The sequence below is a fragment of the Hippocampus guttulatus genome, chromosome 7 (assembly GCF_054856545.1).
Source record: "Hippocampus guttulatus isolate MCC_2025c chromosome 7, RoL_Hgut_1.0, whole genome shotgun sequence".
NCBI lineage: Eukaryota > Metazoa > Chordata > Actinopteri > Syngnathiformes > Syngnathidae > Hippocampus > Hippocampus guttulatus.
Genome location: NC_141267.1, coordinates 12,085,679 through 12,314,798, shown reverse-complemented (window position 1 = coordinate 12,314,798; position 229,120 = coordinate 12,085,679). Strand labels below are relative to the sequence as shown.

The following is a 229,120-nucleotide window of genomic DNA, read 5'->3' as shown; positions in this document are numbered from 1 at the left end:
GAGTGATCAAATGAGGGGATGACTCATCGCGTTCTTGACTCATTGGTATGATGGACATGATAGATCCTGTTGGAACGCTTGGGAAGGGTAAAGGGTGAGACACATTCAAATGGTCTGTTGGTCCATTAGGTGACCATCTAATTAACAGACCCACCCTCCCATTCATTGAAAGGATGCATACAGAAATTCAATGTGTGCGTTCAATTTGGTGCTGTGAGATATGAATTTAATTAGTTACGTGACCATGTGCATTATGCAATGCTCCCCTCGCCCCCCCCCCAAATGTTTGTGTTTTTGTGGTAGCCTATAATAACTCACTGAAAAAAGTTTTTTTTTTTATGTACTCAATATTATCTCTTCAAGTGGCTGCACGAAATAAAACCACCTGGCTCCAGATACATATATTTAAGTAATGTACCTCAATCCAGGTGATTTTATTTTGTGCAACCACTTGACAAAATAAACTCGAGTAAATTCAACACCCCATTTTATAATGCACTTTAAAGTAAATATTTTATGAATATAATTAGGCCACTCCATGATTCTGTCCTGCCTCAAGACCAACCTCAACATTACTGGCTGCACTATGTCCTGTTTTCAGTCCAACCAAACAAACCGACAACTGTTCATCCACATGCTCCTCCTGTACCCCTTCTGACTCACGGTGCTCTCCAAGGTTCCGTGCTTGGTCCTCTCTTCTTCATACTCTTCATCCTCTACATCAGAGGTGTCAAACTCAGGTCCTGGAGGGCCGCTTTCCTGCATGTTTTTCAAGTCTCCCTGTTGCAACACACCTGGTTCAAATGAACAGGTTCAATGTCAGGCTTCCGCAGAGCTTGCTGATGATCTGATCATTTGAATCAGGTGTGTTGCAACAGGGAGACTTGGAAAACATACAGGACAGCGGCCCTCCAGGACCGGAATTCAACACATGTGCTCTACATCCTCCCCCTTGGCAACATTATCTGTCATCATGGCTTTTGTTTTCACTGTTTCGCAGACAACATTCAGCTCTACAACTCCATCACATCCATAAACTCCAATATCCGCTCCACCCTCATCCATTACCTAACTGACATCAAAGCCTGGATGCAACATAACTTTCTCAAACTCAACAGTTAGAAAATAGACATAATCTTGATTAGTGCCAACAACATAATAAAATCCACTGACTACTTCTCCCACAATTTTGATAAAATCACCCGTATGCTAACCCTACTCATCTGCCATCTTGGCATTCTTCTTGACCTCACTCTTTCATTTGAACCCCACATCAAACAAGTAATTGCATTCTTCCACCTCAAAAACATAATTCGACTTTGTCCATCTCTCACATTCTCTAATGCTAAAACCCTTAGTCATGCCTTCGTTACATGCTGAATTGACTACTGCAATAGCATTTGTTACGGCACAACCTCAAAAACCCTCAATAAACAGTGATATATCCAAAACTCTGCCACACCATCTCCTCACTCGCACCCACTCCTGTGAACGCAGTACTCCCGTCCTTCAGAAGCTCCAATGGCTCCCTGTCCCTCAATGCATCCAGTTCAAAATCCTTCTCTTTACATTCAAAACTCTCCATAGTCTGGCCCCTTCATACGTCATAGATTTGCTCCACCACCATGCTCCATCTCACTCCTTTGCTCCTCTGACCCTAACTTCCTGTCCCTCCTCTGTAGCGCAAAGTTCCAAACCTGGGCAGACTAAGCCTTCTCCAGTCAGAGTTTCTCCTTGGCAGTGTCCTCATTTTAAATTTGTGTTTGTTTATTGGGTTCAAAATGGCAGATGTGTTGCTGACTGTGGTTCTTGCCCACATGCAAGGGCATTACAATATCTTTATTGCTCATTTTTTATGCTCACATTACTGAAAGGGTGAAAGAGCTGAAACCACACACTCGCGCGCGCACACACACACACACACACACACACACACACACACACACACACACACACAAAATGCCAAGAGTCGCAACTCAACATATCACCATACTTCATTTGATATTTATAATCTCGGTTGGTGCACTAATTGACCGTGCCACATGTAATAAAGCACACAGATAAAAGGAGAGCGGCCAGTGTGTCAGCTTGACGAGCATGTGAATGCAATCTCCTTTTGTTGGCCACCACACAGCTCACCTGCATTTGCATTTGAAACACCCTATCAGTAGTCATCAGTAGCGAGGGAAAAATCAAAGTAGCCTTGATTTACCATTGTGAAAATCCCGCTTTTACTGGGAAATGCACCAATATGTGTGCATGTGATTAATGCACACTTGGTTAATCCAGAGCAGTTCAGTCATTATTACAACTGTATTTTTCCAGAATAGATTAACCGGATTTCTGTACATATTTGTGGGAATATTTGAGAAACATTAATTATGAATACCATGCTGTGCACAGACAACAGCAGTAATGAAGATGGCAGAAATACTATATGTGCTACATATTTAAAATGTCCGCTTCCTTTGTGGACATCTGGACATTAAACATGTAGGCCTTGTGATTGCCAACATTAGCAGCGACAGGCAAAGTGCAGGGGACTATTATCTGGACACTTTTATGGGGATGTCACTTGCAAGGAATCAGAGCTGAACGGGGGAGTCTGACAGAATGAGAAGGTGTATGTAGGCATTACTCTGATGGTCACAAAATATAGAAAAGCCTGGTGGGACATGAAAGCAATTTTCATCTGAACAATAAAAAACACCATAATGGATTGTGTAGAAGTATATTTTCACTGCATAGACAAACACATTTCACGACTAAAGATTTTATGTGTAAATTCATTAAAATGCAAAATACGTGTCCATGTTACTCGTTACATGCTGCACTTCAATATAGAGGCACAGGTCAGAGTGGTACTTTAAGTTTAATTGGTTCAGTCAGTTACTACCGGTAAAAAACATTTTGACATGAAACAAACAAACAAACAAAGCAAAAAAAACCCCCAAAACAAACGTACTTATATCCAAGCCAAAATTCAAGGATAAAATACTGTTTAGCATTCATAAACACTCTATGTTCCATCTTTTGTAAATACGGCAATAATTTCACATCCACATACCATGTCATATTGAATGTGTTTATTTCATACAACAGCATTAAACACAAATTAATAATAAACAGATTACATAAATGAACCCCACAATATCTAGCAATGGTGTTTTAATTTCAGTGATTGTTCCCTAAGATAGCCAAAAAACAAACAAAAAAAGACAGAGTTAAAATGGCAATGGTTTGGCCAGGTTCGTGTACACAAGCACCACTAGAAATTAAACCTTGTGAGAACCATCCATTCATTTTCAACACCGATTATCCTGAACAGGGTCGCTGGAGCCTATCCCAACTGACTTCGGGCAAAAGGCAGACTACACCCTGAACTGATCGCCAGTCAGTCGCATGGCACATATAGAGACAAACGACCATTCGCACCCACGTATACACCGTCACTGAATGGTAACCGATATAACTACCAGATCACATTTAAAGAAGCCAAAAGAGAACATTTATCAAACCTAATTCAGGCTAACCGTCAAAAGCCACGTCTACTATTTAAAATTATTGATGTCCATGTTCTGTGTTCAGCTGTGTTAAATTCTTTTGAAGCTGTGGCCTTGATGTTTTTGGAGGATGTGGTTTGCCAGACGAAGCCATCTGGCTCCCCTTAGGATTCTGTTCCTCTGCGTTTCTTTAAGGAGATTTTCCTGAGTATTAGTATATCGGTCTTGGCCATTATCGACAGCAGCCTGTCTTCTGGTACAGTTCAACAATTTAAACATGCTGTGGTGCAACCCATGCTCAAGACACCTGGCCTTGATCAAGATGTATTGTCAAATTTTAGGCCCATTACCAAGCTGCCTTCCATATAAAAAAATCTGGAAAAAAGTGTCCCACATGCAGTTCAAATCTTGGAACATGATTCATCTTGGAACTTTTCAAGTCAGGTTTCAAGACGATGCGTAGCATCAAACCAGCCATGTTATGAGTTTTTAATTACATCCTCCTGGCAAATGACACTGGTGACTACGTGAGTCTGGTTTTATTGGATTTAACTGCAGCATTTGATACAGTGGCGATAGCGCCCTTGAGTAGTTACGTCCTATTTAGCTGACAGAACCTTTTGTGCTGGTCTTGGTTGTCCGAACTGTCACACTGTCGTGTAGTGTTCCACATCTGAGGCCTCTGCTCTTTTCACTGTATCTGCTCCCAATGAAATTCAAGAGCACTTTGAAACCGTAATTCATGCCTTTGTGACATCTCGGATGGATTACTGTAGTGCACTTTACTTTGGAGATAGCAGCCAATCCTGCAATAAGCATCTCCAGTTGGTCCAGAATGCTGCTGCTTGCCCTTTGACTGGTACTTATAAGAGGGAGTGCGTAACTCCTACTCTAGCACCCCATTCACTGGCTCCCGATACATTCTTGAGTTATTTTCAAGAACATATTATTTGTTTTCAAATTTTTAAATGGTAGTAATTTACTAAGAATTATTTCACAGACCCCCAAGCCATGTAGTGGATGCGGCCTGCATCCACTACAGTTTGTACTCTACTAAAGTAAGGCATTGAATGCTACTCAAGAGGAGACTGTGGGCAGCACTGCTGAGACTGTGAAGTATAATGTTGCAGTGTTTTTGTACAGCAAGTAAAGCGGTATCAAGTTAAGTAGGTCCTACGCAGTACTGTAATGCAAGTTGTGTGATGTTTTGGAAAGTTCTTTACTACTTTCCATTGAAAGAGCTGAATATGCATGACGCTCTGTGCTGAATCACAGACAAGTCAGTCAGTCAGACAGCAACCATTAAATCACTGACAATGTCCTTTATTGTACATGTAAAACACAGATGAGATTTCAGAGACAATGCACAGTATTAGATGACATCACATTCAGATAGTTTTAATTATAGAGGCGGAGAGCAGCACTTTGACTGATAGTCTGCATGTCATTTTGATGGATCACTCTCTTAGTTTAGTCTCAGATCAATCTCCTCCAAAATTGGAAGATATCCGCTTTGACCTGCTTTCAAAAAGCAACAGAATAGAAGTTCAATTATGGTACCTTGGTGGTTTTAGTGCACAAGCTCATGATGTTCAGTCTTGCAGGGAGGGAAAAAAACATACCTGGTGAGAAGATTCCATGCTGTTCAATACATCACTGTGAACCAAGACGCTTTAATCAAACTCTGATCAGGAGTCAGATACCCGCAGACACTGATACTCCATTGAAAGGGCCTCCTGGTGCTAAATCATTCAAACTATCTGGCAACTTTTTGCCCACTCAGCTGTCAGACACATATACTTTCAGCTGTGTGTTCAGCACTGTCTCATGGGTAAAGTGAGTGAAGTCATGGCTGTCCTTCAAATATGCAGTACATTGTGAAATGAGCGTGGATGGTTGTTCGTCTGCGTGTGCCCTGCGATTGGCCGGCAACCGGTTCAGGGTGTCCCCTGCCTGCTGCCCGAAGACGGTTGGGATAGGCTCCACGCTAACATGCAACCAACATTGTGAACATCAGTTGGTGTGTTCCTCAAGTGGGCTGCACACGTACCGATATTTGGGCTGAATTTGAGCAATCAAAGTTTGATGTTTTGATGACTCAAAGACTCAAAGACTCAGTGACAAGTAGCCATTAACATTCCGGCATATCAATTTTCTAGGCCTATTCGTTCTGAGAAGGCCGTGTCGCAGTATATTTGAAACATCGTATCCTATTTTGGCCAGGAGATGAGACATGGGATAAAATTAAAATCTTAATTTTTAATCCAACGCTTTGTCAACTAGGCATGTGGTCTTCTTCTGCTTATTAATCACCTTGCCAAATGTCTATTTTGGACCCTTTCCTTCATTCATCATTTTTACTCTGTACTATGTGTTCTCCTATGCTCACAGATTTGTCTCGAAAAAATCAATTTCATTAATGGGCACTGCCACCTGCCATCCAAATGAATGGAATGGTGTGTAAGTGCATCATGAATTCATCAAGCATAGTGCCATTACACTTCTTTGCGAGTGTCATGCCTAATCATCTGACATTTTTCATAATTATCATGAATCATGCCTCTTGTGCCGCTTCAGGTATCCCAGATAATTGAAGGGAGCCTGCATGTTATTGTCATTTTCGACACTGCTGACTCCATTCAGGGGCACGGGAGGGTGCTGGAGCCTCAGCTGATTTCGGGCCAAAGGCAGACTACACCCTGAACTGGTCGCCAGTCAGTCGCAGGGCCTCAGTGATATTATGTACAAATAATTCACATGCACATGACACCGCTAAGCTACATTTCCCTAATGCTGCAATGAGAAGCGTTAGTCAGCATGTTGATAATGAACTTCTTTACAGACTCATGATGACTCATGACTCAGATTTGTTCTTGGTTTTGCTGTTCGGTGCTTTCTACCGTCTTTGTTACTGATTTGTTGCTTTACTGTTGTATATGTTAGTTGCTCCATGTACAGCACTTTGTATGCAGCGATGGCTGTCTGAAAGTGTTCTATAAATACAGTTGAGTTGAGTTGAGTTTACAAGGCTTCACCTTTGTAACTTTATGCACAATGTGGAGCCGATGGACTGTCAGGAGATAATATAATGAAACAACTCACAGGCTTCGTAATGGAACACCAGCTGGTAAAAACAGAATAATTGAGTTTCACAATAAATGAAATGGTGACTCACGATGAATGTCATGAGTATCTTCTTCATGTAGTCATTTTTCAACAAAATTAAAACTGGCCGAAGTGACACACCACAAAAGGCAATGGCTTTAGCATTTACACTGCTTTGTCATAAACCTTGAGACATTTCGGTGTTCACGAGCAAACTTAATGCCGGTCTGTACGAGTACCTTCTTGAGCAGAGGAACCTTATGGACACTGCACAATTTCAGTCCATTACACTGTAGTGTGGTGCCAGTGTGTTCTTTGTGACGAATGTCCCAATTACCCTCAGATCTTTTACAAGTTCCTGTCTTGTACTTTGAGGCTGCACCTGCCATCTAAATGAATGGAATGGTGTGTCATTGAATTCCTTATAATTTTTTTGCCCCATATATAGCCAAACCAAAAGTGGTTTCAAAGTGATGATACATTATAAGGGAGTCCTTATAATGTATTTGGAGGTGTTTTCCTTTCTGTCCACTTTTGGTCTGAAGACCCGTCGATCAGCATCAGCATTAGCATAATACAGTGGGCCTGTTATCAATTTTAAATGAATCTTTACTCAAGCCCTTTTTAACTTTTCTGTGTTTAAGCGCAGTGATAATGTTCAAATGATGGATTATATTACGATGTCTGAAAATAATGTTAAATCAACTTTTTAGAAATACATCCTCTGCCTTTTTTTTTTTTTGATGAACACTTAGAACTGCTATGCTACCGTATTTTGAAGTTGGTCATTATGGTGGAACTTGGAGAAGACAAGTTTAGTACAGTAGTACAGTACTTGGTATGAAAGGTTTGAGAAACACCGAGGGCCAAGACAAACTAATACTGTATTTCCATCCAGCAAATTTCTGTATTATGGTTGTAACCTCACGCAAGTCTTGGAAGAGGGCCTATCCCAGATGCTTTTGGGCAAGAAATGGGGTTGGCCTACAGGCCTACACCCTGATCTGATCACCAGCCAATTGCAGAGCACATATCTACAAACACCCATTCACATGCACATTGTCACGTTGGGCCCGAAGCGACAGAATAATCGCTTCGTGCGCAACTACTAGAGATAAGTGGATCCCCGAAATAGCAGACACAGAAAAGTATTATGTCACAAAAATTGAGATTTAATATAACACAAAATCCCCGTCTAAACGGACAACAGAAAACGCTGGTCAAAAGAGGACCAGGAAATAACGAAGCAACAGAAAACGCTGGTAAAAAAGAGGACCAGGAAAATAACAGAAAACGCTTGCGAAACAAAAACGGCAAGGAGAAAGTTCTTAAGTAAAATATTAATCAATCACGAGAGAAATATCAAGGCACGCAATATAGTCATGTAAGTCAGAGTTTTAAGCGAGAAGGAATAGACGATAGCAAATGGCACGGCGTGGAATACTCCGGCAGTGAGTTGACTGTCGGAGTGCCTAGATATAGCAGGTGCAATCGTCAACTAATGGGTGGCAGGTGTGCAGGCGGCAAGCAAGAACGCCTGCCCCCTGCTGTCAAATACGGAACGTGACAGTACCCCCCCCTCAACGGACGCCTCCCGGCGGCCCACCCGGCTTGGATGGGTGAGATGCGTGGAAGTCACGAAGAAGGGACGGATCAAGGATCCAGGAGCGGGGGACCCATTGCCGATCCTCCGGCCCGTAGCCCTCCCAGTCGACCAGATACTGGAAACCTTTTCCCCTGCGCCGAGAGTCCAGGATGGCCCGTACCGTGTACACCGGGTCACCATCGACGACCCGCGGAGGAGGGGGCGGAGTGGGAGAAGGAGCCAAGGGACTGGTCGCCACCGGTTTGAGCAGGGAGACGTGGAACACGGGGTGAACCTTCATGGTGGCCGGCAGCCGGAGCTTGACCGCGACGGGGCTGACGACGGACTCCACCACGAACGGCCCGGTGAATCGGGGCCCCAATTTCGCGGACGTGCCGGCCAGGCGCAGGTCCCTCGTCGCCAGCCACACCTCCTGCCCCACTTCGTAGGTTGGCGCCGGGCGCCGACGACGGTCCGCGATCTGCCGGTTCCGGGTCGCCGTGCGGGACAGTGCGGCTCTGGCCTCCCTCCACACGTGATGGGCCCGCTTGAGGTGGCACTGCACAGAAGGGACCTCTATTTGTCCCTCCTGGGACGGGAACAGCGGCGGTTGATACCCGTAGGCCGTCATGAAGGGGGACCTTCCAGTGGCAGAAGAGACGAGGGTGTTGTGCGCATACTCCACCCAAGGTAAGTGGTCGGCCCAGGAAGAGGGACGGTGGAGACACACACAGCGGAGGGCTGCCCCCAGATCCTGGTTGGCGCGCTCCGCTTGTCCATTGGACTGTGGGTGATACCCCGAGGTCAGACTGGCCGTGGCCCCGAGGGACCGGCAGAACCGCTTCCACACTCGGGACACGAACTGGGGCCCCCGGTCCGACACTATGTCCAAAGGGATGCCATGGAGACGGAAAACGTGCTTAATGAGGAGGTCGGCGGTCTCCAACGCCGACGGCAACTTGGACAGGGGAATAAAGTGGGCAGCTTTTGAGAATCGGTCCACGATAGTGAGAACGACGGAACGCCCACGGGATGGCGGAAGGCCCGTGACAAAGTCCAGGGCGATGTGGGACCAAGGTCGAGGAGGAATGGGTAATGGCTGGAGCAACCCCGCCGGAGGCCGATGCGAGGCCTTGCCGCAGGCGCAGGAGGAGCAGGCATTGATGTATTCCACCACATCCTTCCGAAGCTCCGGCCACCAGAACCGCTGGGCGATGAGATGCACAGTCCGGTTCACCCCAGGATGGCAAGCCACCTTGGACCTGTGCCCCCACTGCAATACTTCCGAACGCAGCGGTGGGGGCACAAACAGCTTCCCCGCGGGACAGTCAGCCGGGACCTGGACCCCATCTTGAGCTTCCTGTATCTTCCGCTCAATCTCCCACCTCAACGCCCCCAGGATGCAATGAGCCGGGAGAATGGCCTCCGGCGTTCGGTCCCTTTCCGCGGGGTCGTGGAGACGGGAGAGGGCGTCAGGTTTGGTGTTCTTGGATCCCGGACAGTATGTGAGGGTGAAATTAAACCGGGTTAATAGTAGGGCCCATCGGGCCTGACGGGAGTTCAGTCTCTTGGCGGAGCGGATATATTCCAAATTCTTGTGGTCCGTGTATACAGTGAATGGCTCCTTAGCCCCCTCGAGCCAGTGTCGCCATTCTTGTAAGGCCGCAACCACAGCCAGCAGTTCTCGATTGCCCACGTCGTAGTTTGACTCGGCGACACTGAGACGACGAGAGAAAAAGGCGCAGGGGTGCAACTTCTGGTCGACCGGGGAACGCTGGGACAAGACCGCCCCCACTCCTGAATCCGATGCGTCCACTTCTACAATGAAAGGGTGGTCAGGGTTAGGATGTTGCAGCACGGGGGGATTAGTGAATGCTGTTTTCAAATTTGCGAAAGCCGAGTCCGCATCCAAGTCCCATTGGAATGGGACTTTAACGGACGTTAGTCGGGTCAACGGGAGTGCCTTTTGGCTGTAATTGCGAATGAACCGTCGATAAAAGTTAGCAAACCCCAAAAAACGCTGTAGCTCCTTGCGGCTAGCCGGTGTCGGCCAGTCCACCACCGCCTTCGTCTTGATGGGGTCGGCTCTCAGCTTGCCCCGCTCAATAATAAACCCCAGAAAAGAGATGGCTGGTACATGAAACTCACATTTCTCTGCCTTGACAAAGAGCCTATTTTCCAATAACCGCTGTAGAACAAGTCTGACGTGTTGTTTATGCTCCTGCAACGACCGGGAGAAAATTAAGATATCATCAAGATAGACGAAACAGAAAATATTCAGCACGTCCCTTAACACGTCGTTGATCAGGCTTTGGAAAACCGCAGGAGCATTAGTCAGCCCGAAAGGCATGACTAAATATTCGAAATGACCCAGTGGGGTCTTAAAAGCCGTCTTCCACTCATCTCCTTCTCGGATGCGGACCAAATGGTAAGCACTACGTAAATCTAATTTTGTAAAAATGGTGGCCGATTGCAAAGGAGCGAAGGCGGAGTCTAACAAAGGCAGCGGATACTTATTTTTGATGGTGATGTCATTGAGCCCACGATAGTCCACACACGGTCGTAACGACTTGTCCTTCTTTTCTACAAAGAAGAATCCCGCACCTAACGGTGATCGCGATGGTCTGATTAGACCTGCAGCGAGCGAGCTGTTTATATACTCAGTTAACGCCTCTTGTTCCGGTTGAGACACCTGATAAAGCCGTGAACTCGGCAGCGGAGCGCCCACTTGCAGGTCTATGGCGCAGTCGTATGGACGGTGTGGGGGCAAAGAGCGAGCGCGATCCTTACTGAATACCGGTCGTAACTCATAATAGCAGTTTGGCACTCCGTCAAGGCAGATGATTTCAGGGGAGTCGTCGCCGGCACGTTCGCATCCCCCTACGGCTGATCGTAAACAACGCTCATAACAGTACGGACTCCAAATCTCTATTGCCGGGCGCTCCCAGGAAATAACGGGGTTGTGAGTCTTGAGCCAGGGCAAGCCGAGAATAACTGGAACGGCTCGAGACCGCATTAAATAAAACCGTCTGCGTTCGACATGGTTTCCGGATACTTGGAGCTTTAGTGGTTCGGTTCTTTGCGTTACAACCGCCAGGAGGCGCCCATCGAGATCATGAACGCGCTTCTTCTCGGCCAACTCTTCGATAAAACAGCCTAACTCTGAGGCGAGGTCGGTATCGATAAAACAATCATCAGCCCCCGAGTCTATCAGAGCCCTGATCCGCCGCGCCCGGGACGCCCCATAGATCTCCCCTTCGAGTTCCAGTCTCTTGGGGTGCCCCGGCCGGGAGTCGGCTCGCCGAGGCTCGGGAGGCTCGGCGCGGGGTCGTGACTCACAGTACTCGGTGAAGGTAGTTGGCTGAGGTTCCGGAGGACCGGGAGCGGCGTGAGGTCCTTGTGGGCCGCTGTCAGACCAAGCCCGATCGTTGAACCGGCGCCGTCTCTCCTCCGATCTGGAACTTCCGCCACCCAGCTGCATCGGCTCCTCCCTGGTGACAGCATTCCAGGATCGGGGGTGGTCTCCGGACCCAGCTGCCCGAGGCGTCCCGCGGGATCCCCCGCGGTACGTCGCATGCCGGAACGGGAACCAACCACCTCCACGCTCCCGGCTTCTCTCTCTCATGCGGTTGTCCAACAGTAGGGAGAGATCTATTAACTCCTCTAGGTCGGAACTATTGTCGCGGGTCGCTAGTTCATCCTTGAGCTGGGTGTTCAATCCGCGACGAAACAATCCACACAGCGCCCTGTCCTCGTAGCCACTCTGGGCGGCCAAAATCCGGAACTCAATAGAGTAGTCCGCTACGGATCGCCTCCCCTGGTGGAGTTCGAGTAGCCGACCTTCAGCCTCTCTGCCCCGGATGGGATGGTGGAACACCCGGCGAAACGCTGCCACGAAGCCGGGGAAAGAAGATCGGAGGTTCGGCTTTGCGTCGCTCATCGCCATAGCCCATGACGCCGCCTGACCTGTCAATAAGCTCATTACATATGCAACCTTCGCGTCATCAGTAGCATAGACGGAAGGTTGCTGGTCGAAGATGAGCGAGCACTGGTGGAGAAAGTGCCCACACCGACCGTGCTCACCCCCGTAACGTGGGGGGTGTGGAAGCGACGGTTCCCTACTCATTGTGGGGAAGGAGACGGGTGCCTCAGTGGTGGTATGACGAACCACCGGGGGAGGTGCTCTCCGTTCCTCCAATCGTACAATACGGGGTTCGAAATGATCGAACCTATGAGCCAGCGTGGAGACCGCGCCGCGGAGTTCCGTAATGGCTTGGCCCTGCTGACTCATCTGTTGCTCTTGACGGGACAGAGCAGACAAAATCTTTTCCATGTCTGCGGGATCCATGGTGGCCGGAGTATTCTGTCACGTTGGGCCCGAAGCGACAGAATAATCGCTTCGTGCGCAACTACTAGAGATAAGTGGATCCCCGAAATAGCAGACACAGAAAAGTATTATGTCACAAAAATTGAGATTTAATATAACACAAAATCCCCGTCTAAACGGACAACAGAAAACGCTGGTCAAAAGAGGACCAGGAAATAACGAAGCAACAGAAAACGCTGGTAAAAAAGAGGACCAGGAAAATAACAGAAAACGCTTGCGAAACAAAAACGGCAAGGAGAAAGTTCTTAAGTAAAATATTAATCAATCACGAGAGAAATATCAAGGCACGCAATATAGTCATGTAAGTCAGAGTTTTAAGCGAGAAGGAATAGACGATAGCAAATGGCACGGCGTGGAATACTCCGGCAGTGAGTTGACTGTCGGAGTGCCTAGATATAGCAGGTGCAATCGTCAACTAATGGGTGGCAGGTGTGCAGGCGGCAAGCAAGAACGCCTGCCCCCTGCTGTCAAATACGGAACGTGACACACATAAACATTTAAGGACAATTTACAGAAGGGATGGGCATTTTAAGTGATGGAGAGGCCCAGAATTTCTCATCAGCACTACTGAGGTTCTCGCATAGACCACGTACTTACCAGATGTAAGACAAGAATGCCATTTCAAATATGAGGGGTGGGGGGGGGGGCGGGCTATAAAACTGGGTTTTGATTTTGCAATATTTCATTTGTGAACATAGAACTTTGCAAGAAACCCAAGCTGAGGCATCACTCATGAAGTGAGAGAGGCGCTCGCGGTGAACTGCGTCAGCGCGGAGGGAGGCACCCACCGCAGGGCTGCCTCGGAGGCAGCGCGGCGGCCGAACGAGGATGATGATGAGCGCTCTATAAGAAGAAAAGCCACCACGGAGAGCGCTCACATAGTCCAGACACGATGATGACGAAGAAGACGTGAGAGAGCGAGAGAGGGAGGAAGAAAGAGAGAGCAGCGAGCGGGATGATCGAGACTTGTTTTTAGTCCCGTTCAGGCTGAGGAGTGAGCGCCCGGTGCGAGAGAGGGAGGGACGACCCGGCGAGTTTCAAATGGCCGGGCGGCGAGCCGCTGCTTCTTTAAGTGTCACATTGAGCACCTGAGCGGTTGTTTGCTGCCTCGATATCCTCCTCGTCCTTTAACTTGACTACAGCCATTCAATGTCACCACTTCTACTTTGACTTTGAGCCACGAGAAGTCTGGAACAAGTCACTGACGGAGACATTCGTGACGCCTCAATATGTACCAGGGGCATTTACAGGTAAGAGCCGCTTTTATCACTGGTGTTACTATTTTTATTTGCATGGTTTGCTTCACATTCATTTTGGAATCTGATCTGTTGTTGCAACACATAAGTCATCTATCTGGTCATGTATAAAGGTGATCCTTGGTTTACGACGAAGTTTCGATGTATGTAAGTCGGAATGCTACGTTGTCTGTCTCTAACGTCACGATTCCAGTCAATGTTTTCTGTAAAAGCACTTAGGTCATGAACACATCCGTTCGTAATTCGGAGCGGCGTATGACGGCACCGTTGTAAACTGATGAGCCCCTTTTACATGTTTATGCTTTGGATCCATACCGGAGCTCACCTTATGGCGAACTAGAGGAAGCTGACGCATACGCGCGCTCGCGCGCGCACACGCACGCGACCCACGCGTACAGAGACACAAACAAGGGGCAAAAGGATCTTGCAGGTGCATGTCACATGTAAACAGCTCTACCAAGAGGGACTTGGTGATTTTTCTAACATGCACACTCCTCGTGTGACATCACCCAATCAGACATTCATTTGCAGACAGCAGAATCGTTTGTTACATCACCAGTGCGGAGTGAATATGAATATGTAAACTTAGGCCATCCACATTACTCTGCTCAAGGCGGGAAAAATGCAAAAAAAAAAAAATTCCCAAGTTATCGATATATTTTTGAAGTTTACAATCCAGCTTCTGGTGCTATGTTCTTTATTTTTGGATGCAAGTTTGCAAAGTGAAAAAGATACTTTGCGCTCTCATTACGTAATAAAAAACTCCAGAGTCAGTATTCAGGAGCATTAAAAACCAAACTTGAATATTTCATGATGTATTACTCAAGCATGCGGTGTTCATTGAAAATGCATGAAAAGGCAGTTGGCAGCTCTTGTCTGATTTTGCAGTGTTATTTGTCACAGCCCAAATGCAAAGCCTGCTTTGTGACTTACGGGTTGTTATCAAATGTTGCGCATTCCGATATGATGTTTCAATTCGTGACATGCCAGTGCTCTGAAATTTTTTGTTTCCCGTCAGATGCCATTAAGGTCAAATGCATATTGGAAATATTTCGAATGTAAAGCAGCTGCTCAATTTGACGAGATGTTCGAAAACACAGCTGAGGTATTCAATTTGATGTTGGCAACATTGTTCTCTTGGACTAACTTGTGTGTACAAATTAGAGATGGGCATACTAATTAAGAATAATGTTCACTGTGCGGCAAATGATTGTCAATTAAGCCTGCTCACAATCGATCAAGGAAAAGTTGTCATCTCTGCAGTCAGTACTTACTCAAAGCCTTGCCAGTTCCCATATATGTTCTATGTAAACAGCTCAGACACAGATTTGGGGGACAAAGTTAACCCCTTCGCTAAATCACCAATGGGGGTGATATGAGAACCAGAGAGTGGTGAACAACACTTATTCATTCGCCCTGTTAGAATTCTCTCGGAAGTGTTTTACACATTACAGTTGATATCGACATGACTACGCATCAAATTATCTGATTGGAGGATGCTGCGTCTCTGTAAAAGTTGAGCAATATCCTGCTGGGCTGGGACACACCTGAACCTAGTGCAACAAGACAAAATAATGCCTTGAAATGGACATTTCTTTCTTTCATTCTGGAATCATTGGCCACTGTTGACAAACTTGGCCAAAATCATTTTAGGAAATGTGTCTGTAAAGAATTCTACTGTTCTGATTATTGTCTCCGACACTGTCAGAGAGGTATTCAGTCAATAATCGGCATATTATGGGGGCTGTAATGGATGGGAACAGCACACTAGACGAAGCTCGACATAGTCTGCGACAGCATATGGCAAACACCATAATAAACAGACTGCTGAAGTAAAACCTTTCCAACACCATCAAGTCGGGACTACCTGAATACATCACTTGGATGTATTGTCCTGAGTGATGTTTTGCCTTTCGTCATTGCTCAGTGAGACCTGTGTGGCATTCTCAATGAGGTTCTTGTACTGTACTTCAGAGAGCAATGCAGCATAAGTCATTTACTCTTAACAAGGGCTATCAGATTTACTTCCTGACATGGAAACCCTTCTTGCCATTACTGTCAGTCCAAGTCTTTTATTGAATTCAGTCAAGAAGCCATCTAGTCATTTTATTTAGTTTCGGAGCGTCTAATTACGAACGTCTGCACAAGGATGCAGGATGCTTGCGCTGTACACTATTACGGTTGCAGTGTCGCTGTGACTCCGCAAATGATGAGACAATATCAGGTGGATCGAATGTCTTGGCGTGAGTCGGGTTTCACGAACGATGCGAAATTCTTGTGTGATTCGTGACAACTTGGCAGGCAAACAATAGAACTCGGAACAGAGTCTGATCGGAAAACAATTCCAGACTGCAGTCTTCCGTTTCTCTCATTTTACCTCTGGGGTAAATGTATCCCAGACAAGGCATAAAAGTGTGACATCATGACGGTATGCCTTTACTAACTATTACACACCACACACACACACACACAAACAAACACACAAAATAACAGCAAAAAAAGTAGACAACCTGCAGTAATTTTATAGTCTAGGAAGTACTGGACTGTGTCATCATTCCTGGTCTCACAATCATGAAATCCTGGCTTTACCATTTGCGGTGTAATTTTTGTTATGCCCCCCACCCCCACCCCCATTATTTATATTTATCAGAAATTTAATTATGGGAGTGCTTCTATTATGGGCACAAAATAGATCTTGGATTAATGGAAGAGATACTACAAGGCCTTTGGTTGTTTGCTCTGTAAAGCAGAGGGTGATTACATAATTTGATTGCCATAATTTAAGTCCCCGCAGAAAAGGTCTGCATGGAGTTTATCACTCATCAGAAGTAGATGAAAGTCTCAAGACTGTCGTCATTGCTTTTTGGATTTTAAATGGGGGAAAATGTAAATGACACGAAGATTGTCAGAAAAGACGTTGATAGGCTACTGCAGTTAAAATGAATGTGAACCAGGCCAAGATGTTGAACTTCCAGAGCCCGAAATGGTCAGGCTCCTCCTCACTCAGTGGATTTCACACTTAACGGGTTACGATGCATCAAGACAACTCAAATTCGGCTACGAGATACTACATTTGTCTGCATCTGTCGGTTCAAAATTGGGCTACATTTGCATAGTCTCGCCTTGGCATAAGCTTTCTCACCTTTCTTACCTTAACCCTTCACCGACTGCCATATGCAGGCATTTCCATCAAGAATTCTGCTACAGCTCAGCTGGTCAACCGAAGGCGCGTGGACTGAGGTCTCGCAAGCTATTTTTATCGCGACAGCTTAAAGTCTCCTTGATGTAATGAACCGTGGTCTTGATTAAAACCTATTTAATAGGCCTGCCTAGTTCAGGAGCCAGAATAATGAGGGAAATCAGGCGCTCCCTGACTGGAACGAAAGCGCCACAGACAGCGTTTCTCTCAGAGATGGCGGCAACAAGGTAGAAAAAGAAATACGTTCATCAGAGGGAGGTAATAAATCCCCAAAATATAGTTTTAGAGCCTCTGGAGAAATATACGTGTTGTGCAGTGTGAACACGAGAGAAGATTACTACAAAGTCACCTCTTAATCAATGAAATAACCAAATTGACCTCAGAAGAAAATTCTATGCTTCCTACTTTGAATTTAGATAGATCGGTAGGTAGATCTTCTGTTCAAGTGCCTCGAACTAGAACAAAGGTTGTGAGCCACACCATCAGTAGTCAAACGTCTATCTGGTGAGTGGACAACAATTCCCACAGACATTGTTAAATATGTTGTCGAAAATCACCATGGAAATGCGGAAGCCTTTGTCATACCTAATTTAATTCAAATTTTCACTTCCTGCATGCATATTCAGGTGTCCCAATAAATTTGTCCAGATAGTATATTTCATGCAATAGTTCTAAAATGGAGCAGGGCTCAGCATGACAAACCATGTCAAGTTCTAGCAGGTTCGTTTGTGACTTTGTGACAAGAATGAATTAACTCTGAAGCAAATTAAAATGGCATTTTTATTTTAACAGCGCACGAAACGACGATGAGTAATGTGGCAGGTGCTGTTTGCAGGGGAGAATTATCCTCCGACTCAGTCGTTTTTTTATTGAAAGCCATGACAAGTCTGACACAAACATGGAAGAGACAACAAATAGATTTACTATGCTTATGAATACTAAGTGTCGCCTCCCACTTCATCATTAAAAAAAGAATTCCTGGATAATGCTGATCACTCAGCAATTACACAGCATTTTCTTTTTGTCATCAGACCAATAAAAAAAAAAAAACGGATGCACAAAGTCCCAACTTCATATGTGTTTGTGACGTATTTCGTGACGATTCACGTTTTCAACTTTACAAATTGTATATTTAGCCAGTTTTACCAGTCGAGATTCAAAAAGTTCATTTCTAAAAAGCATTGTTTTGCGCGCCCAAGCAGAGAGATGGCGGTTCCAGCGATCTTTACCGTGAAATAATTGCTGCCGTTTTAATGAGAGTTTTAAAGCATTCACATTCACTTGAGCTGAAATGAACTGCACCGGAGGTCTCTTGTCTAAGTGGTCTAATTGTGTTTGTTTAGTGCGCACCAGGGTTCAGAAGATTATTCTTTGCCAACCTTTATGTAAAGGTTAACATAGCATCACATAATAGATTGACATACAGTACCTACTGGAATAGCTCGGTGTAATTGTTGACTAATAAGGTCAGTTGATGGATTTTCTCTGCTGTGATTCATCAATTATACGCCCAAATAAGGAGCTTGTTTGAATTGCGAGTTATAACATGAAAAACAGTGTCATCAGTACTACTGATCAAGCACGTCACTGATTCAGTAGGCAGTTGTGGGAGATGTTCATGTGGATAGATTGCTGGTTTATATGCAGCACACAGATTACGTTTCGACGTTCGGGTCTCGGCTCCGGCCTTCCTGTGTGGAGTTTGTATTTTTTCCTCCCAAATTCCCCAAACATGCATGTTAGGTAACCTGACCACTTTAAATTCTTGGTCTTCATCTTTTTGTCTCGATATTGCTCCGTGGGGTCTCGCAACCAATCCAAGGTGTACACTGCCTCTTGCCTGAAGTCAGTTAAGATCGGCTCCAATTCCCTGTAGACCGTAATGAGGACACACCCTATAGAAAATGGATGGACGGATAGTTTGCTGGCTTATGTTGTTGCTGAGCTATCGACAGTGATGAAGGACAGTGCATGGTCTATATTTTTGAAACACGTTAACGGTTTGAATTATTTGCATGCGAAACAAGATGTTGAGCTCTTTCTAGCAGGGAGTTGATGAAACAGTTTGAATTTTAATAGCTTGGGCAACTGGATGCTCATCTTGAGATATTAATAATGCTGTCTGACGAGATTACAAGCCTTGAACTGTATTTCCAGGCTTGCCTGTCCTGTAATGGACACCCCAAAAAGTAACCCCCCCCCCCCCCCACCCCCACCACCACCACTACCCCCACCCACCCCCTGCATCTGAGAGTCCATAAATTTGAAGGACCTGAATGGACCTGCTTCATGGTCATACATCAGTTTGACCCTCAGTAGATTCCCTCTGTTTTGCCTCCAAGCGTGTTAGCACAGCAGACCTGCGAGGCCCACATGGAACGTCCCCTGAGCTGCTGTACAAAGCCACATTTTTCCCCCCTCACAAAAGTAGGACACGCCTCAGCATCTTTGTAACTTGGAGCAGAGGGCCGTGAAAAATAATAGGTGGCCCATCCATCTCTCTCTCTCTCTCTCTCACTCTCTCTCTCTCCAAAGCCATTCATAACAGTCATTCTCCAGCAGGGAATTAATTTGCTCCAGAAACCAGGAGTCTCAGTGCTCAAGTTGAGGCAGCATGTATTCGGTCCTCCAGGGAAGTATGAGCTATATCGCGGACGAGAGCACTTGGTTAGCAAATATGTGCTTCAGTGTGGCAGATGTGAACAAGATCTTCATATATTGTATTTAATCTCTTGGAGAAATGCTTATTTGTGTCTAATATGGGATAAAAATCATGCTGTCGCACCTAGTTATGAAACCTTTTTTTTTAACTGCCTTTCACAGATATACAGACTTCCTATTACACATTGGTGGTTTCAAAGATAATAATGTGCTGAAGATAACACAGGAAGTTCTTCAATTTGGCCCACAGAGATGGAGGTTCAGGGATGGACCGCTATGAGATTTGGTGCTGACATTTATAGCCAATGGGTGAATCTTATCAACTTTGAGAGATTTCATTTCTTAGCAAGAGTGAGTGCACAATACTGCTACAAACTCAAACATTTTTTTCTGCATTTTGACAGCCACACTACAGAGTCTAATAAACATTGAAAGAAAAAAAACCCCCAAATGTTCTGTATGATCCGCAGTGCATTCCTTACACATTTGGGGCCCTATTTTTGTGCCCAACTGGAGCAGATTCTCCCATATTCAAAAAACAGATTTGAAAACGCCACCTTTGTCTTCTTCGCAGGCCAAGTCCGCTCAGCATCCCTGTTTTGCTGAGAGAATCTGCTTTGTGCGCCTGGAGCAAGGAATGCTCATCTTTTGATATGTCGACTCCTAACATTGCACCTCTAGATTTGAGCTCACGGGCTCAGTCTTCACCCACGGTCCGAGAAAAACGATCTTTTTTTGCAAGTATGTGTGCTTGTCATACAAATAAAAGGAAATGTTCCATAAAAGCAATGTTGCTGTGTATGTGATTTAATAACCCAATTAAATCGAGCTTGTGAGTACCGCCAATGTCAACGCTCATCATACATGTGACCCATTTTGCAATTAATGGCATTAAAAGGCAGTTTTCATCCGATGAAGGTAAACAAATTAAAGATGATTTTGTATCAGCTGGGTTGCAGTGCAACTACATACTATTGCTCAACACTCACGAGGGTTGAGGACATATGCACGGTAACACTTCAGCTAAATCAACGTGACAATCCAACATGTTCTGCAAAGACAGATTTACAGCAGCTGTTGTTCCAATCAGGGGTCTTCAAACTGCCAGTCACACCTCCCCAGGGGGCCGTGGGAGAGTTGGGTATGAAATGCAGAGTCAGAGATGAGAGGCTGTGATACTGCAGAAAGCGGGAGGGGCGGGGAATGATAACTGGCTGGTCAGCTGAATTAAACACACGAAGCAAGTGCTGTTGTGAGGGAGCAGAAAACAGAGCTCTAAAACAGCTGTAAAATTGTACGAAATTGTCATTTGATTGGAAAATACCATATTTTCCGCACTATAAGGCGCACCTAAAAGCATTCACTTTTCTCAAAAGCCGACAGTGTGCCTTATAATCCGATGTGCCTTATATATAGGGTGTTACAATCCTTTTATATTTCCCATTGAGTTGTTTTCCATATTAGTATTCCTATCCCATCTAGTGGTGATTATTAGCAGGAACCAATTGTAAACGTAAAAAGGTTCTGCCAGACACTAATTGACACGTGCATTTGCCAACGAGCACTCACACAGACAACTACTCTATGAGCCCTGCGCAGCCATTATAAAACAAAGATAATACCAAAAGCATAGTTTACTGCTGATTAAGCGAAGGAAGAAGGAGACAAGCAAGACTTCTAAAGATATTTAGCCCCTTGTGGATGGGCGCCCATGAGGTTTGTGTGCCTGTTTGTTGAATCAATTGTCTTCATCACTTTTGTCTTTGATTTATTGTTTTGTAATGCCATTTGTATTTATGCCAAGGAATAAACCCTGTATTTTTATGGACTTTATGTCGTGATTCATGCTGCATCCTGAGGGAGCTACATATGGATCAATATTCTGATTTCTTAGATGTAGTATTTTAAAAGTTCTGTAAAGCGCTTTGTTACGGCTGCAGCGGTTTTGAGGGCTTTATATAAATAAAGCTGAATTGTATTATATTCCCTTTAGCATAGCTCCATCTAGTGGATCAATAATGCAACCGCAGCCACTATTGTAGCTTCAATTTTCTGTGCCTTATAATACAGTGCGCCCTATATATAAAAACAGTTTTAAAATAGGCCATTAATTGAAGGTGTGCTTTATACTCCGGAGCGCCTTATAGTGCGGAAAATACAGTATTCCACTTGTGTCGGACGCCCGTAAGGTTCCGGACAGAATCTGACCCAAAAACGTAGACTCAGGAAAGTTGATCTAACAAAAATATTTATTAACATAAAATAGGCACAAGGCCAAAGTATAAATAACGACGCTGAGCAAGCTAGGAATAATGCGAAGAAAACAAAAAGCGCTTGCACAAGGCAAGTGAAAAAAACCAGGAACGAAAATAGCTTGTAACAAAAGTACAAGACAGACCAATCCGCGTGGAGAACAAACCGTGTATACACTTAAACACACTAAGAACTACTTAGTGAATAACGGCAAGAGACAAAAAACATCCCTTCCCTTCAAGTAGAGCTCAGTGCTGCCCGGCATGTTGCAGCACTAAATTTGGACTTGCCTGTGTAATGTAAAAGCCTGTAAAAAAAAATGCTTGCTTAAAAAGCTGCAGTTTACTACAGGACACCAACGATAAACCGCAATGTAGTGAAAGAACGTTTTCACTACATTCAGTAACTTTCTATGCAAAGTTTATGTCAGCACCTTTCGTGATGCTTGCCGGTGTGCATCACTCCTTGAGCGTCGGGTGAGTGCCTCGCGAATCAACTACCACACGGCGAATGAATTCCTCAGCAAAAGTTGAGGTCTGGGCTGTGGCGTGGATCGTGGCGTGACGATGGTATGTATGCTGAGTTCAAGGGTGCACCAGCTGAGCGGATGAAAAGGCAGGTCGGTTTCTCAACCAGGACGCGATCGCTCACCTGCAGCCGTCCCACAGGCTGTGATCCCAGTCACACTTTACATTGTGTGTGTGTGTGTGTGTGTGTGTGTGTGTGGGCACGGATCACAAATTGAGATTCCATTTTTTAAATGCAGCACCTGAATCTCTGCACATCTGTTTGCCCACAAGCAGTCATGCTCACACAAGTAGAACTAATGAGAGAAGACACAGACGTGTGATTCATATTTACTTATACGACAGATTCTGGTCAACAGCGTGTTGTTTAGAGGGTCAAAGGGCTTCCTTTTCACTCACATCAAGACTGAACAGCGCTGTTGGTGGAGAGCCAAGATGGACGTGACTAGCATGTGTCACAACCAATGAGACCGCATGAACCTCTACCAATGTTTTTTGTCCAAAATATACTTTTTGTCATAGTGGCTTGTTTCTTGGAGTACTTGCATGTCTCAAACTATCTGAAACAAATTCTTTGTGTGTTCTTCATCAGATGATTCTGATTCTGACTTGCAATATGGCAAATAAACAGCAGTTAAGAGTCACTGCAACTAATCTTACATGGCAAGTATGAGCAATGCTTACATGCAAAACAAAAGTGCAATAATTCGGATACGAGTGGATCCCGTAAACACGGACAAGGTCAAGATTGTTACCTGAAATGTTTATTTACAAAACGCAAGGCTGGCAAAGTACAACGAACGCCGATGATAACAAATAACCAGAAAAAGGTGAAACAAACCAAAAATGATTGCAAAAGGCAAGGAACAAGATAAATGTAAAGCGCTTGTCGCCCAGAGGACAAGGAAATCCAATACTAATCGAGAAATAAGAAATACAGTACATGAAAAAAAAAAACAAATACAACGCGAAAAGCGAAGAGGCAAAAAAGTCTCGAATAAGCAGGCACTTGGAGACAAGAGTGGTGAGCAAGGCTGAATAATCCGACAGGTGTTGTCGGCTTGGCATGGCTTGTGAAAGGAAGAGGTAACGATGGCAGATTCGAGAAAGGTGCAACTCCTGAGCAAACGGCCACCACACTCAATGGAGACTGAACAAACAAACTCTGTCGTGTTCATGACAAACTGAATTATTTGTGTCCAAGTTACTGGAGCATATTAGGGTTTGGGTTGTTGGATTTTTATTTATTTATTTTTTTTATAAGAACAGTTCATCTGATGTTTACTGACAAGGCCAGATTAAAACTCATTCACTCCCAAAGACGTTCTTAAGCGTCTTTTCAGACTTGGTCCAGAATTGGCTGGTACTGAATGAGTTAAATACCCTTACGAGTCAATATGACTGATTCCATAGATTCCCATCCTTGATCTAAATGATTATTCTTGTACATATTGCTGCAGCAAAGATGCCTGAAAGTTTTCTGAGTTTAGTCACAGTTATGACAGTGGAAGATGAGGAGAGAGGTCCTTCTTTTCTTAATTGAGAATAAACCCCAAAATAATTGAACAAGCATGTCAACAACAGTGTAAGGATGTCTTTTCTTATTTGGTTAAATGTGAAGACCTGGTTCCTGGGATCACAGGAAACAATCAGAAAAACACGGATCCATCACATTGTTTAAAGGTGTGACAAGTCAAACATTGTTCTATTGTATCTTCCAATTCATTCCCTTCTGTGTGTAATCCATCAATGACAGAGGCAATGAGTGCCTGCGTGTCCATGGCACTGTCGGTATCACCGCACTGAGGCCTGTGTGCCATTAAGGGCTTTGCTAGCCAAGTGAATAACAGACATGACATTTTGTTGCTATTTTTGGGCGGTTGTAGCTTTTTTGTCTGTTTGGGGCCTTAGTCAAGCTGAAGACAATTATGAACAGATCAAAAGAGCAGTCAGTGTTAACACAAAAACTTCATGCGAAAGCAAAAGAGGTCTAGAAAAGCCCGCTGGAACATCAGAACTTTATTTGGGGTCTAAGTCACTTTAAATTGTGGCAGGTGTGTGCTGACTCCCCTCTCACATGTGTTTGAATTATTTGGTCATAAAACCTCGCATTTGAACAGAGAAATGTGTCAACTTTTTATATCCACCGATATACATGTCTAAAAAAAAATCTCTCTTTCTCTCTGTCCCTCTCCTTATTTAATTAATTTCATAAATCTTGAAGTTTTGAGCACTACAATGAAACATCAATAGATTCTTTGAGATATTTATAATGTACAGTACTGCAATCATATGTGTCTGTGGATGAAATAGCGAAGCTTCTGGTAAAAATGTACGCGAGGGGTAACTACCATGCCAAGTGCATTCAAGTGTATGGGAGCGAACCACGCCTTTGAATATATCCATACTTTCCTCTTTATTCTTGTCCACATCCTCTTTCTGAAGCAGGCTGTCTTCCCCGACTGACTGTTTTTATGATTCCAAAAAAACGGTCCAGGACAAGATATTATATGAAGAAGGTCAGAACCTAATACAAGCTGCGGCAGTTCAAGTCGCACCCCCATATATTAAATCGCTCAATGTGCCAACTGTCATTTTTTGCAGTGGTATGGTCCAACTCAGGTTCAGAAGCATCGCGTAGTATGCGGCGGCCCTGACAGTGTTGCTCAATGCATTAAACATTTTTTGCTGGGTCTTGTTTGTTTAACATGGTGGTGCCTTGCTTCGTCTCAGATTTTGTTCAACGAGTACGACCTGCACAATACCTCACTCTGGCTTACATTGGCTTTTTTTTGTCCAAAAGTCCTTCAAAGAATGATTACTTTTTTTGCCACTAAATCTGTCAAATGTAGTCAGTTTCTGCATCCTCCTTACCTTGCGCTCTCTTTTATAGATTCGCCTCTGCGTCTGAAATATGTGTGTTCCTCGTTGATCCCGCCCTCGGATGTATGTCATTGGCTGGTTTCAGGGCCACATGGAATGAGCTTTGTGATGGGGTGGCCTTAGCATTGCATTTCAGGGCAAGCGTAAAAATGAGCTGGTCATGCAGCATGCAGTTGCATGCAGGGAACATCCATGTCGATGATATAATTGATTGTGAGATATTAGTATTTGAATGTTCATATCTAGATATCAAAAAAATAAAGAGGGACAGATTCACGTATTTTTCATGTCCACACTCTCTCGGTGTTATGGCAGCAATCACGTGATGCCCAAATACTCTTTTCCAGGCATGCATACTTTTCCACCTTAAATGGCACGTCCTTGTGGTCATGGCTAGTCACTGTTTGCAGATAAAACAAGAAGAGCTGCATCTCACTGGTAACTGAAAACTTGCCAAAGCCACAGGATATCGTGCTCCATTTTCAGCCTGATATGCCTCCCCCCCAAAATCTATAGTCTTATGAAAAGGTCACAAGTGCAGTCAGGAAAACGCCACTCGTACAAAGTTGTCAGTACATCTCAAGACAGCAACCATTTTTAGCAGCATCCAGGGCTGGCACTGTTGGGGGAAGGAAGAACAAGAGGGATGCATCTACATCCTCTCTCATTGTTGTCATCCATACTGGTGAAGAGCTATGTTCAGATGCGCTCAAGTGTGCATCCTTTCTACTTTTCACATTTCACTTCCTGCTCCTTGCACTCACCCTCCTCTAACCTCAGGAATGCTCACATGTCAATTAAAGCATATCTCGAAGACATCATATACTGTACCGTACAGTACCCCAAAGTGGGAAGCCAGTCTGCCATATAAAAGGTCAGGGACTACTTTAATGATGGTGTAGCAAGAAATAAAGCTATAGATAGTAATGCTGTTGGGGGCGACAGGCATGTTTGACCTAAAACAACAGACAACTGGCCACACACATTTTCCATTTTGTTTTCCTAATCGGTTATATCTCATCCCACGGGTGCTTGATGGGATTGAGGTCAGTGCTCCCTGTTTCTTCAACGCCAATCTCATCCAATCACAGTAATCTACTTTGCTTTGTGCCCAGGGCACAGTCATGCCGGAATAGGAAAAGGCCTTCCCAAAACTGCAGAGAATTGTCCAAAATATCAAGTTAATATGTAAACATTAAGTTTCAGACGGAATTTGGGGCTGTCCCAACATTTTTGTCCACATAGTGCACAGCCAATGTCGAGCTATGTGTAGTGACTGAAAAATGACTTCCTTTCACGCTACAGTGTCTCGCCTCTGTAAAGTGAAGAACTTGAGAGGAAAATTGGAGTGTGAGCTATGGCTCCTTTGCGCTTCAGTGGCACAATCGCCTCTTTAGATTCAAAGAGGAACTATGCCATGAGACGCATGGATGCTGGCTTGTCCAAGTGTTCTTCTCGTGTTGTTCTAATGTTTTTATATCGGAAAAGGGCATGCTAAATCAATCTTTTATAAGTGACACGTTTCAAACAGCGTCGTCAATAAAAGTAGCGAGTAAGTTTTCATGACGATTCTGTTGACAAAAAAACTATACAGTGGCGTGTTTAACCTCGATAGTAATCAAATGTATTTTTAGTTCCCCATAATGGTAATTGAATAAAACTGCTCTGGAGTCAAAGTGGCTTCATTGGTCATGTTTTCTGCAACATTTACACATTTTAGAAATGATTCTTAAAATTATGCCATGACCCATAGTGCTGATAACACATGACATTGAGGAATGTGTTCACAGGCATGATCCGCTTGAACCTGGGAGGCGAGTTTCGTCACATAAAGGCGATGCACAGCCCACTTTGCAGTGTTCATTGCGTATTCATATTTTATTGAGTAACCAGGAACGGAGACCACTTTGCTTCGTATGACTATCGTATAATTAAGCAATATTGACAGCACAACTTCAATCATCTGTGTGATATTGCTTTTATACACCAGTTCCACATTTATCAGTTACCGCAATCAATGACAACAAATTAGTTTTTTGCCAACCCACACGAATGCCCGCTAACCACTGACTGTTGATCTGATCATTTCAAATGCCAAACAACTCCACTCAAGAAAATTGTTGCTCGTCTGGTAAATGAGATGGATGGCAGACTTGCTTATGTAAACGTATAATAACGTGAAGTTCCCAAATGCAACTCATAAATGCATCATGGAAGTCAAATGAGCAACGTTTCCAGCTCCCCAACCCCCCGTTGAATGTTACATCGCGTCATTCTCATTGTAGAAATGCAAATGACGAAGGCTCCAGAAATAATGCATTGTATTCTTACTTGCAATTTTATGGCACTTTTACTACTCCAATTCCAATCACTACGAGTGGGACTAAACTATTCTAAAAACATTTCCATGATTGTATTGCGAGCGTCTCATTCTTTTCTTCTTTTTTTAGGGGGAGGGGGGGTGGGTAAGGGGCTCATGAAGTTTTCAAAAGTCATCCACTTGCAGGCTGGCAGCGCTGAGAAATGCTAATAAACTAAGCTAGATGACGTGACTGTGTGCGCTTTGCAAGCTCCTTGTGTAGCTTGCAAAGCGCCACCACTCGCATCTAATCATGTATGAGGGGCACCCATGACACACACACACATGCACACGCACACACACACACACACACACACACACACACACACACACACACTCTCACAGGTACCGTCAAAACACTGTGGATGATCAGTGGTGAAATTGCCCTTTGATGGCTCCTCAGTATGGAGATTTATGCCGAAAATGAGACACTGGCGCGTGCACCGCGTGACACTCAAGTGACCGGGCGTGAGAAAATGGTCATGCCGAATTTCATTCACACCGATGAACGTTTGATGGCTTGCTCACATGCTGTTTCAGTATGTTCTGCAGAATGAAGTGCAATGATGCACAGTTCAATTACGTGGCACTAACCTTAAGACAAATACATCACATTCAAAATGATCTGCTTTCAACTTCTTGTTTTGACATTGCAACGTTGGAATGTTGAAACGAGGATTCCATCAGTGGATATGAACCCCCATTTGGAAAATAAGGAAGCAAGTTGGACTAGATTAAATCTCAATGACAGCAGATTAGACAAATGCGACTTTAATGGGAATAGCGGCGTTTTGCGGATTGGCGCGTCCTCTGTTTTAGAAAGAGACAACACCACAGGTCTTCAGAGGGATTCGGTGCAATACTGGGAAAGAGCTGGCTGGCGTCAAGGTTTCTCATTGCAGTCATGAGCTCTCATAAAGCTGTTTTCGTGTTGTTTTTGCTAGTGGGAGCTGTCCTATCAGCACATTATTCTTCCTCAGATAAATGGCTCAAGGAGAAAATCCTGCCATGGATACTTTTTGATACTGTGCCCTTTTTTTTTTCTTTTTTTTTTTACATCCACTAAAATATATCTGGGCAGCCTAACCCACTGCCATCCATCCATCCATCCATTTTCCGAACCGCTTGATCCTCACTAGGGTCGCGGGGGGTGCTGGAGCCTATCCCAGCCATCTCCGGGCAGTAGGCGGGGGACACCCTGAATCAGTTGCCAGCCAATCGCAGGGCACACAGAGACGAACAACCATCCACGCCCACACTCACACCTAGGGAGAATTTAGAGCGTCCAATCAGCCTGACATGCATGTTTTTGGAATGTGGGAGGAAACCGGAGCACCCGGAGAAAACCCACGCAGGCCCGGGGAGAACATGCAAACTCCACACAGGGAGGCCGGAGCTGGAATCGAACCCGGTACCTCTGCACTGTGAAGCCGACGTGCTAACCACTGGACTACCGGGCCGCCCAACCCACTGCCAGTTGGAAACAATTAACAGTCACTTTACAAGAAGAATTATTAAGTTCCTCCTAATCGGAGGTCTTTCAGCGCACCCTCTACATACAGACACATCCTGTCCCATATTTATTTAGGTATAGTTAGTACTCCACAGTATAGTCATCCCGTTCAGTGCTTCTGCCTATGTTTAGATTTTTGTGACCGGTGCAAATGCGGCTCAGCACACAGCCTAAATTTCTGCGCAGGGGTGTTAGACCGAGAGTTGGTAATTTTGCAGACGCACACAAGATGGCATATGTAAAAAAATTAATAAATAAAAAGTGAATCACTCTGTTATTTGTGCCTGATTTCATTCCAAATTAAAACACAGACTCATTTCAACTTTGGCACACAAATAATGTCCAGTTGTTGCTCTTACCATGCTATGTCTCCCAAAGTTGGTTTGACAGAAATCTCTTGAAGCACTCTCCAGGTCTGCTGTATAATTACTTTAGTTCAAACATACAATGACTTCAGTCCATTTGTGGAATGCACAAATCTTCATATACAGTATATCCTCTTCACAAAAATGCACACAAAGATGGATCATCGGCGCATATGCACGCCTTTCATCAGATGTAAAGCAGCACGGATGCATCATCCGCTTTTATCGTCACGAACCGCCCTGACTGACATGCCTATCTATAGCCATGCGTTGACTTCCATCCTGTTGTGGGTAAACCAAATGCGAACCTCATCATGAGAGACAAGAAGGTTTGAGCTCAGCTATTAAACAGGAAAACGATAACAGTGAATAATCGTTGGATGACACACGGGATGGAAAATTGTTGGTGAAGCCTTAATCTGCTGTGATAACATTTCAAAGATGGATATTAAAGTTCTGTCGACTGACTGTGGAAATTCACAATGTCATTTCTTTACTTTAGTTCCTGTGTGAGAAAGTGCATGTGTCAGCATATTTGTGGTACGTGAGGTGACGTGGATCAGCTAAAACACTCTGACTGGTTTCGCGGAGCACGTCCAGTAAAAGCTTTTAAAACATCAGCAAGCACAAATGATTTGCTAAGTGCATGCTTAATAATGGTCCCCTGGGGAAGTGACGCTGGCCAGTATGCGTGTTATTTCAGGATTTTGATATCTTGGAACTTTTACTGAACCAGAACATTTGTGACAAATGATATTCATCGAATGTTATGCCAGCAAATAGACTCCATTATTACATTCACTTCAAACTCACACATTATTTTCATCAACCGGTAATATCAGTGGTGGGAAGTAATGAAGCCGACTATTTTTTTTTCTGTCACACTACCCTTTTACTTCAAGGAATTAAGTCAGTAAGGATAAGAGGACCAAAACACGTATGATACAAAGCATGACTAAATGTACAAATCATATCAATCACCACTTACATGCAAACTAACGGCCAAGGTTTACAGTCTTGTTCCTCTCTGCTAAAATTCCCCAATGTGGGACAAATAAAGGATATCTTATCTTATCTTATGTCTCAAAAAAAAAGCCACACAGAAAGAAAAATAGTAAAACACACGACTCCTGCACGTTAGTCTGTCCTTGAATGCTGGCTGACCAGAGCTCTCAAGGGGCATGCTGAAGTCTTTACTTATGAAATTTGGAAGTTCCACCATAATTGCTTTTGCCAAAACTGTCACACCCTCCGGTGTTATTGTGACATGTAAATGAATCGGGAGAGTGTTAATTTCCTTTCTCAGCATGGCTGAGGATCCTCGAACAATAAGCCCTCACTAGCAGCCCATCTCATTAGGCCTGCGGGGGCCCCGATCAGCCTCAGCGACGGACTGGTGAACAAGAGGCAGGCTGGGACGACAGCATTGAGGAGGAGTTGAGTGTCAAGGTTCCAAGAGAGGGAGTGTGCATGGTTTTAATCAAGGCGGGCAAGTGGGACATCATTTCAGGAGACCTACACTTGACCTAGGATTTGCAATGATATGATTAGCAATGCTTGGCTAAAAAAAATCCTCAATCCTATTATTGTTGTTTTCACGGCTTTTCTAACATGACATCAAACCCTGTGCGTAAAATATATTAGTGTGCAATGTACAAGGCATTGTATCTGTACATACGCAATGCTGTTGTGTATTGTATAAGTCTGCATACATTAGCATAGATTGGAAATGGCTTGCATGTGAAATTGAGACAACCACACCACATTGACCAGATTAGTTGGAATGAGACACTAACAAAATAGCAATAGGTAGAAACATGCTCCAAAAATTCTTTAATACTTCACAAAAGCAAAAAACTGTGGTTACATCATCTTGCAAAAATTAAAGATATGGATTTAGCAGTTTAATAGGCGAAAATTAATCTGCACGCACAGACCTTTAAGGCTGACCAGTTCCTTCTGCATCCATACAGTGACCCATTTTTAAAACAATCATTTCACTCTTTACTGCCTAAAAAAAACCATCCAGACGTTGAATCTTGAGACAACACAATGCCGCATGGCTCCCGTGGAGTGAGAGAGTTTTAGAACACTTCTCCAATAGTCGAGCGTTCTCGAGAGATTCTCAAATTATTTTCAGCACTTTAAATTGATTCATATTGACATGAGGACAAGCCAATAGAATCAATTTGTGAAAAATTATACTGACCATATGTGGACAAAGGTTTCTTCTGCCCATCAGCGGCCATTTGTCATTTGCTCGCTCCGCACCAGTTGATGAAGTACTACAAACAGTACCCCCAGTATCGCATTTGATCATGGGAAAGTTCAAAGCTTACAAAAAAATGCTGCCTCCCACGAACATATGTAGTTTGATCATCAATTTGATCTGCGTTAAAAAAAAGCTAGGGCAGCCGGTCTTCCTGTGTGGAGTTTGCATGTTCTACCTGTGCCTGCGTGGGTTTTCTTCGGGTACTCCGGTTACCTCGCCACATTCCAAAAACATGCATGGCAGGCTGATTGAACAATCTAAATTGTCCCTAGGTTGTTCATCTGTTTGTGACCTATGATTGGCTGGCAACCAGTTCAGGGTGTCCATAGCCTACTGCCCGAAGACAGCTGGAATAGGCTCCAGCACCACAGGATAAAGCGGATCGGAAAATGGATGGCTGGATGAATGGATAAAAAAAGCTGAAACATATTCTTTTTCGCAGTATCAAAAAACTTGTCAGATTTTGCCATTTCGAGATCTCAGTGGCTAGTCTTGAAAATACGTAGGTTTGGCATGTCTATGGTATCTTGTTTGTTTCTATTAATGACATGCTGTCATCCACTTTCTATCAGCTTTGTCTTGCTGGATTTGTTTCCCATTTTGGAGTAAGTAACGAAATGACTGATATGTCGTTTTTTTTGCGATCCACAATTTGACAGATAATATAAACAAAAATGCCATTGGCTGAAGTGGCAATAATCAGGCATGAAAAGATTCACTCAGATGCTTGTTCATAGTGACTCGACGACACTCTTCCTCATCCTGCTGCTGTTTCTCTCTCCCAGTAGTCTCTATCCCTGCCGCTGACGCTTCCAGAGCTTTTAAATGGCCAGAGTCACCCAAGGGGAAAAAAGCCTTGTGGGCTGGTGTCTGGGAACCTGATCATTTAGTGTGTGTGTGGCATAATAGTCCTCAGTTGCTTGTGATGTAAGGAATCACTAAAATAAAATGCTTGTCCAAAGATATTCAAGCTCCAGAGTAATTTTTGTCTTAGAATAAATAGTAGATGCCCATCTATATAAAGCAAGGCTGCCCAACAGAAAAAAAACCCCTCAGTGACAGTAATTTTTGTTTTACTCCTGGTTGTCTACAAGAGTCCATCACTTGTAGACAAGTCCCTCTTTCTTTCCATAAATAGCTCACCATCTATTTTAGTACCACAGGACACTTGAGATCGAACAAACGGATAACTATTGGAGTGATTTTTTTAGGCTCCTATCCAAATGATAAAAGGCACAGTTTCTGCTTGAAGTCAACTCATCCGAAAGATCGCTTTGAGACAAGCTCCCAGCTCTGAAGTTGCATAACACGGTCTGGTGTTTTAAATGGTTCGTGCTGTCCACTTCTCAGTTATACTCCCCGGTGGCACACTGTGGCTAATGTCTTCGTAATTGAAAGGAGGCTACATCCGCATCCCTCGGTGCGAGGGGGTGATTAAATCAAAACGAGAGAAGTAGCGCACCACGAGTGAGAAAGCCGTAATTTGCCGCGGCTGCTTACGAAGCAAAATGATAAAGTCATCTGGAGAAGACGGCAACCTCCTGTATGGAGGACAGCAGCGGGAAGCTGGAAGTGAGAAAGGAAAGTGAGAATGTAAAGCCGTTTTCAGAGCAAGTCGCTAGTAATCAGGTTACACCCGCCTCGTGCTCAGAAGAGATCTTCTTGCTTTTTGCTGCCATCCCTCATCATTAGCGGCTACAGGCCAAGCTGCGAGCAACACGGCTGCAGCGTAAGTAATGACTCGGGCTGGCTGCAAGAGGGCCTTTGTGTCCTTGCTTGCCAGTTTTCCTTAATGGGAAGGTAATGGGCAAGGAGGAAATTGGCCACGGCTTTTGTTCTGTCAAGAGGTGACAAGTTAGCAAAGAGGAAGGTGGCTAAAGTGGAAGCCAAGAGAGAATTCTGCCTCAGTGTTAGGGCCCATCCTCCATTACCTTTCTTGACTTGCAAGGCCATTATGGTCTCCCCTTTAAGCTCTTAACGTCACTCCTTACTGAACAAGCGTGTGGGTGCTGTCAGGGAGAAAAGAAGATGGGAGATTTGGCTTATGCACATTAGGACAGTGGGGAAAATTAAACAAGATGTCACATCTAAAAATCTTCTGCTTTACAGTGGATCCTCACGCCGAACAATTTGGAGTCCAACCAAAATATCTCATGAGACCTGTGCAAAGTGAGCAAGGAGTTTTTGTGTTTTGTCAGTGATGATATAACCATACAGGCAGAAATGGAACTCAATGCAAAAATGTGTGTCCGCTGCACGGTATGAGCAATGCCATTCATAAATATCATAAATAGTTGATAAAAGTCCCAATGTCAATGAATCAATTGAAAATCTGTGACTATCTTTGACCATTATTTCATTTTTATTTCAGGAAATGTGGGCTGTTGGGCAGTGTGGGCTCAACCAGTATTCAAAACAGATGAGTGTCGATAACTACACTGCTTTTATTTCAGCAAATTTTAGGTCGTCCTGCGAAGAACAAGCATCTCAGCTTTGATATTGAACACCGAAATGAATGCTCCGCATGCCAATCTTACACAATAATTTGGCACCATAAACAGGATTGCTCTATTCTTTACAATGTCACAGTAAATAGTATAAGGGAACACCGTAAAGGACTAGATCAGCTTCTTTTAAGCTGCCTTAGTAAGGGTCAACTACATAAATTTGGTTTCACAGAGACCATGAAGAAATATTTCCCCATTAAAAATGTGTCCCTTTGATTAAAATGGAGTTGAAGTGTTTCATATCAGCTCTAAATGGCTTCTGATTCCCTTCTAATTCATCCCTTGAATTATTTACAAAACCTTGAAAGCAACAATACCTGAAATAATCATTGTCATGATGAAGTATTAACATGATCACCCTGCTTCCACAGGGTGAGTTGCCGTATAATTTTCTTTTTAGAGCACGCTTTTATTTGCAAAATTCAAATCCAAGAACAAACTGATTCATGACTTGGTCTCACTGTACAGTCATTGCTCGATTCACTCACTGTTGATGCAATCATTGAACAGGCTCACATTATCTACTTATACTGTATGCTTAAAAGTTTACCTTGAATTGAACACCTTTTCACCGCTCCGGTTATATTTAAAGCAGAAAAGACGAGGAAAATGAGCAGGCCAAACAAGGCTATTATTTGGTGCCATGTAACAGCGCAGACGTCTCGAGAGGCTCCACACAGCTTGAGAGGAAGCAAGGTGAGTGGAGAGGCTATCGAAAGAGCAGCACACAAGCGCGCAGTGCATCGGACGACCGTTTGAGAGGCTGCGAGAGCGTGTTAACATTCGCCTCCTATACGTCAATAGCATGTCACGAATGCGGGTGTCACAATTAGCGACAAAGGAGCCAAATGAAATGCAACTCAGGCATGCAAATGAAAGCCATATGGACCCTCACATCAACAGCCTCCTACTGTAATTCAAAGCAAGATGTACGCGTCTGACAATCCATTGTGACAAAATGCATATTCAGCTGACTGGTTGAATTCCGTGAATTTCTCCATGCACACATGAAGCCAGACACTTTGACTATGGTAACCTGGAATACACAAGACACAAAAAAATACATGGTCATAATTAGAAATAAATTATGCACTGCGCAAGTAAGCATAGGGGAAACATCAGCAAAATCCTACCAAATAACAACCTCGTTTATGAAAAACTCATTAGCAAAAAGCTATCTACAGGAGCAACACGAGCAGGAGGGGGGCAACATTGTGTTTAACACTGTGTGCTACATCCTACACTAGTGTCAACACTTGCTATCAGTAGTACGAGTTCATCAATTGTTTTCAGCCATTGGATACACGATCCAGTGCATCCATATTCATGAATAAAACATGCATCACCTGGTATCGGATGCCGTTTGCCCCAGAAGGCAAGTGTGTGTATGTGCGTGTCCAGTACAAGTCGAAACTGACATGCTTTTTACATGCTCTGGGCTCCCACGTTAATGTTTAATGAGAAGCGGCCGGTGGTTTGCGCTTCATCCCATGTCTCGGCCATGTACAGTGATACCACACACATTCCCATCAAGCCTGGAAGGTTTCTTTATCATATCTTGTAGCCTCATGCAACTGGCGCTGTATGTCCCACAGATTTGCGTGATTGTCTTTTGTGCTGTTCGGTTATTCAGAGCGCCCCCATAAAAGAGTACCAGAGGCCAGTGCGCCAGACAGTACAGATGGAAACAGTTCAACTGCGAGCTGCTGATAAATATAGAATAAATTATAATAAAGGCTGAAACAAATGTTGGTTGGACTTGATAGTTGTTCTTTTTAGTTTAAAATGGCATTCCTTAATAAGAATTTCACATCACATTGTGGCCAAAGGTGGAATCTATAGCCTATCCAAGCTGTCTTTGGGCAGTCGGCCAGTTACACTTTGTGCTGGTTTCCAGCCAATCCCAGGGCACACGTTGATGGACATTTTAGACTGATCAATTAACCTACCATGCATGTTTTTGCAATGTGGGAGGAAACCAGAGTCCCTGGAGAAAACCCACGCAGGCACGGGGAAAGCATGCAAACTCCACATGTAGAGCCAGAGCTCGGATTCAAACACTGTACCTCTGTACTGTGAGAAGGATGTGTTAACCAGTCGACCATCGTGCCGCCCTGTTTACATCCCTCTGTCCATTTTCTGAAGTGCTTGTTCTTCATTAGGAATACAGCTTAGCTGCTCAATGTATGATCATATAGAACAATTTTGATATTGCATTAGGTTTCATCACTTAATTATGAAGGTAGTGAGGACTGATGAAATCATCGTAACAGAAGACTTTGTCAAGGCCTAAGAGGTGTTGAATCTTCAAGGTGAAGACAACGGCTAGTCAGATAGCAATCCATTCCAATGAGTACTGTAAAACATTTATGGTCTCCCCTTTCGATGTAATCAGATAATTCTCAGGGTAGAAGAGGAAATTAATTGTGTCCTGACTTGACCATCTGTGGCTCAAAGAGACTCGGAGGGGGGTCCTTGCCCCCCCCCCTCCCTCCAAAGGCTTTTAGGGCTGGAGATCATTAATCGCTAACTAATATACTCAAACAAAAATGCACACTCAAATTCACACCTACAGATAATTTTGAGTTTTCATTTAACCCAGTGGTTCTTAACCTTGTTTGAGGTACCGAGCCCAACCAGTCCATGTGCCCATTTCACTGAACCTTTCATGACTGAAAAATAAAAATATGATTATTTTACAAATTCAAGACATTAAAAAAATGCATTTATTAAAACCAGAAAAAAATAAACCCAATTAGTATAAATATAAAGTATACATGTTTTTAATCGTGCATAAAATGAACCAGCCAGTGACGGCCAAGCAGACATGTCATAACTAATTGACAGGTTGAATCGGGTGTGTCTTATCCTCCATGGGAGAGGCTCTGTCGAACCGTTGAGACTGATTCACCGAACCCTGAGGGTTCGATCGAACCCAGGTTAAGAACCACTGATTTAACCTAAGAAGTATATTTGGAAACGTGGGAGGAAGCTGGGGTGCTCACAGCAAACCGATGCAAACATATGGAGAGCAACCAAACACCACACAAGTCCAGATTCAGACCCAGAACCTCATAGCTATGAGGCAGATGCGCCTAATGTAGATCCAGTGGTTATAGTCGTGGTGAACTGAACTGTCCTGGAGGCACTATGGCCTCATTGTCTGTAAATATTGTTCAGCCAAAGAAGAATTAATGCAAGTCGACACTGGCAATGTGTTCTGTTTTCGATGTTCAAAGATATCAAAATGTTTACATTATCAGGCTCCAAAAAGCAATCACCGTGTCACTGCCTCACTGGATACTGAAAATGCAACTTTTTCACTTTCGGTATTGTTTAAATGACCCTTGAGTGCCATGCAAGATGCTCTTGCCAATATCGACAGTGGCAACAGCGTTGGCAAACAGCTGCTAAGCAAGATGCCGCAATGAACCCGAGGTAGGCTCGTGGCTGTTTGGCCATTTAGTTTGGCACACACTGGGAGTCATAGGGCTTTTTTTTCCTGATATCGGTTTGTATGTATTTGCTCAGCTGGCCCACAGAACAGCAGCCTGAACACCGCAAGGGTCCTTTCGTCGCCATCTACCCAACTCACAAAGTATTCTGGAGCGCTGTGCTGAAATAAGGCCCAGGGGAAATTGTGTGTGTGATTTTTTTTTCCCTTCTAAATCAAATAGTGGACAATTAGTGCTTATGTGGTGTCTGAAATTGGGATTCATTATGCCTCGATTAATGAACCTGTGTTTAATATAAAGATAAGCAGTATAATCCCTATATTGTAAAAAATATGTTTTTGGGGAGAAAATCGTCTTTCTGTCCCAACAAGCTAGACTGCTGCTGTCTCTGGAGACTGGGAGTTAAATGTACTGTTGTCATATTCATGTATTTGTACAATACACAATGCAGTACATTTTTGGCTGGGATGAGTTATCCTCCTGCTTTCATTTCAAGACTCCATGTCTTTTTCTCCTTCATTCAATTTGGACTACGTAGCTAACTGAGTTGCACCTCCAATAACGATATGAACATTTTAAAGAGATTTCTTCCTTCAAGTAAATGTTGCGGCGTTCTACAACCAATCCCAAGTTCTCAGTCCCGTATTTCTGACCCTTTAGGGCCACTGTCATTCTTGTTCATGTGTTGAAATATGGAAATAAGCCAAACAAGGCAGAGCCACTTTTGTTTGTGGAATTGCACCTCACTTAATAACACGCACATAACGTAATTGTGAAGTCAGTCTCAGAGATCTCAGCGACAGCAAAAGAGAAAATCTGTTCACTGTCATTTTGTTTTAATGGACCTAGTATCGCCATCCCAAGGGGTATCACATTATTGCTTCCACGAAACACACTTTGGGTTAATAGCACAGAATAAACCTATAGTGTATGCAAGTAAACATAAAGAATTACACCAGGGATCTACGTTCATGGTTAAAGGTTAGATTGCTAGCATTACAGTACCAAAGAGAAAAACATCTTTGGTGACTAAAAGGCTAGCCCATGTGACTAATGAGTACACAAAATCTAAAAACACATTTGCCATGTGTACTGCACAGACTATGAAGCTCCCTTTCCCCTCCTGAAATGATGCACATGCCCATAAATGACCTTATCATATTAAAACAAGCAAGTAAACAAACAAAAAACAATATCATCTAAAATACCACAAAAACCTTTTGTGCCTACCAGGTGTTTTTTGGAGTTCAACAAGAAAGCAACCCTGACAGGCAAACACCCTGGTCACTTGAAGATAAGTACACCGCTGCGGTCCAAGCAATTTATGGGTGGAATGATTCACTTGAATGCAACCCCCCCCCCCCCTCCTTCCCCCCACTCTCCGCAAAAGCTGAAAATAATTAAATTTAAAACATAGCGCGAAAGCCGATTAGTTTTTATTTATGGATTTATAAATGTGACATCCTCGTTAAGCTCACTGCTCTGACTGTCATTTAATTTATTTTTAATTACCGGGTCATCAGCTACAGTGGTAGGGATTTATTATTTGATGATTCACTGGTACTTGCTTCATGACTCGAGAGTCAACTGGTCGGCTTTCCAAGGCAATAGGTAATATTTTAGGGAATTTGGATTTCTAATAATTATTCAAATTAAAATGATTAAATTGTGCAAACAGACTAATATTAATCCAGTAAAAAGAGTAAAAAAAAAACAACCTCTAAGCTTTATGATGAATGAGGAAGGGTAATAAACTAAACATTGCCATGCTCATGTGACTCGCACACATCTTCATTTTATAACAGTAACTGTTTTACAAGTGTAACACAAAATACACCACGAACAGAAAACTTTAAACCAAAAAATGCATATGAAACATAAATTGGTTAAATAGTGTCTGAAGCTAACGTAGCAGTTTGCATTTTGACAAAGTGCTACTACTAGGAGATGCAGCTAGACTCCGATGCATGATGCCAATCCTGAAATCCAAGTCAGAGTCATATGTTCATAAAACCTCGATCAATACCGGTTGAGGGTCTAATCAATCCAGCAAGTAGAAACTCTCCCAAAATAAAACCAGAAACAACATCAACAAAAATACGACCTGGAAAATGCCAGTCTTTTCTGAGTCCACTTACTTTGTGGTCATTTACAGGCTGTCCTTCAAAAGCCAACAGGAATTTTTTTTTTTAAAACAGAGCACTTATGCAACCATCCATCCATTTTCTATGGCTGTGGTCATAGAAATGCGAGCATGGTTCACACAGTCGGCCCACATAAACAACTAATAACTAGCCGGCAGCTACCAGACGAAGGCAGCAATCGTTTGTGTCATCTTTTCATCATGCGCGTTTTTACGTCGCAATAATGCTATGTAGGATTATAACTTTATGTTTACATTTTAAGGCATATTCATTATTCCTGAGGAGTCCATATTTAGTAGTTCACTGTGTCCTTTTATATTGTTCTATATCATGAATGAAAGAAAATGTTCAGAAAATATTGATAACCCCATAATGATCTTTGTTGTCAGTACCGATACTTAAAAACTGGCAATTCAAAAGGAAGGTAAAGCCAATTTCCCCAAAGCAAAAATATTTCCACGCTCTTGTGACATAATCCGGCCATATATGATGTCAGTGACACATATAACAAATGTTGTTTACAGTGTTGTGAATTTGATGGATGTTGTCTCATATAACCTAGATTCTGAGTAAAGTTCTTGTTAGCACACAGTTGTTGTCCGCACGTTATATAGAATGACATTTTGACGATGATGATGGAGCATCACTTCGCATCACTGTCCTTGTTCCTCGCTGCCTGCCCATTGGTATGAATGTTTTAAGACTAGTGCCAATAGGAATCGTCAGGCTAACTACTAATATCACCTACAACCATTTTATTTTCATACTCTTGGGCGTATGAAAGCCGTGTGACCTCTTTGATATTTAGCTGTTTCCCAGTGTTATAGTCCGGCAACGGCAGCAGACGGATAAGTTGAAAGTCTTCTGTAAAATGGCCGATGTGATGATGAGTTGCCAAAAACACTTGAGAATCAATTATGGGCTTAAAATGGCAATGCGGAGGGCCAAAGACGACTCGCCCACTAATCGGTTCAAGCCCGAACACAGTCTGGTGACTACAATGAATTTGGGGCATGTTGTTCACAAGTAAATGGGTTGAAGTCCAGAACACTGTATGTTATGAACATTCTGGTTCAGGGGTTAGTATATAAAGCAATGCACGGGGGAGACAATTTAGTAGAAGACAACTTTTCCGCCACCTCGGAAGTCTTTAATGAGTTCAGTGGCCTGAGTTGCACTTTTGTTACAGATTAAATAAGATTCAAAAGGAACTGATTAAGGAAGAACAATGAACCCGCCGTTCTGTGAATCACGGTTGCAATAAAATCAGGTCATTTGTGCCTTAAGTACGAAAGAATGTTGCCTCATGACAAAAACAGGTTGGATCATGAATAATGTGAGCTTTTCACTGGCTGCCAAAGTATTGCATTCAGTCAACATGAGCTAGTATGAAATTGTATCCAGCGGAGGCCAGATGCATACGCTCGGTTTAGTGAGCAATTACAGCAGGCTGGTGGGACACATGATTGGTGTTTGTGATGATTGGCAAAGAAATCACTTTGTCTTTGGGGCCAGCCTCCTTCGAAGCTCGTCTCAGCATGGGCCATCCCTTTGTGACAGTGATGTATGAGCGGTGCTGCCAATGCCTCAACTTCTCATTCTATTACCCCTCAACACCAGGTCAGAGTGTAATTTTCGCTCCCACATTACGCATGCCACCAAGATTTTCTCCATTCATTAGAAGACGCAATCACCATCAAGTTCATGAAAGGCAATAAACAGTGGCAGGAAATGTCACACTGAGGAAGAAAAAAACATCATTAGAGGTTTCAGTGGAAATGAAATGACTGCAGGAAAATTAACACAACATTTATAAATACCAGCAAGGCTTATCCTGAAGCCCTGCTGGAAGTGAATTATTGGCTGTTCCACTGTATGAGATTCACACAGTGAGAGTGCGTGTGTAATTGGAAACACTCCCGCCGTAATGTGTGGCTATGTGAGTCCCACTCTTCGAGCCTTCTGTCTGCTAGGATAAGAAGAATCTTTGTGAAACCTACAGGGAATTTATCTTTTAGTCATTCTTGTACCTTTGTACAGAGACTCAAATGCAATTTCAAGTGGGTAAATAATCATGGTGACACAGAGAGAAAAGTTTAGTCAGCATCCAATGATGAATAGCATCCATGTTTGTTTTGCTTTTTCGTTGGCTTTTTGGATGTTGCCTGGTAAAAATTGCTTCTAGTTTGAGTCTTGAGGTAGCGAGCCGCTGACGGGCTGACCGCTACGTGCACTTTTGAACAGCGAGTTTTAAGGATTTATGTTCAGACCTGGTCGGCCCAGTGGTTTATGGCGTCGACCTCACTGTGCAGAGGTACCAGGTTCAATTCCAGCTCTGGCCTCCCTGTGTGGAGTTTGCATGTTCTCCCCGGGCCTGCGTGGGTTTTTCTCCGGGTACTCCGGTTTCCTCCCACATTCCAAAAACATGTACGGCAGGCTGATTGAACACTCAAAATTGTCCTTAGGTGTGAATGTGAGTACGAATGGTTGTTCGTCTATGTGTGCCCTGCGATTGGCTTGCAACTGGTTCAGGGTGTCCTCCGCCTCCTGCCCGACGACAGCTGGGATAGGATCCAGCACGCCTTGCGACCTTTGTGAGGATAAAGCGGATCAGAAAATGGATGGATGTTCAGACCTTAATTTTGTGAGATCTCTGTATAAGACATTTTAACGTTCCGTAGGCATCCTGATTATTACATTAATGCTTCAGTTTTGAACACTTATTACCAAAAAAAAGACATTTAAGTACATTAAATCATGTGAGCAGTGGAGCTACGAGAAACACGTTGGGAACACTTTCACGGAACAAATTAAACATTTACAAGTTGTAAATGTCAATGGTTCTGATAGCCCTGTTTCCTCCCACCACCCACCATTGATGTATAAAAATGGGATGCATGAATGTGAGCACGTAATTAAAAATAAGACTGAAGATGTTGGTCATGAAAACAAGTGTGAACAAATGTTTTTCTTATGCTTCATCTGATGCTGGGATAATGCAGTGTGTGTGTTTTGATGCCTCTCCGCGTACTCTCAACTGTCACCTCTTGCAGTCGCTCTTGGCTTCAGAGAGTGAGGTCACAAAGAGTGGCAGGCAGGCTTTTGCACAGATGGGACATTGATCACAAGGACATGGACAAGAAAATTTATAAATACAGTACTGTGCAGCGAGCAGACAACTGCAGCTGCGTCTGACTGTGTCTCGTATAGGTTGTATGAATAAATCACGATGAAGCTTCATCTTCTGTGCAGCACGCAGCTCAAGAGACAAGCTTTTCACATATGTAAAAGTCAATGAGATGGTGCTTTGAATTTGAATAGACTTCGGTTGCGCAATACTTTAAGTATGCTTTATGTTTGTCATGTGTTGTTTGTTCAAACATCTGACTAACCGGTACGTATTGGCGATGTATCATCGGCGTTTGCTTTTTTTTTTTTTATTTAACCTACTCTCTGTTTTCGGAAAAGAAGTGTGACACCAAAAGCATGTTTAATCTTACTGTAATACACGATAACATTAGGCACAGTTTGAACATTAACAACACTGCCCTAAAATCTTTCACTGCTATGACAGGCTGAACAATGTCTCGCAAAGTAAAAAGGATACTTTCTCCTTAAGGGGAAATCAAAGCCTGGATGGCACTAAACTTCTTGAACTTCAATGGCAAGAAGACAGAAGTTATGGTGTTTTGTCCCAGTGGCCTGGGTGATTTGGCCCTCTTGGTGTCTATTCTCAAGTCAACAGTCTCAAATTTGGGTTTTACATTGGACATTGATTTTAAATTGAGCCGGCCGACAAATTACTGCTGTTCTTAAATCCAGCATTCATTCATTCAGTCAATTATTTATTCATGTTTTATTTTATTTAATCAATGTTGGCCAGCTGGCTTAAGTAAAGCCTCTCCCTTCACAACAGCAGTTACAAACAGTAATCCATGCCTTGATTTGATCTTGGTTTGATCATGCACTTTATTTTAGAGCGAGTTAGTCCTCCCTCTGTCCTGAACGATGGTGGTGGAGGACCCCAAAAAGCAGGCAATGGGAGGAGCAGGGGGAACTTGACAAACTGTATGAACAAAACACTGAGAACTAAATCCAGAACAAAGTTCTAAAAACAACAATAATCCAAAGTAACAAACAAAAACCCATGGAAAATGCAAAAAAAGTGGAAGAAATACAAACATAAATCCATGGCAGTAAGGCACAAACACTAAGCAAACAGAAGCAGTGTCAGCAACAATGACCTGACACTGAGTGGTCGGCTCGGGAGTCCTTTTAACAGAGAACCTATTAATGACATGATGACCAACAGGTGTGCCGCTGTAGGAGGAGCCCTACAGAGCCACTTGTTGGTCCCAAACAGATCAACCGTGACACCCTTAACTGTCTCCGGTTGGTCCAAAATGCTGCTGCTCGCCTCCTAACTGGAGCCTATAGGAGGTAACACATAACTCCAATTCTGGCCTCTCTTCACTGCCTCCTGGTACACTTTAGAATTCATTTCAAGATTCTTTCATTTGTCTTTAAATCTTTAAATGGTCTCACACCACATTTCCTCTCTGAGCTCCTCTACTTCTACGTACCTGCCCAGTGCATCAGGTCAGCGGACCAGGATGCTGCTTGAGGTACCGAGGACAAAGTGGAGGCTTAGAGGGAATCAAGCTTTTTCTGTTGCCGGTCCCATCCTACGGAGTGACCTTCAGTTAAATATTAGGCAAGCCCTCTGTCTGTCTCATTTTTAAAAATCATCTTAAAAGACATTTTTATTCTTTGGTTTTCGAGTCAGACTGAATTGTTTTAGTGTTGCAATTTGGTTCTTGTCTTTCTGCGACAAATGTATTGTTTTAGCAGTCTGTTTTTTTTTTTAATCACATCTGATTTTTACTGTATGTGCAGCATTTTGGATTCAACTATAGTCGTTTTTACAGTGCTCTATGAATAAAATGATGTGGAGTTAAATGTGCGAAAAGAAAAAAAAAACAAGTGATACAATTAATTGCATTGCACATAAAAGTAAAATAAAAATGGTGACATGTTTTGGGTGATGTTAGGTGGAGGATCCCAAAAAGGTTGGGAGGCAGGAGGAGCAAGATGGGCTGAACAAAATGCATTAACAAAAAAAACATTTGCAGGGTACAATGGAGAAACGAACTCAAATACTCGAACAAAGTCCCGAAAACCACAAGAAACCAAAGTAACAAACAAACAAAAAAAAACTACGACAAAAACAAAACATGACAGGGTTGACACAGACAGTCACAATGATCCAACTAAGACTGGCAGAACCCAGGGAACTAAATACAAGCAAAGTGACGAGACAATGAGAAACACCTGGACAAGACACAAAGGGTTGAGGGAGCTGATTGGTTCAGCACAAGGGCCCCGGATGACGAAAACAGGTGGAGACATAAAGGGCATATGAGGGAACAAAACCAAATGTAACAACAAAAACAAAACAAATAAATGTTTGAAAACAAATGTCTTCAATATAGATGCAAATGTATTGAAGTTAAAAGTTAAATACAACTGAATTGTACTCTGGCAACAATCCGTTTGTGTACCACTAGAGGGAGTGTGCGTACCCTACTTCGAGAATCACAGTTTTTGAACAACACTGACTATACATCATTCATGTAAATCAATAGAATGTCTGGATGATTTTTCCTGGTTATGTCACATGTTGCTTGGCAGATTTTAAAGAGCTTTATCATAACTGCCTCGTAGGCCTCCCCCCAAAAAATTCAATATGCCAACCATGTCCTATGGAGGCAGATGGCATCGTGCCTCTGGAGAGAAACATGCACATGCAAGTAAATTACACCAAAAGCAGCAATTAATTAATTAATTTCATAAATCAATACCACTTGACGGTAAATTAGCCGTAAGTCTGAATATGAATGGGAATGCGAATGTTTGTCTATAACTATCTCTGGGACTAGTTCATTTGGAATAGGCACCACTTAATCGCCACCCTACGAGGACAAACTACTATGCATTGACAAAAATAAAAAATAGATGACATGTTAAATATGCATTATTATTTAAACGCAATAAGCTCAAAGTGATCTTGTTGATACTTTAGGCAGTAGCAAAGTTGTCTCCATCTGTTATTCTGTCTTAAAGGGAGGAAGTGAAAGTAATACACCAGGGACAAAGATTTCAGCCCTTCGTGATGAAGGCTGAACTAATCCCTTCTCATTGGATAAGCTGGCATCCTTCTTGGGGGCACACCTCAGGTTATTGTAAAATGATGATTTGTACATCATTGTATTGTAGTTTGATTATGAATCAGGTATGCTCCTTTAAGAATTGCAGTTTGTTACTGTACTGATTCATGGAAGATCTTGTTTATTGAGCCAATATTTAGCGTCAGTAGTGTCTAATACAAGTCCTAAATGAGCAATCCAAATAAGCTGTTTGCTCTTTACTACACTGCTTTCCTCTGGTATGAAGCGTCACTGGCTAATAAGATGTGCAAACACGGAGGCTTATTATCATATTGAGAGTTTAACAATATTACACACGCACCACGCAGCCACACCAAAGGCAAAAGCAACGTCATCTGTCAGTACAAAGTCAGTTATCTCCACGTGGTAACCCATATGGAGATAAGTGACTTTATCTCCACAACACATAGTGGTGTTAAGTACTGCTCTGGATGATCACGTTTATCAGTCTCAAGTCAACGCATTGTACAGTGACTTTTCATCGCCATAGTCTTGTGGATGTCTTGTTAACAGAAAGAGCCTCACACGCCTTAGTATGTCCATCATCATAAGATAAAGTCTTGTATGTCAGACGCCCTGGATGAGGGTGATGCATTGAACTGTCCTGACACAAGTCATTGTTGATTTCACTGTTGTAGGGCAAAGACTCTAGGGCTGCAGATAAGACTGTTGCCATGGTCCTGAAGGAGATACCGAGTAAGGCGTCATCAGAAGGGAAGCCCCTCCTCACGGTGACTACCAAGGTGGGCAGTACCATTGCAGAACACCCGTTGCCTCCAAGTGAATTGTCCTCCTGTTTTCGTTGTACGGATGCAATAACAAACTGACTTCCTGTTGTGTATACAAAATATAGAAGCTGTCATTTTCAGCTGCCGGGTGGTTCGAGTTGGCAGAAAATATTTTGAAGTTGACAAGTATTTTCACACAGTTATCAAATGGTTTGCAATGTTATTACACACAGCACGACACTAAATGCTGCAGTCCTTCACGTCAACATTCATCTTCTTAGCGTGTTTCCAGGAGTGTTTACCTACGAGGTCAACACACATTTCATCTCTCTAATCAAGTCTGACAAACCTCCTTATTACCATTTAACAAATTATGAGCAAGGCATCAAAAACTCTTTTCAAATGCCACACAGATACCCATGACCTGACTGAGCTCATTGCATCCTTCTGCTTCACTGCGTGATTGCTTTCGTGAAAAACGTGCGTGTGCCGCTCCATGTCATCTTATATTTCTGTCTGATTCAATAACCTGCAGCATGCTTTATAGTCAATTGATTTCCTAATGCAATGTCTCATTTGATAAGCTGTCACACAACCGAGATAATGGTTTTACTTGAGGGAGAAGATTAACATATGGCTCTGCATTGTTGCTGAAGGCTAGAAGCTTGTACATCAACAGCATGGACTTTCTGTGTTAGAGAATAGCTACAATGTCATTATTGTTCTGAAGGAAGACTTTGCTTCAAACACATGGAAGAACATCTTTCTCAACCACAAAGTAAGAGTGGTGAATTCCTCATATGTCTGAATGAATTGTGGCATGTTAAAATGTCTTCCAGGGCTATCGGAAGTGATTATCAGTCAAACTGAGGACAGTGCTTACAGTGTGGCATTTAGCTGCCTATCAATGACAAGATATGCACACACATATATTCACGTCTCCAAATCTCATATGACTGCTTTGATATCACACCTGTATTTGTCACTGGATCCTAAAACGCAAACATCTTCACAGTTGGTGTCCTACAAATTGAAATAAATTATGATTATTTAGCCACTATTTCTAATGAGAATTGATCAAATCTAAAAATTTGTTATTTAACTTAGAGCAAAATATTGTATCACCCTGAGTATGTTTAAGTGTAAATGTCCCAACTGAATAATTGGTTGGAAGGCTTTTGATCCGTTGAAAAATATAAAAAAAAAGATAAATCATTAGAATCACAAACCTTTTAATGAAAACAAGTCTGTTTCCACATATTTTCCATATGTCTTTGATTGGTTTCCCATACATGCTGAAGGAAGCAGTTGTTTCAAGGCAGTATTGTGTGGTAGAGAGCAGCTGTTTAATAATTTACGCATGAACCAAGGGAAGCACGGAAAACCAATTGGGTTGTTCGAGTTTCTTGATGAGAAAAAAATAACAAAACAAAAAAAACCCTCAATGTCTTAACATTCTTTAAAAGGATTTCAAATGCATGCTGCATCCACTGACTGTTTTTCCAAATATCCGAAAAAAGTAATGATGATGGCCAAATTCTTCAGAGGCGTTTTTAAGGGGCATTGTGTCCTGGCTTGATGTCACTTAGCAAATGATAGAGGCTAAGTGACAGGCTGCGGCTCCTCACGCCGCATGTCAGGTCAAGTCTATTTGGAAAGCGCATTACTGCGAAGATCTCAGTCGATTTTAATGAGTCAGGGGTGAGAGCCTCGGACACGACCTCCCAGAAAGCCTTCACTTGTGTGAAAGAAAAAAAACCCCAGACAAGTCATTACATTTGTGTATATGGTTATGTAAACAGTTTCACTCCCATGAGTAAAAATATTATCATACAACCTTCATAAGTCGACTTCACACTTCACAAAATCTGTCTGTGTGCCAAGAAAGGTGTCAAGTGTAAAATTAATTCAGCCACCAATGTAAAGCATAAGAATTACATCCCACCCAAACATTTAATCACAGGTGACAAGCATATGTTAGCTAACCAACTAATCACATTCCTCCCACCTCTTCTTTTTCAATAGCGCATACAGATGGCTATCAACCCAAAAACAATTGAAGCAACATTTCAAGAAGAAGCTAAGCTAACGGTTAGCTTAACTAGTAACTAGATGGTGATGACAAACTATTCTTGTTATTTTTACTGTTGTGAATGAATGTCATGAGAATTGTTATGGAAACACATAACATAATAAATGTCTTCTCTATTTCAGGTCATTCACTTAAATTGGCTATCATGGTAAACGTCACGATTGAAGAATCATTAGCTTGTGCCAAACTCTGTGTCAACCACACACAAAAGGATTTACTTCGGTCAATATTGAGCAGGCATTTAGGATTGTCGACCCTGGCTGTTGCCTGAGCAGCATTGGGATAAACATATAGAGACATCTGAAAAACAGGCCTTTGCCGGCTTGGATCAGAAGTGAGGAATGTCCCGAGTCTTATGTCTGTTGACATCACCACAACTTTGACATTGGCTGAACTGAGGTCGACAGAGGTGCACACATATCGTGCATCATAATGGGTCATGTCCAAAATTGGTAGAACAGTTCAGGCATGTTTTCTCCTGGAATGAATTCCTCGATTTCTACAAGCTTGAAGGCATTGGAAAGTTGGTTGCACTATGTACATCAATTATATATGAAGTAGGCCAACAGATATCTAAAAAGGTCACAGCAGCGGGTGTCTGAATCGCCAACTGAGCTATGTTGCTCCCGAGGCAGTTTCAGTCTGAACAAACACTGTTAATTGATTCTAATGCTGGTTACAACAATGTGAAAAGTGAAAGCTAAATCCTGTCCAGTCATGTTAAGGGGTAAAAAGAAGACTACGTATTGGCTACAGCAAGTTTAAAGATGACTGAATCCGAGCCGTCTTAAGAGTGAATTATTAAATACAAGCTGAAGATAAAACGACTGAATGAAACTGGCTGTAAAAGCCTCCAGGTTCCCCCCAGTAACTTCACTTCTTTCCTTGAGTTTTCCTTTACGTAACCAATTCCAAGCTCACCTTGAAGGCTCTGATGTTTATTCCACTCCCTTGACTACAACTTCTCTCAAACTCTCTCGAGTAAAGCCCAAGCGATGCAATTAGTAGAAGTTTCCCACTACATAATTTACTAGATTACTCCTTAAAGGAGACACAAAGATATATACTGTACCATGAAAATGCATAAAAAGTAAATGCTAACCTCCTTGTAGAGATAGCAGGTTGCTTTCTATGCTTCTGTTTGGAGCAGTAAACCAGGATTGGGTTTCCACCATACACAAAAAGTGTGGCATTATTGTAGTGTAAACCATGAAGAATTGCACCAGAAGCAGACCACAATGAAAATAAACAAAAACCATCACTATTAATGAATTATTTTTGTGTTTTTGGCAGGTGGATTCTTATTAGGACTTTAAAAAAGCAAGATGTGTTTGAAGACTTTGTGTTCCTTCCATCACATTCCTTCCAATAATGAAACACATTAGTCGGGTAGTCTTTCACAATAACGGAAGCTTATGACATTACGACTCACTTTGACAGCCTAACCACTTTCAATCAAGTTATCTGGAGAATATGCTTGGCTTGAAACTGCAAGTTTTACATTTTACAATCAAATTAGATTGATAAGTGACTATGATAAGTACTAAAAACATGACCAGAGAATAGCGAAACTTTGGATGTTGGGTCAAAGACACAATGACCAAGTAGCTGTCATCAACAACAATCTCAATACAGTGAAATAGTCCAGTGACTTGGAGAAACGGGCAAATGAAAAGGAAGCCCAAGAAATATGGTCTGCCGTGGGTAATTAATTATTCAAATGAGATTAATGCATTACTAGTTTTGTGGACATGGCTAAGTTTAGCAGTTAGTAGTTTGTCTATTATAGATTGCATAAGAACATGACGTCAACTTGACCACACGGAAAATACTTGAAACAACAATGTTGTGCATGTTTGCGAAATCAGAGTACCCGTCCGGACAACATTGACTCATCACGCCGTTTTGTGGTTGGATTCAAGTTTATTTTGCTCGCTGACGAAAGTTACTAAAGCGAAGCGACAGTGAGCACCCTAATTCACAGAAGCCCTCACATTCTCTTGTTAGATTACATATTTTGGTAAGATTCAACAAGCACAAGGTTTAACTGAGGTAGTCACCATATAAGAGCGATTGAGACATAGATAGACAGACAGACTGATAGGTACTTTTGCTAGGTAATGTAGACAGAGAGACAGACTGAGAGACAGACAGTCAGCAAATTAAAACTTACTGTTGGGGAGGTATTATAGATGGACAGAGCAACTGTGAAAAAGACAAACACACTGATAGGAACTGTAAGTAGATGCAATATCTGAGCTGACTGACAACCAAGCTGAGAGACCGTCGACCAGATAGAATGATAGGTACTGCACTGCAGGTAGATACATATACACAACGAGAGACAGATACATACTCTAGATAGATCCTGAAGCAACTGTCAACATCTCCGTATTGTCTAAATAAAAACTGGGGGTGAGATGAAAATGTCTGCAAGAGGCTTTTTTTTTTTTGACAGCCCTGACCTTCAGTCACTCACAACACTGTAAACATTACTCTGCAGGGAATAACAGCAGATAGACAGGCCTATACCGGCATATTTACATTCCCAGAGACAAAAATAAAGGGAAAAAGCAGGCTACATTGTCCGCCATTCCAGGCTATTTTCACCCAATCTAAAAGGTGATATCAAAAATGGTTTAATGGCTGACAACTCCAAGACTAGCTTAACCTTTTAACTTACATTCAGGTTCAACTCCAAATTGTGTCACTTGAGAGCGTAAGACCTAAAACGTTAATATATGTGTGTGTGTGGGGGGGGGGGGGGGGGGGGGGAGAATAACCTGTTGTGCACTGACATTTAATTTATTTATTTTGCCATTTTGCATACTGCAGTCCGTGGCTCATTCATTCAATTCATATCGAAAAAGCACAACAACGCCAAAGTCTTAATTCTGGCCAATTCTTCATCTTGCTTTTTTTCTTAGATTTGTTCCCGCTTGTATTGTGAGGCTGCGTGACTGGTACATGTGTGCATTTCATTTCATAAAACCACAACTGTGTTGAAAAGGGATAGTGACCGTCAATTACAGGTGCCTTTGCATAGGTTACCTGATGGCAATCATACCAAGGATCTTTTGTTGTGTTTGTGTGCTCAGAAGCCACTTGAGCCATCGGCCCAAAAGGTTTGGCATGAGGGGCAAACATAAAGGGCTACTTTCAACATGAAAATAACTGACAAAAAAAAATCACCCCAATTGTTTAACTTTTTTTTTAATGCTTTCCGACTAAACTACAGAGAAGAGAAGTTGAACCACAGAACACTCTCCAAATCCTTTGACGCTTTTATCAAAGGATTGTCGCAGTGGTCCATTCTGGAGCACTTCAAGTTGGGGTTTTGTTCCCTGTCGCATTCACGGCCACTTGCAATACTTTCCCATGTTGTCTGCAAGACAGAGAAAGGACAATATGTGACCATGACCAGAATTCTGCCATTCAGTGATCCCCCCCCCCCCCCCCCATTTATTGTGAGGGCATTTGACACACTTTGATCACATGAGTAAGACCCCAGTGTGCCAACTCCACGCTGGTGGCAAAAATGGAAAGCATATTTGGCTTTGGGTTTCTCTATACACAAGGTTGGCAAAATAGGATGAAACAGTGTACAGCTACTCACATGGCAGATCACCGCAGACTTGGCCGTCTTGACACGCCACGGGAACATGTTGCATAGTGCATATGGCAAATAATTTTTTTGCACAGTTACTGCATTGTAGAGCTTCACCTGAGGGGCATATTTGGGGATGTTTGATAAATCAAAATGATTTCTTTTTTTTTCCTTTCGCCTTGTCCCATTCAGCTTCGCCGCAGCGTGTCATCCATTTTATTCAGTTTGTCTTGCGCGTCTTCCTCTCGAACACCAACTGCCCTGGTCTGGCTTTTGACTGCGCATGAGACTTGATTTTGAGATTGACTGTTTTTGTGCTTTCGACTGTACGAATTATTTTTTGCTCGATGTACAGCACTTTGTAGACAGCTGTGGTTGTTTTAAAGTGCTCTATATATACAGTTGAGTTGACTTGACTCATGTCTTCCCTCGCTCCATCCATCAAGCTCATCTTCAGGCTTCCCCTTGCCCTCTTTCTCGGCACCTCCGATTCTCATCACCCTTCTACCAACATATCCTGTCCTATGAACGTGACCCAACCAGCAACATCAGCTCTGTCTAGCCCATCCCAAAGCATCTAACCGCGGCTGTCCCTCTGATGAGCTAATTTCGGATCCAATCCATCCTGGTGACTCCAGTGAAGAAACCAAATCGTTTCTTCACTGCAACTGTCTCTTGTCTGCACATCATGGCCAGCCTCACCAGTGTTTTCGAAAAGTTCCCCTTTCTTCTACCGCAACGGGGACAAGTATGGAATAATTAAACTGATTTTGAAACAATAGGACTTCATTCTTGTGGTCATAGTAGTTGTTACTCATGCTGAGGTTATTGTGGGTGGGAAAAGGTGTTCTTGTCAAATTATTATTCATCAGTTTTCTTTCTTGTGGAATTGCGGCTTCTCAATATTTAATCTCATGAAATGTAATCCTCCCCCCTTGTAATAGGGCAGCTCCTTTCTGGCAAAATTATGACATCTCTTTTAATATTGCAGATTTATTCTCGTGAAATTGCAGTTGATTGTATTTGGTCGTAGTCTCTTGCAATACAGTTACAAACCTTCTCAGAGTCTAATTTTGTACTCTTGAAATAATGACTTGTACTCCGTAGAATAAACTAGGTTGTCTGAAAGGAAAATGACACTCACCAGCTGTGACCAGCACGGCGACGCAGAAAGCCAAAATCAACCACTTCATGGTCATGTTCACCACAGCAGCCTGTCGTCGACTCGTCAGCTTACGCTTCTTCGACTCAACAATCACTTCAGTCCAATGCGTAGCGATTTATTCACAGACTTGCCCCTTGTCCAAATATAATAATAATAATAATAATAATAATACATTTTATTTATAAGCGCCTTTCAAGACACCCAAGGACACTTTACAATAACAAAAAAAACACAAAACAATACGGGTTGAGCGTATGTATCTATGTAATTTGTCATGCCTCCACCTTGACTCGAGGTATTAGTCGACCTCGACTAAATTTTGTTCTAACACAGCACGAAGTCGAATTACCTGTGCTGGCTCCGCTATTTTGAAGCACAACACAAACTCAGTAATGACCCATTCTCTCAATGTATTCATATTTTCACTCTGTTCGCCGAGTGCCAAAAGCTCTCTCTCCAAATGTGCACAAAACCATCCAAGTATCCAGACCCACACGATTATGTGTCACGCAAAATGGCCTTTACCCATTGAATTCAAATTCCACATGCAAATACAGCCCTCAGGGCAACAACAGGAAATGTCAAGTTTCCTTACTGCCAAAATCTCAGCGCTGACACCGATGCTTACCTTTCCTCTGGGGCACAATTGGCTCTGAGCTCCAAAATTATGAAGCACCGATTCAGCCTTCTGTTCAAGCTTCAAGACAGCAGAAATTAAATGGGAAGCATTCTACAGCTGCACTGGAAGATTTCTGTGTCACAAGCAAAAAAAAAAAGATTTGCATTTTGATGGTATGGGAAAAGAGATAAGCAAAGTTGTCTTATTGTTTGGGGCATATCCAAGCTCATTTGGCTCAAAGTGACGAGTAGTGAATGCATGATACTGTCTGTACGTGTAGTGTAGTGTAGACAGGTGTACAGTCACGTTTAATGAAACCAAATCTTTGACAAAATTATTAGACAGCAGCAGAGGGCTGAGCCAACTGCCTGGATTGTTTCATTATTCTATTGTTGTGTTATTATTGTGAATGTTTCCTGGAGGCAAGACTGTTTGTGGGAAACTTTCCATGGGAATTAAATTGCTGGGACTTTACAAGAATCAATCAACATTATGTTTGTGCGACAAATGTTACTACAGAAATAGGTTCTAACAAAATGTTTACAAAATATTAGCCCTGATTACCATAAACTGTCATATCTAAAAAATAATTCCAAGATGATCCAAATATTTAGAATGAAAAATGAAATCACTTTCAACCCTTGTCATTCTCAAAGCTTTGTTTTGTTTGTTTTTGTTTGTTTTTTTTTCAACCTTTTTGTTTCGTCCCTCCAGCTGGTGAGTGAGCAACAAGAGAGTCGCCCGCTTCTGAGTCCATCCATTGACGATTTTCTCTGCGAGACCAAGTGTGATGGGCTTTCCCGCCCGGTGACCTCCAACACAGCAGGTACGTGACACAACATCCATTCTAATTCTATTTTTTACAGAGTATAAAGTCAAAACTACTTGTATCCTTTATTTCATTGAATAAAATCCGTCCTTTGTTTGTACACTAGATTATGTGTCATCTTCAAACAATCACCTGATTACATCACAGATGCTGTTGAAAACACTCCGTTTTTGTCTCTCAAGCACCGAAAGTAACTCCTCTTTTCACTGGTTTAGTGCCCATAGAATGTAGTCGAGTGAATGTCAATCTTTCTTCGTGTACAAAAAAGATCTTGGGTTCCAAACCGTAAAGTTTTGTTACATGAAGTGAAGCCTGAGCTCGGTTCTATCCCATTATGCAAAACTGGTTTCCTCCCACAGTTTAAAGATGTGCCAGTGAAGTGGATTTAGTTGTGATCCTCTGTCAGCCTGTCACACGATGTGATGGACTGAAGAAGCAGTGAATAATGCTGAGCAGGAGTAAACAAGTGGAGAAAATCAATGCGGGATGTTAATGACAAGCTCCAATTTATGCAAATCCACAAGCGGATCGCTTGAATTTTGTTTTTCGCTGCTGGAGAATTTTAAAGTTTAGTTTCATGTGTATGGGAGGGGGAAAATAAGTCAAAACAAAATAGTATAGACCTTTGCCAATGTTACCGCACCGCAATTACAAAATATTACCAAATCACAGAGTGCTGTAATTGTGCTTGTGTATTTCTTTTCCTGGTTGTGGACAGTCACACAAGACATTAGGAATAGACTGATGGGACTCTGTTTTGAGTTATTAAAGGTTATTCGTCACTCTGCCTGCATTTTCTTCCACATGTAATTGTAATGGGTTCTTTCTCGGTACATGTACCATCCCTCCATTAAAATTTCACTGTAATTGCTTATGTTGTTTTTGTGTAATCCAGCTCACTAAACCAACGAGTCAATAAGTGGACTCTTGATTTCACGCTGGATAGAAATCATCAAAGGTTTACTCCCACGCACACAGAAAATGACAACCCACAGGATCATTGATTACGTCGTGGCTCATATGGCCGACTGTCGTGCAGCCACGTGTGAACGTGAGTGTCTCTATGGGCGCTGGATCCAGGTTGTCATTTGCTTTTTGCCCAGTCAGCTCAAAGGTTTTGTCTTCATCTTAACTGTGACCATGAACAAGACATGGGTGGGCAGTCTATAGCTAGGAAGTCGTGTCGCCATCTTGTCCTGGGCCGTGTCAGTGCTGCTTAATGCTGTGGGTGTCCGTGCGGATGTCTACAGCAAGTAGTTTCTCATCACCCTCGCCTCCTTTTGCCTCAATTCCCTCTACATGATAGTCACCCTCACATATTTTGTCCTCTTGTCAGCACTTTCCTCTAAGATGTTTGTTCAGTGGTCATGCGAATGTCGGATTTGGGTAAGAACAGACCATATAATTCTGACAATAAAACTAACAATACGTGATTACGTCAAGACTTGTAATTGCTGTCTGACAAAAGAGCTGTCATCTTTCTCTTTTGCCTCAGCATTATTCCGTTCAATTCTGAGTAATTAGGAGAACTCTGTCCATACATATCTGCTTATCTGGGTCAGGCCATGGCCATTTCCCACCACCTCACTTTGGTCAAACACTCAACTAACGTGTCCCAGGAAACGCCGAAGGTCCGTTTGGTTTGGCCACCTGGCCTACATCATCTTCAAATTTGCAGACCTATGGTCCTCAGACCACAAGACCCTCAATCAGGAGCCCAGATAGGACATTTCCAGAGGCCGAGGTGACACAATGACTCACTTCGGGCTGGTCATAAGAAGACATTTGCATGCGCAAACACATACAGATGCATTTGCATGCCTGTAAGCTCAGAATTCAGAGGTTATGCCTTGGCAACACAACGTACATGGTTGAGAAGTCATTGTTTATCATTTCATCCACAGTCGAGGTATTGTGAAGTAAAATGCACGCATCCACAGAATCTTTCCCAACACACTCATTATAACAAGCGGGAGCAAATCTAAGTAAAAATCAATGTTTTGATGTTCTTAATTTACTCTATTTCTGAGTGGACACCAGCTACCATACATTCCAATGAAATTCCACACACAAAAAAAATTAAAATAAAACTAGTGAAATAAACATCAAAGAGCAACCCTATTTTTTAATTCAATAAACTAAAATAATTCAATAAACACCGCCGTATTTCTATCTTACATACTCAATGGACACATATATTTCTTTAATTTGAGGGCAACTGCAGAACATCCTTCTCAAGAGCATAAGAATCAAGGCAAAATCCCGACGTATAAATAAAACCTCGCAGTCTGAGCAACCGCCTTTTGCCAGTCTCATTAATTCCAGCTCAAGGGTGTCAAAACATTTAAAAAGACCTGCTTTGTAATGAATGCCTTTGTGTTTCTTTTGATGCTAAAATCTCTTCAGGCAACCTCCCTCCTTGACTGCATCTCAACAACATTTGTAATTGTGCTTGTCATCTAAATGGCACAAGTCACGGGCGACAATCATACGCTCTGATTACGCCTAGATTTCAGTCAACAAACCCTCTCAGCTGGTTATCGTGAAACAGCAGCACGCCAATTATCTCGTCATCTCTCTGCAGCTTTGAGCTCTCCTGACATGAGGGGAAACAGTTAGCCAGGGGCCCGGGAATTCGACTGAGATTCTACAATGAAAAGCACTGATGGATCAAAACAGTTGGATTTTGCTCCGAAGAAAATTGTAAAACAGATTAAAAACTACCATAGTGTGATTTTTATTTCTTCTTCCTGTCAGATATTGGCAGTTATTATGATTTAACTCTGAAACCAATAAATATGTGATTATCCAGTATTCCAAAAGGATGCAGTAAATTTGAAACAAAAGGAAGACAAGAAAAGAAATCACACACGGGTGTTGTCGGACTTCCATCCTGAAGTCATAAAATGCATCATAGAAGTCAATGAAGTAGAAAGATGCTCCTCGTTTTCTCCCAGACATATACAGTATTTGGATTGTTTAAAAAAAAAAACGCTATATTACTCAGTGCTGAATCACCAACATTTTCTTTCAGACCAACATGAATTGTCCCAACTCTCTAAATTGTCCCGAGGTGTGAGTGCGGGTGCGAATGGTTGTTCGTCTATGTGTGCCCTGAGATTGGCTGGCAACCGGTTCAGGGTGTCCCCCTCCCCTAAGACAGCTGGGATGGGCTCCAGCATGCCCCGCAACCCTTGTGAGCGGATCACAAAATGGATGGATGGATAAAGTCTCCCATCTGAGAGCTCATTTTTCAAATGAATATTACCAACAAAAAAAAGGGAATTTATTATGAAAGAGAATACGTTCCAGTAAATTATCCCATTCTTATATATATATATATATATATACACACACACACACACACATACTAAATGTTCAGATGAGATGAACACGTTTTATAAACCCAAATACAAAAGCTAAAAGGATAAAATATTGCAGTCTATATTTGGCAGATAAGGCCATTGGGAATTTTTTTTTTCACCCCATCTGGGCATCACATTCCCATTGAAGCTAGGTTGCAAATGATCAAATAGCCAAAGAAATCTAGATTTACACAGTGTGAACGTGCCAGTAAAAAGTGCTGTCTTGGCAGTTCTGTCGTCCACATTGGACCTACTGGACCTCAGTGAGCCAAGCGAGCAGAGAAACAACAAAGACAGGAAGAGTCCTGGTTCGTCCCGGAGCGACAAACAGAACAGCCCGCAGAAGAAAAAGATTGCCGAGACGGAGCTAATCCAGGTGGAGGAGGAACAGAGCATGCGGACACCAGAGAGGGCATCACTGGACTCCGGTACGGACGTAATGCAAACATGTTGAAGAAACAGTCAAACACTTTCAGAGAAATTAAGTGTTCACTGGGAACTAATTAGTAAGTTAAACAGCAGTGAAGTGAATAATTCATGGCAGCATGTATTTCCCTGATGTTATTTCAAGAAAAAAAAATGTTTGAACTTCCAGTCGATGTTATTTTTACATCACTCCCAGTTCTAACCGTCTATTTTTTTGCACTTTGTTTGACCTATAACACCATTAGTAGTTTCACAGTCCAACTTATTTGAACAACTTCCTTTTGGTCGCCTCTTATGTCAATTCAAACCTTTTGTAATTTTATCTTATCTTTGTGTCCAGCTATCATTGATTCACCATTGGATAAATGGGAAGAGTTGAACCCCAACCCTGAGAGAAACGGGAACAGAAAGTGGAAACTGGAGAGACGGCGTTCATCAAAAAACTCCTCAAATGAATTTCTATGGTAAGCACTGTCATGGGCACTGATATGTGGTTTTAGGGATAAAACGGCCCATGCTGGATATACGGTTAGGTACAGAATTATGATGACAATTACAGAGTTCATTTGCCTTTCATCGGATTTGAACGACGTGAGCATACCACATCGCTTGTCAAAAGAGTGTAGGCAAGTTGTGGGTGCAGAGGGTTACAAACAAAATGAGCTCCTTGGTGCTACTTGATGAACATGGCACTGAAGTCAGTCTGTCCCCCCCAAGGAGTTCCTCAAGGGTCCGTTTTAGGCTGCATGTCAGGGATGTCATCGGCAAATCATACCACATGCATGAAGAAGACCTCGAGTTATATTTCTTTTCTTTGATCGTGCAGATGGGATAAATGTACTGCATGATGGCTCAAAACTCCTTTCAGTTGAATGAAGTGAAAACAAGCATTAATTCTTGCCTCTGACATATTGGCTCCTAAAGTCGCCACATGTTTAGGGTAATTTTCAAATCAATGTGTTCCCCAGTTTAAGAAGCAAGTGAGGGTGCTTCAAGTGAAGGCCTGACAAAGCATCTCCAGAGAGGAACTGGTTGATGTCTGTGGACTCTGGACTTCAGGCACTTATTGAATGCAAATTAATTTCATCCAAATATTGAAAAAACTGTATGTCCAAATATTTACTGTCCATACTCAACGCCCCTGTATTTAGATCAGTTCGTCTTGCATTTTATAGTAAGTATCTATATGTTTGAAGTCATAACTGCATATGGTCTTTCATGTCAAACAAACACTTGGATTGCAAGTACTGATTTCAGCCTCTTGCCTTTTGTGCACTATTTTAGGTCCATTGACTGTAAAACCCAATTAGAGCAATTGAATAAGAACTGTGTGGAAGCAAACACCAAAGTGGAGCCAGAGTCTGCCCTTGCATCTCAAGTAAGTGCTCGGTGTGATTAGGAATTTGCAGTAATCATCTTTATTGTTGACGCTCGAGTCAACATCCTTTCAAAGTGACACAGCATGGAAATATTGCATGTTGTATTAACAAACATTTATACCCTGGAGCAAACCAAAACTGCATGACAACCCTTCAAGTTTGTGTGCGATTGTTTCGCCGTCATTTGTCCTAACACCTACAATTCTTCCATTTCAGCTCAACAGGCAGTATATTAGTGGAAGACATGTAAGCCTCCCTATGCATCCTTTCATTTCATACGGAAAGACTTAAACATTTGCACCGGGAAAACAGCATCGCACCATGTCATGAAATTTGACTTCCAAAACGAGCGTGTTGACTTGAAGCTGAGAGGTGCTTTTGGGGAAATCCAGAATGTCTTTGGTGATGCTACATGGTCCAAATGTGAAGCGCTTTCATGCTAGGTGGATGTCTGTGCAGGTCTGCGTAAGGGGTCTTATTTCTGATGCCATTATTAGATTAATCGCCTATGAATTATTGAGCCATCTTACTCTGAGCCCATTAATGTTGATCTCACTGAGCTAGCTAAGAATACATCACCTTTTCAGCACACCCTATTAATAATTCATTTGGTATTAAAGATAGCCGTCCATGATGGATGCTAGTCACAAGATCTCCAAATTCTTGCGCTCAAGAGTTGCACATTTCACAGACGGGCGTAGTTTCCTGCTGTTTGGAAGGAATCCAAAATACATGTACAAGCTGCATGCAAAAAGTAAAGACGTGTTTTTCATGGAATTTACAAAATCAATATTTGGATAAAATCAACATATTCAGTAATCAGACAGTGGTTACCAGGAGCGATGAAGTCATTTTTTAATCCAGAAATGATCTCATTTTTTTCTGCCAGCTCTCAAGTACATATTGAGGTCTTGATTATAAAAATGAAATTGAGAACAGCACGCCACCTGCAATTCAGAAAAATAGTCAAGTGATGTTTTATTTAAACAGCCCGTCATATTTGCGTGCTTTCAACTGTTTTGCAGTGGTAAAATTAGTGAGTCACGTCCTTCATCGCTCATCTGGAGTAGGTAAAGGAAAAGCTACACTCACAAACTGGAATTCTAGTAATTACATGTTTAGTGTGTGAGAGGTGATGTACACCTGGAGTGGCAGCCAGTCGATAGACAAACAGTCATTCAAACTCACATTCATACCAATGGACAGGGTGGAGTCTTCAAATAACCTTTCGACCAGTGAGAGGAAGCTGTCGACAATTCCGGCATGCCAAACCTCACACAGGAAGGTCGATGTTGAGATTCGAGCCTGAAGACTGTGAGGCATACTTGCTCACAGTAACCAATAGGCCACTGCACTCTCCTCTGGTCTATTTGGAAATTGACATTGAATCATTTTGAGAATGAAATACAGTCATTGTTTTTGGAAACTCAGTCAAATAGATAGATAGATAGATCGATAGATAGAGTACATGTGTCACTGTTTGTACCTGATTCTTTACATTTGGATCCGTCCATTGAATTGTAAGAAGAAAAAAATCTCCTGAAAAATCCAAGATTGTGCTCATCCCAAATGGAAAATGTGTTACCATAATCGTTTTTTGGGGTGAATATTCCTTGGCTAATTGCACATATGGATGTGTTTCATGTTTTTCAAAAATTAAGCATAAAAGGGAACATTAAGGTCAACTGTCATCCATCCATCGATGCTGACATTATGCAACCCATTCCAGAAGATGCCATTAACTCCACATAGACCCGTTAGTTCGGGAGTGGCACAATGGTCTGACCTCTGACCGTGGGGAGTGTGGATCCCACAAACGCAGACTCAGATACAGTAAATGGCGATAACAAAAGAGGTTTATTTCAAGAAAAGCGAGGGACCGACAAAGTAGTCAACAAAAGGCGCTGGCAAACAAAAGCCAGAAAAACCGAGCGAGAACAGAAAGCGCTTGCCAATTACAAAGACAGAATGATCATAGAGAAAAACATAAAACGAAATGAAGTTTGCTCAATCAAACGAAACTAAGGACAAATACCAACATTTTACCAATTACTTACAAACCCAAATTACGATGAAGAGGCGAGCGACTAGTTACATGAACGAGCGATCTAGAACAAAGCACTTGGGCAAAAGCAGTGATATAGAGCAATAGTCCGACAAGAGAGCTAAGAAGTTAGTGTCCTTAAGTAGGCCGCCGCTTGATTTCCTTGATCAAGCACAGGTGCACCGCTGAAGGGTGACGCCCCACATGCCAGCTGGTGCTAAAACACACAAAGAACAAAACAAAAACAGAGTGGAACATGACAGTCAGTGTCTGGAATAGATTTGATGACCTAATGTGATACTATGTTCACTCTATATAGTCGTTGCATAAAATCACACGAAATGTGAAATTGTTTAACCAATGCTGGACTTGCGTATAGACATAAGCACACGTTTGCCGAGCTTATCTGTTTTAAATTTAACGACAGGATGTTTAAAGTTCCACCTGTGCGGCCGTCAGCGTAACGTGGGGTGTGGGATTGCATGTGCGGGCACATAAGAGTGGATGGCGAAGCAGGGTTGAACCTGAGAGAGGTTGGCTGAGTATAGCAGGGCGTTCAGATGAGGGTTGAGGCGAGCTGCTGACACGAGTGATTGAACTGAAGCATGTCAGGGGGCTTTGTTGAGCAGGAGATATTCAGTCGTCCCTGAGAGAGCAGAGAGGGCTGACCCTTGCACACTCTCCCTGCCTGTCCCCCTCTGGCTGATTGTGTGTGTGTGTGTGTGTGTGTGTGTGTGTGTGTCAGTGCGTGTAATGGGCTATATCTGGATGATGAATGGACTGTGTTTCTGCATATACATACATACTATGAATTGTGTGTGTGTGTGTGTGTGTGCGTGTGTGTGTGTGTGTGTGTGTGTGTGTGTGTGTGTATATAAAACAGGCTCGTCTCACCAAGGATCAGCGGTGGGGCAGCGCCCTCCTGTCCAGACATCAGTCTCTGGAAGAGGAGTTTGAGCGAGCCAAGGCTGCTGTGGAAGTAAGCAAACTGTCGCTTGGCCTTGGGGGAGGTAGAGACTATTTACTCGTGTCGTTATGGCCATTTGGTTACAGGACAAAAAAAAAAAAAATCATTGACGTGCACATGCATTTTCAGAGTACACATTTGTAAGTAAATCCCAAACTAAACAACAATGGCAGGCCGCGCTTGTAAATTTTGTTTTGTTACTTGCCCAGGAAACAATTGTGGTTTCATGTTTTTATTGGACACACCAAACAATCACAGTGCAGGGTTGAGAAAATAATTCGAGTCATCCATCCGTCCATTTTCAACATCGCTTATCTTAAATAGGCTTGCGGAGAATAGCTGCAACCTATGATGGACATTCTCTTAAACGTGGCTTTATTAAGCTAGTTTTCACTATTTGTAGGGCAGCAAGAGTTTCATGAGAAGTCTCATGACGTTAAAATGTCAAAATTGTCATGAGATACCATTGAACCACACTCAATATATGCAATTGCTTTCCATACAACTAACATTTTTTTTATCATGTAATATTTTTCTAGGATGCAGCACTCTGAGGCAACACCACCAACAGAGAACTAAACATTTGGTTCTGCACAAAACACGTATAGCCAATGAGCAGACGTCATGATGTATCATTCACAGGAGGGAAGCTAAATAGGAAACCACATTGCTGACATCACAGCACTTTGAGCCATACGATCAGTGGTGTGATGTGAATTTCTACCTGAAGTCCCGTGGAGCCTATTTGCCATTAAATTGAGCCCCAATTTCTGCTTTTGTCGAATCATCTCCACGTTGTTCGGCCCCCGCTGTGACACTTGAAAACCTAATGAAGCCATGTCAGATCCCCACTCTCAAGTTCAAGTTGCGTTTGACCCAGAAAAAAAAAATGTTCACAGCCTTCGTTTTGCTCACAAAAAGAAAGCCAATAGGTTTTCCATCCATTTTCTTTCACACTTGTCTTCATTCGGATCGCAGGAGAGCTGCAGCATGTAGCAGCTAATTTTGGATAAGAGGCAGGCTATACCCTGGACTGGTCGCCAGTAAGTCACAGGGCAAATAACCGTTCACCTTCACATCCACTCTTATGGACAATGTGGAGTCTTCGTTGAACCTAAAAAGCATTTTGGGGGGGATGTGGGAGGAAGCCAGAGGATCTCGACTAAGCAAACACTGTAAGAAATTGTGAACTCCACACAGGACGGCAGGAATGGAGATTTGAACCCAAACCTCACGATTGTGAGGCAGATGTGCCAACCAGGAGTTGCTACCCGATGAATGAATTCATTCATATCTAAGATACTTTTGTCTCTTGCGCGTTAGCCCATATATATTGTATTCTGGCTTTTGTCATGTCTAGTACAAGGCCATGTCAATCTGAGTCATACAAATCCTTTTCAGGATTTCCCTTATTCTCTCGCTAAATAAAAGCCTCCTTTTTTTATTCCTGAACACCGCATTGAACCCTGCACTCTTGAGTGACTTGACATATACCAAAGACGAGACGCTGTTATATGCTGTGTTGATGAATAATAGAAGAGGGACAGGAACATTTTTCCAAATGTGAGAGGAGCAATAGATGAGCTGCGCACTCGCCCACTTGGGGGATCCCATCCCAAAATTAGCACTGATGTCACAGGTTGTGTAAGTGGTAAGCCCTCAAAATATTTTGTCTTCGGATCAGCTGCAGGGCAGCTTAGAGAATAGATTTAGCGACAGACATGAGCGTCAGAGCATGAATCATCGATTGGTAACATTACCTCCAGGCTTGGAATTAGCACAGGGCTTCTACTGTGGGCAAATCTTCGTGCCAGTGGCCAGCCATTTGGGTTTCAGGTTCTATCAATATCCACAATCAGGAGATTTCAGTTGCTGCATATACATTACAAGGACACGAGTGCCGTGACGCCTGGCCATTAAACCAACAGGAAGTTATAATAATAATAATAATAATAATAATAATAATACATTTTATTTATAAGCGCCTTTCAAGACACCCAAGGACACTTTACAATAACAAAAAACATAAAACAATACGGGTTGAGCAGCGGCAGCCAAAACGCGCCAGCGTTCACTCAACCCGGAAGTCAGAAAGAAACCACAAGGGAGGGAGAGGAGGAGAAAAAAAAACACGCTTGCACTACCCTCATTTTGAGGATAATTTGAGTGAGGCAAAAAACTCCTGCACAAGCATATGACAGTTACAACAGGTCACAAGACATAAACAATGAAGACGGTGAAACAAGGGAATGTATGAAGGAGGGGGTGATCGTGGGGGACTAGCTTCCGTGCATACTTTCATCAGGGGAAGGTCGAGATAGCAGATGTTGTTTTGGTAGCAGGCTGCCCAAGAATTTAAGACAGCCTTGAGTCCGTGGCTTATGTCTCTTTAGTGGCGTCGATCAGCCAAATCCGTGATTTCAGTCAATATTTGAGCACGGATTCCAGTTTCTCCAAGTTCTTGACCATCTTGCAGAGACGCTCCAAAACCGCAACGGTTTGTGGTTGAGCACAGTCTGAGTCTGAGTGTTGGACATCCGCACTATGCCATCCTTAGACCGGCAGCCTCTTCACTTCCAATAGAGCCGCTCCCGTCGGTTGAATTTTGCGATAGATCAGGAAACTGCTAACACCAAACAGCAGCATACCTGTTATCGGAAGGCCGATAATGTAGATGTCATCCACATCCTCAACGGACAGTGTTGACAGGTACACCATTCTCCACTTCCTCCAAGGATCTAGGGTGTACCCAGCAGCAAAAGTCCCCGAGGGGCAAGTAGGCTCCCCACTGCCTGCTCTTCTCATCGAGAAAATTTTGTCGATGGCATCGACAAGTTGCATGTTATACTTTTTTTTTTCCACAGTGTCAAAGTTGTAACTTTGATTAATACCAATCACGGAACACATTATTGTGTAATTTCCCACTAAGAGTTACTCATTCACCAAATAAAAAGTTCCTTTTTTTACACAAATCTGGCCACGGCATGAGTGATTCGGGGCTTGTCCAAGGTCTTTTATCTACAGGGAGCATGTCAATTCAGTAGGTAGGCTTCCTTTTATTCGATTTGATGAATCAGACAATGTTTCAGAAAAATAGAACCCTCAGAGGGAGTGGATATGAAAGCTCTTCCAAATTTCATCCATTTTACAAAATTGCCATTGATGACAGTAAATGCCTCTTTTTATGGCTTTACAGATAAGAAGAGGAGCTTGAAATGAGGAATGGAGAAACGGTTTTAAATTAATATAAGATGGCTGGGTGATGACAATTTTTCTCGGTGGGTTAGTGACTCTTCATGCGACATTAGGACAGTTTCAACTACTCTGGGCATACGGTACTGTTACGCTTCACTTGGATAATGTAGGGTAAAATATGACTTGTTTTGGCTGCAATGCATAAGAAATAGGAGTCCCCGAGTGGAAATAAAGCATAGCCTAAATTGCTGCAGCATAGCATTTCCTTGATTAAAGCGACAGCAGGATGTGTGCACTCTTATTATTGCATATTATCACCTGCGACATCAGCCCTCTTGTTTTGATCAGATGCTGTGTTGTTTGCCAGATAATGCTCTCAATGCACATCAAAATGGGCAGCGCAAATAAATAATGCATTTACCCTCTTAACTGGGCTCCTTCAGTTTGGATGAAAACATTATCAGTTCAACATATTGCAAGAAAACCTTCGGTCAAAATGACTGACAGTAGTTTGGTGGTTAGAACTTGTGCAAAAAGGCCGTTATTTTCCGTGCACTCCCAAATGGGAATGACTAGTTCCTTTGTCCATTATCTTCCCCTCTGAAAGGTTTGGGAGATTTTATAATTTTGTACGCAATAAAAGTTGATTCTATTCTGCCAGAATGAATATTAGATTACTATCTCAGTAATAGCCAAAAGTAATTTGACTGAGCCACAAATTTAAGCCTCCAAAACAGTTAAACCTGTCTGAGATATGGACACGATATTCTTAATTTTTATTGCAACATGGAATATTTACTGCAGTAATTCGTGGACCGATTTATATCAAAATTATAGATCTGACTCTGTGTGCCTATTTTTGAACAGTAATGTTGCTTCAAAAAAATAAAAACTAAAAAAACAGTAGAAGCTTCAAAATTGAAAACAATCCATGGCGCTGGTTGACTTTCCAAGTTGCTCTAATTTCAAATCATTTTTCCTCATAGGAAGCAATGGAAATGGATTTAATCTGAGTAAACTCCACACAGAAAGGCCTGGGCCAAGATTCAAACACCAGATCTCATTTGAATTATTATTTTTTTTTGTTTTTATGTCTGCATCTCATTCCACTCTTTGTCTAATTTCTAGCTGTAAATCAATTGCATATGCTCACGTCAATCTTTGCTGAAAAAGTACCTGACAGTAGTTGCTGCCCTAGAAACTGGCCTTTTATTTTGCCGACAGAGCAGAAAACTGCATGCGCTGAAGTGTGTGTTATTTCAGACATTCACATCATGGGTAATTGCATTGTCTAGCAAAATACAACCGGGGCACTTTGTCCGATGAATGCGTGTTATTCCATTAACGGGTCTCCGGCTTGCTATTTTGATCCGTCTGACCAAGGGCTGGCCGTGTAGAGCAGTGCAGAGCTGTAGGGGGCTTGTTAGCAGCGAAAGGCCAGGCAAGCTCTGGAGAGGCTTGTGTCACTGATAAGTAATTCAACTTTTTGTGATGTAGGGGCCAAGATGGATAACCCCCTTCATTCCTTAGTTGTCTCTCAAGACGTGCTCGCCGAGCTTATAACCTCTAGCGAACCAATGAAGTGGTGATCCATTTAAAAACGGAATGTTCCGAGATCAATGTGGCTCTCAGCCGCCCTCAGGACTTAGATGTATTGTCAATGAGCAAGTGGAAAAAAAACGTCAAAGATTTTCTCCAGCATGTACCTTTTATAATCAGTTATAATGGGATGTCCAGTCAGATGCAATTTTGTTCGTTGTTCTAAAAAAAACAAAATAAACTAAAGTGACCTACCGGTAATTCTTTGCCATCATTAGCGCTTTATCTGTACATGAAATGCATGCATGTCATGTTTTGAATGACCGTAGCGTGATACCATCACCGAGTGGTGTACTATAGGTATTGCTATATATTGTGCCACAAAGCACCCTCATAAAAGCCAAAGAAAAATCTAATCACAGTTCTCCATCATGGCATCACTCATGATTTTAGTTTGAACTCCTAGACTTGCTTAACTTTTTAACTTACATTCTGGTTAAGCTCTAATTTGTGTCACTTTCAGAGCGTAAGACCTCAATTGTCCATAAAATGTGTGTGTGTGTGTGTGTGTGTGTGCGCATGTGTGTGTGTGTGTGTGTGTGTGTGTGTGTGTGTGTGTGCGCATGTGTGTGTGGGTGGGTGGGTGTGAGAGAGAATAGTGCCTTGCAAATTGACTGGTGACAACTCCATAACGATGATCCAAATTTGTCTGGGATAGGCTCCAGCTCCCCCACAACCCTTCTGAAGAGAAGAGAAAATGGATGGATGGAGCTCTTCCACATACACGACCCCATAATAGTGTGTGGCAATCTCGGGCAGTGAAAAATCCACCCCTGTACTATAAAATATTTTAAAAGATCCACACAATCCCAGGACAACAAACTCAATACATGTTCATTTTATCATCACATTTACCGTATTTTCCGGACTATAAATCACAGTTTTTTTCATAGTTTGGCTGGGGGTGCGATTTATACTCTAGAGCGATTTATGGGTGAAATTATTAACACATTATTATATAATTTCACGTTATTTTCACAATAAACCGCAAGAGGCTGCTCTAGACCTGTATTGCTAAAACCACGATGAGTCTGACGTAAGTGACGTAGAAGAGGAAGCGGTGCATTGTCTACCTCCCGAGTTGGGGTTGTTTAAAAGTGACACAGAGGATGAATATTTCATTTGATTTAGTGATTTGGAGTGACATTGATGGTTTGGTGAACTTGTTAGCATGTTCTTTATGCTAGAGTTATCTGAATAACTCTTAGTATGTTACTTGAACATACCAGGCATGTTCTTAGTTCGTCGTTTGTGCGTCATGTAACGTTAGCATATCGTACACTAACTCAGCGTGTTGTTTTCTATTTTATTTTTATTTTGAATTGTATGTTCTTGGTGTTGGATTTTATCAAATAAATTTCCCCCCAAAATGCGACTTATACTCCTGTGCGACTTATATATGTTTTTTCCTTCTTAATTATGCATTTTTTGGCTGGTGCGATTTATAATCCGGAGCGACGTATAATCCGAAAAATACGGTAATACATATTCAAATATGTTTTGCGTAAAAGGTGCAATCATTTGATTTCACAATATCTGTTCATTAAACAAAATCTTGACGCCAGTGACCAACATTATGAGTAATGAATACTGCTAATATGTCCAAAATTTTTCTTATTTCTTATTTTATTTGAAGGATCAACATTTACACCTATGAGAGAGAGCGCGCACCCTATTCCTTCATGTCGAGTCATGAACGACCCCTTCAAATTATCCTTGAGGCAAACATTTGTTTGGCTTTGCATCAGCTCTGTTGACATGGGCATCATTTTCGGTGTTTTGAACAAGCATCCATGGAGTCGCCCATTCATTTTTATACCGATCATGCACCCTGCTGTTCATTCCCAAATAAAAGTGTTCTTCCTCACCGCTCGCTTCAGTGGTACACGGCTTGTAAATTACCTCGCCTTGTTCCACATAATTAAACTGACAACCCCCGTATTATTTAATTTTAAAAACATGGGGGGAAATAGCCACACTCCTCTTTGTGTAATGTAGAAATATGGCAACATTTTAGATTACATCCAGGTATTTGTTGGAGTGAGTTGATGGATAATCCATACAGCACATTGAGTTTAAGGAGATTGTTTGTTCAACGAGAGACTGTATACTCGTGGCTCCGATGCTGTGGTTGTACACGCTGCTGCCATTGATTCAGACAGCGTAGGTTTGATTCCTGCTTGCACTACAAATCTGTTGGTGTTAATTCAACACTGGATAGAAATAATCCAGTATTGGCTTGGTCCCTTTTGGACCGAGCGATGGTTTGGGAAAACCGCATCAAAACGGGCCGATTTCACAAGGCTTATTTAAAAAAAAACAAAAAAAAACGAAAGGATGAAAAGTGTCCAGCCAATTGAAGCATGCCACCGACATTTCAATAACACACTGAAGAACAGTTTTAATTTGTAGAGGATAGAGATGTGCGATATCCGCATGGTATTGCTTCAATAAGATCACATTTGATGTGATATGTGAAAAGAAGTGGTAACCATGAAAAGTCACCTTGGGGCAATTTGGCTTGGAGCGTCAGCAGCCGCCAATTACCTACTGTGACTGCTTGTCAGGAGCCACAATGGCTCCTGTGTCATTGAGCAGCCTCTGAAGAGAAGAGATGAGAAGACCTTATGACACGTTGGCACTCTTTCACTGCGGCTCTCGGCCGTGATCCCGTCTAGCTTGTCAGTAGCCACACTTGCTTGAAAGGACGTCGCCCCCGTCTTTCAACTTGTGTTTTTTCGAACAATGGAGGAGTCCATAAGTGAAAGAAGGGTAGTTGTTCAGCTTTGATTGTTCACACCAGCGTGGCCGAGAACCACGGACACTGTGATGAATGGATGAACGTCCACATAAACTAGAGACACGAAGGTGTTGTATGCAAGGAGCACACGCATAGCTATTACTGTACTGTGACATGTCGTTAAATCAAATTTTCTTAATTTTTTGTGTCTTTGAAATAAAAACGTAATTCCCTTTTGCTTTTCACATTTGAAATATGAAAATGAAGAAAGATACACAAAAAGAGATTCCACATGAAATCTTGTCAGATGCGCACGAGTCATTCTTTCACCTCTGTGTCTCTGCATTTCTTGACTCCTCCGCCCTCTGCTTCATGCTGGCCTCCCATTCCTTCTTCTTCTCCGCTGTTGCCTTTAGTCGGATACGGAGTTCTGGGATAAGATGCAGGCAGAGTGGGAGGAACTGGCTCGGCGAAACTGGCTGACGGAGAATGAGCAAGCCCAGATTCCCTCTACGGTCTCTCCTCATGAGAAGGTCATTATTGTCTGCGCATTCACAAAACATTTTTCATTACGCGGGGACCAAAGCACATTCAATGAATGTATGTTTAGAATTAATAGTCGTAGGAAATATTACATTATATTGTTTGTTGTTATTTATTTTGAACATGTGTTCTTCATTTATCTAGGCTAATTTTTGAAATGTATAAAATCAAAAAGTTGTGATGAAGTCACGAATTGAAAAGTCTGCTAAAACATTGAAATGGTTCATCTGAGGTTGCCATGGAAACGAAATACGTTTATTTGAAGCTGAAATTATTACCTGTCGCTATTTTATAAACAAGAATGAATCAATGCTATTCAAAAGAATTTTCAAAAATCCCTTGCAATTAAAGAAAAAGCAATCAGCAAATCAACAAAACTCAAAAGTTCCTTCTATCATGTTTAAATTTAGCAAATCTGATGAGGCTCTGATTAAATCCACGTGTTTTGTTTCTCATTGTCTCACAGTGCTTTAATGTAGTTGTACTGTATTTATTATACATTAGTTAACTTCTTATTTTCACTTGATTATACTAGGACAATTAGGAATGTTAATGTTACTTAAAACTAGACTCTGTATAGTTAAAGGTGTGATAGGACTACTTAAAATTAAAAAAAAAAGGGTTTTAATCGGAACAACTTTCAATTCATCCAGTACCCTCATAGCTTTAATTTGGTTATCAGATTTTAAGAGCACAGATGTAGGATCGTCATCGTGTAAAAATTGTTTGCTGTGTCCAAAACCGCCATGCCTAAACGCTTAGAAGAAATCCTTTTTGACCTGTGCGTACTTTCCTCCACTCACAAGTGAACATTGAAGCCGAGCAGAAAAATAGACGGGGTAGAGAAAATAACAGATGCAGAGCATTGGTGCGTCATTTGCAAACATCACCTCTTGTTGTCCTTCAGAATATTTTGCAGCCATTCACAGGGCAAAAAAATGTTTTTGTTACAGTGAAGTCAAAATTGATGCCGCATGCCTCTCGATGAAAGCTTGGGCTAAGGGAAAACAGGAACCAAAAACACGGGGAAGCAGATAATACAGTACAAACATAGAAATATAGTTACATTTAGAAAAAATGTTCGGTGCATCAATTAGTCAATGATTTCTGTGAGTTAAACACACTTGAAAGTTGACATGTTCCTCGAATCCAATTATTATGCTGTATGTTAGGGGGGGGGAAATTCATTCAGCGGCCACCCGAGCATCTCGCGGTGCATAGTATACATAATGCAAGCGAATATACTGTATATGTCGGCAGAGCTCATCACCCATGAGCTGACCTTCCTGTACGAGGAAGCCGAAAGAGAGCCGACTTGCGATTGATCCCAGCGCAGAGCGAGCTTTTTCAAAGTCATATTGCGCCGAGACGGCCGTAAACACGCTGGGGTAATCACGGTTCGAAAATTCAAAGTTTAACATTTAAAGAGAACGGGGGAGGGTGGAGGGAACCCGAGGGAGCCCCGTCCAGGGTTGACGTGATGTGGTAACGATCGATTCCTTGCCGCAGCTTTGCATCCGAGCGGCACTGACGTCACCACTGAACTTGTTTTCTGTTGTTGTTTTTGTTTTTGCTGACAGGGTTACTACTTCCACACAGATAATCCCTATAAGGACTTGCCTAATGCCTTTGAGGAGGGGCTGAAGAAGTCTCGGGAAGGAGACTTGCCAAATGCGGTGCTTATGCTGGAAGCAGCTGTCTTGCAGGACCCTCATGATTCAGAGGTGAATGCATTCATGAAAGTGCACGCACACCCACACTCACCCGCACACACACACACAAAACAGACACACACACACGCTAAAGCTGCCGGTTCAGTTCCCTGTCAATTGCTTATAATCAATGAGGTTCGCCACACCGATATGACTTGAGATGCATTTTACAAAATGCGTTAACGTTTTTATGATCGCACGGGTCAGCATGACTGTGGCAAGCGCAAACAAAAAATCTCCATCCTAGCAGACCCGTGCTGAGAAAAAAACTGAAAGAAAAAATGCCTCAGTGACCACCAGCTGCGCGAGGCAGATTTTGTCCTCAGAGGACACGGGGCTGAACGCTGATTGCCTCGAATCTCTTCCCCCTTTTTCAATTGTTTACTGTAACACAAAGGTCCAACTTGCTCCTACTCTTGATGAGAATTTTCATTCGACCAGTGAGATGAATCTTCGCTCATTTCATTTTATTCCCACTCTTCCCTTCTTAGTCAGGAGTGACCTCTTTGCAGGTTGAAAGAGCAAAGCCTTTGCATAAAGTGCTTCTGGCATCCTTTGGAAAATACGGAAATGTGCCAATTTTTGCAGGGAAAGGATAATCCCTCAGTGTATGGAACTAATACGATTCCAAAATCCCACCTGGGGGCGCTTAGTGGCTCCTTGCTTCACTCCGAAGACCTCTGAAATGATTTCTCCCCTTATATTGATAGAGCGGGACAAAAACAACAAAAAAAAGATTAGCTTTAGCATTAACTGGTTTTAACATGAGGTTTTACAAAGACAAAACACAGGGGTAAGATTATAATATCACATTATGGATTTAAAATCTGCCCTCTAGTGTTTCTCTGGGAAACTTGCTGTATCGCACATTGCAAATATTCGAATGACAATTGTTGGGGCAACAAGATGGCGTTAGCACAGTAGCCTCAGATTGCTCTACTGTTCAGGGTTTGTATGTTCTCAATCTGGGATTTGTGTAAATGTGTTTCTTTAATTCCCCTATTCCAAAACCAGCCACTTGAGGCTCACTGAAGACAAAATCATCCACACGTGTGAATGGTTGTTTATCTACATGTGCCCTATGTGATTGGCTGGCAACCAGTCCAGGATGCACCCCGCCTCTCGCCCTCAAGTCTGCCGCGATAGACTCCTGCTCACCCACAACCCTAATGAGGACACAAGAGAATACAGGTGTCAAACTCTAGTCCTCGTGGGCCACCATCCTGCACGTTTCTCTCTTCCAACACACCTCATCCAAATGATCAGGATCATTGTCAGGCTCCCGTAGAGCTTGCTGATGAGCTGAAACATACAAGGACCGGAGTTTGACACCTGTGCTGTAGAAAATGGATGGATTATAATGTTGTTCATGTATGTACTACTTTTCTGAAGAAAGGTTATTGTTAAAAAATATAGAGAGAAAATCAAAGTGGTTCCAGTTGTTTGTCATCCAACATCAACGAGAGATAGAGCACCTTTGGTTCAAATAATGACAAGAGGAGAGATTTATTGTCGCCAAGACTCTATCGCGCAATCCTCATTCACTGTATATCGAACTGTGATGGAGATTGGCCCTCAGGGGCCGAATAAAGAAAGTACCGATATCCGGTTTCTCCTCACATGGTCTCCTTATTGTGTCGCTGCAGGCTTGGCAAGTGCTGGGGACCACCCAGGCTGAAAATGAGAATGAGCAGGCAGCAATTGTGTCCCTCCAGAGGTAAATCAATGATTCATCTGATAACATCACAAACGACCGGGGGGGGGGGGGGGGGGGGGCAGGCAACGTAAAAGAGGTTTAGCTAAACTTTAAGTGTAGTTACATTAATATTAATATCCTTTTCATCGAGGGGAGTGGAAGAAAGTCTTCATTGGTAAAATTGTGGTTTGAGGAATATTATTAAATAATATTACAATTCTTGTCAAGTGAACATGAAATGAAAAAAATTTTGAAATGCCCATTATGGAGAACTAAAGGGTACATTGTGGCGCGATCACATGCCAGGAGAACGTATCGGAATCCCAAAGTCTTCACATAACGCAAGATCTTCGGGGATATGACTGCAGTTCAATTCAAAAGCCTTCTGACCATTATTACTCTATGATGCTGGCCATGTGTGAATAATAGCATTTATGAATTGTGTTGAATGCAATTACAGTGATATATATATATATATATATATACATATATATATATACACATATATATATACACACACACACACACGTAAAATATGATCTTATCCACACAAGCCAAGTCTAAAGGAGCAGTGTGGACCACCAATTTGTAGTTTTGTAAGCAGAAATGACTCTGCAATCCACAGAAATCAACAAGAATTCAACAATTGAAATAATGACAAGGCTTTCATTCAGTGTCGACTTTTCTGTGCAATTGAATGCACGGGAAAAGAAATTAATCTTTGCTTTTCCAAGCAAATGCGATTACTCGAGAGACCATTTTTGCACTTAATCCTGCAGACAGTTACCAGTCAAATATGAGGCGCTTCAATCCACATTGTGTTGTTGTTATGTAACAGCTGCCATCTGTGTGCACAATGTTTTGGTATGAAGTGAGATGAGATATTTTACCTGGCTTTAGTCCTGTTGGAGCCACACTGGCAACACTTCGGGTGGTACGCCTCCAGTAATTACTCCGTTTGTGTCTGTAAATTTTTAAATAGAACATTTGCTTCGGACTTCAAAGCTGTTGCATTTGTTTCGGCATGATGAAAAAAGAAGAGGGATCATTTTTGCATGCGCTGGGGATTTGAGTGTTCTGACGTTAACTTTATGTAACCCTCACCTTCAATACTCCGGGGTGAAATAATTTATTTGAGATTAACAGAGATTAAGAGTTTGGCACATGTGTTTATCTTGCTAAATCTTATTTTTGGCCCCTCTCTTGCTTTTTAAACAAATCCACAACATTCGTCCAAAACAACTCTGCTTCATCTGTTTTACCGCATCAGAAACAAAAACACTTTCGAAGCACTTTTATCCGAGAATGATAAATTACCGCACGCAACCTCAGCCGCTCCCCGTCTTCTTTCAGATGTTTGGAGCTTCACCCGAACAACCTCCCGGCCCTCATGGCCTTGGCGGTGAGCCTGACCAACACGGGGATGCGTTACGACGCCTGCGAGGCTCTGCTGCGCTGGCTTCGACACAATCCGAAATACAAACAGCTCCTGAAGGGCAAAAACCATCTTGTGGGATCCCCAAACTCCCAGCGCAGGATGTCCCACGCACCAAACAGTGGCAGGCATGAAAGGTATTCAACAAAATGATGGCTTTTTTTTTTTTTTTAGGGTGGGTCTCTCCATTTTTTTTCTCCACATCATACATTATATCACAGGTGTCAAACACAAGGCCCGGTGGCCAGATCTGGTCCGCCACGTCATATTATGTGGCCCGCGAAAGCAGCTCAAACATGTCAACCTCCAGGATCCTTTCTAAAATGTCTACCAAAATTTTAAATGATCACATGTAATAAATAAGAGATATATTCCAAGTATTTTCTCGTTACCAAACCCCTCATGATAGTAACTTAAACAATAGTTGAATCAACAGTTATGTGTGACCTTTTATATGGTTTCAGTCATGACGGCCCTCCAAGTGAAACGGCAACTAAAATGTGGCCCGGGCCATAAATGAGTTTGACACCCCTGCATTATATCACGTGTTCACCAAGATCATTTGTTTTACTCCCGACATCCGTGAAGTGCATCAAAGCACTAGAACGAGCGAGCTCTGTGAACCACGGCTGGCGCTTTCATTCTTTTGCTATCTTGACAACGGTGCCCTCTTCGCCAAGCCCCTCTGAAGCCCCGCTTTAAGGAGAGACGCTTCTATCTTAAGCTTTTAAAAAGAAGGTTTTAAGCTTTGAACATCAGATAAAGAAGGCTTAATTCTCCTCCCGAGAAAAAGCGGCACTCTATCAAATCATTAATCATCTTGTCAGAGTGAAGAGATGCAGGTACATCCTAATTACAGTGATATTCCCGCTAATCCATGCCGGATCTTCCCTATTCTCTTCTTTCTGCTCCTGCCCTCCATCCTCCTTTGTTTTTTTTTTAACCCTGCTGGTTTCCTGCTCTCTGCAATTATCCACTCTATATTTTACCACCATCTTCCATGCATTTGTAATGCCGGACCTCACGGTGGGGGGGAAAGAAAAAAAAAGACATTCAATGGGGAAAACAACACTCACTGTCCCTGTGGCCCTAATCCTCATCTGAACATGTCCCCAGCTCCATGTTACCCGAGGTCAAGGAACTCTTCCTGGAAGCAGTCCAGCACAACTCGGACACCGTTGACCCAGACTTGCAGACGGGCCTCGGGGTGCTCTACAACCTCAGCAGCGAGTTCAACAAAGCGGTGGATGCTTTCAACACGGCCTTGTCGGTGCGGCCCGAGGTATCGCAGCTACACACGCTCGCTTATTTGCTTGAGGAAAAAGACATTAGACTGTAGATTCATCTGCATGGCTACTCTTTGGTTATAACTAGGAGCGAACATTCATCAGGCTCGCTTAAGTAACAATCCGAATTTATTGACAGAGGATTTTGTGTGAATATACAAAGCACGCCATCCCTCTATGAGATGCCATGTCCCGATTTGTCACCGGTTCGGTTGTCCACTGACACAATGATATGCCAACCTAAAATAGACCCATAGCTTTTTACCATCAAGGTAAAAGAAGCATAGAAACAGTCTCTCAAATGGATTAAGATGTGCACACTTACTACATGTGGTAAGTAAACAACTTCACTGTCCATAACTAAAGATCTTTTGTTATGAAAAGATGGCGTCTTCAGAAATGGTTCATGTTCCAGTCAATTCTGTCATGTGATCACAACAGTACCAAAACAGTGCCAAGATACCTCCCTGTCAAAAACGGTACAAATCCTCTCTTTGTCACCTCTGTATTTTTGTAAGTGGCTGTGTGAAGTTCAACAGAGAACGAGCAACTCAGCTAAGAGGCAAAAAATAATAATAATTGGGTGTCTTTTAACAGTTGAAGTTTACTGTAAAACACTGGCTTCATGCAAAATGCCCTACATGGGCTCATACAAAATTTGCATGGACGTTACAGAAATTCTAAACACGAAAAAAAAAATGTAGCAGCCCCGAGTCTTACATCCTTATCTTACAGCATGATATCTATGCATCAGGGCACAGGAAAAAATTGCACGTCTGCATGTTTCTTCCTTCAATGCGATTGCACATCACAACACCTTACACGGGGCAAGGAAATGTGCTTGCGACCTTCTTAAACAACATTTTGCCATTCAGCTCCGTGTTAGAAAACAGCATGTTGTGCAAAAAGTGCTGCAGTGCTCAACAGCTGGACTTGCAAAGGCCGAATTTCAAAGTTTAGAGAAGGTTAAACTCATATGAACTGTAAAGGTGACAGTGCATTTTAAGCTAATCCTGAGACTTCAGTCGAAAGCCCAAGCCGAAAGAAGTGTGAGCGGAAAGTTGCAGAGGTGCTCGGCGCTCATTCACACAAAACACCACGAAAGTATCAAAATGTGCCCGCATCCCCTTGATGCAAATGAGCGTCTGTCCTCCCCCACCACGTCCCAAGTCGGCATGAACATTACTCACCGTTAAATCCACCCTCCCACATTTGACTTGGTAATATCTGCCCCCCTGCTGCAAAACTAGCTCTGAACACAAAGGAAGATAATTATATCCCCATCGCAAGGCTCAACCTTAGATAAAAGGCCCCTGTACTGTCGTTGACCATGACCTCTGTTTGTGTGTGTGTGTGTGTGTGTGTGTGTGTGTGTGTGTGTGCGTGTGTGTGCGTGCGTGTACGTGCGCAGGCGCCGGCAGGTGGCAAACAAAGCACAAGGACACCTTGAGTGATGTAACTGAGCTTGTCCTAAATTACCCTTGTTAGTTTAGCAAGGAGCTGACGCTGACATTTTTGTCACTTTTTCACAGCAAAAATCAGGCTGCTTGTTTTGTTCCAAAGCAGATCATTCCGCTGTCAGGAATTAAAAAAGGTCTATATTTCGCCCAGGATTACTTGCTGTGGAACCGGCTAGGGGCCACTCTGGCAAACGGAGACCGGAGCCAGGAGGCCGTGGAGGCGTACACGCGAGCTTTGGAGCTGCAGCCGGGATTTATCAGGTCCCGCTACAACCTGGGAATCAGCTGCATTAACCTCGGAGCACACAGGTGAATGAGTGCGACTGCTTCGGGGCTGGAATTAGGAGGAAGAAAAAAAAAGTTTGGGCGAGAGAAAGTTGAATCCTTGGAGCGTTACGAGAGTCATCGCCCGTGCCAGACAAATCCAACAAAAGTAATAAAATGCCCCGGTCCGCCTTGTCCTTATGAAGAACACACATCACAGACTCGGGAGTGACCGCGCCGAATCCAACAGAACAATAAAAACAAACGCCAGCATGGTTTTAACGAATATTTGTGAGCACATGCAGTGTCTATTTAGAGACTGTTGTATTTTTGAAGGCCTCGCGTGAACAGCTAGAGGAAGATAATGAAGTAGCCTTGTTGTTAAAAAGTGGACAAAAGATCTCCCAGCTACACCACAAATGCCAATGAGTCAGACATCCATGATGGCAGGCATCTCTGTCATGCCATTGCTCACCAAGTAACCAAACCTCAGCAACAATATAATGAGCAACGAAGTCATCAGGGAAGCATCGGGATTCAGGGGGACCATGAAATAAGACTTTTGCTGTATTATTTTAGCCTACCATCTAGTTTTAACGAAGGAAACAAAATTCAGTTAGATCTCACAATCTTAACCGGTTATGAAACAGTTTCTATTCAAATTTGAGCTGTGTGGTGCTATGATTGGCCCTAAAAAAAAAAAAAAAGAATTGGAGAAATGAAAGCATAATCTCCAAAAAATCGAATGCCTCTTATGACAGACGATTTGCAAGTTGACAAAAGGCAGTGGGGACATTTTGCAGACTTTCAGTTTGGTGAAAAATATGCTGATCCAAAGTACAAATGCCATACTTGATATTGCCCCCATCATGAGTTACATACAAAGATCTAAATCTTTTCCCCGTGTACACAGAATGCCTATTTCTCCCAAATATTGTTCACGCAATAAAAGGCCACACGAATCGGTGCAGTTTTATCTTATGGCACAATGCTACAGATGTTGGCAGGCCGATCGGAGGAATGCCGACAAAAGCTGTTGGCTGTGAATCGAATGTTCATTTCTCCGTACGCCCTCTCCAAAAGTGTTTCGAGAATTTGATTGTACAGTTAACCATACCAGTCTAAGACTTCCACATCCATCATCTTCACTTCAAAGATTTTCTTGAGACCAGCAACCCTAAAAAATTGTAGTTTTTTTTTTTTTATTTATGACAGACCCCACAGAGAAGTTAGAAAATCGAACATTTAACAATTTGGATCAGGTTGTCTGTGGTCAATCAATCTACAATCTCAATACAAAGTAGCACACACATTAAGATTCTGTCCCACCATCGATCTTGAAGTCCTCTGAGGCAGAAATCTTGTGTGATCACACCCGATCTCACCAAAACAGAGAAGAATAGACACGCCGTGTTGTGAGCCGATGTTTCGCAAGCGTTTCCGATGAAGATCAGAGGCGGGAGTGTTGAATGATGCCATTTGGGGCGAAACGGGGACAAACAAACAGTCTAACAGCGGCTGCGGCAATCAGTTTGCATACCCAATTAACTTTTGTCCAAACTGTCAGAAACCATCTCAGGCAAGCTCATCTGCATGCTCGCCATCCTCATCGGTGTCTCGACCTGACTGCAGATTGTCGTCAGAGCAGACTCGAGTGAGCAATTGCTCACATTCGATGGCATCTGGCACTTTGGGGATGTGTTTTTCCTTCACAAGATAAATCCTGGTTTTCACTGTCGAGGACTCATGATGGACATCTTATACGGCGCCATATGACTGTCCGTTTTGCTGATGGCAACGTTGTGGTTTGGGCCGTTACAGTGTATTGGACATTAGGGTCAATGCACACGGGTGTATCTCAACCAAGGTAATGTTCTCAATAACAGATTTCGACAGATTTGTGAACAATATCTGGGAGGACTTTAGTGTATATAGACAAAGTTTTAAATCTTTAAATCGGCTCAGGAAAAAAAATGCTTTGTAGAAGTGTCGTGACAGTGTGACATAGATGAATTCTATTCTCACTATTTCTTACGACCAAACCCTTTCAAAATCCAAACAAACCCAACGTCAACCGGCATTCGAGACCGGTTTGCGTTCACCCTTCGAGGTTTCCCTTGTTAATCCTCACGCTTGGAGGATCAAACTTGACCATGAGGCAGCCCGATTAAAGCAGAGTGAATGCACTTGTTTTCCCAGAGAGGCGGCCAGCAACTTCCTGACGGCTCTCAGCCTTCAGCGGAAAAGCCGGAGTCGGCAGCAGTCCCACCAGGTCATGTCTGGAAACATCTGGGCCGCTCTCAGGATAGCTTTGTCCATGATGGATCAACCTGAACTCTTCCAGGCCGCAAACATCGGTGACCTGGATCTTCTGATGAGAGCCTTTAACTTAGACATATGAGGAATATAAGTACGGTAGTGACGATTGCATTTCCTCCTCTCTCTTCTAGCCAATAGCTCAAAGCCCAAAGTGGACACCCTCGGAATGCATCGGATGTAATGCGGGAGATGATTATTCTGTTTCTTTTTAATGCACGTTGTCCACCCCAATTAACTCGGAGCGGTTCTGGGGACAGGTTCTTCCAAGTGACTGCTTTGTGACGGATTTGCACTCCAATTTGCAAGTACCCCGAAGAGCACAAGGACGGGCGAAGATTGTACGAGCAATGCCTTAGAGAATATGTCAATTAAAAACGGGCTCACTCAATGGAACGGAGCAGAACAGGGAGGGATCGAGCGGACGGAACGCCGTGTACAGTTTGCTGTTTGCACACAACCGATGTGGTTTTGGGACAACAAAGCTTTCCCGACAAAGAAAGACTTCCGTGAGCAAATGAAAACAACTGCACCGTATTTCTTTTCCCGGCTTGGAATAACGCTCCCGGCATGACTTTTCAAAAGTTTCCCTTTTGCACTTGAGACAAACCGGTAACCTCCTCCATTCAAGTGGAATGTGCAAGCCAGGTTGTGTAAGCCTTACTCAAGAGCATGCCAACAAGATTTATTGATACTATTTTTATGGCAACACAAAATTACTAAGCCATTGCATCCTATATATGATATTACCAGACTGGTTTCACCTTTTTTTTAACTGCCATCTGCAAGAACTTGAAATCTTTTTCTCATTCGAGTCTCAATTTTACTTCCGTCATCAGGCATCATCCAATGCTTCCACCAAGCGGTGCACTTCAGTTTTGGGTTGGTACACTCACAGAAGGACAGAAAAATGTGGTATCTCGATAACCTTTCACAATGAAAATGTAAACATTTACACAAAAAGCTACAATGTACTGCTTGGTGGAAATGAGAGTTTGGTCCAAAAAAAAATGTGTAAGAATCCAGAAAAGTCAAATATCCGACGTTAAGTGTCCTCCGCCGGGTCATTGTCCGAAAGTCACTCTGTGAAGTCAGCGACATCCATTCCGATCCTCAAGGACCGGTATCATGCCCGTTTTAGATGTTCCCCTCTTCCAACGCACCCGATTCAAATGATTAGGATCGTTAGCAGGCTCCTGCAGAATATGTTGACGAGCTGATGATTTGAATCAGGTGTTTTGAAGGAGGGAAACTTGCAGCCCTTAAAGACCGAAGCATGACACCTGTGTAATAGCTCATCTGCTTTACTTTACATTTAGCCCAGCGCCCGGCCACGTCCCTCCCAGGTTGAAGATGATCCTATGCAAAAGGTCATGTTTTATGTTCAGCGCACCTTTACAACAATGAGAAGAATGTTATCAGCCTCAACCATTCATCTCCCCTCTCATACGGCTGGTGCGAGACAATGACGAGAGACAAACCCAAATCCGAAGATAAACGCAACACAAGCCATTTTGTAGCCTGTTGTGGCACACACTGTGCCATGTGCTTGTGTCATCTTTGTCCTCTTTTGCACCTAAAACATCAGAATATATCGCTGCTCCACTGCAGATCCCGTTTGACTTTATGTGGTCTACCTTTCGAAAAAGAACACCCAAGTAGTCACGGGAAATATGCAACTAATTAGACTTTGGAGGTAGTAAAAAGTGATACCAGCAATTAAATGGCCTCTTTGCTCAACATTGAGCAAACAGTCAAGAAATAAAAAGTCTATTTTAAAATGTTTAGTTTGGCTTCATGTGCGGCTATGCCTCCACTGATGTCCTCGGGCACCGCCCACCCCCAAAACCGCTGCAAACTGAACAGAAAGGAAAGTATGGATTTGGATTGCCCTTGCAGCCGTAATGCCAAGGTGGTAGTTGCACAAAAGGAATGTGTAACCACCAGATGCAGATGAGAACAGGTATTTCAGTGAAAACTTGCCCTCAAAAACACTCTTCATAAAACCAACCACTGCAGGCCAAAAACAATAAATCAATACCCAGAACTGTCATCAAAATCCACCCAAACAGGACCCGCGGGAGACAAGCACAAGCACCACATGAAAATGAACCGAGACAGGAGGCTAAGTAGACAGTGACTAATTACGCAATGAGAGACAGGTGGTGAAGACACAAGGGGGCAAGCCGATTGGCTGAGTGACATGCAGCGCTGAGGATACCAGGTGATGCTTCTTAAGTAATGAGCACAGACAGGGAAGACACCCAAAAACATTTAAAAAAAAGAGAGGCATGGGAACACAAAGTATACACTTGTAAAAACAAATGAAACACACAGCGGGAGCTGTTAAGTCTAAGAAGGAATTGTTTAATTTGTTTGGATGTTGTTCTTGTCTATGTGCCGACCCTGTCTTTGCTCTTTGCCAATCTTTATTTCAGTCTTTCCCAGTCTTTATTGAGCCAAAGCACATATTTTACTTGACAAAAATCCCTTGGAAAGACCACCAGGCAAAAATGTCACCAAAAATCTCACAATAAAGCGTCTCAATGTACTTATTTAGTGAGAAATCAGTGCCTGTTTAATTGAGCACAAAGCTGATACATTGCCACTTAATAGTTCTGCCTGCCACCATACATCAATGGCATAGACAGATGAACCATTGACATTATTTGTCGTAAATAAATAATACATTTTGGACCCTTCTTTTACACAAGATCATTTCTTGCGGGACGCTAATGTGGCTCCCTGGCTCAGTGGTTGGGAATCACCGCTATCCTTGATTGACACGCAGTATGTCAGAGGTCACTGATGTGTTCTAATCCTGTTGCTCGCGTAATTAATATCCAGGAGAGTCCTCAGTTTACGACGGTCCCGGCGTGTGTCATTTTGAGTTTATGAATGGTGTAGAATAAAGCTATTTTGTGCAACGGGGCAAGAATACATCAGCGCGCAGCACAAGAAGGCATGCTGAAGTGCCGCTTGTTTTTCACAGTATTAGTTTCTATTTGTGGGTGCAGGGGTGTTTTTTAAAGAAAAATATCTACTGTAATTATGAATTTACTACTGCGTTAACATCCCCTAGGTCAGTGGTGTGAGGACCTGCCGTCTAGTCCGGGCACGCAACTACAGCTTTTACAGGCTAAGACAAGTCAGGGCGGAAACACTTTGTGTCACCAAAAAGTCATGGGCAGGGGAGACCACAAGAGAGAGGTTGATGGTCCCCAAATAATGTTGTTGGGTTTTTTTTGTTTGTTTGGTTGGTTTTTACCCCGCTCTCTGTCCTTGTTATTTCAATGTTACACTAAAATGCAGCCACATAAAAATGGCAGAATGGCTTTGGATGAGTCGGTGGTGCCTCTGCGTCACAGCCGGCCAGCAGATCAGTTTGGGATTTTTGTTTCCCTTCTCGATTGGCCTCACCAACATTGTCCTACATGCTGACATTGCCAAGTACCCGCACAACGGCCAGCCCCGTTAGACCAATACAAGCCTCCATTCAACTTTCTCTTTCTTCTCACGAACACAGCAGTCATTTGGAAACATTTCACTGTCTATCGATGACGAGGGTTTCCAAATGTACAAAATCCAATCGAGTTTTCTGATTAAGGTTTGCAGGCCTTTACTGTTTTTGCTTAAAATGAAGACATTATTTTATTTTATTTTCAAGAAACCTTCGAGGGCATACTGTATTGCATTGAGTTGTCAGTAGAAGCGACTTGTTAAAGCCTCTCAGGTGAACAATCGTAGAGCATGCTCCTGAGAAACAAAACGAGCTTGAGTGCATGCCAGATCCTTTACACCGAGTTTGTATGCATGGATAACAGGGAACTGCTTTCTTTTAGTCCCAATAACTTAACATATATTACATTTCATGGCGGTTAAAAACTGGACCCTCGACAAGAAAGTGCATATACAGTACATGCATCTATATAATCTCAACTGCTTTTGTTTGAATGAGCAGCTGTGCAAGGGAGAAATTAATGGGGGTTGGGGGCATTAACTCTGAAGCTCTCGAGTACGTTACGAGAACACAACTGTATTGCGAGTCAATTTTCGAATGACCATATGACTTGACTACTGATAACATTTTCGAATCACCCCAACCATAAGAGCGATACCGGTACATTTCCCCAAATGTCTTTTCCTTGATGGAATTAATCGCGGTTGTCGGATCAGTGAATAAGTTAAAACCACTTTCATAGCAACTAATTAATCACATGGAGTCTTAACATTTTATGAGCGCAAGAATTTAGGGTCACAAAGATTAGGATAGTCATTATTGCTTATTTACATTATATGGAGGTAAAAGCTGGCAAGATGTTATTTTAAGTGTGACAATCTAAAAACGTGGAAAGTGTGACAGGGTCAAACTGAATATGAAATTGACGTTCAAAGTATACAGCCATGTAAAAGTTAAATTATTTGGATTTAAAAAAAAATTGTTTGTAAAATTTGCCGGGAAAGTTTGAATTACATGAAAACACAAATTATACTGAATATAAGTGGGAATCAGAAGAAAATGGAAGTAAATAAAGAAAAAAACTTTATGAGAACAACATTGAGGAGATATTAAGAAACTATAATTTCAAGAGAATATCATTGCTATGGTAAGAGAGAAAAAAGTAGGGATTTGAAAATGGAAAAAAAATCATGTAATTAAAGAGAAATAAAATGTACCATTGTTACATGGGAAAAAAGTCATAGAGACAAATGTATTAAGATGAGGACTTTGGTTCTTTTGCAGTGTAGTCCAAATACTGTCTTCCTTTCATTGCCATTTGATACCTTTGAAAAGCAGCAGTCCAGCACACTAAATTCTGCTCCTAAAACTGTTTTATTTGTCGTATTTCTCCATGTGATGAAATAGTCACTGAATTCTAAAATCTTCGACTAGATTTTATTCAATAATCATTATCTTGCCTTATGACTATCAATCTATAATTGTGCCTAGTCAACTTTCATGTCAACATGTCAACTTGTACTCATTTCAAGTTTTTGGTTCCAAGGTATAAATGGTTGAGGTTGAAAAGAGTTATCAGCAGCCTACTTTTGTCTTCACTCCGGTGCACAAAAGGCATTTTGCTGGTTTGTTTAGCCACACATCCGACATCGATGAAGCAAATGCTATTATGACGGGAGGACGTTGAAATGAGACGCTTTTATATCCATGGCCCTATTTAGTTCCACACTATAATGCATATTACTCTCCCTGTATAATCACAATGAACGCATTAGAACCTTTAAAATGAACATTATGAAAGTAATCTTTTCAAAATAAACAGTTGTTATACATACAAAGGCCATGCGTGTGTGTCTTTCTGTTGTTCCTGAAGGATATATTGCAAGTGCCTTCCTTGGAGGGGGTGGGCGGGGCAGGGTGGGGGGGGGGGGGGTAGATGAACAATGGCTGCTTCATTTTCGGGTCGGAACTTAGAAGTTATTTGTGCTGCTTGGGTACTTGTTGAAGAAATGCGACATATTTTGCAAACTAGGTGTGCCGTTGTCCTAGTTGCTTTGTTGATCAATCTAAAATCGAAAACTTATTGTTCTCGAACAAGGAGCGAAGCAAATTCAAAACAGCCTTTTGTCGGATCCGGAGCAATAGGTCTACTGGTTCAATTTAAATTGCGATTTAAAAAAAAAAAGTCTTCTTCAAACGCCTTTTAGTGAACTTTGCCATTCAGCAACTTGTGCAGAAAATAATACGGTAACATTTGCATTCAAATGCCGCTGGTACATTTTAGGTACATATGTCTTGTGAGTAGTGTACAAACTATACCTCCAGTGTCAAGGTCAGGGAGCAAAACCATGAGAGCAAAGAATAAGAATTGTAGACAACTCTTAAACTTTGCATTTACAAATGCCTCATTCGAATCCGGATTTTTCCACACCGTAAATCCAGCCTTAATTATGGCAATGCATCATGCATCTTTGCTAACTTCTCAACAAACTGCAAACAAACGACAAGAGTGGACAAAGTGTTGTTTATTAAATTACCCAAACATGGCAAGTCAACGGTGCCATTAAGCATCCTGTCATGACTCTATTCACATACGGCTAAGCCACATCTGGATAAACGCATACATTTCAAAAGTCAACATAAAACAATCTCTTGAGCAAAACTAAAAGAATGGGCACAAATCTGTTTCCCAAAAGAAAGGCAACAAAGAACCACTTGAACATTTAGTTACATGAAAAGAAAGCCCAGCCAAGTACGATCTTACAATCCAAATAACTCAGATGTCAACGTTTAGTGCACATGCTGACAGCGGAGACGAACCGAAGCCTATCTTGAACAACAGCTGGAAGGGAAAGCTCAGATGGGAATATACACGCATGAGAACACGATCGGTGCTTGGAGATTAACAGAATATGACACGACAACAGGGGATTAGAAGACATTCATCAGTCGACGCCGTGGAGATGACGTCACCGGGTGGCCGCTGATCACATGACAACCATCCATTTGACGCGGTGGATGGCAACAGCCGGCCGAGGCTTGCATAGAGATGTTTGATCATTCCCTCAATGCCCCCGGGAATTACACAGATATGGGGGGGCTTCCGTTGCGATATACTGCATTTAAACTTGCTCGGGCACGTTGTAGGCACGGACGGCGCTGTTGAAGGGAAGCACTACTGACAATATTACACTCGCCCTCAAGGAGAGACACGTCAGAAACCTGAGGAACTATACGAACCAATGTTGTGATATGTGGGTGTCGATCTCTCAAGTCTTGAATCACAAGCGCAGGCTAAAATCAGCAGAACTCCCCTTAAGGATGAGATGACGTACTGTATTTACCCCAAAATATTTACTCAACTGCAGAGCAGTGGAAGGGTAATTTATTTTAAGGCTACACAACATTCCACAGCCATACAGTTGACTGTAACGCAGTAGTATGACATTCCCTTTAACGCAGATGCCGCCCATCTCTGATGGCTTTTATTAAATACTTACGCCAAAGGCGACTTTGAACCACCATTCCATGACTTGGAAAAAGGCGGGATGAGTAAAATTCTCCCCAATCACTTGGCCTACTTGCTTTCTCTTTAGAATTCAGCTTTACAGATGCCGTTTCTGCTCTGCAGGCTTGTGATGACACATGCTGGTACTGTATCAGTCATAATAAAGCTAATTCCAGCTACTTAGTGATATGTTTTTCCCCTTGAATGGAACAAAGGAATTGTCTATTTGAAGTGTGGAGTTTTTTTTGTTTTCTTTTTAATTGAGATGGATGCACCAGGTGATAATCCGGGATACGGCGTCTACTTGGAGCAGAGGTCATTATTTGAGAAATCGCGGTTCAGCATTCACAAATTCGCCTCTTTGTAAAGTATGTTGCAGTTAGTTGAGGAGTTTCATTTGGCATGAGTCACGCTTCACGGCCATTTTTTGGCTTCTATATGCAATTTCAGACCTTTTTGGGTGGGTTGGGATTGTCAATGACTTGAGGATACTCAAGCCGCCTTAAAATGGGGCGCACGAAAACAAAACTATATTTTGAGTTATTGTTGGGAGTTCATACATTCAGTGCAGGTCTATACAATCCATGTTTGTCTTTATATGTATTAAAAGACCCAAAGTGTAGAAGCAAGGACCTCAATATCACTTATAACATTGAGTTTATCTCACGGACTAACAGTAGTAGTAGAGTTGACATTTTAAACATTTACATTCACTTCCATGTCGCTGGTTTTGACTCTGCTTGCGCGTGGGGTGCAAAATACCGTTGTTGCAAAAAGTGCTTTCAGTGAAGGAAAATACTTCATTGTTGAAGTATTCATTGAAAATACTTCAATGCTTGCAGCACTGAGTTGTTGTTCTTAAGAGTGACAAACTAGCATATTAAATTGGATCAGGGTTGAGCTGTTATGAAGCCACCAAAAAATAGTATTTGTCCAGTGTCAAAATACTTTCAAAGATTGGAGGGGGGTTGGGGATTTCTTCACATCAGAAATAAAACGAAATGAGCTAATTGCAAGTTGGCGTTAATGTACTGGTAGTACCTTGTCTTATTACAATACATATACAAAATGTACCTTTTGGAAAATACAGGCAGGCCATATGAAGGCATCTAAGAGATACCAGTGGGACATGATGTTGCATTACTTTGTGGGCAGAGCACAGCAGACATGACACAGTCCCTCTGGACGGACGACAGGCAACAAGCACATTCAACCCCAACAAAACAAAAACACAAAAAAGAGTACATCGCTTTCCCTTTGTGAACAGAGTTGCTCCTCACCGACCTCGTGGTTAACACACCTAGATGGTATGAGGTGACGTTTCCATGGTTACCACTGAGGCTGTGGGTAACTGTTGGGGGCCATTCTCTCAGGTGGATGACAGTGGTTCATTGGTTAAGGGGGTGGGGAAGGGGGATGGGGTGCTAACTTTAACTGCTTGACAGTCGATGGTAAAAGTAGATGTAGCCCAAGTCTTTTGGAGGCCTCTCTGATAAACAGACTTTGTGGTCGTTGTAGATCACCCACCTGTCGAAAGACGGACGCGTGTCATCATAATACGCATTGTTTAAGAGGGGACCTTTTGTCGTTGGCATACAAGTACACAACCAAATGCAGTGGTGCCTTGAGAGAAGTGAGAGGCGGGTATAAAGATTATAAAATAAAATAAAAAATAATGGTGAATAAATACAAGTACATTTGAAAGACTGTATTGTCTTGTCAACTCACCTGCCTTCTTTTTTAATGTGACAAACATAGTGTCCGGACATTGTGGATGCTCCCATGTGACTGATAACTGCGAAGAGCTCATAACCTGAGACAAGAAATGTGGGCACGGTTTACGATAAAGGCAAGCAAAATGAATGCATTTGAATAGAGCACATCATTTCTAAGCTATAACACTGACTTTACAAAGCCCTCGACTCAAACAACGAGAATGAAAAAAATGTTTTGTATGCAGTCTTCCCCTTTTTATCTATTCGTATCATCCCCTCCCAAAAATCTCTTAATTCTTTTAAGACTTACTGTTGGGATGCAGTATTACATATTGGGATTTTATTGTCTATTTATTTTATTCATACATATTTGCAAAAGTGGCACCCGTAACTCCAATGACGATGAGTCTGATAATGGATAGATGGATCATAACATCTATACAAATATAATAAATGAAATAGACACACATTACGACTCCCAGTAGTTCAGTTGGTATAGGTTACTTAATATGAATGTGAAGGTCCATTGAGTTGGTTCTTTTGGAGTGCACTACATCTTGGTAATGCTCAGAGATTCTCCTTTCAAATAATAAAAAGAGTCGTCCTTGCATTCATACAAAATGAATGGCGATGAAAAGCTGCAGACAAAAGAAAGTCATTGACTCACGTCCCGGTCCGTCTTTGACGCGCGGTCCCGACGTGTCCCCGTCTGGGGACAATGTGGAGTCACTGTGCGAGTTGCCGTTGGAGAAAGCATTGTCATTGGGCTCCGTGTCAGCCATGTTGGAAAGGGGGTCGCTCTCCTCCTCCTCTGGGTGGGTGAAGATCCAGTCCAGTGCTCTCTCAAGGTTGTTGTTCTTCAAAATGAAAAGACAAAAAATGCAGCGCCTCCATATATGACTTTTATTTTATGGAATTAATTGTGTAGCCTGAATGGTCACAACACAAAGTATCCTTGCACAATATCATGGGATCCAAAACAAAAGTTGCAAACGCCACACGGGAAAGCTGTAGCCGAGATGCAAACCCAGAACCTCGGAACGGTGAGGTAGACTCGTTGCCTCATCACTGAGCTTGACTATCATGCTAGTATTCCATCCATCCATCCATTCATTTTCCAATCCGCTTTATCCTCACAAGGGTCGTGGAGGGTGCTGGAGCCTATCCCAGCTATCTTCAGGCAGTAGGCAGGGGACACCTTGAACTGGTTGCCAGCCAATCGCAGGGCACACAGAGACGAGCAACCATCCGCGCTCACACTCACACCTGGGGACAATTTGGAGTGTTCAATCAGCCTGCCATGCATGTGTTTTGGAATGTGGGCGGAAACCGGAGTACCCGGAGAAAATGCACGCAGGCACGGGGAGAATATGCAAACTCCACACAGGAAGGCCGGGATTGAACCCATGACCTCTGCATTGTGAGGTCGACGCGCTAAACCACTGGAACACCGGGTCGCCCCATGCTAGTATTTTAACTCAATAATATGTGTGTTCTCACCAATCCAAACACTAACCACAATAATAAATATTAACATTGTCGGGCATTATCCATCATTTTTTCCACTGTATTTCATTCAATTACGCAGATAAATCAGATTGAAGTGTTTGTTTCTCCCTTCCATTGTCCACCCTTCGGTATTGCATCACAAATTTTTTTTTTCAAAATATTTTTGCGGTGGCACACGTCACTCGCCGCGTAAGCACCTTCCGAGAATGTTTTTTGGGGATCCAAAATAGATGCGTGATTCCTGGAGAATGTGCATCCACATAGTGCATGAGGGAGAAGTGTGATATGGCTTTTAGTTGGGTCAGTGAGGTTGAAGCGGGGAAGGAAAAATAAAAAAATAAATAGTACCTCCTCCTTATTTTGAGCTAATAATAACCTCGGTAGTGAGAGCCCCCCTCTGGCTTCACATTAATTAAAAGCAATATGTGTTTATTTGTGCGCTCATACTGCAAGCACTAGATGACAAACAAGGACGCTTTGGCTCTATTTCCATGCTTTAATAACAACCCACTGCAATTATTAAAGCGGAACCTCCAAAGTCGAACCCTTAAAGGTGACACACTATCTTGTCCTGCTGAAATCAGCTTATTTGTTTAGCCCGCTCACCAGCAGCCTCTGAAAACACATGTACCATTGTCTTTTCAAAGTCGCTGATGATGTAGCAGTACACTCGCCTGACTTGTGAGTGGGCAGCGTGGGATCAGTTCCCACTCAGTGACGGTGTGGATGTGAATGGTTGTTTGTTTCTTTTTGTGTCCTGCGACTGACTGGCGACCGGTTTGGGGTGTTGTCTGCCTTCCGCCCGAAGTCAGCTGGGATAAGCGGCGTTGAATTTGGATGGATGGATGGAAAAGGTACCGTATTGGCCCGAATATAAGACGGCCCTGATTATAAGACGACCCCCTCTTTTTCAAGACTCAAGTTTGAAAAATGACTTTTTGAACACCAAATAAATTTTTATACAGAAAATAATTACAGTACATCTGAAACAAATGATTATAACAATATATTAGAGAGAAAAAGCATGTTATTTTGCCTCATTCAAATCTAAAGTGCAATCACATTCGTAAATGAATGGCTTCTGGTTTTTGAAATGTAAATTACATAACTTCTCCTCAGCTGCCGGTTAACCTGGCCGATCTTCGACCCACTTTTCTCCAGATTGTCACTACGTTTCTCCATTTTCTCTTATCTCTTCTATTATTTTCTTCTCTTTTCCTTCTTACCGGTATTTTTCTTGTTCGTGCTAGCGGTATTTTTATTTTTATTCTTCGTGGCAGGGGTTCACTTTGGCCTGGGGAGTCAAGTTCAGCATTCGCTTCATTGATATCTGGCGCCATCTAGCATCGTGGATGGGTATAATGTCTAGACCCCGAATATAAGACGACCCCCACTTTTTCAGTCTTATTTCAATGCAAAAAACACCGTCTTATATTCGGGCCAATTTCAAACCCCATTTCAAATGAGTTTGATATTCTGCCAAAAGCTATCACTAGCAATGGCATCAGCTAGCCAGATGTTGAGCTGCACTGTGTTGACTCCAAACTGGCTATCTGTGTGGGATAAGAAATGAGCCCCGCAGTGAGTATGTAATTGCTGTGCCTCCATAGATGCCACAAGATGGCAGCAAAGAACTAGATAAAGCTCCTCAATTTACTTCAACATTGCTCCTTCACACCAATAAGTCACAAGATGGTGCGAGAGCAACACTTTCATATTAGACAATACTTTGGCAAATGTCAGTCTGTGTTGTGACCAGAGAGTGGACGCTTGACCGACCGTGGCTTTGAGCGCCCGGATGATGTGAGTGCGAGGGAATCCCATTGAAGTGAGGATGGCGACGCTCTCCTCGGGGGGTGAGTTGTCCAGCGGGGTGGCACCCATGGGACTGTCTGCGATGCTGGAGGGGCCCGGGCCCAACATGGACGGCAGCATGAGAGGCTCGGCAAAATCTGCAGAAAAGGTGAAGTGATTTGTTGACCACAATTACTTGCGGCAGATCAATATCATTATCCCCCTTTCCGTTCCTAAAATAAATTAATTCATAAATCAAGAGAGATTTGTTTTGGCCTATCGTAGTTGCTTGCTTGTGCTCTCATTTTGTATTTGAGGGTTTTACTATACTATTCAATAAACAACTAAACTCAACCCATCCCCTCTGCACAAGCGCGCACGCACGCATGCACGCACGAACACACACACACACACACACACACACACACACACACACACACAGAGTACTTAAGTCAAGCAGCAGCATAATGAAAACTTGCAACTTGCTTGTGAATCAAATTTTGGATGACCACATAAAGCAAAAAAAAAGGAGAAAAAATATAGACCAAGTGATGGCTCACGACGCAAAGGTAGTAGAAATGATATGATCCATCTGTTGGAATCTTAGTGTCCTGTTAGGTTTAATTCATCGATAGTGCTTTTGCGTCTACATTTTGTGTTAGTGTTAGGCTATATGCTAGCTAATACTTTTGATGATCCTCATGTAAAGAAGCTTTGTTGGTGTTGAATAATGTAACTCCTGAATTCTTGTAACATGGTTTCATTATTGTGTGCATAGCAGATGCATGACGTTGATTCTTTATGGTCTATTCCATTTTAAGTGATTTGCTACAATCTTTTGAATTTAATAGCAATTGCAAACTCCATCCTCCACACAAATAGCATGGGTTCAAGTAAGTCACAAGTTGAGAGTTGGGACTCGTAAGTCACAGTACAACCGTGTACTGTGAAAATCCATTTTAAAATAATCACAAAAACTGTAAATTCGCCAAATAGCGGGCATATCCACATTAAAGAAGTGAATGTGTGACACAAAAAAAATCTTCGATATAGCAGGACTGTGGCAGGTGAACTACGCTAGTGGCAATACTTTTAAGTACAGTATGTACATTAATGAACTTGAAAATAAAGTACCTTCAAACGTGAAACTGAACTATTCATTAATAAACAAGCCATTTGGGTACTTCTGGGAGACTAAAATCAAAGTGAAGTGGCCCTTCAGCAAGGACACTGCGACTGTAATTACGGATGGCCATAAACAGCCTTCATTAATCTCCCCACCATAAAAGAAAAATGCAAACTCCTTATCTACCCGCTAATGCCTTTATCTCCTTGTTTTGTGTCTTTTCCATCGCCACTCAATGTGTTGTCTAGCCGTCATAAAACTAAAGAGGTGAATAAATAAATGGCACGTTTGCACGTTTGCAAGAGGAGTTAAATGGCTGTTAAACTGCTTGTTTCCACTCCACTTCTAATGGAGCCCTTCTGCCTGGAAGTGCATATCTCACAGCATTGATGACAGTATATATTGTAGCCAGTTCTTTGGTTAAAAGCCTCAAAGAGACAGGTCACCTGTGAAAAGCAAAAAGCAAATTAAGTTCCGTATCAAAAGTGTAGACAAGGCCTTTCTAAATTTATCATTATTGTGTGACAATATCAAACCTCTTGACCGAAAAAAAATCTTTATTTGGTTTGACAAGACTCAAAAATCCACAGCTTCAAACATATGGACAACGTACGAAGTTGATTGCTCATCAACTTCACATCAACATTAACGTTAACATTTTGGATAGAACTGACATTGGGAATTAGTAAGTGAAAATATATCAAAGTCCAAAATTTATTTTCAACAAACCTCCATTAAGTCGTTCAGTACCTCAAATTGAAAGGTTTGGGCCATGGCTTTCTTTCGACCAACTGTCACGTGTCATCTGATGTCGTTTTTTTGGTAAATGATCTACAAATACCTAAATTGGAAGCCAAAGACATTGTGTCATATTTAAAACCCTTTTGATGAGGGGATTTTCCAAAAAGCGTCATTATTTTCTCAATCATACAATGATGCAATGAAAGTGTCACCAATGTCCACCACTTCTTAAACCTGTAAATTATCACCAAATAGCATATTAGACCACTTATGTTCACCAAATAATGTATAGACTACATGATATGATTTAGTCTTAAAGCAGCATATTTTGCATCACACTCCTTGAAACTTAAAAGCGCTAATTTCTATGCGCTCCTGAGGCCTTTTTTTAACCATGCACCAAGGGTAATAAAAATGGCACAAGTTAAGGCCACCCTGGAACACCTTGGCTGCAAAAGACTGACAGATTTGATGGTGTTGTCACGGATACACACACCCTAATGAACGACCAGGGTACACAAAAGCTTTCCTGATCCAGCGAAGATTTGACCCGTCTCTCTCTCTTTGAATTACCTTTGAGTTTAAAAGGCCCCATACCAATAAACATGCCTTGTCTCTGTGTGTTACTTGCTTACGCCTGCAACCTCGAGGAGGTGGAAAAGCTGACAGTTACTGCACAAGTACCTTTGGCAGAATTGTGGAGAGACACCCCCCCCCCTCACCTCCCATATACAGTACAGTATATAAAAGTATATCAAGAACAGTAAATACAAAACCAAAAAAAAAATACAAAAACTAAGAATTGAAAAAAATAAAACAAAGCCACCATATACTGTATATATATATATACATATAGTACAGTCCACACAAACAAATAAAACAAACATATACTAAAACTAAGCATTTACAAAAAAAAAATTAATAAAGCATAAGAAAGCCGCCCTGAAAACAAATGACAACTAATTAAATTTCAAAAACAAAACTCAAAACGAAATAAAAACTAACTATATTCCCAAACTATAATAATTACCTTGCTGGCAATCCCTTTGTGAGAGCGATACTTGTAAGAAGTGTCATTTATTCGCCCTCATGGAGGCTGTGCCTGCTGACTTAGCAGCGAAACTGCAACATGTTTAGCAGGCCGTCGTAGCCAACTGAAGCTCGTTGCTAAATTTGCTATCGCTCGCTGCAGCTGCGTCTCACCTCAACCTGCCGACTACTGGGCTTCATGTAACATAAGCGGCCCATCAAAGCTGTTTGGGACATCTCCGTCGTTCACTTATCGGAAAATCAAACAAAAATGCTATGCTTTGTGTTTTGGTGAGGCTCAAAATAAAAACTGCACTGCTTGAAGGCGTACCCAGCATGCCTTGAGGGCATTTTTTTCTGTGAATAGTTATTACTAATTATAGGTTTGTCGTTAGTTTATGCTTTCCCATTACACTTGTATTTATTATTTGCATTCACAAACCTCGTTATTTATCCATTTTCATTGATTCTTAGATTTCATTTTGCGCCGTAAATTTGCAGTGTGGCCAAAGATTGATAAGTGAAAACTTTTGCCGATCATATCGAGCTTATTTGACGTGATAATTCCATGCAGTTGTAGTTAGTAACATGCTGCAGATGACAAATGACGAAAGTAGAAACAGTGACACGACAAATTGTCGTCTATCGTCTGCACCCAGCTTGTACATACTGTGATGTCAGTTCAGTGTTATTTGTGCATGTGAGGGCGGGGCCACTTGAGAGGGGAGGATCCAGGAGGTGAAGATTGGCTCGGACGGGCAATCTGAGCGTGGAGCGTGGAGCGTATGAGCGTGAGCTGTGGCCATCAGCAGCTCTGGTGTGTATATGTTCTTTTGCCGTTTTGTTCATTAAAAAACATATTGCATCAGCGACTGTGTGCATCCTTGACGACACTGAAGGGCATTACGATACATACACGCGCGCATGTATACGCACACTCACATTCACACACATACATACATACACTATTGTCAGGTCAGATACATTTGAATAGGCCTGTTTTTTTTTAGAACCGATAGCTGTAATGTTTCACTGTGGAAGTGGGCCCATCAACCACAAAGGTAAATGTGTGCACAAATTAATTGCAATTTCGAGTCATTTTTTAAAAATGCATCATTCATGGCTCTTTTTAGGGATTTTGGGAAGATTATGTGACCACAGTTGCTTTCTTCAAGCCTTTTCTCTTGCTCGTTTCTTCAAGCCTTTTCTCATTGTTTGCAAATATTGACCAGTTTGAGTGCCGTGACCTTGCGTTCGACAAGATGCTTACCGGGCTCCTCCATGTGGGCTATGATCCAGTTGAAGGCCATTTCAGGGCCCATGTTGCCAGTGTAGTAGACAGCCTTTCTGCAGGCCTCTAGCGGGAAGCCCATCTCTGCCAGCTGCATTACTGCTGCCTCATCTATTTCCGGAGCTAAGGGACAAAACGGAGAGCGCCATCAATAACTTAAAACACACGCACGCACGCAGTTGCTCATTCACATGTGCTGGCGTCATAGCAACCGGCCTCTCCCTCTCTCTCTTTGGGCCTCATTAAGCAAAGAGACCGGAAGACAATGAGCCCCGGGGATGTTTCTTCAGCGCACAACAATCTATCATGGAGTGCGTACGCAAACAAGAAAGTGTTGTGCACCTGCGCAGGCACGCACGCTCAGTGCTTTGGCTCAATGTGTCATCGTGTTAATGAGAAGGCTGGCAATATACTCACAATCTAAGGAGCTCATGGAGTTATCTGGAACAGAGGAGAAAGGGATGAATCACACACTGCTTCCATATATGTATGCACTCGCATGCCTTTGTGGATCAAGTGATTACATATATATGGATGGAATAAATGAACGTGAACACAATGCACCATAGCTTCCATTGCTAATATCAGAGTTTAATTAACCGGCTACCCTGAATATCCCAAAGCTCGGATTTCATTTTGGGTTTGATTTAAGACAATACAATGGAAACTCCAAAGGTCAATTTGCCCCAAAAGGCACTGTCTCGAATTCAACCTAAATATTCTGGAAAACCTTGCCAAACAAGCCAATGTGTTCAAACCGTCATCATCATCATCATCATGTGCGATGCCACACAAGACCTCAGAAAAATGGGTTCGACTTTGAGCTCGACAGCAGTGTTGGGCAATCATTTGATCTCCGCCATCCCTCTTTACCTGCACTGAATTTAAAGGGAACGAAGGGAGCCAATTCGATTGGCCGGGAATCAAGTTGGCTGTGTTCACTCCCACGACAGAGCAAATACTTATTTATATGTGCGCCCATCAAATGCCAAATGAAAAATGCGTACCATGCGCACATTTGGATTGCACTTTGCACTAGACTTGTATATAGTTTGTCGATATAAAGTAAAAAAAATACAAAAAAAATTTTGCCAGAAAAAGTCAGACAGCAGACTTAGATGGTTTGAACACGTCCAGAGGAGAGATAGTGAGCGTATAGGGCTGATGAGGATGGAGCTGCCAGAAAAGAGAGAAAGCGGAAGACCTAAGTGAAGGTTGATGGATGTAGTGTAGAGAGTGACAACATAATGTGAGTTGGTGTTAGTGAGGAGGATACAGAAGATGGGTTTCGACGGAAAAAGATGAAATGGGGTGGCCACCGCTAATGGGATAAGCCGAAAAGAAAAGGGGAACAAGAAAATGATTGAAGCTGAAAAAGAAAATGAAGGAGAAGGGAATGAAGAAGATCTTACATTCCTACGTTAGTGGTGTCGAACTAATTGTTTGTTTAATAAAGCCAAAAGAAATGTTTAAAAAAAAAAAAGAACTGTAATTTAGCAATGACAGACCAACAATGATGGATGAGCCGACGGTCCTAAAGTAGCAGTGCCGAAATGTAATTTATCAGTGATAGAAGTGCGGTTAACAATGAAAAAGTGACCAAGGCCCATTTGGCGGGCCTGAAATAATGACGGACTGACAATGATGGACGGCTGCTGGCGAATGACGCACCGGCAAAACTTGGTGACGCGCCCAACTCTGGCTATTTGACATGCTCTTAGTGCGGGTTAGTGTTAAATTGGATTAAAGTACTTTTTGTTTAGCAATCTTAACAACCAATTGTTCACACTTTGTTGCTCTTACGGTCAGTATCAATGATGTCATGCAGTTATTGAGAATCTCGGACCCACTTTGCTAAAATGAATTGTACATTGTTTTTTTAAAATATGTTTACTGTATTTTGTTATTCATAAACTAACCTAACTTATACATGTTTAAATCTATTAAATTAAATTAAATTCCAAGCTACAGACCGCACCTGATTAAGAGCCGCATGCTCAGATTTATGAAGAAAAATCATATATGCGCCGCACCGTATTATAAACCGCTGGCCAATGAGTGGGCGGGGGTTTGCTTCAGGCGCTCCGCCTCCGGGTGAGGCCGTGGATGCGGTCCCACGCTGAAGCCCCGCAGAAAAAAACCCAAACATTTCTTAACGTTAAAATAATCCCCATATTTTTATGAGCATGATAAATGCATTTGCACGACGAAATTACGCTGAAACACATAATAAGAGGCCAGACAAAGAGAGATCTTGATGCTCATTTGCGTAATACTGAGAAATAATTGAGAAATACTGCAGCCCACTAGGCTTTAAATAGAATAATGCAAATCATATAAATGGGAAAAGATGTATGAAATTATTTCTATAGTCAGCCGCTTAAAAATGATCATCGGTGGCAGCTTTAGGCCTGATGCTGCGCAGCTCAAAACACAGGTAAAATGTGTTCTCTCATGGCCACTTGTTTTCAGTATGACGGAGGAGTCACCTTTTTTATTTACAGTCCGAGTGAGGGGCAAATCAAATCTGCATGGGTCTTTTTGGTTGTCTTTTTACACTGGCTCAGTTCTTCTTGCCGGAGCCTCCACCTTCGCACCATCGACTCGTCTATGCCAAGATTACGGGCAGCAGCTTGATTTACTTCTTTAACTGCCAGAGGGATCGCTTTTAGTTTAAAAGCGACATCATATGCTTTTCGTTTGGTATTCTCCATGTTGATCAGGGTTAGAAGAAAAACTGAAATAAGGAAGTTGTGATTACCGGTAATCATACAATTTCATTGGACCCCTGTGTACTACTCATTCATTTTATTGGTCGACTTTTCCAGGTAACGCATTTTTCCCCGCTACGGCAAAAGAGCGGAAGTTGTGATTAATCATACAATCTCATTGGACCTCAGTGAACTACTCATTTTATTGGTCCATGTTTTTCCCGCGTTGGAAAAAAAAAATTTAAAAGCCGCTTCATATTACGCGCCGCAGTGTTGAAAGTGCGGGAAAAAAAGTAGCGGCTTGTAATCCGGAATTTACGGTACTTCAAAATGTACGTCTACATGCATGTATACCATTAAATTTGGCCTAATAAATATTATGTATATGTAGTTATATGGAGGGGGTCGGGGGGTCGCTACTTCGCGGATTTTCGTTTATCGTGGGTGGTTTTGGTCCCCATTAACCTCGATAAACGAGGGATTACCGTACCTGCTTTTTAACAACATTAGGTTACAGTGTCGATTTTTTGCAACAAAAGAGCCAATTTAAAAATTGACAGTCCCAATAAATGATCCTGTGTGTGTTTTTAGAGAACATTGAGCAATCGATTACATTCTCAAGTTTCAGGAAAAATACCTGAATTCCTTTTTTTTCTCAGGAATGAAAGTGAACCATTGATGGTATTTCTTCACAGAACTCTTGTGGTAATAATGCGAGGAAAACACGAGGTAGTATTGTCTTACATTACATTTCTTCATTTTATGTATGCTTCATGTTACCTTCTTTAACAAATATGATCATCCAACTTTTAGTTGTATTGTGAAAAAAAAATCATTACTATATTAATCATCGTTAGAATGTATTATTATTATTGGCAAGCTAAAGCAAATGACTTCACCTTGCTGCTCGTTGCCTTCTGTATGAAGCATGCGATCTAAATAGAGTCGCCGTGCCTTTCCTAGCCTAGTTTTAAGCGGCCATCACCATGAAGAAAGGTGTATGAAACAGGTTAGAATGCAAACATTTGTGCTCAATGAAGCGCGGGAGTCTTTGGGAGCAGGAGAGACAGTCGGGTCGATGTGATTAATCACTGCTCGTGCCGGCCTAAGGACAATGGGGCCAGTGGATCATTTGCAGCAGCCAAAAGTCATCATACAAAAGGGGATGAAAAAGTGCTGAAAAAGAACATTTGGTTCTTCCTAACACTGTTTCGAGAGAGAGAGAGAGAGTTTGGGGTGACAAATAACGCACAGGTTTATAAGGCAGCTTTATGAAAGAATGATTTGTTCAATGGTTTGAAATATCAGGGCAATGAAATGAAGTAGAAATACTGGGCTCACTATTTGGCAAGCTGGGCACGCTTTTATGGTAATGTGGAAAGAAACCATGTTAACTTTAAGGGAAATTTAAACAAGAAAAAAAAAATGTGAACATCGTGAACACATTGTGCCTTCTACAGTTTGTAAAATATTGACCGTGTGTGGACGTCGGGCAAGAGATGTAGCTGCACTTTTCAAGTGACTCAAGGAACAATACTGTTTCAAAACTCACAAGCTGTGGAAAACGCCGGGGGCCCCTTTGCAAGCGGACAATGCAACGTCAATTTGGAAACAGACAGCGTGCAACTACATCGCCTACAAAATCTGATAATACAGCGATGACAACAACTATGTCGTCGAGGAAATTCTTACGAGTGGTGTGAAAACCCAACAGAAGCTCCGAAGTCGAATGAGGTGAACCAAAATCTCCTGGAAAAATCTGCTTCAAAGTCCCGACAAAACTTGAGGTTTGCTCTACAGCTGCAACATTTAAATCGATTGATTGACAACTAAACGATTAGCAAATTGATTGATTATTTCTGATAATCGATGAATCGTTTCGATATCTTTTTTAAATTTAAAATTGACCAAATACTCATAATGTCAGATTCCCAACAGTAAATATTATTCTGTTTATGCCCTTTGTGAAAGTGGACCGATTCTTTTTGTGTTGAATCAAAATGAAACGGTTGCTTTTAATTTGGAAAATGATGATCAACATTTTCGGACGAGTTACGGAGCAAACGGATAACCGAATCCTAATGAATTTATGTTTGTGCACCGTCAATTTAAAATAATAATAAGCATATTTTTCCAACCCCTCCAGCAACAATTTTTCCAAAAGCAATTCGCCGCAAATCCAAAAACCTTTTGTGATGTCATTGGAGATCTTTGGAGACAACAATAAGGTTACCTCGGCATGTGTTTTTATTTGTGTCATTTCCAGCCGTGTTTCCTGTAATGTTCGTGCTAAAGTAGGCGTATTTGCATACCCCAGGTGTCTTCGGGCAGCACAATGGGCGGCATAAGGTCAGGCAGCTCCTCTTCACCTGACTGCAGCCCGGTGGCCCTCAGACGGCTCAGATCCAGGAAGTCTGGAACATCAATGCCCAAATCTACAGAAAAACACAGTTGAAACATTTTTACTGGTATGTAAAGACAGCTTTCTTGTGGATGATGTCAAATATATGTGTATATCCATTCATTTTATAGAGTGCTTTTCCTCATTAGTTGTAGTTGACTGTGGTGTGAGAGGCGGGGTACACCCTGGACACAATGGTGCGTAGACAAATTAGCATTTGCTTACATTCATACCAGCAAGTTTTATGGAAAATGTAGAATCATCAGTGAACCAATGTGTGGGATGTGGGAGTAAAACGGATTACCTGAAGAATCGAGGAGCCACGACCAGAACTTTGAGGTAGACTAAACCCACCGGATTGCTTTTTCTGATGTTATCTACATTTAAAAGTTTACATCAGAACATAAATAGCTAAGCATCCCTTAATTTCCACAGAATTTGTGCCTTATGAAGCCGTGCCTGAGAATCATAGCTCACTGCTGCCCTCTGCTGGATTTACACGAAGCTGTCCTCCTGATTGACAACACGAGGTAGCAACGACTTCTGCCTTTAATGCATTCCCCATTTACAACTGCCTATACCATCAAACCATGCACCTTAGCTTCTCCCACAAGGATTCATTTAAATATGACTTTTCTATATTTTGTTGTGGCAGCACTGTGGCCAGGTACAAGAAGGACCACCTCACATGTGTGAGGTTGCGCGATCAAATTCGGGCTACGGCCTTTCTGTGTGGAGTTTGCGTCTTCTCCCTGTGCTTGTGTGACATTTCTTCAAGTAGTCCGACTTCCACCCCCGACATGCCAAAAACATAAATGTTAGAGGAACTGAAGACTCTACAAGGTAGAGTCTACATCGTCCATCGGTGTGAGTGGCTGTTTGTCTACGTGCGCTTTGTGATGGGCTGGCGGCCAGGGCAGGGTGTACCCGAGGTCAGCTGTGATAGACTCCAGATCACTTGCCGGCTGTGACCCTAATGAGAAAAAGCTATCGAAAACGGATTTGATGGATAAGAACCCTTTGATGCACCCTGTAACCTGAAAACATGATAAGCTGTCCACTGGAGTAACCGCTGTCTCTGAAAGGGTTAAAGAGTAACACGGCTCCTATGAACTAGTATAAGTATTAGAAACGAGGAATACCAGTTGTGTCATTGATCCAACTGATTGTAAAAATGAGGAAAATAAATGAAGCGCGACATTTTACATTTGAGAAAATCTCATGGCACACCACCAAACAAAGATGTCACAAGAAGTGGATACACAAGTTAACTATGACATTTCTGCCATCTTGTGGAAGTGCGTTCAATTGTTCTGCCTCCCACTGGCAGAGCATTGATGCATACATAGTTGAACAAAGACGGATAATTTGTAGGAAATAAACATTTTTCAGACCAATTGATTCAAATCTGAGAATTTTTCGCAGCGCACTAATTTACGCTAGTCAATTAATTGGGAAACACTGTATTGGAACATAGCTTTTGTACACACATTTTTAGAGACAATGCTAAGTCCTAAAGACTTCAGTGAGAGTTCATCCTCACATGAAAGTCAGATCCTTCACAATAAGGCAGTGCGAGTCCAACGTCCTGGTCACAAATGAAGCTGGCGGACATAAGAGGAAGTACAGCAGATAAACTGTGCAACAGTTACCTAGTTTCTTCGGCACCCAGTCAACTCCAAATGTGAATTTCTTGATTTGGACTGCCAGGTATTCCGGAAACGAGGCAAAGCGGGACGTTCTGAAGAGAAAAGCGACAAGACATTAAAGCATATTAAATTGGGGATATAATACGCAGGTGGCTTACTTGACTCCGGCTGACTTGGCCTGCAACGCCGAACTCCAGAAGTCTGGCACGTTCTCGGGCTCAGTGAAGGCCTGCAGGCAGGCCGTGAAAGGGATGCGAGCCCGAACCGGCTCAGGGGGAGCTCTCATGTTTTCCTCGGCTTCCCTCCGCTTGGCGTCGTATGCCAACAACTCCTCTGGTGGGAGAAAAAGAAAGTATATGCTAATACTATAAATACAGAAGGCACCACAGTTTGATCAAGTTTCTTTCCAATATGAACGTTTTTTTGGTCGAATAAGTTGTATCTTACTTTCAAGTTACTGTTTAGTTCTCAGTTCATTGTAAATTCTCATATAGTGGTATGCATGATATGCATGTTTTGAGTGGTCATAGAAAAAAACAAAGTGGTATCTCAAGGCACCAATGTAGTTGTGTAATTCCGGCTTTTATGGATGTAGAATTGAACACAGTACAGTACGTGCTGGGTCTGGTTTCAAGCTGACGGGTTTACCTCGATTGGTTGCCGCCTCGACAGGGGCTGGCAGCTGAATGCAATAATCCACCCGCTGAGTGTATCGAACCCGGCGTGTCTGGCAGCACTGCACTCGCTCCTCCACTAGGAAGCGGAAGGCGTCACTCGGATTCTCTGAGCTCGGACTGTTCCTCTGCAGATACGTACAATCGATGACGTATTAACTTCACCGCCGTCACGTTGGCTGATGAAATATTATCGAGGAGGTCTGTTTTAATGTTGAAAGTAGTTTCCAGCAGTTCCAATGACTAATATTGATTGATCATTTCTTTTTCATTCTGCTAACTCATGATGTGAATTTTGTCTTTGAAGGATTATAATTGTACATTGTAAAATATGGTCGATTATCATTGTAGTTACCAACGGGAATCTCACAAAATGTCCTTGATCGACAACAGGGAAGGTGATAAAAAAATATCAATCAATCTTTTATTTACAAATAATATCTTTGTATCAAGTGTCTGGTTGCTGTATATATGTAGAATTATGATGTTCAATCACCTCCACCAAATTGATCATATGAAGGAAGAACTCTTGCGCATCTTGTTGCCTGTTGGAGGAAAACTCCGGATGACCCCGGCTGACCAGAGCCTTCAGCATCCGGGGCGAGATGCCTTTTTGTTGGTGCTGGAAGAAAAACAATCAGCATTGCCCACATTGAATGAACAAGACCACATGTCAAACATGGGTGATTCATCTCAGTGGAACCATACTGACTACGATACACAAACACAAACTAGATAGCCCAGGAATAAAATATTGGATGCAGAATGGGATCATCGGAAGTGGGCAATCACTTACTCTCTTTTAAAAACCTAATATTAAGATGGAAGAGAATTCATTTTGGGATTGCTGCAAGATGTTCAAAAGAGATGAATCCGAATTTTAAATTTGAATGGCCAAAGCTGACATCCGTCTCAGCCAGCCGTCATTACGTGTCCAGGCGTGATCTATACATCATGACCTTATACATCATATGTGGATGACCCACACTTGGAACCATCAATTACTGAGGCTGATGAGGCTTAAAGAAAATTCACTTTCCAGCTCACTGCCTTGCAAAATGCTTCAATTGCTTTTCACATCCCGACAGCCGAGAAGAACGTGTATGGGAGGGTAATGATTTCTGCTAAAGTAGAGTAGTAGAATTTTTAAACATATGCTTAGTAAGTGCCAAGTAAGTGCCAGCCAAGGTGCTATACAGTGATCCCTCACTTATCGCGGTTAATGGGGACCGAGACCACCTCCGAAAGAGGAAAATCCATGAAGTAGGTACCCCCCACCGTACAGGTATATGTACATGTGTATGCGTGTATAAAATATTTATAAGGCCAAATGTTACGGTATGCATGCATGTAGAAGTAAATGTTTGTAGTAATTAACATTTTATTAAGATGTATAAGTTAGGTTAGTGTATAAATAACAAAATACAGTAAACATAAACATGAAATATACCGGTACATGTGCACTGTATATGTTGTTCTATGTGACTCGCGTTTGTTTCGCTGCCTCTTGCTGAGCTTTTGCGGCATTTTCCCTATTTTTTATTACTTTTTTTTTTGGGGAATACTTTTGAAAAATCTGCGATGCACTGAAACCGCGATAAGGGAACCATGAAGTAGCAAGGGATCACTGTATACTTCACATTCATACCTATAGACCATAGCTTCTTAACCTGGGTTCGGTGAGTTGATAAAACTATACGAAGGCCATGTAATTTTATTTACTTTTTTCTGTTTTTAATAAATGCGTTTTTTTTAATATCTTGAATTTGTAATATATATATTTGTTTTTCACTCATGAACGGTTCGGTGAACGTGAATATAAGCCGGTTGGGTTCGGTACCACTAACAAGGTTAAGAACCACTGCTATAGACAATTTAGAGTCTTCGATAAACCTAACACAAATATTTTTGAAAGGTGGGAGGAAAGCAGAGCATCTCCAGAAACCCATGCAAGCACAGGGAGAAGATGCAAACTACACGCTGAAATTCCTACAACAAATATCAGAACTATGAAGCAGATGTGCTAACCACGGTGAACCATGCAGCGGGAGAAAAAAAAAAGGGAGGGAATTTGTAACACAGGCGGAAGACGACAAGGCAAGTTGGAAGCTGACAGGGGAAGAGGGGATGTGCACTGTTGACGACAAAGTGAAAGAAACGACCAGAGAGCAAAATCAAGAAGGTGGAAAGAAAGAAAAGAAAGCAACAGTGCAAGTGGAACCGTGACAGCTGTCTTCAGAAGCACTTGGAGCTGCAAATGCGGTGCTGCAGCCAACAGCTATTTTTAGACTGAGAGAAAGACGGTCCAAGCACATTCTTAAAAAGCATGCGATGGCTTGCGTCACTTAGCCTTTGCGTCACGAACGGTAAACTGCACAAAAGCTAATGAGACGGGCTCACACACGTTACTGTACGTAGCATTTCAGTGAAAGTGTTTTGTTTGTTTGTTGGCCGGCACTGGCCAGGAGCATGCTTGCGTGGCCCACACGGCCAGTTGTGGAGCGGAACATACCCGGTTTAATACCTTGTATTCTTCTTTCATCACCTGTTCAATGAGCTCAGATTTCATGGGTGGTTTGGAGTATTGCCCTGAGAGGAGCCCGTGGCCCACTTTAGCCCTGTTGGACAAAACACAGTTCAAAATAGGACAGCATGAAATTATTCTTTGTTCTATTTTTACAGGACGTCTTCACTTGTCAGATCACCAGTTTGTTCACTCGTTCTTTTAGAAGATCTGAACTCAATTTACCCCAACGTCGATCAACACTTGCTGCATTCATGCACGTCCGACGGGTTCATTGTTACGAGCCTAATCCAAGTTCTGTAATATTTCAGTTTTACCAATGTATGTGTTTTTAGTTTCAAGATTCATCCATTTTTGTACCATTAATTCTCACGCGTGTTACCGGTGAGCTGAAGCTTCTCCAAGTGGATTTGTCGCCGGTCAATTGTAGAACACAAATTCTTCAAACAAACATTTATTGACACTCACATGTGGACAATTTAGGGTCTTCAATTTGGCCTCCGAAGAACGCATGTTTTTGAAGGAAGCCGTAGTACGTGGAGAAAACCCACAAGTGCAAGCTCAACACAGGAAGGCTAGAATTGTGATTTGAGGCAGGAACCTCACAACTGCAGAAATCATCCTTGGCGCCCAATATAAAATTATTTTTAATTAAAACACGGGCTTAAATTATTTATGACTGATGACTAAGTGTGATGTTTGTTTTTATGCTAATGTTATCTCCTTCAATTCAGGCACGTAACTGACAAGAACGTAACCTTGATTAGTGTCAGAGATTTTCTCGGACAAAGTTAAAGAAATGACTCGGCACACAGGAAAATTGTCTTCAATATCGGCGGGAGCGGATCTCTGAGAGCGAACGACGGCCAGTTGCTCCGCGATCACACTCGCCTCCCTCTCCGCCGGTTCGAACTTTTATTGCAAAATACAAGAAAGACACTGCCCCCGAGATTTGCACCCCGCACCCCCCGGTAATGATCTGATTTACCCGAATACACAAGTCACAGACTTTGCTGATGACTAATGTCCACCTGGGCGCGACAGCTGTTCCCAAACTGTCTTTTGGTATTCAACGACTCTTTGTTCCCAATTTGTTTATTCCCACTCTGTGATTGAATTTAGCCTTCGCCCCCCTTGCTTTAACGTGATTACTCAGGAAAGGCCCTCCGCCTAAACGGCCGACACCTCTGCGCTGAGTATGTCTAGACATGCCCAAATTAACCGAAACTTTAAACATGATACAATTTTGTTCGTAGATTTCTCTATCAATTAGAAAAAAATATATACTTGATCTGTTCAGATAAATAAGAATATTGACAATAATATATCACAGGCTGTGACTCAACTCAGCTTTGAACTCCACAATCACACTGTTGCAACACATTGGCTGATGCCATAAAAGTACAGCGAGATTTACTCAGACATGCTGTAGGAAAGACTCAACTAAATCCTGCAGTACACGTGCGTGATTGTTAAACCGCCAAGTCTTAATAATTGGCCCATAAATCGACATTGTGTAGTGCTGGAGTCACTTACATTTGTGTAGCAAAATCCTGTGTAGGGTCGAGAGGTGAATAGTCAAATATCCTCTGAAGGTTTCCAACATACCTACAGATGCAAATACATGTTACAAACTAACGACAGACATTTTTTAAATGCATACCAGAAAGTAGTTTGTCATTTTTAGTTTCAAATAATCAACTCAGGCCAGTGTCAAAGAGCGGATTGTATAACCCGCTAAGGAATTTTGAGGCCTAGTGTGTACTCACATCCTCTGGAAGTCTGGGATGCTGAAGAGGACCTGCATGACTGTGCTGAGGTAGCAGCTGTGGCCGAGGTTTTTGATGCCCGTGTAACCAGAACCGTACACCGCTTTCAGTTTCATGCCCGACTCCTGGATCACCTCCCACTCACTGACCCGTGGTCGGGCATTATTGTCTGTGTGGTGGCCATTCTCTGTCTGAAGGGGCAGCAAAGGCACACCTTTCAGAATTTCATATGCACTCAGAATGTGTGAGTGGGTGTGTAACAAAGCCATGAGGACTTACTTTTTTCTGCATCTGTAGCATGTCTATTCCAAAGTGGGAGAGGTGTTCTGATATGTGCGGGTCTAAAACGGCTTCTTCTTCCTCGAATGAATACACATCTGAAACCAGGAGAACATTTCATCAATGCGGTGGAACCTCCAAAATCGCACAATTCAGACGGACCAAGATTTTCTGTAAAGTCTCTGCCATTTTGTGTCAGTGCCGTGGAACAGAAGAGCGATTTTTTTTTTCAGGCAGCCTAAAATGGGCTTTTGTGTGGGGCAACTCACTTCCTAAACATAATATTCTTCCTTTAATTTCCTGGAAAAAATGGCTCTTGTTCAAAATGAGAGGCTCCACTATATTGTCTATTACAGCTAAATAGTGGCATTTTGCCCCTAAAATTTCAGACAGCGCAAGTAAATTGTTTCAGCTAATTTTAATTTTATTCTCAAATATTTTTTTGTTTCTGACAATCTTCTGCTCCACATTTAAGCCCATTTATCAGTAATCTAGTGAAAATAAGCGGAAATGAGAATTTTTACTTTCCAAGTTGATTTATTGCTGACTCTATTTTAATGATGGTCATGACGGTGGTTCTTTTGTATTGGTTTGTTTATTGAACATAAAACATATACAGTAATAATTTGACAGAAAATAAGGTAGATAAAATAGTAAAAAGAAAGAAATCAGTCTTCATTCAACACAGGTATTATGTTCAAGGGAGTAGGAAGAAGTAAAAAACCTATCTAGTCCTACCCAGTTATGTGTTTATATCTAATAAATCATTTTTATATCAATCAGAAAAGAAAAAAAAGTAAGAAGAAAGAAGTCTCCATTAAGGCTCATACTTTACCCTTAACCGTGATATTTTTACACCCTGGCACTCTTGTGTCAATTTTCTCTTGTATTCATAATGGATATTTCAATAACTTTCTCTATTTATCAACTTAGTTCTGATTTATCATTATATTTAATGTTTAGAATTTATCATTTTAACTCTGATTGATGTAGGTTGTTTGTACTATTTTTTTGAATTTGTTTTTGAACTCAGCAAGCGATTTACTCATTTTCAGGTCCGTTTCGAAATTATTCCACAGATTAACACCTTTGATAGATACACTTCTTTGCTTGATGTTTGTTCTTGTTTAGAGTTTTTTGAATAAATTGGTACCTCTTAAATCATAGCTGCTTTCTCGAATTTCGAAAAACTTCTGAATGTTTTGGCAGAGCAGGTTATTGTGTGCTTTGTACATTAATTGGGCGATTTTAAAGTCAACCAGGTCATAAGATTTCATCGTATTTAATTTGATAAATAGTGGAGTTGTGGGTTCCGTATATTTTGATCTATTAATAATTCGAATTGCTTTTTTTTGTAGTTTTAGAATAGGGAGTGTGTTTGTTTTGCAGGCATTTCCCCATATTTCCACACAGTAGGTCATATATGGTAATAATAATGAAGTGTATAATGCGTACAAAGATCTCTTATTTAGCACTTCCTTGGTTTTGTAGAGGATCCCTACGGTTTTGGCTATTTTTCTTTTTACGTCATCGATATGTGGCTTCCAACATAGTTTTGAGTCTATAGGGGTGTTCACACGGCAAGATTTGGTCCGGTGCTACGCCGGGGCTGCCCCAGTAGAGCGTTCACACGTGCAAATTAGCTGCGGCGTAGCCCCGGAAAACAGCTTACACCGGACCAAATTTGATCCACCTCAGGGAGGTGGTTTAAAAATTTGCTCCGGAGCAAATGCTCGTTTGCGAAGCAGCACCGGTGTAAATTTGCACGTGTGAACGCAACTGGGTTAAATTTGCTCCAGAGCAAATGCTTGTGAAGCGTACGTACGGTGCGTTGCTTTCGTGCTCTGTCGGACTTCCGTCATGTGTTTGTTTAATAACGACACAAGACTTGGCTGGTAACATCTTTCCTTTTGTAGGAGACTGGACTGTCTCGGAGTTGTTTGTGTAGTTTGTTCCTTTGTTGTGTGTTCACAACCCCCCGCCCCCCATATAATTTATTTTGTGATTTCCTCTCTTGATTTTCTGCTTGGCGCATTACGTGTTTGCTTTTCTGAGTGTCATTGAAGTCATCGCTGATTTACGTTTTCGGGGGCGGTCACTCTCGAGCAGAAGGCACGGAGACCGAGAAGGAGAAGGACGTGCCTGTCGAGTAGTCACTTGAGTTGTGTATACGTTTTAAAAAGAACCAACACGACAGCTCATTTGTTTTCTGTCATTTTGCTCTGCTGCAGAAACTGCCGTGTGAACGCAAGTGGGGCTGCACCGACGCTGTGCCGGTGCAGACACGCTCAGCGGCTTTGTACGTGTGAACGCTCCACACAATTTGCTGCGGTGCAAAATATATCGCAACAAAATACATCGGTGCAGCGCCGGAGCAAATGTGTGCCGTGTGAACACCCCTTATTACTAATCCGAGAAACTTGGTTTCATACGCTCTTTCTATCTCAATTGAGTTTACCATAATTTTAGCTTGGAGAGCTTTGTCATTTTTAGGTGGTACTGTAAAAGGTTTAAGAGGCACTGCAGCTAATGTGTGAGGGTTGTGACGTGCTGAGGGTTTGCGGGGGTTTACACCAAACTAAATAACAGATGAGACACTGTTCTATATTGGATGAGAGAGAGCAAACTGTGACATTATTAATACCACACCTGCTCCATCTGGGGTGATGGTGTCCAATTTGACAGCCAGCGGGTGTTTGGTCTCTTTGTAGTGGTCTAGAGCGTGTCCGTTCCCACCACTGCCATCAAAAAACCACTTCCCGCAGAGCATGGCGCCATCCGTCAGGTTCAGCCACAGGTTCTCTCTCATTTCACACTTCTGACACTTCCAGCCACTGCCGGCGGGGAATGACATTGCCGTCACTGTTGTTTTGCCATTGAATTGACTAGATTGTTGTTTGTTTAAATAAAAATTTTAAAAAATGCTCAAAAATTGTCTGTAAATCCCAACAGACAGGAAATTACCAGTATGTCAATAAAAATGCAAGAATGATGATCCAATGTCATATCCATTTTACTCTGCTTCCATCCAGCAGTCATAGTCAATCTGCCCATTTTTTTATCCTTTGTCCTCATTTGGGTTGAAGGGCAGCTCGAGGCTATCCCAGGTAACTTTGGGCGAGAGTTGGGGTACACCCAGGGCCTGGTTGGCAGCCAATCGCAGAGAATCATAGTCACGTTCACACCTATGGACAATTTAGTCTTCAATAAACCTAATATGCATGTTTTGGGGAAGCGGAAGGAAGCCAGAGTACCTGGATAAAATTAATACAACAATGTCAACTCCCCATTGTAATTCAACCCCCAATCCTCAGAACTGCAAGACAGATGTGCATACTTTTAGTGTACTGTGCCATCACATGACTACAATAGCATGCTGTAAAAAGAAATAAATACAACGGCTCACATAGCAAACTACTGTTATCTTTGGTGTATGGTTACCGACCTGTTGTCGCACACTAAACATGAGCCGCATGGTGACCACAAACAATATGGTCATTTGGAACACAGTGTACCAGAATAACCTTGCGCAAGAAATCACATGCTGCATCACCTTGTCATAAGACAAAGACATGACGTCCTGATCACAAGTAGCAGCAATTTCTGGTAAATTGTTTGAACTCTCGATTTTGGTTTACAATACTTGAAAGGAACTTATATTCTCCACCACTGAAAAGGACAACCTTTTTAGAAAATATGAGGGCTCGAAAGATAGACAAGATCCCATTAATCCCTGAATGTGGTTTGGAGGTTGTCCTACCTCGGGGGGATTCGGACTCCATTGTCCAACTGTCTGAGGCTTCTGGCGTGTCTGGATACCTGGATCTCCACCTCCCAGGATTCAGGCTCCTGCTTTTTGTAGGCCGAGGGCGCATTGAGCACGGCATCACAGGCGATGGTTACCTGAATGGACCGGAGGAGATGTGACGCCCCGTTATTAAGTACTGTACACATCACCTTGTTTCTGAACTCATTCACTCGCAAAGACGTTTTTCAACGTCTTTTCAGACTTGGTCTAGAATTGACTGGTACTGAATGAGTTAAACAGGACATATTGCTGCTGTGAAGAACGGCAAAACATAAAAACATGTGCAACGAAAAGATAGATGTGTTGAAGGCTCATAACAGATGCGTTCGACCACAAAGAAAAACATGCAAGACATTCAAAATCTGACTCCATTCTCCGTGCATGCAAATCACCAAAGCAGGCCACTTCATTAGGTACACGAGTACAATTTCATGTGATCAGATCAATCAAAAAGATTCCTGCCTTTCCAAAGACAAGAATGAGTTTGCAGTATTTCACGTCAATTAACCCCTTCATCGAATTAGTATTAAAAACATCTCCGTATACTGGAGTACATTTGTACGCCACCGTGAACAACCACAGCAATAAGCACGTTCTTAATAACCCTCAATCAAAACATTTGAAATGAAATCTGTAAAGGCAGAATTATTGCTACAGCTCTTGTATTAGATGCATTTGCACACAGCAGGTGTACCTAATGTTATGGCAGTTGAGGGCATGCACATTCAGTGTCGTTCCCCCAGTGCTTGTGTTCACATAACTCAAGGCAGCCTACAAACCCTGTGATACAATGACACCGTCGACATTTTAGAATGAACACTCACTGAGTGGGGGGAAAAAAAAGATGTCCACTGAGTGCACCCTTCCTGTTGACATGCATGACAACACAGCAAATTCACTGACCAGAGCAGGTAACTCCTCAATATTTGGTAAGGCGATCTCGAAGTGGTCTGGAAATATAACAAGCTTGGCCTCGTCCTCGTACTCATAGTCCTCACCGTTAAAGTCACGGTTTAGCTCTAAATCTTCAAAAGGAGGAAGCAAATATTCAGTTCAAGCCGCTAAAGTCCCAAATTCACATTGTTCCTTTGAATCATACTTTTTTGTTTTATCCTGAAAGATTTTGAAAGAAAAAAATCATCCTTAAACAGACCATTAATAAAGCTTTTAACCTTCAGTGACTGAATACCTTTATATAATCATGACAACTGCTTCCAGTTGGACTGCATACTGTATATTTAGCCTACATTAGCAACCGGTGACGAGTTACGGATGGTTTGATCAAATTTGTCCAACCTGGATAATGGAGTGGCCTTCCACTACAAAAGACTGTGGGGAGTGTTTTGTGTCTTACTTTCCTGAACAGTTGGTGGTTCAAGGGCATCTCATCGAAAAGACCCCAACCACAGCCTTTTATATGACACAAGAAAACATCTTCGGTAACTTTAAATTACGGGTCTCCCTCTGAGACAGTAGAATACTGATTTCTACAAGTCAATTAGCGCAAATATGAAAACAATGAAAATTAAATACAACGCCAGGACATTCTTTCCTGAAATTGTGCCAGAATTGATTCTTTACTTAGAATCATTTATTTTAGTATTATAGATAGACGGAGCAAGAATTGTTACCTTTTTGCAAAGAGAATGAAACCATTGAACTCTCACCCATTAGCTGTTTCTATTTGTGTGTCCACCTATTTTTGGTTCCTCTCAATAAATTCCCTTTTGGGGTGAATAAAGTATCAATTTGGAAATATACAGAAATTGGCAGCATGGATGGGGAGGGGGGGGGGGGGTGCAGGCTTTGATTTGAAGTGAGATCCTTATTTGTTTAACTGGATGGCACACTCTGCAATTAAATTGATACATGGCACCTCTCAGAGTGGAGGATATAACTGTATTTGAGGCCATACAGGTATATCATTTATAGTGGGTCACCGGTTCACGACAGCCAGCACCATTGTAAGTCAGAAGTTGAGAAAGCGCTGTACTCTTTCATGAACCCAGTGATTTCCAGTCACTGCATCACGGCACAATAATTATCCAATTTCACTGATTTTTTTTTTTTTGAAACTACAAACAATACTAATATAGCTTTGTTCATCTTTCTATGCTAAGCTAAGCTTTGTGTTCAACTAAACAATAATAGAGATTAAATCAATAGGGCTGGGCAATTGATCAAAAAGGAATCCTGATTTTTGGCTATTCACACTCTTAAAAACAATATAATCAAAGAAAAAGGATGACTGTTCTCATGCCGCTGCGCAAATTGTATCATTGTGCTCCATTTCCAACCTTGAAACGCCATATGTTGGGAACCTCCTAAATTGAGGATCCTATGAGTCATGGTCGACAGGATCATGGAAACTTCTCAGCAAAGCAACAAACGGATGGACTGGCTCAGAGGACTGGTATGGCGCAGACCATTATCATACGTACATAAATAAACTGGATGACAAAATAAATAATTCAAGAAAGCTTTGCTAAGAACGCCTATTTGTGAGGGTGCTGATGAGTTGATGTGTCCCGGTCATAATCAAGGAGATGGAAGCGCAAACTTCTGTCGCCATCGAGGCCTTTGGGGTGAAGTGGAAGGAATTCCTGCTCTGAGGGGCCAGCGCAGAGAATGGGGGGGCTAGACCCCCGGTCCTTGCCAAGCAGTGTCATAGCGGCAATAGAAGTGTGTCAGCCCAGAGTTGGAAGCAGGGTGGGTTGACAGGTGGCGGCAGCTGATGGGCCAGCGACACGGGGCGGCCCCACTGTAAACCAACTACCCTCCGGGCCGTGGCTGTGCATGTGCCACTTTGATTTAGAACAGTTACTAACCGCACATACACATAAAAGGCCTATATTTAGAACACGGGAGGAAGAGGAGGAGGCTGATTAGAGCAAATATCTGACACCTACAGCAACAAACAATGACAGCGGGGGCATTTCTGACCACAGAAATTTGCAAAAAGCTACCAAAAGAATATTTTAAGCCATCGTTTCATTCACTGTAAACATACAGTGCAGTACATAGCATGGCAGGGTATTTTCGTAAATCAATAATACGCTGATTTCATCCGGCTTAACCTTATACTGCATGATTTTCTTTCCTTTTTCACCGTGATGCCTGACACGACATGTCTGCCTCACAAATCTGAGACTCGGGGGTTGAAATCTCGGCTCCAGCCGACCTGTGTGTGTTTTCTTCAACTATTCTACTTCTGCTACATCCCACATTCCAAAAGCATACACGTATACATGGTTGTTAACCTCCACACTCGGTGCCCTGCAATTGACTGGCAACCAGTCTAGCCTTTCCCCTGGAATCAGCTGGGATAGGTTGCAGCTCATCTGCGTTCCTAACAACAACCGCTAGAGAATATGAATTGAATGGATGGACACTGGGTAAATACAGTATGAAATCCATTTAAAAAACATGAATCAACAAAAGAACACGTTACATCCCTCTGTATTCACACATTGTGGACAAAGGTATTTGGTCACCTGGGTATTACACCAACAGGAAGTAAAATTATGGATGGGCATGCATTCATTTTCAATAGCATGTCTCCTCATTACGTTTGCATGTGAGCTGAAACCTTTCCCAGCTCACTTTGTTTGAGACATGGGGTACACCCTGGACTGGTCACGAGTTAATATCAGGGCACATACATAGTTTTGGTCTCTTTTTGACTCCCAAACAGTCAGCATCTGTGTAAGTGCTCCTGTCACTGAACTATGGATGTTTGAAAGCAGAATAAAAAGGCGAATCTTAATTTCGTCTAATTTCTTTTCACAAAATCTGCCTTGAAAATGAATTTAGAAGGTTGATTAGGACTTGAAACACTACAGGATCAAAGCTTGAGGTCTCCCCAAGTTCCAGTTCAAATTTGACAATTGTAAAATGTTGGGCACCATTCAAATCTCCAGAAACTCCGCTTTTTAAAGATGTATAACCTGTTCACACATGTACTCAGCTGACGATGTGCATCAGCGATTTGTTTTGACAGATGACGGAGGGCCCCTCGGCGGGCCATTCTAACTTCAGAGGGTTTTAAATAATTCTATTGTTCATCTCTTCATATTTTGGTTAAAGGACATATTGGTTCATATATTTAATTAAATATTACTTGAATTGAAGTGACTTGAATAATCATACATTTTGAGTTGTGATAATATTGAAATTATTGGGAGAGTTTATTATTTTGAAATCAAAATTATTAAGGGCAATTTTTTTCATTTTCCCTTTTTCACATAATCGCATGTATGTGTGTAGCTTTTTGTAACTAGGTACACTTTTGACATTTGATTATTTGACACTAGTGTAAATAGAAATGCCTTAATCAACTCATCAGCGATGGATTCCTCACAATTCACAGAAGTCTGAACCAATTACTGTAACGGAATTGTAATTGCTATAACCATCTGTAGTGAAAATGGAAGAAAATTATGAAATTGGTTAACATCTTTGCAAAAACTGTCTAGCTCCATACAATTAATTTGCTATGAAACAATGAGCTTCGTGACCTCATGATCTACAGTCCTCCATCTCAAGCCGAGTTGGTGACACAAGCATAACATACCCAAAAACACTTTTCCGTTCTGTCGCCTGGAGATGGCTCCTCCTGCAGCTCCTGTGGGTTTCTGAGGGAGGAAAAAAAAGAGAAACACACATACATACGCATGTGAATGTGTGTGTGTGTGTGGGGGGGGGGGGGGTCCTCATTAAATGAGAGTATTGTTTACCAAGCATATGAAGATGTTTAATTTTGACATAAGGTGGTCACTTCAAATTGGTAGTTGAAAATAGAAGCTGGCTGGTCTAGTAGTGAGGTCATCTTATAATTCAGGGGAAAACCCCAACCACCAAGTAACAGGGTCACGGTCACAAAGCAAGTAGAGTGTTCCCCAGCTAGATCGTGGCTATACTATAATGCACTCACATTGGAAAGGAAAGCCACAATCACTGATGTACTTCTCAGTAAATTACTGAATGCTGGAAGAACTGTAAAACACAATCTGCACACTCACACAAAAGCTGCTGTCCACTCCAATGTATACACTGAGTGGTCGACATTACACGCCACCTCGCCAACAGCCACGTCTTGAAGGCATATGCTTATCTAACACAGCACTACAATATGCACAGCATTTTCTGAACATTTTATGATTGTTTTTTTGTTTAAAAAGTGTCTTTTGGTGCCTTCCTGTGTGGAATTTTCATGTTCTCCCCATGCCTGCGTGGGTTTTCCCCGGGTACTCCAATTTTCTCCACCATGCCAAAAGCATGCACGGTAGGTTTATTGATCACTTTAAATTGTATGTAGGAGTAACTGTGAGTGTGTTTGTCTATGTGTGCCCTGTGATTGGCTGGGATCCAGTTTGGGGTATATCCCGCCGACTGCCCGAAGATAGCTGGGTTAGGCGCCCACGACCCTCGTAAGGATAAAGTGAAGGCATGTTTTTATATGCTCTCTCTCTCAAGCATTGATTTCCCCCTATTGCAGGTGAGTCTGAAACAAATCCTCGCGGTAAGTGGTGGTTCACTGTATGAATTGAAATATTAAACTTCATTTTGAAGGGTTTAAACTATGTGTAGCATCACAAAGCTACATTTCTATTTTATTTTTATAAAGACTTGCGAGAACACCAACGTACAAGTTACTACAGGTTACAAGTCACTTGGTTTATGTTTTTATGGAAGCGTGGAACTGTCAACGTGGAGCATATACTGTGTATATATATATATATATATATATATACACACACACACACACACACACACACACACACTTGTCATCTGCAGAGTAGCAGGCAGGCATATTGTTTTTTAATATTCGGAGAGTAGGTAGTCCAGAGTTGTTTTGTTTTATTGGTTAATACTTGTGAGGCTCAGTGCGTAAATGAAAAAAAATAAATCAACATGGAACATGAAACATGAGAAAACCCAAGAGGCACCAGCTGGTTTTACCATCAGCCCAATACATGTTAAGGTGTCTGTTCATAAGACCAGATGGACACAAACAAACTGAGGGCATGCTGACACACTTGAGACAAAAAAATAAAAATAAAAAAACAGCAGACACAGGAGCCTGCAGAATGTGAACAGCTGTTACTGTTTTGAGATGCAGGCATGAAAATAGCAGCTCTTTACAAAGCACAGCTTATCTGGGAGCAATTAGAGCCAGTGAGAAAACACAGCAGAAACTAAGGTCTCCAGTGCTCACTACCAACTCATCAAGAGAAACACAAGATTAGAAGGTACAGTTTGGGTCCTAGAGCAATTACATTTAAAAAAAAATTAACATCAACATACCAACACAAAACTCTGAATTTAACATTGGACAATAATTCGTGAATTAACTTTAAATGGGATGTTTATTTATGATTTTTTTTGGGGGGGGGTATTCGAAATCACATGTAAAGGGCATCAGTAATGTTCACATGAAATGTTTGTTCAAAATGTAAACAAGTAATAAAGCACTTCTTAAGCTTCCTCTTATATTGCAGGTCAAATTGATGTGTGTTAATGTTTTTCTTTTACTGCTGGCCTTTTTTATTTCTCACTTTTATTACATGAATTTTTGCTGCAGGTTTTTTTTAATCTACATGTATTCCTTGTATCGATAAAGGAGGGCAGAAATTTTGAGATGGTTAAACATTCAGTGGGTCACATTGACCCCATGAACAAAATATCAAATAAATATTCCATGTTTATTGAGGTTTATACAAGCGCACGGTACAACTGCTGACCTCTGAGCCACAGGGAATATACTCACTTCTTTAACGTGTCGCTTGAGGTGCATGTAAACACTCTGGCCTGTTTTGCGATAGTGTCGCTCCACGTGTTCTCGTCCAAAGCCCAGGAATGTGTTCATGCACACATACAGGCCTCCCTCAGATTCCTACACACACACACACACACAAAGGAAGGGAAAAAGCAATCAAAATTAGGGATGTTCATTCGACTCAACTTGTCAGTTTATAATGCTGATTAACTCCCCGTAGTTGACATTCGGGGTGTAATGAAAACCGATTTGAATCAGAAAATCAGTTTAATTTAAAAGACGTGGATGCATTGAATTGAACCAAATCGTTAAACTCTAAAACATACCGAGATATATCTCGAATTGACTTTTATTAATTGATGCACACCCCTATTATATTTATATAGAATGCACTCTACATAATCCCTTTGAAGGAAATGCCACAATGACAGTACTGACAAGTTCATAGATATTGTAAAATGACAAGAAACTCCTTGCATCAGATCCTCTTGCACTGAGATGTATCGAATCAAATCGTAATCCCACTGTATTCAACCAAATCAAATCGTTCCACTTTAAAATGTACCGTCCTTGAATCGTACAACCCCTCCCCCATCTATCGAGATTTGCATATTTTGATCAAAATAATTTTCCATGCTTCTGATCTCAGTAAGCAAAGGCCCTATTATTGGATTTACAGTATGTAAAAGACTATCCTGACTGTGTTGAGTGTTTGTTTAATGCTTCTCTCAAGTAATTCATAATAACAAGTACAAGAGTTTGTGGCGTAAAGTTACAAGATATTTTTATATAATATATATATATTATTATATTCAACTTATTCTATGGTTACTCTTTCATGTTCTATATATTTTATTGAATAACTTGTGGAATTTTGCTACCGCTAACAGGTTAGTCTTGGTATTACAGTAAATGGCAGACAGCTAGTTTGGGGGGGGAGATTCGTGACTGTAAATCCAGATATGATCAAGTGTATGGTGTGCTGTGAGTCCATCATTTAAAGATCGGTACACACAAATTTTGGGTTCTCCCACAGTTACACATACAGCACATTTGACAATAAAGTTGTATCCATTCCAATCCAATTTAAAAAAAGAAAAATAACTATGATGTAAAAAAAAAAATTTGGTGTGTCGTACAGCCCACTTTAGATGGCAAATGACTTAACAGTTCCTCTCTTCAGACAAATGTAAAATTCAGTTTCAAAATGTATTCATTTATTTTTTCATGTATTTGGTATTCAATTAACTCATTAAAAATAGTTCCTGTAAATACAATTTAAAAACATTGGTAAAATACACTATTTTGCACATACATTAAAGAGGAAGTCAACCAAAATCTTTCTTCATCGTAATATGTTCTATGAAGCCGTACTAAACTAAACAAGGCTTTCTGGTTAATATCGTGTTTGTGGAAATAAGAATTCAGCAGCAAAATCCTCCAATTTTTATCCATCTCAGGGGTTCCATTCTCCATTGCTGTCAACTGAAAATGATATCACAATGACTGGCTCAGTTAACGACCACTCATGGCTCAGCTTGCGAATGTCATACGACCAAGTTCAGAAAACAGATGACTGATAAACTGACAAAAATGTGTCAGTGCAGTTTAAGAAGCTGTGTGAAGTTCAATTGTAGTTGCCATGGCGATGAAAGCCTCTAATATATTGTTAGAAAATTAGAACTGTGTCTCAATTTGTGCATGACAAAAGGCTGCAAATTCAGCAGAGTGTAGTAGCACCTTTAAGTATCTGCATTAGAAGAAATGGAACAAAAACACAGTTGAAACACCGCACCACCGGATAATAACTCTCAATAAACTTTAAGAGACACTCGACAATGGGGCCTTTGCTGACTTTATTCGGGATGGGGGAAATGCCCCAATTCAGCCTACTTATCGGGATGCTTGTATCCCTAGCTTAAGCCAACAAGGCTAAAACTAGCGTCAATCCGACAAGTCGTTCATCTTCCAGTACTGTATGCATTTAAGATGAAAACACCATTATTGATTCTCATCCTACTTTTTCAGGTCAAAATAAACACCCCAAACACCCCAAATGTGTTCCATGGAAAGGACCAATGTGATAAACCTTTAAGTGGCCTAGAGTGACATATGAGCTTGAACAGCACAAAGCTAAAAATAAAGCCATCCTCGGGCTAACATGATGAACTCCAGACAGCTGAGTCACCTTTAAAAACAGTTGAGTGAGCTTTGTTGTATTCTCAGCAAGGATGTTTATTCGGAATACACTTCAGTCATTGAGAATTATTGGGAGAAAACAAGTCTACAGTGTCAAATTGAATTGAACAGACATTGGGCACAAAAAGACACTAAAACAGGGGGTGGGCAACCTACAGCATGGTGCTCCTTGCAATGTTCAGAAACAAGTAAGCAGTTGTAAACATACATTTAACCCATATAAACATCCACAGAGACCAGATACACCCTGGACAGATCACATATGAGCAAACAACTTGACATTCACATCTATGGACAATTTAGACTAGAGGCTTCAATTAACCTGTGCTGAGATTCAAACAGCAGACATGATTTATTCGGGCTAGGTCTGCGCTATAGGAATGGAACACTTTTGGAAACCAAGTACACACCTGTAGATAAGATACTCGTGGCGTTCCACAAGCCTCTATACTAGGGCCCCTGGTTTGTGACTTAACAGGATAGCTACATAAATTCCTCGGTCTACACATGACATCTTGATTTTATGAATGGTTGTAAATATGTTGTCACACAGCTCAAAATGTCATGCTCAGTTATCACAATGCTAACTGTTTTTTATTTGATTATTTTATACTTATGGCCTTGTAGTGTTTTTGTACCAATACTTACTGTAATTAAGTATTTGTGGAATAGACCACTGCTCGTTTTGACTTACTAACAACTTCAAGTAAGGTCATTTTTGTTTTAGAACATTTTAGAAACTTAATTACCGCGTAAACTGAAGACCGCCACTGCAGACAGATACCGGTAGTAGGTCCACAGGTTTTACATTTTACAGAATAATAGATACATGCTGTCCTTGGTTTACGATGGGCTCATATAAGACATTTGACCAGTGCCGCCCATTGAAGTAGTTTGCAGTAGTGTCGTTGGAAAAAAATATACAGGTATATGGAAAAAAAAAATATATATATATATATATATATAGTCACATGACACAAGGCACATTCAAGTACCACCAGACTTTTAATTTGATGGTTTCATATTTGTGGCTTCCAAGTGTTTTGTACTAATATTAAATGTAATTAGGACTTTGTGTGATAGACCTATTAAGATTAGATAGATCAGATCAGATTAGATCACCGTCGTACAAATTTAACTCCGCCGTAAACCGAGGAACCCTGTCTCAATTTAAACGGTAACCACCAGACAGGTGGCGGCAACTTGCACCAGCTGTGTGGGGCCTGACATAGTCAAGGAAAGCCTCTCCATCCACTCACCTGTCTCCATCTCCTCAAGTGTAAAAATCCATTCAGGTTCAACAATAAATATGTTGCAGGTTCATCTTCAGCCCCCCGCCCCGCAAGGGAATAAAGTGCGCACTTACCGGGGAGTCGAAGGAGAAGGCGCACTCGCTCTTGAACACCCTGTCTCCGGTCTTGGGCACTCTGATGGTGGGCATGTACGGGACCAGCAGCTCGCCGAGGTCTGTAGCCATGTTGGCATTCCCACTCCTCGCAGCACAGTGCAGGGCAGCCACCGGAGCCGCGCGCCCTCAGAGACGAGGTTTGCTATTTTTAAAGTGGCCAACCAAGACTACATTCCTCCGGCCATTGGAGGGAGGGAGGAAGCAGGGTGCAAAGGGACGGCGGCGGCGGGGGCGTGACGCTGGGAAACATCAAAATACTATTTAAAAATGACGAATTCAGAAGACACACGGGAGGCGGGGCGGTATGCTACAAACACTGGGGTTCAAGTGTTTGTTTTCCAGCGTGATATGGCATCGCATGGGAATATTTCTGCACAGGAGCCACTCCCACGTCTGGAGGTGATTCATGCAGACGCCCACGCTTACTACTACGCCGCGTGACAACCAACCGTTCAAGGAAACAACCAAGCATTTTACACCGTGCAACGATGAAAACACTATCACTCCATCAGTGGACACTTGATGAAACAAAATGCTCAAAACATTAATATTTCGCGAACGACATAAATCAAGGAATATTGATGCTTTGTCTATAACAGTAAACATGTACACTGATAAATTCATTCAACTCGGCCCTGCCCCACAGTGGCCGTCGGTGTTACTACAACAATAGCTGGTCAGGGCAACCTGAAGATCAGTTTCCCAACCTTATTTAAACAGAAAAATATCACGTCTCTCAGCCCTGGAACCTTCCTTATACTTCATAAATAAAACCACTACAACGAGGCAGTTAAATGGGGCACATCATCTATCAGCACAGAGACCACTATCGGATGTAACATACCGGTACCTGTTTTATTGTTTTGTTTGGAGGGGTTTTTCATGGAATTAAACACAATGAACAAACAATAAAATCAAAATAATTTGTTGGAGTCTGAATGTGATGTAGTGCAGTTCACTACTCACTGGAGAAAATAAAACATTGTTAAATGAACCCGATTACACCTGCCCATTATCTTTGTAAAGCTTGAAATTATTATGAAATGCTTAACGTTGTGACCTATATGTGTTTTTTTGTCCTTATAAATGTGAATTTTTCTCTTCATAAAGCAGTGAACAAAGCTTCCCATACAAAAACACACACAAATACACAATAGTTACACTTAAAGATATTTTTATTTAAGGGGGGAAAAATGTACAAACAGCAAGCCACACCAGCACAACGTACTGACAACAATCTGGTTCAGTCATCGGGTGTTGCCTTGGGGGTGGTGTCGATGAGCTCCTTGTTGACGGTCTCAATGTGGAACCAGGGACCGTCTCCTCTCTGCCGCATGTGTTTCCGCACCTCAAGCTGCGCCAGCCTATTGACCACAGACAGACAGAACACCGACTCAATAGACAGACATTGACAATACAGTGGCTCCTCTAAAGCCAAATAAAAGGCTTCCTACAAGACAAATGGAAAACAGACTGACTGGTCATTACACTTTAAGTTTTTAACTTACCGTATTTTCACGACTATAAGGCGCCATTAAAAGTCTTAAATTTTCTCCAAAATGGACAGGACGCCTTATGATGCGGAGCGTCTTGTGTATGCGCTGAGTTCCAAAACCTGACTGACAGCCGACACGCTGTTTATATAGAGAAAAGGCGAAAGTGACTGTGGACAGGCATGCGGCAAAGAAGTCGGCCAATCAGTGAAGGGTGGGCGTGTATATATACATATATGGAGAGAGAGAGAGAGAGAAAAGGCAGACGTGAGTGACGACAGGCATGTGGGGAAGAAGTCCGCCAATGAGTGAAGGGTGGGCGTGTAAGTGGACGCTAAAGGTACGCCCCAAGCAGGTACCAACACCTGTATAGAGTGTGGCTATGTGCATTGTTGCAAAACAACTTCGGTTTTGGTTTCTAAGAACCCCCGAAAATAAATTCTACAAAGAGACACGCCTACGAAGCTCAGTTCAAACTTCAAGCCATCGGTTATGCTTTTGGCATGCGTGCCCATCTCACAGCAGCGGTGAAAAACCAAGTCAAGCAAATGAACTCTGAGCTTGCCCTTATTCCCGGAGGCTTGACTAAAGAACTCCAACCGCTGGACATCGGCATCAACCGGGCGTTCAAAGTAAAGTTGCGAACGGCATGGGAACAATGAATGATCGATGGCAAACACAACTTTACAAAGAGTGAGAGGCAGCGCCGGGCGAGTTACGCCACAATTTGCGAATGGATTGTGGCTGCTTGGACGAACGTGTCTGCTTGCACTGTTGTTCGAGTTTTTGGCAAAGCCGGCATCATTTCTGTGGAGCCACATGGCAATGAGAGTGACTGACAATGAGAGGGAACACGGCGTTTTTGATGGATTACCGGTACTTGCACAATTGTTCAATTCTGATACAGAGGATGAGGACTTTGATGGATTTCTGGGTGATGATTGATCGAAAAACGTGAGTACATTGTACGATGGCTAAATAAAATACAACGGAACTCAGTTTTGCTTATGTTGCCTTTTTAAAAACGTGTTTTTAGCTTGTATCTGTATGTCTTGGCATGCTACCGTATGCTTCAAGCTAACGTGTTTTTAGCGTGCGCGCATGCATGCCGTATGTTTAAGCTGGCGTATGTTTTACCACTTTAAAATTGCGCCCAATAATACAGTGCGTTTTGTCTATGTGTAAAATACAGAAATAGCACCCATTAATGAGACTGCGCCCAACCATACGGTGCGCCGAATGGTCGTGAAAATACGGTATTTGTATAATAGTGCATGTATTCGTCTTTGTAGTTATATTCTACTGCAAATCATTTAACAAGTCTTACTACTTAACTGTACTACCTCTTAAAATCTGTAAAATTCTATAAAAACAGAACTAGGTCTGCCACGTTCTAATCACTTACATTTATAAATTACAATTCTGTACAGAAGTTACGTTATTTCATGCCTATTGTTCAATTAAAATTGAACGCTTAACATATTCAGAAATAGTTCCTCATTTAAATTTTCATGATCTTGATAATTACAATTTTTTTTTTTTTTAACTGAGAAACGTGAGTATTCCATAGACAATTCAAATGTTAAAATGCCTGTGACCCTTGTGTGGATAAGCAGAACAGAATGCATGGATTTGTGGATGGATTGTATTAACTGAGATTCAGTTGACAAATAGCTACTTGCAAAACAATGAAAAACTGTGGTTCCGCCTACCTCATGTCTGCCTTCTCTTTTTCTATATGGATCGCAGCCATCATCTTTTCATAGTCCTTCACTGGGGAGTGAGATATGTTTCGAGAAATCCACCTAGTGATGGGGTGCTGTAATAGCAAGGGAAATAATGTTTACATGGCATTAGATCATTACAGCATTCTGTTTCATGATATTAAAGAATAACAGTAACTAAAGTGACAAATCCCTGCCATGAATAGTAAAAATCTACATATAATTGGCGCGCCCCCATTTTTTTGTTGTCAATAATTGCCAATATGAATTGCTTAAAGCATAACTATAACACAAGCTATGATCCCAGAATCCATCCATCCATCCATCCATTTTCCGAACCGCTTGATCCTCACTAGGGTCGCGGGGGGTGCTGGAGCCTATCACAGCTGTCTTCGGGCAGTAGGCGGGGGACACCCTGAATCGGTTGCCAGCCAATCGCAGGGCACACAGAGACGAACAACCATCCACGCTCACATTCACACCTAGGGACAATTTAGAGCGTTCAATCAGCCTGCCATGCATGTTTTTTGAATGTGGGAGGAAACCGGAGCACCCGGAGAAAACCCACGCAGGCCCGGGGAGAACATGCAAACTCCACACAGGGAGGCCGGAGCTGGAATTGAACCCGGTACCTCTGCACTGTGAAGTCGACGTGCTAACCACTGGACTACCGGGCCGCCCTGATCCCAGAATACTTTAGCTTAATTTCAAACACATTTTACATTAACCTACATTAACCATTTTACATTAATAAATGGCTGAGATTACCAGATTTTGAAACAACGCAACGCAATTGCAATGACGGTGCATGTCAAGTGTTCCTATTAGTTGGGCTTTAGTGCCATCTTGTGGCAGGTTATGGCATTGTAGAAAAAAGCATCACTATCCAGAGAACCACAAAATACAGTAAGCACTGTTTTTTTTGCAAATAACGGAGAATGGGTCCCAAAATAATTACATGAACAAGTGAATTTACAAATATTGAACTATGCACATGTGGGGCATTATTGTAAATTGAAAAAAATTATTTCACTACATTGTACATTATCATGGCTATTTGAGAGATCAATCTAAGAGTGGTAATACTAACTCCGAGTTAGGGTTTGAGGCTCATAATGTCAGCACACTTTAAAAACATAGACAAATATTTTTTATGAATTTTGATGAAATAGTGATATACAAGTAGTCCCTTGTTCATTGCAGCGATAACAACCCAGAACCCCTTGTGACTAACAATAATTGGCCAAGTCACAAATATATTACTCATACATTATGTTTTAAAGTCACGTTCTGATTACTTTTTTCCACACCCCTGTCAATATTTTATCATAGGACTGGGGCAATCAAATATATTTAGAATCGATTGTTATATCGATCACCCTATCATTTATTGCAGGCATTATTTTCATCCACATATTATAGGAAGACAAGACCGCCACAATTTATTATGTTGGGGAAGCAGCTACATACCTTGTAGTATTCCCAGTGCTCAGGTTCATAACCCTCAGGGGTTTCCACCAGCTCCGCTTCACCTTTACAACACAATCACGCACAATTATAGTCCAGAATGAAAGTTGGGTTGAATCCAAGGTGTTGGATCACTCACCAATGAAGAGATTCACAGATGTGACAATTATTGCCACTGGAATACCAGTCAGCAGGACATAGTATTTCTAAGTGGAAAAGAAGAAATTGTCATTTGTGGTCGTCTGTATGAATATGAATTGGAAATTTGCCAATTTGGCAACACTAAGTAGTAGTAAGCACATGTTTCGTCCAACACTCTGGCTCTGTCATCATGGTAATGAAAGCTTGTGACAAAATTAATATTAAATGTAAAGTAAATCTTCATTCTCTGTGTGCATTTTGAAACAAGAATGTCAGGGACCTTTCATAAGACACAATTTAGATGGTGAAAATTACATAAAAGGTCTCCTTTAAACTCACCAACAAACGCAGAAATCTCTTGTCATAGTACTCAGTTGGTTTGATGACAAACATTTTCTTCCCATGACCCCAACGGACAGCCACTAAAAAACACAAGAGTTTAAGTCATGAACATGGACCAAGGGCTTAATTATACTGCGTGAGAATAGGCAGGTCAGTGAGTGCTTCAGTGTTCTGAGGCTCAGCGTTTGAATCTCTGCTCCCGCCACTTTGTTTGGCTTGTGGATGAACATGGGGTTTCTTGGACTTCTTTCCAAATTCCAAAAACATGAGCGATCAGGCCAAGATGTCCCCCTGTTCTCTCCTAAAATCAGCTGGTGTAGGCTCCAGCTGAGTAACAACCTCATTGAAGACAAGCACTATACAGACAATGAGTGGATGTGGGAGAATATTTAAAGTGAGCTCAGACATTATCCTGTTTTAGTCTATTTTCTTTTCTTTTATAAGACACAAAACTCTTCCTGACATAATGACTTTAATCAAGTTACATTTTCAAGTCAATTTTACAGATGTAGAAAACTTGGACATGAATTATGTCACAAAAATCTTTCAGGTGCATCCACTTATGTAATAAAGATTCCGTTGATTCAACGTATTATTTCATATTGACTGCATTGCAAATTGTGCCACCTAGCTATCATTAGCATGCTAACAAAACCTTTCGCAAGGTCACAAGAAGAAACGACAGGCCCCTCTCACAAAATTCCAACGGTTGACTGAGTCGTGGTGTCACACACCTTTTTCCGTCCGTGGTATTGTTCGAGCAAGTAAATTTGTCGCCGCATTTCCAGTTTTTAGTGGACTCAGTCTGGCTGCGATTCCAGCAGCAGACCTGAGTAGACTCATACCCACCATGGCTACTGTGGGATGACGCCTCAACAAAACACGCTGTGATTCGCTGTTGAAAGACATTGAAGCGAAAGCCGCCATAATTAGAAAGGGCAAACACTTTTAACAGATTTTAATCCATTTTTAAATGTTGAATGTATTTTAAATTGTTTTTAAAAGTATAATTAGAGTTTTACCGTATTCACCGTCATGTACCTAAAAATTCAATATGTATTAAAATATTATCCTACGGAAATGCATGCTGGGTAATCTGAGGATGACGGATGTGTTGTAAAAATGGCGACGTCCTCTTCAGCAGGACGCGTCTTGAGTCTTTGCAAACAGCTGCAGAATGCTTGTCGAATATCCTCGCAGATAAATATTCAACGATATCCCGCTAGTTTGCCAAATCTCAATCCTTATTTTTGCAGGTAAGAATTGGTTTATATTTACGAATTTGGGCTAGTTCATCATTAGCTTCGTGTAACCCAAGATTTTTTTTCTCTGACCCCAAGACCTATGGCACGTTGAAATTAGTAGTTATCAACTCGGTTAAACTTATCGATTAAACCTGCTCATTTTTCATTGTGGGAGTGTAGCATTATTGACATTTCTCGAGGAAACTGTGGCTACACCAGCAATCAACACCCAGTCATGTGTCCTGAGTACATATGAGAGAAGGGAGACTAAACATGTTTTCACCCCCACCAAGGGACAAGTTGCCACTTGTTGCCAAGTGCTGGTCCAGTCGCTGCATCGCTCTAGTTCAGTGTCACACCTTTCACACAAGTGTTCACAGAAGGGGACTGGATGAGTTCTTTGACCTCCCAGAGAATTGGGGAGAGAGCAAGGTGAAATCAGGTAAAACAGAAACAACCAACACATTCAGATGGTGAACAGTTCATATTTATCATAATTGTTCATACTCAATTTTGGGGGTTATTGTATCACAGGTGCACCTTGGACTGCCAAACAACTGAGAACAAAGAGCAACGAGGACTTGCACAAACTCTGGTAACATTATATTGTTCACATTTGATCTAAATGTGCAATTTTTGGGGAGGGGGAACAGTGGTTAAAGCTTCTCTCTTTTATAATAATAATAATAATAATAGATTTTATTTATAAGCGCCTTTCAAGACACCCAAGGACACTTAACAATAACAAAAAACACAAAACAATACGGGTTGAGCAGCGGCAGCCAAAACGCGCCAGCGTTCACTCATAGGAAGAAATGTATATGAATATTTATAATTAACTTGACCAACTATTGAATGGATGAAAACAAGTTCAATGTTAAATGGCTTACTATGATTCTATTTACAATAATTGACCAGTTATTAAAAATTGTACGAGTTGATTTTTAAGCATGCAATTTTATTTTATTTTTAATGGAGTTAAGTAACCTTTGGTAAACAATATGTTGGCTGAAATCTTTAATCGACATTTCATTGTGTATTCCTAAAGTCACAATATCCTAAAAAGCAAGTGGCGGTCAACACACCTGTTGCATGATTTATTATAAAATATCACTAATGAAATGACAGAATGTGGCTAGCAGGATGACAAATATATTTTTTTAATATTTATGATGTACTTTTGTCAGGTATGTGCTGTTGAAAGAAAGGAACATGCTTCTCACACTGGAGCAGGAAGCAAAAAGGCAAAGGGTTCAGATGCCGAGTCCAGAGAGACTACGGAAGGTTGGTATCACGCTTGGATTACTTCAAGGCAGATTTGTCAATGCTCTTTTTTTTTTTTTTTAATTAATGAAAAAAAATGCTTTTCTTTCTCCTAGGTTGAGCGGTCAATGATCAGGTTGGAGACGGTTGTGACTGAAAGAGAGACTTCACTGCGTCTGCTCCAAACAGGCCAAGAGAAGGGCAGACCAGGGGCCTGGAGGAAAAACGTGTTTGGATTTGTCTATTGGTGAGAGCTTGTACACATTCAAAGTACGACCAAAAATGTTCAGAAAAATGTACATAATCACATTCACATATTCATTTTATCAAGTCGATGCTGGTGTAAATGGCATGTACAGTAATATTTGCGGTTTGTCAGAACCTATTGGTAGATTTTTTTCCTCAGACATCTACTATTAAGTCACCTTTTAACCAATAAAACACAACAACAAAAACAGACTTGGCCCGTACTCTTTCGGAGTATATGCTGACTACGTTTATTCATTATCTCAACGCTTATGAATAACATAACATTGGTCTTTTCCTTAGCACATCTTCCCTGTGCTACACGATTGGGGCGTGATGAGTCAATTTATGCTCAGTCCAACTTACACATTTGTGACAACCTGAAAGAGTGGGCTAATTTGTCTTTCTATCTCTCAACCAGTAAATACATGTTTGTTATTTGTCATTGAAAAAAACGTGCATTACAGTCTTATCTTTTGGCATTTACAGGCAATTATAAACATTTTTGTGTGGGCATCACTAAACTGTGTTCTGAACTGTGTGGGCATCACTAAAAAATGTGTTCTGGGTATCTAGGTATCGATTCAAAGAATATGCCATTCCTTGGTATATGAATAGAAAATACAAGAGAAAGAAGTTTTACACGCCCAAGTTTGTTGAACCGCACATCAGGTAGGATATGGTACACAGTCAACATTCATAATGTCAAACTGTACATTGTACATTAAATGTCCCGTGTCTTTGTGCTACCCGCCTTGCAGGTTACGCATTGAGAAGTTCTTAAGGGAGAAGTACAGGAAAGCAAACATGGAAAAGCAAAAGCTGGCCAAACTTCAAGCAAAGTTCCCCAAGATGAAGGTTCCGGCTTTGTAAAAATTTTCAGTTATTCTTGTCCAATACAAGTCACTGTCACGTGCTTCATTGAAAATTGAGTGAAAATGAAGACAACTCATGTGATCATGTACGATAAACTATTACCTTACAATGTGCATTTGACTTCTTTTCATGCAGTTTTGTGATCATTTCATAATAAGATGGAGCCATTGAACAGTAAACAATTAAATAGTTTATTACTTCAAGTGATGCAATGAAGCCTTTGTCAACGATGATTTCTTTGTACACAGAGGTTTATGCACCACAGACAGTCACTTCAATTCCAAGTTTAGACAAAACTCTCACTTATTATTCAAAGTGAACTTTCTCACGCCCAAACGCATAAATATTTATGCACTGTGGGAAGCAAGTTTGCTGTATTCGGTATGGTAGACGGCTAAAAAGGAAGCGGGGGGAAAAAGTAGAAAAATAAGATTTAGATTTAGTTACTGTGAGTTTTCTGTCAACCACTTGTCATCCAAAGATAAAGCACCAGACTGAACATTATGGCAAAGAAATTTAATCTCACTTCAACAAAATATTAGACAAAATTGTGAGTGTGTATGTTGCTACAACACATCCACAAACACGGTGTGTGAACAAACTGCTTAAAAAACATAATACAAAATGAGATTTATTTGTTGGTTTTCTGTAGATCAAGGGCACTTTCTGTCCACGCACTGCTTTCCTCCCTCCTCATACTCTTGTTTAGAGATCCACATTTGTTGAAAGGTTCCCTGGAAGAGAAGGAAATCATGTGATGTGTCTACTCAGATAACATGTCAACAGCACTTCCCGTGTTCTTACAAGTGATGCTAGAATGGAGCCTCCGATCCACGCGCTAAACCTGCGCTCGACTGTGGTGTTGTTGGCGATAAGCTTCAGTCGCATACTCTGTAAAAACAAACATGTTGTCCATGTATTCTTTTTGACTTTTTTTAGTCAACGCAATAAAATGCAGTTGTTGAGCACACACCGGCGGTGTTTTCTGGGACAATTCTCTGTTGAGGCGATCAGTGAAGCCCTGAATCAGCGTGTTTCCTCCCGTCACCACAACGCTGCCGTACAGACCCTGACACACAAGACAAAGATCTGCCTAAGATGGTCATTTCTAACTTCAAACATTATCTGAAGCTTTAATAGCACTAAAATACATGATCACGCTGAGCCTGACTGTTTACTCACCGGCCGAATGTCAATGTCGCACATTCCCACGCTGGTTGTCACCACGTGGCCAACTCCTAACATCGTGTTTCCAGACAAGCCCTGACAGTGGATCATGAGACATTGTAACTACTTCCAAACACGGCACAAAAATTTTAATGCATTGTGTGTGATGTTTACTGATATACATGGTCCATGTGCTATAAAATGAGGTCAAGCCTACCTTGGCGTTAGAGGGGTCAAAAAGGCCCTCTGGTATTTTCAACCTCTCCGCCCCAAAGTCACAGTTGTAGCCATTGGGCAGCTCATAGTGCACTGTGGGCATCTGGGCAGCAACCCTGAAGGAAGAGGATTGTATTCATTGTTGTTTGAATCTACTTGAGTGCCTTTTAGCATGAAAAAGAAGGATTCGGCGTTCTTACTGTTCGTCATATGGTGAATCAGACACCTGCAGCACAGACGCCTGGAAGTCTTGAATGACACACTGTAATGCCAAAGCAGAAACATCTTGTATTAATACAAATTGTAGTATCAAGTGGGCTGCCATGGCTTGCAGCTACTACTGACATTGCACATGTAGTTGTGCCACGAGCGGGTGACTTGAGGTAGTTTCTCCTTTTTCTTCCAGCTGGCCGGCGATCCCTCCCGCACTGGATCCTGGCATGAAAAATAGTGATGTAAATTCCAATTTAAGATTGGGCAATACACTTCAAGTGACCCCCCCCCCCCACCCCCACAAAAAAAATGCAAGTTATTAAAAATATTACTCTGTTATCTCAATGTCAATGGAATACCATAATCAAAACTTACATTAGAATTCGGAAACGTGAGCAACAGAATACGCAGCCACTGTTTGTCCGATAATTACAATTCCATACTTCGAAAGCATCATACTCAATATGAATGATCAAAGGTGTTTTACCTTTGATGAAATCATATAGGGTGGAATTATTTCAACATTCAACTCCTGGAAGAGTTCTCGACACTGCATGCTCATGAAGTCTCCAGCCAGGGGCGACTTGACGATGCCTGTGCCAGAAAACAAATAACATTTGCAGTCACCAACACAAAACACACATACAGCAGAACTTCCCAAGACAAACAGCCCAAACAATTAGACAAATACGGCTTATACCAAAACCTTCTGGAAAAATGAGCCCCAGGAGTACATTCTTGAAATGTGGGACAAAGCGGGAATAAAACCCACACAAGCCCAGCTCAACATGCAAACTGGATCAACTACATCCATTCAATTCATTTTACCAACCAAATGCTAATGTAGGCCTACAGTTACTTCAATAGTTAACAGGTATACAAATGAAACCACGACAAAGCTCGGGAACCATTCCAAGCATCAATCCACATGAGTCTCATTGCGGTGGAAGGACAGTGCCAGTTGGTAACGGTAATGCAGCATTAAGACAATAAACCCCACAGAAGAACCAGGAAGGACAGCACATTAGGTATGGTCATGGTTTGCATTCACATTTCCTATGTTTGCAGGTTAAACTTGATCAAATAAGATGCGTAAATAAAAAGGAACAATTGTGAGTTACCTTGCTGCAGGACGTAGCCGTCATGCACCGGTATGGCTGTGGTGTGTGTCGCCCCACTGTCCAGGACCAAGCCTGTCGACCGCCCGTTGGCGAAGCTTCTCCGAGTAAAGGAATCGTACCAATAAATGTATGACACGCTTATGGACATTATGGACCATCCATTTTCTATCTCACTTGGAGCCTATCCCAGCCGGCTTTGGGCAAGACTCCATCCTGGGTTCACATAGACAAACGACCATTCATACCTGAGGACAATTTAGAATCTTCAATGAACCTAACATGCATGTTTTTGTAATATGGGGGGAAGCCAGAGTACCCAGACAATTCCCACACAAGCACAAGGACAACATGCAACCTTCACAAAGGAAGACCCAAGCCAAAATTTAAACCTCAGAACTGTGAGGCAGACGTGATAATGCCTTATCCAGAGTGCTGAATGCATTATGGAGTAGTAGTATTAAAAAAAAAATGCACAAAGGATACGCAGACAGCACGGCTGATTTGCAAAGAAAGAAGGCGGGTATGTTGTAGTGCTCAAACATCAGTTCGGTCAGTTTCTCTCGTTTTGCCCGTGTGTTCCACTGTAGAAACAAAACACATGATTTGACAAGAGTCAAAAAAGATGCCATATGCACTCAAAATTCCAGCTTGCAGAGAGAGTAACTCACCGATGCTTCAGACATAAGGACTGGATGCAGGCTTGGTTCTGATTTGAAGTGCATCCTGTATGTGTGATCCAAAATGGCTTGGAAACTGTCCCAGTCTTCAACTATGACGGAGGCATGAGGGGAAAAAAAGCAAGATGAATGTACTACATAAAAAACATGGGTCAGGGACTCATATTTTATGTGGCTCACTTTTAAAAGCCTGCCACAATATTTGATAGAATTCTGTTAAAATCTAGTCATAAAAATAACCAAATTCCAGGGTGATTGTGGAATATGATGGAGTGATTCTAATAACAAATAATCAAATTCAAATCGACATTGCTGTTTTCTGAGTTGGGTCATGTGATGTGAGCCATGAATGGCCGTTCCCTCAGCCCTGCAAACTGTGATGTCACTTTCAGACAACAGCAAGTGGCAAAATGGCCGCCCCCTGAGATGGCTAAAAACAGGTGAATTTTGCTGCTTTATTCATAGTCCTCAAATGCAATATTATTCAGAATGTCGTTTTTAGACTAGTGGGGGTGCATACAACATTTTGATGAAAAAAAATTGGTGGGGGGGGGGGGTCAACTTCCCCTTAAAAAAAACAATCATTAAAAAAAAAAAAGAAGTTTTTTCTCATTTGTTCCCATTTACACCAAAAGACAAGTAGTTTTTTATGCTTTCGTTCCCTTACTGTACTGTAAACTTAAGAGGTGCATACAACCGTGATTGTTTTCCTTTTGGGCATATTATACCATAACTAGTCCTCTCAGGCCAACCATAACTCCAGCACAATGTGGCCAGTGCAAAAACAACTTTGACACTCGTCATATGCAGACCACTCATAAAATTACCTTCCAAAGGATAAATAAAATAGCATGCTCAATATGCGCTGAAGGTCTTACTGCCTTTGTGTGTCACCCGAACAAAAAACATGGTTGTTTCATCATCACTGCCACCACTGGGTCAGTTTCATCAAAATAGAGCAATGGTGAGTTTTTATAGATAGTAATTTCAGCTACGTGCACCGATGTTCCAGGCCAGCTCTCTAAGGAAGGCTGTGTCTTACATTGACGCTCTGCTGCAATTAAGATTGGTGTCACAATGGCCTTGAAATAGTTTCATCTCCACGGGTCCTCATCCTGATGAATATCATCAGCTGGGCCAGCATACTTTACATTTGTGGGCTCTATAATTGAATTTATTGGTGTTGCATAGATGGATTTACGTCATATCACACATCTGTAATAGGGACCAGGCGATAAAGCCACAAAGCTAGCTGGTGCAATTTCGGATAATAAACCCTGAACTTGGAAAGCCAGCTTCCACCGTACTTTGGGAAGGGAAAAATGTGAGACACACAAATACTCACTCATGCCGTTCTTGAGGGGAGACATAACCTCCATGCTCTCCCTCGGGACCCTCAGCTGGTTGGTGTCGATGTAATAAGTGGTGCCACTCTGCTTGCCTTTGTCGCCATCCGTCTCCATGGGAGTGGTGCCATCCTCTCGGTCAAGGGTCACACCGATCACCGTGGGGAAGTCAGCCTTTTGGGGAGGAGGGTGGGGCATACACTCCTTTAGCTTTCAAGATTTCGCTTTACTGCCAACAAAACTAGCTCATTTCACCTTGCCTGTAAAAAGTAGATTACAATGTCACTGGTTCTCAGGTAACTGTTCTTTATTCACAGCACTGACATGTAATGGGGAAAAAAAAGTCTGAAATTTCTTCAGCTGGAGCTTATGTTTGTTCTGTCCATTTTGTTTTGTATATTCTTTTCTTCAACTGTTTTTATTACCTTTTTTTTAAACGACTGATGGTCACACCAACTCATGTTGTTCCAAAGTTTGAGAGTTTAAAAAGTTATGAATTACATGAGATTTCTAGGGCGCATTATACCATTTGTCATTTGTAACAGTTAAGAAATATTACATTTTTTACTTAAAAATGTTATTTATTTAAAGTTAAACCAGAGATTATTTCTTTTCTTGATGAATATTCACATATATGAAAAACCAACAAGTTTTCCATAATGATCTGAACTCGATTTACGTATGATGTCAGTCTCCTGGGTGACAGACCTCATTTCATCAACATACCCCGGAGAGATGATGAAGACGCAAAGAGGGGGGAAAAATAGATGTTGAATCAGGTTATATGAGAGGTCCTCTTACCTTGGGACAGTCTTCTCCTGCATAGCCAGCTCTCACTGTGTATGAGCCAATGTCGAACACCAGCGCTCCAACCTCATCTGGAGAAAATACAAGACAACACTGTAGTTTCCTTTCAGAATCTATAATTTCTTGACCCTACTGTGCTGAAATGTACTGACAATCACTGCGAATTTGTTCATATGTATGCACAAAAATACATCATTTTTTTCTTATTGAATGAGTATGCACTTCACTATGCACTCTGACTTCAGGCAAAAGGCAGGCTACACCTTGGACTGGTCACCAGTCAATCTCAGGGTAGATAGAGACAATCAATTAGTTACACTCACATTCACAGCATCGCTGAGTGGCAACCGTAGCCACCGTTACACATGTTGCCTCGATGAAACTCAAGCATATTGTAATTTATTGAGTATGGACGCTGCATGTCAAACTCATGACTACAATCACAAACTGCTGGTTCATTAATTCACCAATTTGGGTCAAGCTTACAAGACTATAAAGACCGACATCATAATTTCACATTATGAGACAGGACAAGCAGCATCTAGAATTACCAGATATAAAGATTGATATGAAATACAAACATACACTATTTACCACATTCTTTTTCGTTGTCTCAGATGATGCCAATATGCTCTTATTATTATTCTAAACTGCTACTCACAAGAGTCCAAGCAAAGTAGCATGGAACTATTAGCACAAGGCAATTTTCACTAAAGGTGTTATGAGGGCGTTATAATGGAATACCGGTACGTTTTTGATCACACTGATTGAACGTTGCATTATAGTAATAATATATACCCGCAAAGCATTATTGTTCGATAACACGCGGTCCATTTACTTTAGTAACTACTTGCACTGTTTTAGATAGGATTCTGTTTCGTCCTGCCCACTTTCATTCATTTCGTTGCGCTCAGACGGAATAATTCAAGAACATCTTAACTGCGTGGAACTGCTACAAAAACGCGAGCTTTGCGTAAATTAAGTAAGTGTAAACACTTCTGTTCAATGTGGTGAATATGGTGAGGTGTAATAAATAATCGTATATTCCAGCAATACAGCTAACCGGTAGCATGGCTAGCGCAGTTAGCCAGCTATGCACAAGGCTATAAAGGGGGACAACACGGGAAAGCGATTTCTTTCTGTGACCGCTAAATGCCACTCACCGCCCCCGTACACTCCGCCGCTCATGTTGGAAATGTTCACAGCAGAGCGTTTATGCAATAATGTGTCCTATTAATGCACAATCACAAACGGTAGACTGCTAATCACAACAAAGGACTGGAGCTGCTGAAGTTAGCATAGATCCGTAACGAAGCGAGCGCCACTTGTGCGTCACAGCGGTCGTCCAATCAGAAAACAGCGAAATGGGGGCGGGCGTGGTGACGAACATATCAAGAGACGAAACTGCGACTTGCTCTTCAGTGAACGTGGCCCTTCGTGCACACAGGAAAGTAAGTGAAAAACCTGCAAGGTATTTCTTAAAAGGAAAAAAAAGTTTGACATTGATGGGTCAGTGAAACGAGTTGCCACGCCATAGCTGCACCACGGTGGCATTCTGTGACCATTGAATTCATACTCTCGAGCCACAGTCGATTCGATAGCGTATCACTGACCTCAGGGGAACCATGACACTTTTAGAAAGTGATATGCAACAAAACAGAGTGTGCACTTCAGTATTTGGAGTTTGAATGTCGTCGAATGTATGAAAGTTTGGGTACAATTAAACTAAACGAGCTAGAGATTTCCACTTCTGCACACAATTTGGGCATAATTGTGTGCATACCGCGGGGCAAAGTTTTCAAGTGTAATATTAAATTGAAAAGATAATGAGGATATTTGTTGGACATCTAAAATATTATGTATTTAATATTAACGCAAAAAAGAGAAAGCCGTGAGCCGCTACAGTAAAATGTATTGCGCATTACATTCTATTTTTGTAGCTTGTTTAATGTCGTTTGCGACTGACGTTTGATGACAAATTGTCATTAATTGTGCACCCACTCGCCACAGTATCACGATGACCTGTACACGTGAATGTGATCCATGACAAGAGCTGTTTATATTACAAACATTATGATGGGGTTTTTTTCCTCGCAAAAATTCAGGAAGAGGTGGGACTATGCTGATCATTCCATAAGGGGAACTTAGCGGCTGTTTTCTTATTCTTCGCTGGGTTTAGGAGCAAGTTTCTGGTTTGGGTAGCAAGTTTCTCATTTGGGTACCTAAAATGCAGCAATTGCAGTTAATAATGTCACTAAAGTAGTAAAACACTGAGATAACAACAGGTTTCATGATGTTAGATGTTGTAGCGCCAGCAGCGGTTGGAAATGAAGCAGAAGAACCTGGCTCCAAGTTTTGTATGCAATGCAAGTTGTACATCACTGAAAATAACAATCACATTTTCATTTAAGTGTGCAATTTGTTCAAATGTTGTAGTTGGTTACAAATTATAAGCGTGGGGAACTATTTTTTGTATGTTTGTAGGACTCATGCAGCGTTGGCTCAACTTAACCATTGCCCGACACAGCAGGCTCCTCTTGAAGAATAAATTCCCATCTCTTCACCGGTCAGCAGCCATGTCAAGTCTTCTCATTAGTCAACCTAAATATGCTTGGCTGAAGGAGCTGGGTCTCTCTGAGGACAACCCCGGTGTTTACAATGGCAACTGGGGTGGCAGTGGGGAGGTTATCACTTCGTACTGCCCCGCCAACAATGAGCCGATTGCCAGAGTAACCCAAGCTACAATGGTGGAGTATGAAGAGACTGTCCAGAAGACAAAGGAAGCCTGGAAGATGTGGGCTGATATTCCTGCTCCAAAAAGAGGGGAGATTGTGCGGCAGATTGGAGATGGCCTGAGAAAGAAAATCAAAGCACTCGGGAGCTTAGTGTCTTTAGAAATGGGAAAGATCTATGTTGAAGGGGTGGGAGAAGTTCAGGAATATGTTGATGTGTGTGATTACGCTGTCGGTCTGTCAAGAATGATTGGTGGGCCCGTCTTGCCTTCAGAAAGACCAGGCCATGCCCTGATCGAACAGTGGAACCCAGTTGGTCTTGTCGGTGTCATCACTGCTTTCAACTTTCCTGTGGCCGTCTATGGCTGGAATAACGCCCTCGCTCTTACGTGTGGCAATGTTTGCCTTTGGAAAGGAGCACCGACCACACCTCTTACAAGTGTAGCTGTTACAAAGATTGTAGCTGATGTGCTTGAGCAGAACAACCTGCCGGGTGCTATTTGCTCCATGACCTGTGGAGGTGCTGATATTGGTACGGCCATGGCCAAAGACGAGCGGGTGGATCTGTTGTCTTTTACTGGCAGCACTAATGTTGGCAAGATGGTGGGCATGATGGTCCAAGAACGGTTCGGCCGCAAGCTGCTGGAACTCGGCGGGAACAACGCCATCATCGTGTTTGAGGATGCCGATCTTAATCTGGTGGTGCCCTCTGCGGTGTTCGCATCTGTTGGAACCGCTGGCCAGCGCTGCACCACCACAAGAAGGTTAATGCTGCATGAGAGCGTCCACGATGCAGTGATTGAGAGGGTCGCCAAGGCCTATAAGCAGGTCCGCATTGGAGATCCCTGGGATCCCAGCACTCTGTATGGGCCTCTGCACACCAAACAAGCGGTGGAGCAGTATCTGTCCGCAATTGAGAAGGCCAAGCAGCAAGGTGGCACTGTCGTCTGTGGAGGAAAAGTGATGGACCGTCCTGGAAACTATGTGGAGCCCACCATCATCACCGGTCTGGCTCATGACTCTGCGATCGTCCACACAGAAACCTTTGTCCCCATTCTCTACGTCCTCAAGTTCAAAACCGAAGAGGAGGCATTTGCATGGAACAACGAGGTGAAGCAGGGCCTGTCCAGCAGCATCTTTACCAAAGATCTCGGGCGGATTTTCCGCTGGCTCGGACCTAAAGGGTCCGACTGTGGCATAGTGAATGTCAATATTCCAACAAGCGGCGCTGAAATCGGAGGGGCCTTCGGTGGGGAGAAGCACACAGGAGGAGGCAGAGAGTCTGGAAGTGACTCCTGGAAGCAGTACATGAGGCGCTCAACCTGCACCATCAACTACAGCAAGGATCTTCCTCTTGCACAGGGAATCAAATTTGAGTGAGACTTGGTGCTGTTTGTTGTTTGTTTCGGCACTGAGCAGCAGTTAATGTGATTACATCATCCCTTGTCATTGCTTCATTGAATTAGAAAACGTCATCTTGATAAAGACTAATAGTCATAGATTATGATGGTCTATAGTTTGAGTGATAGACACAGGGATAGAACCAGAGATTTCATGTTTCTTTACACTTTGCAACCCTGCAATGTTGAGGTTGATCTGCAATTTTGTACAAGCTCTTGCAAGTTGTGCTATGTGAGTGAATCAAATACTTCTCTTAAAATAAAAAAATAAACTTTTATTCTGGCAGATACAATGGAATGGACAATGTTATTCATCAATTTCTGTTACATATTAAAGTGGACAACAATGCATGGGCATCATCACTGTAGTTATTGCCCTTGCACTCCTTAAATGTTGACCTGATCATTTTCAGTCAGAGTTTTAATGTGTTAATAATAATAATAATAGATTTTATTTATAAGCGCCTTTCAAGACACCCAAGGACACTTAACAATAACAAAAAACACAAAACAATACGGGTTGAGCAGCGGCAGCCAAAACGCGCCAGCGTTCACTCATAGGAAGAAATGTATATGAATATTTATAATTAACTTGACCAACTATTGAATGGATGAAAACAAGTTCAATGTTAAATGGCTTACTATGATTCTATTTACAATAATTGACCAGTTATTAAAAATTGTACGAGTTGATTTTTAAGCATGCAATTTTATTTTATTTTTAATGGAGTTAAGTAACCTTTGGTAAACAATATGTTGGCTGAAATCTTTAATCGACATTTCATTGTGTATTCCTAAAGTCACAATATCCTAAAAAGCAAGTGGCGGTCAACACACCTGTTGCATGATTTATTATAAAATATCACTAATGAAATGACAGAATGTGGCTAGCAGGATGACAAATATATTTTTTTAATATTTATGATGTACATAGTAGAGAAATGACATGGAGACTCAGGGAGAAACAAAGTCAACATGTTTTGCAAAAACAAAAATCTCGAAAATGCCCTGAAGGACAAAGATTATGTTTACGCGTGTATTTCACAACGGAGTCATTTATGGGGTGGGGGGGGACTTTTTAGCCAACACAGCGCCATCTGCTGCATTTTTGCTTCAGTGCCATCTGGCCAATACCCTCGTGCAATATCGCCACTTTTCTAAGTTGTAACGGGAAAAAATCCATCCATTATTTTGATCCGCTCTATCCTCACAAGGGTCGCGGGGCGTGCTGGAGCCTATCCCAGCTGTCTTTGGGTGATAGGTGGAGGACACCCTGAACCGGTTGGCAGCCAATCGCAGGGCACACAGATGAACACCCATCCGCACTCACACTCACACCTAGGGAGTGTTCACTCACCCTGCCATGCATGTTTTTGGAATGTAGGAGGAAACCGGAGTAACCGGAGAAAACAGGAAAAAATATCCAATGAATTGTTCAATGTATGTATTCAACTGAAGTGGTTAATTCAACAATCCATCAAAAGTTATAATCAATGTCAGGCAATAATGCAACTTCAGTTACCAAGTTAGATTGCGGAAGAGGGCGTTGAGTTGCACAAATGAGTCACATTATTCAGCACATCGGCATCTGCTGGATCTAGTGCTGCAAGACCAGGAACCTAAAGGAACTGTTAAGACATGTAATCACAAATAACGTTAATGGTACAAATGTATTCAATTGTTGCATAAATGTAGTCTGACTCAAATGAAAGAAGTAAACTGAAACCCCCGATCGCGAGAACATTTCCAACTCTGCCTTCATGCAAAAGCACCACACAAAAAGGCATCTACGTTCAGATTCCTAATTTCCTATCACCTAATGTCACAAATTTAAGGCCAGAATACAATTTAGAACTTTCCCTCCCAACATTGTAGTGCCTGTTGAAATGAAGGCCAACTTCTTCGTTAATAACTCTGGGGAGTACTCATTTTTAACAGTCCTTGATCTCCATTATGTGCAAAACACAAGATTGCCTTAACCTTGAGTCACTGGCACTCCCATACTAATATTACTATTACCTGCAACTATCCACAATTGAATTTGTTTGAAATCAATTGTCATTGCGGTAGTAACAGCATGTCAGCCATTGATAACTTCACAACACTGTACCTTTAATGAAAAAAAAAACACTCCATCTCTCATCTTCTGTGCCACCCATATGCTCACTCTCCCACACAGCAGCCTCATACTCCAGCTCGTCTTTGCGCTCTCTCTCTCTCTCTCTCTCTCTCTCTCTCTCTCTCTCTCTCTCTCTCTCTCCCTCCCTCCCTCCCTCCCTCCCTCCCTCCCTCCCTCCCTCTCTCTCTCTCTCTCTCTCTCTCCCTCCCTCCCTCCCTCCCTCCCTCCCTCCCTCCCTCCCTCCCTCCCTCCCTCTCTCTCTCTCTCTCTCTCTCTCTCTCTCTCTCTCTCTCTCTCTCTCTCTCTCTCTCTCTCTCTCTCTCTCTCTCTCTCTCCCCCCGAAGCTTCTGCACGCCGGCAAAAGGAAGAACCAAAATCACTGCACTCTTTCGAGTCCATGCCATTTAAGACCTACACAGAAAACACCCACTTCCTGTGCTGTTCTTCTTGCAATAGGTAGGAAGCCTCCGAAATTATTGTTTTAGTTCCTGTTCATTCAGTACCGTCTTTTTGGGCTTGCATTCCATCCAAAGCTTCTTGTACAGAATAGGGATAATTATTCCAACTCAGTATCTTTCTAGTATGAACCTATAATTGTATTAGAATGTAACCAAGATGGATGGATATCTTTCCTTACTGATCATGTGTGTGGTTTAAACCTGTGCTAATTCAAATGTCAACTCAAACTAATAGATCAAAGTCGTAAAAGCTTTTTTGAAGAGGGTGACATTATTACATCTGTGTTGCTCAATGTTTCCATCAAAAGTGTTCCTGATGTGTGTGATTCATTTCTCTGGAAACGTAAGCGCACGTTGGTTCATGTTTAATGTTTGTTACAACTCTGATAGCAGAAGTGTTGGAAATTCCCCACAAACTGCTCACTTCGCTGAACATTCTCTCTCATGTAGTTGAGAGGAAAGAAATTTCATCTGTGCTGTATGTTGCACATACAGCACATCTGACAATAAAGTTGACTTGAAACTCAAAACTTGAAACATTCAGTTGAAACAATTCTTCAAGGCCTGGACATGAATGATTTATCAAAGACAGAAGAATCTCTTTGCAATTTGATTCTTGTACTTCACAGTTACCCCTGCACGAATGGTTGATAACCTAAAGATATATTGTCGGCTAGTATCACCTTTGAGTTTAACATTCCTCGATTTTATTTCAGTTGTCATCAGTAGGGCTGTGGGTGAGCTGTGGGGCCAATTATAGCTGACTTTGGGCAATAGTCACGGTGGGGTATACCCTGGACTGGTTGCCAGCAAATTGCAGGGCACATTTAGACAAACAACCAGACATTCACACCTATGGATCATATGTTTTCCTGCAGTAGAAATTTGAGGCGCAACGTTTGGCCTTCTGCAAAATAGTGACCCTGACTTCACAATCGACGTCCGGCTCACCAATCTTGTAACTCCACCACATCACGAGAGACATTATCACAGAAATGATGAGGGCACTTCACTAAACCTTTGCTCCGGCAGTCTCTCGTGTGCCAACAATAGAACAGAGATTCGACAAGAAGCTCAAAGGGGGACAACGTACAGCAAGCTTTCATCTCTTCACCCGAATGAATGGCAGTGTGAACTCATTCACTAGAGTACATTTTTTATTATTATTTTTTTTTGTCTGACCAGGTTGTGGCAAGCCGGTGTTTCTGCAATCAGCAGCATGTGTTCTGGCAATAAGAAGGAAGTAAACAATGAATGCAAAAGACTATGATCTCAGTGCTGTGTGAACTAAGGTGTCCTCGTGCAATGGTCCACTTGTCCTGTACTGTGCTACAGCCCAGTTTCCCCTCCCTCTACCTTCACACTGTGCTGCGCTCATCCATATATCAAGCAAGTTTACAAACACTATCACCTCATGACCACAACACAGCTTTGTTGCAACCTTCCAGACGTCATCGCTTTTTCCAAGTTGTTTTGGTTGTTTTGATTTTGTAGAGTAAAGCTGCCACAATGGATGAAAAAAACAGCAGAATCTTATGAGAATAAAGTTTGAATTTTTATCAATGAATGTCTAAATCCCCCCCCCCAAAAAAAATAATATAAGTAGCCACTGTCTCTCCAAAGACCTGTCATATGTTGTCAAAATTCAAGTACTTGATTGTTGTATTTTTTTTTAATCCAGTTTTGTTCGGGCATAAGCAAGCACACTGTGCCCATGTCAGCCTTGTTCAACGGTGCTGAAGCCTGTGAAACATAATGTGGGCGCGTCAGGCATGGAATGCACACAATTCATAATGTTGGTGCCATGTGTTCTTGAACATGGTATGATCTGCCTAACAAAACAAGGCAACAATATTTAAGACAGTAACTTTCAGGTTTAGATGACCGGAATCAATAGTTAAATATAATGAAAACTATTGTAGTTGCAAAGCATGTGACCCCGATATCTGGTTTTAGCACAACTCCGCAATACTCTCATTACCTTTCTCCAAACTCAAATTCCACAAAATCTCCAGTGTTCACAAGTTTATGCATTTACTGGAGGCTTGAGGAAATCCTTGTTCTTGGGACTATAAGTGGTCAGCAAGATGCAGTGTGTGAATGAAAATGGTTAAGTTTGTGTGTTTGTCAGCCAACAAGTTAATGCTTTAAACTGTCAACTTTAATTTATCTCAGAAAGAAGCCGTGAGTTGAACACAACACACATATTTTAAGTCACGTCACACTCTTCAAGGCATTTTTTTTCTTCAATAATCCATTATGTATAGAAGCTCTGGCTCTCCCTGATATTTCTCCTACCTTCTTGACGTCAGTAGCCATTTGTGCGGGTTGCCCTGGCAACGGCCAGCCTCCCCGGGCGATGTCTGGTGGATAAGACAGCCCTGATAAAGCCTTTTAAGGTCTTGCTGTTTCTACACCTTTTAATTGCCTTTGATACAGTGAAAGTATGAAATGGCGGCCATTTGGGTCTGGCACCGCATGTGAAGCAAAAAGAAATTGAGAGTAAACATTTCATGTTTCATGTTTTTTTTTAAATATATGATAACAGAAATGTGTAAATCATGTAAACTACACATAGGTACATTGATTGGTAGGACACATTCACATTCATTGCATCAGGTGTCAAAGTAATTTGCCTTCATACAAACCATGAAGAATACAATAAGAGGAAGTTTACCTGTATATACTATACACACTCACACACAGCCTTCTCAGTTTTTGCTTAGCAAATAGGAGATGTTGTAAAGTCAGTCCATGTCTTTCATCCAGAGCCATTAAACTGCTACAAATTCAAATCCTTCACTGTTACTCTGCTTGATTTTGCATTGATGCAAAATCCTGACATACATTATGTGCTGCAGGTGACAATACAATTGAGCTACTGTACAACGTAACCTGTCCAGGCTCCCAGATACTATTTATATCCCAACTGATATGTGTGTCCCCCCCTCCCAACCCCCCTTCAGACATTAGAGCTATTGATGTTCTATTTTTATCGTATGAATCTGCCACCTCCCCTTTTGGTTGCCAAGCAAAGGACCAGGGGACCTAATTGGGCAAAGATGTGCCTTTTGGACACTGTCTCTGAATCTCAGCTGGCTAATGCATTCAGCTGCTTTTCACCAGAGATAAATAAATAAAAAAGCAGAAGAGTTAAGCTGTAGTATATTCTCTTCCTTGGATTATTTTCTGGTGAAAAATATGTGAGGCTGTTGCGCTGCAATAATTGAATTACTGGCAAACTGAGATTGCATCATATACTTTTTACATCATTTTTGTGTTGAGCAACTTCATGCATGATCTGAAAGAATATGGCACTTTCTAGAAGGTTTCTGCTTGGTCTCGCTTGATTTGAACACTGTGCATATCGGCAGGCTTGGTATTAGTGATGACTAATATCGAGGGCGTGCAGTGTTTTTTTTAAATGGTGTTTTTATTCATCCATAATGATGTTAGTCCATAATTAATCATGTTAATCAATAACAATGATTGTAGAAAAGAAATCCCAGATAGCGTAACAATAAACCAACACAATACAGTATCTCACTAATTCTCATTTTGTGTTTGGAAGCGAATGAGTTTGACACGCCTTAACTACTGCTGGGTGTTAATTGAATTAGATTTAATCTGACCCCATGCCACTTCGAAAGGAAACCAAGCGCTGGGCAACTTTCATCTTTCCTCGATTGATTATAGCTCGTGCAGAGATATGGAAAAGCCTACTCCACTGCTCCCTTTCATTAGCTCCATTAAAAATTCATCCGAACCGAAGGGAAAGGGATCCCATTCAATGAGCCAGATGCAGTCCAGGCGTGATGTGTCATTGTGAGACTTAGTACAGCTGTCTCCCAGCACAGTCCAAACCGAGTATCTGACCATAATCTTTTGAACCAGAATTATTTGGGTGACAAATTGTAATAAGAGCATTTTAGCTGGTAGGTAACTTTGGTCATTCTAGCTCAAAAACCACACATTCCAACTGTTCTGTATTGCTAAAGATGTATCGTAACAACTGTAATGCTGTTTGTATTTGTTTGGGGCAATTTAGGTAATTAAAAACAAATTAAAGGTTTCGCACTTTTTTCAGCTCTGATTCAGTGATTTAAGTAGCTTGTCAGTATTTAAACAAATCCGTGTTTAAATTTGACTCAATGTAACCAGTTTTGTAAATTTAATATTTGCTTCCTGTATCCTGGTCGCTTCCCTTTTCACTAGGGGAGCTAACAGACTGTACCATTTTTGGACAGGGTACACGTATATTTTTATGCTATTTTCCCGTGTTCTGGGAACTGATATTACAGACATTGCCTTGCGCTCAAAGTGTTAAAACTTTGATAAGTGTGAGGAATTCCGATTTATTATGTGTTTTGGTTGTTTGGGAAAATCTCGACACACAATTAAAACCAACGCACCCCTTCAGCGTAGGCTGTTGCCATGTTCCCACTTTCATGGGTGTGGTGATTAGCTCGCTTGGAGAAAATTTTGTCATATCTGGCCACAGTGGAGCCAGCTCCAGAAACAGGAAACCCCCAAAATTTGTTGAACAGAACTTCAATCACAGCTAGGACTATGATCGTCGTGTGACCGCCCTGGTACTCACTATAAGGACGGGCAAGACTATAAAGGGGAGGGAAAATACTGTTTTTAAGGTAAGGACGTGATGTCTTGTCTCCCAACGCCGCTGCCTTCGTTGTTTCCTGCTTTTCACTGGAGACACTTTCATCTACTCATAAAGCGAAACAAAAGGTCTTCTGACCACCGAGCAACTTGACGTAAATGTCCCCACGATGCTATTGCCTCCTTTCTCTGTATTGTGTTTCTTGGCGAATTGGCAAGCGACTCTATCCAGGCGGCCTGATTCCAACCTGTCAAATGACACTCGTGTGGAAGTAAAACGATAGTAGACCCGTATGGACGCATAACGTGCTAGTGACACATAGCAGCTTTTCTTACATGTACTAGCTCAAAATACCGCGTCTCTTTTTTTTTTTAAATCAAATCCGTTCAATATACCGGCGAGGCCACCCATCCAAGCCCGCCAGGGTGGCCCAAGATTTTTTTGTGGTTGCACTATGTTTGCTTGGAAATTCAGTCATTTCATGGGTAAATCTTCAATACTATCCTTTAAATGCATGCTGTTCATGATTCCTTTGATGAAAAAAAAACCTTCAAAGTGAGTAGTTACTCAACGGGGACATTAAATACTCTGAAGGTACAGTTGGGTCATTTTGAATTTGTCTGTTATCTAGTGCGGAGATTCTCAACAAGTGGGTTGTGGACAACTGGCAAAAAAAATAGCACGTACAGTGGTACCTTGTAGTGTTGTAGACAACCCGAGGCCAAAATATTATCGACACTAGAGTATCTGAGACAAGACTATATAAATCAAAGAAAAAAAATCCACACAAAAAATGAATAAAATGACTAAAGGTTTTTTTTTCGCAATTATGTTTGGAGCACAAACAAATTCTGCTGTTGTGTTTGAAATTGTTCAATGAAACAAATCTCAAATCCAAGCAAATTTGTTGTTTCACTTCTACTACAAGTTGTGCAATCATACTTATTCAAACAGAATTGTTCTCACAAGCAATGATAAATGTTATTTTACAAAGAAAAAATTTAAGTAAAACTCATGAATAATGCTTAAACTATGAAAGGATTACTGATCACAGTAGTATTGCCCTGGTCTTGATCAAAACTCCAGTCCTCCTTGTCAGAGACAGAGACAAGGCAGATTCAAAAAAGTAGTCCAATACTTCTGTCTTGACTTGCAAGTTGAATTTGTTCCTTGACCACGCTCAACTCAAAACACTTGTAAACATTGTAACAAATTGCGTGGAACAATCAAAAGTTGCAAACATCTTGTTCATGCTAACATATTTTTGCAAGAATAATAACTCAAGTCACAGTCAATCTTTACTGCGATATGTCATCTAATACTGTTACGGAGAATCAGGAAACCTGGTATTGTGCTGAACTCAAATTAATTAAATAAATAAATATACTAACTGAGAAAGTTGTTAGCACGAGTATGAAAAGGTGGAAAATTAATGTAGAACCCTGTTCAGCCAAAACCTCATTTCTGACTGTGACTCATTTTGCTATGCCAGGTCACTTTTTTGCATTAACATAACTGTCAGCAACACAAAATATTACAGATCAAATCATAACAACAACAACGAGGATTGTCCCAATCCACTCCACATGATTGGAAATAAGGGCCGCTCATGTGATTAAAAAATATATATATATATATATGTATACCGGTGTATATATATACTTTTTTTTTCAGCTGATCGGTATCTGTTGAAAAAGATTAGATTTAAAAAATGTTCTTAAATTATAAAGTCAACAGTAAAATATTTCAATGCTTTACTTGATTTGAACCACTGTTGATTTGCAGCCATATACGAAGGTATCACCTTGGTTAACTATTAATATAAATTTTTTAATAAAAGATAATTAAGACAATTTGGATGTGGTCATCTTTTGTCTTCATGGCTTTGCAGAGGTATTTGATCGTGACGCAAAATCAAATGTTTTGGATTCAGGTGCACAAAAATGTGATAAGGACATCCCTAATTAATAATACTATCCCAAAAATGATCAGTCAGGTCACAAGTAGATGAAAAACCTATTTGCACTGTCTCAAGCTTTAGGGGTAAAACAGCAGCACCATTTAGGGTGGAAGTCTGCAACTTTGTCAAAGTGAGTTGGTGTTTTATCTCGCACAGTACTTTGCTTACACCTTGTGGAATGTTTGGCATATGGGGGTTTGTTTGGATTACTCTTCAAATGCTTCTTTGCCCATTTGTCATTTTGCGTTAAGATGGCAGACTGCATTGCATAATTCTTTGTTTTACAGTAAAATTCACCTGGGAGTGACAAACAGTTGGTAGAAAGCATATTTTCCCTCTTATTTGTAATTGTTAAATAGCTGTGGAACTGTACACAGTCATTCTCTTGGGCGGAGGGTAGTTTGGATTTGAAAGATCTAGAAAGACTTTATTGTATTGTATCTTTTTTTTTTTTCTTTTTTTTGACTGAGGTATTGCAGTACCTTTCAACTACCGGTACACCATGCAGCCCCAGTCTGACAATGAGGCTGTTGTTATTGAAAGATAATAAATGGCAGTATTGTCATAGCAGCTGCCATGCAGTGGTCATTTCACAATGTCGCTATTGTTGGGAGTGTTGGGATTCCTTAAAGATTTTTTGGGGGGTGATCATAAACATTGAGAATAGTCAGCTTTATTTAGATCATGTTATAATTTCTGTTTGTAACTATACTTGAGAGTAAGACTGAGACAAGAAATGGGCTGCCTTTCTTTAATTTTGATGGTTATGACTTTAAAAAATAAAAATAAAAATTGCTTCATTATTAGACTATAATTGATCTATACTCTATAAATGACCATAAACAGTTGGAGGATGCCCAGTGGTCAGATACATTGTGGTTGTTTACAAGTACCACTTTGGTTTTGACTTTGTGATGTTGAAGTATTTCTGTAATTTGTTTGTCTATTACGGTTAGCAATGTGTGATGGTGGTGTTCATGCTAGATGTTTGTCTATATACTAACTATGCAACACATGCACACAGGAATTTAATTTGACCGATTTTATTCAATCGGCTTCAGTCAAAGAAAAGCAGCAAAAAAAAGAATTTTACAGAGCCAACCTTACCAAAACTCTGTGGGGTGAAGCTGCAACTTTTTAAGCCTATGCTTTTTTTTTTTTTTTTTACAAAACAAGGCATTTCAATAAGAAAATCATAAATGTCATCACCTCAAAAATTGTCATGAAAAGTCCATCCATCCATTTTCTAATCCGCTTATCCTCACAAGGGTCATGCTGAAGCCTATCCCAGCTGTCTTTGGGCAGTAGGCCGGGTACACCCAGAACTGGTTGCTAGCCAATCTCGGGGCACACATAAAATAACAACCTTTCACGCGCACAATCACGCCTCGGGACAATTTAGAATGTTCCAGTTACCTGCCATGCATGCTTTTGCAATGTGGGAGGAAACCGGAGTGCCCGGAGAAAACCCACGCAGGCACGGGAGAACATGCAAATTCCACACAGGGATGTCGCAGCTGGAATGGAACCCTTCACCTCTGCACTGTGAGGTGTGTGCCGTGCTTACCAGTTGACCCACCGTGCCACCTCATGAAAAGTCATCAAACGAAAATGATATACAGTATTTGTTGCACAAATGTTTATAAGCCAATCAAGCAACAAAAATATATTTATACACTTTTTATAGTTGCTTCATATATTTTACTGAGCACTATTAGTCATCTCATCTCTGACTGAAATGAAATATATGATTATTTACCATGCATGTATTATTGTTTTCTGTTTGGAGTGATGAAACCAAAACAACGCACAGTCATATAATTGGATGTTTGCCAAATAGAGGTGTGTTGACATTAGTCCACAAGCATATAATGGCTTACGAGAAGTGGCAACTGGCCTTTCCGGAAAATTGACTCACGAGAAGCACACCAAGCATTTCTTCCATTCTCTGGATGTTTGAACAAGTCATGAACAGGTTATTTGAACATGCATGTCTACACCCGGTTGATTGAACCTACTGTCACCAGTTTGTAACTGACTCAGTCAGCCTTTGCGATTTGTGAACTACTTGGTAGTCGGGACAGACTCAAAAGATCCTGACAAAAAATGTATGTGCTGTTGTTGGACTATGTAAGTTTATGTTCAGGCTGCCAGTAAATGTGACCCAAATCAGATTATTTATTTTTGCCCACATGTGACCTGTATATGATTTTCTTGGGAATAGATGATCATTTTGCTGACTTAGATTGCAAAAGAACAATGCTACACAAGCGTGAGTTGCTGCATCCGTCTTGACTTCCATAAACACGACACTGCAAGTGACGTCCTCTTCTTCTGCACCCGAGGGGCCACCTGAGGGACCCGTTTGGTTCACACACCAGATAGACTGAGACTGTAATTAACATGTAATGTGAATGATAATGCGGAAAAATCGTATTTCACCCCAAAAAATCTGCACCTTTCTTGAATACACTTTATTTGTGGGGCATATTCACAAAAATTGGAATGTACTTGTTTTTAACCTGTACAGATGGCAATGCATTCTATTCTGTTCTCTGCTCTGAAAGTCGCAATGCCGTCATTCATTCATCTTATTCACCTCAATCAGGCACCAAATATTTTTAGGATTTAAGGTTATTTTTTCCCCTCATATTTATTTGAGAAAATAAATACCCCAAGCCACTGTCTGAATGTATTCTGTAAAATGCTCTCGAGCAGTGGTTCTTAACCTTCTTAGAGGTACCGAACCCAACCAGTTCATACTTACATTCACCTTAGTGAAAAATAAAAATCTGATTCAAGAAGTGTTTGTTCAGTTTTGCCGCTGCGAGACTAGAGTTGACAAATCATGCAGATAGGATTCTGAGTCCCATCACGTTCCGTGATGCACGTGAATCCATGTGCTACATATTTGTCCGACCACTTAGTTTTTTTGCTCGACATAGCATGTATTAAAACATTCAAAAAAAATAAAATAAAATCAAACACCGTACTATCATGACAGTCACACGGTGACTACTGAGCGGACTAAATTTCCCGCAGCACTGATTGGACAAGCAATGCAATGTGATCATCTGCAGCCAGTGATGGCCAAGCGGGCGTGTCATCACTAATCGACATCTTGAGTCGGATGTGCCTTTACCTCCATGGCAGATGCTCTGTCGAACCCCCGAAACCGATTCATGAACCCCTCGGAGTTCGATTGAACCCAGGTTAAGAACCACCGCTCTAAAGTATTTTCAAGTGTTTAAAATGGGCATTATTTCACATGAGCTGGTTTTCTATGGAGACTTTTTGTCATTGCGATTTCTGGTAACCTGTTTACATGTGACGTGATCTCTTCCAATCTGCCGTTTACAAGCTTCGCTAAATTATTCCCATAAACCAGATGACAATTGACATCACATGATTTGTCAAGGTGGAGTTCATTCATTGTTTTAACACTTTTATTAAAGTAGCATCTTGATAAAAACAGGTTGCAAGTACTTTACAAAAAAAGTTCTCCTGTTACAGAAGAGCTCCGGTACGCTGCTGCCATATTCAAGGCCGTATATGACAATGTCAGTCCGCGTTTGTCAAGACGGAGCATGTACAGACCAGATGCAGCTTGGCTATTAAACTGTTTATATGGCGCTTGTTCGGACTGGCAAAAGGAATATGAATCCAAATGAAAGACCATTAAGACTCTGCCTTTTTATTCCGATTGAGGTGTTTATATGGAGCATTTTCATTCCGTGTGTTCATTCGTATCCACTCTAATCAAAATGCTTGGCTCCATGTATTGTGTGTTGTTGTTGAGCTTTGTATTTATTAACCCGTTATTTTATCTTTTTACTAAATGCACTAAGGAGTGGCACCCAAATTTCGTTGTATGAAATACAATGACAATAAAGGCGATTCTGATTCTGATGTAAACCCGACTACGGTCAGTGCGCACTCTCAGTATACCCCCCAAGCGTGGATGCTCCCAATGACTAGCTAGATTCAGGTCTTCTTGCGATTGATGAACCTGCGAGTATAATAGTTCATAAGTATAATGTCTCGATTTTCAGGCTAACTTCTTGCTTGAATTTGATGTACCGGTTACACTAGATTTGTTGAAGGAAGGGTAACTCAGCCAAGGTGGAATGACAACGTATACCTAAATTGACAGTCAAAACCCTATGCCCTTTGGTCACAGGTTACTTTTGTAACCATTGATTCAACAAGTGATGCACCTATCACTGAACTAATGAGACAAATATAGCCTTGTTTACAGTATTTCTCACTGTGGCATACATGTCACAAATCTCTTTCAGTCCGATTCTTGAATGAATTCTAATATTTGTAGAACTGCCTTTCCACTAAGCCTCGAAAGAATTGTGTGCACATTAGTAGCCATTATGTTTATGTAAATATTTGTTTTAGCGAGTGTCTACTGTCTAGACCACCACCATCATAGGGAAGAGATGTTTGAAAGTCTTGAATATTTTCAAGTACCGGTAGTTTGTGTTGAAAATTCTGGCCGGTCATTTATCACCTCCACCGCAAGGTTGTGGATGACACGGTACTTTGAATGACATGCAGGTCTGTTTATTAAGGTAATGCACGTCACAGGTTAGCCAGCTCCAAGAGCCTCTCTCTCTTCAGGGGAGTTGCGTCAGCCAGGGGGAGAGTGTGACGTCTTTCCTGGGCAGCTGAAACAATTTCATTGCTTGGCCGCAGTGACACGTCATTCCAGTCTGATACCTCCTGAGCTGAGAAAACCCGGCCATGCGTTCAAAAAGCAAGTTACAGAACTTGAAATGCAGCTTGCGTGACAGTAATTGGGCTCTATTCATAACTAGCAGCGGTTTTAATCCAAAGAAATAAACTTCTCACTCTTGACATTTGCTTGATTTCCAGCAAGGAAGAGAAAGGGGATGAATCAGCTGTAATTGTTGAATTATAGAAAGTGGAACTGAAAATTTAATCTCGGAGAGTTGTTTTAAAGTGGGGAAGCAATTTCTAAGTGCTGTGTGACCCACATTCAGGCTCCCCATGGTAAAGAAAGGGGCTACATGCACACGAATGGACACGCACACACATTCAAGCAAAGATGTGTAGTCTGACACCAGAAACATTTTAGATAAAATGACTCACGCTGAGACCTCCATCTTGTCCTAGTCAAAACGAATCTTATTTGGACCAACTCTACTTGTACCACTCCTCATTTAATGGCACTTCTTTGGCCCATGATCATAGTTCACCTCCAAAGTTTCCTGGAAATCAATTCCTGTTAAGTAGTCTTTGCATAATCTTGCTTTGTTATGTAACAAACAGTATAAGCCCCCATAAATGGAGAAAGCTTCAGCTTCGTCACAATCAACTCTAACTTCAATATAGCTGTGCTTCTTTTTCTGGCAGAGATGTTTTCTCTTCTTGGCAAGTGACACTTGCTGAAATTTAAAGTGGGACCTTTATTATGGACATTGAAATACAAAAACATCAGCAAGGATATGGAAGAGCATGTCATTCAAAACTTGCAATTATTAGTGTCCTCACTTCCTTAATGTGCTGTGTTGAGATACAGGAGATCCCGCAAAACTGTACTGTACACTGTTGCATTTTAAACCGGATTTGGTGAAGCAAGACATTTCCACAACTGCGTGTGCTTTCACACAGTGACACAGCATCGTCCGTCTATTAGATGAGCGCTGATGTAAATACTGCAATATGTATTCAACAACCCTCTTGTCATCCCAGCATTAGACTTGACACAATCTGAATTTTTGCGGCTGATCGCCAATCACGACTTTAAATAAACCGATCACTAGTTATGTCCTTTTAAATAGCTTGTTTATTGACTGTCCAAAACTTGTGGATTGTTTACAGAGGGTCAACAAAAGTATTCTCAAGAATTTCTGCCAATGTTTAACAATCTTTTCCGTGCCCCAAGGAAGCAAAGGAGGCAGAAAAAAACTGTGATTTTGAATAGTAAATATTTATTTAACAGGTCGAACTTGATTTTTTGGTTACAACGTGTAGCAGCCGTCAAATCATACAATCCAAAAGAAACAAAAATACAACTAAATACTCTTTCGAAATGATTTTAATGAAGAATGTAACTTGTGGGTTTATGACTCATAACTTCTGCATGGCAGAATGAAGTGAATTGTGCTGCTGACAAGGGATAGGTACAGAGCCTTCGTACTAAACTGCTCCCAGGGGTGAATTTTTAAGATGAGCGCTATCCTTAACTCATTCAGTACCAGCCAATTCTAGACAAAGTCTGAAAAGACATTTAAAAACGTCTTTGGGAGTGAATGAGTTAATTGTCATGGAGAAATTACTCATTAATATTTATTTAGTCTATATGTACGTTATTTTGCACCTCCTAACTCTATGATTTTGTTTCGAACTAGAAATAAATTGTTGTTCCTCTAAGATGCATGTTGACAGTCAGAGGCGAGCCTCCTCGCCCCACTGAAGCGTCATGCTGGAGAAGCACCTTTGACTCCTTCCTGTTTTTTTAAACTATTATTTTGATGTGTGGGTTCGGTATTGGAGTAATAGTTGTGACCGCTGAGCTGTCCAAGTGCCACCTACTAGGGCATCAAAGCCGCGCTGCCACCAAGTCAGCAGATTTGAAGGCTCAGAGGAGTGAGGTTTTACTCACGTACCCTCATGCTAAGCAAAGTAAGTTGGCGTCCTTTACGTTGGGTTAGCTCTGTTGCTCGAGTGTTTCCTGTTGGACTAATGTAGAAATGAACTTATTCTGGGTGGACATGCTTGGAGAGGGACAGAAGGTTGACGTATTTTGCCAGCTGAGCTCAGAAGTTCCTAATGACTGTACATAGGCTTTGTCCAAATTTGGAGTGATTTTTTTTTCTCTCCTAAGCAAAGCATTCGAGCGGAATCTGCACAACAAAAGAAATTTAATATATGTGGGGAAACACTGCGGATTGGCAAATGAAGACATTATAGCCGATCATAAAATGTGCGTAAATACAAAATATTGGCCAATCTGATATCGCCGATTAAATTGGTGGAAGGTTACCCAGCAATGAGGAATGTCCTTCCACTCTAGTGTCACACCGCCTCTTTTACCAACTGTGAGACAGAGAAAGTTTATCCAGGTTAGTGCTGTTCATACAGACGAGCAAGACAGAAGGGCAGAAAAATGCCTACTTTTATGAAATTGTGGAAAGGGCATACTCTTTTGCTGGCCAACTCGTACTGTATGTTGCGGTACAGTGCAAGAACCCAAAATGCTCAGTGTGTGTTAAAGGTCAGAGTGGGTCTCAGATGGCCTTTTTGAATCATGCTGGGGGTGTTTGAAGAGCCAGACTGCCTGGCAGGCCTCAGCCCTGCTCCACCCTTTGCTGCTCTCCAAACAGGATACAGTACATTTGTTTGATGGAAGGATGAGTAACTTTGCATCTGTCTGCTGAATTTAAATGTTGCGCTCTCTTTTTCTTGCAGGTGTCTGCAGGCGAGAGAGTGCGGGTGTCCATCTCTGTCTGTCTTTGTGTGGGTGTGTGTGAGTGTGTATGTGAGAGAGTGTGCGATTTCCTCACGCAGTCAGCATTTGGTGTGGCTTGTGACCTGAAGACATCTGCGGCACAATGAGTGAGCTGGAACAGTTGCGGCAGGAGGCAGATCAACTACGCAATCAGATCCGGGTACGACAATATTGTGTGTACCTAGTTCAATGCCCGGGTGCATTTATTTCAACCTCTGAAATGAGAACACCTCAAAAATCATAACTTGCTGAATTTGTTTTTGTTTGTTCAGTAGAAAAATGTCAAATGATCCTACTATATAGTAAAAAAAAAAGTCGGTGTGAGTGGAAAGTGTTTTCTTTGCTCAAAAATGTGTACTTTTAAGGAAATAGCTGAAAAACAGACACCAGTTAACTGCATGAGACCCACATGTATCCAATATTACTGTTAAATGGTTACATATTGTATAAATATGTAATGTTTTACACTGAATAGATTTTTATATACCATATTATACCATTACAAAAGTTGTAATCAGATAGCATTAATATAAACCCGAAAGTGCAATGGGGCATGTTAGAGCATATATAATAATCATAATTATTGAGAGCTTGAAAATCCTACGCACGCTCCTGCCTGAATGTGTGTGTTCATCACATGTGAGCGACTGTCTTCACTGTACGCAATGACGCAAACACTTTCATAAGTGACAATGACACATGCCATGTGTTTGCCCCCCCCCCCGTTTTTTTGTTGTAATATATGGTGCACGTGTTGCTGTTTAAAATGTCGTTTTTGTTTGCTCACCGCAGGATGCCAGGAAAGCCTGCAGTGACTCGACTTTGTCACAGGTAAGTGGAAGTTAAGAAAAAACACACTGCGCTCTTTCTATTGACACCCCTTGTTAAGATGTGTTTTTTAGCTTCTAATTTATATATATCTATATATATAGATATATATATAAAGGACAAAGATGTGAAAAATGAGAGGCAAATCCAACCTTTAATTCAAGTGCATGTATTCGGTGGGGGAGTCCCACTTTGAGAATGAGAGCAAATAATTATTTGGGATGTCCCAATTCGATCATATGATCGAAAATCCGGACTGATCACGTGATTTTCACCTGATCCAGTATCGGGTGAAAAAGATTGGGTTTTATACAAACCCAATTCCAATGAAGTTGGGCTGTTGTTAAACGTGCATAGAATAAGATTAAATGCAAAGCATATTCAACCTGTATTAAATTGAATACCCTATAAACACAATATATTGAATATTCAAACTGTTTAACTTTGTTTTTGGCAAATAATCTTTCACTTAGAATTTCAGTGTCTCTTATCAAAAGGTCAATATCACAGAGGTTCAGATTTCCAGCTCTTTTCATGGTATTCACATCTGGATGTGTTAAGCCACTTGGGACAGAGCACCTTTTGTATGAAGTCACCTAGTTTTGAAGTGAGCAAAAGTCTGGGAACGGACATAATTAAGGCGACAAATCGTTTATCCTCACAAGGGTCACGCACGTGCTGGAGCCTAGCCCAACTGCCATGGGCCGGCCACAAGCCCACGCCATGACATGACCTCCACCATGCTTCACAGCTGAGCTTGTGTGTTTTGGCTCATAAGCAGACCCATTCTTTCTCCATACTTTGACCTTTCTATCACTTTGGTAGTATTTCATCTTGGTCTAATCAGCCCATAAAATGTCTGTACTTCTTTGCAAAATCCCTTCTGGCCTTACAATTCCTTTTGCTGACGAGTGGTTTGCATCTTGTGGTATGGCCTGTGTATTTTTTTTTTTAAAAGTCTTTATTGATGATGTTGCAGAATGAACGTCAAAGAACGCATAGAGTTAACCCTCACTGAGTTCATTTAAGTCTAGCCAGAGATGGCGCATGATTCCGGTTTAACTTGATTATGAATGTTTTGCTGACTCCTGAGGCACAATTTTTCCCAGTAAACTTTGGTCTGTATCTAAATGTACATGTAATTTTGTGGCTCATAAATTTACTGTCAAGAGGCATTCCGAGGTATCCACAATAATGAACTTGCAACTTAAGAACATGACAGCATGTGGCACAAAAAGGCATGCGCAGTTGCTGTATTGTGATTTGATTTATTTATCGACATGGACTCAAAAGTGCTTTTGTGAATATGCAACTGATTCTGATTCCTGATGGGCTGTTCACGTCCATTGTTGACAGATACTGTTTTGAACGCACCTTTACGGTAGAATCCTGTGGTGTGCGTTTTCAGTGATAAGTGTGTGTAACTACTGACAGTCCTTTCTGTGTTTTGGCAGATCACAGCTGGTCTGGACTCAGTGGGCCGGATACAGATGCGGACGCGACGCACTCTCAGGGGCCACCTGGCCAAGATCTATGCAATGCACTGGGGGAGTTACTCCAGGTAGTGTAGTCCTTCCTCAGACAAAGCAAATACTGTCGTAGCTTTATCCAACCTGCTCAGATAGATTAACTAAGATAGAACACCCTTAAAATGTATTTAACAGTTCACACCTTTAACTCATTCACTCCCAAAGACGTTTTTTTCTGTGTTTATGTACAGCACATTTGAACCCAAGTATATTATGTGCATGTCTTGGGTGTGTGTAATCAAGTGATAACTACAGTACATGTTTGAGTATCAGTATTTTTGTGTCTTTGTACAGTATGTGTCTTAAACCTTTCTCTGTCCATCTCTCTCCCAATGCGATGCACTGGGCCAGTGACGGCAGTCCCAGGTGTGGGGCTATGTAGAGCTGCTACCACTACTTCTACTAATAAGACTAATACCACCATAAGTGAATGACACTGGCACCTCCACTTTTACTTATTAGCACAGATTTCCCATTCCTATCACACGGGTGGTGTTTGCAGTTGCACGGACAGCGGCATCAAACACAGCTTGTTGAATACCACCTTAGAGATGCAGTTTGAGAACCTTTCCAATACTTGATGATTCAGAAAGAGTCACAGACTAAACTGGTGGTCCAACTGTGTTTGTGCACATGGACTTTCCACATCATAAAAAGCATACAAACTGCATTTTTAACTCTTGCACCAAGAATTATTATTTTTACATGTGCATGTAGTCCCTGCAGTGGCTTTCTATTTTTATGATGTGCATTCTGGGGGAATTCTACAACCTTTCTTTACCTTTTTATCACAGGCAAATGTACTAACCATTTTTTAACATTATGTGGATGATTGAGATGGCAGTTTATCCAGCATGTGTGCACACTCTGTGTGATCCAGCAGGGAGTTTATTTTGTACACAGCTACTGACATTTGTGCTCGGTGGCTCCCCGCTTGATTGTAGCACATCCCCATCAAGCCACTTCCTGTCCCTAGAGAGCAGGAAACATGCGGTCAGGGTGTTTCCACATTTGCACTACTTGGGCATTGCTCTGTCTCCTCCAGTACTCTCCACCCCTTCTCATTTTCTTCCTCTTCTAGATTTCTCATTTTGCAGTTTCTTTGGGTTTTTTTTTGTAGTTTTTTTTCCTCACTCATCAAGATTTCATTGTGACTAATATTACATGAAGCAGGACTGGGAAAGAAGGGAGCACAAGATGGATGCATTCTGCCAGTACACCTTAAATTTTGTCTACACAGAGCACGCACGGTGTCTGCCTGTCATCGCTTTGAAAGCACCAGATGCATGCACCATAGTACAATGTATGTACAAGGCAGGCACACAATGCATCTTTTTTTTTTCTTTTATTCTTTTTAGGCTTCTTGTCAGTGCCTCGCAAGATGGAAAGCTTATCATCTGGGACAGTTACACCACAAATAAGGTCAGAAAACTGCCAGACGGCAGTTAACTAAGATAGAACACCCTTAAAATGTATTTAACAGTTCACACCTTTAACTCATTCACTCCCAAAGACGTTTTTAAACGTCTTTTCAGACTTGGTCTAGAATTGGCTGGTACTGAATGAGTTAATAATTTCTTGGCAGTGTTAATATAAAAAGGCGGTTGGTATCCACAGATGCATGCTATCCCCCTGCGCTCTTCCTGGGTGATGACATGCGCCTATGCTCCCTCTGGGAACTATGTGGCCTGTGGTGGCCTGGACAACATCTGCTCCATATACAGCCTGAAGACCCGCGAGGGCAGTGTGCGTGTCACCCGGGAGCTACCGGGTCATACAGGTGGGCAGAACAATGGTCTTGCATTCTTGTGGAAGAGCGTCGGAAAGCACTCCGTATAAGATGATTGAGGGTAAAAAAAGCTAAATACAAATTCTCTTTGGAGGTCAGTGAGAGAGACTTCCTGAATTACTGATTTATTGTTTGATGAGGTAAACAAGTCTTTCGATACTTATGTCATGTCTTTTTGTTTATCGTAGTAGCTTATTATTGCAACACAGTGTAGCCTATATTACCGGACACAAATTCTATGTGTTTTACATGCTTGGACAATAAAGATGATTCTGAGACAACGGAAATGTTAACATCTGGGTCCAATGTCATTGTCTACTGTATGTTGCGCCTAGTTGCACACACACACACACACACACTCAAACATATACACACACGCATTGTGCTGGATGAGTTTGCAGAAGTGTCGTCAGAGCAATGTAATCATGAGTCATGTTAAATACATGTAGGTTCATGTAGGTGATGCATGAATCTCTTCTTTCAGGTTATTTGTCCTGTTGTCGTTTCTTGGATGACAACCAGATACTGACCAGCTCTGGAGACACCACCTGGTGAGTGTGCATTTACTTCCTGATGTTCCATGCATAAATCTAGTTTTCATGAAAGGGTGCACAAAATGGCAGTTTGGTTTGTGGTATAAGACTGCCGCTCTATACTGTATTGCACATGACAAAGTGTTTGATAACGGTCTAGCATTATGTGGAAATGAAACAGCCATGTCTGTTGCCTTATACTTTACACTAGTTATGGCTATATGGACAGGTTCTTTTGAAAGAAATTATGGTGTAAAGGTATTTACTTTAATATATTTTTGTACCTTAAATATTAGCTACAAAAGAAGGGGGAATAACAGAAGATATCCTTGAATTTAAATCGACTTTTCGGGCCTTTTTAACATGTGGGACCCCAGAGGCAGCTAACAGATACTGGCTAGCCAAGCGGTCGCTGAAGCAAAAACCAGGGTGTGGGAGGGGTTTAGAAAGGCCATGCAAAACGACTTCCGGGCGGCTTTGAGGAAATTCTGGTCCACTATCCGGCGTCTCAGGAGGGGGAAGCAGTACACCATTAACACTGTGTATGGTGGAGATGGGGCGCTGCAGACCTGAACTCGGGACTGTGGGGAGAATACTTAGAAGGCCTCCTCAATTCCACTGACACGCTTTCCAGTGAGGAAACAGAGCGTAGAGGCTCTGTGGTGGACTCTCCCATCTCTCGGACTGAAGTAACTGAGGTGGTCAAAAAGCTCCTTGGTGGCCAAACCCCTGGGGTGGATGAGATCCGCCCGGAGTTCCTAAAGGCTCTGCATGTTGTGGGGCTGTGCTGGTTGACACGCCTCTACAACAATGCATGGACATCGGGTATAGTGCCTCTGTAAGAAGGGGGATCGAAGTGTGTGTTCCAATTACAGAGGAATCACACTCCTCAGCCTCCCTGGTAATATCTCTCCGTTAGAGAAGCTCAGTCATCCGGAGGTTCGGGTTGTGGGTTCTCACCGCAGGAATGAAAACCGAGAACACATGTATTGATGCAAAATACAGTATGTAACGTTCAATTTTTTTCGTTTTTTATTGCTGAAGAATTGACCAAATGTTCAGCCCACTCACGGTGACATAAATCCAAGATGAAATTCAATTTCACAATTGAAACTAAAACTGGAATCTGCTTTAAACATTCACTCATCCCATACCTCTTATGGAAAATGGGAGTTAATGAAGATCCAGTGCTCAATCAGCATGAACACTCTTTCCCTTCCAGCGCATTGTGGGACATAGAGACAGGCCAGCAGGCCACAACATTCACCGGCCACACGGGGGATGTGATGAGCTTGTCTCTCAGCCCGGACTACAAGACCTTTGTGTCTGGAGCCTGTGACGCCACCTCCAAGCTGTGGGACATTCGTGACGCCATGTGCAGGCAGTCTTTCACTGGCCATGTGTCCGACATCAATGCTGTCACTGTGAGTCACACACACGTACACACCCACACATACACGCGTGAAGGAAATTCTTAACGAAGATGGTTCATATGTTTTCACATATAATTTCTTTTTTTGATTGCCTGAGATTACCTTTGGGTGTCAGACTGATAAATTATTTATAGTTTTAGTACTTGCTATCCTAGGATGGCCAGATTATTCTCTGGTAATAACGTTAGTGTTGTACTTTATGCAAACATACAGTAATGACATAATTAAATACAATAAAGAATAAAGGTTTGTGCATCATGATAATTCACCAGACATTGTGCTTGATGCTCTATCTGGAGTGAGCACCTTGGCCACCTTGGGGTGTACCATTGTAACATTACTGATTTGTCATGATGCAATCATAATTTATCTGGTAATCTGTCAGAACGACAGTCGTGAATGACATTAAAAAAAGCAGAAAAAACTGGGTTTGAGCTGGGCATAATGTAAAATGTAACCTCCCTGCAGCAAAAGTGATACTGTAACATGTGGACATGGGTTCTGTCAGGGGGAGAATCATGACTCACTGGGCCCTTATAAAATGTTATTTTAAAAATTGAGATATTGAAGTGGTGAGGAACCAAGAGACATTTTTTTTCCATGTGGCACCAAATCCCTGATATATCCCACCTGCATGTAGATAAACAGCTGAAGATGCATATTAAGATAATTCGTCAATCCTGCACAAAAACTCTTCTGGTGCCACATTGAGGGGACTTTAAACTTGGATCGAACCAAGTGTCCTGTAAACTAATGTGATTGAAAAAAAAAAAATCAACAAATCGTTTGATTTGCCCGTTTTCGTCCTTGCTGCAGTTTTTCCCCAATGGCAATGCCTTTGGCACCGGCTCAGATGACGCCACCTGCAGGCTGTTTGACCTGCGTGCTGACCAGGAGCTGATGATGTACAGCCATGACAACATCATCTGCGGCATCACATCCGTGGCTTTCTCAAAGAGCGGCCGTTTGCTGCTGGCCGGCTACGACGACTTCAACTGCAACGTCTGGGACACTCTGAAAGGCGAACGGGCAGGTATGTGGAGCCTTTTCATGGGCCAGACCCAACTAGAATGCCCAACTATTATATGACGTGCGGAATTTTCAGTGAATAATGCCACAAGAAAAATACAGTCGTGAAACTAATTCTGGGTGGTGTTTTTTGTACATTGATATTTCTAAGATTTTGTACTATAAAAAGTACTGCCTAAATCTTACTGGAGAAATGATTGTAATGCTCTCTGTAGTATCACGATTGAGTCACAAGATGGCAGCAAACGACCACAAAATGGATGTGTGTCTATTGTGGCTTCACATAAGATGCATTTTTATTTTATTTTTTATTTTACACGAAAGCGACTTGTATCAGACTTGTGTGCTGGACCTGGTATAAAATTTAAACTTTAACGGAAAGTATTTTTCATTCAAAGTTTGTTTGGAGGCGTTTTAATAAAAAAACGGTTTCTGACATTCTTTGGCTCAAATCAAGAAGGAATTATAGAGCAGTTACAGATGTGTCACACTCTGTTTTAGGTTGAATTCGGTCTCATGCAAACACTGTGTATTACTTTCGTTACATGACCAGAGAACGAGCTTGGCCAATCATGAAGTGAGACAACTCAGTGTGGCAGACTCTGTTGCTATATTTTGTGACCCTTCCAGTTGCTCGTTTTCAACAAATGTGATAAGCAATGCATCTAGTAGTGTTTTGTGGTGGTGTTGAAGACTTCTGGAGACCGAGACAGCTTGACTTACTTATTGTTTTACACACAGGCGTGCTCGCCGGCCACGACAACAGGGTGAGCTGCTTGGGCGTCACGGAGGACGGCATGGCTGTGGGCACCGGGTCCTGGGACAGTTTCCTGCGTATCTGGAACTAAATGAAGCCAACCTCCTCTGGGCTGTCCTCCATCAGCACCTGAATTACCGCCCCCTCCCCCGCCATCCCCCACACCACCCTTCACGCAACCTAACCTGACTCACGCAGGGCTAGAGCTGAAGGAGTCATCCACGGTGTAGCCCTTGAAACAATCTTTTCGCCTTTTGTTCCCCCTACACAGCAACCTGAATATTTTCAAGCAGCCCAATCAAAAACAGTCGTGGGATAAATTGCTAAAACAAACAAAAAGCATCATCTTCTCTAATTATGCGTGTAATTTGTAAATTTATATATAAAAAGACAGTATATATGTAAAGGTGTGTGCGTGTGTATATATATGCATCATGTATGCATATATATAATGTTTATAATTTTCATTTCCAGTATTTCTTCTTTCGTAATCACTTTAGGCTTTCGTGTTTTCTTTCTACTTATTGCCACTATGACACAGCCGTGTGGCATCAAACTCTCGGCCTGTGCTCCGGGCAGAAGCGGTCCCCAGAAAACACAATATTCAGTGACATTGGGCATCGCAGGTGTCCCTGCAAATGTCTGATGATATTTAGTGGAAGAGGAACTCTGGCATTCATCAGCACAGGAAGGAGATCGCCGCGCATATTTAGAGGGAGTTTGCCAGCTAGTCAATGGAGAGCTGAGGTGGATCCGTAAGACTCCGAATGTGCCACAACAAACCAAGTGACGTCGATCGCTTCTCATTAATCACACGAATGTACATGTCAAGTACAGTAAGTTTACTCTATGGACTAGTGAGTGATGATGCACAAATAAAAATTTAAACGGAGCAAAAGTAATTTGTTAGTACTGTAGAGACAAATTGGCTTCAGCACAGCCGAAAACAGAAGAGTGTCCAGTAAAAAGCAAAATGCCAATCAGTTGTCTTCACAAATGGCTAATAATTTCCCACAGCACCCCTCATGATCTCTCCCATCACAACAGTGTGCCACGGCACACTAACTGGGATTCACCGTCCCGATACTGCACCGCAAGAGAAAGCAATTTGTCACAGAGCTGTGAGAGAATTCGCTGGACCAAATTCCTCCCCCCTCCCTTCCAAAAAAAATGGTTCCACTTCAAGCATTCTTTCTGACAATTTAAATGGAATTGTAGGCCATTTTGGGCTCGGTTTGAGAAAGCCTGCCACATGAAATGGTGCTTTTGCCACTCAAGTCCACACCAACCAACATCCTAGAAAAGTTATGCTGTGTTTGGGGAAAGCTTTGCCTGAGGAGCACACACAGTGATGTGGACCACCACATACAAGGATTGCAGCGACTCTTGGGACTTTTTCAAAGAAAACAAATGAAGGAATATCATGTCCCGGTCTGAACTGCAAGGACTTGAAGTAAGGTGCCACCCCCCCCCCCCCCCCCCGTTTCTCCAAAAAAAAAAAAAAGTCTTGGAACATTTTCTGTATTTTATGTTTAGTTTCTTAACCCATTTTTTGTGAACTGTTAATACTGCTCGTGGACATTGTGTCGAAGAGAAATGCTAGGGAATGCACTCACAAGCTGCAGTTCAACAACTGAGCACATGCGACTTCACTTCCAACAGGGTTGGGGAACCTCTCTGCTATAGTATATATAATAATTGTCACGATAACAGAATTTTATCATAAATTATCATTGGTATGACACTCATAGCACTATGATTGGAAGGAGGTTCCCCACCCGTGATTTACACACAACCTTGCACCTTTTTGCTTCTTCAGTGGCTCGTCCCAAGCAGGGCTTCTCAACTGGTCTCCCCCAGGTTTTATATGGCCATTAAGTCACCACCCACTTTTATACTTGGTGAACCCAGGACATATAGCCATCCACCACTCCCCGCTCCACTCTCCCAAGTCAATTTGGAAAAAAAAAATCTCACAGCACACCAACACATGAAGAAAAATATGCGGTGTATATATACACTGAAATAATTATGCCATCTCAATTTTCTCCCAAATGCTCAGAGTGAAATCTTGTAGTTAAAATTAAATGAGGCCACACTTCTAAAATATAAAAGCTGCGCACATTACATTGAGCCACGCTTGACCAGTGTTGTCGATTTCAAAATTAATTTACAAAAATCCCCTGTGTCACTTATCTTGCCTCCAATCCAGAGCGCTGATGAATTGAACATGTTTAATACATATACCTGTATGAATTTTATATAAATATCTGTATCTTATCAATGTAGTTTTTCAACCACTAGTTGAGAAGCACTGCAGTCTTAAAAAAAAAAAAAAAAAGCTTAACATTGAGTTGTTGGACCTATCATGTGTCATCTCAGGTGCCTGTGTCCAAACATTGGACACTTTCTGCCTTACATCCGCCTCCACCATCACCACGAAGCAAAGTCTTGAATTAGAGGCACTTGTACCTTTCCACTGGCCCACTTGAAGCACACGGTTACACTCGTGAACACTAAGGCGCACTTGTAGTCATCAAACACGAGCCTGTGTATAATTAATTCGACTTCAAATTTTTGGTACAATATTCTGCTTTACACTTTGTGACAATTCATTAAGGTTCAGTCAATGAACATACAAGGACTCTATAGCCACCGTGTGTGTGTGCATTAATGCAATGGTTCTCAAACTTTATTTCACTATCACCTAAAATAAAGCATAGTTGGTAATCAGGTTTTGTTCCTAAAAAGTATTTAAAATTTAAGTACAACTGAGTCCTGTGTATGAAATGTGCAACATCAATAAAGCTGCCTTGTCTTGTAGTTGGGCAGTGACTCACGTCTGCTACGCTTTGAGGATCACTGCATTTTTGTTGTGTTGGAATAATAGAATGTGAACTTAATAGTTATCTTGGGAATCTCTGAGGTGTCGGATGTGATGTGTGAGTGTGTATGTGTAAGTATGCGCTTAACTTGTTGATTAATTTTGTGCCAATGTCATTCATGGACCTTGAGCTGTGCCAATTGCTGCAGGATGCTAAATTGCAACGGTTTAAAGCAGTGTTTCCCAACCTTGATTGAACCAAGGACATATTTTACATGAGGAAAAATGCGACACATTAAAAAACAAAAAAAATGTAAAAAGTGGACATGCAGATTCAATTCACCTGCCATTTAGTGGAAGTTTAGTTATTCTGCCTGCCCTGCGTGATAAAGTACGTCACTAGCCTAGATAGTTTTGCAAAGATGCATTTCAATTATTATTTTTTTGCGAACTTGACAACAACACACTGGTTGGGAATCTCTGGTTTTAAACGTTTTTGGGGGGGGGGGGGGGGGAACACGGTATGTTACTGCTGTTAGCTTTTAGCCAGTTTTGTTTAGCACAAAACAGCCTTTCACCCCTGCGCCTCTAAAGCTAACAAATGAATGTCTCACAGTGAAACCTTCACAATTGCTGAAGTTGTTCCCATTTCAAAATCATCTGTTTTAATGAAATTAAAATTACTTATTTAAAAAAATATGTAACCAAGGGAACAAGAAGAGCTGCTTCATGCTAATCATAAGCCTTCAGACCTTTTCTGACCTCACAATTCATTCCATTACCTGCTCTATGGTTATCAAATGTACTTGTTTTGGTAGCACTTTGTGGGCATTGGACTTTGGAGGTGAATTGTTTAATTTTGGTTTTTATCCATCCATCCATTTTCCGAACCGCTTGATCCTCACTAGGGTCGCGGGGGGTGCTGGAGCCTATCCCAGCCGTCTTCGGGCAGTAGGCGGGGGATGAATCATTTGCCAGCCAATCGCAGGGCACACAGAGACAAACAACCATCCACGCCCACACTCACACCTAGGGACAATTTAGAGCGTCCAATCAACCTGCCATGCATGTTTTTGGAATGTGGGAGGAAACGGGAGCACCCGGAGAAAACCCACGCAGGCCCGGGGAGAACATGCAAACTCCACACAGGGAGGCCGGAGTTGGAATCGAACCCGGTACCTCTGCACTGTGAAGCCGACGTGCTAACCACTGGACTACCGGGCCGCCTTTTGTGTTTTAATGAGTGACAATTTTTTTCCTGGCACAGCTCGCTAGCTAACCTACCCAGCTCATTTACGATGATGGCGACAACACCAAGAAAATATTCAGGAGCTTAAAATGTTTCCCAGTTAATTTCTTTTCCAGCTTTACTTTCAACTTGGACTTTGACTTGAATGAAATTGGACTTTCTGAGTAACGCACCAAATGTAAATGGGCTCATTTGTTACGTTTCCAGTGATGATTTAGCAAGCTGACTGCCATTTGAGTAAACTGCTTGTACTCATGAAAAGTCGATAACAAAAGGTGCTTGGTTTGATTTAATTTCATACTTTTGTATGTTCTGTGTTTCAGTACAGATTTGGCTTATGAAGTTGTTGCAACAGCTTGTTTGGGTGGGATGGGAGTACCACAGCCTAACCAACAATACTGTAGTTTTCTACGTGGACACGTGTCAACCTCAGTGCCAATATACAATAGAACTTTCGAGTTATTCAACATGACAAACGCATGCAGACAGTGCCATTACCCGCTACACCCATGGCCACCGCACTATCACGAACAATGCACTGCCTTTTTGATTCTACGTTGCTTTGTTTCCTGTTCTAAGCCAGTAATGACCAGGGACTTGGTGCCATGATCATTCTCTTACAGTGCTAGTGTGTGAAATAATTACAAATAGAATAATTTTTATAGTCTTTTTCACACCAGATCTTTCTTTTTTTTTTGTATTTGTACAGTGGCTTGGTGATACTGATATGTTGCCATGAGTTATTGTCATCAATAATAATAATAAAAAAAGCTTTTGACAAAGAATTTAATACTTGGGATTTTGGACTGATAGTGTGACTTGTGGCAGAATATGGCTGCAGGATTGTGATGAGAGGCAGCAGGGAAATGTACCAAAAAAGTGTGATGTGGAAGAGAGTGAGTTAAAGCTTGAAACCATAGAAAAACACAAGTTGTGCATGCAGGCGACTTGAACAATTTGAGTTTTGTGTCATAAAATTGTGACAAAAAGTTGAAGATTAAGTTATGTGGAAATAAGTGTAGATTTTTTTCCCCAGTAAGTTTCATATATTACAATACTATATAATGCTATTTTTATTTTTAAAAAGTACAACATTTTGAGGGGATTTTGGCGGAGTGGAATGGATTAATTACATTTCCATTCATTCAAATGGCTTAAGTCAATTAGCGATATGAGTGATTTCAATGTACCACTGTGTGGAGGGCACTACAGTACATGTTTTTTCAAACATTCAGTTGCAAGAAAATAGTAATTATAGTATTTCCTGAAATAGTGTCAGTGCTCCAATTAATGCATCATCCACTTGACCAAATGCCATACTCTAGCCTAGGCATCATAATCACACAAGTACTGAGCAGATGTGGCATCGATAAAGTTGAAGTTTAGGTTTGGAGTTTATACACAAAGCGCTATGTGCCAAGGAGCATTCAGGAGTGGGAAATATAAAATTGCACTCAGTGCAGTTGACTAAATAAGCAACCCGTGGTCAACTTTTCGAGGAAATAGCTTTCATCAAGTGATGTATTTATACAATAATGCGAACTACATCACCAATATCTTTCATATGAAATGTATTTATTTTTTTCTTGCTAAAACGCATGTACAGTCTGCCAGACACAAAGAATTGGTTTCACAAAAGTTTGTCAAAAAAAGGCATATACACAGTTTGTAGCACATTAGTGTACAATAATAGCACTCCATTAGTTAGTTGGTTAGTTTGTATTCTTTTTTTTAATACTACCGTTAGACATGGAGTGGACAAGTTCAAGACTTAAACAGTAATAAAAATCCATTTATAATGCAAAATAGACAACAGAATCATATATAACCTTTATGGTTGTAAAGATTTGGAAAAAATGCTTTTCCTGATGGATTGTTTGTGCCTTTCAGTGGAAAAACAGGTTGGGAGGATTGACTTCACTGTTGAGGCTGCAGGTACTGCTTCGTAAATGTCTCCAACTGTTTCTCCAGCTCGCTGGCTTTGTGCCTGAAGTCCACACACGCAACAGATGAGTGAGAGAAAAATGTCATCGAACTATAAGAATCAAGTTGGAAGAAAAGGTTTTTGAATTTGAATGAGAATAAGGCCATGGTATTAAGAGAAAATGTAATTTTGAGAACAAAGTAGTGAAGTCCTAATTTTACAAAAATGCAATTGTATAGTAATAAGGTAGAAAGTTGCAATTCTTGAATAGCAAAGTTTTAAGGAAAATGTATGGTGATCAAAGAGTTCAGATCTTACATGCAAAAAGTTTAAATTAGATGAAAAGCTAATTTTACAATTATTTTAATATAAAAGTATAAAAAGTAAAGCTATGATGAAAAATAAAAGGAAGTTGAAATTTAGAAGAAAACGTCACTAAATTGTAATAGTCCAAATTTACCTCATAAGAAAAATGTAGTTCTATGACAAGAACCCAGTTTTCAAAGAAGGAAATTGCAATATGAGAGAATTCGCCAAAAGTATTAAGTATAAAATTAATTTTAAAAAAATCTTGGGAATACTACCAAAAAATAATTTTTAATAATCCATTTTTTAATAATTTCAAATATCCACTGCTTATTGAATAATAACTCAGGCTCGACTGATTGACAGGCCAATTTTTTGTTTGTTTTTTTGCTGATTAGAGAATTTTTTAAAAATTAGAGACATTAACAAATTACAACATAAGACAAAGATAATGATATATGAAATTCACGCATTCTCCCCCCAAAAATCTGCGTACTGAAAAAAATGACAAAGGGACCAAACCAAATGTTATTTTAATCATTATGTATTTTAAAGTAATTGGCTCATTAATTATTGGAATTTTATCCTGCCAAATATTAGAAATGCATGGGCCTGAAAAAGATCCATATTTGCCAGGCCCCACTTATATACCTACCACAACACAAATGCTAGTTTTGTTAACCATCTGTAGCATTTTGCATTGTGTGTTAACATTAAGCTTTTTGTAAGGCAAAGTTTGATGGTTTTTTTAATGTTTAGTTTTACAGTAAAACAGCTTGAACCCTCCTTGTTCTCCTTATATTGTGACTTTTTTTTCTTGTAAGGATCCAATTTTACTGTTTTAAGTTAATATATTAAATTACATATAGTCACAGATTTACCGCAGACTCTTGGAACGCCTCTGGACGCTCTCCAGCTGATCAATGTTGGCGCTCAGCCGGCGGATTTCTGCCTCGAGCTCCTCCTGAGTCTGCTCCACCTCATGACATAGGCGAGCGAAGGTGGTCGCCATCTCCCTGGTAACGCAGAGACTTTTTGTTTATAATTCTCAAATTCTCAACACAACTGAACAGGTTGTAGGTCACATAACAGTGGAAAAAGCACAGATTTGTCTTTTATTTTTTTAAACATCACAGAAACCTAGCAGTTGAGAGGTGTGTCGACATATTCTATCCACTGTGTGCAGTCACACTTACTGCTGCACTTGGTGGCTACAGTTGGCACTGGTGAAGCTGACTATGAGCTGCAGCTTGTCTGTGGCGTAATCCACAAACTGGCGCTTCAGGCTGCGTTCCTTGGCCTTGGTGGTCCACGTGAGGCGCTCATACAGGTACAGCAAACCGTAGAGGGAGGCCATCATGCCGATCAGCCTCCAACCCAGAGTCCTCCACACCTCAACACGCACACAAAGCCCAACTGTGTTATAAAAGTAATATAAGGTAAGATGGGGGCTCACGCCGCAAAGAACATACCACTCCTCCGACGACAATAGCGCTCATAGACGTGCGTGAGGTGAGGGAAGCGGCGTTGGTTGCCATGGCAACCATCAGGTCTTCCTGTCTCATCACGGCCGTCTCGTGGTTGGATGTAGCAATGGTGGACGGGGGTCCCGAGGATGGCGTTGCGGCCGGGGGCAGCGCTGGAAGAGTGGCCTGAAGGACACGTAATTGATGTTTACGTACACTCATCAAGGTCAGACTCATTTTTAATATCGATTTGATTTAAACTGAACATTTTACAGCATGGATTATTCATCATCTGCAATGTTTTTTTTTCAAGAATTGGGTATAAATCTACTGAATCTAATTTGCAAAGCCCAAAAGTTGATCTCACGTAAAAAACAGTCATGCCCGTGATAAGTGTAAGCAAATTTCTGTATGCATTTCAAGCAACAACAAGACTCCAGGCCACACCTGCAATTTTTGGTCTACCAGTTTGAGGGCCTTCTCGGCATTGACGGATCCCAGGAAGCGGTGCACTAACGCCGTCCAGCCAAAAGAAAAGCGAAACTCGATGTCTTCCTGGAAGTCGTTGCACAGCGAGGCACAGTTGAGGTCATAACTCAGGTCCAACTTCCGGGTGGGCACCAGCCTGTGGATTTGGCTCTGGCTTCCGGAGGGCAGCAAAGGGAGCATACTCTCTGTAGACGGGATAGAAGATGTAGGGTGCTTGGTCGTCACCATTTGCATGTTACAAGTGATGGAATTTCAGGACTGGGGAGTCCAAGCTTTTCTATCAGCGGCCATACACAGAAAAAAAAAAGAAAGAGGGGCAGCCACTTCACTTTGTTTTTTTATGACATATACTAAAACCAATTCTTTATGTTGTAAAGTAACATACACTATGCAGCTAAACATTTAAAAAAAGAAAACCATCACAATCTGTTATGGGTCATATACCTCTTGAAAAAAGATTTACAGTTTTACAGATGTATTGTTCTTCACAGAGAACACAGAATATGATAGTTATATTGTTTGTCTAATGAACTCCGCAATGGACTGGCCCCTCCAAAAGTATTGGAACGACAAAATCAATTTGTTTTTGTTGTAAACTGAAGACATCTAGGTATTAACTCAAAAGATAAACATGAGACAAATTTCGTAAATTCCAGCTTTCATGGTATTTAAATCCGGATACAATTAAAAAAAAAAAAAAAAACACCTTTTGTTTGAAGCCACCCAGAGTTTTTAGCAAATAACGGTGCACAGACCCTGTCCCCTCCACTCCCCCTCAAATTTTTTTTTTAATTTAGGCATTAGATAAATTTGTGAATGTGCAGGGATTGACTGTACCTGTCATGAATCTCTGAGTGGACTGGACGGAGGCATTGACGGCGTCTGAGCAGCGGAAAGCCAGGTTCTTGCCCATCCCCTCTTCCACATGAGACAAGAGCTCCTGTCATCATATATATAAAATAAATGAATGAATCAATTTTTTAAAATGGTGCCAAAGACACTGCATCCTAACTGGTGGTTAAAATGAGCAGAAGGGAGGCTTGGATTTGTTTTGCATGGCAGGTGATCTGGAGCCAATGAGAGTCAGTGTAAACCCAGGACTGGTTGCTCAAACCTCAGAGAAACCAAAAAAGGATCAAAATATTGAACTCACACACGCTCTTAATACAGTATATTACAAAAACAACAAAAAGCACCCAGAATACACTCTATGGACACAAACGTGTGCATCTACTTACAGACTTATAGAGCTTGAGGACGTGGGGCGATGGGTGGAAGTCGGCATGGAACTCGTCTACAATCACATGAAGACGGCAGATCTCCTCACTCATGGCGTTGGACACCTCAAGTAAGGACAAAAGTCAGCACAACACATCTTCCCGCAGCCAGGGAAGAAACACTGTTTATCTGATGGACGACTCGATGTTTGTAAACAGGAGACACCAGTGTACTTCCAGATGGCTAACGCTCCTTTCTTCTCAAGAGCAGTATCCGTGCATTTACACAAACTACAGCAAATTTATTTCCACTTCTTTTTTTTTTTTTTTAATCATCTCACTTGCGAAAACTGAAACGAAATCATTTACGGAATTGGTCGCATGTAAAATCGTTTCGACTGACTCTTCACACATACAAACTACAGCACAAGAGGCTGCAGCCATTGGAGATTGCTTAAGATTATGCCACCCAGAAGTACATATGACATTGTGATGAAAGGGTCTTTAAAAGCATTTTCATGATGGTACTTCACATATTTTGCCTCAAATTACCTTTGACTCCACATCCTCACTGATGGCCTTGATCTTCTTACTGATGTCATCAACCAGCAGTCTGAGCTGATTTCTCACAAAGTCCAGCCGGTCTATTTGATATTCCCTGTCCTCCAGTGCCGCTACTCTAAATCCCCATCCGACAGGGAGACATTTTTAGACACTCATCTTAACAGTCAAAAGGCGCCATCGGACAATTCCTACCTCCACCTGAATTTTACATTCACGTCTCTACCAAGCCACAGCGACAAGATCAATGTGACGCATGTAACTCACCTCTTCTCGGCCGCCTCGATGTTGATGGCGTCCATGATGCACTGGACTTTTTCTGTGATCTGCGTGGCCCTGATAGTATGCTGCTCAAACTTTGTTTTCACTGCTGACTGCGAGATACACTCCTGCGAGGCCATAACACACGCGCGCGTTACTGTGACGTTTTTGGCCGGGGCTGATGATGGCGGGCGAAAAGACGAGACGCACACACATCTGCTGCTTTTTAACTTAAAGGCAAATGAAGGTGTGTAAAATGACAGCAGCAGAGTGTGCATTCCACATCCCATGGCCCCGAAATAGTCAAAACTCACAGTAACGTGGCGACAAAGCATCAGCAAAATTATGAAAACATGTTAGATGAATACAACCAAATATACAGCAAATGAAAAGGCACATAGACTTTGTGGGAAAATACAGTGCGATGTTCGGTACGTATGATGGTGACTGATTGTGTAAACTGTCATCGAAGTACGTTAACGCGTAAGTAAATCTACTCAGCCTTTCAAGAGGCCAAACAAATGCATGGCAGAGAGCAACGGACAGTTAATGTGTTGTTTCTGGATATTTTGTTGCCAGTCGTTATGCAAACAGCCACACGATATTTACAGAAGCACCTGGTTATAGAAAATACTTTGTGTATGCAATTGATTGAAATTACTGGATTGTTTCTAGTGTAATGAGCAGCCAGGTCATTTCTGGGTGTACTATGGTAATATATATTTTTTTGGGGGGGGTATGTTTTTTTTCCTTTTTGATGTTGAAGCAAAAAAATAATTGTGCTGAATTCCAATTTGTACCACTTTTGAGGTGTTCGGCCATGTAGGTCACACATTATATGGTTCATGCTTACGGAGGTTTGCTGCTTTTGTTTGTGTAAAACAACTCAATAAAGGACAAAAAAAACCAAATTTGAAAGATAAAAACAGAATCATATCAAAAATGGAAAGCAAATCAATAGACGCCCTCGCCTTAGTGAATCTAGACTTCAACAATGAAGACGCAGATTGATGAAAAAAGTACAGCACGTGGTTCTAAAAGAAGATCGCTGCACCCTGTTTGAAGAGACGCTTGATAGGAGAAGCTAACAGTGACTCAGTTCAGCTGTTTAATTCCTGCAAGAGATCATCTTCGACTTGATTAGACGAGCTGGGCCTTCTCACAACTGCACCGTTCCACTTTGGACCGTCACTTTTAACAGTAATTTTTGCACAGCAGCAAACATGTATTTTTTTCTAGTCTTAAACATCTGCTCAATAGGCTACAACGTAGAGGGAAAACTAGGTTTTGCAACAGCCTAATAGTAGACTCAGAACAACACACACACACACACACACACACACACACACGAGCATACAGACCTCAAACCTCCTTTCAAAGCTCTGGAACTCTTTGAGTCTCTCCTGGAAGCCCTCAGCCAGGGCACCACCTGATGAATGGAAAGAAGAAGTTCATGTCTTGTTTTTGACTCTAAATTGTCCATTGGTGTGAATGCGTGTGTAAATGTTTGTTTTTCTATATGTGCCCAGAGATTGAGTGGCATGTTTCACATAGCTGACTATAACTAGCATGTGCCAATTTCCTACCAAAGCCCCATTCGCAGTGACCGATCTGATTTTCACCTTCAGTCAACATGTTAAGGGAGCATGAATAGCAGGTTTTCAAAATAACAGATGGATGGATGATCAAACCTTTTGTGGGGTAACTATCCTCCATTACTTGCTTAAAAAAAAAGGAGAACAAGAGGAAATTAGCCATCTGCAGCTTTCAGGTGAATTTCTGGGCAGCCCGGTGGTTAGCGTGTCGACCTCACAGTGCAGAGGTACTGGGTTCAATTCAAACGCTGGCCTCCCTGTGTGGAGTTTGCATGTTCTCCCCGGGCCTGGATTTACTCCGGTTTCCTCCCACATTCCAAAAACATGCATGACAGGCTGATTAAACAGTCCAAATTGTCCCTAGGTGTGAGTGTGAGCTCGAATGGTTGTTCGTCTCTGTGTGCCCTGCAATTGGCTGGCAACCGGTTCAGGGTGTCCCCCGCCTACTGCCCGAAGACAGCTGGGATAGGCTCCAGCACGCTCCGCGACCCTTGTGAGGATATCGCGGTTCAGAAAATGGATGGATGTATGGAAGGTGAATTTCTGTAATTTCTTTCTCACCTTCAAAATGCCACAAAGCCCTTGATATTGGGAAAGTAGTAATAGTGTCTACTGTCAGAGATACATTATGCTGAAGTTGTTCATCTCGACAGTTTTATGTTGGGGAGGAATTAAGTTTAGACCAGTTTGTTAGCGATTAGCAATAACTATTTTTAGAGGGGCATCAATTATCCCGGTATTACAATTAGTTCCTTTTTAAAATTAAGTATTTATTTATTTGCTGTGATCCAGTTCTGTATTGTCAACCAAAGCGATACAAATGTTGAGCAGGGGTCATTAGAGCCAAAGCCTCACCTGTCTCAGGCATGCCCTGTGCCCGTTGCATGCGGGAGTTGAGCACTTCTTTGGCGGAGACAAAGAAAATGCGGTTGGGTGCCTGGTCGCGGTCCACGACCTTCAGCTCTTCCACAAGGAAGTTCACACAACGATCTGTGTGCTGCTTTCTCACCTGCAGCATGAGGGCAGAGGGAAAAGATTCAAACACAGCAGAAGTATAACAAAAAAGCATTATAATGTGTCAGATCCATCTTTCATCTGAGACTAGTCTCGTGGGTGTACTGGAGCATATCCCAGCTGATTTCTGCAAAAGTAGGGCACAGTGTGGACTGGACAGGACTCAAATAAACAAAATACCATTCGCATTCACACCAAAGGAAATTTTAGAGAATGTAATTAATATAACATGCATGTTTTTGGAACGTGGGAGGAAGCTTGAGTACCCAGGGAAAACCAGTGCAAGCACAGGAAGAGCATGCAAGCTGGCCTCAAGAAGGCCAGAGCCTGCATTTGAACCACCAACCTTAGTACCGTGAGGCAGATGTGCAAAGCACCATGCTGCCCATGTGTCACATGATCTTTTTGTAAATGATACAAACGTAACTCACATCTTCCATGTATTCTGGTTCATTTGCTGAAGCGTCCCAGCGATTGTTGAGGATGAAGATGTTGGGCTTTGATAACCGTTCGTTGACTTTGTGGAAAAAGTGCTTTTCCTAAAAGATGACAATGGAAATAAGGTGAAATTGTCACTTTTTATAAGTCCTACTTACTCTGTCAATCTTTCTATTTTTGTTGTAGTTTCGTAGGTCAAACTTACATTTAAAAAAATGAAAATATTGCAAAAACCTTGAGTGCTCGAAAAAAAAGTAAAGACATTTTTAAAATCAGCATAAAAAATATGTTTAGGGGACACAAAAAGATTACCCTCATTAAAATTTGTTGACGGCCAGTGTTATCGCAGGTGCCATCAATAAAAGGAAAAAAAAGAATGTGGGAAAATGACAAAATATAATAAGTGATTTGATAACTAACTCCATGCAAAACAAAAAGGTGTCATTGGAAGTTATATGCATGACCGGATTGCAAAAGGGCTATTTAGAGTTACAGAGCAATTTAGTAGAAGGAATGAATTGTGTGTTCATTCCTCCAACCCATGTAAATCGCAGATTATTTGTGCATGGACTGAATGAAATCATTTACATCTCATGAATTCCTGCATACTAGCACAGTACAATTGTTTCTATTATTTTCATTATGCTCTGTGCGATATCAACCCCAAAAAGAGTCTTTTGGTGCATCAAACTCCCGTTTGACGATGGCAAGTCCTTCCAGTCTGTGCACTTGTGTGTGTTTATAATGAGTCTCATCTTTCCCACAGGATGGCAAGAGGGAGTAAGGTCACATTTACTTACGGTTACAGACATAAACCTGAACGCAGCCAAAGCGCCGTTACCGTGTTCATGAGCGTGGATTCGGAGTTGGCAACCAGCACGAAGACGTCAGCATCCAGGCAAAACTTGTCTATCCAGCTGTCCAACTCTGATGTGACATCTGTCCCCGGGCTGGTGAATATCACAGCAGTTATTTGATCGACCATTTTGACTGAATTGTTGAAAGCGTGTATTCATATAAGTGGTGCATGAAGTTGTCATAGTGGCGATGGAGGGGGTAGACTTGTTTTTCGTGATGCCTGTAATTGCCATATATACACAGTGCAGCATAAAAATGTTGAGCTTTGCTCTCGCAGGCAAACAAAAGCCAGACTTGCCATTGGCCGAAATAAATTATTGAGTCACTCAGTTGCAAGAGGAGAACCTGCGGTTAATTTCGGGGAGACAAAAATGGGATGTGTAAAGTTTGCGATAAGTCTTGGGGAGTCTAATGAAAGCATGTGAGCCATGTTATTCAAACACATTGGAACTGCTTTAAATTGTGAGGAGAAAAAGGCATAATTTGCATCCTTTAACTTTGAGATTTTGAAGTAATGCAATATCTGACTACTATTGTATACCTGTCTACAAGGACCAGGTCATCCCGAAGGAGGGCACACTTGGTCTTTGGCCAAAATACACGAACGAGGCAGCCGGCATCCAAACTCTCATCCATGTGGAGAGCGTGAGCCAGCTGGTTTACTGTCTGCAGGGTTTGTAAACACACATCAACTGTCAGCACTGGGATCCTCTTTCCGTGATTAAATTTCATTTGAAGAAATGTTCCAACATACATGCATGATTTGGGAATGTGTAAGTGAATTAAATGAAAACTTTAATAACATTAGTCCCAGTTCTAATCATCCGGGATAAGAAACCGTGACATACTACTTTATCGCTCAAATAAAAACCTAATATTACTAAGATTTATTTGTGTGTTTGTGTAGGATTAAACACATATGTTTGGGAACAAAATACCACAGCTACATAAAGGCACTGCTGACCTTGATACTTTTCTCCTCCTCTGAGCCCTCAGTCTTGAGGTAGGCCTTGTCCTCATCGGTCCCTTCCACACTCAGGAAGCAGTTGGTGGTGTGACCGATACCACTGGGCAGCACACGGTCCCTCAGCATGGCGTTAACCACTGTGCTTTTACCATTACTTGTCCTACAAGCACACAACAATAAATATGAAAACAGCAAATCTCTGAGAGAATTCCCCAAACTGACAGGGGAGGTTTTATGATCATATTTGTTTACCTTCCAAAAAATGCCACTTTCATGTGTCTGCGAGCCAGCACCTCCTTGATGACCGCAAGCTTATCTGCATACGCTTGAATCTCCAACTTTTGATCCAGACTTGCAATTTTACCAATGGCTTTATTCCCACATGTATCTGTTCAACAGCCACAATTACGCAACATCAAATTAAATGTGTGTCACCTGCATCTGTCCCCCCCAAAATATCTAGGTCTATTATCTATTCTAGAAAAAGATTCTACAATAGCACAACGATGTACTCCTCTATCAAACTTAAGATAAAACTGGTTATCAAAATTCTATCAGATTGGTATTCAAACAGGGCAAACAAGGCTGAAAAAAAACATGCTTCTATGAATATCGCTGCTATTGTTACGATCACAAACTGATTTGATCACAAAGTTTGTGCTACATGCTCAACTGAACTGTTTACATGTTTTTTGGAGGAACTACTGTTGGCAGATGATGAACAGTAAACAACCCATCCTACCTTCCACAAACTCGGAGGTCTCCGTGACGTAATTGAGAAGCTGCTCAAATAGGACACTTATGGTCTTCTTGGCCACCACAAAGTGTTTCAGGGGCGAAAACTCCCCCCTGGCTGAATCGGTGCGTCGAAGTGGGGCAGCCGCGGCCATGGCGACTGCAAAAACACAGTGGTCTGGTCACAAAAGGTCAAAGGAAGTCCACAATAACAATTAGCCTGAATAGCAACGTGGAGCCATCGTGTTACGTGTGTAATCCAATTCTCCAATTTTCGGGAATCTTGTATGCAGATCATTAATGACGCTAACCCACGTGTTGAGAATGCGAGCGACCTGTTACTTTATTTAGATCCGTTACTGTAAGGGGCACCCGGTGGATGTAAACAAGAGCAGCTCATGCAAACCCGATCGTGTTACATCGGACGCTTAAAACACACGATATGTACGTGTCAAACATCGATCAATGGAATAAACGTATTAAAAAAACGTTTACACGATCTGACACCTGCGCACTTGAGCTTGCTAGCCGGTTAACAAGCTAACGCAAAGTGCTGCACGTAAGCAGTTAGTCGTCAAAGCATTACGTACCAAACCTTGTGCTAATTATGATAGTACCACGGTCCTACAACATCCGGTGTCTTCTCCTCATAACATGAACACATACATTGCTCCTCTATGACAGTGTTGTTAATCCCTGTTTGCGTTGGATGATCATTTACTGCTACTCTATTTAACCTTCTGCTATCTTCACGTATTGTCAACGACATTTTATCAGGAAATAAGGACAAATATATTCACAATAAAAGAAAATCACTCAGGCAAATGTTGATATCGTAAAAAATGCTTTAAACAATGTATAAACCTAACAAAATTTAAAACTAACTCACCATACACTATTTATTCACACCGTCTCTTAATAAACTTACCTTAAAGGGATTCGGTTACACACACCGGAATTATTGTGAAAATTCGAACAACTTCTGGTCATGGTCTCGCTCAAGTGAGCTTGATGCAGCTCACAACGCTACACAGAGGCAACCGCCAATCAGACAGCAAAGAATTTATCCAACCCCCTATTGTGCTGGAATGTGGAGGAGCAAAAGGTTCAAACTTGTTACAACACATGCCAAACTAATATGATGGATCACCTCTATGCATAATAGTAAAGTGTTTTATATTTTGTAGTTATTTATGACTGCATGTGCCTGTGTGTGTGTGCGTGTGTGGTGTGTGCGTGCGTGTGTGCGTGCGTGCGTGCGTGCGTGCGTGCGTGCGTGTGTGTGTGTGGTGTGTGTGTGTGTGTGTGTGTGGTGTGTGTGTTCACTCGTTGCCCATCTCTGGTCTGCACTGTATTCAGAATCAGAATCATCTTTTTTGGCCAAGTATGTAAAACACAAGGAATTTGTCCCCGTAGTGTAGGCTACCCGAGTACAGTATTGCAATAACAAGCAACTATGATAGACATGACATATAAGTTTGTAAGATGGCAGAACCATCACAGACAGATGACATGCCTGATTCACTTATTGTGGTTTGCATTCGGGCTAGGCTAAGTTTTTTAACCAAAAATCGATTTCTGATTCTAATTGCAGACGAATGCTATTTTTGCAAGGTAGAAATTGGCACAATTTCTTTGGCAATGCTTATTGCAGCTGACTCTGATTGTCTTCCACCAAGCTCCTTTTTTGTCATACGGAAAACAATGTGAAAATGATTCCAATGGTGGTGTTTGTTTCTTTATGCGGCTTTAAGAAGCTAGTAGCTGTTTTGATACAAACATCTCCGGTTGGCAACAGTGACTTCTATGTGGCAGCCATGTTTTTGAAGCTCCTTAAAAAATCTATTTAAAAATAACAATAAAATAATAAAATGACCAATAAAGTGAAATGAATCCATCATTAAATCAGGTAATTTTTGAGCGCCACTTTCCATTTTGCTTTTATTGAGTGTGTTCATGTCACCGTCAGTGGATGGAACCACTGACGGTGACATGAACAATGCAGGGGAGGAAACACCTCTTTGTGCCTACGTATGTGTGCTTTGTATGTGTGTGTTTGTGAGTGTGTGGGTCATGAATGCACCACTGTCATCAGCCAGAGACATTGAACACATCCACCGTGACCTCCAGCTTCTGCTTCGGCTTTGGGACCTTGAGTAAACTTCAAACTTGCCATCTGAGAAACGTGGAATTAATATCTTTCTGTTTTGTCTTTCTGCTTGTTTTTATGTTCTGGTCATTCGTGGACTTATAATGGAGAATTAAAATGGTGAGAAAGAAAAAAACGCTTGTGTTTGAGTAAGTATTGCTCCGGTTTTGTTCTTTGATACCACTGTTCTGCCTTTGACAGCGGGGTTTTCCAAATATTTCATACTCAAAAGACCACAGTTCACAAAATTGTTCCTCAGCGCCTAAATTCATGATCAAGACAATAATCCTGATTCAGAAAGCTATTTGGCATGAAACTGTGTGCCTAATAGACAACTGAGGGGAAAAAAACGGAGACATTTGTGTTTGGGAAACTTCACTGTTGACATTTGAAGTGTGATATTTATTGATTTCTATTTATTGTCTTTTGTGATGGGAGACATGAATTACAGGGTGTTTTGATGCCAGTAATATGCACCCTTAATATATTATTAGCTTCACCATTCATCAAAATTACAAGCTTTCTCCTTTCAACATGGCCTCATCATCACATATTCATTAAAAATGAAGCTGCTACCCAGCAAATGTGACACTATTATCCACCGGGAGTGTTTTATTTATTTATTTGTTTCATTTTAAGATGAAGTTTACATCTTTTTTTTGCATATTGTCACTGTCCTGTGAAAAACACATGTCAATTTTTTAAACATTTTAACGGTCATGGGGTGTCCGCGTTTCAGACAACCTGCACAGCGACAGTATGGAAGTGTTTATCATGTAACATAAAATGGACTCAAAAGTATTTTTCTGCCAGCTTCCCCATTGTGTCAGTGTTATTGTGGCAGCGAGGTGTGTGTATTGTGTGCGTCAGTTTTTTTTTTGTGTGTGTGTGAGCGCTGTTGTATTGTGTGGTGCGTATGTACAAGTGACCTTTACATGGTGTGCAATCCCATCTAGCATTCTCTATGCACTATTTCTTAGAAGCACACTCTTAGACACTGTAGTACAATGCAAAAGTCTTGGGCCACTAGATTTGTTTTAGATATCTCCCTCCTTTGACACACCTAATGTAAACGATCAGCTCATCAGACAGCTTTTCAGAACCCTGATTACAGTCCTGATCAATTGAATCAGGTGTGTTCATTGAAAAGATGATTTTTAGTCGCACATGTTTAAAATATGATACACTACTACGTGTCATTTGGGTTTGTTTGGTTTTTTTTGAGGAAAACACAGGAAAATTACATAGCTTCACCACATTGGAATCATGTGCAACCGATGTACTTGTTTCATTTAAGTAAATCCAGAGGATCTTTTTTTTCACTTTTGGAGGAGGGAGACACAAAAAAAATGGATGAGGGGCTCTCGAGGACCGTAATAGTTGCAACTGGTGAAAAATAGCCCGAAGCATCATAGTATGGAGTTCTTTTGGTGATGAGAGGGGTTGGGATTACGCCAAATGTATGTTTTGGAAATTATTGCCAACAAATTTAACTTTGGTTGAAAACATTCAAACGTTCAAAACATTGTTCCAATCTCCCAAACATATGTGGGTAAAGTTGTTTTGGTCGGATAAAAAACAAGGTTTAACTATTCGTCACTAATTCCAAATTGTATGTTTTTTTTAATTTTTATTTTTTAATATAAGCCAAGACAGTGGGAAACAGATAAACTTCTCTTCAGTCGTAGCATTGCTAAAACAACACATCTAAAGTACCTCTTAATGTGACAATGACCTTGCAACATAATATTTTTTCAAATGGACTCATGGTGTAATTTTCGAGGGATCCACAGTTAGCACGTCCGCCTCAAAGTGCATAGGTGCAGGGTTCGATTCCGACTCCGGCCTTCCTGTATGACGTTTGTGTGTTCTCCTCGTGCCTCCATGGGTTTTCTCTGGGTACTGTGGTTTCCTCCCACATTCTAAAAACATGCGTCGCAAGTTAATGGAACTCTCTTAAATTGTCCCTGGGTCTGAGTGTGAGTGCGGGTGAATTTCCATCTATATGTGCCCTGTGATTAGCTCACGGCCAGTTCAGGGTGTACCCCACCTACTGGCCGAAGAAGCTGGGATAGGCTACAGCACACCCACGACCGTTGTGAGGATAAGCTGATTAGAAAATGGATGGATGGATGAATTTTTAGAGGATCATTTTATAGTGAAGTCTGTTTTTATTTCCTTATTAGGACTTGTGGAAGCATGTTGTGGGATGGCTAAACATCAACAAAGCTCTAGTGTAAGTTGCAATTCATGTGAAATGACTTTGAATGTGATGTGAAACATCTCCAACAAGTATTTAAAGGTGCATCGTAATAAATTTGAATTTATTCAACTCGTAGGAATATTCTCTTCAGAGCGCCAGTAACCAATCATTTATTGTATTATGAAAAAAAAATATTTTGGTTTGTTTCTTATTCAGTGTTCTAATTTCTTGAGATGGTGAATTTCTGTATATGTATAATTATTAAAATTGGAGAATCGATTTTGAAAAATACATTTCGTGAACCTATGTAATGAGGTTGTTGTTTTTCTTTTAGCTGAAATACTGTTTTCCGCAGTATTCAGACTATTTACTGAGATACACCTGTAATTGAACAGCTATCAGTTTCATCAAAAGTGAGCTATTGCTGTATCACGTGTTTTTTTTAAAGCACTGTGTTTCAGGTCTGCTATGAAATGCAAATGCTCAACTGTCTAAATTGTGTGTGTAGATGGCCTCGAATGACCCTGCTGATCCCTCTGGCGACCCCCAGCCTGGGGATCTCATTGAGATCTTCAGACCAGCCTATCAGCATTGGGCACTCTACCTGGGAGATGGTTACATCATCAACTTGACTCCTGTTGGTCAGTGCCAATCTTTGACAACATACACTGGAACTGTTTTCTGTTTTTTTTCTCTCTATCTTTCCCCTGTCAAACATCAATCTGTCTGACCGTATTTCCAATAAATATCAAGAGTATGTCAAACTCTCATATAGAACAAAACTGTACCAGCATGAAAAGAGCTACTGATCCACCATACTGCAGCTGATCATGACAGGTTAAAAAAATGAATAAATCCAGAATCCCCGAAGTTCACCTTTTAAATCATCCCTAACGTCAAAAGATATGACTCGAACCCTCTGAAGAATGTCATTTTGTTGTTTCTCATCTCATCAGCCATTGATGCTTGTCTCCAGACGAGAGCCAGGCCGCCGCCATGTCCAGCGTGAAGTCCGTCTTCAGCCGGAAGGCGGTGGTGCGCATGCAGCTGCTGAAGGAGGTGGTGGGAAGTGACTCGTACCGTGTCAACAATAAGTACGATCACAACCACACGCCCCTGCCCGTCTGTGAGATCATCCAGCGAGCGCAAATCCTGATTGGCCAGGAGGTGTCCTATGACCTACTGGGCAGTAACTGCGAGCATTTTGTCACCTTGCTGCGTTACGGGGAGGGAGTGTCTGAACAGGTGGCTTATACTCAATTTATTAGCAATCCATCCATCTTTTCTCATGCTTGTCCTCATGCGGGATCGCAAGTCATCTGCTGCCTTCCCCAGATGAATTTACGTGAGAGATGGCGTTGATCCAGCAGGACTGATTCGTGATGGAAATGTGCAAACCACACCACCACTGTGCTGCAAAATTCATCTTTTTGGGGGGCAACTAACATGCTCACATTCAACAAACATTATATGGACGGAAGGATTTGGACATGTGGCCATTGGATATGAAAATGTCATGTGACTAATGTTGGGTGTGAGATAGCACCAGGCGCACAATCTCAGACAAAAGCGTGTTAAATCATTTTATGGTCAGCATTTTCAAGTTCCACCACTCCATATACTGTTCATTCAACCGTGCCTTTAAGAATTTGATGTGTAATCTTGCTGGAACAGAAAAGCACCTAACAGCCCATTTGGATCACAGAAAAAAATGGGAACCGGTTCAAGCACTCACTGATTAAATGATTAAAGGAGGAATATCCCAAGACTGTTGTCCAGATGGCAGGTGAAGCAAAAATACCACCAGAAATGTAGTCATCTTTTACTATGCAAGCGTATTTTCAAATAATCCGATAATGAAAGTAGATGCACATATATGCCACATGGTTGATACCAGCAGCAGCAGCGGAACTGATGTACACAATATTTGTTGTATGATGACATCACTAACAACAAAGTGGGAGAAATGAAAGCCAGGAGATGAATCTTCATACCAAGATCCCTTTGCGCAATAACATTTATATTGCTAGGTCCTTCTTGTTTTTGTGTTGGTGCTTTTTATACCCAACAGCAACCTAGAAAAAAAAAAGCATAGAGATGCTGGCTTAGTGTTTTTTAAAAATTAGACTCCCTCTGCTTTCTTTCTTTTGTTGGCAGGCTACAAGGGCCATTGGAGCCATCAGTTTGGTCACAGCAGCAGCAAGTGCATTCTCTGTCCTGGGACTGATTAACACTCGATCCAGAAACAGGCCCTTCTGACAGCTTCTGTGCAGCTTCTGATATTTGCTCCGGAAAGTCAGCAGCCGTTCTAGGTTGATGGTGAAAGGAATAATGAATAAAAACAAACGTATTCCAGGACTGCTTGTGAGATCTTTTAAACCAGGCTGGTACACTTGTTATTGTTCTGTTCAACACATTTTGAAGTAGCTTTGGGCAAAAGCAACTGAGCTTTGTAACTGGCGGGTTATGGTTCAAATGCCGTTGGGGATATCATACAGTAAATGTAAAAGTAGTTGCTGGATAGATGCTAGTCTACTTCCTGACGACTAGTGATGTGCTCTTGAGCACAGAATTATTATAATAAATCAAAATTGAAATACAGACTTGGGTGAGAGACAGGGTGCACCCTGGACTGGATCGAATGACTGAGATCCTACAGACTTAGAATGTGGGGGAAAAACAGGCACAGCAGGAACATGAACCTGGGAGCGTGAACGGGACATCAGACAATGCAACAAATTCCGAAAAGCAAGATTATCCCCTTTCAATGCCTTGCTTAAGAGAATTGTTTAATGTTTTTTGCTCCAAGAATGATTTGTGGTGAACGCTTCGTGTCTTGTGCAAGCCTAAAAAACATGGGCTTCTGGCGTTTAAAAAAAACAAAACATTTCGTTCTAACCTGAAAAACACATGTGTATCAATCATTAGCATTTTTGGGTTTGTCAGTTCACAACGTTACCATAGTGATGGAATCACATTGTTTTGATGAGATGAAAGCCTGAACCAATGATACTTATCGGTAGCTTTTTGTCTTCTGACCATTTATGATTTTATTTATATATACAGTTATTAAGAGGGAAACATTTTTGGCAAGTTATAAAATATATTAATATATTTTACAATAGTAAAAATAGATTTTTTTTAACTCGTGTACTGAGGTACATCTCTATTTTTCCTTTTTTGTTTTTACTTTTACCAAAGAAAAATAGTTTAATACGTACTTATACTTTTATCCACGTCTTCTTTACAAAAGCATCTGCACTTCTACTTAAGTATAAAATATGAGTAATTTTTCTAATTGCCACCTCTGTGTATTCCTGTAATGGAAAAAGATGAAAGTTGGGACTTAGGAGCTTTTTGTCCTGGAAATGTTGACGCGAAAAGCAAGTGCAGCCAGCAAGTGACGCTATTCTCCCTCCGTCCGGCTAATCATCGGCAGACGAAGAAGACGAAACGCGTGACGTCTAATATATGCGCACCAAGGCTCACACGTGTTGTTTTCATCATATGCTAGTGATTTTATTTTTGTTACTCTTTGGAAGTGTAGTTGTGTTAATTTCCAGCGTAAAGCTGCTGTCAAAACAAGAATGGGGAAGAAGCTCAAAGTAGGAAAGACCCGAAAAGATAAATTCTACCACTTAGCCAAAGAAACAGGTAGCGAAACGATCTGACAGAAATATATCATTTTTGATTTTAGCAATAGCAATGTACCCATGCCCGACTGAGACTAAGAGTGCATGCAGCATGAAAGATGTTTCCTAATTCTTAATTATCGTATCCTTTACAGGTTATCGGTCTCGTTCATCATTCAAACTCATCCAACTTAATCGTAAATATCAGTTTCTTCAGAAAGCTCGAGCTTTGGTGGACCTGTGCGCTGCTCCTGGAGGATGGTTAGTCACCTTTCCACAAATGAATTCAAGTCATCTTTCTTAAAATGTGATTCAGATGTTTATTTGTCATCTGTGCTGTCGGATTGAGCAATGTAATCATTTCTTTGCCAGTCTCCATCCAATTACAAAACAAATATGTATGGTGCAAGAACGATTTTAAATTGTGTTAAATACTATAAATAAGTAAATGGGGGCAAGGTGTATAAGAACAATTAAAATTCAAAAACATGACAATTTGAAAAAAGACAAGATGATGAGAAATGTCACTGATGGTGTAGCGGTAAACTTGCTTAACTTGTGTGCGGGCAGTATGGGATCGGTTATAGACTAGAGTGTGTGTGTTCCCTGCAACCAGTTCAGTGTGTAGCTTGCTTTTGCCAGAAGTCTGCTGGGATTGGCTCCAGACCCCCCGTGACCCTGTCAGGATAAGCGGTGCCAAAAATGGCAAATGACATGAAAATGTGATATTATTGACTGGTTTTGTCTGAATGATACTGTATTCACAGGTTACAAGTGGCGTCCAAATTTATGCCTGTTTCAAGCCTTGTTATTGGTATGTGCACTTTAGATCTGACCCAGTAAATTTCTGTGTTGTTTTTCTTTTTCTAATTGTACACATTCTTCTTGCAGGTGTTGACCTGGTGCCCATTAAACCCATCCCCAATGTAGTGACCCTTCAAGAAGACATCACCACTGAGAAATGCAGACAGGTAAGTCCTCCTTAGACAGTGAAATGCTGAATGCTGGAAAATATGGCCTTAAAATATTTTTTTTTCCCTCACAAAATAAGATTTCTGATTATACTGTAACTCAATTCAACCATTCGCTTGAAGAAATAATGGATGGCACTGATATTCTATTCGGTCTATTCAGAAACATCTCCTCATACAAGCTAGAACTTTCCCTCGTGTTACCTTGTATCAGCGTACCCAGGAAAAATAATTGAACTATGTGTAATATATAGACTATCAATAAATTTGATATTTAACATTTATACATGTAAACTCATTTTACATTATATAACGACATGGGTCTAGTGGTCCATATGCGTGTTTTTATGGAGTGACAACTTTGCTCATTTAAAGTTGTACAGCTGAGGCAAAGGGGTTGCTTTTGCAACGTATAAAATAAACACTGAGTCTTAGGGAATCAGACTGACTACATGGCTGACTTGCACTAGGCATCTTTATTATTGAACAACATGAAAATCATTCTGCTCATGTTGTCTTTCTTCTCAAGAATTCAAGAATTAAACTCTGAAGTCACAAAAAACAAACAATAGAGGGGTTGGAAAAATCACAAAGTTGACAAACTTGACTGTACTTTTGTGAACTAACTCCTCTCCATTTGAAGCCGGGTTTTTAGTGCAAGCAATCCATGTCAGATTTTAACAACAGAAACCACAAACAAACAAATCCTTTCAAAATGTTTTTGAAGGAACTCAAATTAATTGTTTAAATCAACTGAGAGGCAAACAGTTTATTTTTCCTGCATTTGGATGACTTGATCTTCTATTCATTGATGATTTTATGTTGTACGTGCAGGCCCTCAGAAAAGAGCTACAGACCTGGAAGGTTGATGTTGTGCTAAATGATGGCGCTCCAAACGTAGGAGCCAACTGGCAGCATGATGCTTTCTCCCAGGGTATGTGACACTTGTCTAAATCAGCAATGTTGGACAAATTGCCTTATAAAACTAATCGTTACCTGTTAGTTTCCAAAATAGTAATTCAATTAGTCACTTAACTCCTTCATCACCTTGGAAAGTTATTATGCATTATGTAAAAAAATGTATGTAGCAAGCTTTTTTCGGTTGTGTAAATTATCTTTTGTTGATCATCAGCCAACCTCTCAAGAGCTATTCGTTTCTTTTGCTACCAGCCCACCTGACCCTCATGGCCTTGAAGCTGGCCTCTGAGTTCTTGACGAAAGGGGGCACGTTTGTCACCAAGGTCTTCCGCTCGAAAGACTACCAGCCGCTGCTCTGGATCTTCCAGCAGTTCTTCAAGAAAGTTCAAGCCACCAAGCCCCAAGCGTCTAGGAATGAGTCGGCGGAAATCTTTGTTATTTGCCAGGGTCAGTAGCAGATTTGAATGCAACTATAGTGCCTGCGTTTGTAACGGTCAACAAATTATTCTACTCATTCATCCGCAGGTTTTCTAGCGCCAGACAAAATTGACGCCAAGTTCTTCGACCCCAAATATGCATTTAAAGAGGTGGAGGTGCAGGCCAAAACTGTGAAAGAACTGGTTCCAGAAAAAAAGCCAAAGGTACAGTGTGTGTGGGTTGATTCAGTACAACAATAATGAATGCGGTTTACCCAGAATGAGTTTTTAGTCTATACGCATTATTTTTACAGTATATTTTGTCTTCATAGAAACGTTTTGGGGGACTGAATACAATCATATTTTTAAACACTGACTTGGGTTATATCACTCTGGAATCTCATGAACACAAACAGGACACTGGTCCACCTCCAGTTTGCCCTTCATTGGAAATATTTTGACCGTAGATAGACTTTTGATATCAAGACGTTTAAGCAATAAAAGAGTCAATCTTGGCTGATAAATTTGTCATAATGTAAGTCACTGCTGCTGTCTTTTGGTGGCATGATAATGGCTGTGCTCATAATTTACTGTGGTTTTGTTCTATTGTGGTGCCATACTTACTGGTAGAACTTTTTCGGGATATGAGTCATCATTCGGGATATGAGTCATCATTCACAAAAAGCAGGTTGTGAACAATTCCTCTGAAAAGAGACTTCAGTGTGTTCATTTCCGCTCCTAGTTAAGGTTTTCTGTCAACCTAAAGATGAATCCAAGAGAATTAGATGTTTACATAGCTTTAAGTACATTCAGTTTAACGCTTTCATTCCACAAGACATACTTGTACGTCTTTTTCAAATTAGGCCCCGCCTACCAAGGACTTACTTGTACATCTAAATCCTTTTTTTTTTGGATCATAGAGAGGAGGAGGGTCTGATGCAATCTGTGAATGAGAATAAGCCGTTTGCATTGTAAATCATGTAAAAAAAGCGACCAGTAGGTGGCAGTGGTGCCTCACGTGCTCGAAATGCATGCTTTTACAAAAAGTTCTTTTTCTGTTTTTTTTGCCCAGGAATCACCATTTTCATGAAATTTAGCCATTTTGTAATGACGATTGCTGAAGAATGGAAAAAGATAGAAACATTTTTTTCTGCTGAAAGAAGAGAGTGCAAACTTTATGTTTATATAGCATTAGAAACAAATATTCTGTGGGCCTTGAAAGATCAGTCAAAATCCAGTAAAACGCTGGGATTGAGGAGTTGCTCCAGTGAGAATGGCTGGGATTGAATGAGTTAATGCTCACTACAAACAGTGCCAACCTCTGTGGTTCTAATGGCTTTAGAGGTCTTCTACTGACCCAGATTATCTTCTTGTGTCTCAGGCCGAGGGATACGCTGATGGCGACCTGACCCTTTTCCACAGTTGCACTGTTACAACCTTTGTCAAAGCTGAAAACCCCGTGGACTTTTTGGGCAAAGCCAGTGAGGTGAGGAGTCACACTACATCTACACCAGGGGTGTCAAACTCACATCATATTGTGGGCCACGTACGGCCTCGGTAGATGTCAAGTGGGCCGGACCATTAAAAATTACACCATACTCTGCTATAAATAACCAAAATAATATGTCTTTCCTTTGTTTTGGTCTAAAGAAGCACAAGAACACTAGGAAAATGTTGAAATGTAATGAACACATCTTTTACAAAACATTTCATGAAGCACCTAAGATTTCCTTAGACAAATGTGCAATTTACTTTTATCATTCACATATATGCATTGCAACTGATCCCACTGACTGTACAAAGGCACAAAACCGTAACGTGATTGGTATTGAAAAATATAGTAATGCACTTTTAAGATTAAACAAGATTTCTTGTCCTTGTTTATGATGATACGAATGCAGCGTGTTATACTGGAGACAAATTCCTTGTGTGTTCTACATACTTGGCCAATAAAGATGATTCTGATTCTGATAAAGAAAGGAATTTTTAAACCATTTACATGGGCATATAAAATCTAAACGTAATCCCTGCCTACACCTTACAAACTAAGGAGAGTGCTATAATATGTGTAAAGAATTAAGTATTCACATGTCCTTGATAGCGTCTGCTGTGTTGGGTCTGTCTCAGTGACAGACTGAGGCTGCCGTTGTCTTCTTCTCTGATCAAAACAATGTTGTCTTTTCCTCTGATCAAAACAGTGTGCCCCCAAGCGGAAATTCCATGAATTGCACCTTATTAAACATTCATTCCATGTCTTTTATGCATTTTTTTTCACTTTTGAATTATCCTGTGGGCCTGATCAAACCTCCTTGTGGGCCAGTTCCGGCTCGCGGGCCGTATGTTTGACACCCCTGATCTACACATTGATCTTTTGCGTGGACTGCAAGTCAACGTGAAGCGTTCCTCATAGACTGATGATATTTCACCCCGTTGTTTATTTCTAGATCACCTTTGACAACCCAGACCTGGAGACTCACAGCTCCACAACTGATGAGATAAAGGAGTGTTGTCGTGACATTAAAGTTTTGGGCCGCAAAGAACTCCGGTAAAACCTTTGTCCCCTGGTACCATTCCTTTTACATGTTACTACTTCCAGGGTACTGACAATTTACATGTGGTGTAATGTTTGCTCTCGCTATTGTTCAAACCCAGCGCTTTGCTGAACTGGAGGACCAAGCTGAGGCGATACCTAGCTAAGAAATTGAAGGAGGACGCCAAGAACCTTGATGGGGAAATCAGGTACAAGATGCCGGGATGAAGCGCCGTGTCTGCCCAAGTGTCTTAACCACCAATCGTGTCTCTTCGCTCTTTAGGCTAAGTTCTGAGGAAGAGGGGGATGAATCAGATGCCGAGCCAAAGAAGAACAAAGAGGTAGCAGAGGTGGAGGGTGATGACGATGAAGAAGAAGAAATGGAGAAGAAATTGGCCGAGCTGAAAGCAGAGGAGGTGGCTGATCTCAAGAGGTACGGCGTTACCGGTTCAATGCTCTCGTCCTAAGATTTCAAGTGAACCCTCACTATTTGCTGTCAGGAAAAAGAGGAAGCTGCTGAAAGAGCGTAGAAAGCAGAGGGAGAGGGTGGAGCTCAAGATGGATCTGCCAGGTGTCTCCATTGCTGACAACAATGATGTCTGCTTGTTCTCCCTCCACACCATCAAGAAGAAAGAGGTTAGGGTCATAACATACACGCGCACGCACGCACGCACTCACTCGCACACACATGCACACACATGTGTTACTGTCACTTAACAGTGCCCCGATTTAGGATTCATTTTTTGTAATCAGCTGTCACTTGGTCGTCATTTATCTTTAATTATGAGTGTATTTCAAAGTAATTCATCAATGCATACATGAACTTTGATTTTTTCTTTCTTTCTTTCAAGCCACACAAAACATTCCACACTCTGAACCACTTCTCTTTGCTACAGACATGCATGGACAAATTAGGACTGAACAACACACACTTTGATACAATTAATACACAACAACACAACAAATCCTTATGTTTTATATATATATATATATATGTATATATATGTATATACTGTATGTATATATACTGTATATATATATATATATATATACACATGTTAGAATACATTTTTTGTTGATCATTAAAGCACTGTTGCAATACAGTCTGATTTTAATTATTTTTAGTTTTATTGCTGACTGTGAATGTTGATGGCTCTCATTAAATTCTAATAAATAAACGACATTTCCCATCCCCTTTTGGTTTAATATTAAGTTTTTTCATTTAATTTTTTTTTTCGCTGAACCCATTGTAATATTGAGATATCCGGCAAAAATATTGACATTTTGGCCGTATCACACAGCCCTACTTCAAACCGATTACATTTTCTGAGGTAATAAGGTGGGAGGTGGGCATTATCTTTTGGAAATCAGAATTATTTGATGCAGCTCGTGCAGTGGATGTCATTATATTGGAGTAAGTAGCAATAATGTTACAGTTGGTCGGTGTACACAAAGAGTTTGTGGGTGATTCATTTGAGGTGCATTCTGATTATTCTTCTTCCACTCGTCAGGTGCTGGATGATCTTTCCAAGGGGGACATGAAGGCAGCAGACATCCTAGCGGAGGGAGAGGATGACCTCGACCTGTCTGATATTGAGGAGGAGGACCAAGCAGATAACATGTCCCTGGCCTCTGATTTGGATGACGATGAACTGGAGGAGGTGGAACGCAGACAGAAGGAACTGGAGAAGAAAAAGAAGAAGAAGTGAGTGAGAGATATGAGCAAAATGGAACAATTCTGCACTGAACTGTGGTAGATTATGATACGCCTAGTAATGACGACGAAAATCCAACCTACACTATTGCGTACTCTGCTTGTCTTCAGAGTGACATTCACAGAGGAAGATGAGGCGGACGACAACGAAGAGGAGGGTGGTGTACTCGTGGAACTTGAAGGAAAAGATGAGAAGAGAGAGCGTGAAACCAACTTGTGGTTCAGCAAGGTTTGTCCCACAACGCAATTCATTAAATGACCCTTTCTTTCCCCCCTGTCGATGAGCTATTTTTTTTTTTTGTTGAGTGAATTGTTTGGTTTTTATAGGACATTTTTTCTGAGATTGAGCTAGAAGGAGATGCTGAGAGCGAGCTCAGACAGACACAGTGGATCCAAAACCAGCAACCAGGTAAATATTGTTGCTAGTTTTAAGAAAGAGTCGTAGAAGTGCTCTCAAAATTCTAGAAAATGCCCGATGTTTGTATAGCTAAGCATTTTTAATATTTGGAAAGTGCTTGTATTTTGGATAAAGTGCTTCAAATTGTAACTAGCATATCCTGTATGCAGACATGGGAGATTTTCTACAAAATATTTTTTGTTAATTGTATTGTCCATGTGAAATTTGCTCTGAACTTGCTCATAGCATGTTATGAACTTAAAACATTGAAAAAGAAACATCATAACATTTGGGAATCATGTACAAAGCTTTGAACATAAAAGTGCATGTAATGCTTAATTTGACCTTGGTTATGATAGTAGGAGTTATGATCAGAGGTTCTGATATTGCACCATACTCGGGTATTGACCACATTTTTAAAAAAATGTCTTAGGAAAAGGCAAAAAGAGGAAAGCCGAGGAAGTAGAGAAATATGAGGAGGCTGCTCCAAATGTAAAAGAAGAGGCGGAGACTTCAAAGGAAGCGGTGGAAGACGGTGACAGCGACTCAGATGACAGTGACGATGAAGAGTAATTCAATTCATTTTTGTTTTATTTATGTGCCGCTGGGGTTGCAAAGAGATGGAATATGTTCTGGTAAAATATCCAGGAAATTTCCATGAGCGGTAAAGCTGGGGCATTTTTGAAACGTATCAGTTTCGTGTGTGTGTGTGTGTGTGTGTGTGTGTGTGTGTGTGTGTGTGTGTGTGTGTGTGTGCGTGTGCGTGAGAAAAAGGATATGTTTCAAAAACGCCCCAGTTTTACTGCTCATGGAAATTTACTGTGCATACAGTTTGTCATAGAAAACACCCATGCCAAATATTATAAAGCATGACATTTCAACAGAATCACATGTACCGGTTCGTATAACGTTATCAATTGTGGAATATTTTAATACAGATTTACATGTACTCATAAGCCGAACTGAATCAAGTTTTAACACATTTTAATAAATATTCAGTTCCGGACAACAGCGATATGGAACTTTATTCACAATACATAGAGTTAGTTGTCATAGAAAGTCAAGGGATCATTAAACGAATCACTAACAAGTCTGTTGTTTCTTCTAGATTCATAACCAAGTTGAAACAGGCTAATGGCAGCACCGGGACAAGTGGTAGCACCGGGGCAGGTCTCGGTGATGACGATGACGACTTCCAGGTTGTTCCAGTCGAAAGCACCAGTGAGTTAATTTGGGCTACATAAAAACAAAATGTGTGAAACAATCAGATTTTGAGTCATCAGTTTCCTGTTGGAGGTATACATGTTATTGTGCTCTGCGCGAAGGTAAGAAAGCCCGCATCCTGGATGCTGAAGGCCTTGCCCTTGGCTGCCAGATTGCCACATCCAAGAAGAAAGCCAGAGACCTGGTGGACAACTCCTTCCACAGGTGCGTGTGGACACTGTGTGCAAATGGCCAGTGAGGCCAGCCGGCTGATCGTTTTGTTCTGCCTATATGCAATAATTTATTATAATGTGTCTGGTAGTTTTAAAATCACAACCTCTAATTCTCTTTTGTGTTTAATTTGACAGCAAACAAACTGAAACTGTCAATCTCTCACAATAGTATTTCAGATTTTTACTTGCAATTCAAGCAAGAATATCGTTGAAAAACTGACAAGACAATGTACCAATTTACTCTTCAAAATTTAGAAAGTTACTCTTGTAGAATTATGTAATTATCTGTAATACTCATACTTTGTGAGTTTATAATATTACACATGTATCTTATAGTACCATAATGTAGCATACCATTCCTCGTGTTTTGGATGCCTGGTACTTTATGTATTTTCAGTAAGTAAATACAATGAAATAAATAAATGCCCCCTGCCGTTTTAGCTAAAGTCACAAATTGCAACAAAAATAAAGAACACAACCGACATGAATGTAAAAAAAAGTCACAACTTTTATTCTGAGCATCAGCAACCCAAAAGAAACAGATGTAGGAGCCAAATGTTTGGGAAAGGTCGGCTGAAGATAAAAGGAGGAGGGCGGATAAGCGAGCACACGTTTATGCTTTCGCAGGTTTGCATCGTCTGACAAGCCTTGGGAAGTACCTGAGTGGTTCCTGAATGACGAGAATAAGCACAGGAAGAAGCCAGTGCCGGTCACCAAGGAGATGGTGGAGGAGTATAAACAGAAGTGGAAGGAGATCAATGCCAGGCCGATTAAGAAAGTCGCGGAAGCCAAGGCCAGGAAGAAGAGGAGGGTAAGGACATTGATTTGGTTCTTTGACGAGACTACAGATTTCTGGGGCTCTAGATTTTGGGGGAAAAAAAAGATTTGTTGGTTTCTCACTAGATGCTGAAGAAGATGGAGCAGGCTAAGAAGAAAGCAGAGGCTGTTGTGAACACAGTGGACATTTCTGAGAGGGAGAAGATGGCTCAACTCAAGAGGTATGACGTCTCAGCACAAGGGGAAAATGCAACAATGCCCACTTGACTAACTGTCTTATCATCGTTATTAATTCTTTCAGTATCTACAAGAAAGCCGGTGTGGGAAAAGAGAAGCGAGAAGTGACGTATGTCGTTGCCAAAAAGGGAGCAGGGAGGAAAGTGAGGCGGCCTGCTGGTGTCAAAGGCGCCTTCAGAGTGGTGGACGGTCGTATGAAGAAAGACGCGCGTGGGATGCAGAGGAAAGAGCAGAAAGCAAAGGGGGGCAAAGGAAAAGGAAGACAGACAAAAGGTGGCAAAAAGGGAGTGAAGACTAGCAAAGGGCGAAAAGGAAGATAGATCAAAAATGGGTCCATGAACAGTTTGTCTTCAAATTGATTGAAAGAGCCCTAATCAGTTGCAACCATTTTCCTTTGGAGGACTTGAATGCTCTTGGGAACAGTAAAAATGAATATTATGTGCTTGTCTTTCTCAGAACAGAGTCGTTTGTCTGAAATCTCAATTGCAGAAAGTTGGGGACGTCTGTCATTGAGAAATGTAGCCATTCATTTTTTGTAAATAAGATTGCAATAAATTGGTTCTGATGTCCTTTTGGAGTGCTGGAAGTAGTGTAATATTTCATGACCTTTGATGCCACATACTGTAATACGTACAACTATGACACAAGGTTCCAAAAGGCCAAATAAGCGACAGAAGTTACTTGGTTCACAATAACAGAATGAATTCAGTGGCTTTTAATTTACAGTAACTTCTGAATGGAAAAACATAATTTACAAGATTGTGAGCATTTGTTTATTAATTATGAATGTAGTTATTGGAAATAACGTCACATAACTTGATTATTTCTGACTGCATGCTATCTTAAGGAAGTTATTCGATGAAGTGTATGAAACATTTAGATAGACACTCCTATCTTTAAATAAATAAAGGAAATTACTAAAAGATTTACTGGGCGTCAGAATGTGTTATGATGAACCAGAACAACAACAACCAAAAAGTTATCGGAACCGGCCTTGTTGAAGTTCGCCCTGAGCGCTTTGTCGCAAATGGTACAATCCGAGTGGGATCATTCCGAATTCCCAGTTTCCCGTGACGCAATTTAGTCGGCGCCAGATAACGCCCGCCCGTACGTACAAATGGGCGCTGGCGGGCTGTCTAAGATGACGTAATAAAACCGCGACAATTGTTGACTTCAGAACTACCCCAGTCCTCCGATGCGACGCTCTTTGGTACATTTGGCTGAACAGACGTCGCGCCGAACTACATTTTGATTTGGATTTGGAAGTTACCGCGAGGTGGAAGCTTCTACACGATGTTCCTCGTTATCCTGTTCGGCTACTTGACGCTGACCTCTGGTCAGCAGCAGGATGAAGACTGGATTGACCCGTATGATTTGCTCAACTACGACTCTAGCACTAAAACCATGAGGAAGCCCACTGAGGTTGAAAGCCTTAATATACTGACATGACAAAAATGCAAATGAAACACGATGGTGTAGTTGTTGAAATACATTTATTTAATCACGTTCGTTGTAGAAGCTGGCAAGGGATTTAAACGTCCCAACCTCTCGAAGAGGGCACATCGACTGTAACCAAGCTGAGCTGATCGTCTGCAAAGAACGGCTGTCTGATTTACAAACTCAGGTGGGCGTGTTCCCACTGTTGTGATATCGCTGTATTCGGACATTGACACAATTTTCATCTTTCTCGCTCTGTCTAACACCAAAATTCATTCGAACTATGTTGTGTATGTAAGTGCAATATTTGAGTTTTTAGTTGTCGATATTTTCATCCAAGTCAGGTGAATAGTGGAGGAATTGCAACACATTTTATACGTGCCTTTTTTTTTTATAGGTGACCAAAAATAATTTGACAAGCTAACATAATCAGAAATACTTTTTTTGCAAACCCTTGACAATCAAGGACAGTCTGAAGTCTTGAACCCATGAACATCACCAGATGCTCTGTTGATTATGGTGATGCTCTGCCAGACCTCTTTTGTAGCTGTCTTCAATTCATTTTGGTCCTTCAAAAGGTGTAGGCACATATAAGATAAGAAAAGAAAACCTTTATTAGTCTCGCAATGGAGAAATTCCCAATTCACAGCAGCAAAGTTATGAAAGGAAGAAGTAGAACAACAAAATATAGGAGCTGCTGGAAAACGTGTTGTAATTCCTACACCGTTCACCTGATTTGGATGTAAATACTGTACCCTCAAATTAGAGATCAGAGATTGCATGTAAAGCGCACTTTGATTGCGTCATTTCAAATCCATTGTGGTGTTGCACAGAGGTGGAAATTGTGTTTATATCCAAATATTTATGGAGCTTACTGTATGCACAGACTGCTTGGAGTGTCTGACCATCCATCCAGTGCGAAATTAAAAACCCTTTGAAGTCCTGCACCACTTGAGAGACAAGACATTTAATGACGGAATTGATAGAATCTACTGTATGATCTGCATCTCAAATATTACATGCACTTTGCGTCTCTTCAGGTTGAAGCCCAAAAGAAGAGTATGAAGCATATCCCGCAGCAGGTCACATGCAATCCTGTTTTTAAAAGATTCCTGAGCAGACTCCTGAAGGACACGCAAAGAATTGAAGTGGTACGTTGCCGTTGCATATTGTTGACGCAGGGCAAAGTGGTTTGACCCATCTTCATTTGTCCCACCTTTCACAAATATAGCCCAAAGACCCTGCAAAATATGATGCCACCATCCGACTGTCCAGACAAGCCGTGGCAGAGATTCAGACCTTTCTCGATGGTGAAGAAGGCTGTAGAACAGGCGCTCTGGACAACGCCGTCAGTCAGATACTGGTGGACCTTCGACCACATGACTACGAGGCCTGGAGATGGCGCTTTGAAGACACCTTTGGCGTAGAGCCGGACACACTTCTCAAGGTAAGAAGGGAGGAGTCCCGAGGAATACAATACAATACAGTACATGCTGATTTATATAGCGCTTTCACAACAGCGACAGCTGTAACAAAGCGCTTCACAAAACAGTTAACATAAAGTAAAATAATAAACACAACACATAACATAAAACACGGACAGTCGTGCAGTCCTAACCACTTTTCCGTCACACGCTTTGTTGTTTGAAGCAGTTTCAGATGAAAGAGGATAGAATCAAAGTGTCCTTTAACCAGTGGATCAGAGAGAATCATTCAAGCCTAACTCTTGCGTCATTATCACACACTCGAGTCTCATGATGTCGTCAATGCATTCTTCGTGAATTTAAACAGGAAAAAATGCCAGAGGACCGACCATGATAAGATTGATAAGATATGATTATTTTTGTATTTTTTTTTGATAACTTGGTGCGGAGAAGGAATTGCAGTTAAGTCCACACCTGGGAGGAGAAATCTAAATGATGCAAGGTGCCACCATTTTTCATCAGCGATACCTGGGAGCCACATCGGACCGCACGTGTCTTAACTAGATGTTTGATAAAAATGTCATTTATGCTCTCGGTAGTTTGTTGAATGTGTGTGTTATTTAATTTTCAGAGTACATTCATGTTGCACTTTGTTTTCATGAAACCTTGACTGTGAGTTGTGTGCCATACAATGACATTTTTGCTCAGTCAGTTAATAATCCTCAAATCATTTAGAGCCCTTGTTTGATTTAAATTTATCCAAAGCTTCTCAACACTTAATATTCTCAGATTTCTGTACTTCTCCTCGAAAGCATACTTATCTTTCCGTTGAATCAAAATACAGCATATGTAGACATCTGCTTTTACTTTGGAAAACAATGAGCAACATTTTTGCCTTTTTTCTGACGTTACAGACCAAACCAGTAACTTCATCATAATGAATGTTTTTGTGCATTTTCTGCACTCTCAACTTGAGATAATGTCTTGTTTTTAAATATACGGATAGAAATAACTTTTAAAAAATCAAATTCATTGAATTATTGACAGACTTATCCGATCATAAACAAACGATTGTTAGTTGCAGGTGGTCATATCGTAGACACTGTGTGAAAGCAGTTGTGTAAATTTACCCTGTTGTTATGTACTGGCAAAAGTTCAAAACTCAAAGAGTGATAAATGTTTTCATCTCATAATCTCATCTCCACTTGTCATCTGCTAGCTGGCTCTGTGTACTTTGGTCTTCGTGGTCATTATCTGCACTGAGCTGTGGTGTGCCATCTCCTGGCTAGTGCAGTTTAAACGGCTGTTTACCATCTGCTTCTTCGTCAGTATTGTTTGGAACTGGTTGTATCTGTATCAGGTGAGTTGGAATACTTTGTGTACATATTTTGAAAAATAACCTTTTTTGGACAGCGATTCTAAGACTTTATTCTGTCAGACTGCTTTTGCTGAGCACCAAAACAACATTGTGAAGATGAACAGCATCAACGAAAAATGCATTGGAGTGAAGACGATTGACTGGCGCGATAGTTTGAAAGGTATGTTGAAACAACAGAGCACGCGACTTAGAAAAAGGATATTTGGCTTTTGGGTGAAATTCCAGGGTGAATCTAAAATACACGTTTACAAGATAACTTAATTTTTATAACCCTTTAGTTGCTCTTATCTAGCGTTTCAGTGTTTCGTATTTGTTGCACAATTTTGTCTTCTCAAACAAGCAACTGAAAATAGACAACAGGCGTTTTATCCATCAATCAACCAACATGTTTCCTGGTTTGATTCCAATCTGTATCCAAACAGTCCTCTTCATTACGCTGTTCATATTTTGACATCATGAGACAACATTGAGAGGCTTCAAACACGATATTCTCAGAAGGGAGTGCCCATTGAGCCCAAAGTGTCCTGTGAGACATGAAGAGGCACTGAAAACATTAGATCCTTGGAAACTCATTCAGAGATCAAACACCTGTGGGTTTTTAATGGACTAGCTTAAACATCCTCTGGCATGGTCTGAACATTGTTTATTTTATAGCACCCGCAGCGGCTCCTCTCTCTCCATTTGACAATAAAGTTGACTTGACTTGATAGGTGTGTCCTGAAAAATATGTCCCCAGGAAAAACAAAACCCAGGTTTAATAGTAATTTCAGTCTTGTTTTCTAGTATGCTAACTGACTGCTCGGCTCCAAACATGAGTTTAGTCATGTTTGTACAGTATTCTGATTAAATAATTCTAGTACAAGTTATTCAATACAAACTGCAAATACACATGCTCCTCCAAAGTTGCCCCGTAGATGATGTCACTGGTGAGGATTACTATCATTTCTGAATCCAGCGCCCGAGTTAATTTCACCTTTAAAGTGTAACCTATTTTGGATTAATGGATTTTATGTCTCATGAAAACTCGACAATCCATAAATTAGGGCAAACCTTACATTTTATTGACTTTACAGATTTTGGTGTGTGTGTGTGCGTCACACGTCTGGACGGGAGAGGCCAGGCACGTAAAAAAATGCCTCAAGTGTGAACGGAATGTAAACAGTGTTACAAAAGAGATTATCCTCGCCTTGAGGTTTGATCTTGGATCCATCTGCGGCGTTCTAATCTTGTTGGCCTTCACACCCCGTTTTGCTATTGAGAAATGATAATCATATGAATGTCATTTCCTCCAGTCGCTCATCTAGCCACGCTAGTTGTGCTTACCAAAAGTGGTCCACCAGGCGGCTCGAACTCCACGGCTACACAATAAGCAACACAATTGTTGGAGCAGCCCTCGAGGCAAAAATTCCCCCAGAAGAATCGGAGCGTACTGACAATTGATATGGTGATCAAGCCCTTTTCAACACGTGATTTGCATCCCTGCAGAGTGGTTCAGGAGCACATGGACTCTACAGGATGATCCTTGCAAGAGATACTATGAAGTCCTCATGGTCAACCCTATTCTGCTGGTACCTCCCACCAAGGTACATCCTGCGTAACACTCAATATCAAATTGTCATGAAAATTTGACCTAAAGAACAAGTTGGAGTTTCAACAACTGCTTAATGTGTTTGTGGGGAAAAGAAAGAAACAACTAAGTCCCAGTTATGATATGTGAACGTGCCTCATACAAAGTGTTTCCTCCTGTTAAGGCAATCTCCGTTACAATCACGACCCTCATCACAGAGCCACTGAAGCATGTCGGCCTGGGGATCAGCGAGTTTCTCAGAGCGCTCCTCAAAGACCTCCCAATCACTCTCCAGATCCCCGTACTCCTCACGATCGTGCTTGCCATTGTGGTAAAGGCACTTGAATTGTCATGTTTAGTTGGCCGTTATCCTCCATGTATTGCATCGCAGTCTGAGAGGTTCATCGAGGGAAGAGGAATCCCGGTTAAGACAAATCTATTGTTCTTTTCAGGTATTCATGTATGGAAGTGTGCAGGCAGTTTTCCAGTACGGCATCACTGCACCTCTACGCCGCCATAGAAGGGATCCGACACTTCCACCACCGGAGCAGCCTCGGTTCCGAGAAATTGAGGACCGTGGCCACATGGAACGAGGGGACATGCCGGAGCCTCGTCGACGGCGCAGTTTCGAGGAGGCCCGATCGCACGGGGATCAGTTGTGCCGCTCGCGGCCAAACAAAGCCAGAGAAGAGCCGGCTCGGATGTTTGTGGAGACCTTGCGCACCGCAGCTTCTTCCCACACGGAGCACGAGTTAGACGGGAAACGACCCGTGAGGCGCGTCGAGGTTGGGCAGGGGGACGAGCCTGACCTTCAGTCGGACTCTGACAGCCATGCAGAGGCAGAGGCGGACCAAAGAGGCGTCATTGATGTGATATCCCAGCTTGATGCCAAAACTAAAACAAAAGCCAGTGACTGCGACTCCTCTCTGTCAAAACACCCTGAAGACGGCAACAGCAGAGAGAAGACGACATCTGGACTCCCACAGCCGCAGCCTAAAAAGGATGTGCAGGTAAGAGCCTTTCATGAACGTGTCAACGGAAATACTTCTTTGTCTTCATCATCACTGCTATCCTGGCTGCATCACAAATACAATACAATACATCCTGATTTATATAGCGCTTTTACAACAGCAGCAGCTGTAACAAAACGGTGAACATAAAGGACAGTCGTGCAGTCCTCACCACTTTTCCCTCATACGCTTTGTTGTTTAAAGCAGTTTGAGATGGAAGAGGAGAGAATCAAAGTGTCCTTTCACCAGTGGATCAGAGACGTCATGCTCAAAATGTGCACACGTCGGCTACAAGCTAAGTTTCAAAGTCAACAAGAAGCTGTAGCATCCACTGACGAAAAAAAGAGATTGATTCACTTCTCCTGTCCCATGTAAATCTATTTCAATTCCAAGCGGCGACTCTCAGTTCCAAATACGCATCGGCGCTCCAATAAACCGCACTCAAAGCAGAACAGACTCTGGGGGGGTTAAACCTTGACAGGCTCACTGATCAGAAGTCTCGAATGACATTGTGCTAATGCTGGCTGGAACAGGTTTCCTTTGACCTCTGACAAATATTCCTCAGGAAAATTATACAACTCACGGAGTGGTTGACCTGTCCGCTTTGGGTCAAAATATTGAAACTGATAGTCAGGAATTTTACGGCACTGCATTTTTATGTTGCAATATTTGCATCCGCAGGACTTGAAGGCCTCCGCTGGAAACTCGATGCCCTCTGACTCTCTGAAAAATGTGGAAACAGTCGGCAGCCCCGTTCAGGAAACGTTACAATGAAACGGCGCACAGAACTTGTGGCTTCACCGCTGATGTCACAGTGCCAAAAATATGTCATCTCGGCAGAGTTGAGGACTGAGCATTGCATCTCTAGCCCATAACAGATCTTCACTTTTAGACTAATTAGTCTCTAAGTAGAGACGTCAATCATACAGTATGAACTGTATGAATATGATCATTGACAGCAGACGACCAACACTTATGTACATTAAGCACCTTCAGTGGTTGCTGATGTAGGACATGTTAGTGACGGCAATTTTCAAGCGAAATTAAGGTTGTCGAGGAATGCTGCTACTTCTTTTTTAAAATTTTTTTTACTTGAATATTTTTTTTCCCAAGATTTTAGAATCACTGTATTTTGAGAGCGTTCAAGACATATGTTTCCTTTTCTTGTATACATATCTGGGTTGAAACATGCAGAGTCTACAAGTACTGTTCTGAGAAAAAAAAACAGCAAGTCAAGAAACTCTTGATGCCACGCGAAGGTTACCGGTAATTTAAAGTTAATCTCTATTGTCACCATGTAACTGTCACAAGGCAGCGTCTCACAAGACCTACAGTTAATTTAACCAGGTACTTGAAATCACAGGTGATCAGGCACTGTCATAGTAAGAGGACACAGGGACAACCCAAAAAAATTAAGATTGGAATTCGTGCTCCTACCCGAGGGAGCACGCCGCAACATGCAGTGCCACGCCCTCCACCCTTTTTGATTGACATGTTCATCGCACTGCAAGTCTTTAAGATCAAACTAGTTCATTTCACAAAGACAAGTTGGGCACAATGAAGTAAATATAAAATGCAGTTTTGAAATGCTGGATTCTTTTATTCTTAGCAATTGCCCCCAAATCCTAATTACTGGTTGTACTTGTGCCACCTTTGGCAGCAATAACTGACCTCAAGTGTTTGCATTGATGACAGAAGAATGGCATTCAAATCTGGTCTTTGAGGTGGTAACTCTAAAGCCTTATTTTTAAGCAATCCAGAGGTGGACTTGCTGGTGTATTTTGTGTCGTTATTCTGTTCTTTGTCTCAGATGTAATTGCCCACCCGTATTTCTTTGAGTTTAACTTTTCTTGTCAGTCCAAAGCAGTGATGGATAGTGCGTCTGCTACCTGGAGCTTCACTGGGGACTTACGTAACGACTTAGTTCACCTCTGAAGACAATATTACTCAATGATTGTGGCGAATACTGTTTTACTGTTTGTTTTTATTTTTTTTTTAAACTATTGGGCATTAAATTGTCTTGAGACGTGTGCTTTACTCTTGTTATTATCTAAGTGGCGGTTGTGCACTTTTAATGCATGTTCCCCTCGGAATGGTTATGTGTAAAACCAGTAGAGATCAGGAGTGTCATGAATACATTTCTTTTTTAAATGATTGTACTCAACATTTAAGCACCTTCAAAGTGTCACACCTTAATGACGCCTTGTCGATATTCCAAAAAATATCTGATCACAGAGGAAGTGATGGCAGAGATTTCTATTCTGTGGCTCGAGCAACTCAGGTGGACCACATTTTCATTTTCTCCCTGAAAAGAAAAACAGCTCCAGAGATCCACCGACATTGTTAGAGCTCCAGACATAACACTGTATTTTTCTCATCAATGGCCTGCAACCCTAACTTTTTCAGAATGCTTATTCCCAGACTAAAAGAAAAAGCAATCTGATTACCGTATTCCTGATTACCGTATTTCTGTCCAGGCCACTGTCTCTATCTTTACCATTTGCCATTTCCATCAAGAAAAGGTCTCCATTTACTTACCAAACAGTGAAAAGGGAGCTACAAATTTGTATTGAATGGCCACAAATGAGTGTTTTGTGGTAATGGTGTACAGTTTCCACAAGAACAAGTTCCATGATGCGGCACCTTGACAACTTGGAGCGCCTTGTTCTCGGTGTGTTTTTGTGCCTTCTATATATTGTTCTGAAACGCCACAAGAGGGCGCTACAGCCCAAACAAAAGGAAATATCTTTGAGAGGGTGACCCAGATGCACCAACCCCTGATACATTTTTTTTATTACCCCAGAATGAAGTCATGTCTTTGATAAATTGTTTCCCGAGTGCACTCTTGTAAAATCATTTAAGAATTATATTGTAATATTTTGGGATGACTGTCCGGTGGTGTATTTAATGTTAAAACTATGAATATAAGCAATTATAAACATTTTAAAGGGGCATGAAATAGGCAACTCACCAATTACAGGGAGGGATCAGTCCCTATCCCCAATTGAGGTCATGGAAACACTGCTGTGAATAGCGATATCTGCAAGCTTTTAAAAGGCTTAATAATTTCAACAAAATAGTAACAATATCGGAATGAAACAACAAAAGGTCTGTCGCTCTGACGTCTGTGATCATGAAGGACCTAACACACCTTGTCCTGGGGCAACGAAAGAACATCACCGCACTCCTGCTGGACCCCATGCAGTTTGCCTACATGGCAGGTTAGTGGACGACGCATCCTGGAACACCAGGATGTAGTGCAGCCCCAATTTTACCCCCAAAAAATCAACCATGTATACTAAGGCATTTTTTTTACCCATAAAATTAACCATGTATAGCAAATCGGGTTTAGCCGAAAAAAACGACCATCTATAGTAGGACGTTTTTAGCCGAAAAAAACAATCATGTACAGTAAGACGTTTTTAGCCGAAAAAAAAACGACCATGTGTAGTAAGGCGTTTTTAGCCGAAAAAAATGACCATGGAAACTAGGGCATTTTCAGCCCAGCAAAACAACCATGTATAGAAAGGCGTTTTTAGCCCAAAAAAAATGACCATGTATAGCAAGGCAATTTTAGCCGAAAAAAGGCCATCTATAGTAAGGCGTTTTTTTACCCAAAAAAATCAACCATGTAAGGTAAAGCGTTTTTAGCCGAAAAAAACGACCATGTTTAGCAAGGTGTTTTGTTTTACCCCAAAAAATGGACCATGTAAATTAATGCGTTTTTTTTAACAAAAAAAAAATCAACCATGTAAAGCGTTTTCAGCCGAAAAAAACGACCATGTAGAGTAAGACGTTTTTAGCCAAAAAAACTCCTACCATTTATATATAGCAAGGTGTTTTTAGCCCCAAAAAAATGACCAGTTATAGTAAGGTGTTTTTTACCAAATAAAATGACCATGTTTAGTAAGCCGTTTTTAGCCGAAAAAAATGACCATGTATAGTCAGGCGTTTTTTTACCTAAAAAAATCAACCATGTGAAGTAAAGCGTTTTAAGCCGAAAAAAAAACGACCATGTAGAGTAAGGCATTTTTAGCCGAAAAAAATAATAAGGCGTTTTTAGCCCAAAAAACCCCGACCATGTCAAGTAAGGCGTTTTGGCTGAAAAAAACCGACCATGTATAGTAAGGCGTTTTGAGCCGAAAAAAACGACCATGTATATAGTAAGGCGTTTTAGCCGAAAACGACGACCATGTATAATAAGGCGTTTTTAGCCCAAAAAAACCCGACCATGTCAAGTAAGGCGTTTTAGCCGAAAAAAACAACATAGTATAGTAAGGCGTTTTTGGCCCGAAAAAACGACATAGTATAGTAAGGCTTTTTTCAGCCGAAAAAAACGACATAGTATAGTAAGGCGTTTTTGAGCCGAAAAAAACGACAGTATAGTAAAGCTTTTTTCAGCCGAAAAAAACGACATAGTATAGTAAGGCGTTTTTGAGCCGAAAAAAACGACATCGTATAGTAAGAAGTTTTCGAGCCGAAAAAACCGACATAGTATAGTAAGGCGTTTTTGAGCCGAAAAAAACGACATAGTATAGTAAGCCGTTTTTGGGCCTAAAAAAACGACATGTATAGTAAGGCGTTTTTGAGCCGAAAAAAACGACATAGTATAGTAAGGCGTTTTTGAGCCGAAAAAAACGACATAGTATATAGTAAGGCGTTTTTGAGCCGAAAAATACGACATAGTATAGTAAGGCGTTTTTGAGCCGAAAAAAACGACATAGTATATAGTAAGGCGTTTTTGAGCCGAAAAATACGACATAGTATAGTAAGGTGTTTTTGAGCTGAAAAATACGACATAGTATAGTAAGGCGTTTTTGAGCCGCAAAAAACGACATAGTATAGTAAGAAGTTTTTGAGCCGAAAAAACCGACATAGTATAGTAAGGCGTTTTTGAGCCGAAATAAACGACATAGTATAGTAAGCCGTTTTTGGGCCTAAAAAAACGACATGTATAGTAAGGCGTTTTTGAGCCGAAAAAACGACATAGTATAGTAAGGCGTTTTTGGCCCGAAAAAAACGACATAGTATAGTAAGGCGTTTTTGAGCCGAAAAAAACGACATAGTATATAGTAAGGCGTTTTTGAGCCGAAAAATACGACATAGTATAGTAAGGCGTTTTTGAGCCGAAAAAAACGACATAGTACATAGTAAGGCGTTTTTGAGCCGAAAAATACGACATAGTATAGTAAGGCGTTTTTGAGCTGAAAAATACGACATAGTATATATAGTAAGGCGTTTTTGAGCCGAAAAAAACGACATAGTATATAGTAAGGCGTTTTTGAGCCGAAAAATACGACATAGTATAGTAAGGCGTTTTTGAGCCGCAAAAAACGACATAGTATAGTAAGGCGTTTTTGGTCCGAAAAAAACGACATAGTATATATAGTAAGGCGTTTTTGGCATGATAAAAACGACATAGTATAGTAAGGCGTTTTTGAGCCGAAAAAAACGACATAGTATATATAGTAAGGCGTTTTTGAGCCGAAAAAAACGACATAGTATAGTAAGGCGTTTTGGAGCCGAAACAAACGACATAGTATAGTATGGCGTTTTTAGCCCGAAAAAACGACCATGTATAGTAAGACGTTTTTAGCCCTAAAAAAACTTCCATGTATAGTAAGACGTTTTTAGCCCTAAAAAAACGACCATGTGTAATAAGGATTTTTTCGCCCGAAAAAAAAAGATATATTATATAGTAAGGCATTTTTAGCCCGAAAAAACAACATAGTATAGTAAGGCGTTTTGGAACCGAATAAAAAGACATAGTATAGTAAGGCGTTTTTGGCCCGAAAAAAACGACATAGTATAATAAGGCGTTTTTGGGCCGAAAAAAACGTCATAGTATAGTAAGGCGTTTTTAAGCCGAAAAAAACGACATCGTATAGTATGACGTTTTTGAGCCGAAAAAAACGCCATAGTATAGTAAGGCGTTTTTGGGCCGAAAAAAACGACATCGTATAGTAAGGCGTTTTTGAGCCGAAAAAAACGACAGTATAGTAAGGCGTTTTTGGCCCGAAAAAAACGAAATAGTATAGTAAGGCGTTTTTGGGCCGAAAAAAACGACATAGTATAGTAAGGCGTTTTTAAGCCGAAAAAAACGACATCGTATAGTAAGGCGTTTTTAAGCCGAAAAGAACGACATAGTATAGTAAGGCGTTTTTGAGCCGAAAAAAACGACATCGTATAGTAAGGCGTTTTTGAGCCGAAAAAAACGACAGTATAGTAAGGCGTTTTTGGCCCGAAAAAAAACGACATAGTATAGTAAGGCATTTTTGAGCCGAAAAAAACGCCATAGTATAGTAAGGCGTTTTTGGGCCGAAAAAAACGACATAGTATAGTAAGGCGTTTTTGAGACGAAAAAAAACGACAGTATATATAGTAAGGCGTTTTTAGCCCGAAAAAACGATATAGTATAGTAAGTCGTTTTTAGCCCTAAAAAAACGACCATGTATAGTAAGACGTTTTTAGCCCTAAAAAATCGACCATGTGCAATAAGGATTTTTTCGCCCGAAAAAAAAGATATATTATATAGTAAGGCATTTTTAGCCCGAAAAAACGACATAGTATAGTAAGGCGTTTTTGAGCTGAAAAAAACGACATAGTATATATAGTAAGGCGTTTTTGAGCCGAAAAAAACGACATAGTATAGTAAGGCGTTTTTGGCCCGAAAAAAACGACATAGGAGAATAAGGCGTTTTTCGAAAAAAAACGGCATAGTATAGTAAGGCGTTTTTGAGCCGAAAAAAAACGACATAGTATAGTAAGGTGTTTTTGGCCCGAAAAAAACGGCATAGTATAGTAAGGCGTTTTTGGCCCGAAAAAAATGACATAGTATAGTTAGGCGTTTTGGAGCTGAAAAAAACGATATAGTATATATAGTAAGGCGTTTTTTTTAGCTGAAAAAAATGACATAGTATAGTAAGGCGTTTTTAAGCCGAAAAAAACGACATAGTATAGTAAGGCGTTTTTGAGCCGAAAAAAACGACATAGTATAGTAAGGCGTTTTTGGCCTGAAAAAAACGACATAGTATAGTGAGGCGTTTTTGAGCCGAAAAAAACGACATAGTATAGTAAGGCGTTTTTGAGCCGAAAAAAACGACATAGTATATATAGTGAGGCGTTTTGGAGCCGAAAAAAACGACATAGTATAGTAAGGCGTTTTTGGCCTGAAAAAAAACGACATAGTATAGTGAGGCGTTTTTGAGCCGAAAAAAACGACATAGTATAGTAAGGCGTTTTTGAGCCGAAAAAAACGACATCCTATAGTGAGGCGTTTTGGAGCCGAAAAAAACGACATAGTATAGTAAGGCGTTTTTGGCCCGAAAAAAATGACATAGTATAGTAAGGCGTTTTTGAGCCGAAAAAAACGACATAGTATAGTAAGGCCTTTTTGAGCCGAAAAAACGACATAGTATAGTAAGGCGTTTTTGGGCCGAAAAAAACGACATAGTATAATAAGGCGTTTTTGAGCCGAAAAAAACCACATAGTATAGTAAGGTGTTTTTGGCCCGAAAAAACCCACATAGTATATATAGTAAGGCGTTTTTGAGCCGAAAAAAACAACATAGTATAGTAAGGCATTTTTGAGCCGAAAAAAACGCCATAGTATAGTAAGGCGTTTTTAGCCCTAAAAAAACGACCATGTGTAATAAGGATTTTTTAGCCCTAAAAAAACGACCATGTGTAATAAGGATTTTTTCGCCCGAAAAAAAAGATATATTATATAGTAAGGCATTTTTAGCCCGAAAAAACGACATAGTATAGTAAGGCGTTTTGGAACCGAATAAAACGACATAGTATAGTAAGGCGTTTTTGGCCCGAAAAAAACGACATAGGATAATAAGGCGTTTTTCGAAAAAAAACGACATAGTATAGTAAGGCGTTTTTGAGCCGAAAAAAACGACATAGTATAGTAAGGCGTTTTTGGCCCGAAAAAAACCACATAGTATAGTAAGGCGTTTTTGGCCTTAAAAAAAATGACAGTATAGTTAGCCGTTTTGGAGCTGAAAAAAACGACATAGTATAGTAAGGCGTTTTTGAGCCGAAAAAAACGACATAGTATAATAAGGCGTTTTTCGAAAAAAAAAACGACAGTATAGTAAGGCGTTTTTGAGCCGAAAAAAACGACATAGTATAGTAAGGCGTTTTTGGCCCGAAAAAAACGACATAGTATAGTAAGGCGTTTTTGGCCTGAAAAAAATGACATAGTATAGCTAGCCGTTTTGGAGCTGAAAAAAACGACATAGTATAGTAAGGCGTTTTTGGCCCGAAAAAAAACGACATAGTATATATAGTAAGGCCTTTTTGAGCCGAAAAAAACGACATCGTATAGTAAGGCGTTTTTGAGCCGAAAAAAACGACAGTATAGTAAGGCATTTTTGGGCCGAAAAAAACGACATAGTATAGTAAGGCGTTTTTGAGCCGAAAAAAACGACAGTATAGTAAAGCTTTTTTCAGCCGAAAAAAACGACATAGTATAGTAAGGCGTTTTTGAGCCGAAAAAAACGACATCGTATAGTAAGAAGTTTTCGAGCCGAAAAAACCGACATAGTATAGTAAGGCGTTTTTGAGCCGAAAAAAACGACATAGTATAGTAAGCCGTTTTTGGGCCTAAAAAAACGACATGTATAGTAAGGCGTTTTTGAGCCGAAAAAACGACATAGTATAGTAAGGCGTTTTTGGCCCCAAAAAAACGACATAGTATAGTAAGGCGTTTTTGGCCCGAAAAAAACGACATAGTATAGTAAGGCGTTTTTGAGCCGAAAAAAAACGACATAGTATATAGTAAGGCGTTTTTGAGCCGAAAAATACGACATAGTATATAGTAAGGCGTTTTTGAGCCGAAAAATACGACATAGTATAGTAAGGCGTTTTTGAGCTGAAAAATACGACATAGTATAGTAAGGCGTTTTTGAGCCGCAAAAAACGACATAGTATAGTAAGAAGTTTTCGAGCCGAAAAAACCGACATAGTACAGTAAGGCGTTTTTGAGCCGAAAAAAACGACATAGTAAGCCGTTTTTGGGCCTAAAAAAACGACATGTATAGTAAGGCGTTTTTGAGCCGAAAAAACGACATAGTATAGTAAGGCGTTTTTGGCCCGAAAAAAACGACATAGTATAGTAAGGCGTTTTTGGCCCGAAAAAAACGACATAGTATAGTAAGGCGTTTTTGAGCCGAAAAAAACGACATAGTATATAGTAAGGCGTTTTTGAGCCGAAAAATACAACATAGTATATAGTAAGGCGTTTTTGAGCCGAAAAATACGACATAGTATAGTAAGGCGTTTTTGAGCTGAAAAATACGACATAGTATAGTAAGGCGTTTTTGAGCCGCAAAAAACGACATAGTATAGTAAGGCGTTTTTGGTCCGAAAAAAACGACATAGTATATATAGTAAGGCGTTTTTGGCATGATAAAAACGACATAGTATAGTAAGGCGTTTTTGAGCCGAAAAAAACGACATAGTATATATAGTGAGGCGTTTTTGAGCCGAAAAAAAACGACATAGTATAGTAAGGCGTTTTTGAGCCGAAAAAAACGACATAGTATATAGTAAGGCGTTTTTGAGCCGAAAAATACGACATAGTATAGTAAGGCGTTTTTGAGCCGAAAAAAACGACATAGTATATAGTGAGGCGTTTTTGAGCCGAAAAAAACGACATAGTATAGTAAGGCGTTTTTGAGCCGAAAAAAACGACATCCTATAGTGAGGCGTTTTGGAGCCGAAAAAAACGACATAGTATAGTAAGGCGTTTTTGGCCCGAAAATAATGACATAGTATAGTAAGGCGTTTTTGAGCCGAAAAAAACGACATAGTATAGTAAGGCCTTTTTGAGCCGAAAAAACGACATAGTATAGTAAGGCGTTTTTGGGCCGAAAAAAACGACATAGTATAGTAAGGCGTTTTTGAGCCGAAAAAACCCACATAGTATAGTAAGGTGTTTTTGGCCCGAAAAAAACCACAGTATATATAGTAAGGCGTTTTTGAGCCGAAAAAAACAACATAGTTATAGTAAGGCATTTTTGAGCCGAAAAAAACGCCATAGTATAGTAAGGCGTTTTTAGCCCTAAAAAAACGACCATGTGTAATCAGGATTTTTTAGCCCTAAAAAAACGACCATGTGTAATAAGGCGTTTTGGAACCGAATAAAACGACATAGTATAGTAAGGCGTTTTTGGCCTGAAAAAAACGACATAGTATAGTAAGGCGTTTTGGAACCGAATAAAACGACATAGTATAGTAAGGCGTTTTTGGCCTGAAAAAAACGACATAGTATAGTAAGGCGTTTTTGAGCCGAAAAAAACGACATAGGATAATAAGAAGTTTTTCGAAAAAAAACGACATAGTATAGTAAGGCGTTTTTGAGCCGAAAAAAAAGACATAGTATAGTAAGGCGTTTTTGGCCTGAAAAAAACCACATAGTATAGTAAGGCGTTTTTGGCCTGAAAAAAACGACATAGTATAATAAGGCGTTTTTCGAAAAAAAACAATATAGTATAGTAAGGCGTTTTTGAGCCGAAAAAAACGACATAGTATAGTAAGGCGTTTTTGGCCCGAAAAAAACGACATAGTATAGTAAGGCGTTTTTGGCCTGAAAAAAATGACATAGTATAGCTAGCCGTTTTGGAGCTGAAAAAAACGACATAGTATAGTAAGGCGTTTTTGGCCCGAAAAAAACGACATAGTATATATAGTAAGGCCTTTTTGAGCCGAAAAAAACGACTTAGTATAGTAAGGCGTTTTTGGCATGATAAAAACGACATAGTATAGTAAGGCGTTTTTGAGCCGAAAAAAACGACATCGTATAGTAAGGCGTTTTTGAGCCGAAAAAAACGACATCGTATAGTAAGGCGTTTTTGGCCCGAAAAAAACGACATAGAATAGTAAGCCGTTTTTGGGCCAAAAAAAACGACATAGTATAGTAAGGCGTTTTTGAGCCAAAAAAAACGACATAGTATATAGTAAGGCATTTTTGGGCCGAAAAAAACGTCATAGTATAGTAAGGCGTTTTTAAGCCGAAAAAAACAACATAGTATAGTAAGGCGTTTTTAAGCCGAAAAAAACAACATAGTATAGTAAGGCGTTTTTGAGCCGAAAAAAACGACATCGTATAGTAAGGCGTTTTTAAGCCGAAAAAAACGACATAGTATAGTAAGGCGTTTTTGAGCCGAAAAAAACGACATCGTATAGTAAGGCGTTTTTGAGCCGAAAAAAACGACATAGTATAGTAAGGCGTTTTTGAGCCGAAAAAAACGACATAGGATAATAAGGCGTTTTTCGAAAAAAAATGACATAGTATAGTAAGGCGTTTTTGAGCCGGAAAAAACGACATAGTATAGTAAGGCGTTTTTGCCCCGAAAAAAACGACATAGTATAGTAAGGCGTTTTTGGCCCGAAAAAAACGACATAGTATAGTAAGGCGTTTTTGAGCCAAAAAAACGACATAGTATATAGTAAGGCGTTTTTGGCCCGAAAAAACCGACATAGTATAGTAAGGCATTTTTGAGCCGAAAAAAACGACATAGTTTAGTAAGGCGCTTTTGAGCCGAAAAAAACGACATAATATAGTAAGGCGTTTTTGGCCTGAAAAAAATGACATAGTATAGTAAGGCCTTTTTGGTCCGAAAAAAACGACTTAGTATAGTAAGGCGTTTTTGGCATGATAAAAACGACATAGTATAGTAAGGCGTTTTTGAGCCGAAAAAAACGACATAGTATATATAGTAAGGCGTTTTTGAGCCGAAAAAAACGACATCGTATAGTAAGGCGTTTTTGAGCCGAAAAAAACCACATAGTATAGTAAGGCGTTTTTGGCCCGAAAAAAACGACATAGAATAGTAAGGCGTTTTTGGGCCAAAAAAAAACGACATAGTATAATAAGGCGTTTTTGGGCTGAAAAAAACGTCATAGTATATTAGTATAGTAAGGCGTTTTTAAGCCGAAAAAAACAACATAGTATAGTAAGGCGTTTTTGAGCCGAAAAAAACGACATCGTATAGTAAGGCGTTTTTAAGCCGAAAAAAACGACATCGTATAGTAAGGCGTTTTTAAGCCGAAAAAAACGACATAGTATAGTAAGGCGTTTTTGAGCCGAAAAAAACGACATCGTATAGTAAGGCGTTTTTGAGCTGAAAAAAACGACATAGTATAGCAAGCTGTTTTTTGCCGAAAAAACGACATAGCGTTTTTAGCCCGAAAAAACGATATAGTATAGTAAGTCGTTTTTAGCCCTAAAAAAACGACCATGTATAGTAAGACGTTTTTAGCCCTAAAAAAACGACCATGTGTAATAAGGATTTTTTCGCCCGAAAAAAAAAGATATATTATATAGTAAGGCATTTTTAGCCCGAAAAAACGACATAGTATAGTAAGGCGTTTTGGAACCGAATAAAACGACATAGGATAACAAGGCGTTTTTCGAAAAAAAACCCGACTTAGTATAGTAAGGCATTTTGGAACCGAATAAAACGACATAGTATAGTAAGGCATTTTGGAACCGAATAAAACGACATAGTATAGTAAGCCGTTTTTGGCCCGAAAAAAAAGACATAGTATAGTAAGGCGTTTTTGAGCCGAAAAAAACGACTTTGTAATTAAGGCGTTTTTGAGCCGAAAAAAACGACATAGTATAGTAAGGCGTTTTTGAGCCGAAAAAAACGACATAGTATAGTAAGGCGTTTTGGAGCCTTAAAAACCGACATAGTATATATAGTAAGGCGTTTTTGAGCCGAAAAAAAACGACATAGTATAGTAAGGCGTTTTTGAGCCGAAAAAAACGACATAGTATAGTGAGGCGTTTTGGAGCCGAAAAAAACGACATAGTATAGTAAGGCGTTTTTGGCCTGAAAAAAAACGACATAGTATAGTGAGGCGTTTTTGAGCCGAAAAAAACGACATAGTATAGTAAGGCGTTTTTGAGCCGAAAAAAACGACATCCTATAGTGAGGCGTTTTGGAGCCGAAAAAAACGACATAGTATAGTAAGGCGTTTTTGGCCCGAAAAAAATGACATAGTATAGTAAGGCGTTTTTGAGCCGAAAAAAACGACATAGTATAGTAAGGCCTTTTTGAGCCGAAAAAACGACATAGTATAGTAAGGCGTTTTTGGGCCGAAAAAAACGACATAGTATAATAAGGCGTTTTTGAGCCGAAAAAAACCACATAGTATAGTAAGGTGTTTTTGGCCCGAAAAAACCCACATAGTATATATAGTAAGGCGTTTTTGAGCCGAAAAAAACAACATAGTATAGTAAGGCATTTTTGAGCCGAAAAAAACGCCATAGTATAGTAAGGCGTTTTTAGCCCTAAAAAAACGACCATGTGTAATAAGGATTTTTTAGCCCTAAAAAAACGACCATGTGTAATAAGGATTTTTTCGCCCGAAAAAAAAGATATATTATATAGTAAGGCATTTTTAGCCCGAAAAAACGACATAGTATAGTAAGGCGTTTTGGAACCGAATAAAACGACATAGTATAGTAAGGCGTTTTTGGCCCGAAAAAAACGACATAGGATAATAAGGCGTTTTTCGAAAAAAAACGACATAGTATAGTAAGGCGTTTTTGAGCCGAAAAAAACGACATAGTATAGTAAGGCGTTTTTGGCCCGAAAAAAACCACATAGTATAGTAAGGCGTTTTTGGCCTTAAAAAAAATGACAGTATAGTTAGCCGTTTTGGAGCTGAAAAAAACGACATAGTATAGTAAGGCGTTTTTGAGCCGAAAAAAACGACATAGTATAATAAGGCGTTTTTCGAAAAAAAAAACGACAGTATAGTAAGGCGTTTTTGAGCCGAAAAAAACGACATAGTATAGTAAGGCGTTTTTGGCCCGAAAAAAACGACATAGTATAGTAAGGCGTTTTTGGCCTGAAAAAAATGACATAGTATAGCTAGCCGTTTTGGAGCTGAAAAAAACGACATAGTATAGTAAGGCGTTTTTGGCCCGAAAAAAAACGACATAGTATATATAGTAAGGCCTTTTTGAGCCGAAAAAAACGACATCGTATAGTAAGGCGTTTTTGAGCCGAAAAAAACGACAGTATAGTAAGGCATTTTTGGGCCGAAAAAAACGACATAGTATAGTAAGGCGTTTTTGAGCCGAAAAAAACGACAGTATAGTAAAGCTTTTTTCAGCCGAAAAAAACGACATAGTATAGTAAGGCGTTTTTGAGCCGAAAAAAACGACATCGTATAGTAAGAAGTTTTCGAGCCGAAAAAACCGACATAGTATAGTAAGGCGTTTTTGAGCCGAAAAAAACGACATAGTATAGTAAGCCGTTTTTGGGCCTAAAAAAACGACATGTATAGTAAGGCGTTTTTGAGCCGAAAAAACGACATAGTATAGTAAGGCGTTTTTGGCCCCAAAAAAACGACATAGTATAGTAAGGCGTTTTTGGCCCGAAAAAAACGACATAGTATAGTAAGGCGTTTTTGAGCCGAAAAAAAACGACATAGTATATAGTAAGGCGTTTTTGAGCCGAAAAATACGACATAGTATATAGTAAGGCGTTTTTGAGCCGAAAAATACGACATAGTATAGTAAGGCGTTTTTGAGCTGAAAAATACGACATAGTATAGTAAGGCGTTTTTGAGCCGCAAAAAACGACATAGTATAGTAAGAAGTTTTCGAGCCGAAAAAACCGACATAGTACAGTAAGGCGTTTTTGAGCCGAAAAAAACGACATAGTAAGCCGTTTTTGGGCCTAAAAAAACGACATGTATAGTAAGGCGTTTTTGAGCCGAAAAAACGACATAGTATAGTAAGGCGTTTTTGGCCCGAAAAAAACGACATAGTATAGTAAGGCGTTTTTGGCCCGAAAAAAACGACATAGTATAGTAAGGCGTTTTTGAGCCGAAAAAAACGACATAGTATATAGTAAGGCGTTTTTGAGCCGAAAAATACAACATAGTATATAGTAAGGCGTTTTTGAGCCGAAAAATACGACATAGTATAGTAAGGCGTTTTTGAGCTGAAAAATACGACATAGTATAGTAAGGCGTTTTTGAGCCGCAAAAAACGACATAGTATAGTAAGGCGTTTTTGGTCCGAAAAAAACGACATAGTATATATAGTAAGGCGTTTTTGGCATGATAAAAACGACATAGTATAGTAAGGCGTTTTTGAGCCGAAAAAAACGACATAGTATATATAGTGAGGCGTTTTTGAGCCGAAAAAAAACGACATAGTATAGTAAGGCGTTTTTGAGCCGAAAAAAACGACATAGTATATAGTAAGGCGTTTTTGAGCCGAAAAATACGACATAGTATAGTAAGGCGTTTTTGAGCCGAAAAAAACGACATAGTATATAGTGAGGCGTTTTTGAGCCGAAAAAAACGACATAGTATAGTAAGGCGTTTTTGAGCCGAAAAAAACGACATCCTATAGTGAGGCGTTTTGGAGCCGAAAAAAACGACATAGTATAGTAAGGCGTTTTTGGCCCGAAAATAATGACATAGTATAGTAAGGCGTTTTTGAGCCGAAAAAAACGACATAGTATAGTAAGGCCTTTTTGAGCCGAAAAAACGACATAGTATAGTAAGGCGTTTTTGGGCCGAAAAAAACGACATAGTATAGTAAGGCGTTTTTGAGCCGAAAAAACCCACATAGTATAGTAAGGTGTTTTTGGCCCGAAAAAAACCACAGTATATATAGTAAGGCGTTTTTGAGCCGAAAAAAACAACATAGTTATAGTAAGGCATTTTTGAGCCGAAAAAAACGCCATAGTATAGTAAGGCGTTTTTAGCCCTAAAAAAACGACCATGTGTAATCAGGATTTTTTAGCCCTAAAAAAACGACCATGTGTAATAAGGCGTTTTGGAACCGAATAAAACGACATAGTATAGTAAGGCGTTTTTGGCCTGAAAAAAACGACATAGTATAGTAAGGCGTTTTGGAACCGAATAAAACGACATAGTATAGTAAGGCGTTTTTGGCCTGAAAAAAACGACATAGTATAGTAAGGCGTTTTTGAGCCGAAAAAAACGACATAGGATAATAAGAAGTTTTTCGAAAAAAAACGACATAGTATAGTAAGGCGTTTTTGAGCCGAAAAAAAAGACATAGTATAGTAAGGCGTTTTTGGCCTGAAAAAAACCACATAGTATAGTAAGGCGTTTTTGGCCTGAAAAAAACGACATAGTATAATAAGGCGTTTTTCGAAAAAAAACAATATAGTATAGTAAGGCGTTTTTGAGCCGAAAAAAACGACATAGTATAGTAAGGCGTTTTTGGCCCGAAAAAAACGACATAGTATAGTAAGGCGTTTTTGGCCTGAAAAAAATGACATAGTATAGCTAGCCGTTTTGGAGCTGAAAAAAACGACATAGTATAGTAAGGCGTTTTTGGCCCGAAAAAAACGACATAGTATATATAGTAAGGCCTTTTTGAGCCGAAAAAAACGACTTAGTATAGTAAGGCGTTTTTGGCATGATAAAAACGACATAGTATAGTAAGGCGTTTTTGAGCCGAAAAAAACGACATCGTATAGTAAGGCGTTTTTGAGCCGAAAAAAACGACATCGTATAGTAAGGCGTTTTTGGCCCGAAAAAAACGACATAGAATAGTAAGCCGTTTTTGGGCCAAAAAAAACGACATAGTATAGTAAGGCGTTTTTGAGCCAAAAAAAACGACATAGTATATAGTAAGGCATTTTTGGGCCGAAAAAAACGTCATAGTATAGTAAGGCGTTTTTAAGCCGAAAAAAACAACATAGTATAGTAAGGCGTTTTTAAGCCGAAAAAAACAACATAGTATAGTAAGGCGTTTTTGAGCCGAAAAAAACGACATCGTATAGTAAGGCGTTTTTAAGCCGAAAAAAACGACATAGTATAGTAAGGCGTTTTTGAGCCGAAAAAAACGACATCGTATAGTAAGGCGTTTTTGAGCCGAAAAAAACGACATAGTATAGTAAGGCGTTTTTGAGCCGAAAAAAACGACATAGGATAATAAGGCGTTTTTCGAAAAAAAATGACATAGTATAGTAAGGCGTTTTTGAGCCGGAAAAAACGACATAGTATAGTAAGGCGTTTTTGCCCCGAAAAAAACGACATAGTATAGTAAGGCGTTTTTGGCCCGAAAAAAACGACATAGTATAGTAAGGCGTTTTTGAGCCAAAAAAAACGACATAGTATATAGTAAGGCGTTTTTGGCCCGAAAAAACCGACATAGTATAGTAAGGCATTTTTGAGCCGAAAAAAACGACATAGTTTAGTAAGGCGCTTTTGAGCCGAAAAAAACGACATAATATAGTAAGGCGTTTTTGGCCTGAAAAAAATGACATAGTATAGTAAGGCCTTTTTGGTCCGAAAAAAACGACTTAGTATAGTAAGGCGTTTTTGGCATGATAAAAACGACATAGTATAGTAAGGCGTTTTTGAGCCGAAAAAAACGACATAGTATATATAGTAAGGCGTTTTTGAGCCGAAAAAAACGACATCGTATAGTAAGGCGTTTTTGAGCCGAAAAAAACCACATAGTATAGTAAGGCGTTTTTGGCCCGAAAAAAACGACATAGAATAGTAAGGCGTTTTTGGGCCAAAAAAAAACGACATAGTATAATAAGGCGTTTTTGGGCTGAAAAAAACGTCATAGTATATTAGTATAGTAAGGCGTTTTTAAGCCGAAAAAAACAACATAGTATAGTAAGGCGTTTTTGAGCCGAAAAAAACGACATCGTATAGTAAGGCGTTTTTAAGCCGAAAAAAACGACATCGTATAGTAAGGCGTTTTTAAGCCGAAAAAAACGACATAGTATAGTAAGGCGTTTTTGAGCCGAAAAAAACGACATCGTATAGTAAGGCGTTTTTGAGCTGAAAAAAACGACATAGTATAGCAAGCTGTTTTTTGCCGAAAAAACGACATAGCGTTTTTAGCCCGAAAAAACGATATAGTATAGTAAGTCGTTTTTAGCCCTAAAAAAACGACCATGTATAGTAAGACGTTTTTAGCCCTAAAAAAACGACCATGTGTAATAAGGATTTTTTCGCCCGAAAAAAAAAGATATATTATATAGTAAGGCATTTTTAGCCCGAAAAAACGACATAGTATAGTAAGGCGTTTTGGAACCGAATAAAACGACATAGGATAACAAGGCGTTTTTCGAAAAAAAACCCGACTTAGTATAGTAAGGCATTTTGGAACCGAATAAAACGACATAGTATAGTAAGGCATTTTGGAACCGAATAAAACGACATAGTATAGTAAGCCGTTTTTGGCCCGAAAAAAAAGACATAGTATAGTAAGGCGTTTTTGAGCCGAAAAAAACGACTTTGTAATTAAGGCGTTTTTGAGCCGAAAAAAACGACATAGTATAGTAAGGCGTTTTTGAGCCGAAAAAAACGACATAGTATAGTAAGGCGTTTTGGAGCCTTAAAAACCGACATAGTATATATAGTAAGGCGTTTTTGAGCCGAAAAAAAACAACATAGTATAGTAAGGCGTTTTTGAGCCGAAAAAAACGACATCGTATAGTAAGGTGTTTTTGGCCTGAAAAAAACAACATAGTATAGTGAGGCGTTTTTGAGCCGAAAAAAACGACATAGTATAGTAAGCCGTTTTTCAACCCGAAAAAAACGACATAGTATAGTAAGGCGTTTTGGAGCCGAAAAAAACGACATAGTATAGTAAGGCGTTTTTGGCCCGAAAAAAATGACATAGTATATAGTAAGGCATTTTTTTGCCCGAAAAAAACGACATAGAACAGTAAGGCGTTTTTTGAGCCGAAAAAAACGACATAGTATATAGTAAGGCATTTTTTTGCCCGAAAAAAACGACAGAATAGTAAGGCGTTTTTGAGCCGAAAAAAAAGACCATGTATAGTAAGGCGTTTTTGGCCATAAAAAGACCATGTATAGTAAGGCGTTTTTAGCCCGAACAAAACGACCATGTATAGAAAGGCGTTTTTAGCACCAAAAAAACGAGCATGTATAGAAAGGCGTTTTTAGCCCGAAAAAAACGATATAGTATAGTAAGGCGTTTTTAGGCCGAAAAAAACGACCATGTATAGTCAGGCTTTTTTAGCCCAAAAAACCCCGACATGGTATAGTAAGAAGTTTTTAGCCCTAAAAAAACGACCATGTATAGTAAGGCGTTTTTAGCCCAAAAAAACGATATCGTATAGTCAGGCGTTTTTAGCCGAAAAAAAATGACCATGTATTGTCAGGCCTTTTTAGTAAAGCGTTTTTAGCCGAAAAAAACGACCATGTATAGTAAGGCATTTTTAGCCGAAAAAAAACGACCATGTATTGTAAGCCGTTTTTAGCCGAAAAAAAAGACGATGTATAGTAAGGCGTTTTTAGCCGAAAAAAACGACCATGTATAGTAAGGCGTTTTTAAAACACCATGTATCATCAGGCGTTTTTAGCAGAAAAAAATGACAATGTATAGTAAGGCGTTTTTAGCCGAAAAAAAACACCAAAAAAAATGACCATGTATAGTAAGGCGTTTTTAAAACGACCATGTCTCCTCAGGCGTTTTTAGCCGAAAAACCATTTTCCTGCAAACCCTCCAAAGTGCATGCCAAATATGCCTATCGTGCAGAGCAAATCACAGTCACTGGTGGTGTAGTGGAATACACGCTGGCGTTCCGTCTAGGCAACTCCAGTTCAAACCCAGCTCAGTGACATGAGAAAAACAACACCAAACTGTTACTTTTTCCTGCAAACCCTCCAGAGTGCATGTCAAATATGCCTATCGTGCAAAGCAACTCACAGTCACTGGTGGTGTAGAGGTATACACACTGGCTTTCCGTCCAGGCAGCGCGGGTTCAAACCCCGTCCAGTGACAGCATATACGTCGGTTCCAATGGCCTAAAGCTGGGATACGCTTCTCAAGTTCCCAGTGACAGTCGTCCATGTAGAAAAGGTGTTTTAGCCCAAAATAATCAACCATGGAGAGTACGGCATTTTTTTGCCCCCGAAAAAGGACCATGTGCCGTAAGGCGTTTTCAGCCGAAAAACCATTTTCCTGCAAACCCTCCAAAGCGCATGCCAAATATGCCTATCGTGCAAAGCAACTCACAGTCACTGGTGGTGTAGAGATATACACGCTGGCTTTCCGTCCAGGCAGCGCGGGTTCAAACCCCGTCCAGTGACAGCATATATGTTGGTTCCAATGACCTAAAGCTGGGATAGGCTTCTCAAGTTCCCAGTGACAGTCGTCCATGTAGAAAATGTGTTTTAGCCCAAAATAATCAACCATGGAGAGTAAGGCATTTTTTTGCCCCCGAAAAGGACCATGTATCATAAGGCGTTTTCAGCCGAAAAAAAACCCAACCATGGATAGTCGGGTGATTTTAGCCGAAAAAAACGAACATATCGTAAGGCGTTTAGCCGAAAAAAAACGACCATGTATAGTAAGGCGTTTTTAGTCCAAAAAAACGACCATGTATAGTAAGGCGTTTTTAGCCCGAAAAAAACGACCCAAAAAAATGACCATGTATAGTAAGGCGTTTTTAGCCGAAAAAAACGACCATGTATCGTCAAGCGTTCAGCCGAAAAAAATGACCAAAAAAATGACCATGTATAGTAAGGCGTTTTTAGCCCGAAAAAAACGACAGTATGTAAGACGTTTTTAGCCCGAAAAAAACAACCATGTATAGTAAGGCTTTTTTAGCCCAAAAAAATGATATAGTATAGTAAGGTGTTTTTAGCCCGAAAAAAACGACATAGTATATAGTAAGGCATTTTAGGCCGAAAAAAATGACCATGTATAGTAAGGCATTTTTAGCCGAAAAAAAAACGACCATGTATAGTAAGGCGTTTGCAGCCGGAAAAAAAACGACCATGGATAGTCGGGTGATTTTAGCCGTAAAAAAAAGAACATATCGTAAGGCGTTTTTAGCCGAAAAAAAAGACCATGTATAGTAAGCCGTTTTTAGCCGAAAAAAACGATGTATAGTAAGCCGTTTTTAGCCCAAAAAAACGACCATGTATAGTAAGGCGTTTTTCGCCGAAAAAAACGACCATGTATAGTAAGGCGTTTTTAGCCCGAAAAAAATGACCCAAAAAATGACCATGTATAGTAAGGCGTTTTAAACCGAAAAAAAACGACCATGTATTGTAAGGCGTTTTAGGCCGAAAAAAACGACCATGTATACTCAGGCGTTTTTAGCTAAAAAAAAACGACATGGTATAGTAAGGCGTTTTTAGCCCGAAAAAAACCGACATAGTATAGTAAGGCGTTTTTAGCCCGAAAAAAACGACCATGTATGGTAAGGCGTTTTTAGCACACAAAAAACGACCATGTGTAGTAAGGCGTTTTTAGCCCGAAAAAAAAGACCATGTATAGTAAGGCGTTTTTAGCACAAAAAAAACGACATAGTAATATAGTAAGGCGTTTTTAGCCCGAAAAAACGACATAATATTGTAAGGCATTTTTAGCCCGAAAACAACGTCATAGTATAGTAAGGCGTTTTTAGCCAAAAAAATCGACCATGTATAGTAAGGCGTTTTTTGCCCAAAAAAAGACATTATATAGTAAGGTTTTTTTAGCCCGAAAAGAACGACATGGTATCGTAAGGCATTTTTAGCCCGAAAAAAACGACATAGCATAGTAAGGCGTTTTTAGTCCGAAAAAAAATGACCATGTATAGTAAGGCGTTTTTGGCCAAAAAAAAAAGACCATGTATCGGAAGGCGTCTTTAGCCGGGAAAACACGACCATGTATAGGAAGTCATTTTTGCCGAAAGAAACGACCATGTATAGTAAGGACTTTTTTTTAATCCGAAATAAACAACCATGTATATAGTAAGGCGTTTTTTGGCGAAAAAAAAAAGACCATGTATAGTAAGGCGTTTTTGGCCGTAAAAAGAAGACCATGTATAGGAAGGCGTTTTTAGCCGGAAAAAAACATAGTATAGTACGGTGTTTTTCCCTCGAAAAAAACGACACAGTATAGTAAGGCGTTTTTAGCCTGAAAAAAACTACCATGTATAGTAAGGCGTTTTTAGCACGAAAAAAATGAC

General features: G+C 41.2%; 11 protein-coding genes across 20 annotated transcripts; 7 read left to right on the top strand and 4 right to left on the bottom strand.

Annotated features, from left to right (window-relative positions):
* The first annotated feature begins 13,368 nt into the window (after positions 1 to 13,368).
* Positions 13,369 to 86,960, top strand: pex5la (peroxisomal biogenesis factor 5-like a). 3 transcript variants are annotated; one of them, XM_086116158.1, is made up of 15 exons: positions 13,369 to 13,830; positions 46,840 to 46,944; positions 55,127 to 55,238; positions 58,837 to 59,034; positions 59,373 to 59,496; positions 60,317 to 60,410; positions 60,628 to 60,657; positions 63,339 to 63,434; positions 71,373 to 71,489; positions 73,080 to 73,223; positions 74,858 to 74,928; positions 76,261 to 76,479; positions 77,459 to 77,624; positions 79,240 to 79,397; positions 81,552 to 86,960. In XM_086116158.1, the coding sequence occupies exons 1-15, from the start codon at positions 13,810 to 13,812 to the stop codon at positions 81,751 to 81,753; spliced, it is 1,857 nt and encodes a 618-aa protein (XP_085972284.1). In that variant the 5' UTR covers positions 13,369 to 13,809; the 3' UTR covers positions 81,754 to 86,960. The 3 variants fall into 3 exon arrangements, with proteins under 3 accessions (XP_085972284.1, XP_085972287.1, XP_085972285.1); XM_086116161.1 differs by lacking the exon at positions 46,840 to 46,944; XM_086116159.1 differs by lacking the exon at positions 60,628 to 60,657.
* Positions 86,961 to 87,638: 678 nt separating this feature from the next.
* On the bottom strand, positions 87,639 to 124,349 carry usp13 (ubiquitin specific peptidase 13). Of its 2 annotated transcripts, none has more exons than XM_086116240.1 (21): positions 124,000 to 124,349; positions 120,426 to 120,551; positions 118,230 to 118,290; positions 114,560 to 114,681; positions 113,609 to 113,751; positions 112,498 to 112,682; positions 109,849 to 109,946; positions 109,570 to 109,760; positions 109,337 to 109,408; positions 107,789 to 107,894; positions 105,773 to 105,898; positions 105,251 to 105,404; positions 104,761 to 104,935; positions 104,606 to 104,694; positions 102,865 to 102,987; positions 98,259 to 98,282; positions 97,821 to 97,964; positions 93,640 to 93,812; positions 91,019 to 91,208; positions 90,365 to 90,449; positions 87,639 to 90,163 (listed from the first exon to the last, which is right to left on the bottom strand). In XM_086116240.1, exons 1-21 carry the CDS (start codon positions 124,108 to 124,110, stop codon positions 90,067 to 90,069), a joined length of 2,595 nt encoding a protein of 864 aa, XP_085972366.1. In that variant the 5' UTR covers positions 124,111 to 124,349; the 3' UTR covers positions 87,639 to 90,066. The 2 variants fall into 2 exon arrangements, with proteins under 2 accessions (XP_085972366.1, XP_085972367.1); XM_086116241.1 differs by having other exon boundaries at positions 107,801 to 107,894.
* Positions 124,350 to 125,198: 849 nt separating this feature from the next.
* On the bottom strand, positions 125,199 to 130,072 carry ndufb5 (NADH:ubiquinone oxidoreductase subunit B5). The gene is made up of 6 exons (XM_086116612.1): positions 129,943 to 130,072; positions 129,206 to 129,288; positions 128,865 to 128,931; positions 128,729 to 128,790; positions 127,247 to 127,353; positions 125,199 to 125,405 (listed from the first exon to the last, which is right to left on the bottom strand). The coding sequence occupies exons 1-6, from the start codon at positions 130,058 to 130,060 to the stop codon at positions 125,285 to 125,287; spliced, it is 558 nt and encodes a 185-aa protein (XP_085972738.1). The 5' UTR covers positions 130,061 to 130,072; the 3' UTR covers positions 125,199 to 125,284.
* Positions 130,073 to 130,317: 245 nt separating this feature from the next.
* Positions 130,318 to 132,950, top strand: mrpl47 (mitochondrial ribosomal protein L47). The gene is made up of 7 exons (XM_086116172.1): positions 130,318 to 130,464; positions 130,746 to 130,894; positions 130,987 to 131,047; positions 131,640 to 131,736; positions 131,832 to 131,962; positions 132,538 to 132,633; positions 132,723 to 132,950. Exons 1-7 carry the CDS (start codon positions 130,331 to 130,333, stop codon positions 132,832 to 132,834), a joined length of 780 nt encoding a protein of 259 aa, XP_085972298.1. The 5' UTR covers positions 130,318 to 130,330; the 3' UTR covers positions 132,835 to 132,950.
* A 388-nt stretch (positions 132,951 to 133,338) lies between these two features.
* Positions 133,339 to 139,699, bottom strand: actl6a (actin-like 6A). The gene is made up of 14 exons (XM_086116171.1): positions 139,548 to 139,699; positions 138,379 to 138,455; positions 137,577 to 137,751; positions 136,223 to 136,323; positions 136,038 to 136,135; positions 135,555 to 135,649; positions 134,921 to 135,027; positions 134,566 to 134,655; positions 134,421 to 134,482; positions 134,222 to 134,336; positions 134,020 to 134,100; positions 133,811 to 133,906; positions 133,642 to 133,728; positions 133,339 to 133,571 (listed from the first exon to the last, which is right to left on the bottom strand). The coding sequence occupies exons 1-14, from the start codon at positions 139,570 to 139,572 to the stop codon at positions 133,491 to 133,493; spliced, it is 1,290 nt and encodes a 429-aa protein (XP_085972297.1). The 5' UTR covers positions 139,573 to 139,699; the 3' UTR covers positions 133,339 to 133,490.
* Positions 139,700 to 139,749: 50 nt separating this feature from the next.
* Positions 139,750 to 142,809, top strand: aldh7a1 (aldehyde dehydrogenase 7 family, member A1). Its single transcript, XM_086116518.1, has 2 exons — positions 139,750 to 139,835; positions 140,869 to 142,809. Exon 2 carries the CDS (start codon positions 140,874 to 140,876, stop codon positions 142,494 to 142,496), a length of 1,623 nt encoding a protein of 540 aa, XP_085972644.1. The 5' UTR covers positions 139,750 to 139,835; positions 140,869 to 140,873; the 3' UTR covers positions 142,497 to 142,809.
* A 2,232-nt stretch (positions 142,810 to 145,041) lies between these two features.
* On the top strand, positions 145,042 to 171,910 carry LOC147202264 (guanine nucleotide-binding protein subunit beta-4-like). Of its 2 annotated transcripts, none has more exons than XM_086115353.1 (10): positions 145,042 to 145,091; positions 159,115 to 159,314; positions 159,947 to 159,985; positions 161,437 to 161,543; positions 162,870 to 162,933; positions 163,129 to 163,291; positions 163,785 to 163,851; positions 165,056 to 165,257; positions 166,083 to 166,299; positions 167,037 to 171,910. In XM_086115353.1, the coding sequence occupies exons 2-10, from the start codon at positions 159,258 to 159,260 to the stop codon at positions 167,141 to 167,143; spliced, it is 1,023 nt and encodes a 340-aa protein (XP_085971479.1). In that variant the 5' UTR covers positions 145,042 to 145,091; positions 159,115 to 159,257; the 3' UTR covers positions 167,144 to 171,910. The 2 variants fall into 2 exon arrangements, with proteins under 2 accessions (XP_085971479.1, XP_085971478.1); XM_086115352.1 differs by lacking the exon at positions 145,042 to 145,091 and adding an exon at positions 149,568 to 149,742.
* Positions 171,911 to 172,679: 769 nt separating this feature from the next.
* On the bottom strand, positions 172,680 to 183,712 carry mfn1b (mitofusin 1b). Its single transcript, XM_086115989.1, has 18 exons — positions 183,547 to 183,712; positions 182,964 to 183,116; positions 182,474 to 182,609; positions 182,219 to 182,381; positions 181,796 to 181,920; positions 181,238 to 181,346; positions 180,390 to 180,497; positions 179,800 to 179,953; positions 178,711 to 178,778; positions 177,356 to 177,477; positions 177,080 to 177,206; positions 176,549 to 176,653; positions 176,148 to 176,250; positions 175,269 to 175,495; positions 174,828 to 175,007; positions 174,552 to 174,748; positions 174,237 to 174,371; positions 172,680 to 173,112 (listed from the first exon to the last, which is right to left on the bottom strand). The coding sequence occupies exons 2-18, from the start codon at positions 183,109 to 183,111 to the stop codon at positions 173,043 to 173,045; spliced, it is 2,277 nt and encodes a 758-aa protein (XP_085972115.1). The 5' UTR covers positions 183,112 to 183,116; positions 183,547 to 183,712; the 3' UTR covers positions 172,680 to 173,042.
* Positions 183,713 to 185,034: 1,322 nt separating this feature from the next.
* plaat1 (phospholipase A and acyltransferase 1) lies at positions 185,035 to 189,629 on the top strand. 6 transcript variants are annotated; one of them, XM_086115786.1, is made up of 5 exons: positions 185,035 to 185,254; positions 187,292 to 187,341; positions 187,817 to 187,949; positions 188,285 to 188,475; positions 189,466 to 189,629. In XM_086115786.1, the coding sequence occupies exons 2-5, from the start codon at positions 187,315 to 187,317 to the stop codon at positions 189,565 to 189,567; spliced, it is 453 nt and encodes a 150-aa protein (XP_085971912.1). In that variant the 5' UTR covers positions 185,035 to 185,254; positions 187,292 to 187,314; the 3' UTR covers positions 189,568 to 189,629. The 6 variants fall into 6 exon arrangements, with proteins under 6 accessions (XP_085971912.1, XP_085971908.1, XP_085971907.1 ...); XM_086115782.1 differs by having other exon boundaries at positions 188,285 to 188,553; XM_086115781.1 differs by lacking the exon at positions 189,466 to 189,629 and having other exon boundaries at positions 185,035 to 185,225; positions 188,285 to 189,457.
* A 1,142-nt stretch (positions 189,630 to 190,771) lies between these two features.
* Positions 190,772 to 200,905, top strand: ftsj3 (FtsJ RNA 2'-O-methyltransferase 3). Its single transcript, XM_086116436.1, has 21 exons — positions 190,772 to 190,962; positions 191,096 to 191,201; positions 191,708 to 191,754; positions 191,832 to 191,911; positions 192,746 to 192,845; positions 193,082 to 193,276; positions 193,355 to 193,470; positions 194,627 to 194,731; positions 195,690 to 195,790; positions 195,898 to 195,984; positions 196,059 to 196,208; positions 196,276 to 196,411; positions 197,287 to 197,480; positions 197,601 to 197,718; positions 197,817 to 197,898; positions 198,320 to 198,455; positions 198,995 to 199,107; positions 199,212 to 199,314; positions 199,950 to 200,133; positions 200,226 to 200,320; positions 200,401 to 200,905. Exons 1-21 carry the CDS (start codon positions 190,896 to 190,898, stop codon positions 200,654 to 200,656), a joined length of 2,571 nt encoding a protein of 856 aa, XP_085972562.1. The 5' UTR covers positions 190,772 to 190,895; the 3' UTR covers positions 200,657 to 200,905.
* Positions 200,906 to 201,498: 593 nt separating this feature from the next.
* clcc1 (chloride channel CLIC-like 1) lies at positions 201,499 to 209,182 on the top strand. Its single transcript, XM_086116353.1, has 10 exons — positions 201,499 to 201,758; positions 201,853 to 201,960; positions 202,814 to 202,924; positions 203,005 to 203,220; positions 204,417 to 204,557; positions 204,636 to 204,735; positions 206,061 to 206,158; positions 206,327 to 206,473; positions 206,595 to 207,152; positions 207,834 to 209,182. The coding sequence occupies exons 1-10, from the start codon at positions 201,630 to 201,632 to the stop codon at positions 207,924 to 207,926; spliced, it is 1,701 nt and encodes a 566-aa protein (XP_085972479.1). The 5' UTR covers positions 201,499 to 201,629; the 3' UTR covers positions 207,927 to 209,182.
* The last annotated feature ends 19,938 nt before the right edge of the window (positions 209,183 to 229,120 follow it).

Coding starts and splice junctions, on each gene's coding strand:
- plaat1 (XM_086115781.1), top strand. CDS start 187,315: ATGGCTAAACATCAACAAAGCTCTAGT. Junction 187,342..187,816: donor AACATCAACAAAGCTCTAGT/GTAAGTTGCAAT, acceptor TTGTGTGTGTAG/ATGGCCTCGAATGACCCTGC. Junction 187,950..188,284: donor CATCAACTTGACTCCTGTTG/GTCAGTGCCAAT, acceptor GCTTGTCTCCAG/ACGAGAGCCAGGCCGCCGCC.
- ftsj3 (XM_086116436.1), top strand. CDS start 190,896: ATGGGGAAGAAGCTCAAAGTAGGAAAGACCCGAAAAGATAAATTCTAC. Junction 191,912..192,745: donor CCACTGAGAAATGCAGACAG/GTAAGTCCTCCT, acceptor TTGTACGTGCAG/GCCCTCAGAAAAGAGCTACA. Junction 199,315..199,949: donor GTGGACAACTCCTTCCACAG/GTGCGTGTGGAC, acceptor ATGCTTTCGCAG/GTTTGCATCGTCTGACAAGC.
- mrpl47 (XM_086116172.1), top strand. CDS start 130,331: ATGGCGACGTCCTCTTCAGCAGGACGCGTCTTGAGTCTTTGCAAACAG. Junction 131,048..131,639: donor GAGGACTTGCACAAACTCTG/GTAACATTATAT, acceptor TACTTTTGTCAG/GTATGTGCTGTTGAAAGAAA. Junction 131,737..131,831: donor GTCCAGAGAGACTACGGAAG/GTTGGTATCACG, acceptor TCTTTCTCCTAG/GTTGAGCGGTCAATGATCAG.
- ndufb5 (XM_086116612.1), bottom strand. CDS start 130,060: ATGGTGGGTATGAGTCTACTCAGGTCTGCTGCTGGAATCGCAGCCAGA. Junction 129,289..129,942: donor AATACCACGGACGGAAAAAG/GTGTGTGACACC, acceptor TGTGTTTTTTAG/TGGCTGTCCGTTGGGGTCAT. Junction 128,791..128,864: donor ATCTGTGAATCTCTTCATTG/GTGAGTGATCCA, acceptor TGTGTTGTAAAG/GTGAAGCGGAGCTGGTGGAA.
- mfn1b (XM_086115989.1), bottom strand. CDS start 183,111: ATGGCCGCGGCTGCCCCACTTCGACGCACCGATTCAGCCAGGGGGGAG. Junction 179,954..180,389: donor AACCAGAATACATGGAAGAT/GTGAGTTACGTT, acceptor CTCATGCTGCAG/GTGAGAAAGCAGCACACAGA. Junction 177,207..177,355: donor ATCGAGGCGGCCGAGAAGAG/GTGAGTTACATG, acceptor ATGGGGATTTAG/AGTAGCGGCACTGGAGGACA.
- clcc1 (XM_086116353.1), top strand. CDS start 201,630: ATGTTCCTCGTTATCCTGTTCGGCTACTTGACGCTGACCTCTGGTCAG. Junction 204,558..204,635: donor ACTGGTTGTATCTGTATCAG/GTGAGTTGGAAT, acceptor TTATTCTGTCAG/ACTGCTTTTGCTGAGCACCA. Junction 204,736..206,060: donor CTGGCGCGATAGTTTGAAAG/GTATGTTGAAAC, acceptor GCATCCCTGCAG/AGTGGTTCAGGAGCACATGG.
- actl6a (XM_086116171.1), bottom strand. CDS start 139,572: ATGAGCGGCGGAGTGTACGGGGGCG. Junction 134,337..134,420: donor GATTCACCATATGACGAACA/GTAAGAACGCCG, acceptor CTCTTCCTTCAG/GGTTGCTGCCCAGATGCCCA. Junction 133,907..134,019: donor GCGACATTGACATTCGGCCG/GTGAGTAAACAG, acceptor CTTGTGTGTCAG/GGTCTGTACGGCAGCGTTGT.
- aldh7a1 (XM_086116518.1), top strand. CDS start 140,874: ATGCAGCGTTGGCTCAACTTAACCATTGCCCGACACAGCAGGCTCCTC.
- pex5la (XM_086116158.1), top strand. CDS start 13,810: ATGTACCAGGGGCATTTACAG. Junction 59,497..60,316: donor TCCTCAAATGAATTTCTATG/GTAAGCACTGTC, acceptor GCACTATTTTAG/GTCCATTGACTGTAAAACCC. Junction 79,398..81,551: donor ATTAACCTCGGAGCACACAG/GTGAATGAGTGC, acceptor TTGTTTTCCCAG/AGAGGCGGCCAGCAACTTCC.
- LOC147202264 (XM_086115353.1), top strand. CDS start 159,258: ATGAGTGAGCTGGAACAGTTGCGGCAGGAGGCAGATCAACTACGCAAT. Junction 163,852..165,055: donor AGCTCTGGAGACACCACCTG/GTGAGTGTGCAT, acceptor TTTCCCTTCCAG/CGCATTGTGGGACATAGAGA. Junction 166,300..167,036: donor TCTGAAAGGCGAACGGGCAG/GTATGTGGAGCC, acceptor TTTTACACACAG/GCGTGCTCGCCGGCCACGAC.
- usp13 (XM_086116240.1), bottom strand. CDS start 124,110: ATGGCTACAGACCTCGGCGAGCTGCTGGTCCCGTACATGCCCACCATC. Junction 98,283..102,864: donor GCTGCCCGAAGACACCTGGG/GTATGCAAATAC, acceptor CCTCTGTTCCAG/ATAACTCCATGAGCTCCTTA. Junction 97,965..98,258: donor CTCCATGAGCTCCTTAGATT/GTGAGTATATTG, acceptor TTTGTCCCTTAG/CTCCGGAAATAGATGAGGCA.